The sequence below is a fragment of the Triticum aestivum genome, chromosome 7B, assembly GCF_018294505.1.
Source record: "Triticum aestivum cultivar Chinese Spring chromosome 7B, IWGSC CS RefSeq v2.1, whole genome shotgun sequence".
Classification (NCBI taxonomy): domain Eukaryota; kingdom Viridiplantae; phylum Streptophyta; class Magnoliopsida; order Poales; family Poaceae; genus Triticum; species Triticum aestivum.
In genome coordinates this window covers 130,660,815-130,949,172 of record NC_057813.1, presented here as the reverse complement: position 1 = coordinate 130,949,172, position 288,358 = coordinate 130,660,815, and the positions used below count along the sequence as shown (strand labels likewise).

The window sequence follows — 288,358 nt, the reverse complement described above, 5'->3', positions numbered from 1 at the left end:
AAGGGGCCGGCCCCTCTAGATGGGATCTAGAGGGGGGCGGCGGCCAAGGGGGGAGGGGGCTTGCACGCCAAGCCAAGGGGGCCGCCCCCTTTAGGGTCCCCCCCCCCAACCCTAGGCGCATGGGCCCTAGGGGGGTTGGCGCCCAGCCCACTTGGGGATGGTTCCCTTCCACCTACAGCCCATAAGGCCCTCCGGGGCAGGTGGACCCTCCCGGTGGACCCCCGGAACCCCTCCGGTGGTCCCGGTACAATACCGGTATACCCCCGAATATTTTCGGTGACCGTATGATGACTTCCCATATATAAATCTTCACCTCCAGACCATTCCGGAACTCCTCGTGACGTCCGGGATCTCATCCGGGACTCCATACAACATTCAGTAATCACATACAAATCTTCCTTATAACCCTAGCGTCATCGAACCTTAAGTGTGTAGACCCTACGAGTTCGGGAATCATGCAGACATGACCGAGACAGCTCTCTGGCCAATAATCAACAGCGGGATCTGGATACCCATGTTGGCTCCCACATGTTCCATGATGATCTCATCAGATGAACCACGATGTCGAGGATTCAAGTAATCCCGTATACAATTCCCTTTGTCAATCGGTACGTTACTTGCCCGAGATTCAATCGTCGGTACCCCAATACCTCGTTCAATCTCGTTACCGGCAGGTCACTTTACTCATTCCATAATGCATGATACCGTGACCAACTACTTAGTCACATTGAGCTCATTATGACGATGCATTACCGAGTGGGCCTAGAGATACCTCTCCGTCATACGGAGTAACAAATCCCAACAGACACTTTCGGAGATACCTATAGTGCACCTTTATAGCCACCCAGTTACGTTGTGACGTTTGGTACACCCAAAGCATTCCTACGGTATCCGGGAGTTGCACAATCTCATGGTCTAAGGAAATGATACTTGACATTAGAAAAGCTTTAGCAAATGAACTACACAATCTTGTGCTATGCTTAGGATTAGGTCTTGTCCATCACATCATTCTCCCAATGATGTGATCCCTTTATCAATGACATCCAATGTCCATAGTCAGGAAACCATGACCATCTGTTGATCAACGAGCTAGTCAACTAGAGGCTCACTAGGGACTTGTTGTGGTCTATGTATTCACACATGTATTATGTTTCCAGTCAATACAATTATTTCATGAACAATAGACAATTACCATGAACAAGGAAATATAATAATAACCATTTTATTATTGCCTTTAGGGCATATTTCCAACAGTCTCCCACTTGCACTAGAGTCAATAATCTAGTTACATTGTGATGAATCGAACACCCATAGAGTTCTGGTGTTGATCATGTTTTGCTCGTGGAAGAGGTTTAGTCAAAGGATCTGCGACATTCAGATCCGTATGCACTTTACAAATATCTATGTCTCCATATTGAACATTTTCACGAATGGAGTTGAAGTGACGCTTGATGTGCCTGGTCTTATTGTGAAACCTTGGCTCCTTGGCAAGGGCAGTAGCTCCAATGTTGTCACAGAAGAGAGTCATCGGGCCCGCCGCATTGGGAATAACTCCTAGGTCGGTAATGAACTCCTTCATCCAGATTGCTTCATGTGCTGCCTCCGAGGCAGCCATGTACTCCGCTTCACATGTAGATCCCGCCACGATGCTTTGCTTGCAACTGCACCAGCTTACTGCCCCACCATTCAAAATATACACGTATCCGGTTTGTGACTTGGAGTCATCCAGATCTGTGTCGAAGCTAACATCGACGTAACCCTTTACGACGAGCTGTTCGTCACCTCCATAAACGAGAAACATATCCTTAGTCCTTTTCAGGTACTTCAGGATATTCTTGACCAATGTCCAGTGTTCCATGCCGGGATTACTTTGGTACCTCCCTACCAAACTTACGGCAAGGTTTACATTAGGTCTGGTACACAGCATGGCATACATAATAGACCCTATGGCTGAGGCATAGGGGATGACACTTATCTTTTCTCTATCTTCTGCCGTGGTCGGGCTTTGAGCCGAGCTCAATTTCACACCTTGCAATACAGGCAAGAACCCCTTCTTGGACTGATCCATAATGAACTTCTTCAATATCTTATCAAGATATGTGCTTTGTGAAAGACCTATGAGGCGTCTCGATCTATCTCTATAGATCTTGATGCCTAATATGTAAGCAGCTTCTCCAAGGTCCTTCATTGAAAAACACTTATTCAAGTAGGCCTGTATGCTTTCCAAAAGTTCTATATCATTTCCCATCAATAGTATGTCATCCACATATAATATGAGAAATGCTATAGAGCTCCCACTCACTTTCTTGTAAATGCAGGCTTCTCCATAAGTCTGCATAAACCCAAACGCTTTGATCATTTCATCAAAGCGAATGTTCCAACTCCGAGATGCTTGCACTAGCCCATAGATGGAGCGCTGGAGCTTGCATACCTTGTTAGCATTGTTAGGATCGACAAAAGCTTCCAGCTGCATCGTATACAATTCTTCCTTAAGGAAGCCGTTAAGGAATGCCGTTTTGACGTCCATTTGCCATATCTCATAATCATAGAATGCGGTAATTGCTAACATGATTCGGTCGGACTTCAGCTTCGCTACGGGTGAGAAGGTCTCATCGTAGTCAACCCCTTGAACTTGTCGATAACCCTTAGCGACAAGTCAAGCTTTATAGATGGTAACATTACCATCTGCGTCCGTCTTGTTCTTAAAGATCCATTTATTTTCTATCGCTCGCCGATCATTGGAAAGTCTGTCAAAGTCCATACTTTGTTTTCATACATGGATCCTATCTCGCATTGCATGGCTTCAAGCCATTTATTGGAATCTAGGCCCGCCATCTCTTCTTCATAGTTTGAAGGTTCACCGTTGTCTAACAACATGATTTCCAGGACAGGGTTGCCATACCATTCTGTTGTGGAACGTGTCCTTGTGGACCTACGAAGTTCAGTAGCAACTTGATCCGAAGTACCTTGATCATCATCATTAACTTCCTCTCTAGTCGGTGCAGGCACCACAGAAATTTTCTTGAGCTGCGCTACTTTCCGGTTCAAGAGGCAGTACTTCATCAAGTTCTACTTTCCTCCCACTTACTTCTCTCGAGAGAAACTCTTTCTCCAGAAAGGACCCGTTCTTGGCAACAAAGATCTTGCCTTCGGATCTGAGGTAGAAGGTATACCCAATGGTTTCCTTAGGGTATCCTATGAAGACGCATTTTTCCGACTTGGGTTCGAGCTTTTCAGGTTGAAGTTTGTTGACATAAGCATCGCATCCCCAAACTTTTAGAAACGACAGCTTAGGTTTCTTCCCAGACCATAATTCATATGGTTTTGTCTCAACGGATTTAGACGGTGCCCTATTTAAAGTGAATGTAGCTGTCTCTAGAGCGTATCCCCAAAATGATAGCGGTAAATCGGTAAGAGACATCATAGATCGCACCATATCCAATAGAGTGCGATTACGACGTTCGGACACACCATTACACTGAGGTGTTCTAGGCGGCGTGAGCTGTGAAACAATTCCACATTTCCTTAAGTGCGTACCGAATTCATGACTCAAATATTCTCCCCCACGATCTAATCGTAAGAACTTTATTTTTCTGTCACGTTGATTCTCTACCTCATTCTGAAATTCCTTGAACTTTTCAAAGGTCTCAGACTTGTGTTTCATCAAGTAGACATACCCATATCTACTTAAGTCATCAGTGAGGGTGAGAACATAACGATAGCCTCTGCGAGCCTCAACGCTCATTGGACCGCACACATCAGTATGTATGATTTCCAATAAGTTGGTTGCTCGTTCCATAGTTCCAGAGTACGGAGTCTTGGTCATTTTGCCCATGAGGCATGGTTCGCATGTGTCAAATGATTCGTAATCAAGAGACTCCAAAAGTCCATAGTCATGGAGCTTCTTCATGCGTTTGACACCAATGTGACCAAATCGGCAGTGCCACAAGTATGTGGGACTATCATTATCAACCTTACATATTTTGGTATTCACACTATGAATATGTGTAACATCATGCTCGAGATTCATTAAGAATAAACCATTGACCAGCGGGGCATGGCCATAAAACATATCTCTCATATAAATAGAACAACCATTATTCTCGGATTTGAATGAGTAGACATCTCGTATTAAACAAGATCCAGATACAATGTTCATGCTCAAAGCTGGCACTAAATAAAAATTAGTGAGGTTTAAAACTAATCTCGTAGGTAAATGTAGAGGTAGCGTGCCGACGGCGATCACATCGACATTGGAACCATTCCCGACGTGCATCATCACCTCATCCTTCGCCAGTCTCCGCTTATTCGCAGCTCCTGTTTTGAGTTACAAATATGAGCAACCGCACCGGTATCAAATACCCAGGAGCTACTACGAGTACTGGTAAGGTACACATCAATTACATGTATATCACATATACCTTTGGTGTTGCCAGCCTTCTTTTCCGCTAAGTACTTGGGGCAGTTCCGCTTCCAGTGTCTGTTTCCCTTGCAATAAAAGCACTCAGTCTCAGGTTTGGGTCCATGCTTTGGCTTCTTCCCGGCAACTGGCTTACCGGGCGTGGCAACTCCCTTGCCGTCCTTCTTGAAGTTCTTCTTACCCTTGCCTTTCTTGAAACTAGTGGTTTTATTGACCATGAACACTTGATGTTCCTTTTTGATCTCCACCTTCGCTAATTTCAGCATTGAAAATACCTCAGGAATGGTTTTCACCATCCCCTGCATACTGTAGTTCATCACAAAGCTCTTGTAGCTAGGTGGGAGAAACTGAAGGATTCTGTCAATGACCGCGTCATCCGGGAGATTAACTCCCAGCTGAGACAAGCGGTTGTGCAACCCAGACATGTTGAGTATGTGCTCGCTGACAGAACCATTCTCCTCCATCTTACAACTTTAGAACTTGTCGGAGACTTCATATCTCTCGACCCGGGCATGAGCTTGGAAAACCATTTTCAGCTCTTGGAACATTGCATATGCTCTGTGCTGCTCAAAACGCTTTTGGAGCCCCGGTTCTAAGTTGTAAAGCATGCCGCACTGAACCAGGGAGTGATCATCACTACGCGACTGCTAGGCGTTCATAACGTCTTGAGTTGCTGGGAAAACGGGTGCTTCACCTAGCGGTGCATCTAGGCCATATGCTTTCTTGGCAGCTATGAGGATGATCCTCAACTTCCGGACCCAGTCCGTATAGTTGCTACCATCGTCTTTCAGCTTGGTTTTCTCTAGGAACGCGTTGAAGTTGAGGGCAACATTAACATGGGCCATTTGATCTACAAGACATATTGCAAAGATTTTAGACTAAGTTCATGACAATTAAGTTCATCTAATTAAATTATTCAATGACTCCCACTCAGATAGACATCCCTCTAGACATCTAAGTGATACATGATCCGAGTCAACTAGGCCGTGTCCGATCATCACGTGAGACGCACTAGTCATCATCGGTGAACATCTTCATGTTGATCGTATCTTCTATACGACTCATGTTCGACCTTTCGGTCTCTTGTATTCCGAGGCCATGTATGTACATGCTAGGCTCGTCAAGTCAACTTAAGTGTTTTGCATGTGTAAATCTGGCTTACACCCGTTGTATTCGAACGTTAGAATCTATCACACCCGATCATCACGTGGTGCTTCGAAACAACGAACCTTCGCAACGGTGCACAATTAGGGGGAACACTTTCTTGAAATTTTATGAGGGGTCATCTTATTTATGCTACCGTCGTTCTAAGCAAATAAGATGTAAAACATGATAAACATCACATGCAATCAAATAGTGACATGATATGGCCAATATCATTTTGCTCCTTTTGATCTACAACTTCGGGGCGCCATGATCATCATCGTCACCGGCATGACACCATGATCTCCATCATCATGATCTCCATCATCGTGTCTTCATGAAGTTGTCTCGCCAACTATTACTTCTACTACTATGGCTAACGGTTTAGCAATAAAGTAAGGTAATTACATGGCGTTATTCAATGACACGTAGGTCATACAATAAATTAAGACAACTCCTATGGCTCCTGCCGGTTGTCATACTCATCGACATGCAAGTCGTGATTCCTATTACAGGAACATGATCAATCTCATACATCACATATATATCAGTCATCACATCCTTTTGGCCATATCACATCACACGGCACATGCTGCAAAAACAAGTTAGACATCCTCTAATTGTTGTTGCAAGTTTTTACGTGGATGCTATAGGTTTCTAGCAAGAACGTTTCTTACCTACGCCAAAACCACAATGTGATATGCCAATTGATATTTACCCTTCATAAGGACCCTTTTCATCGAATCCGATCCGACTAAAGTGGGAGAGACACACACCCGCTAGCCACCTTATGCAACTAGTGCATGTCAGTCGGTGGAACCTGTCTCACGTAAGCGTACATGTAAGGTCGGTCCGGGCCGCTTCATCCCACGATGCCTCCGAAACAAGATTAGTAGTGGCAAGTAAATTGACAAAATCGATGCCCACAACAAACTTGTGTTCTACTTGTGCATAGAAACTACGCATAGACCTAGCTCATGATGCCACTGTTGTGGATCGTTGCAGAAATTTAAAAAAATTCTACGCATCACCAAGATCAACCTATGGAGTAACTAGCAATGAGAGAGAGGAGAGTGCATCTTCATACCCTTGAAGATCGCGAGACAGAAGCATTGCAAGAACGTGGATGAAGGAGTCGTACTCGAAGCGATTCAGATCGCGGTGGATACCGATCTAAGCGCCGAACAAAGGCACCTCCACGTTCAACACACGTGCAGCCCGGTGACGTCTCCCGTGCCTTGATCCAGCAAGGAGGAGGGAGAGGTTGAGGAAGAAGGCTCCAGCAGCAGCACGACGGCATGGTGGTGATGGAGTGGCAGTTCTCTGGCAGGGCTTCGCCAAGCTCACGCGGAGGAGGAGAGGTGTTGGGGAGGGGAGGGGCTACGCCTTGGATGTGTTGCTCCACCCCTCCCTCCACCCCTCTATTTATAGGGAGAAGGGGAAAGGGGGCCGGTCCCTCTAGATGGGATCTAGAGGAGGGCGGTGGCCAAGGGGGGAGGGGGCTTGCCCCCCAAGCCAAGGGGGGTGCCCCCTTTAGGGTTCCCCCCTCAACCCTAGGCGCATGGGCCCTAGGGGGTTGTCGCCCAGCCCACTTGGGGTTGGTTCCCTTCCACCTACAGCCCATAAGGCCCTCCGTGGCAGGTGGACCCCCGGAACCCCTCTGGTGGTCCCGGTACAACATCGGTATACCCCTGAATATTTTCGGTGACCGTATGATGACTTCCCATATATAAATCTTCACCTCCGGACCATTCTGGAACTCCTCGTGACGTCCGGGGTCTCATCTGTGACTCCGAACAACATTCGGTAATCACATACAAATCTTCCTTATAATGCTAGCGTCATCGAACCTTAAGTGTGTAGACCCTACGGGTTCGGGAATCATGCAGACATGACCGAGACAGCTCTCTGGCCAATAACCAATAGCAGGATCTGGATACCCATGTTGGCTCCCACATGTTCCATGATGATCTCATCGGATGAACCACAATGTCGAGGATTCAAGTAATCCCGTATACAATTCCCTTTGTCAATCAGTATGTTATTTGCCCGAGATTCGATCGTCGGTATCCCAATACCTCGTTCAATCTCGTTATCGGCAAGTCACTTTACTCGTTCCATAATGCATGGTACCGTGACCAACTATTTAGTCACACTGAGCTCATTATGATGATGCATTACCGAGTGGTCCCAGAGATACCTCTCCGTCATACGGAGTGACAAATCCCAGTCTCGATTCATGCCAACCCAACAGACACTTTCGGAGATACCTGTAGTGCACCTTTATAGCCACCCAGTTATGTTGTGATGTTTGGTACACCCAAAGCATTCCTAAGGTATCCGGGAGTTGCACGATCTCATGGTCTAAGGAAATGATACTTGACATTAGAAAAGCTTTAGCAAACAAACTACACGATCTTGTGCTATGCTTAGGATTGGGTCTTGTCCATCACATCATTCTCCCAATGATGTGATCCCGTTATCAATGACATCCAATGTCCATAGTTAGGAAAACCATGACCATCTGTTGATCAACGAGCTAGTCAACTAGAGGCTCACTAGGGACTTGTTGTGGTCTATGCATTCACACACGTATTACGGTTTCCAGTCAATACAATTATAGCATGGACAATAGATAATTATCATGAACAAGGAAATATAATAATAACCATTTTATTGCCTCTAGGGCATATTTCCAACAGAAACTTTTCATCGTGATGTTAATTTTCAATCTCATGATAGTTATTTTGTTGAGTTTGCTCCCACGATTATGGATGAGAAGAAATTTGCTTATGTGGGAAGTAATAAATTTTCTATGCTTATGGATCATGAAAAGAATGCTTTGTGTGATAGCGATATTGTTGAATTCATTCATGATGCTACTGAAAATTATTTTGGGAGAGGAATATATGCTTCTACATATTTCAACGACATCAAGTTTCCTCTCTTTATGTTGAAAGTTTTCATGTCATGCTTGTTTTACCTTCCTATGCTAGTTGATTTTTGCTACCATAATTTATTTGCTCATGAGATCCCTATGCATAGGAAGTGGGTTAGGCTTAAATGTGCTAGTCATATGCTTCATGATGCTCTCTTTGTATTTCAATTCTTATCTTTTATGTGAGCATCATTGAAATCATCATGCCTAGCTAAAAAGGCATTAAAGAAAAGCGCTTGTTGGGAGACAATCCAACACTATTACCTACTGTTTTTGTGTGTTCACATGATTAAGCTACTGTATAAATAATGTTCTATAGCTTTTGTTTCAATAAAGTGTCAAGTAAAGCCTTTGGGATAGTGTGGATGATAGTTGATTTGATTCTGTGCAAAAACAGAAACTTTTGCACTTAGTCCTGGAATTTTAAAAATTCACCAGAATGTGCATTTGATTTGAATTTTTCATAGGTGATTGATATATAAATGTCCTAGGTTTTACTAATTTTTCAGAATTGTTGGAGTAGGAGAAGTATGGTCTTTGTTCAGATTACTACAGACTGTTCTATTTTTGACAGACTGTTTTCATTGCATAGTTTGCTTGTTTCCTAGTTTCTATGGCTTATATTGCTCAATATAAATTGTGGGAATGATAAGGTACAGTAGGAATTGTGTGAGAACAATTATAAATCTTGTCTTGACAGTACCAAATTGAATGATTTTGCTCTTTATCATACTAACGCATCTCACGAAGTTCCGTTAAGTTTTGTGTGATTGAAGTTTTCAAGTTTTGGGTGAGATATCAATATGAGGAGAACAAGGAGTGACAAGACCCTAAGCTTGGGGATTCCCAAGGCACCCCCAAGGTAATATTCAAGGAAGATCCATGCCACTAAGCTTGGGGATGCCTCGGAAGGCATCCCCTCTTTCGTCTCCAACATTATCGGTAACCTTACTTGGGGGTATAGTTTCATTCGTCACATGATATGTGTTTTGCTTGGAGCATCATTTTTATTTTGTTAGGATTTTGCTTGTTGTTATTTATAATAATGTTTTTTATCTTTACTTCAATAAAAATGTCAAGTATAGCCTTTGCCAAGCTTATTTTGCAAGTCTATATCTGGCTGTTTGAAAATAGAAAGTTGCACGCTAGTGCGTGAATTCTTGAGAAAAGTCGGAATGTGATAAAATGTTGAATTTTTTTGCACAATAAGCTATGATCAAATTTTCTATAGTTTCATAATTTTTCAGAATTTTTGGAGTCAGAGAAGTATGGATCTTCTTGCATTCTTTACAGACTATCCTGTTTAGACAAATTGTTGTTATGTTTGCATTGTTTGCATATGTTTGCTTGTTTAATGATTATATTTGGGGAGAGGACTATTAAATATGCAGAGACATTTAGTATGCAATGTTAAATAATAATTTTAGTGATTTGCTACAGTAGAGAATGATAAGGTTATTGCATTGATTTATACTAACTTATCTCACGAGTTCTTGTTGAGTTTCGTGTGGATGAAGTTTCTAAGATTTAGGGAAACCATGATATAAAAATAATTAATGAGACACAAAATATCAAGCTTGAGGACGCCCAAGGCATCCCAAGATAATATTTCAAGAAGCATCAAGCATCTAAGCTTGGGGATGCCCCAGTAGGCATCCCACCTTTCTTCATCAACAATTATCGATTAGCCTTGGTTGAGCCTAAGTTTTTGATTCTTCACATGATGTGTGCTATTCTTAGAATTTCATTTTTTTTGTTTTGCTAGCTGTTTTAATAAAATACTTAGACCTGAAACTTTTAAATAAGAGAGAGTCCTCACATAGCTACCTATTTACTTAACTACTCATTTGAACTTCACTTATATCTTTTTGGAGTAGTTTGTCATTTACTCTCATGCTTCACTTCAATTATTTTCAGAGTTAAAATTGTTGAAGAAATACTTATGCTCTCGTGCTTCATTTAAATTTATTTGAGAGCTTGTTAGTAGCAATGGTAATTTATAAATTTTGTCCCAAAGTGATAGATATTCAAGAGGGATATAATAAAAACTTTCATGAAGATCATTGGATATGATAAGTTTGATTCCTTGCAATAGTTTTGCGATATGGAGATAATAATATGTGAGTCATGTTGGTGAGTAATTATGCTTTAGTAAGAATATTGGTGTTAAGGTTTTTGATTCCCTATGCAAGCACGAAAGTCAATAGTTATGCAATGAAGTTATATCCTACTTGTGGTGCATTATTGGGTGTTAGTTATGTTTAATGCTTGTTTATGATTGTTTTCATTTCTTGGTTGGTCTCTTCTCAATCTATTCGCTAGCCTTCATTTGTACTAAGCAGGAATACTGCTTGTGCATCCAAACTCCTTAAACCATGTTGTGCCAAATGAGTCCACCATGCCTACCTATATGAGGTATTTCCATGCCGTTCTAAGTAAATTTGTATGTGCCAACTCTAATTTTCAAAATGAGTTTCCTTTTTGTGTGCCTGTACCGCTCATGAAGTGGAAGGGGATGGCCAATATTTTCCATGCTAGATATGTTATTCTCAAGATGAGTGTTTATTCACTTGCCATTTCACGAGAGTGTGGCCGGTAATAGGGATGCCCAGTCCGGAAATGAAAAGAAATTTACTTTATGTTGTAAAATAATAAATTCCTTGGAAAGTGTATGGAAGGCACCCATGAATACGACTAGCAATGGATTGTGAAAGAATGGTGGAAAAAGTAATAAACTTTATTTTATGTTTGGTAACCGCCTATGATGTATCTAGCATGGAAAGTTTTGGGAATTACTCGGTTATTTTGTTGAAGGGAAAAGCATGCCTCTCAAAATATTTATCTCTCAATTTAAGATTTGAGATCCGGCACCTCTACAAATCTCTGCTTCCCTCTGCAAAGGGCATATCTATTTACTTTATGTAATTTTTATTTTTATTTGAGTCTCCGTCTTCTCTTATAAAACACGAACTAGGGAGCACTATTGGCATACTGGTGCATTGTATGTAGCTAATATTTGAGTGTGTTTCATGAATGGATCAATAGTTGAGAATAATGGGCTAGGGATAGCTTTATTTAGTGTTGATATTTTGAAAGACATGGTTGCTTGTACATATGCTTGAGTATTGACGTCCTCGTGTCAAATTGTAGACTATTGTTTCGAATCATTCAAGTCCAAATCTCCATGCTATAAAAGGAAAGAGTATATGAGGAATATGATAGGTAGCTCCACATAAAAAATTCTGTGTTCAATTGCTACTTTATCATGATGAGTTTTATGAGAAAGAGTTGTTGTTATGATGCTAGGAAAAGTGATTGAAATTATCATTGATCAAACCTAAGCACTTTGCTAGCATTCACACTTCATAAATTATTTCTTTTATCATTTACCTACTCGAGGACGAGTAGGAATTAAGCTTGGGGATGCTGATACGTCTCCAACGTATCTATAATTTATGAAGTATTCATGCCATGTTTACACCAATTTTGTATGGTTTTGGTATGATTTGAATGGAACTAACCCGGACTCACGTTGTTTTCAGCAGAACTACCGTGGTGTTGTTTTTTGTGCAGAAATAAAAGTTCTCCAAATGTAGCGAAACTTTTTGACAATTTTTCTTTGGAAGAAAAGAGGCACTAGAAGCTTTAGGGGGGGGGGCAGAAGAGCCACGAGGTGGGCACAACCCACCAGGCGCGCCAGTCCCCTCTGGCGTGCCCTGGTGTGAGGGGGAAATCATCATCGGAGGCCATCTTCATCATCCCTATGGCCACCATGATGAGGAGGGAGTAGTCCACCCTCGGGGCCGAGGGTTTGTACTAGTAGCTATGTGTTTAATATCTCTCTCTCTCTCTCTCTCTCTCTCTCTCTCTCTCGTGTTCTTGACATGGCACGATCTTGATGTATCGCGGGCTTTGTTAATATAGTTGGATCATATGGTGTTTCTCCCTCTCTATCTTGTTGTGATGAATTGAGTTTTCCCTTTGAGATTTTGTTCTTATTGCATTGAATATTTATATGGATTTGAGAGCACTTGATATATGTCTTGCATATGAATACCCGTGGTGAAAATGGGGTATTATATTGGTTCACTTGATATTTGTTTTGGCACTCAACTCGTGGATTCCCGAGGTGACATTGGGGTAATCTATGCATAATTGATGCACGTTTTCATCCTACTTTCTCCGGTAGAAATCTTGCGGCACTCTTTGAGGTTCTTTTGTGTTGGATTGAGTATTATGAATCTAAATTTGTTTTGGTATTATTTAGTACGAACTCTTGGGTAGATTGATCGGAGAGTATAACTTGGTGTTATTTTAGTACGAACTCTTGGATAGATCGATCGGAAAGAACAACTTTGAGGTGGTTTCGTAACCTACAAACAATTTCTTCTTATGTTCTCCACTAGATAAGAACTTTGGAGTGATTCTTCATCACACTTTGAGGGATGGTTATATGATCCAATTAGATTAGCATTGTTGAGAGATTGCACTAGCGAAAGTATGGACCCTAGGCCTCATTTTCAAGCATTGCAATACCGTTTGTGCTCACTTTTATCGATTGCTACCTTGTTGTTTTTATTTATTTAGATTATAAAAATATATTTCTACCATCCATATTAAACTTTTATTAGCATCTCTTCGCCGAACTAGTGCACCTATACAATTTGCCATTATATTGGATGTGTTGGGGACACAAGAGATTTCTTGTATTTGGTTGCAGGGTTGTTTGATAGAGACCATCTTCATCCTACGCCTCCCACGGATTGGTAAACCTTAGATCATCCACTTGAGGGAAATTTGCTACTGGCCTACAAAACTCTGCGCTTGGAGGCCCAACATGAGTCTATGAGAATAAAGTTGCGTAGTAGACATCAAGGATCAAGACGGATGCAACGTTGAATATGGGCTGAGATAAATGTGGTGCGGGAGGAGTTGCTCCTTCTAACGCCCGTTTGTTGGCTGCTTGGTCCAAAGTCCATTTTGGGGTTACGGATTCATTCATAGGTGAGATCTTGGCGCTTCGCGATCGTGTGACTTTTGCTAAATTACGCGGTTTTTCACATGTGATGATGGAGACAGGCTGCCTCGAGGTGGTGAACCTCTAGAAATCTCGCCATAATAGTCGTTTTGTATTCCCTTCCACGAACATTCTTTTCTAGAAAGAAAGTAGCAAAGCCAAACGCAAATACACATGCAAATTGCGTCGACTACCTCATCACTATCCAAAATGACTTTTTCTCCTTTTTGTTAGACAAGGGACTTCGCTGACAACATCAGTAGATGACTTTTCTCGCGGAATGCTGGCGTGGCTTGAATCTGCGTTGGTATGTCCCCAAAGAGGAGGGGATGATGCAGCACAGCTACGACAAGTATTTCCCTTAGTTATGAAACCAAAGTTATCAATCCAGTAGGAGAACCAAGCAACACTATGTAAACGGTACCTGCACAGAAAGAACAAATCCTCGCAACACAACGCGTTAGAGGGGTTGTCAATCCCTCCTCGGTAAGAAGATAGATTAAATTGTATGAGTTTGGATAAATAGATCGCACAAGAACACAAAATAAAGAGGCAAATAAAAAGTGCAGCAAGGTATTTTTGGGTTTTTCGAATAATAGATCTGAATACAAAATGATAAAAGATAGATCTGAAAGCAATATGATAAAAGATAGACCTGGGGGCCGTAGATTTCACTAGTGGATTTTCTCGAGAAAATAGCATATGGTGGGTAAACAAATTACTGTTGGGCAATTGATAGAAGATCAAATAATCATGATGATATCCAAGGCAATGATCATGTATATAGGCATCAAGTCCAAGATTAGTAGACCGAAACGATTCTGCATCTACTACTATTACCACACACATCGACCGCTATCCAGCAGGCATCTAATGTATTAAGTTCATGGAGAAACGAAGTAATGCAATAAGAACGATGACATGATGTTGACAAGATCTATCCATATAGGAATAGACCCCATCTTTTTATCATTAATAGCAATGATACATGCATGCCTCGCTGCCCCTTCTGTCACTGGGTAAGGACACCGGAAGATCGAACCCATCACAACGCACCTCTTCCCATTGCAAGGAAAATCAATCTAGTTGGCCTAACTAAACCAAAGATTCGGAGAAGAAATACAAGGCTATAACAATCATGCATATAAGAGATCAAAAAACTCAAATAATATTCATGGATAGAACCGATCATAAACTGAAACTTCATCGGATCCCAACAAACACACCATAAAAAGTCATTACATCAAATAGATCTCCAAGAACATCGAGAAGAACATTGTATTGGGAATCAAAAAGAGAGAGAAATACATCTAGCTACTACCTACGGACCCGTAGGTCTATGGTGAACTACTCACACATCATCAGAGGAGCACCAATGAGGATGATGAACACCTTTGTGATCATGTTCCCCTCCAGCGGAGTGCCGGAATAGGGCTCTAGATTGGATCTCGTGGTTCTGGAACTTGCGGCGGCTGGAATTGTGTTTCGTCGACTCTCCTAGGGTTTCTAGAATATTTGGGTATTCTTAGAGCTGAGAGGCAATGGAGGAGACCCCATGGGCCCCACAACCCATCAGGGTGTGCCAGGAGCCTCTGGCGCGCCCTGATGTCTTGTGGGCTCCACGGGCCTCCCCTGGTGCACTTCCTTGGCTCCCAAGTTGTCTTCTGGTCCAAATAAAATCTCGAAAAAGTTTCGCTGCGTTTGGACTCTGTTTGATAGGGATATTCTACAAAGTAAAAAACAAGCAAAAACAACAACTGGCACTGGGCACTATGTCAATAGGTTAGTCCCAAAAAATGATATAAAGTTGCGATAAAATGATTGTAAAACATCCAAGAATGATAATATAACATCATCGAACAATCAAAAATAATAGATACGTTGGAGACGTATCAGGATCCCCAAACTTAATTCCTGCTCGTCCTCGAGTAAGTAAATGATAAAAACAAATTTTTTGGTGTGGAATGTTGCCTAACATGCTCATCACATATTCTTTTCTTTTGTAGCATGGACATTTAGACTTTTAGATTGTTCAAAGCAATAGTCTATATTTGACATGAAGACTTCAATACTCAAGCATATCAACAAGCAACCATGTCTTTCAAAATATCAACACTAAAGAAAGTTATCCCTAGCCCGTCATGCTCAATCTTTTATCCATTCATGAAACACACTTGAATATTAGCTACATCCAATGCACAAGTATGATCATAGTGCCCCCTAGTTGGTGCTTTATAAGAGAAGATGGAGACTCAAGTAAAATTTAAAATTGCATAAAAGTAAATAGATAGTCCCTTCGTAGAGGAAAGCAGAGATTTGTAGAGGTACCAGAGCTCAAAGCTTAAATTGATATTTTGATAGGCATGCTTTTCCCGTCAACCAAAATGATCGAGTAATTCCCAATACTTTCCATGCTAGATACATCATAGGCGGTTCCCAAACATAAAAATAAAGGTTATTCCTTTTCTACCATTCTTTCACAATCCATGGCTAGCTGTATCCACGAGTGCCTTCCATACCAACACTTTCCAAGGAATTTATTATTTGACAACATAAAGTAAATTTCTTTTTCATTTCGGGACTGGACATCCCTATTACCGCCACACGTTCGTGCAATGACAAGTGAATAAACACTCATCTTGAGAATGAAAAATCTAGCATGGAAAAATATTGGCCACGCCGTGCCGCTACATGAGCGGTACGGGCACACAAGAAGGAAATTCATTTTAAAAATTAGAGTTGTCACGTACAAATTTACTTGGAATGGCACGGAAATACTGCATATATGTAGGTATGATGGACTCATATGGTAAAACTTGGTTTAAGGATTTTGGATGCACAAGTAGTATCTGTACTTAGTACAAGTGGATGCTAGCAAATAGATTGAGAAGCAGCCAACCAAGATATGAAAATTCTCATAAATGGGCTTTAAGCATAACTAACACCAAATAATGCACCACAAGTAGGATGTTATTTCATTACATAACTATTGACTTTCGTGCTTGTATAGGGAATCACAAACCTTAACACCAATATTCTTACTAAAGCATAATTACTCACCAACATGACTCACATATTACTATCATCATATCTCAAAACTATTACAAAGAATCAAGTTTAATTTGTCCAATGATCTTCAAGAAAGTTTTTATTATACCCCTCTTAAATATCTATCACTTTGGGACTAGTTTCATGTATTGCAATTGCTTTTGACAAGCTCAAACAAATTTAAGTGAAGAACATGAGCATAAATTTTTTTTCATCTCTCAAAATAATATAAGTGAACCATGAGAGAATTTCTTAAAGAATCACTAACTCTCAAATTAATATAAGTGAAGCATGAGAGTATTTCTTCAAAAATTAAGGCACCGCCCTGCTAGAAAAGATATAAATGAAACATGAAAGTGTGTTATATCGACTACAGGGGGGTGAATAGGCGATTTTTATGAATTCTTCACTGAGGAATTTGCCGGTGAGGAAATTCCTTAGCGAAGAACTACTTGCAGCGGAATAAGTACTCAGAAGTAAGCATAACAGGATTCAGACATTGTCATCATGATGAAATGAAGACAAGCACAGAGTACAGAAAGCATAAACACAGGATAGCACAAGATGAGGACAAACAGACTGAAGAAATTGAATTGAGGAAATTGAGAAAGTCTTCAGTCAAAGTCTTCAAAACACAGATATGAACAATCACTCAACACAATAATGAGGAAATGAAAGAGTTGAGGAAATAGAACCAGTAAGGTTGGTAAAGACAATGATTTGGTATACCAGTTCCAACTGATGTCTCAGTTGTACGTCTGTTTGGAGCGGCTGAGTATTTAAACTCGAGGACACACAGTCCCGGACACCCAATCGCTGAGTACGCAGCTCAGGACACCAAGTCCTCACCGTATTCTCCTTGAACTAAGGTCACACAGACCTCGTCCAATCACTCGTGGTAAGTCTTCAGGCAACTTCCAAACGTTCACAGACTCGGTCACTCGGCGATCCACAATTCCTCTTGGATGCTCTAGACCATGACGCCTAACCGTCTGGAAGAAGCACAGTCTTAAAAGGTAACAAGCATCGGATCCACACAGGATCAATCTCTTCAGTGATGCTCAATCACTTTGGGTTTGTAGGTGTTTGGGTTTGGGTTTTTCCTCACTCGATGATTTTCGCTCAAAGTCCTCGGAGGATGGGTTGCTCTCAAATGACAAGTGTCAGTCTCTCTTGGAGCAGCCAACCAGCTAGTCGTTGTAGGGGCGGCTATTTATAGCCTAAGGAGCAGCCTGACATGATAAGACATAAATGCCCTTGTCTGATATGACCTTTAGGTGGATAAGATATTTTGGGACAGCTGGTGCGCAGCACAGCAACGGTCGGAAATTTGACTCTCAAATTCCTCAGGGCTATCATGTTCCTCATTGTGTAGGCAATCCGCACTGGCGAATTCCTAACTCCTCAGTCAGAACAAATTCCTCAGCGACGAGAAGAACTTCATCTCTGTCACTAAAGAAATCGACTGAACTGTATGAGATTTCCAAAGGCTTCACTCGAAGGGTTTGGTAGGTTTAGGATTTTGAGTTGAGCATCACTTGGAAATTTTTCCTTAGTATTTCCTCGACCCCCTTTAACATTACGGTGTTTCCTATGACTCAAGAAAGAGAAAAATAAAACTATGAAAACGAAGTCTTCAAGCTTCATATTCCTCGCATGAATATCAAGTCTTCACGGACACACCAATTTCTTCACTTTCAAAGTCTTCATGAAAGTCTTCAGGAATACCAAAATCTTCAGTCGAAGATATTCATTTTTAGGGGTCGACTTTCTCTGTAAATATCAAACTCCTCATAGACTTATAGACCTGTGTACACTCGCAAACGCATTAGTCCCTTAATCTATAAGTCTTCAATACACCAAAATCACTAAGGGGCACTAGATGCACTTACAATCTCCCCCTTTTTGGTGATTGATGACAATATAGGTTAAGTTTTCAACGGGGATAAACATATGAAGTGTAAGTACTGACATTGAGGAATTTGATTGCAAGATATAGAAGAACTCCCCCTGAAGATGTGCATAGTGAGGAATTTGCTTTTGAAGCAATGCACACTTGAAGAGTTGAATCATGGAGATCTCCCCCTATATCTTGTAATTCATACACGCATTTGACATATAATATGAAGAATTTGAAATGCATGATGAAATATGGTGCCTGGTGAAATTCAGCATGCGTGCAATAATATTAATGAGGAACAATCATGCAAAATAACGTATCAAGAGTATCAAAGCACAGTGCATCAAAAGTATCAGAGCACCATCGGGTTTAAGTTTACAACTCGATCCAATAAAGTTCCAGAAGAACGAGAGTTATAACTTAGCAAAAAAAACGTCCATATTATAGACCCGCTTGAAGACTAACTCAAATTTCTCCCCATTTGTCATCGAATGACCAAAACGGTCGAAACTGAGGACTAACGCCCCTGAAGAATATCAAGTTGATGGAGGAGCGCCAGCGTTGTCGGGGTCGGTTGTCGTAGTAGGGCCTGCCGCAGTGTCGTCCAAGTCTTCATTTTCATCAGTGTCGCGCGATGAAGAATAGGAGCTGGCCACCAAGGAAGGAACCTTGACCTTCTTGAATTTCTTCGGTGGAGGTGCAGACTAGTCAAATTCTTCCTTGAGACCTGTCGTGGAATTGTCACGTCAGATGTCCTCATGAAAGGACTTAGTTGTGGAGCCATCGCAACTAGGAAGCTTGAAGGGGTTAATCGGGACAAGGGACACGAGAGGTTTTTATACTAGTTCGGCCCCTTACGGTGAAGGTAAGGCCTACGTCTAGTTGGGTTGGTATTGATGTTTCGATGACCAGGGAGCGAGATACGCTATGCCCGGCTCTCGATGAGTTGTTTTCTGCCCTAAACCGCCAGCAGGTCATCCCCTTATATACACGGGTTGACGCCCTCTGGCTCACAGAGTCCCGACCGGCTTATAAACAGTGTTCGGCTCGGTGACTAGTTAAATCTACCTTATGATACAAGTCATGCCATTATGGCGGTTTACTACAACGGGCCTTAAGTCGCCTGTGGGCTTAAGCCCTTTATTGAACTGCCATCTTCATGCTTGCTTTCGTGGGCTTCCTTGTGGTAAGTCTTCTTTGCGTAACCCGGCCCCTCCTGGGCGGCTTACACAAATAGTTAGATCCCCAACATTAGGCCCCAGATTGATTTGAACTTGTTCATGTCAATCTTAAAATACCTTAAAACATAAATCTTCAGTCCTCTAACTATGCAAAAGGTTTTCTTTAACCTGCCCTGACGTCATCTTTTGGATCCATGTTAACCCGCTGTGATGTCATCTTTTCTTAAATTCCCCCTTTTTTATTCCGCCATATCCTTCAACGGATCTCTGTCTTTATTGACTGTTCCGAAGACCGAGGCGTCGGGGCCGCGGGATAATAATTCTTATCTCCTCGTTTCTTGCACCATCTTAGTTTTCCTTTCCTTATAAATAGGCGCGACCTAGGTCTTCCCATTCTCCTCCTTCCATTCCCCTCGCTTCTTCTCTGTCGCTCGAGCTCTGTCGCCGCCGCCTTCGCAGATCTCGTCTTCACCAACTCTGGCCGCTGCATCAACCTGGTTTGACCAGAGAAATGCGACGACCCTCTGCTGCAACCCTGCATTCGTAAGTCTCCTCTTTCCTGCCTCTTAGATCCACATTAAGACCTTCGAGTTCTTGCGTTCTTCGTTGTTTAGCAGTTCCCTTTCATAGATTCCATTACCCCCGCTTTTCTTGATCTTTAGAGATGGTAGAAACCGATATGGTAGATTTTCCGCACCTACTTTGGACATAGATAGATCCCTTTCTATTCACAGAGGCCCCATTCGAGCTCTTGAACTTCATCTGCATCAGTTTTAGGTCTAGAAAATTTTCTTGTCAATGTCATTTTTTGATCTCAAATATCAATAGCAGATTATGAAACATGTTTGTATCACCCGGAAAACTACTTTTTTCAAATACTCTTCCACACAACTGTCCATGTAGCCGGCTTAAACAAATGACATTGAACTGTGAACCTTGCTTGCTTCTCATGACCTTAAGAAGTTGGAACTGCTTTTGATATTTGTGGCAGCTTAAATACCGTTGCGTAGTTATCCTTATATCATTAGGCCCCTTCTTAAGCCGCCACCTTAAATAATTAAGATATTTCTCCCGGGTTAAAATTGAACCGGAACTTCTGATTTTGTCGTAGGCCAACTGTTGTCATGGCACCTAAGGCAACCAAGGCCCATGTGACCTGCAATTGGGTCCCATCCATAGTCACTAATAGTAAACTATCTGAATTTGTGAAGTACGGCCATCTGCCAAAAAAGGAGGTCATGTCTTATCATGCCCCTGACCCTTCTGAAGAGAGGCCTCAACCCAAAGAAGGGGAGGTAATAATTTTTACGGATCATATGAACCGGGGATTTGCTCCTCCCGGCTCAAAATTCTTCAGGGAGGTTTTGAATTTCTTTGATCTTAGACCTCAAGACATTGGACCCAATTCCGTGTCAAATATTTGCAGCTTCCAAGTCTTCTGCGAGGTGTACCTAGGAGAGGAGCCAAGTCTGCTATTGTTCAAGGAACTTTTCTACTTGAACCGGCAGAATGAACGTGCCAACGGGCTAGTCTTGAGCTTGGCGGTATTTCAATTCAGCGGCGGAGAGATTGCCTTTTTCCTTACGCTGAGCTACCGAGTCATCCAAAAGATTGGAACCAGACGTGGTTCTATTGTCAGGATACTTCGCCGGCCGATGAGAGCCCTCTGCCCAGCTTCCATGCCCTGCGCCTTGAGTCCAACCATCCGCTAGCAGACAAACTGACGGCCGTTGAGCATCTGCCTCTCAATTCCACCATCAAGAAGACCAAAGCTCTCTTGGGAAACGGTTTAAACGGCATCGATCTGGTCCGAGTCTGGGTCACTTGGCGAGTACTTCCATTAAGCCGCCGTTCCGGCTTAATGTGTACTTACACAGGCGAAAAGGATGACCCGCTACGCCATAGTCCTGACGACTTACCAGATGATGTGGTGGATGCTACGACCCAGTCGCTGCTGAAAGAGGGCACTGTAACCAGTAACGCCTTCGGCTTACTTCCCTTTTGCAAGAAGAACCCGGCCCCTGCAGTAAGTTATCAATCTTAATAAATATTCTTTGCTATGTTATACCCTTTTTTTGTACTCATAACTCCTTATCCTTTTCCACAGGCCGATGATAACTTCTGGAAGGTCAAATATGACCATGAGGCTGCCAAACAAGCCAGGACGACCAAGAAAACCGAAAGGAAAGCCGCCAAGACGGGAACCTCAAAGAAGAAGAAACCCAGCGCCTCCGACTTACTCAAACTGGATGATACTTCTTCAGATGATGAAGAGGTAATCTTTAAATTTTCTTAATTCCCTTGTCATTACCTGACTGACATTCTATCCCTTCAGGAGGATACGAGGAACAGTTAAGCAGCTGATGAAGAGGTAACTATAATCTCCTCCGACTCAGAGCCTTTGCCAAAGCAAAAGATCCGAAGGGTGACCCGGAAAGTAAGATTTTCACATCCTCTTGCTTATCAAGATCCTCAATTTCTTTTGAAGAAACAACAGCTTGAGAACCGGAGGCAGACCCAGAACAACAAGGATGCAGAACTCTCCTCCGGCTTACCTGACGTAACCAGGAAGCGTCGGACTGAGGTCATCTCCGATTTACGTTTTGTTTTACCTTTAGCGGGCTTAATTGCCAACCTCTCAATTCATCTGACTCCAATTATCAGGATACCTCTCCTTCTTCCGGCGAATCCATGCAATCAAACATGCCGGCTTTCAAAACTGCTCCTGGGTAATGTAACCTTCTGTACCTTGAGCTTTACTTTACCCATGCTTTAGTATTCATCCTTCTGTCTTTGTTAATAGCATGCAAGTGAAACCTAGCAAGAGAGCAAAGAAGAATAAACCGTCCCAAGACCCAATTGTAACTGAACCGGTGATTAATACGTCTGCTCCAGACAGCTCTACCCATCAGCCGCCTGAACCGGCCTCTAACATTCCAGTGCCAACTTCTGACCCGCCTGCCGAAGATACTCTCAACAGCTCCGATAACCCGGAAGTTTCTAGCCCGGCCAAGACGTCTGAATCGGAAGTTGAGTTTGTGAAAAGTCAGTTTGTTGAACCTGGGCGGCCTACTGTCCTCGCCAAATGTTCTGCCAAAGAAGAACTTGTCGAACGCCGAAAGGCCAAGCAGGATATTACTGATTATACTCACTGAAGCATTGGTGATATAGTCTCGGGCTATCTGAATCAAGTGCATAATAGCCGTGACCTGGAAATTGACATGGTAAAACAAATATAGCACAAATCGGAGGTATAACTTATGTTTTTTTCCTGAATCTTATTTACTATACCAACCCCCAAGTCTATTGCTTATGAATAAATATGTTGTAGACTTAGAAATCTGCTTTACTGTTAGTTTGCCCGGTTTTAAAGAGAATATATTTAACCCCGTTGTGCCATGATAGCTTAAATTTACGATACACATTAGCCCCCAAGTGTCAAGTATCTTTACTTGTAAAGTGCTTGAGACTTAATATGTGTGACCCGACATGGGAGGTTTTAAAAATTCTTCAGCATACATTAGCCCCCAAGTGTCAAGAACCTTTGCTTGCAAAGTACTTGGGACTTTAATATTATCTTACCATGATTCTTACCATAACCTGGTATCGATGCAGGCCACTATAAGTCAATTTGAGTCAGAGCTTGTTGTCCTGAAGAGCCGGTTGGAAACTCGAGAACTTGAAACTCAAAAGGCCAATTCCAAATTTGAATTCACTGTCTCTGAAAATGAGAAGTTGAAGAAAAGTTTTGAATCAGAGAAGAAAGCCTGGGCTGATGAGAAGGCTTCTCTGGTGACTCGGGCCGAGACGGCAGAAACATCTCTTGCAGAGGCAACAACCGAGCTGTCCGACTTAAAACGGCAGATATCTCAAATGGTCTTAGCCATCTTCGGTAAGTTACTATGCAAAACCTCAAACATTGTAATCTTCCAATGACTATTGTAATAATTACCTCCGGCTTACTGCTATGCTTGTGCACACACAGGCCCCAGGAGTACCAGCCTTAAGAAAAACATGTTGATCAAGCTTAAGGCGGTTTACACCCTAGTGGAACAGCTGTACTCTGGGTCACAACGTGCCTTGGCCGTTGTAGCCTTATCAAACACCACTCCCCGCCTTTTGCAAGACGTGCTAAAGCATCTTGCTGTGCTACCTCAGCGAATTCAGGATTTAAGGCGGACATCCGCCAGAGCCGGAGCTGTAGCCGCATTGAGCCGGGCAAAAGCATGGCTTCCAGAGCTAGACCCGGTCGACCTTGCTCTTGGATATCCCAGTCGGAAGGAGGATGGTACTGCATTTGATGACCATGACTTCATCGCCTGTGTCAAAGTTATACGTCCCGTGGCAACCCTTTTTGGGAACGATACCGACCTTACCAAGTATTCTCCGGGCTATGACAGTGAGAACCGGAGAATTCCAAACGTTCCATATGATGAAGTCAGCCTGATCCCTCCTACTCGTAAGCAAACTTTTGCACCTGAAGTGGACCCAGCCGGTTTAATAGATGATGAGGCTGAGTTTGAAGCTTTGAGCGGCATTGACTGGGCCTCGTCAACTTTCCAGGACAAAACAACCGACGGAGAGGCGGAGAAGGATAACCCGGAGTCTTCAAGCCCACCGAAGGAGTAAAGCATCATGTGTTTTACAAAAAACAATGCTTCATTTGTTCAAACTCGGGGAGTCTTGTAATAGGGTAGAAAAACTTCTCAATGTTTGTCATGCCTTCACGCATATTCCTAGCGCTTAACATTTTCGTAATCCGCCGTTCCTATATACTTCTGGCTTATATTGATCATTTATGCCCTTGGCGTTTTAAATTTTCTTACCTTATCCTGCACATAAAAGCAAGCAAAAATTCCCTTGGTGGTTTATTGCGCCGGGGGTCCCATAAAGTATTGACAACCCGGAATACCAACCAAAGATACCATATACGAGCCGGTTTACGACTATAGTTGTTAAACATAACCATGATAACATACCTACGATCCCCTTGATAATCTTTCCTGTTGATATGATGCTCACCTGGTACTTAACAACCTGGTGTGACCAATATTAAACCGGAAAGACAAAAAGATCTCATAATGCCTTTCACAAGGTCTCAGGATAGTCAAAATTATTTATGCTTATAATGGATAATAACCAACATTTACAGGCTTTTGATTCGAATACGACCAGTAAACCGTTCAAAAGGGGTTATGCTAAGATTCGGATGCGATCATATAGCCCCCAGTGGCTTTGGCGATGCCGATCAGGTGGGTATCGACAGCTATGTTCTCTTTGGTTCGAATACGACCCATGTGTGAACAGGAAGCCCCCAAGTGACCATAAGAGTTGTTTAATGACGCTGATTCGAATACGATCCACGTCAGACCCAAAGGGGTTAAGCTATGATTCAAATATGATCAAGAAGCCCCGAAGTGGGTTTGGCAGTATGCCCATCAAGTGGGTATCGACAGCTATGTTCACTTTGGTTCGAATACGACCTATGTTTGAACAGGAAGCCCCCAAGTGATCATGGCTAGATTCAGATATGATCATAAGCCGGACCAAAGGAAAAGCCGGATTCAGATATGATCCTCTCCCTGTTGGTTATTTCCAGCATCTGACAAAAAGACATATAGAATTTTGAGGGTAAAGAAAAAGGACAGAGGTCCTGCTTTATTGCTTTATAATATATACATCGTAAAAATATATACATCTTGAGAGCCGGTGGCTTAAGTATAGTAAGGCCGAAGATGGGCTATATTCCACGGCCGGCGGGTCTCTTCCTCCGACTTACGTGAGTCTTTGTGCTCTCGAATATCAATGAGGTAATATGACCCATTGTTCAGATTCTTGCTGACCACAAAGGGTCCTTCCCAAGGAGGGGATAGCTTGTGCATATCAGACTAATCATGGATGAGCCGGAGCACTAAGTCGCCTTCCTGAAAGGTTCTGCTTCTGACCCGGCGGTTGTGGTAGTGATGAAGGTCTTGCTGGTAAATCACTGAGCGGGCTATTGCCAAGTCTCGCTCCTCATCCAACAAGTCAAGTGCCTCCTGACGAGCTTTTTCATTATCAGCCTCAACGTAAGCCGCCACACGGGGCGAATCATGTCGGATATCACTTGGCAGGACTGCTTCTGCTCCATAGACCATGAATAAAGGTGTATAACCCGTGGATCTGTTAGGCGTAGTGTTGATGCTCCACATCACAGAGGGTAATTCCTCCACCCAACAACCTGGAGTCCGCTGTAAGGGGACCAAGAGCCGTGGTTTAATACCACTCAGGATCTCCTGATTAGCTCTTTCTGCTTCACCATTGGATTGAGGATGAGCAACATCCGAAACGTCAAGCCGGATATGCTCTCGTTGACAGAACTCCTCCATGGCACCCTTGGAGAGATTAGTGCCATTATCTGTTATAATGCTGTGTGGGAAACCAAAACGAAAGATCACCCTTTTCATGAACTGAACTGTTGTGGCCGCATCACACTTACTGACCGGCTCCGCCTCAACCCACTTTGTAAACTTATCCACTGCCACCAGGAGATGTGTCTTTTTGTCCTTAGACCTTTTGAAAGGTCCCACCATGTCAAGCCCCCAGACTGCAAACGGCCAGGTAATTGGGATCATCCTCAATTCTTGAGCCGGCACATGAGTACGTCGTGAGAACTTCTGACAACCGTCACATTTACTGACCAAATCCTCCGCATCAGCATGAGCCGTGAGCCAGTAGAAACCATGACGGAAAGCCTTGGCCACAAGAGATTTTGAACCAGCATGATGACCACAATCTCCTTCATGAATCTCACGAAGTATCTCTTGTCCCTCTGCAGGCGACACACAGTGTTGAAATGCCCCTGTTACACTGCAATGATGCAATTCACCATTAACAATCGTCATGGATTTGGATCGCCTGACAATTTGTCTTGCCAAAGTCTCATCCTCCGGTAACTCTCCCCGGGTCATATAGGCCAAATACGGCATGGTCCAATCCGGGATGACATGAAGAGCCGCCACCAGCTGCGCCTCCGGGTCTGGCACCGCTAGTTCTTCCTCAGTAGGAACCTTGACAGAAGGGTTATGCAGAATATCAAGAAAGACGTTAGGTGGCACCGGCTTACGTTGAGATCCCATTCGGCTCAGAGCATCAGCCACCTCATTCTTCCTTTGATCAATGTGCTCCACTTGATAGCCCTTAAAATGCCCAGCCATAGCATCTACCTCACAACGATAAGCCGCCATGAGAGGATCCTTGGAGTCCCACTTGCCTGACACCTGTTGAGCCACAAGATCTAAGTCGCCCAGACACCTTACCCGGCTTAAGTTCATCTCTTTGGCCATCCGGAGACCATGGAGTAAGGCCTCGTACTCAGCCGCATTGTTAGTACATGGAAACATAAGCCGGAGTACATAACAAAATTTGTCACCTCGAGGAGAAGTTAAAACAACTCCGGCCCCCGAGCCTTCTAACTGTCTGGACCCGTCAAAGTGAATAGTCCAATATGTGTTATCTGGCTTCTCCTCAGGTGCCTGCAACTCTGTCCAATCATTGATAAAGTCCACCAAGGCCTGAGACTTAATAGCAGTATGTGGCATGTACTTCAAACCATGAGGCCCAAGCTCGATAGCCCACGTGGAGACTCGTCCTGTGGCCTCCCTATTCTGGATGATGTCTCCCAAAGGGGCAGAACTTACCACAGTTATAGGATGACTTTGAAAGTATTGCTTTAACTTCCGGTTGGCCATAAACACTCCGTAAACGAGCTTCTGCCAATGTGGATACCTTTGTTTAGACTCAATGAGCACCTCACTAATATAGTAAACTGGCCGTTGAACCGGATGCTCCCTGCCAGCTTCCTTACGCTCCACTATGATAGCAACACTGACGGCTCGTGAATTGGCAGCCACATATAACAGCAACGGCTCTTTGTCAACAGGAGCTGCAAGAACCGGCAGTTCAGACAACTGTCTTTTTAAGTCTTCAAAAGCGGCATCAGCAGCATCACTCCAGTCAAAAGTGTCTGTTTTCTTCATCATCTGATATAACGGCAGGGCCTTCTCCCCCAACCGACTTATGAACCGGCTTAAAGCGGCAACACGACCCGCCAGGCGCTGAACATCATTGATACACGCCGGCTTAGCCAGAGAGGTAATCACCTTGATCTTCTCCGGATTAGCTTCAATGCCTCTGTTTGACACCAGAAAACCCAAGAGCTTGCCCGCAGGTACACCAAACACACACTTGGCCTGGTTAAGCATCATCTTGTAAACCTGGAGATTGTCAAAGGTCTCTCTCAAGTCAGATATCAAGGTTTCCTTTTCTCTGGACTTCACCACGATGTCATCCACATAAGCATGAACATTACGCCCAATTTGATCGTGCAAATAGTTCTGTACACATCGCTGGTAAGTCGCCTGGGCACTTTTGAGTCCAAACGGCATAGATACATAACAAAAGGCTCCAAACGGAGTGATGAAAGCTGTCTTCTCCTGGTCCTTAACTGTCATCTTGATCTGATGATAACCAGAGTAAGCATCCAAGAAGCTCAAATGTTCACAACCCGCTGTAGCATCAATGATTTGATAAATACGGGGAAGAGCAAAGGGATCAGCCGGACAAGCTTTGTTTAAGTCCGTGTAATCCACACACATCCGCCAAGTGTCGTTCTTCTTAAGTACAAGCACCGGGTTAGCCAACCACTCCGGGTGAAAAACTTCTATAATAAATCCGGCCGCTAAGAGTCGGGCGACCTCTTCCCCGATAGCTTTCCGTCTCTCTTCGTTGAACCGTTGGAGAAACTTCCTGATCGGCTTATACTTCGGATCAATATTGAGAGTGTGCTTAGCGAGTTCCCTCGGTACACCCGACATGTCAGAAGGTTTCCATGCAAAAATGTCTTGGTTCTCACGGATGAACTCGATGAGCGCGCCTTCCTATTTGGGATCCAAATTGGCACTAATACTGAACTGCTTAGAAGCATCTCCTGGGGTAAAATCAACAAGCTTTGTCTCAGCGGCCGATTTAAACTTCAACGCCGGGTCATGCTCAGTCGTCGGCTTCTTTAAGGAGGTCATATATGCCGGGTCAACATTGTCTTGATAAAATTGGAGCTCCTCCACAGCACAGGCGGACTCAGCGTAAGCTGCTCGCCCTCTTCACACTCCAAGGCCACCTTTCGACTCCCATGCACAGTGATTGTGCCCTTATAACCCGGCATCTTGAGTTGTAAATAAACGTAACACGGCCGTGCCATGAACTTAGCATAAGAGGTCACCCAAATAAAGCGTGATATGGACTCCTGATTTTAACCACTTCAAACGTCAATTTCTCAGCCCTGAAATCATACTCATCTCCAAAGGCCACCTCCAATTCAATCTTGCCAACTGGGTAAGCCGACTTGCCTGGAACCACCCCATGGAAAACAGTGTTGGATGTTCTCAAATTCTTCTCAGTCAACCCCATGCGCTGAAAAGTCTCGTAGTAGAGGATATTGATGATGCTACCTCCGTCCATGAGTATCTTAGTGAATTTATATCCACCAACCTAGGGTGCTACCACCAAGGCTAACTGACCCGGATTATCGACTCGTGGAGGGTGATCCTCTCTGCTCCATATAATGGGTTGCTCTGACCATCTCAAATAACGAGGAATTGTCGGCTCAATAGAATTTACGGCCCTCTTATGAACCTTCTGGTCACATTTGCATAAGCTAGTGGTAAACACATGGTACTGCCCACCACTCAACTGTTTCGGATGGCTTTGATAACCCGACTACTGCTGTTGTTGCCCTCCCTAACCAGACTGCTGCTGATTATTTCCACCCGGATGTCCCTGAAAACCGGAGCTTGAACCGCCGCCCGGGCCATGAAAGCCGCCAGCCCCTGAACCACCGCCAGATCCATGACTGCCATCAAAGGTATTGGAATTTTGAAACGCCTTCATGATCGCGCAATCTTTCCACAGGTGTGTGGCGGGGCGCTCCCGTGTGCCGTGTCTCGGGCAGGGCTCATTGAGTAGCTGCTCAAGAGATGGGCCTGACCCGCCGGATCGAGGCGGCTTACCCTTACGTCTCTGATTATTACCTTGTGCATTAGCGTTGGCTACAAACTCCGGGTTGACGTCCGCCTTACGCTTATTGCTGCTTTGATTCCCTGGGTTGTGCTATTGACCCTTTCCATTGCCATTCCTTTTTCCCTTCCCTGTCTTCTCATTGTCAGACACGGGACCCTTGGTACTATCAGAATCGGCATATTTGACTAAAGCCGCCATTAGCGTATCCATATCCTTGCAGTCATGTTTAAGGCGCCCCAGTTTCTGCCTCAGCAGCTCAAAGCTGCAATTCTTCTCCAACATAAGGACTGTAGAGCCGGCATCCATCTTATTAGATGAATGAATTATCTCCTTGACCCGGCATACCCAATGGGTGGTGGATGCACCCTCCCCCTTCTTACAATTCGTCAAGTCCATGATCGACATAGATTGCTTACAGGTGTCCTTGAAGTTCTGGATGAAACGGGCTTTTAACTCTTCCCACGAACCAATGGAATTGGGTGGTAAACCTTTTAACCAAGACCGGGCCGTTCCATCTAACATCATGGTGAAATATTTAGCCACTGCCGCGTCACTGACTTCCAACAGCTCCATGGCCATCTCATAACTCTCGATCCATGCTCCAGGCTGTAAGTCGGCCGTGTAATTTGGCACCTTTTGAGGTCCCTTGAAGTCCTTAGGCAGGCGCACGTTGCGCAAAGCCGGTACCAAACAAGGAACACCACCGGTTCTAGTGGCTACTCCCATCTCAACAGAAGTCGTTGGATACTCTGGAATATCCTGATGAGCCGCCTGTTGAGCCGCCAGCTGAGCCACCTGCTCGTTCTCTTGACGTACTCGGTCTTGCACCGGGTTATGGCCACCGTGTTGGTTACGGCGTTGGGCGTTGCTTGACAAAGCTTCAGATTCCATGTGCCTGCTATAACTCGGGCTCCGGTTCTGACGAGGCGGTGCTAACCAAGGCAGAGGAGTTGAATGAATCTTGTCCCTGCTGTAAGAATAGGTCTCTTGCTGAGCCAAGGCCGTCTGGAGAAGCTCTCTGACCCTCCGGGTCTCCACCACTATCGGGTCATCACCGTCCATGGGCAGAGCCGCCAAGCACGCCGAAGCCGCGATTAAGTTCTTCATGGGGTTGGAAAAGTGACCCTCCAGTATCGTCACATAACGCGGTGGTGCCATGCTCACATGAGGAGGTGGCATCTCTCGAGGCTGAGCCGGTCCTCCTGCTTCGGCTGTCATAAACTGATTGGCATCTGGTGGGTTACTTGGGCCGGCTCCGGGTGTAGTGAAAAGAACCCGAGGGTCGTAATTCGGAGGTAAATGGGATTGGGTCTTCTGGTGTCTCCTCCTCATTACCTCATTGGATGCGTTTAAGCTCATCGTGAGCTGGTAAGCTTCTGATTGCAACTGTTGTGCCCGGGCATTGAGAGCCGCCCGCTCCGTAGCTAGTCTAGTATCCTCAGCTGCCAAGGCCTCCTTGGCCTGAGCTATCTCCTCACGTACCCGTGCCACCTCCGTGTCATGCTCATCTTTGTTCACAGGGATAACCATGGCGGTTAACAGGGCCGTAAGCTTGTCCATGAGGTCTATCATCACCGGAGGCGGTGGGCGCACAGGGCCACCTGCCCCGGCTGTCCCTATCCCGGATGTTATTGCTGCCGCAGCTGTAGAATCAGAGCCGGGATGAGTCCCAGCCATAAAGATTCCTGCCCATCTGGGCGGCTCATAGGGGTCCGGAATACTGATGCCCTCGGAATAGCCCCCGAGCACGCCGTCTTGCACCTGATACAATGAATCTGTTGAACCGGCGGACGAGTCACCGTCTGAGAGGACGGCCATCTCACCGCCATCGTTAGATCCTTCAGAAAGTTCCTCTCCGTGGATACAGCCCACGAAAGCACGCTTCATGATGGGTTGAGCTCGGGCATTCCTCGCACACTGAGCCGTCTTGATGAGGTCGGCGCTGCTGTCCGGTTTAGGTCCCGGCTCTCCGATCCGGCCGATGAAGACGTGGATTCCGCCGAAGGGGACCCGGTACCCGTACTCGATTGAGCCGGCGTCGGGGCCCCAGCCTTCGTCGTCGATGTAGATCTTGCCGCGACGACTCTTGGTCATCCGGCCCACTACGTATCCCTTGAGCCCTTCAAAGTTGCCCTTGAAGAACTCAAATCCACCATGCGCTGGCCCCACGGTGGGCGCCAACTGTCATGGAATTGTCACGTCAGATGTCCTCATGAAAGGACTTAGTTGTGGAGCCATCGGAACTAGGAAGCTTGAAGGGGTTAATCGGGACAAGGGACACGAGAGGTTTTTATACTAGTTCGGCCCCTTACGGTGAAGGTAAGGCCTACGTCTAGTTGGGTTGGTATTGATGTTTCGATGACCAGGGAGCGAGATACGCTATGCCCGTCTCTCGATGAGTTGTTTTCTGCCCTAAACCGCCAGCAGGTCGTCCCCTTATATACACGGGTTGACGCCCTCTGGCTTACAGAGTCCCGACCGACTTATAAACAGTGTCTGGCTCGGTGACTAGTTAAATCTACCTTATGATACAAGTCATGCCATTATGGCGGTTTACTACAACGGGCCTTAAGTCGCCTGTGGGCTTAAGCCCTTTATTGAACCGCCATCTTCATGCTTCCTTTTGTGGGCTTCCTTGTGGTAAGTCTTCTTTGCGTAACCCGGCCCCTCCTGGGCGGCTTACACAAATAGTTACATCCCCAACAAGACCCATATTCTTCAGATCTGCAACACTGTAGACATGAGATAGAACAGCCCAGGTACGGTTGAAGGTTTCATGTAGGTAGTAGTGGTTTTTCTTCACTGCATTGTTAGTTGAGGTCATGTTGTGAAGAATTGAACCAAACTGACGCTTGACCCATTTATGATTGCGATCAACTTTCTGATGAAGACTGAGGAGTAACTCACGATCAGTCATCACCCTGGGTGATGTGTCTTGAGGAGTTTGCTTGGCGGCAGAGTCATGTGTGGCAGAGTCATCATTGGTGGAGTAGTATGCAGCCTTGCGAAATTGACCATCCAATGGACGAATGCCTTCATCTATCACAGCAATTGCCTTGCCCTTGTCATCAGCTAAGGAATATGTCCGTTTGAGGATTTCAATTGGAGGCAAGTAGCTGCCATGGTTCAGAGTATCAGCCTTGTAGTTGAGGGAAGACCTTGTCCTGATGAATCTCATAATCCATGGTGCATAAGGCTTCAGCTCAAATGGTGACATAGCAGTATTCGCCAGAGTCCTCATGAAGAAATCATGGAAGTTGACGGGAACGCCATGAATGATGTTGAAAAGCATATTCTTCATGATGCCAACGACTTCTTCATCATTTGAGTCGTGGCCTTTGATAGGACTCATTGTCTTCGTCAGTATGCGATAGACAGTCCGAGGCACATATAGTAATTCCTTGACAAGGAATTTGGTTCGAGGGACTTGCCCTGGCTTCAAAGGCTTCATCAGTACTTGCATGTAGTGATTTGATAGCTCAGGTTCACTATAGACGCAACGAGCACCGTCAAGGGGAGGACTGAGTGGTAAGACACGAAGCAATTCAGTAGCTGGTGCCTTGTAATGAGTAGTTTCAGACATCCAGTCCAGCACCCATGAATTCACATCTTCAGAATTTCCTGTGATGTGCAGCGTTGCATAGAATTGAAGAATGAGTTCTTCATTCCAATCATAGATGTCAGGCAGAAATTTAGCAATCCAGCATCATGAAGAACACTGAGGACAGGCTCGAAGCACGGCAGAGACTCCATGTCCACATGAGGAATATGTTCATGATCGAAGACTTTGTCTTTGTTGAACAGTACTGAGGAATAGAAATTTGCTTGACTAGCAGTCCAGAAACGCATCTTCCTTATGCGAGCAGAGTCATAGGGGTTATAGTAAGTGAAGAACACATGCTCGCTGAAGAAATCTTCAGCCTTGAACTTTTGCTTCTTTGAGAATGGATCCGTTGGCTTGGGCACTGGAGTGTCAGTGAGTTGCATCACAACCTCTGGAATCACAATCTCAGGTTCTTCAGGCTGAGGAATTTCTGGTTCCTCTTCAGTGGCAGTCTGTTTGTTCAAAGGAGCAGCAGTAGCAGTTTCTTCAGCACTAGCGGCTGGAATTTCTTCATGCACAGACGAGGTGGGATGAGTTTCTTCAAAGCCCATTTGAACGGTTGGTGCAGGGGACTCAGGTATTTGTTGAATTGGAGTGAAGAGTGGAGAATTGGGGTGCTGACTTTCCCAAAAGTCATCATTCATCACGGGCGTTGTGCAGCCAATGTCCACGTATTCATCTTCATTTTCTTCAACGCCAGCCTCTTCAGCTGCGAACTGAGGCATTTGCCAGGAAGCAATAGTCGTTGAAGGGATCCTATCCACTTCAATTTCTTCATCAATCTGTTCTGACGAAGCAGCAGATTGAGGTTCTTCATCAGATCCGCTTGGTATCACATATTCTTCACCATAAGGAACAAGGTCCTTTGATGGCATGGTGGAAATTGGAACAGTATCAATTGGATTTTCAATCGAGCTTGTCAGAGGCTTCATCTTCTTCGGAGCTGAAGATTCTGAAGCACTTGATGTTTTCCTTTTCTTCACTGCAGCTTGCTCTGCAGCCTTGGTCTTCTTCACATCGAATGCACATGGAAGAATTGGAGTTGGAGTAAGCGCACAAGGAGCTGAGGAATCTGGTTGATTTTCTTCAGGCACAACTGATGCAGTTGCCCTGACTTCTTTAGTTTCTTCAGGCGCACCACTAGTGGATGCCCTGGCAATTTCTTCATCAGCTAGAATGGAGTCATCAGCCCTGGAACTAGCATTTTCTTCAGCAGCCTGAATGTTATCAGCGATGCTGGCATGTTCTTCAGTTGGCTGAGCAGAAGCTTCAGCTTGAGGAATTTCTTGTTGCGATGGGGCTGCAACATTGGTAAACTTTTCAGTTAGTTTCACAAACCTGACTTTGGCTCCTTGCCAATCAGCATAGTAAGCATTGAAATCATCGCTGAGGGCTTTGATTTCAGCTTGGATCTTGAGGAGTTCATCAGTTGTCATATTGACAAGGTTTTTCTTCAGAAACTTCTCCTTTCTGAACTGAGCCTTCTTGATCTGCCTGGCCTTCTCAAATTTCCATTTCTCTTCAGTGATGAAATGGGTCAGCATGTGACTTTGACCAGGAGTCAGATTGAATCAGGCATAGGAGTGTTTGGGTCCTTGTGCCAGAGATCGATGTAATCTAGGATCGCCCTTGGATCCAAAAGCAGTGGCACATTTGTGCCTTTGGCTCTAGCGGCACTTTCTTGTCGGTCTCTGATGATTTCAACAAGTTCATCATCATCAGCTTCATCGTCAGATGGCACTTGGAAGGCAACCTGTTTCTTCTTCGGACTTGGCCGAGGACCTCGACCAACCGTTGCCTTAGTCTTCAGCAGAGTGGGGCCTGATGAAGATTTTGGTGTAGCTGAGGAACTCGCTGAAGCACCAGAGGCAATAGAGATGCATGTTGTCCTTTGGCACGTGGCCAGATGTAGAGGTGTTGAGGACTTTGCCGGAGCAGCTGAGGACTTTGGAGGAGCAGGAGCAGCATGAGGAACTGGCCGTGAGGGCTTTGAAGAATCTGGCCGTGAGGGCTTTGAAGATTCTGGCCGTGAGGGCATTGCTGAGGAACTTGGGCGTGAGGGTATAGTTGGTGAAGCACTTGGCTTGTGAGCGGGCTTCTTTGTCATTGATTTTCTTGGCTTGACAGAGGCCTCAGTGGCAGCAGCAGCAGCAGAGTCTTCATTGAATTTCCTCACTGCTTCTTTGGCTTGTCTCGCCAACTTGGCTTGGCATTTGGCCCATTCTTCAGGAAAATCCTCACCATGCTTGATGCTGGTGGGGTCAGCTTCTTGGCCAGGTGCCAATGGAGCTCTTGGGCATGGAGGATTAAGTGCGAATTTCTTCATATACTTCGGAGTTACATATCTGTACTCCCTCCATTCTCTTGCCCATCTCCTTTCAATCTTCTGTATGCGCACCTTGCGCTGATTTGTATTTTCCTTTCCGTACTTAGCCTCATCAGGTGTGCAATAATCAGCATAGATGGCCTCAGGTATTTCAAAAGCAGTCATGACCTCAGGCTTCTTTCCTCCTTTTTGCGGCTTCTTACCATCTGCCATATTCTTCAGATGAGGAATCTGAACAATCGAATTTTTTGAAGAAGTATGCAACTTTTCTTCGAGGAACGCTGCAAATGAGTTAAGTTGATGAGAACCTAGTGATTCAGCAGTGGACATGAGTACCTATGAACAGAGTATAGTTGCAAGGAATTTGGACAGGTCATATGCGTTCTCAAAAGGTTTTTCAAAAAGAACAAGTTTGAAGATTTTGACTAGATGAGCCTTGAAGAATTTCACTAAGCGTTCCTTGTCTTAGGTTTCAGAGTTGTATAGATCGAGGATCCACACAATTGAGGAATCTTGAAGAAAAATGATGCTTAGAGAAACGGATCAAGAACAGATGACTAGTGAGGTGTTTTGTGTGTGAGGATTTGAAGAATAAAACACCTTTGAATATTTTGTTGTGAAATTTCGAATCAAAAGAGGGCAGTAAAAGTAACTTTTAATTACCCTGGATGAAGAACACGACGAACTGAGAAGTAGAACAGTGAAGTTCGTCGCTGTAGATCTTCCACGCCCTAACTTGGCGGAGGAAGACAACTACGGCGGCGGTGGAGTGAAGATTTCCGCGGTCGGCGCGAGTACGACGGCGACGAGGTCGAGGCAGTGAAGCTCTTCCTCACTGGTGACGATGGAGTAGCAGCGGCGCTAGGGTTTGAGCAGCTCGAGCGAGAGAGAGGTCGAGCGGAGTAAAGGAAGTGAGGAAGGGGAGAAGGGGTATTTATAGTCGCAGTTAAAAGTTGTTCGCCCGAAGATTTAGGACGAACGTGCCCCTGACCCTTCTCATCCACATGACATGTGTCACCCACGTACTGAAAAGTGGAGATCGTGTTAGATCATGGGTGAATAGATAAGTCTATCGTGGGATACGTGACGGTTTGAGCGGTAAAACCGAAAATTTGGATAAGATTAGTTTTAAAGTTCCGTTCGCAAATTCTTCATCTGTCAAGGACACAGTGAAGATTTTGAACGAGTTTCAAATAGAACGCACATTAAGAATTTGTGAATAGATTGGGTTGAGTATAGCATAGAGGGGGAAGGGTCCGATCACATTCACTTAGCAGAAAATGCAACTTGAAGAAATAGCCATAAGTGAATGTTGTATAGGACATAAACCCATATATATATATATGTGTGTGTGTGTGTGTGTGTGTGTGTGTGTGTGTGTGTGTGTGTGTATAGCCAATGAAGAAAAACGACGGAGACAGTGAAGATTTTGCAAAGATGAAGAATTTGAAAAACTGAAGAATTTCAAAACTGAGGAATTTCAAAAATGAAGATTTTCAACTTTGGTGGTGGCGTGACCCACCGTATAAGAATGATGATTTCAGACACCGCGTACAATTGTCGTAGGGTTCTGAGAATCAAATTCTTCATTAATTTCTTCACACTTAGAGTGTTATTCTTCATTGATTGAAGAAAAACGTTTCTTCATGTGTTGCACATCTAAGTCATCAATTTTGCATAAGTGTTAGGATGAGTGTCCTTTTTCAAAGAACATTTGAAGATTCTAGAATATTTAGCTCACACCGCAACTTGCTGAATCTCTTCTCATCCAAGGGCTTTGTGAAGATATCGGCTAGCTGTTCTTCAATCTTCACGTGCTCGATGGAGATGTCGCCCTTCAACACATGATCATGAAGAAAATGATGACGAATCTGAATGTGCTTTGTCTTCGAGTGCTGAACTGGGCTATGAGCAATCTTGATGGCACTCTCATTGTCACAGAGGAGAGGCACATTCTTCACGTTGATGCCATAGTCCTTGAGGGTTTGCTTCATCCAAAGCAGTTGAGCACAGCAAGAACCAACATCAATGTATTTAGCTTCAGCAGTAGAGAGTGATACGCAGTTCTGTTTCTTCGAGGACCAACAGACCAAAGATCATCCGAGGAAATGACAAGTACCAGATGTTGACTTGCGGTCCACACGATCACCAGCATAGTCAGAGTCAGAATATCCAATGAGATCAAAAGTAGAGCCCTTGGGGTACCATAATCCTAGTGTTGGTGTGTGAGCTAGATATCGAAGAATATGCTTCACAACCTTATGGTGTGATTCCTTCGGTGTAGCTTGAAATCGGGCACACATGCAAACACTAAGCATTATATCTGGCCTAGATGCACATAATTACAATAAAGAGCCAATCATGGAGTGGTATACCTTGTGATCGAAGTCAATACCATTTTCATCAGTGCATAGATGGCCATTTGTGGGCATAGGAATTTTGACGCCTTTGCAATCTTGCATGCCGAATTTCCTCAGAACATCCTTGAGGTATTTCTCTTGAGATATGAATATGCCATTGTGCTGTTGACGAATTTGAAGACCTAAGAAGAATTTCAATTCTCCCATCATAGACATTTGATATTCTTCACTCATCATATAGGCAAATTCATCACTATAGCGTTGGTCAGTAAAGCCAAAGATAATATCATCAACGTATATTTGGCACATAAACAGTTCACCATCATAAGATTTAGTAAAGATAGTAGGGTCGAGTGAACCGGGTGTGAAGCCATTCTTCACGAAGAATTCCTTCAAAGTGTCATACCACGCCCGAGGAGCCTGCTTGAGGCCATAGAGGGCCTTGTTGAGTCTGAAGACTTTGTCAGGATTCTTTGGATCTTCAAAACCTGGGGGTTGAGCAACATATACTTCTTCCTCAAGCTTACCATTGAGGAATGCACTTTTCACATCCATTTGATATAAAGTGATATTATGATGGTTAGCATAAGCAAGTAATATGCGAATAGCCTCAAGTCTAGCAACAGGTGCAAAAGTTTCATCGAAATCAATTCCTTCAACCTGTGTGTAGCCTTGAGCTACAAGTCGTGCCTTATTCCTCACCACAAGGCCATTTTCATCTTGCTTGTTGCGGTAGATCCATTTTGTGCCGATGATATTATGCTTGCGAGGATCTGGACGTTTGACCAGTTCCCAGACATTGTTGAGCTCGAACTGATGTAATTCTTCTTGCATGGCCTGAATCCACTCAGGCTCCAGAAATGCTTCATCTACCTTAATGGGCTCTGTGATAGAGACAAAAGCATAGTGCCCACAAAAGTTAGATAAATGTGAAGCTCTTGAGCGTGTGAGAGGACCTAGCGCTCGAATGTCATCGATGATCTTTTCAACTTGCACTTCTTTTGCAATGCGAGGATGAGCTGGTTGTCGTTGAGAAATTTGATCAGCATTTTCTTCAGCACCATTTTCTTCAGCATTTTCATCAGGTGCACCAGCTCGATTTTCTTCACGTTCAGGAATGAATTCTTTAGTAGATTCTTCGGTAGGAATAACATCCTCAGTAGCCTTGAACTTGATAGAATCCTCAGGTGCTGGTTCATCTATCACAGAAGGTAGGTGCTCTCTTTGCGAGCCATTAGTTTCATCGAACCGCACATCTACAGTTTCAACAACCTTGTGAAGAACGTTGTTGAAGACTCTGTAGGTGTGCGAGTCCTTTCCGTAACCAAGCATAAAACCTTCATGTGCTTTCGGTGCAAATTTAGCATTGTGATGAGGATATCTAATCCAACATTTAGCACCGAAGACTTTGAAATAACTCACATGGGTTTCTTGTCAGTGAGGAGTTCATAGGCAGTTTTCTTGAAGAATTTGTGAAGATATACCCAATTGATGATGTGGCACAGAGTATCAATTGCCTCAATGCAGAAACGATGAGGCGTCTTGTATTCATCAACCATAGTGCGAGCCATTCCAGCGAGGGTTCTGTTCTTGCGCTCCACGATGCCATTCTGTTGAGGAGTATAAGGAGCAGATAACTCATGAGTAATACCAAGTTCATCAAGATAGCCATCAAGACCAGAATTCTTGAACTCAGTCCCATTGTCAGTTCTGATGTGCTTGATCTTCACACTAAAGTTGGTTGAAGCCCTCGAGGAAAATCATTTGAAGATTTCCTGCACTTCATGTTTGTAAGTGACAATGTGTACCCATGTGTAACGAGAATAGTCATCAACAATAACGAAGCCATATAGAGATGCATCATTTGAAACAACAGAATAATGATTAGGACCAAAGAGATCCATGTGAAGCAATTCAAATGGACAAGTAGTGGTCATGATAGTCTTCGCTGGATGCTTGGCCTTTGTCATCTTTCCAGCTTCACAAGCTCCGCATAAGTGATCCTTGAGGAATTTGACATTCTCAATGCCAATGACATGCTTCTTCTTCGCAAGCGTGTTCAGATTCCTCATGCCAGCATGACCAAGTCGTCGATGCCATAGCCAGCCTTCTGAAGCTTTTGCCAGTAAGCACACGACTGGTTGTGGTCCTGTAGAGAAATCAACAATATACAGATCTCCTATCCTAAAGCCTTCGAAGACTTTGGAATGGTCAGCTTCCATGATCACGACACAAAGATACTTGCCAAAGACAACAACCATATCAAGATCACAAAGCATTGAGACAGACATGAGGTTGTATCCTAAGGACTCGACAAGCATGACTTTGTCCATGTGTCGATCCTTTGAGATCGCAACCTTACCTAGACCCAATACTTGACTTTTACCTTTGTCAGCGAAGATGATATGCTTCAGATGTGATGGTGATAAAGGAGCATCCATCAATAGACTCTTGTCACCAGTCATGTGATTTGTACATCCACTATCGAGGACCCACTCGTTTGCATTGGGTTGATCATCTTGCAGATGAATTAGTGCATCTTACGAACTCATATACTTCATCAGTGAAGAATATGACGTCAAATTCATCAGTTCAATTTCATTAAGCAATAGCACAGATAAGCAGTATGAGGACGTGTGAAATGAAAGTTCATTTCATCATGATTCGCCTGCATCCTTTCAGGCATTTCTGTCAGGCCTCCAGCAAATTCTTCAGACATTAAAGCACGTCTGGAGACCTGACCCTGCATAAGAGATTAGTTCTTTTTCTTCACCACCCACATTTGAAGGGGTGGCAAAGAATTCATCACTCTGCGAGCACCATATGAGAAAGGTGGCATAGAGGCCAATCCATTTCGTTTCACATAAGAGGGGTTAGGGTAAGCATATGAATAAGCAGAGAAATTCTTCGAGGACTTATGAACATAATGATTTGAAGAATAATGCGCATATTCATAGCCCTTAGCTCTACCCTGCGAAACAGAGCTGTTAGCACGATGATGATCATATGAGGACTTTGATCCATTTGAGGAATTTGATCCATACGAGGAATTTGGTCCGTATGAGAACTTGGATCCATATGAAGAATTAGGTCCATATGAAGAGTTTGATCTGGGGTTCCTATTCTTCACAGGTGGTGTCATGAGGACATTCACCTGAAGACTTTCAACATAACTTTTGGGAACCCAGATTTTCTTCATAGGGGAACCATTCCTGCAGTTAGTCCCAACATATCTAGCAAATACTTCACCATTCTGATTTTTGAACAGTTTATAGTTGGAGTCAAATGACTCATCAGAAGAATGAGGAGATTCATATGTAAAGCCAGATAAGTTAGACGGATCAACTGGAGGTCCCTTTGCAGCAACCCATGAGGTTTTGGGGTACTGCTCAGGCTTCCAATATGTTCCATCAGCATTGAGTTTCCTCTCAAAGGCAATACCCTCTTTCCTAGGGTTTCTGTTGAGGATCTGCTTTTTGTACATGCATGTCGTGTACAATTCCTTCAGCCCTGCATCGTCCGTGATACTAGCAATGTCCTCAGATGAGGAATTAGATATAGCAGTGGCAGGTGAAGAATTTGTATCAGTTGAAGCATTTGAACATTCAGGTGAAGAATTAACAGATTCACGTTCAATGCACTTTAAGCATATCTTCTTGAGAAGCGCTGATTTGTTGAGCTAGTAATGAATCGCGCTCCTTCTGAAGATCTTCATAACTCACTCTTAGCTTCTCAAGATCTTGCTTTCTTTGAAGAAATTCATAAGAAAGCTTCTCGTGATCAGATAAGAGATTTTTATGATGACTTTGAAGGTTGTCAAACTTAGACTGAAGTTTCTGAAGATTTTCAGTTAAGTCTTTAGTGCGGTCCATTTCATCACCCAACATATCATCACTTTTGTCTAGCATGTTTTGAAGTTTTTCAATAGCCTTTTGTTGTTTCACAGCAATCTTAGCAAGTTTAGAGTAGCTAGGCTTAAGATTTTCATCAGATTCATCCTCACTGGATTCAGAGGAGGGGTATTTTGTTACCTTGGCACCCTTTGCCATGAAGCAATAGGTGGGAGCGTAGTCATCATTGTCTTCGTCAGCCTTGTTGGTGAGGTCAATTTCTTCAGAGTTGAAGATTGACTTGCTGACGAATGCAGTAGCGAGAGCCAGACTCGCCACACCAGACTCGGACTCCTCAGATGCCTCCTCTTCCTCATGTTCCTCAGATTCAGCTTCAGAGTCCATTTCCTTGCCAATGAATGCCCGAGCCTTCTTGGAGCTGCTCTTCTTGTGATATGAAGACTTTGAGGATTTTGATGATGAAAATTTTGAAGATTTCTTCTTCTTCTTAGCGTCATCAGAACTGTATCTTTGTATTTCTTCTTCTTTAATTGCATTTCCCACTGAGGACAATCTTGAATATAGTGACCAGGTTTATTGCATTTGTGGCAAAGTCTTCTCTTATAGTCACTTGATGAGGAATCACTGCTCCTTGAGGATTTTCCAAAGCAACCACATCTTGAGAACTTTTGGAACTTCTTCACGAGCAGTGCTAGCTCCTGGCTCAATTCTTCAGGATCACCAAGGCTACTACCAGAATCTTCACATTCAGATTCAGACACAGCCTTGGCCTTCAGGGCACGTGTTTTCCCATAGCTTGAACCATAGAGATCTCTCTTTTCGGCAAGCTGGAACTCATGAGTATTTAGACTCTCGAGGATATCAGCGGGATCTAGTGACTTGTAATCAGCACGTTCTTGTATCATCAGTGCTAGAGTATCAAATGAAGAATCTAGCGATCTCAGCAATTTCTTCACCACCTCATGGTCGGTGATGTCAGTGGCGCCAAGCGCTTAAAGCTCATTTGAGATGTCAGTGAGGCGATCGAAGGTTTGCTGAACATTTTCATTGTCGAGTCTTTTGAAGCAGTTGAAGAGATTGCGAAGAACGTCAACATGAGAGTCACATTGAGTTGAGACTCCTTCGTTTACTTTGGAGAGCCTATCCCAGATAAGCTTAGCAGTTTCCAAAGCACTCACTCTTCCATATTGTCCTTTGCTCAGATGACCACAAATGATATTCTTCGCTTGAGACTCGAGTTGCTTGAATCTCTTCAAATCAGCAGCATTTAGAGAAGGTGTGACTGAGGGAACACCATTTTCCACAACGTACCAGAGATCGTTGTCAATTGCTTCAAGATGCATTCGCATCTTATTCTTCCAGAAGGGGTAGTCCGTGCCATCAAAGGTAGGACACCCAGCGGAGACCTTGATCATACCTGCGGTCGACATAACTAAAACTCCAGGTGGTTAAACCAAAATCACACAGAACAAGGGAGTACGTTGCTCTGATACCAATTGAAAGTGCGTTATATCGACTAGAGGGGGGTGAATAGGCGATTTTTATGAATTCTTCACTGAGGAATTTGCCGGTGAGGAAATTCCTTAGTGAAGAACTACTTGCAGCGGAATAAGTACTTAGAAGTAAGCATAACAGGATTCAGACATAGTCATCATGATGAAATGAAGACAAGCGCAGAGTACAGAAAGCGTAAACACAGGATAGCACAAGATGAGGACAAACAGACTGAAGAAATTGAACTGAGGAAATTGAGAAAGTCTTTAGTCAAAGTCTTCAAAACACAGATATGAACAATCACTCAACACAGTAATGAGGAAATGAAAGAGTTAAGGAAATAGAACTAGTAAGGTTGGTGAAGACAATGATTTGGTAGACCAGTTCCAACTGCTGTCTCAGTTGTACGTCTGGTTGGAGCGGCTGAGTATTTAAACTCGAGGACACACAGTCCCGGACACCCAGTCGCTGAGCACGCAGCTCAGGACACCAAGTCCTCACCGTATTCTCCTTGAACTAAGGTCACACAGACCTCGTCCAATCACTTGTGGTAAGTCTTCAAGCGACTTCCAAACCTTCATAGACTCGGTCACTTGGAGATCCACAATTCCTCTTGGATGCTCTAGACCATGACGCCTAACCATCTGGAAGAAGCACAGTCTTCAAAGGTAACAAGTGTCGGATCTACGCAGGATCAATCTCTTCAGTGATGCTCAATCACTTTGGGTTTGTAGGTGTTTGGGTTTGGGTTTTTCCTCACTCGATGATTTTCGCTCAAAGTCCTTGGAGGATGGGTTGCTCTCAAATGACAAGTGTCAGTTTCTCTCGGAGCAGCCAACCAGCTAGTGGTTGTAGGGGGCGGCTATTTATAGCCTAGGGAGCAGCCCGACATGATAAGACATAAATGCCCTTGTCTGATATGACTGTTAGGTGGATAAGATATTTTGGGACAGCTGGTGCGCAGCAAAGCAACGATTGGAAATTTGACTCTCAAATTCCTCAGGGCTATCATGTTCCTCACTGTGTAGGCAATCTGCACTGGCGAATTCCTAACTCCTCAGTTAGAACAAATTCCTCAGCGACGAGAAGAACTTCGTCTCTGTCACTGAAGAAATTGACTGAACTGTATGAGATTTCCAAAGGCTTCACTCGAAGGGTTTGGTAGGTTTAGGATTTTGAGTTGAGCATCACTTGGAAATTTTTCCTTAGTATTTCCTTGACCCCCTTTAACAGTACGGTGTTTCCTATGACTCAAGAAAGAGAAAAACAAAACTATGAAAACAAAGTCTTCAAGCTTCATATTCCTCGCATGAATATCAAGTCTTCACGGACACACCAATTTCTTCACTTTCAAAGTCTTCATGAAAGTCTTCAGGAATACCAAAATCTTCAGTCGAAGATATTCATTTTTAGGGGTCGACTTTCTCTATAAATATCAAACTCCTCATAGACTTATAGACCTGTGTACACTCGCAAATGCATTAGTCCCTTAACCTATAAGTATTCAATACACCAATTTCTTCACTTTCAAAGTCTTCATGAAAGTCTTCAAGAATACCAAAATCTTCAGTCGAAGATATTCATTTTTAGGGGTCGACTTTCTCTGTAAATATGAAACTCCTCATAGACTTATAGACATGTGTACACTCGCAAATGCATTAGTCCCTTAACCTATAAGTCTTCAATACACCAAAATCACTAAGGGGCACTAGATGCACTTACAAGACACTAGAGCAATTCCATAGCTCAAAAAAATAAAGTGAAGCACGCAAAGAAATTCTAACAAATCATAGCATAATTTTGGCTCTCTCAAATAGGTGTGTCCAACAAGGATAGTTGTGACAAATTAAAAAGCAAAAGAAGTAAAGACTCATATAATACTAGACACTCCAAGCAAGACTCATCATATGTGAACGCCCACACGTGCGGTGGGAGCAACATCCGCCCACACACCCTATAACAGACAGGTTGCGCCATGTCACCGCATTCATGCAAGTGGGAATCTTTTTAGGTTTCTAGTTTTTAAATGTTTTATCTCTTAAATGAAAAATCCGATTGAAGATCCGTTCTCACCATTAAATCCATCGCGGCGAGATCTTCCAAACTAGATCGCATATCAATATGTTTTGATGACTTTTTTGAGGTTAAAAGTTGCCATGTCTATTGCACATGAATTGCCATGGTGTTTACACTGAAGTTGCCATGATATATTTCAGCTATTTTTTCATGTACCTTTAAAAGTAAATTTTGAGATATTATAAAACGGGGAATTAAGAAACTAAACTTGCCATGAACCATAAACTAAAATTTACATGGTGAATTACTTAAATTTGCCATGATACATGCACTTAAATTCGCCATGGTTCATACAAAAAATAATTTCCATGGTCAAAGTAGTGGAATTGCCATGGTCAAAAACTAAAATTGCCATGATCTATAAACTAAAATTGCTATGATGGATTACTAAAAATTGCCATGACCCATGCATTAAATTTGACGTGGTTAATTACTAAAAATTGTCATGGTCAATTAAACAAAATTGTCGTAAAAAAGTAGTTGGAAATACAACGATAGCTTTAAATCTAGAAGAAAAATAGATAAAACATGTCATGTCAACTTTAGTGTAAACACTATGGCAACTACAGTGTAAACATCATGGCAACTTTTGGCCCAATTTTTTTTGTCGAAACATATCAACATGGGATCTAGTTTTGAAGATCTCATCGAGACGGATTTAATGGTGAAAACGGATTTTTAATTAGATTTTTTACTTAGGAGATAAAACATTATTAAGCCGAAAACCAAAAAGACTCCTGCTGATGTCATCTGTTTTGACATGGCAAAATGAATGGTAATGGAGGCGCTTGGGCCATGTTGCTTTGTGCCACACGTGTGGGCATTAACATTTCATAAAAATATAGCTCCAAGTAAAATACCGATGGTCGTTAGAAAAAAGAGGGGATACCTTCCGGGGCATCCCCAAGCTTATTTGCTTGGTTCTCCTTGAATATTACCTTGCGTTACCATGGGGCATCCCCAAGCTTAGTATCTTGACACTCCTTATTCCTTCATCCATCGTGATCTCACCCAAAACATGAAAACTTCAATCACACAAAACTTAACAAAACCTTTGTGAAATTCGTTAGCATAGTAAAGCAAATCACCACTTTAAATACTGCTGCAAACACAATCATATTTTATTATTGCATTATACCTACTGTATTCTGACTTTACCATGGCTTATACCCCCGATACAATCCATAGATTCGTCAAAATAAGCACACAATGCAACGAAAACAGAATTTGTCAAAAACAGAACAGCCTATAGTAATCTGAAAATTTACCATACTTCTGTAACTCAATAATTCTAAGAAATTAGGACAACATGGGCAATTTGTATATCAATCTTGTGTAAAAATTTAGAGCAAAAGCACGTTCCTGTGATTTTCTAAAATTTGCTACTCGGCGCAAAAGTTTCTGTTTTTCAACAAGATCAAATCAGCTATCACCCAACATGATCCGAAAGCCTTTAATTGGCACAAACACTAATTAAAACATAAAAACACAATCATGACAGTAGTATAATTGTGCAAACACACAATAACTAAAAGAAAAGGGCAAAAATAAATTTTATTCATTGGGTTACCTCCCAACAAGCACTATCATTTTATGCCCCTAGCTAGGCATAATGCATAGATTCTAGCATTGTCATATTTCTTCTTATCCTCCATAGATGCGGTTTTATCAGGAGGTTTCTCAAATATAACTTGAAACACATTGTCCATAGAATTTTAGCATTATCGAGTTGTCCATCATTATATCCCCTTTGATTCCCAGCTACAATCCAAGAATATTGTTGATTAACATCATTAAAAACTTGTTGGATCACATACGGAACAGGGTTTTCCTTTTTAAGGTTCTCATCAAAAGTTTGATTATTTCCAATCAAATGTCTTAACATATAGTCACTATTGTAAATGATCTCACCTATCACTGATTTTTCACGGTTCATACCATAAAAATGAAAAAATTCCCTAGCTTCCCGTACTATGTGATCAAATTCACTCATAAGAACAAGGGTAGCTAGCTTTTTAGCTTTCAGATCCTTTATAATGGGTAACTCATAAAACAATCTTTGTAGGTTAGGATGAGCATGAATAAATCTATTTTCAAGTTTCAGAACTAGCGCTGAAAAAGCTTCCGCATAAGTTTTAGTTCTTTCAATTATAGGAGCATCATCACAAACCAAAGTTCCAACACAATTGAAAAATCCTTGGATATTTCTTTACCTATAATGTTCCCTTATCCCAAAACAAATGTTTTAGCATCCAGATTGCCAGATCGTCCAATTTTAGGAGTTTGGCCATCATCTGTTTTTGCTATACCAAAGTCACTCATGATGATAAGTTCAAGCAAACTCCGACGAGAAAAAGGCGAACGAAAAAGAAGGCAAATATTTTTATGCTTTTTGCAAAAATGTTTTAGAAGTGGGGGGGGGGGATGAAAACGAGAGGCAAATGGCAAATAATGTAAATTGCAAGGAGATGAGATTTGTGATTAGGAACCTGATAGATGTGATGATGTCTCCCCGGCAACGGCGCCAGAAATTCCTTTGACGTGGCTTGAATCTGCGTTAGTATGTCCCCAAAGAGAAAGGGATGATGTAGCACAGCGACAACAAGTATTTTCCTCAGTTATGAAACCAAGGTTATCAATCTAGTAGGAGAATCAAGCAACACTATCTAAACGGTACCTCCACACAAAGAACAAATCCTCGCAAACCAACGCGTAAGAGGGGTTGTCAATCCCTCCTCGGTAAAAAGATAGATTAAATTGTATGAGTTTGGATAAATAGATCGCACAAGAACACAAAATAAAAGAGGTAGATAAAAAGTGCAGCAAGCTATTTTTGGGTTTTTGGAATAATAGATCTGAAAACAAAATGACAAAAGATAGATCTGAAAGCAATATGATAAAAGATAGACCCGGGGCCGTAGATTTCACTAGTGGCTTGTCTCGAGAAAATAGCATACGGTGGGTAAACAAATTACCGTTCGGCAACTGATAGAAGATCAAATAATCATGCAATATCCAAGGCAATGATCATGTATATAGACATCACGTCAAAAATTAGTAGACTGAAACGATTCTGCATCTACTAATATTAGTCCACACATCGACCACTATCCAGCATGCATCTAGTGTATTAAGTTCATGGAGAAATGGAGTAATGCACTAAGAACGATGGCATGATGTTGACAAGATCCATTCATGTAGGAATAGACCCCATCTTTTCATCCTTAATAGCAACGATACATGCGTGCCTTGCTGCCCCTTCTGTCACTGGGTGAAGACACCGCAAGATCGAACCCATCACAAAGCACCTCTTCCCATTGCAAGAAAAATCAATCTAGTTGGCCTAACTAAACTAAAGATTCAGAGAAGAAATACGAGGCTATAACAATTATACATATAAGATATCAAAGAACTCAAATAATATTCATGGATAGAACTGATCATAAACTTGAACTTCATCGGATCCCAACAAACACACCGCAAAAAGTCATTACATCAAATAGATCTCCAAGAACATCGTGGAGAACATGGTATTGAGAATCAAAAAGAGAGAGAAAGCCATCTAGCTACTGCCTATGAACCCGTAGGTCTATGGTGAACTACTCACGCATCATCGGAGGAGCACCAATGAGGATGATGAATCCCTCCGTGATCATGTTCCCCTCCAGCGGAGTGCCGGAATAGGGCTGTAGATTGGATCTCGTGGTTCTGGAACTTGTGGCGGCTGGAATTGTGTTTCGTCGACTCTCCTAGGGCTTCTGGAATATTTGGGTATTTATAGAGCTAAGAGGCGGTTGAGGAGACCCCCATGGGCCCCACAACCCATCAGGCCGCGCCAGGGGCCTCTAGCGCGCCCTGGTTTCTTGTGGCCCCCACGGGCCTCCCTTGGTGCACTTCCTTGGATCCCAAGTTGTCTTTTGGTCCAAATAAAATCTCTAAAAAGTTTCGCTTCGTTTGGACTCCGTTTGATAAGGATATTGTGCGAAGTAAAAAACAAGCAAAAAACAGCAACTGGCACTGGGCACTATGTCAATAGGTTAGTCCCAAAAAATGATATAAAGTTACGATAAAATGATTGTACAACATCCAAGAATGATAATATAACAGCATGGAACAATAAAAAATTATAGATAAGTTGGAGACATATCAAATGCTATTAATGTTGTGGCACCGTTACTGATGATAATTGGAGAGCTATCTTCCTCTTTTTCTCCTTTTGATATTCAACATGTAAATATATCGGCCAATGTACCGACCCATCTTTGTGCGAGGCATGCTTGCTCGTTGACGGTCACTGAAAGTTGGACTGACATTAGACCTTCTTTCTTGCTCACAAGTCTATTGGCTAATGATGCTAGGAGCTTATTTGTTGAAAAAGCTCTTAAGTTTGGACAAAAATGAATTTGGCTTCACTAGCTATAATAGGCAGCGCTGATGAGCATGTTTCATCCTCGTGCTAAAGGTGAAAACCGTAAGTCAGTCTTTATTTGTTGGACTGACAAACAACGACGCATGGATACTTTTCCTATAAGGCATTCCCTTGGAGTATCGAAATTTGTATCGAGTTGCTATGTCAATCGCACTAGATGTATGATCATCTCCGGGGAAGGGACAAACCCTAGGTACACCATGTCATGGCTAGGGGCGTGATGACTGCATGTCGTGATTCCAGTGACACTTTTCCCACAAACAGTGGTATAAGAATGACTATTATTGGTCACTCTTTCTTTCTTCCTTCCCACTTGACTATGATGCACTAGTGCATGCATGGGTAGCCTTCAGCACTAAAAGGTCTTTAATTTTTTTTATTAGTTCACAAATTCATTTAACATGTACTTTATCGTGTTACAAGATTTTAGATTCACACTCTTTTCTTTTTGCGGAATTTTTAGATTCACACTCAACACATAAACTCACAAGAAACAAAAAAATTATACAAATTGGTCCGTGATTAGTGGCACCAAGATATTACCAGGGCTAAATGTGAATTCCGTAATGTTCACAACATCACTTTTGTTTTTATTATGTTTGAGATGCCTTATACTTCCGGTGAACTTTTATAATAAATATGATCTTTTTCGCAAAAAGAAGATCACTTTTATTTGTTTATGAATTTTTGTAAGCGAATTGCAGCTATAATTTTGTGACGTTATAGACGTGTATTATATTGCGCCACTGTACTCTACGTGCCCCACGGTGCGTTCGTTGGGTCGGGCGTCGGGCACATTTGCATATTGCGATGATGCCAGGCTAAAGCAAGGCACGGTGTACGAGCCTCTGACACTTGAACGTCTTGTGTGAGTGATGAGTGCCATGCTGTGAGGTCATGTAAATGTCTAGATTAGAGTCATGTGACGCACGTATAATCGCATCTTGTGCGTAGTTGGCGCTACAGCTTGACCAACTCCCTCGTTTGGCATTCTTCTATTTTATGTAGTCTTTGCCCTATCTGAGATCAGACGAGCTCACGTGGCAATCCCTGGAAAGTGAGAGTTGGCAAGAACTTCCAGTTCAGGGATGGAGGAAATCTGCAACGAAAGTCTTTGAATCGAAGGAAATAATAAATTGGATCCAAGTGACCTATTTTAGTCTGAATAAAAATAGGTTCTTTAAGATGGCCCGATGGCCCGATGCACCGTATATCTCGCGTGGGGTTCTCTCCTTCACGCCAGGGACGGGCGGGCCGGTCCGTGCATTGCATGTGGGTCGGCGGGTCGTCCACTAGTGCCGTGGCCCGCGGAGCTTGACAGTTCTTGATGGGGCCTCGTGTTGGACTTGACCCAGTGGACAGATGCACTACTGAAACGTACTACAGTATTTGCTAGTCCTCTCAAGGACAGGGCGGCGATTGCCGACTGGGGCATGGACAAAGTCGATTGGGGCACAGATCAGTTTATGCCAAAAAACTGTTAGCTAGCTGACTTTTCTTTTTTAAAGATCAACAGGGAGAGCTCCCCGGCTCCCATTTTCACCACTCTACAAGAGCGTTGCAGTGTAAACGGTGTGCTGGAGAAAAACGAAACAAGGAACAAGGTAAGACAATCCATAATTTTGTCAGATCGAGGATAACTTCTTTACCCCGTGAAGCACAAATTTTTTATGATAATACATGTCTCATTTATATTATAAAAATTATAGTACAAACCATGTAGACACCGACATGACAAAATTGAAAAAACAACATATCACTAGCCTTTGCATAGACAAACACTAGCCAAAAAGAAAATCACAATTAAGGCCAAAGAATTCCGTGAGCTTGACACCAAAGCCGTCAACTGCCTCTAGTATCACCAAAGCAGCCACCAAAGAAAAAACCGACGAATCACCTCCTTATCCGAGCTCGACCATCACTGATATGCAGCTTTGTGGACCTCCAAGGTGACTCATTAAAGACGAAACCATTGTCGTTGAATGAATCACATCAGGGCAACAAGTCAGACACACCATCGAACTCCAGACCTGGCACCCCTGCACAATTAAGCCGCCGTAGAAAGAAACCATACCTATCAGCTACCAACCACAAACTCAACACATGATCCGTCTACATCCACCCTCGACTACCTCCCAAGCTATGCATCGGCGCTGGAGTAGACACCGTTGCAACGGCGGAGCCAGAGGACACAAAAGTCCGCGACAAAGATACCGCCGCCGCCACGACATCTCCGCTTGGACAAGCTAGTTCCCAAATCAATCGCCAATCATAGAGTTGATCGCCTTGTTGAGGGAGGAATTGAAGCTTCTTTATTCAGTGTCGCCACCGCCTAAGCCAAGATGCCAAACAACCCAAAACTTAAGCTATTAGGGCCCTAAAACCTAAAGCTATCTGGTCCGCACGCACAGAATCCGATGACCCCTCACTATCGATGAAGTCGCAGAGGGAAGCCGCCGGTAGATTGGCCCCTTCTTGCGGCTTAGGGTTCGAGTCGCCTGGGTCCTGACAGCTCCCGAGCGGAAAACAATACATACTTTTTCATCTAAGGAAAAGTTTGAAGTCTGTTCATGCAAAAACAAATCACGGTCTCTTGTATTTCAGTCTCTGTTCATACGCTTTCGCTTTCGCTTTCCCTTATTTGACAGCCGACCATGGGGAGTGGAGTAGTGGCATCTTGTTTACAAGCTATGGCTAGGGGTGCAAATGGATCGGATGCGGATTGGATAGTGCTCTTATCATTTCCATGTTCATATTTTCAAAATGAATACGAATGCGAATACAGATGCTACGGATACGTATGCGGATCGGATGTTACTCGACTACGGATACATATCGGATGTTTACTCAATTCAGAACAGATATGAATAATAGCGGCATATTGCTTAAGAAAATTAATCGATAGCTATGTGACATCAAATAATCAACTTCGGACATGCAATAAGTCAATGATAATACACTTATGAATAAATAATACTATAATGCATAACAATTTCTAAGTTTAATTATACAAAGAGTGAAATTTGACAAATTATCTGGCTTTTATGTTGGATATTTGGCGTATTGGGGCTAGAATTTTGAAAATCACCTCCCATAATCTTATTCTTTTTTTTTCAGAAAAAACTTCCAATCTATTCATCTTCAATCATGGTAGTACAACGAGCACTAGAAATAATAAAAATTACATCTAGATATGTAGAACACCTAGCGATGACTACAAGCACTAAAGCGAGCCGAAGGCGCGCCGCTGTCATCGCCCCTTCCTCGTCGGAGCCAGGCAAACCTTGTTGTAGTAGACACTCGGGAAGTCGTCGTGCTAAGGTCCCGTAGAACCAACGCATCAGAACAGCAGCCGCCACATATGAAGAGTGTAGATCAAAATGATCCACCCTGAAAACACACGAATAAAGACGAACGACGAACAGATCCGAGCAAATCCACCAGAGACAGATCCGCCGGGGACACAACTCCACACGCCTACCGATGATGCAAGACACATCACCAGAACGGGGGCTAGGAGGGGAGACCTTTATTACATCTTCAGGGAGCCGTCACCGTCTTGCCTTCCTGATCAGGACACAAATCCTAACAAGGCTCGAAAAAAGATCTAAAAACGGAGCCCTCCCACCGGCAAGCGCCGAGATCCACTCCGCCTCCATGACCATAGGGCCACCGAAGACGGGATGGACCGGCGTCGGCGCTAGTGGGAGATAGAAAGCTATGGTTCTTGGGAGGCGTCGGCTAGCTTCGAGGAAGAGTTTTACTATTACAACGACAGGTTTGCCATTACAGAATGCAGCGGGTCAGTTTATTTGTTTCCTCCCATAATCTTATTCGGATTCGGATATGTCCACTTTCATATTTATATTTGTGTTAAATCTCATGCCATATTTATTTTTTAAATAAATCTGGATACGGATAATTTTGATTTTCATTTTAGTTCCCAATGCGAATATAAGATATTTCGGATTATCCCCTACCATATTCCACCCCTAGCTACGGCCATGTCGCCCCGTCGCCGCCCCTTCTCCTTTCCCCTCGCCAGCCACTTCTCCCCGCCGCCAAACCAGGCTGCCGTAGCACGATCTCGGGATTGAATCGGACCAGACCCGGGCCGCGCCCTCGAGCAGGAGGTCGACGTGAGGGACGAGCCGCCCCGTCGCACTGCCGGCCTGCCGCGGTGGTGCCGCCCCCATCCCGGATGCCGACAATGCCGGGTCCTGGAGTTGCCTGCGATGGGGGCGAGGATGGTGGATCTCGGCGGGGTCAGTGAGGGCGGGGGATGCCGTGCCGCCGGCCAAGAGGAGGCGGGTGGTGGCCGTGCCGTCCTTGAGGACCGCTACGGCGGCGGCAGGGTGGAGGCCGTGTCGCAAGGCCGGCCGCCATCCAGCGGATCTTCCAGTTCCAGGTGTGTTGCGCCGTATTCACGGCCCTGGTCCACGCCATGCTCGGTACCATAGCGCACCCCGCCGGAAATGGGAATGGCTTGCACAAAATTGATGTCGTGCATTGGTTGAATCAACTGAATTTTAATTAGCTGATGGCGGTGATTTTTGCAGACATGATGAGGCCAGAAGATATCGGCCTAAGGTCAAACATGGCATTCTTCAGGAACATATAAGAGTATTCTGATATTTATCATAGTCACCAGGAATTCTGTAAGTCGTATTGTGTAATGAATATGTAAATACTGAACAGTACTCAATGTTCATTACTGTTACAGGCCTAGCAACACAGGGCTCCACAAAAGTGGCTTTATTTTCTTCAGCCATGACTTGCAATTGCAAGATGATCCTTGCAGCTATGACTCTCTGAGCAGCTCAGAAACACTAGTAAGCACCTCCAGGATGAGCTATGATTTGTTCCAGTATGAAGGATTCTTTTTGTACAATTTCTGAATGAAATACCTATCTACTTTAAATTGCAGGCTGAGGCCAGCAGAATGGAAAAGAGCAGGCCAGTGGCTCATATAAAGAGCTCTATTTTGACATGTCTAGTCACTTCATGTAGCTCTATCATAGTATCCTATACGAAGCAATCGACGAGATCATGAAGAGTAAGTATACATTTTGTCCTTGATATTCATCACAAGCCTCATGGCTCCCAGGACCAATGTTTGGAGAAGCCATATAGGAAACAAAATGCCCCTAGGTCGCTTGATACTTGCTTGTTGCTTCTGCCTGATGTCCGTTTGACGCACCTTGTCCTCCAGATTGCAAAATTTCCTTCTTCCACCTGAGGTTGAATTTGTCTGATGCGCCTCTGCCAAGGATCTTGTTCCTGATTGATCTGGGCGATCTAATGTGGTGGTGAGATTTTTGCGTGTTTCCTGTGTAGATTAGCAGAGGTTTCTGTGTGCCGCCAAAACCTGTATTTTCTGCGTTGGCGCCAAAACGGAAGCGCCAGGTTTCAGAAAATTGACGGGGAATTGGGGACCGAATCGGATTCAGAAAAAAGGAATCCGTCCGTGATTCTATTTGGAAATTTGACGCGTCCTCCGTCGCCTGCAAGCCCATCGTATATAAATATCGCCGGCCACCTCTTCTCCCAGATCCCAATCGCCGGCCCTCGCTCCCCATCTACCCCTTCCTAGCTAGCTAGCGAAGCACCAGTTTGGGCAGCCGCCGGGCAGGATGGAAGGGCTGGACGTGTACCAGCACTACCGCTTGAACCCTACAGATGTGGACGCCGTGACTTACTACCTGCCACGCCTCATCGCCGGCCAGACGCTGCACGGCGCCGATAAATTCATCCACCACGTCGACATCTACAGCTGCGAGCCCAAGGATCTGGCCGCCCGGATTGCGCCCGTGCCGCAGGCCGCCAGCAGCGGCGACCGCTTCTTCTTCACCACGCGCAAGAGCAAGAACGGAAGCAAAACCCAGAGCGTGCGCACCGCCGGCGGCGGCACCTGGACCGTCAACGCTACCACGGCCGTCAAACACGCCGGAGTCGAGGTCGGCGAGAGGAAGAACCTGTCGTTCAGGAAGAAGGGCAAGTCCACCGGTTGGGTCATGGAGGAGTACAAATGCTTGCTGCCAGAGGCCGTCGTCGCCGACGGGGTGAAGGTGTTCTGCAAGATCCACTTGGCTCAGCATCCTCCTGACGCGGCCCGCCAGGAATCAGCCGCGTACAAGCATCAAGCAGAACCGCAACCAGAGGCCGTGACTGCGAGCATGCACGCACAGAAGAGGCCAGCAATAGCTCCCGCCGCCGATCCTCATCCGCCGCGCCCCAACAAGAGGATGCGAGGAGCAGTCCCTGTCCCCGCACCTGCCCCACCGTCGTTCTTGACGTATGATGAGGCAGCGAGTGCAATGTATGGCCCGCTGGCTCGTACCATCTTCCCTGTTCAAGATGCTCTGGATATACCAGCGTCAATCGAAGGTCCTTCAGCATCATGCGAGTCCACTACAACATCCAACCACTCCGGCGTTGCTTCTTCCTCAGATAATAAGCAGCAACAAGCTCAAGCTACTGAGATTTCCTCCCAATCACTTGTGCTGGAGTCTGTCAAGCATTACAGCCAACAACAGATGATTGTTCCTGAGGCTGGCTCAAGCATTGCAAGGAGCACATCAGAAGAGGTTGTCTTTGAGCCGTTGGAGCCTATTTCCGATTTGCCGGATGTGGACGCAGATGGTTTTGACATTGAAGAACTAATGAGAATGATGGAAGACGACCCAATTGAAGTCGAGCCGGTCACTGGAGCCAACACTGGCGTGGAGTTGGGCCAACAGGAACCTCTGTACCTGGATACCATGGACCAAGGCATGCTGGAGAACATGCTGCAGTCCGATTGCCCTTACCCAATGTCGGGATCAGAGGGTCGGGCCATGCACAACCCTGCCTTCCATGATGCTGAAAAGGAGAAGAGGTACAATGCCGCGTCGGACCTTGACGCTCCATCGCTTCAGGGACACGACCACTTGTTCAAACAGCCCTTCGATCCATTTGAAGCAGCATGGAAGGCCGAAGAGGCGCTCGAGAAGGAGAAGAGGGACAATCTTCACGCTGGACCGCTTGGAGGACACAACAACTTCTTCTCGCCTGCAAGTGTCTACTAAGTCCGATGTTGAAATTGTTTTCAAAGTGTATACGAGGATACTCACTGGCTGATATTATTAGTTCGTCCTTATACGATGGCCACACGTGTACCTCTGAGCAATTTGCTCCACTTGTTCATGTAAGCTAAAACTGTTGTTGTTCTTCTTGCCCCTCTGATGGATTTTCTGAACCTTGCGTTAGCTCTACTTCTTCTGCTCTGTTTCCTGTGATGGACCATGTTAAAACTGCTCTTACCTTTTTGTACCCCGGGAATGAAGAATGTATATATGCCATAGTGGCCTTGTATATATCGAATAAGTTTTTTACCGGAACCGGTAGCTACCGGTGAGACATCCGCCGTTGACGTTGTTTTGGAGATTCAAGCTTTTTTTGACGTATAAGAGACAGAATTGAAATACATAGAAATACATGTGGGTCATTTGCATGCTACTGTCAGCTTTTGTCAGGAGAGAGAAAGAATGTTCATAGAAGACCGGTCGCATGCATGTTAAAATATTCTCTCTCTCCCCATCAAAAGACTTCTATTCAATTTCATTGTGAAATTTTGGATGATACATATCTTTTGAATGAAATCTCCAATTTTGAATTTTTATATATATATTTGAATTCATAGCGAGAAGACCTTTTGAATAAGGTCAATTATGGATACATTTGAACTACTTTCAATTTCGTTGATTTCAAAAAACACATTCCATTCAAATTGAAAAACAAGTTTCACTCATCTCCAAAAATCATTTCAGTCGATTCAAAATAGCAATAAATCATTTAAAAAATACGAACTCACTCATTTCAATTAACATATTTCATGCATTTTTGAAAATATATTTCACTAATTTCAAATTATTTTACTCATTTAAAAAATAGTTTAGACTCATTTCAATGATTAGTTATCTTTCAATTGCATTCAAAATCCAATTTCACTCGGTATGAAAAACTGATTTTACTATAATTTCAATATGTTGAGTGAAATAACTTTCATATAAGTTTCACATTTAGTAAATAAACAGTTTCACATGTTTTCAAACACCGGAATAAGCAAACTTGACAAACGCATTGAAATAAGTTTCATGAAAAAATAAATCCACTCATTTTGGAAAACAGATTTCACTCATTTGAATAAACATATTCACTCAAATTTTAACCATATTTCACTCATTTGAAACAACCAATTTCGCTTATTTCAAATGATTTCACTCGTTTCAAAAAATATATTTTACTAAGTTCAATGAAAAGTTACGTTGCAATTACCCAAAAAATTGAATTTCAGTATGTTCCAAAAATTGCTTTCCTAAAATCCAAATAATTTTGATATATGTTTCATAAGTTAAAAAAATATTGTTTCATATATTTGAAATATTCGATTTCATGCTTTGGAACAATCATTAAGATTATAATTTCACATATTAGAAAATATGATTTCACTCAATTAAGATTATAATTTCACACATAGAAAAATATAATTTCACTCAAAAACTAACTTCACTCACTTCATTCATTTAAGAATATAATTTCACTCATTCCAAAAACTGGTTTAGATCATTATGAGACCGATTTCACCCGTTTTGAGAGAAAAATTATTTCAAAAACCAATTTCAATTTGAAAAAAGCACTCATTTCATTAAACAAATTTCACTCATTATAAAACAGTTTTGAAACAATGGAAATTTTGTGTGTTTGAGATAACAAGTTTAAAAATTCTAAATAATAAGATTCACGTATTTCACATCGAAATACGTGTCATGTGTATCAACAACAGATTTCACTTAATTCACTTGTGAAACGGCGGATGTCTCACTTTTCAAACGAGTGAAATACGTAAATCTCATTTCAAAAAATATATCCAATATTGGTCTTGTTTTAAAGGTCTTGTTGCTAGAATTTCAAATATGTATAAAATTTGAAAAATGGAGTTTCGGTTAAAAAGTTATATGTCATATAAATTTTTGAAGCCAAATAGAATGAACAGGTGGGGATAAATCACATGCCGCATGCTACTCTCTGTCTCTCCTGATAAAAAGTGGTGTTGTGGGGCATAGACAAGACAAGCCGACTTGACATAATGAGAGAGATACAAAGGTAAGCTTGAGGGAATACATGTGAAAAGAATCACGTACACACGCATCTAAAAGCAAACGAGTGGTGGATGCTCCACCGGTACATATCGGTTCCCGTAGAAGAGACTTTGCGTTGTATATATTACATGTTAAAACTACTCTTATCTTTTTGTCCCATTATATATTACATGTTAAAATATATATAATACATCAGAGAGCCACCCGAAACATTTTTTCCGCCGCCGGAAGTTTCTGTTCTTCCGAGATCGCATCTGAAGGCCTTCTCCGGTACTCTACCGGAGGGGGAATCGATCACGGAGGACTTCTACATCAATGTTGCTACCCTTCTGATGATGTGTGAGGAGTTTACCATAGACCGATGGGTTCATTGCTAGTAGGTAGATGACTTCTTCTCTCTCTTTGATCTTCAATAAAATGTTCTACTCGATCTTCTTGGAGTTCTATTCGATGTAATCTTTTTTTGCGGTGTGTTTGTTGGGATCTGATGAATTGTGGGTTTATGATCAGATTACCTATGAATATTAATTGAGTCTTCTCTGAATTCTTTTATGCATGATTACTATAGCTTTGTATTTCTCCCCGATCTATCTGTTTGGTTAGGCCAAGTAGATTGACTTATCTTGCAATGGGAGAGGTGCTTTGTGATGGGTTCAATCTTGCGATGCTCAATCCCAATGACAGAAAGAGACATGACACGTATTTGTATTATTGTCATTAAGGATAAAAAGATGGGGTTCATTCATATTGATTGGGTTTACTTTGTCTACATCATGCCATCTTGCTTAAGGCGTTACTCTGTTTGTCATGAACTTAATACCCTAGATGCATGTTGGATAGCGGTTGATGGGTGGAGTAATAGTAGTAGATGAAGGCAGGAGTCAGTCTACTTGTCTCGGACGTGATGCTTATATATATGATCATTGCCTTGGATATCGTCATAATTATGCGCTTTTCTATCAATTGTCCAACAGTAATTTGTTCACCCACCGTATGTTATATGCTCAAGAGAGAAGGCTCTAGTGAAAACCATGGCCCCCGGGTCTACTTTTACCATAAATAAAATCCAAAAATACCTTGCTGCAATTCTATTTCCTTTATCTATCTTCCACTACGAGATTTGATTCTTGCAAATAACTGCCGAGGGGATTGACAATCCGCTCATTTGTTGGGTGCAAGTATTTGCATTTGTGTGTGCAGGTGTTGTTAACGAGGTTATATGTGGTTCTCCAACTGGATTGATAACCTTGGTTCTTAACTGAGGGGAATACTTATCTCTACTGTAATGCATCATCCTCTCCTCTTTGAGGAAATCCCAATGCAGCTCACAAGTAGCAGGAAGCATAGCAAGAACATCAAACCCTCACATCCACATGTGATCTAGATCAAAACCGGCATCTATTCATAGAACCTCTCATGGGGATAGGCCACATTCTTCCACAAGAAACACCCCAAGTTCAAATAGAAGAAGGAGTAAGTACCGCTCTTGTGGAGTCTCCACAAGGGAAGTCATCACCGTCACCACTTGTACAAGATGCTACTGGAGATCATAAACCTATCCAAGGACAAGATCAAGTCCCTCATGTTCCCGAGCAAGATCAAGGGAAAGCTCTTTCAAATGGCGAAGAACCAATTATTGAGACTCAAGATCAAGCTCAAGTTCTAGATCAAGATCAACCCCAACCACAAGTACCTTCATCATCGTCACTTCAAGAAATTGTTTTTGTAAAGAGAAGGGTGTCTCCAAGGCTAAAACAATCTCAACACTGGTACGCGTCGGTGCTATACACACGGTTTTTAACCCCTTTCCGCGATGGCATTTGGAATCGTCGCCAAGTGAGTGTGGGTGATAGGGGGTCCTTCCCACACGACCCAGAAACCGTCGGGGATATGGAGCAATGATCCAGAGGCCTTGCAAAACGTAATCTCGTGTGATGCAGCACACACTAAATTCTTTCACATGTATAGGATCGGTGATTAAATGTTTCTAATGACGCAGTGAAACCAAATGGTGTGTCATAATTAACCGTTTGGGAAACAGTATGTAAGGCACATGAGCCAACATATGAACTGTGTGTGATATGTGCCTTATCACACACGAGTTTTCTGTGGAACCCGTCTGCCATGCAAGACTCCATCGCACACGTTCTCCCAACATTTACCGTCTGTGCTAATGTCCTATCACAAACGGTTCAGGAGCCCCTTCGCACACATACAAGTGTTGCAGATCGTTTGCGATTTGTTGTGTATCACTGACGGTTGCGGCTATAGTGACGTCTGCTTTTCGTTTGGAATCCCACATGTTTCCTGAAAAAATTACGACTGGAGTTGTATTTTACATTGGTCACGGTTTACTCCGAGTTCTCGTGTGCGATAACTTGATATCACAAACGGTTCCAGAGAGCCTACGCACATGTAGTAGCGCTGCAAATCATTTGTGATGTGTTGTGTATCGCCGACGGTTCCGCTATGATTGACGAATGATTTTCGATGTGGATCGCACACACTCATTTAGTTGATTCGTGTGCGGAGCAATTGCCAGGTTAAAACAAAAATATCCCATTTTGAATCGGCATGCAAAAAGCAAATTCGCCACAATATTCAATTGAACAAATAAACAAAAATATCTCATTTTGAATCGGCACACATAAAGCAAATGGGCCACAATATTCAATTGAACAAATAAACAAACATATCCCATTTTGAATCGGCACGCAAAAAGCAAATTCGCCACAATATTCAATTGAACAAATAGTGTCCACAGGAAGAACATTCATCAGATTTCGCAACAGTTGCAATTGAACATATGGTAGCTAAATTCCAATGATTTGTGCACACATATATGCATTACACGATTAATCATAGTGTACAAAATACGAAGACCTCATCAGATGGAAAACAATGGATCCATGCGTATATGTTTAGCGGCTAAATCTTACTCAATGTTTCAGGAGAAGGCATGCTGAAATTTTCATTATCACCAGTGGGATTGATGTAGTGATTCAGGAAGAAGTCGCTGATAAATCTCCGAACCATCAGCAATTCACCAGCCGGGAGCGGTTCAGGGGTCCTCGGTTCTAAAATGAGTTGCAGTATTTTTAAGATCAGAATGTGCCATATGAGTGGAGTAGAAGATATTAATTAAGATAGATTTACTGGTACTAATTCGCAAGGATCATCACAACTATCAGCAGATTTGCAGATGAAGATCATGTGTCTGCAAACATAGTTCCACAAAGGTTGGTCCCTGCTTCTTGCTAAGGACACTGAAATTTTTTGTACAGAATTAGTCATGTATTTGTCCTGTTAGGAACAACCTAACCAGTGTTAGAATAATTTTTTTTCTTTGGACAAAATAGAAAAAGGTTTATTTAGAAGCTTGAACATTTGACTAGCATAAGAAAAGTTATTTGCACACTATTGGATTTTTTTTTTTGAAAATAACGGATTTCGGTATGTTATCTCAGAAACGATCTCGTGCTGCAGAGGCAGTTCCCTCTTGAACAGGTTTCCTGGTTTAGTTTTCCACAATGTGAGCACACTGCAAATGAAGATGAATTTTGACAACATCAATTATTGAACCAGATATGAATGGAAATTAATTTCAACATCATAGAATTCAATACCTATCCATGAATTGCTGAAGATGCGTCAGATCCTGAGCGTTTGTTGACTCACTCAGAGAATCGATGTAGTAAACTGTGTTCTTGTTTGGAACAATGAATACCAATATCCAGTGACCGCTACATATTAAGAAAGCCATGAACTTACGAATTATGTCGAAATCTTAAAGACAATCAGTGTATGCGTGGTTGTTTATTTGACTCACCTTTCATGATATGGCCAGAGAAATGATTCTGCATGGGACGTGTTTCCGAAGATAGGGACGACCGTGTTAACGGCCCAGTCCCGTTCGTCCTTACCATGTAATGTTGTGCCATTTGCTAATGCAGGATCTATTAAATACACACTCCCACTTTTTCTTCTCTGCGCGTTCAATTCCCTTAGGGGAATAAAATGCAGTTAGTTGTTTATCATTTACAGCCTTGTATGGAGAAGTTCATCAGAGTTTGTTAAGTACTTTCAAAATCAGGCATCTAACAAGAGTGACATCGAGATCGTTGAAGTTGAAGAAGATATGTAAGTCCTCGGAACTCACATCCAATGAACCACATCGTGTTGGAAATGATCTCTGTTGAAGTGGACTAGCAAACCATGATGACCTGGTGACATTTGATCCATGCAATATTCATGTAACTTGCGGCAACTGGAGCTACACTCATCAAAGTATTCACCAACAAGAAATGGTTGGCCATGGACGTAATTGCGTGCTTCAAGTACGTCTGCTTTACTTTTAGCAAGCACCAATTCTACTTCTTCATCATCCATGGCGTCAGAAATAATATTACTCCCTGATTCGAACAACCTGATGTTAATTTGGTTCCGGGCGATGAGTGCTTTAAGCAAGAGGCAATCGTTCTCTTTCCTCTTCACTGTCCCACCGCGCTTCTTCGCGGGTGTAGCCTTTTTGGCCACTTCCTTCTTGATACTTGAAGCATTTCTGGCAGAACGTCTGGTTGGCTGGAAGGTAGACTGCCGAGCAGATGGTGAAGTTTCGATGGACTGCTCAGCAGATAGTTTATCTTTGCCGGACCGCTGAGCTGGCGGTGCTACTGTGACGACTGCTAGGCTGTAGGAGCAGAGGCATCGGACTGCTGACCATGCGTTGAAGCTATATCCGGTTTCTGCGCAGGTGGTGCCAACTTGTCGGTGTGTCGAGGAGGCCGTGCCAACGCGTTGGTTTGCTGAGCAGGAAGTGCTGAAGCATTTGTATGCTGATCACACGACTGCGGACTAACAGACTGATGAGCAGTCAGTTCTGGACCTACAGACTGCTTAGCAGGCGGTTCTGAAGCATCAGACTGCTTAGCAGTCCATTCCACTAGGTTGGTCTGCTGAGCATGTGCTGCAGCTGGGTCTCCCCCCGCTGCTTCAGCGGCTGGCATCTGAACCGGTGGTGCGTCTTCAACAGTTGCAGGCCTTGCCATTGGCTGCTTTGGGGCGGAGGATGACATGGCTTATACGCCACAAAGTCGGGCCGACTAATCATATGTTGATGCATCAGCCATCAGATTATGAGTATTAGGTTCTTTGGGGGGAGCACACGAGAGCTGTTGTGGCAAGGAGAGCGTCACCGGTTGAGGGGCGACATTGGTTGCTCTTGGCGGGGATTCAGGGATCTCATCGGTGAACTCTATTTCCTTTTGTGGCCACTGGATGTGATGTAACAGTGTTTCTCCCATGGTCCTTTGCTCATCAAAGTCTCCTAGGGCATTCTTGAGGTCTTCATTGAATCTAGGCTTTACTTCAGTCACGTAGCACTTCACACAGCCCGGCTTCAATGGCACATTGTCCAACAAGAGGCCCTCTTCCAAGAAGGGTGGGAAAACCCAGGTTGTTGCACATTTTAATGTACCTTCATAATGTGTAAGCACGCCCTTCAGTCTGTCTTTCATTCCAGATAGATCAGATATAACATCATCACGAGTAGCTGCAGTCTCAGTGTCGCTCGGGTCAGCTGATGCACAACTACTCTTGTGTTGTGTTGTCGCGCAATGAGCAGCATCCTCCATGCCCGCCTCCCCTCCCATCTGCTGGCTATCTGTTAGTGTCAAAGTCTTCCCAATCATCATTGACTACTCAAGATCCTTTCAAACAGCCGGATACATTTCCTTCCTCAACCTTTCATACAATTCATTCTTCTTCATTTCACTCGCAACTTTTTTCATGCTGAGCCTCTCTTCTTTGCTGAGTGTGAAAGCTCTCTTGCGTGGGACATTAACACCTACACCCCTTGCATGGCCAGGGGGCTCTCTTGTTTCCAGAGTAACGGACAAAATGTCACATGGACCTGAGTTCCTGTAGAACCTTCCAGGGATCTTGGAAGCCTCTACCATCACTTGATACAGTTCTTCGTCATGTGAGTTTTTAAAGTATAAGTTCCGTCATCACGCCTCCTTGCACGTGCCCGCAAGTAGTCTCTAGCGCGTTCGCCCCTGATTTCACTAAAGGCCGGTTTCCCACCCGCCGCTACTGCTTCTTTGTCCTCCTGGTCCCATATCGGTTTCATGCCGTAGTATCCTGCCACACCCATACAATGGGTGTGTGTGTGTTCTTCTTTTGAAGTTCCGATTGCTTGAAACTCTTCTCAGCAAACTCTTTAGTTTCCCCGACCCTTTTGAATTCCGCCTAGTCTGCCTTTGTAATTTGGGGGTATGCGGGGATTGGGTCCTTGCCTTCACTCAAGTACTTCTTGTACAACACGTGCTTCCAGTTTCTCCAAGCATCCCTAGCCTTCTTCAGTGCAGCGTGTTCCACCTACATTCTCCACTGCTCTAGAACGTTGAAGTGATCCATGATCTCTCAGACTATCCGTCGCCGTGTTTCTATGTCAGCCTTTCGAAAACCCAACAGATTTATGTTGAGCCTTGCCTTGCCAACAAATCCACACACACACACACACACACACACACACACACACACACTCATGAACCTCATGCGTGCTTTATCTGGTTTAGTTGGAGCCCAAGACTTTAAATCGATCTCAGCTACTTCATATACACCTTTAGGCTGGTGTGTGGGCTTCCTTGGAGCGTTCCTCCGTGTCCTGACCAGAAGGGTAATTGCTGCAGCTCTATCCCGTTCAAGATTACTTGATCCCTCACCATCTTCTGAAGACCTAGGGTTGTCGGAATCAGATGAAGATACATCGTCTGAAGCATGAGTGTTGCCGCTGCTATTCAACATCTATAGAGAACAGATGCGAAACTCAGGAAAGGAGGATAAGCATAAAACTAACAACTTGGTATCAAGCTTTCTAAACATGTCATGCAATAATTTAGAAAATTTACGGCTAATTTGTTAAGTTTGTGTGACTCTGGCGCTCGCGATCTGTAAATCGGCGGTAACTTATTGGAACAAATACAACTTATATGTACTAGTTAGGAAGGTAGATAATTAACATATATACTCTCTTTGTTATTTTATATCCAATTTGGCAACATACAGAACGAAATAGGAAGAGGGATTGCGAGGAAATATGCCTCACCGCGATGGAGAGCGGTAACCAACAGGCTTCCTAATGCAAACCCGGCCAGACCATAGGAGAGGTGAGGGTTACATCATCGATATGCTCGAGGGTGGCTGGCGAGCAAAGGAAGACGGCGAGGCGCGGGCAGCTGCGTGTTGGGAACGGCAGTGGAGGTAGGCTTGACGCCGAAGAGCGGGCACACGGCTGGGGTGAGCACGCCGACACCGGAGAGGGTTCTGCTGTGGATCTGGGGGAGGGGGAGCTGGCGATGGAGATTGGGTGGACTAGTTGAGTGAAATGCAGGCGGGCCATGGGAGGTGTTGGCGGCCTAGGTGAAAAGGGTGGAAAATATCTCCGGTCGCTGCACGGAAAGGCCTATGCAAACGGTTGCCTCTAAGCGCTCGTGTGCACAAAGAGAAAAATTTCGTTTGAAATGAAGACGTACTAATTTTGAAATGAAGACGTGAGTTCATCGTTTCGCATCTAAATTTTTCCCACATTAAGCAATCACCATTATACCACGGGTTTGATTTGCTGGTGCATTTCAGGTCTCGTGTGCTATATGTAAGACATTTTTTGGCATTTACCATGCATTTTGGCATATAAATTATTTTCTAGGCGGACTGTATTTTCTGTCAAAAGGGATGAGGATCGTCGTTCGATCTGGGAGCATACAGTGCTGCAGACGTACGATCCATGAGGTTTGGGTTCTGACCAATCAGAACGCATGACTCAGATCGCACGCACAGCAAAGGGGGGGCATCAGCCACGGTTTGATAGGCACACGGCTTATTGAGTTAATCGTGTGCTATTTGAAAATATTTACATGAACTAACATCATTTTTCGTTTCAATGAAAACAATAGTTCATCGTTTTGCCTCCAAATTGTTTTCCACGGTAAGAAATCACCATTGTACCCTATGGTTCAATTTTCTCATGCATTTGAGGTATCTTTTGCTATATTTGAGTCGTTTGCTAGTCGCAACTACATGTGGGTGCTAGCTAGCGATCACGATCATTTGTGTGTCGCTTTGGGATTTTTCATTCATTGTTCGAGAAACGGGAAAAAATTCAAACAGTTCGGCCGCAGGGTGCGGCCAGAGGCATATGCCATGTTGGTATTCTATTTACAAGAAATGCATATAGAGTCCGAAAATAACAAAAATCGCTGTGTCATCATGCCGTGTTCTCAAGATCACATGGAATTTTTTTGGTAAAGATGGCACGAGTTTTGATGCTCACACCTTCCAAATCAAAGCATCTCGCAAGAAGGATCATAGTTTCCAAAAGGAGACGTGGCACTTTGGACTCCAATCGTGACTGTCTACATCGTTCTGCTTTAAATTATTTTCACGGTAAACAATCACGTATATACCATAGGTTTGGTTTTCTGGCCCATTTCAGGTCTCGTTGCTATATTCTTTTTTTTTGAAAAGGGGGTTATCCCCCTGCCTCTGCATCAGAACTATGCATATGGCCAAAACTCGTTGCTATATTCAAGTCATTTTTTTGCACTTACCTTGCATTCAGTGCATATAATTAAATTCAAAATCATTCTACAACAACACATATGGGTGTTATTTAGCAAAGAAGTTGTACAAATCATTTGTGTGCCGCTTTGCGAGTTTCCATCCATTGTCTGAGAAATGGGGAGAGGTTTCAAACATTTCAGCCACGAGGTGCGGCCACCGGCGTAGGCCTAGTTGGTATTTTAATTACTTGGAATTCAGATGGAGTCCAGACTTCATCAAAATCGGTGTGTGCCCGTGGCGTGCTCTCACGACCCCGGGGAATTTTTTTGGTAAAGTTTGGCACAGATTTTGATGATCGCTCCTTCCAAACCGGAGCATCTCACATGAAGGACCATGGTTTCCAAAAGGAGACATGTAATTCAAACTCCAGTGGTCAGTGACTTCATCATTTGGCCTCATAAAAATTTCCATGGTACGCATTCACCATTATACGACGAGTTTTATTTTTGACGCATTTCGGGTATCGTTAGCTATATTTAAGACACTTTTTTGAGTTTAACGTGCATTTTATGCATTGAAAAAATCAGAACCGGAACTGCATGTGTTGTCCAAAGGGATGAGGATCGCCGTTCGATCTGATAGCATCCAACGGTTCAGACGTACGATCCGTGGGGTTTGAGTTCTGGCCAATCAAAGCACACAACTCAGATCGCGCACGTGGCAGGGGGCATCGACCATAGTTTAGTGGACACACGGCTTTCGTGAGTGAACCATGTGCTATTTGAAAACATTTACATTAACTAACAACATTTTTTTTGAATGAAAACATGAGTTCATCATTTCGCCTCCGGTTTTTTTCCCACGGTAAAAAATCAGGATTGTACCCTATGGTTCGATTTTCTGGTACATTTTACCAGGCGGCAGGCCTCGCTAGCAATCTCAAACTTTGAATATGCAAAAAGAAAAGAGATCTCGTTTAATTTCTATATATATAGTTGTAAATACACGTGCGTATTAGCGCAAGATCATCTGGGTGTCGCTTTGCAAGTTTTCATTCATTGTGCGACAAACGGGAAAAAACATCAAACAGTTCGGCCACAGGGTGTGGCCAGAGGCGTAGGCCCTGTTGGTATTTTAATTTCAGGAAATGCATATAGTGTCCCGAAAATAACGAAAATCATTGTGCCACTGTGGCGTGCTCTCACGATTGCATGGAAAAAATTTGGTAAAGTTTGGCACAAGTTTTGGTGCTCGCACCTTCCATACCGGAGCATCTCACAAGAAGTAGTGTCCAAAAGGAGAAGCGACACTTCGACTACAAATTGTCAGTTACTCTACATCGTTCCGCCTCGAGAAAAAAATCATGGTAAAGAATCGCAGATATACCCTTGGTTTGATTTTCCGGTCTATTTCAGGTCGTCTGCTATGTTTAAGTCATTATTTGCACTTACCTTGCATTTTAATGCATATAAAGTCAAAAACCCTACTATGACCACATGTGAGTGTTTTATTTAGGCTATACCTATATATATGAACATGGATTTGCTATCCACACTAGCTAGGGTGTGTGCTATCGGAACCGTTGATGCTCTTTGAGATCCGCACCTTTGTGAGGATAAGGTTTCAATTTTCTGATTTGTTGAATTTCGCCATGATAGAAGAGGAAAGTTCAGCATGGCCCTTTTGGTGAGAGTACACCCGGAATGGCAAGCTAGTGTCTGACTTCTCAGACTTTTTCAGGGCAAAGGCTGCTGCTCCTTTCTACTACGGCAGTGGGCGACAGGAACTAATTCGGGAAATCAGCTACAGTGTCTCGTTTAGGTCATTTGCAAAAAGTTCTTAGCTATGCTGCCCTCCTGCTAACGTTGAAATTTTCCATTTTGGTTTTGGTGTAGCTCTGTATGTAAGGTTCGGCACCGTTTGCTACAGTGGATGAATGTGTTTGAGCTGCTCTTTTATGTTGCAGCAGAAAAAGGCCCGTTAAATGCAGCCGGAAAGAAGTGTACGTGATTAATTGTGCAGCACCGGCTACGGCGCCGTCCATCTGCGTGTAACCTCTGACGCCACCGTCCATCTGCATGCAATAAATTACGCCACGGTTCAGCTATTTGTTTTTGCATTTAATGAGTTCATTCCTCACCTTTTCCCCCCTCGCTCGAACAAACACCGTGGTTCGCAAGCAAATCAAGCCCTCCTGTCAGCGCTGCTCCGATGGAAGGTGTGTTTGCAGGAGCCATCATCCCTGCTGCCGTCGACCTCGTCGGCAGTGGCGGAGGCCCCCGGTGGGCAAGGTGTGGTAGCCACCACACCTTGATTCCGAGCCAGTGGCGGAGGCCCCCGGTGGGCAAGGTGTGGCAGCCGCCACACCTTGATTCCGAGCAAAATGCATTTTATACCTATGTATACGCTGAGCTGGAGCAGAAAAAATCGCTGATAAAATGAGAAGGACGTCGCTGCTTTATATGGGCCACGCACCACATATAATTGGGCCTAACCTAAGCGACTAAGCGAGCGACTTCACGGCCGGCAAGACACGAAAGAATCAAGCCAGGCAGCCAGCGCCCAAGTCCAGTACATGCACGTAGCACACGCAGCCAGCCGCCAAGAACCCTAGCTAGAGCGGCGGCGACGGCCAGGACCAGGAGTGGTGACGGCGGGACGGCGTCACGGCGGAGCCGCGGAGGGTGGCTGTGGATGTCAAGCAGGCGACAGGGGCGGCTGGGCGCAGTAGCGCAAGGCGCGGCGAGCGGCCGCTTGGCAGCGGCCTAGTGGAAGAGAATGTTGAGGTTCTAGGAGCTGAAGATATAACTGTTTTAGTCTAGATGACATAAATGGTGATCCAGGACTTCGCATTTTAATTTATAAATTTGTCCCTAACATTAGAGATGATGTTAGATTTGATTTTGCATCAGAAACAAAATTTATGCTTAAGAGTTCGCCACACCTTAATTTTTTTTCGTCCTCCGCCTCTGTTCCGAGCAAAATGCATTTTATACCTATGTATACGCTGAGCTGGAGCAGAAAAAATCGCTGATAAAATGAGAAGGACGTCGCTGCTTTATATGGGCCACGCACCACATATAATTGGGCCTAACCTAAGCGACTAAGCGAGCGACTTCACGGCCGGCAAGACACGAAAGAATCAAGCCAGGCAGCCAGCGCCCAAGTCCAGTACATGCACGTAGCACACGCAGCCAGCCGCCAAGAACCCTAGCTAGAGCGGCGGCGACGGCCAGGACCAGGAGTGGTGGACGGCGGGACGGCGTCACGGCGGAGCCGCGGAGGGTGGCTGTGGATGTCAAGCAGGCGACAGGGGCGGCTGGGCGCAGTAGCGCAAGGCGCGGCGAGCGGCCGCTTGGCAGCGGCCTAGTGGAAGAGAATGTTGAGGTTCTAGGAGCTGAAGATATAACTGTTTTTAGTCTAGATGACATAAATGGTGATCCAGGACTTCGCATTTTAATTTATAAATTTGTCCCTAACATTAGAGATGATGTTAGATTTGATTTTGCATCAAAAACAAAATTTATGCTTAAGAGTTCGCCACACCTTAATTTTTTTTCGTCCTCCGCCTCTGTTCCGAGCAAAATGCATTTTATACCTATGTATACGCTGAGCTGGAGCAGAAAAAATCGCTGATAAAATGAGAAGGACGTCGCTGCTTTATATGGGCCACGCACCACATATAATTGGGCCTAACCTAAGCGACTAAGCGAGCGACTTCACGGCCGGCAAGACACGAAAGAATCAATCCAGGCAGCCAGCGCCCAAGTCCAGTACATGCACGTAGCACACGCAGCCAGCCGCCAAGAACCCTAGCTAGAGCGGCGGCGACGGCCAGGACCAGGAGTGGTGGACGGCGGGACGGCGTCACGGCGGAGCCGCGGAGGGTGGCTGTGGATGTCAAGCAGGCGACAGGGGCGGCTGGGCGCAGTAGCGCAAGGCGCGGCGAGCGGCCGCTTGGCAGCGGCCTAGTGGAAGAGAATGTTGAGGTTCTAGGAGCTGAAGATATAACTGTTTTTAGTCTAGATGACATAAATGGTGATCCAGGACTTCGCATTTTAATTTATAAATTTGTCCCTAACATTAGAGATGATGTTAGATTTGATTTTGCATCAAAAACAAATTTTATGCTTAAGAGTTCGCCACACCTTAATTTTTTTTCGTCCTCCGCCTCTGCTCATCGGTGTTCATGGCATTCAGAACAGTGGGCAGCAGGTAATTACATTTTGCTGTCGGACATTTTCGGTTTTGCATGTAAAGACTATTTGGCTGAGTATTAGATTTTCGTTTTCCAGCACATTGATCATCCAAAGAACTTAGTCCCTCTAACCGTGAAGCGAGTCTCCAAGCTTGTTCCTTCTATGGAGCGCGGGTGGTACTGTCGATTCATGGATTGCCTGTCAGCACGGTATACATAAACACCTATGTGGTCTTTTTGGTTTATTTGCTTTCATGGAGAGCCCTTCACACCTTGTGGTACTAGGACCGGCTTCTTGGGAGGATGTTGAACCGTAGGGATATGACAGAAGAGATAAACTTCATCCTCACCAACGGCACTGGAGCTATTGAGCCCAGTATATGGTATTGTTTCAGACCCGCAAAACACTGCAATCTATAGAGAGCGACTGTCAATTTATCAGTAAGCGTTTGGATGTACTCCTTAAGGTTTGCGCCTGACAAACTAGCTACGCAGTTTTTCGTCAGGGATTTAAGCGCTTTGCTGAATGTTTTGTGTCTGAAATAACAAAAACGCATGGCTGTACTTTGTTTCTTCAGTGTTGCGAGAAACTACAATGCAATCACTCATCACTTTCCTCCAGTGCATATATGTTCACTTGGATCTTCAGAGAAAGGCACGATTCACCCCTTTTGGTTGATCTTCTAAGTATTATGCATGTGACCAATGTTTTTGGTTGACCAAGTTATTCATGTTTTACGGAGTAGTATAATGATAGGCAAAATGATATTAGGCGGAGAGACCTGGCTGTAGCCGCCCATGAGCAATCATCTTCTGTTCGGAACGGCACAAATAGGCTGTTCGATGACGTGCTGCGAGTATTTTACCATCCAGGAATTCTGTAAGTGTATGTGTTTCTACCTTCGCAAAAATTATATTGTTTTAGTACTTATTTTCTGTACCTGAATCAACAACCGTCCCAAAGATATAAACAGTGAGTTGGAGAATGGCGCTTCACTCTCTCTGATCCAATCTCAAACCGGCGCGGATGCGGAGCAACTCAGGTAAGAAAGGACACCTCTGTTTTTTCCTAGCTGCCTAAATCCCTGTGGTAGTGTGCTTGACAGCATGTTTTGTTTCAGGTCTCTTATTGGAGCTCATGTTGCTATGGGCAACCTATTCACAACCGTTGATGATGATCATTTCAAGTGCTCATTCAATGGATAGGAAAATGTCGATCGCGATGAATGTAGGACGCCAGTTCTTCACATAGTCTATATTCGGTTCTATTCCCATATAAGACGGTTCTTCCCTCGTAGTTTTTGTGGTTCTTTATAGTGACCCGCGAACCCATTGTCGATCGTGACATGTGTTTTTGAGTGGGTTCAACAATGGGTCCAGGAATGTGGGACACCAAATCCTCACAAAAGTCTATTTTCGGTTCCATTCCCATCAAAGACGGTTCTTCCCTTGTAGTTTAATCGCTTCTTCATGGCGACCCACCAACCCATTATCTCGTCGTGCGTTTTTTAGTCAGTTGATCAACGGTTCCATTAATGTGGGACACTGGTTTCTCACAAAGTCTATTTTCGGTTCCCTTCCGATCGAAGACGGTTCTTCCCTTGTAGTTTTGGAGGTTCTTCATGGTGATACGAGGATCCATTATCGCATCTTGCATTTTTGAGAAGTTGAACAACGGTTCCGTGAATGTGCTACATCGTTTCCTCACAAAATATATTTTCGGTTCCCTTCCCATCGAATAAGGTTCTTCCCTCGTAGTTTTGGCGGTTCATCATGGTGACCTGAGAACCAATTCTCACATCGTGCGTTTTTAGTGAGTTGAACATCAGTTCAGTGAATGTGGGACATCGGTTCTTGACAAAATATATTTTCGGTTCCCTTCCCATCAAAGAAGGTTCTTCCCTCATAGTTTTCACGGTTCTTCATGGCAACCTGCGAACCCATTATCGTGACGTGCACTTTTTGGCGGGTTGAACAATGTTTCCATGAATGTGGGACATTGGATCCTCACAAAGTCTATTTTCATTCCCTTCCCATCAAACACGGTTCTTCCCTCCTAGTTTTGGTGCTTCTTCATGGAGACTCGCGAACCCATTATCACAACGTGCATTTTTGAGTGAGTTGGACAAAGGTTCCATGAATGTGGGACGCCAGTTCTTCACATAGTCTATATTCGGTTCTATTCCCATATAAGACGGTTCTTCCTTCGTAGTTTTTGTGGTTCTTTATAGCGACCCGCGAACCCATTGTCGACCATGACATGTGTTTTTGAGTGGGTTCAACAATGGGTCCAGGAATGTGGGACACCAAATCCTCACAAAAGTCTATTTTCGGTTCCCTTCCCATAAAAGACGGTTCTTCCCTCGTAGTTCGATCGCTTCTTCATGGCGACCTGCCAACGCATTATCTCGTCATGCGTTTTTTAGTCGGTTGATCAACGGTTCCATGAATGTGGGACACTGGTTCCTCACAAAGTCTATTTTTGGTTCCCTTCCGATCGAAGACGGTTCTTCCCTTGTAGTTTTGGCGGTTCTTCATGGTGGCCCGGGGATCCATTATCACGTCATGCGTTTTGAGTGAGTTGAACAACGGTTCCAGGAATGTGGGACATCGGTTCTTAACAAAGTATATTTCGGTCCACTTCCCATCAAAGATGGTTCTTCCCTCATAGTTTTCGCGGTTCTTCATGGTGACCCGCGAACCCGTTATAGTGACGTTTGTTTTTAGCGGATTGAACAATGGTTCCATGAATGTGGGACACTGGATCCTCACAAAGTCTATTTTCGTTCCCTTCCCATCAAAGATGGTTCTTCCCTCCTAGTTTGGGTGGTTCTTCATGGTGACCCGCGAACCCCTTATATATCGCACTGTGCATTTTTAGTGAGTTGAATAACGGTTCCATAATAGTGGGACCCCGGTTCTTCATAGTCTTTATTCGGTGCCCTTCCCATCAAAGGCAATTCTTCCTTCATAATTTTTGCGGTTCTTCATAGTGACCCATGAACCCATTATGGCGATGTGTGTTTTTTGAGTGGGTTCAACAATGGCTCCATGAATGTGGGACACCGGATCCTCACAAAATTCTATTTTCGGTTCCCTTCCCATCAAAGACGGTTCTTCCCCTCGTAGTTTTGGTGGTTCTTGTGGCAAAAGTCAAAACTCAGGAGAGATCACTAGCTCTCCCGCTTCTAATTGATGTCAGATATGACATTAGGTAACGAGTGCGATTTGTCGAAAGGATGGCGATCTAGGATACATAGGAAGTGGGGCACTGTGTGCATTGTGGACCCATTATCGCGTCATGCGTTTTTAGTGCATTTAACAACGGTTCCATGAGTGTTGGACACTTGTTCCTCACAAAGTCTATTTTGTGTTCCCTTTACATCAAAGTAGTTTTGGTGGCTCTTCATGGCGACCCGCAAACCCATTATCTCGTCGTGCGTTTTTTAGTGAGTTTATCAACGGTTCCATGAATGTGGGACAAATGTTCCTCACAAAGTCTATTTCAGTTTCCTTCCAATCAAAGACGGTTCTTCCCTCGTAGTTTTAGTAGTTCTTCATGGTGATCTGAGAACCCATTATCGCATCATGCGTTTTGAGTGAGTTGAACAATGGTTCCATGAATGTGGGACACTGGTTCCTCACAAAGTCTATTTTCAGTTACTTTACATCAAAGAAGGTTCTTCCCACGTAGTTTTGGTGGTTCTTTATGGCGACCCGTGAACCCATTTCCCCTCGTGCATTTTTAGTGGGTTGATCAACGGTTCCATGAATGTGGGACATTGGTTCCTCACAAAGTCTATTTTGGTTTCCTTCCAATCAAAGACGATTCTTCCCTCGTAGTTTTGGCGGTTCTTCATGGTGGCCTGAGGACCCATTATCGCGTCGTGCGTTTTTGAGTGAGTTTAACAACGGTTTCGTGAATGTGGGACATCGGTCGCGTCGCTTCACGCCATCAGACTGTAGCAGGGTAGCGAGAAGCAGACTCAGATTGTGAAGCATTAATTTGAAGACATGTATGTTCATATAAGATACTCCACGGGTCGTGCCAAAATCACAAATCAGCCTTCAGCATTGCGCTAAAGTGGTACTTCCCTCAGCCTACTAGTGTCAAAAACATTATTATATTATGGGACGGAGATAGTAGAAAATAACAAGATCACTCCACTAAATAGAGAACGTGTGCTCCCCAATGTCGTTTTCCTCCGACCCAAACAACATCCGTTCATGTCTACCTGCGTAATTGAGCGCACACCCACCATGGTGGAAGAGGAGAATCGTCTCCGAGCCACGACGATGGTGATCGTCGGCCCATGCGTCGAACCTGCGGAGGTGAAGGAATCCATCCTCTCTGAGTTCGGCGACATCTCGAGAGTAGCCGTCGTCGTGTCCATCGTCTCGGTAAACTCCTTTGTCGTCCGTTTCACGGATGAGGGGTGGTGCGATCGAGTTGTATCTGTGAGGGTGTTCCACGACGACCAGGCCACACCATTCCGCGTCCAGGATAGGATGCCTGACTTCGACGCCGAGCTCATTCGTCCCTGTTACTGCATGCGCGTTCTCCTTGAGCGAGTCCCTAAGCAGGTGTGGTCGCTTGAGACGGCTAAGAAACTTATCCCCATGTGCAGGATTGTCTCCATCGAGCTTGATACGTTCATGGAAAAGAACATATCCTTCTGCATACTGCACGCATATCCCCTGGCAACCGTGCGGTGAGAACCGGACTGATTTCATAAATCTTGTTCCTTGGTGTTCCACTCTTCATATTTCTGGCAAACTAAATACATGCGGGATTTGACGCCCGTGCCCCGTGGGGTGCGCTTGTTGTTTTTGGTGGCGACGACTCGAGACCGGGGGGGGGGGGCATGTTGGTTTGTTTTACAACCAGACATGCTGGGGGGGCTTTTTGGTTTCGGTGGTGACGACTCGAGATAGGGGGTGGGGCAAAGATCGTCTATATGGGGGGCATGTTGGTTCGTTTTAGAACCGGACAGGGTGGGGAGGGGGGGCTTTTTGGTTTCGGTGCCGAGGACTCGAGATAGGGGGTGGGGCAAAGATCTTATATAGGGGGGCATGTTGGTTTGTTTTTGAACCAGACATGGCCTGGGGGGGGGGACTTTGGTGCATGGGCGACGACCGTAGGGGACGTAAAGGCTGCTCGACTAGCTCTGCGACGAGCAGTGCAACAACGTGTGGGTGGACACCATGTTTTTTGGTATACTAGTTTGAGGGATGGTGGAGCTTGGTTTGGCATGTTATCCTCGTGGTTTCAGTCCTGCGCAAAATCCTCAAAACCAACACTCATACGTACTCCATCCATTTCTTTTTAGTCTGCATATAACTTTTGTGTGAAGTCAAAGTATCTTTAGTTTGACCAAACTTGTAGAAAAAAGTATCACCATTTACAATGGTAAAGAAATATCTTTAGATTCATTATGAAATGTAGTTTCATATTATGTATATTTGATATTGTAGATGTTGATACTTTTTTATAGAAATTTGGTCAAAGTTTGTAAAGTTTGACTTGACACAAATCTTATATGTGGTGTAAAAAGGAACGGAGGGAGTAGTTCGGAAAATTCACGCAGATTCATCAAAACACATGCCTTGGTTTATTAGGTTGGGTTGCTTAATAATAGGGAGTGAAACAAAAAGAAATCTCCTGCTATAAAAAATAAATGTTGTAATTGCATATATCATTCTCTCCTGTCCCTCTCCCTGGTTAAAAAAAAGAGATAATCATCACACGGAAAAAGAAAAAAAAACATTCCACTCGGGTTGCATTTACTCTTGAGGAAAAAAACATTTTCCGAAAAACATAATTGACGGAATGAAAAAATACGTAGCACGACCAATTTTCTTTTTTGCATTGGCATAAAAGAATAATAGTTTAACATGGTACATCACAGCGAAAAAGGTTGTTTGCTTCGGACGTACCAACATTAGGTGGCAGGATCTAGGATAATTATGCGAGTTAAAACAAGTCTCTAACATCAAACACTGCGATACAGCGAAAATGTTACGCGCTGGTTACCCCTGAGAAAAGAGGTCGGAGATGAATATCCAGCTTGGGCTGCCAGCTTGCTGTGATAGGCAAGACTTTGATCACCAATTGGTTGTCGTTCCTGTGGAACAGGTCTGATGACTAGCATCTCTGTGTCGATGGTGTATGCGTGAGTCATGAAGCCGAAGCTCACGGAAACGTGCCGCGCACCCTCATCCTCTGACAAAACATTTATTGAGTATAGAAGGAAGTGCATGCAGGAAAGCTGTTTATCCCCACATACAGAACCCTGACCCAAAGAGATGTTGTAGGTGGCACACCCTATAACTTCTATCTTATCTACCGTGTCTTTACAGGGCTTTGTACTTCATGTTGTACTCTGTTACTGAGCTGAATATATTGGCGCTTTAAGCGCCTTCTCTTGTTCAAAAAAAAAAAAAATTAGGTGGCACACCGAGAGTTGCTGGTATGGATATTTTTTGCCCCGCAGCCCGATCCCATATGTGAAGATCCACGCCCTAGACTTGAACGATGCATAGGGTACCCGGAGTGCAGCTGGTGACCGACTAGTCCGTACCACCTTTTCCAGCGTTGGCGTTGAAATCCGCGGTAAATCCAACAGGGTGAAGTCGCCGTCCTTGAAGTTGTATGCCATCAACTTCCCGACCTCGTATATGATAAACAGCACCCCCCTCTGTGTGATTGCGTATGGATTCTCGAGTAAGTATACTCGGCGCCCGCCATAGATTGGTTGTGAAGCATCACGGCTCCAAGACCCATCCTTCTCGATGTTGACCTGCGGGATGCAATAACAGTAAGCAGAGTAAAAAATCTTATTGGTCGTATGAGAAAACAAATTTAGTAGAAAGACACACTAAAAACATGTACACGGGCATGTGGACGTACGTAGTACTGCAGCGCCGCATCCGTGTCCAAGTACACTCCTTTGTTGCAGCGCTCGACCTTGCCAACCGGGCGACATATGAAAAATGCGAACTCCCCTCCAACGACAGCGAAGTAGCCAAAGATGTTTTGCGTATGCTAATCTCCAATGGTCCCTCGGCGGTAGCTAGCTCATGATAACACAATACTGGAAAATGTTCTTTGACAAGCATGCGAGAATCACACGAAGCTAGGAAGACGACCAAAAACTCTGCTGCTCGAACTCTACTACGTGACCTATGACTGGAGGGGCGCACCTCTCGTGGAACGCTCGGAGGAAGCCGGGAAGCTTCGCGGCGGAGTACCATGACGGGTGGACTGCGGCAGCACGGGCAAGATTTGCAACGCTCCCAAGCCGGAGGAAGACCTCCTGAAGCAGGTTCGGGTCGCCGAGCACCTTCTCGACGTGGGAGCTTTCGTCCATCTCCTGTTTCTCTTCGTGTTGTGCAGAATTTTTCTTCAGAGGGTCTGGGCAAGGTGATAATGGAGATGTGGGTGTGGCCAATGGATGAAGGGTTTTGGAAAACTCACGTACACGAAGGGGCCGAGGGGGTGGCTTGCTGACCAGGTCCTGCTTTTGTTTTTTACCTCGAGGAAACATGGAGGGGAGCTTGTGTGTCAGGCGAAGAAAAAGATGTATTGCAAACAAAAAAAGAAGAAGAAATGTTTGAACCTTCATAGAAAAGTTCTCCAAGGCCTTCCTGGAACTGCTCGGGGCGAAGGCCCGTGATCCAAGCCTGCTAGGACTGTGCGTTTGGCAGCCTAGTGCTGGCATCAAGCAGCCCGCGTGGTCCAACTTTCTCTAAAAGAGGAAATAAGCATCAAAGTCAAAGGAACTATAAAGTAAAAATGCAAATGAGGTAAGACGAGCGACCGGATCCCCACACGAATGAGCGCTTGTGATTGCAGCCGCGCCAGCGAAACTTTATATCTTTGCTTTATATATATATATATATATATATATATATATATATATATATATATATATATATATATATATATTGGGGCACCTAGGTGCCTGGGCACCTAGACCCATTACGGCAAGTCATATCCATTAGTGCATGCTATACAATCCACGTAATAATAGCTTTCCATATTCTGTTTGCATGCATTATTATCATAATGGTCTACGATTGCTTTCCAAAAAATTGTATTCTATTTATTTGCTAGTAATAGTTCCTTTCCAAAACAAAATTGTATGGTGTTTCTTCTATACTAATGCATGCTAGTGTCGGTTCTACAAAAAAGATGGTGTGTCTACGTATATACACAAGATATATTTAATTTCAAGGTATCTGACCTTTTAAGAAAAAATAAGGCTGGTCTGAAATTTTTAACGACTAATTTATCTATATAATTTAATGTGGCCAAATAATATATGCAATACAAGCCTTTCCTACTATTTCGATGGTCAACAAAAATATAATACGTCGTCCTAGTTATCTTTCTTACTTTTAGGTATGTAGAAAGCATGTGCGTACCGAGAACCAATAGTTTTGCTCGTACATATACCTAAGATATTGTACCCATATACTTTTTTTAATAAGGTGAATCATGTTGTATAATTGTTACTCAACATGTATTGGGTGCCTGTATTTTGGGCGTGTCATATATACACATCAAATGTATGATACCCGATATATCGTATGACTAATGTATGATACCCCATATATCATATGACTAATGTATGATACCCATGGTTTCATATACCCAACGATGGTAAGAGTACAACAGACCTCCTATTCGGTATACGTTGGGTATACCCATGGTATCATATTACCCAATGTACTGTATCCCTAATGTCCACAAAAAATATGTATACTCATTGGGTATATCTATATACCTATTGAGTATACCAATGCTATCGTATAACCAATGGATGTTCTTGTGTATTTTTTTAAATGATTTAATTTTCATGGTATCTAACATTTAAAGAAAATTAAGGTTGGGTTGCACTTTTTGACAATTAATTTCCTATACAAATTAACGTGGACAAATAATATAATATGTCATCCTAGTTATTTTTGTGTGTTTTAGGTTTGTACAAAACATGTTGATGCCGACAGCCAATTCTTTCATTCGTACATATACCTAAGATATCGTATCCATATACTTTTTCTAGTACACTTATATTCCTTGGAGATGTACACAAAATTGATATACTTTTGCATGGGGATATACCAGAAAATGACAGACCCTTTGCTAATACATGTATACTCGTTCAAGACATACCTATAAATGATACTGGAGACATACCAAAAAAAATGTATACCCCAAGAATATAAATAAATGTGACATACTCGGAAATTATATACCCAAAATCCATATACTCGCATGTGATGTACCCTAGATTAAGTACGAACTATCGGTCGAGAATACATCAAAGGTAGGTATATACCCAAAACATTAGTACGTGCATTTATATAATATGCATAAGGACGCACATGCATGCCGCTTAAAAATACTAAGTTTGTACGTATATACCTTCATAGGAGTTTCCGTTATACGTCCAATGAAATAAATTAAGAAGAAATTGCATTTATCATTTTTCTATTCAACGCATGTTATTAATACACGTAAATCATACATTTATTGGTACTTGCCAATTACTTCCATAAAGCATATATGGAAGCCGCTTAATATACTCACATCCATTACTATCGACATGCATCTGTCTAAGATCCGACGGTCACGAGGTAAGGAGCCTGGGCACCTAGGTGTCCCAAACTGTTGTCCTATAATATATATATATATATATATATATATATATATATATATATATATATATATATATATATATATATATATATATATATATAATCTGTACTAGCTATAGTGTATGATACTACCTTCAATTATAGCGCATAGTATAATACATAGAGTATATATAGTATCATAGATCATATTTATTGCCATGCATGACACAAGTTAGCATCACATTTAACATGATACGGTGTCTACCTATATGTTATTCTAACGGTCTAACCATCACTATATTTAATTCTTTGCCACATCAGCATACTTGCTATTTTTCTGAGTGCATGGTATCGTCGTCTATGATATCACCACTATGGCCAGCCTTTGTATAGTGGGGAAGTATCATATATACTATAGTATCATGCATATAATACTAGTGTATGATACTATGTACATACCTTCATATAATGCATGTATATATAGTATCATAGAGCTAGTATATATATATACCATAGATGACCGTATTTATGGCCATGCATGACACAATGTAGTATAACATTTATAATATATATGTTACTGCTTATTTGCCACACATTATCATATTTGCTATTCTCGAGTGCATGATATCGGCTATGATACCTCCACTATGGCCACCCTAGGGATGGTTGTAATGGAGATTATCATGTACTAGTATCATGCATATGATACTAGTGTATGATACTACATCCGTAATGCCTAGTATTATATGTTGGTACCATAAATAACTACATTTATTATCATGCATGACACAAAGTAGCACATCATTTAATATGATATGGTATCTGATGACCCACAAGTATAGGGGATCTATCGTAGTCCTTTTGATAAGTAAGAGTGTCGAACCCAACGAGGAGCAGAAGGAAATGGCAATCGGTTTTCAGCAAGGTATTCTCTGCAAGCACTGAAATTGTAGGTAACAGATAGTTTTGTGATAAGATAATTTGTAACGAGTAATAAGCAATGAAAGTAAATAAAGTGCAGCAAGGTGGCCCAATCCTTTTCGTAGCAAAGGACAAGCCTGGACAATTTCTTATAATGAGAAAAGCGCTCCCGAGGACACATGAGAATTATCGTCAAGCTAGTTTTCATCACGCTCATATGATTCGCGTTCGGTACTTTGATAGTTTGATATGTGGGTGGACCGATGCTTGGGTACTGCCCTTACTTGGACAAGCATCCCACTTATGATTAACCCATATTGCAAGCATCCGCAACTACAAAAGAAGTATTAAGGTAAACCTAATCATAGCATGAAACATATGGATCCAAATTAGCCCCTTACGAAGCAACGTATAAACTAGGGTTTAAGCTTCTGTCACTCTAGCAACCTATCATCTACTTATTACTTCCCAATGCCTTCCTCTAGGCCCAAATAATGGTGAAGTGTCATGTAGTCGATGTTCACATAACACCACTAGAGGAGAGACAACATACATCTCGTCAAAATATCGAACGAATACCAAATTCACATGATTACTAATAGCAAGACTTCACCCATGTCCTCAGGAACAAACGTAACTACTCACAAAGCATATTCATGTTCATAATTAGAGGGGTATTAATATGTATTAAGGATCTGAACATATGATCTTCCACCGAATAAACCAACTAGCATCAACTACAAGGAGTAATCAACACTACTAGTAACCCACATGTACCAATTTGTGGTTTTGATACAAGATTGGATACAAGATATGAACTAGGGTTTTGAGAGGGGATGGTGCTGGTGAAGATGTTGATGGAGATTGACCCCCTCCCGATGAGAGGATCGTCGGTGATGATGATGGTGATGATTTCCCCCTCTCGGAGGGAAGTTTCTCCGACAGAACAGCTCCGCCGGAGCCCTAGATTGGTTCCGCCAAGTGGCGGCGGAGTTTTGTCCCGTAAGCTTGCTTCCAAATTTTTTTTAGGATAAGAGACTTCATATAGCAGAAGATGGGCACCAGAGGGCCACCAGGGGGCCCAGGAGACAGGGGGCGTGCCCAGTAGGGGGGGGGGGCGCCCCCCACCCTCCTGGCCAAGGTGTGGGCCCCCTCTGGTACTTTATTTTCTCTAAAATTCTTATTAATTCCAAAAATGACTTTCATGGAGTTTCAGGACTTTTCGAGTTGTGCAGAATAGGTTTCCATTATTTGCTCCTTTTTCAGCCAGAATCCCAGCTGTCGACATTCTCCCTCTTCATAATAAACCTTGTAAAATAAGAGAGAATAGCCATAAGTATTGTGACATAATGTGTAATAACAACCCATAATGCAATAAATATTGATATAAAAGCATGATGCAAAATGGACGTATCAACTCCCCCAAGCTTAGACCTCGCTTATCCTCAAGCGGAAGCCGAAATCGAAAAATATGTCCACATGTTTAGAGATAGAGGCGTCGATAAAAATAAAATACGGACATGAGGGCATCATGATCATTCTTATAACAACAACATACATAGATTTTGTCATATGATTTCTTACTCTCAAGTAACAATCTAGTCACAATGTCAAGTATGGTCCAGAAACTTCATTGAAAACTAACAAACTATAATCTCAGTCATTGAAGCAATTGCAATTTATCATAACATCATAAAGAGTCAAGAATCGAGCTTTTCAGCAAGTCCACATACTCAACTATCATATAGTCTTCTATAATTGCTAACACTCATGCAATACTTATGGTTATGGATTTTTAACTGGACAGAGAGAAAGATAGGGGCTTATAATTTCGCCTCCCAACATATTCACCTTTGGGTGATGTCAACAATAATAGTTCATGCTAACGAACATCCAATTGGATATATGTACCAGGATCTTTTCAACACGAGGTGCTTGCCAAAGGATAAAATGAAAAAGGGAAAGGTGGAGATCACCTTGACTCTTGCATAAGGTAAAAGACATAAAGTAAAAGATAGGCTCTTCGCAGAGGGAAGCAGATGTTGTCATGCACTTTCAGGGTTGGATACACAAAATCTTAGTGCAAAAGAACGTCACTTTATATTGCCACTTGTATATGGACCTTTATTATGCAGTCCGTCGCTTTTATTGCTTCCATAACAAGATCGTATAAAGCTTATTTTCTCAGCACTAATAAGTCATGCATATTTAGAGAGCAATTTTTATTGCCTGCACCGATGACAACTTACTTGAAGGATCTTACTCAATCCATAGGTAAATATGGTGGACTCTCATGGTAGAACTGGGTTTAAGGATATTTGGAACCACAAGTAGTATCTCTACTTGGTGCAAGGAATTTTTGGCTAGCATGAGGGGGAAAGGCAAGCTCAACATGTTGGACGATCCATGACAATATACTTTAACTGAGATGTGAGAAAACATAAACCATTATGTTGTCTTCCTTGTCCAACATCAACTCTTTAGTATGTCATACTTTAATGAGTGCTCACAATTATAAAAGATGTCTAAGATAGTATATTTATATGTGAAAACCTCTCTTTCCTTATTACTTCCTATTAATTGCAGCGATGACCAAAACTATGTTTGCCAGCTCTCAACAACTTTTAAGCCTCATACTTTCTATGTGTGAAGTCATCACTATCCATAAGATCAATATGAACTCTATTATTTCTTTTTATTTTATTAAGATCATGGCAAGATAGCAAAGCCCTTGACTCAACACTAATCTTTATTATAGATAGCTCACAGACTCGATTACATAAAGGGATCACAAAACCAAACTCAAAACTAATTCATACCAAAACTTTATTCTACTAGATCAAAATTTTACTAAAATGATCGAACTAAGTAAAATGGTAAAGATAGGAGTGTGATGATGATACGATACCGGGGCACCTCCCCCAAGCCTGGCAGTTGCTAAGGGGAGCGCCCATACCCATGTGATTATGTCCTCGGAGGTGGTGATGTAGGAGTTGTCGATGATGTAGGCTTGTCGTCCATCTTCCAAGGCATTGGTTCACCATCATAGAAGGTTGATCGAGTCTTTGGGATCCTCAAATCTGCAGCCAAACTCATCCTCTTGAATCTATATTCATACTCATAGTTTTGGTTTTGCAGGTCATAGATCTGAGCTTGGAGGTGCTCGATTTTCTCTTGAAGCTTGAAGATGGTCTCCCCGATGATCTTGGCATCCAGCTTATGGTTGTTGGTGAACTCCGTGATCATCATCTGGTTGGTGTTGAGTCCATACTCCGCCATCCCTTGGCACTTGAAAACTTGTTGTTCCATGGCCTCGAGCTTTGTCTCCACGCTTCCGGTACGCCTTGGTCCCTCCACATCGTGGATGTGCAGCACCCCCTCACGCATCTCAATGGTTTGAGGGTGTTGCAGCACCTCCGCAAGATAGGGGTTGATAACCCTCTCGAAAAAGTTGTCCTTGGGAGCGCTTGGAGATGTCATAGTGCTCTAGATCTGTCAGAAAAACAGCTCGAAACGAAAACAGAGGATAATTCCGTGATACAGTGGTCAAAACCTTAGGGAGATTATATAATGAATTTTTACCGACCAAAATACATAATGTGCAGGAAAATAGAGTCTGGGAGGCACACGAGGTGCCCACGAGACAGGGGGGCGCGCCCAGTAAGGGTGGGCGCGCCCTCCACCCTCGTGGAGGCCTCGTGTCCTTCCCGGATTACTTATTTCTTTCCAAAATTCTTAAATATCCCAAAACTGATAGAAATTGCCATTAGAATTGTTTTGGAGTCGGTTTACTTACCGTACCACATACCTATTCCTTTTCGTAGTCTGAAACGTTCTGGAAAGTGTCCCTTATGTATTCCTCCGGGGTTACGGTCTCAATAATATTAGTTTCAACATTGATAGGATTACCTGAGATATAATGTTTGATTCATTGACCGTTCACCACCCTCGGACTTGTGCCTTTGAAGTTGTTGATTTTTATGGCACCGGAACGATAGACCTCCTCGATAACGTAAGGACCTTACCATTTAGAGAGAAGTTTTCCTGCAAAAAAAATCTTAAATGAGAGTTGAATAGCAACACATAATCACCTACGTTGAATTCTCGCTTTTGTATCCTTTTGTCATGCCATGTTTTAACTTTTTCCTTGAAAAGCTTGGCATTCTCGTAGGCCTGGGTTCTCCATTCATTGAGTGAGCTAATATCAAATAACCTCTTCTCACCGGCAAGTTTGAAGTCATAGTTGAGCTCTTTAATAGCCCAATATGCTTTATGTTCAAGTTCGAGAGGTAAGTGACATGCTTTTCCATAAACCATCTTATATGGAGACATACCCATAGGATTTTTATATGCAGTTCTATAGGCCCATAATGCATCATCAAGTTTCTTGGACCAATTCTTTCTAGATCTATTAACAGTCTTTTGGAAAATTAATTTGAGCTCTCTATTGCTCAATTCTACTTGACCACTAGACTGTGGGTGATAAGGAGATGCAATACTATGATTAACATCATACTTAGCAAGCATTTTACTAGAAGCAACACAAATAAAATGTGAACCACCATCAGTCATGAGATATCTAGGGACTCCAAACCTCCGAAAAATAACTCCTTTAAGCATCTTAATAGAGGTGTTATGATAAGCACTACTAGTTGGAATAGCTTCTACCCACTTAGTAACGTAATCAACAGCAACTAAAATATGTGTATATCCATTAGAGGCAGGAAAAGGTCCCATATAATCAAAGCCCCAAACATCAATGGTTCAATAACAAGAGAATAATTCATAGGCATTTCTTGACGTCTGCTAATATTACCAATTCTTTGACATTACTCACAAGACAAGACAAACTTACGAGCATCTTTGAAGAGAGTAGGCCAATAAAAACCGGATTGCAATACCTTATGTTCAGTTCTATCTCCAGCGTGGTGTCCTCCATATGATTCAGATTGACACTTGCGTAGGATCTGTTCCTGTTCATGCTCAGGTACACAACGTCTAATAATACCATCTACTCCTTCTTATAAAGGTGTGGGTCATCCCAGAAGTAATGTCTTAAATCATAAAAGAACTTTTTCTTTTGCTGGTATGTGAAACTAGGTGGTATATATTTAGCAACAATGTAATTAGCATAATCAGCATACCAAGGAGCAGTACGAGAAGCATTAATGACCGCTAATTGTTCATCAGGAAAGCTATCATCAATAGGTAGTGGGTCATCAAGAACATTCTCTAACCTAGACAAGTTGTCTCCAACGGGGTTCTCAGCTCCCTTTCTATCAATAATATGCAAATCAAATTCTTGAAGCAAGAGAACCCATCTAATAAGTCTAGGTTTAGCATCTTTCTTTTCCATAAGATATTTAATAGCAACATGATCAGTGTGAACAGTAACTTTAGAATCAACAATGTAAGGTCTGAACTTATCACAAGCAAATACAACTGCCAAGAATTCTTTTTCAGTAGTAGCATAATTTCTCTGGCCAGTATCAAGAGTCTTACTAGCATATTTAATAACATTTAATTTCTTATCAACTCTCTGCCCTAGAACAGCACCTACAGCATAATCACTAGCATCACACATAATTTCAAAGGGTAAATTCCAATCAGGTGGCTGAACAACAGGTGCAGTGATCAAAGATTTCTTAAGTATTTCAAATGCTTCTACACAATCATCATCAAAGACAAAAGGAATATCTTTTTGCAATAAGTTAGTCAGAGGCCTAGAGATTTTAAAAAAAGTCCTTAATGAACCTCCTATAAAAACCGGCATGACCAAGGAAACTTCTTATACCTTTAATGTCCTTGGGACATGGCATCTTTTCTATAGCATCAACTTTAGCTTTATCAACTTCAATACCTCTTTCAGAAATTTTGTGCCCCACAATGCCTTCACTAACCATAAAGTGACACTTTTCCCAATTCAGGACGAGACTAGTGTCTTCACATCTCTGCAAAACTCGATCAAGGTTGCTCAAGCAATCATCAAAAGAGGATCCATAGACGGAGAAGTCATCCATGAATACCTCACAAATCTTTTCACAAAAGTCAGAGAATATAGCCATCATGCATCTTTGAAAGGTAGCAGGTGCATTACATAAACCAAAAGGCATACGTCTATAAGCAAAAGTACCGAAAGGGCAAGTAAAAGTAGTTTTTGATTGATCTTCCGCTAACACATGTATTTGAGAGAAACCAGAATAACCATCTAGAAAGCAGAAATGTGTATGTTTGGACAGTCTTTCTAGCATCTGATCAATAAAAGGTAAAGGGTAATGATCTTTCTTAGTAGCTTTATTTAACTTACGGAAATCAATTACCATCCTATAACTTGTAATAACTCTTTGCGGAACCAATTCATCTTTATCATTAGGAACAACAGTAATACCTCCTTTTTAGGGACACAATGGAAAGGGCTTACCCATTCACTATCAGCAACGAGATAAATTATACCTGCCTCAAGGAGCTTTAGTATCTCCTTTCTTACCACTTCTTTCATCTTAGGATTCAAGCGTCGTTGAGGATCTCTAACTGGTTTGGCATATTTCTCCACTTTAATTTTGTGTTGGCATAGAGTGGGACTAATGCCCTTAAGATCATCCAGAGTATACCCAATGGCAGCATAGTGCTTTTTCAGAGTTTTCAATAATCTTTCTTCTTCTTGTTCTGAAAGGTTAGCACTAATAATAACAGGATATATTTTCTTTTCATCTAGATAAGCATACTTAAGATTATCAGGTAATGGTTTGAGCTCAAACACAGGATCACCCTTGGGTGGAGGGGGATCCCCTAGGATTTCAACAGGAAAATTGTGTTTCAGAATAGGACCCTATTGAAGGAATACTTCATCTATTTCCCTTCTTTCATTCATAAACATATCATTTTCATGGTCTAGCAAATATTGTTCTAACGGATAAGTAGGAGGTACGACAATAGAAGCAAGACCAATTATTTCATATTTACTAGGTAATTCTTTATCATGGGGTTGTCTACGAAACTTAGCAAAATTAAACTCATGAGACATATCACCCAAGCCAATTGTAACAATATCCTTTTCATAATCAATCCTAGCATTAACAGTATTCAAGACGGGTCTACCAAATATAATGGGACAAAAGTCATCTTGTGGGGAACCAAGAACAAGGAAATCAGCAGGATATTTGATTTTCCCGCACAAGACTTCAACATCTCTAACAATCCCAACTAGTGAAATAGTATCCCTATTTGCAAGCTTAATAGTAACATCAATACCTTCTATTTCAGCGGGTGCAATATCATGCATAATTTCTTTATATAAAGAATGGGGTATTGCACTAGCACTAGCACCCATATCACATAAGCCATGATAATAATGATCTCCTATTTTAACAGAAATAACAAGCATGCCTACAACAGGTCTATGTACCTTAGCATCGGGTTTAGCAATGTTAGCAGCTTCACCACAGTAATAAATAACATGCCCATCTATATCATCATCCAAGAGATCTTTAACTACAACAATACCAGGTTCAACTTTAATTTACTCAGGAGGTGTATATGTTCTAGTATTACTCTTACAAACAACAGTTGAAGTTTTAGCATGATCCTTTATCTTAACAGGGAAAGGTGGTTTCTCAATATAAGTAGTAGGAACAATAGGATCATTATAAGTGATAGTCTTTTCTTCAACTGTAATAGGTGCAACTACTTTTACTTCAATGGGAGGATTATATTTAAACCATTTCTCCTTAGGGAGATCACCGTGAGCATCAAAAGATTCACAGAAAGAAGCTACTATCTCAGAGTCAAGTTCATATTTAGCGCTAAATCCACGAAAAGCATCGGTATCCATAAAAGATTTAACACAATCAAACGTAGGTGTTATACATGTCTCCTTACCATCGTCGGAACCCCAATCTTCAGAGTTGCGTTTAATTCTTTCCAATAAGTCCCACTTGAATTCAATAGTCTTCAGCATACAAGAACTAAAACAGGAGGTATCGAGCATGGTGCGATCATTGAGAGAAAACCGAGCATAAATTTTTTGAATAATCATTTCTCTTGAGAGCTCATGATTGGGGCATGAATATAACATTGACTTAAGCCTCCCCCAAGCTTGAGCGATGCTTTCTCCTTCGCGAGGCCAGACATTATATATGTAATTACAATCATGACAAACAAGATGCATAGGATGGATCTTCTGGTGAAATTCCAACTTCAATCATTTATAATTCCAAGATCGCGTATCATCACATAGCCTATACCATGTCAATGCATCTCCCTTCAAAGATAAAGGGAAAACCTTCCTCTTAACAACATCATCGGGAATACATGCAAGCTTAAGTAATCCACAAACTTCATCCACAAAGATAAGGTGTAAATCGGGATGCAATGTTCCATCTCCTGCAAAGGGATTAGCTAGCAGTTTCTCTATCATACCCGAAGGAATTTCAAAGTAAACATTTTTAGTAGGTTCAGTAGGTTGAGGAGCAACTCTTTGTTCTTTTGGTCGGGGTGAAGATACCCCGAAAAAGCCCCTCAAAGGATTAGTTTTCAAAGTAACAAGTGACAGAAAATTTCAGCACACTATATAAATGTTTCCTTACCAAGTTCCACTCACCAAAGGCGCTTCACTCCCCGGCAATGATGCCAGAAAAGAGTCTTGATGACCCACAAGTATAGGGGATCTATCGTAGTCCTTTCGGTAAGTAAAAGTGTCGAACCGAACGAGGAGCAGAAGGAAATGGCAAGCGGTTTTTAGTAAGGTATTCTCTGCAAGCACTGAAGTTGTAGGTAACAAATAGTTTTGTGATAAGATAATTTGTAACGAGTAACGAGCAATGAAAGTAAATAAATTGCAGCAAGGTGGCCCAATCCTTTTTGTAGCAAAGGACAAGCCTGGACAATTTCTTATAATGAGAAAAGCGCTCCCGAGGACACATGGGAATTATTGTGAAGCTAGTTTTCATCACACTCATATGATTCACGTTTGGTACTTTGATAGTTTGATATGTGGGTGGACCGGTGCTTGGGTACTGCCCTTACTTGGACAAGCATCCCACTTATGATTAACCCCTATTGCAAGCATCTGCAATTACAAAAGAAGTATTAAGGTAAACCTAACCATAGCATGAAACATATGGATCGAAATCAGCCCCTTACGAAGCAACGCATAAACTAGGGTTTAAGCTTCTGTCACTCTAGCAACTCATCATCTACTTATTGCTTCCCAATGCCTTCCTCTAGGCCCAAATAATGGTGAAGTGTCATGTAGTCGACGTTCACATAACACCACTAGAGGAGAGACAACATACATCTCATCAAAATATCAAACGAATACCAAATTCACATGACTACTAATAGCAAGACTTCACACATGTCCTCAGGAACAAACGTAACTACTCACAAAGCATATTGATGTTCATAATCAGAGGGGTATTAATATGCATTAAGGATCTGAACATATGATCTTCCACCGAATAAACCAACTAGCATCAACTACAAGGAGTAATCAACACTACTAGCAACCCACAGGTACCAATTTTTGGTTTTGATACAAGATTGGATACAAGAGATGAACTAGGGTTTTGAGAGGGGATGGTTCTGGTGAAGATGTTGATGGAGATTGACCCCCTCCAGATGAGAGGATCGTCGGCAATGATGATGGTGATGATTTCCCTCCTAGAGGGAAGTTTCCCCGGCAGAACAGCTCCGCTGGAGCCCTAGATTGGTTCCGCCAAGGTTCCGCCTCGTGGCGGTGGAGTTTCGTCCCGTAAGCTTGCTTCCGATTTTTTCAGGATAAGAGACTTCATATAGCAGAAGATGGGCACCGGAGGGCCACTAGGGGGCCCAGGAGACAGGGGTGCGTCCAGTAGGGGGGCGGGGCGCCCCCACCCTCCTGGCCAGGGTGTGGGCCCCCTCTGGTACTTTCTTTGCTCAATTTTTTTTTCCAAAAATGACTTTCGTGGAGTTTCAGGACTTTTGGAGCTGTGTAGAATAGATTTCCAATATTTGCTCCCTTTTCAGCCAGAATCCCAAATGCCGGCATTCTCCCTCTTCATGATAAACCTTGTAAAATAAGAGAGAATAGCCATAAGTATTGTGACATAATGTGTAATAACAGCCCATAATGCAATAAATATTGATATAAAAGCATGATGCAAAATGGACGTATCAGTATCATGATATGATACTCAACCATCTCTTTCTTCATTTAATTCTATGCCACCTCATCAACATTGCTTAGTTGGCATGCATGATACTACTTATGATACTCCTATTACGGGCAGCCTAAGGTTGGTCGTAATGGGAGTATCAAGCGGTATCATGCATGCCAACTAAACTTTTTGTATGATGTGGCACATAGTTAAATGAGGAAAGAGAAGGTGTGGGCCCGGTATCATATCATGATATACCGTATCACATATTAAATGATGTACTACTTTGTGTCATGCATGACAATTAATAAGGCAACCTAAGATACTAACTTATGATACTATGCGCGCATTACAGAGGTAGCTAGCTAGTGTCGATCATATACTAGTATCATGCATATATATATACTAGCAAAAGGGCCCATGCGTTGCAACGGGAGAAAAAATCATAATCTTAAATGGCTATGACCACATTTTGTTCATATCTCATCGTGTGAAAATTTGTTCACCAGGGTTTAGGGTTTGTGGTTAGATGGTTAGAGTGCCTGTGGTTGGATGGTTAGAGGGACTGTGGGATCCCCAGCCCACCAGGGTTCAAGTCCTGGTGCTCGCATTTATTCCTAGATTTAATTCAGAGTTTCCGCGATGCACATTCAGTGGGAGGAGACGTTCTCGTCGACGGCGAGGCGCCTACGGTGACTTAGTAAATTTCAAGATAGGGGTGACTGTATGCGCGTGTATATGAGCACTTGCGTTTGTACAAAAAAAATAAAATTTGTTCGCAAATGCAAGAAAATGTTTCCATTTTAAAATTTATTCAGAAGTTGAAGCGATGTTCACAATCTCGAAAAAAATATCATGGTTGTCCAAAACTTGGTAATTCAAAGAATTATTTCGAATTTCAAGAAACGTTTTTTTAAACACACTATAATATTCCGATCTACCCCGGCAGTCAATTCTTCAAAATTCAAGCGAGTATATATAGTCACAAAGACTCAAAAGCATCACTGTTTAACTGCATAGCTTTGATCATTCATGAATATTTTTTACTATTTTTGAACCTTGTTTTAGAACTGTGAACATTTTATTATATTGAATGTTTTTAAGCATTTTCTTATGAATCGACGAACAACTCTAGAATAGACGAACATTTTTTTTGAAATTCAAAAACTTTTTTTGAAATGCATGAACATTTTTTGAATTAGTAAACATTTTTTGAATGAATAAACTCTTTTGTAATTCACTATTTTTTTTTAAAAAATAGGACATTTTTAGAAATCATGAACATTTTTTGAATTATCAAACATTTTGTTAAAATTTCATGAACAATTTTTAATACACGGACTTTTTTTTTCAACATAGAAGGCTAGTTGTCCAAAAAATGACCCTCTAATAAATTGACTATGTGACCTGCGTATTGTTGCTTCCAGGTTAGGTTCAGGGTCAGAATTTTAAGTAAGTTCAAGTGACTAAGTGATGGTGTTCAATCTTCATTGTTGTAAGTTCAAATATGAAAAGAACTAAAATATACCAAATAGTGTGGCTGTTCTCAAAATTTTAAATCTATTGCTAGTTGCTTAGATTCAACTTTTAGCCATGAATGGCAAGAAAAGTAGTTTCTCAAATAACAGGGACACATCAAATACCATTTAATAATGTGCACAGTAAACGAACTTCTAAATCTCGACATACTCCTTTGAGTACTTAACCAACAGATAATGTGCGTTAATGGTTGTAAGTTCCTGCCAATACTTTTTTCGACAGAACCTATGCTTACATATAAATACTGGATTACTTAACCAAGTCATTTGCATACACACCATACTGCCCATCCAGGTTTCAGAAATATCTGACACTCTAGCGAGGGAAGCAAGATCATGAGCTACACAATTGCTATGTTTATCAAAGGAATTACAGATTGCAGAAATATGCCTGCAACGATTTCTTGAGATAATCCTTTTGTAGTCTCCATTAATCATCTTCACATAATTAACCAAGAACTCAACCCAGCTTTGAATAAAACGTTTAGCATCGCCCATGGATGATGTCATTTCATAGATAGAAGGATCTCCACAATGTAAGCATCACACGGCCTCTCTTCTCTTTGTTGACGCTGGCTAAAATAACAGTAATCAGTCTAGTCCATTATACCTGCAATTTGTATGAGTTGACCTTACCGCTTAATGTTTCTCTACATTGGATGTCCTAAATCTATCACACATTTGTGCATGATGGAAAATATGTCACACTGAAGTTCTTCTGAACTTCTTCTGAGATGTAACAACACAAGCAGTAAAAACAAGTAAACAAACCTACCAACGGAGCTTTCAACGAATTCGTAAAATAATTGCACAATCCAGGTCGCATGCACACCAATTAATAAATTCAGCCTCAAGTTTCTACAGCCACATCAATTTGAAAAATCAAGAGAGAGGAAAATCCAAAGCCGCAAAATCCATCTGCCGCAAAGTTTAAGAACTTTACAGTAATATCTCTCTCTCTCAAATAGTTATTTTATCAAACCAGAGATGATTAAGAACTTGCAGATTTCCAGTTACTAAGTTTTGCTTGGTGCCTGCATTGTCGTAACAACCAGCCTAACTTATTTCTATTTAAGATTGGCATTTGACAAATCCCACAACCAAGTCAACATCCAGAAGTGGCACTGGGAGCACAAAAATATAACATTGTACCCCTAAGATACATCTGAAACTTCACTAGAAAGTGTGCAATTCAACGAGACGCTCTCACCATCTGATGAAAAATTGATGCAGCCAGTGTCATTGTCGAGGGTGAAGGACATGTCTGTATTCCTCTCCATCTTACCAGTCACCATTCCAACGAGCCTGACCTGCAGACCACCCAACCTAGACAGACGCGTAAGAAGCCAATCTCGATGAACACAAAGCCGAGGAGATGCATACAGTGGGCACTCACCTTGGCCGTCTCGACGCGGGCCACCCTTCTCGCCAGTGCTGGACAACGTCACAACGATGATCTGCTTCATGGTGATGAAAGAGGGTGAAGACCACCACTGCAAGGAGGCCAACAGCTTGGGTGGTAATCGACAGTGGGGTGGCGGCGATGTTCGCCCCGAGAGCCAGTTGGACGGTTCCAATAGGTGCCACTGCCAATGTAATTAGTACACTTGTAGTCTTTCACTGAGGAAAGTGCATATTACATGAAGTAAAGCTAGATGGCAATTATATGCTTCGTGTATGGGTGGAATACAACCATCGGCTATAGTAGAAGGAGAAGACTGGATGCGATGTAAATCTCTCATATCTTCAAATATGTCAACTGGAGTATTTCTCAACAATCCCTTGGATCTGCTCCGGACTGAAGATTGACACACTCGTATCGAAATCAGCACTCTCCAACTTCCTGCGCAACTGCATTGGCAATAAAGTCAAGATAAGTACTACGCATTGCTTCTTCTGCTCATAAATACTCAGTAAAAGTTTAGTTGTGTATGTTTCAGTGAGAGGGGGCAAGCATAGAGCACATACAGTCTCAAATATGACAGATTGGCTCTCGGAACTGTGTTTTCTAATTTGAACTAATATCTCCAGTAACAGCAATCAAAAGGATGTAATTAGCATCTTCAATACAGTTAAGTTGAATGCTTCGAAAGAGGCACTATAAAAACATTTTTGCTTCACCTGTTGTTGTAATTTCCTGTTGAGTGTGCATTTTCTCAGCAAATTCTAGAGGCTCAAGCTCGACCTCATCAATAGCCATCTCTTCTCTATCAAATTAAATAGAAAAAAAATCAGAACATTGACAACAGTTCAAGTCAACTCTGTAAAGCACAAATTATTATTGCTAGAGAGCAGGCGATTGTGGCTGTATATTCATTTTACTTGTTCTGTTTTATGGCTAGCGCATTAACTGACACAACTCTTTTCCTTGAAAATAAATAAGTAAAAGAGCACACCACTACACAGATCATCATTGACTATATTCAAACGTGCACTACTATACAGTGAAAGTAGAAGTTCGATTTTTTTTAACATTTACAAAGCAGTTTACAGACTTGACGCATCAAGGACTCCATGGCAAATTGATTCCAAAGAACTGAAAATTAGAATATGATGCATCTGGACACAACTGAAGTAGAAACTACAAACATATGGTGATGTCTTCGCGTTGGGAAGCTTTCAGCAATTTATTGTTCAGATTTGACTTTGCATCCAAAATCACTACACTGTCTCTGCTGTCGACTCATAGTTTTCTACCAGAGTACCATAGTTTTCTACCAGGGCCAAACTCACAATTGATTTAAATAGCTAGAGCAGGTGATGGTTTCCTCATCCTCGCGCAGCTCTAGCAGGGCCATCAGGGAGCTCGATCCAGTTATCATTCGGACCAGATCTAATGAGAGAGGGAGGGTGCAGCTTGGGGATCAGTTGGGAGTGGGGAAGGGGTGAGGAGGGCGCTGGTGGGGGGAGACAGAGGAGCCATGGCGGGGGGCAGAAGAGGTCGTCGCACCTTGTGCCGTTGGCCATGGAGGGGGAGGGCGGGGGAGAAGGATCACCCCGATCCAAGCCCGCAACCGCATGCCTCGGGAGAGCCAAGGCTCGATCCGGAGGAACCATCTCGCACCGAGCTCCGCCGCCTCAACTGGAGCTCGTCTCCCTGCCCGCCGGCCGGTCACCGGAACCACCACCGCCGGCGACCGCCTCCCCCACCTTGTGCCCCTTCTCCTTCTCCTTTATTCCTCTCTTCTCTCCCTCACGCCCTATCTCTCTTTCTCCCGTCGCCACCGGAGCAAGTTGCTGCACCCGCAGCCAGATCTGCGCGGCACCGGATCGAGGTCGGACGGGGTGGGGCGCCTCCTGGCGGCTGGGACAGGAGGCGAGGGAGAGAGATGAGAGCCCGTGTGTGTTTCTGTTTTTTTTTTCTAACTGTAAAAAGTATCGCGGACTGAATTCTTACAAATGTAGGGCTTTTTTTGTAAAAAACGAATCATTTTCCCAGATCCACTTAAACATGGACTGTGGGTTGATTTCTCAAAAACAAGAGGACTTTTTTAAAAAAGGCCGATGACGGACGACCGGAACAGTACGAGAGGCGTTGACCAACAACGCGTGGGCGCTGGATGTACAGGGTGATATCTCCTTCACGGCGCATATTCAAATTGCAAATCTATGCCTCGCGATCACCACAGTACCTCGCATCGAAGACCAGGTAGATCAGTTCGCTTGGCCTGCCGATGCTTCCGGTGTCTATACGGCAAAATCGTTGTATCACAGGTTATGTCAGGGGCTTACTAGATCACCCACGACACCGTGCATCTGGAGGAGCTGGGCACCTTTGAAGTGCAAAATCTTTGCTTGGCTAACAGTTCAATACAGACTTTGGACTTCAGACAGGCGAGCCCGGCATGGGCGTCAAGACCAGCCATCAGCTTGTTTCACGTGTTTGCAAGAGGAGGACAACGTTGGCCACATCATCGTTCAATGTGTCTACGCCAGGGAGGCTTGGCACCGGTGCTTCGATTTCCTTCAGCTAAACATCGACCCACCGACGAACGAGAGCACGTTTCAAGATTGGTGGCTCCAACAAAGAAGGAATTTTACAGGCAGGTCGATCCGAGGATTCGACTCATTCATCATAGGGATGGCTTGGGCATTGTGGAAGCAAAGGAATGCAAGGCTGTTTAATCGACCTCATTAGCAAAAAACTCCGCCGCAATTAGTCGAGCAGGTACTTCAAGAGCTCAAGGATTGGAGAGCGGCCGGATTAAGTGTAGGTGGTTTAGATCCTTTCGTGAGAGAGTAGCCTAGACGTGTTTGGTTGGTGTGGTGTCGGGTGTGCCATTGGGGATGTTCGCATCTCGCAATGGTGTCTTGTAATTATACTTTCTGCCTTCTATAAAGCTAAGGTACGCCATTGGTGTACTCTCGAAAAAAAACTGGTTTATTATTAGGGAATATATATAGCTAGTCTATGATATAATAGCTAGCTCTACCTCACTAATGCATATTATCATAGAGTAGTATCATCTAGTACTTTATTTATTGGCATGCATGACACATAGTATCATAGCATTTATTATGACACGATTTCATGATATGATACTTAACCCTCTCTTTATTCATTTAATTCTATGACAGCTCATCAAAATTGCCTAGTTGGCATGATACTAGCTATGATATCCCATTACGACCAGCCTAGCAAAGAAGGTGTACAGATCATTTGTGCGTTGCTTTGCGAGTTTTCATCTGTTTGTTCGAGAAGTGGGGAGAAGTTTCAAACATTTCGGCCGCGAGGTGCGGCCACTAGCATAGGCCTAGTTGGAATCTTAATTATGAGAAATTCAGATGGAGTTCGGACATCATCAAAATCGATGTGTGCCCGTGGCGTGCTATCACAACCCCGTGGAAAAAAATTGGTAAAGTTTGGCACAAGTTTTGATGATCCTCCTTCCGAACCGAGCATCTCACATGAAGGATCATGGTTTCCCAAAGGAGACGTGCTGGGGATATGACTATTAGGTATGACCCGCCATGAGAGGCTGGGTTATACCTATGGCGGTTCATCAGTATGAAGCCCAGGAAGATATTGAAGATGGCGGTTCATGAAGGGCCCAAGGCCCAAGGGAGACTTAAAAGCCCATAGGGGTAAACCGCCATATATGTATAACTTGTATTATAAGGCATGTATAGTAGTCACCGAGCCAGACACGTTGTCTATGAGCCGGCCGGGACTCCGTGAGCCGCTGGGCATCGACCTGTGTATATAAAGGGACGACCCGGTGGCGGTTTAGGATAAGAAACAAAAGAGATCGAAAGCTAGGTCAAGCATATTCGGTCCCTGGTAATCGAGACATAAGCAATACCACCTCAAACTGGATTAGGCCTTTACCTTCACCCTAAGGGGCCGAACCAGTATAAACTCATGTGTCCTTTTTCCCGTTTAACCCCTTTAAGCTAACCTAGTTGCGATGGCTCCACGAATAAGTCTTTACATAGGACATCTGCCGTGACTATTCCATGACAGTTGGCACCCACCATGCGGCCAGCGCATGGTGGTTTCGAGTTCTTAAAGGGCGGCTTTGAAGGGATCAAGGGATATGCTGTGGGCCGGATGACCAAGAGTCGTCGCGGCAAGCTCTACATCGACGATGCAGGCTGGCCCCCCGAGGCCGGCTCAATTTAATACAGGTACCAGGTCCCCTTCGGCGGAATCCACGTCTTCATCGGCAAGATCGGCAAACCAGGCCCTGAGCCGGACATCTGCACCAACATCATCGAGACGGCTCAGCGTGCAAGACCCGCCCGAGCTCAGCCTGCCGTGAAACATGCCTTCGTGGGATTCATCCATGGAGCGGAATTTGATGAAGGATCTATGTCTGGCGGTGAGATGATCATCTATTCTGATGGTGAGTCGTCCACAGGTGAGACTACTTCATTGTATCAATTGCAAGACGGCAGGCTTGGGGGTTGTTTCGATGGCGACAGTATTCCGGACCCCTATGAGCCGCCGAACAGGGTCGCAATCTTCATGGCCGGTACACAGCCTGGGCAGAATTCTTCAACTGCGGCAGGGATGATCTCCGGGTCAGCGGCGGCGGCGGCTGGGGCAGGAGGCCCTGTGCGCCCGTCGGATCGGGTTTTGACTGGTTTGCTGGATAAACTGACAGCCTTGTTAACAACAGAGGTTAGCCCGGGGAATCAAGCTCAGCACAACGCGGAAATTGCAAAACTGCGTGACGAGGTAGCACAAGCTAAGAAGACCTGGCAGCGGAGGATGTTAGGATGGCAGCGGAGCGAGCTGCTTTGGATGCTTAGGCACAACAGATCCAGGCTAGTTCCTTCCGGCTCTCATTGGATCAAAACGCTTCAAATTAAATCATGAGAAGAAGGCATCAAAGTCGTCTGCCGTCAGTTTACGAGGCGAGGAATCTCTTTGGTACGTCTGGAGCAGCGACCAGTAACCCGCCGGAGATAAACCGGGTTGGAGCACCTGGGGCTCGAGCACCGGCTCAACCGCGCACGACGGAGCCACCTCGTTTGAATAATACTCCACCTCAGCATGTGCCAACACCGCCGGTCACTATTCCAATCCTTTCAATAATATGATCGCTACGGCAACACGACTGGCGGCTCTCCCAGTGGAAGGCGATTCTCAAGCGATGGTTGAAACATGGAGAGCTAGGGAGCTTCTTCAAACAACATTGGTGTAGCAGGAGGCATATTCTTACAGTCGAGATAGGATTCATTCAACCCCTCGCTTAAGCCGGAGTTATAGCAGACACATGGCCCCGCCATCTGTTTCAAGCAATGACTAGCACCGTAACCAGCCGCGTGGGCATGACCCGCCACGTGGTGGGGCGCAGGGTTTGGACGATCAGGACATGGCACGTCGCGAAGCTGAGCAGGCGGCTCAACATGTGGCTCATCAACACCTTCCGGTTTATCCGACGGCTTCGCTGTAGGCAGGCGTGACCTCTAGAACTACATGTATACCTTGTTTGGTGCGGGCTCTGCGTAATGAGCGTTTGCCCAAGGATTTCAAAGGAACTCGTAAGGTGCCTAACTACACAGCCGACTTACCCCATGAGGCGTGGATTGAGAGTTATGAGATGGCCATGAAACAGTTGGAGGTCAGCGATGCCATGTGTGCTAAATACTTCACCATGATGCTGGATGGGACGACCCGTACTTGGTTAGAAGGGCTGCCTGCCAATTCCATCGGGTCATGGGGTGAGCTAAAGGCCCGGTTTATCCAGAACTTTAAAGATACATGCAAACAGCCCATGTCAATTGTGGATTTATCTGCTTGCTCCCAAGAGGAGGGTGAATCAACGACCCACTGGGTGCGCCGGGTCAAGGCTATCATACGCTCATTTGATAACATCAATGCCGGCTCTGCAATTCTAATGTTAGAGAAAAAATGTCGTTTTGCCTCTTAAGCAGAAGCTGGGGCGGCTCAAGCGCGATTGCAATGATATGGGGCAGCTGATGGCGGCTCTAATTAAATATGCCGACTCTGATGGTACCAAGGACCTCGAGTCTAATGATGAAAAGCTGGGAAAGGTAAAGAAGAGTGGCAACACCAAGGGTTCACAGCATAACTCGGTGAGTCAGGGGGGCAACGGCAAGCGCAAGGCTGATGGTAACTCAGATTTTGTAGCTAATAACAATGTGCAGAACAATGGTCAATGCCGTAAGGTGAGGCCGCCTCCTCGGACAGGTGGATCAGGTCCCAATCTTGAGCAGTTACTGAATGAGCCCTGCCCAAAGCATGGTATGAAGGAGAGGCCAGCCACTCACCTTTGGAAAGATTGTTCAATCATGAGGGATTTCAAAAATTCTAATTTATTCCAAAACAACCATGGGCCAGGTGGCAGCTCAGGTTCTGGTGGCGGTGGTTCTCATGGTCCGGGTTACGGAGGTGGCGGTTCTAGTTCCAGCTTCCAGGGTCACCAAAACCATCAAGGTAATCAGGGTGGTTACAATCAAGGTAATCAGGGTGCTTACAATCAGCAATCCGGTCAAGGGGGTCAGTAGCAGCAACAGTCTGGATATCAAAGTCATCTGAAGCAATTGAATAGTGGGCATTACCATGTCTTCACCACAAGTCTATGCAAGGTTCTTTCTCTCAACTTTTCAACCTCTCAAGATTCTTTGGTTTCACTCTTTTGTCGAAGAAGCAACTTAGTTTTACCTCTTCTCTTCCTCTTCCGTTTTCCTCCGGTGCCATCCTAGATCACGGGACGAGATCCTCTTGTAGTGGTGGAGTGTTGTAACGCCCCAAGACCGGAGCTTCAGATGCCTTCCAGGGTTTCTGAGTTTCGCCGTGTGTTTTATTGGCTTGTTGCATTGCATCATGTCATCTCTTGCATTGCATCGTTTCATCATGCCATCATTTCATTAATTTTAAAAACTCCACTAAATAAATTGTATGGATTTTTTTTGATCCATTTAAACCAAGGGAACTCACATGGTGACTTCTCTTTATAACATACCCTCCCGATATTTAGGGAGCTATAATAAAATTATTCCATTTATTTGGAATTAACCATAACCCACTTGCAAAATAAATCCCATGCCTTTTCTGCTCCGTGTTGACCTCAAAACCTTGCCAATAATTATTTCGTCATTTTCCGGAGCTCCATCAAAAATCCGAACATTTTTGGACCTTCCTTTTATCAAGTCCTAGTTCAAACCCATTTGAATTAAATTCAAATGAGTTTGAATTTAAATCTTTCAATCATGCCTCTTTCTATTTTTCTTTGAACGAATATATTTTTGCGAGTCCGGGAAAATAATCCCCTTGCCCAAAATTCTATTTCTACCTTCCTTCTTCTCCTTTTCTTCCTTGATTTATTTTCTATTTTCAGAAAATATAAGAGAGAGAGAGAAGAGGGCCGCTTCCCCGCAGCCCATTTGACCCAAGGCTAAGCCGGCCCAAGGCCCAGCCGCCCCCCCACTGTAACCCTAGCCCGTGCATCTCTCCCTCTCGATTCCCTGCCAGCGCCGCCTCCTTCTTCTCGTTCCCCATCACGCACGCCCACATCGCTCCCAGCGCTCTCTCCCGAACCGTCCTCTCAGCCTCTTGCGCCTGCGCCCCTCCTCTGCCTCGCCCTTCCTTCTCCCCTGCGTCCCCATCGCCACCCATCGCATCGAGCTCCCCCGCAGCCATCCCCGCCGCCATCTCTCCCTCCTGCTCCCGCGCTCGGCCTCCGCGACCCCATCAGCGCGGCCAACTCCAGCGGCCCTCAGGCCATGGCGCCACCTTGCTCCTCCCTCCTTGCGTGACCCCCTCTCCCTTTCCCCTCGCCACCACTTCCTAGTCCGGCCGCCACCGCCCGCTTCTCCGCCTCGCGCCACCACCTCCTGGTCCGGCCGCCACCGCCCGCTTCTCCGCCTCGCGCCACCACCTCCTGGTCCGGCCGCCACCGCCCGCTTCTCCGCCGCCGCGCCCTCGTCCCGTCCCCTCGGCCTCCTCCTTGAGCGCGACCTCTTCACCCCGCGTCCCCACCGGCTCCCGTCGCCCCTTGGCAGGAGCAGCCCCATGCCCCGCCTCTGCCTTGTTCGAGCAGGGAGGAGGATGCGCCTCCGCCCGCCCTCATCGACCAGGAATGCCAAGGCCAAGACCATCTCCGGGAAGGACCTCGTGTACATCTACACCGCCAAGACCGGACCGACAAGTACCCCAATGTCGCGTGTACCACTACCGTCGACATGAACATCTACGAAAACGTGTACAACTACCGTCACCACGTGAACAACAACTTCCACTACGCCGTGTACGACTACTTCCCACGACGACCCGTGAACGTCTACCTCCACTACGGCCCGTGAACATCTACGAGATGTACCACTACTGTCGGCCCGTGAACGACTAGTTCCCTCTATGAAACGTGAACCGTCCCGTTTGAACGCTTCGAAGGTATAACCCGAGACGACCGCGATGAGATGCCCTTGCATGTATGAGATGTACGATATGTTTGCACCGTGTCCGAATTGTCCTTGCGATGCCCCTCTTTTGCCATGCCCCGTCCCGTGGGAACCCGGAAGTCGGGAGCACCCCACCATCTCTAGTATGTTGCGCTCATCCGCACGCCTCCTTTTGCACCGGTATCTCCGTGAGCTACCGGAACCGATATGTTGCCGTGGCATCATTTTCCGATATGTTTCCGTGGCATCATTTTCGGACATGTTGCCGTGGCACCATTTTTTGTTTCGCCGCCGTGGCACCCTTTTCGTTCCGCCATGGTGACCAAATGCTTCATAACATGCTCATGTCAACATTTTCATAAAAATTGCATAAACTTGTATATGTCATCCACATCATGATAACAACTTTTAAAATGCTTAAAACTGTGTTTGCTTTAAACTACTAAATGACATGGGGACTTTCCGGAATTGTTGTTTGGTATTTCCGGCCTCATTTAAACTTGCCTAGATAGGTGGTTTGCTCATGCTTCACCCCTTTTGCCATGTTTAATAACATTTAATATTATTGTGTTCCTAACCGAGAGAGAAACTAAATAATTGATGTGGTGTTTCATCAATATGGAACTCGTTGCATATTGAGCTCCACTTAAATTGTAGTGTTGTTTGCTTTACTTTGCCATGCCATCCTCATTAAACCGGACATGCATCATCCTTGGTTGTGCATCATGCCATGCTTATGTGTTGGTTGTTTACCATATTGTTTGCTTCTTTCCGGTTTGCTTCTCTCGTTAGCTTCGGTTTCGTTCCGGAGTTGTGAGGATTTGTTCGACTACGTTCGTTTGTCTTCTTCAATGGACTTGTTCTTCTTCCTAGCGGGATCTCAGGCAAGATGACCTTTACCCTCGATATCACTTCTATCTTTTCTTGCTAGTTGCTTCGTTCTATCGCTATGATGCGCTGCCTATCCCTTGTTTACCATGTCTCCCATATTGCCATGTCAGCCTCTAACCTTTTCACCTTTCCTAGCAAACCATTGCTTGGCTATGTTACCGCTTTGCTCAGCCCTCTTATAGCGTTGCTAGTTGCAGGTGAAGTTGAAGATTGCTCCATGATGGACATGACTATGTTGGGATATCATAATATCTCTTATTTAATTAATGCATCTATATACTTGGTAAAGGGTGGAAGACTCGGCCTTATGCCTGGTGTTTTGTTCCACTCTTGCCGCCTTAGTTTCCGTCATATCGGTATTATGTTCCCGGATTTTGCGTTCCTTATGCGGTTGGGTGATTTATGGGACCCCCTTGACAGTTCGCTTTGAATAAAACTCCTCCAGCAAGGCCCAACCTTGGTTTTACCATTTGCCTACCTAAGCCTTTTTCCCTTGGGTTCTGCAGACTCAAGGGTCATCTTTATTTTACCCCCCCGGGCCAGTGCTCATCGTGAGTGTTGGTCCAACCTGTCAACCGCCGGTGGCCACCAGGGGCAACTCTGGGCTGGCCTACCGGAAGTTTGGACAATCCGGTGTGCCCTGAGAACGAGATATGTGCAGCTCCTATCGGGATTTGTCGGCACATCCGGGCGGCTTTGCTGGTCTTGTTTTACCATTGTCAAAATGTCTTGCGAACCGGGATTCCGAGGCTGATCAGGTCTTCCCGGGAGAAGGTATATCCTTTGTGGACCATGAGAGCTTGTGATGGGCTAAGTTGGGACACCCCTGCAGGGTATATTATCTTTCGAAAGCCATGCCCGCGGTTATGAGGCAGATGGGAATTTGTTAATGTCCGGTTGTAGATAACTTGACACTTGACTTCATTAAAATGCATCAACCGTGTGTGTAGCCGTGATGGTCTCTTCTCGGCGGAGTCCGGGAAGTGAACACGGTTTTGGGTTATGTTTGACGTAAGTAGGAGTTCAGGATCACTTATTGATCATTGCTAGCTTCACGACCGTTCCTCTTGCTCTCTTCTCGCTCTTATTGCGTATGTTAGCCACCATATATGCTTAGTCGCTGCTGCAACCTCACCACTTTACCCCTTCCTTTCCCATAAGCTTAAATAGTCTTGATCTCGCGGGTTTTGAGATTGCTGAGTCCTCGTGGCTCACCAGATACTATCACAACAGATGCAGGTGCCGATGATACCAGCGCAGATGGCGCAACTGAGATGAAGTGGGAGTTTGATGAGGCTCTTGGTCGTTACTATGTATCGTTTTCCAGATGATCAGAAGTGGAGCCCAGTCGGGACGATCGGGGATCTAGCATTTTGGGTTGTCTTCTTTTCATTTGAACTTGACCGTAGTCGGTCTATGAGTGTATTTGAATGATGTATGATCTTAATTTTATGCATTGTGTGAAGTGGCGATTGTAAGCTAACTCTCTTTATCCCATTCTTGTTCATTACATGGGATTGTGTGAAGATGACCCTTCTTGCGACAAAACCACTATGCGGTTATGCCTCTAAGTCGTGCTTCGACACGTGGGAGATTTAGCCGCATCGTGGGTGTTACAAGTTGGTAATCAGAGCCATCCCCGACTTAGGAGCCCCCTGCTTGATTGTTTGCTGGCGTTGTTGAGTCTAGATCAAAAAATGTTTTGAGTCTTAGGATTATATATATCGGAGAGTAGGATTCTTTTTACTCCTCAGTCCCTTCGTCGCTCTGGTGAGGTCTCCTGACATAGATGTTTTGACTTTCCTCTCCTCAAATTTCACTAAATTTTTTTTAGGATCACGCGGGTATCTTGGAATCGTTCCGTTGGTTTTGTGACGAGAACATTGTTCTTGGTTCCTCCTGTCTATTATGTGGCATTGACCCGGGGAGTTGGGCTCCGAGGTGTTGTCGTCACAATTTTATCGTTGCAGTTCTGGAATACCTGAGTTTTGCCGACATCGAAAATCTCTTTTGTGCAATTGTTGGTGAGATAACCTCGACGCCACCCAGTACTGGGGTGGGAGTTCAGGAGTATTGCCATAGCTTGTATAACGGATGCTTTTCGAAGGTTGAGGTACACGATTTCCGAAGGTTTCTTGGTTATGTGTTGACGGATGGATACAGCTTGGATGTAGGAATTGTTAGTTTTGGGTGAGATATATATTGCTTCCCCTGTATCCCCAACACCAGATTGCATAACCAGAAAGTTTCGGGAGTTTTATAGGTGGGAATTCAAGTAGCTCCTAGAATATCTTTTCGACAGATGCATGATATGAGATTGGGGTTTGACGTCTAGTGGTCCGCCTTTCCACGGTCGTTTTTACAGTGGTCTCGTTGTGTCTTAAAGAACCCTTGGCTATGCTGGTTCGGGGACACTTCATATGTCATGTGCACTGCCTTGTACATGATGGTGCTGTACACTCGAGCCCGTGTGGGCCCCACCACGAAAACTTCGGATGAAATCTCTATCATATGTTTGTTCTGGCTTATTCTGCAAGCCAAATCCTTTGTTTTGTTTTGAGTTGTGGTAATCGAGTTGCTTCGAAGTCAAATGTTGAATCCATACCTTTCCTAAATGGTTTTCTCATATTGCTATGTGAATACTAATCCTTCTTCATCATCGAGGTCATCATGTTAATTCTTTCCAACCGGCGTGCTTCTCTTCAGGTGGATCCGATCATTTCAACATCCGCAAGATCATTTCCAAGTTTTTCTCAATGGTGTTTGTTTCATCCGTCCCAAGTTGCCTTTGTTTTTCCTCACCCTCCCACCCTTTTCTTTAAGGACTCAGATTTCTTAATCAAGTATCATTTTATTGATGGGAAGTCTCTCCATTCTTTTCCATTAATGCTCTTATCCGGTGATTCTCAGGAAGATACTAATGGAGCTTTGAGTTCATCATTTTTCATTCTTTTCTTCTCCGGTGGATTCAATTCAAGCTTTGTCGATCATATCCTTTCCTCGTTTCAAATGCTATCCCATGCCGGTGCACCTCTCAATCACTCACCTCTTGTTATTCATTTGTTTCAGAGTGTTGAAGATATCTTAGAAGATTTGTGTTTCAAATCTTAATCTGTTCAAGCTATTTGGAGATTGTTATCTCATTCAAGCCATTTAATTCAACCGGCGCAATCCCCCTTTTCAATCAATCGTTAAATGGTGTTTTTCTTTTGAGTGGGCCCTAACCCACAGGACTTTTCCCAGGATCTTACCTGACTCTTCTAATTTTCTCGGAGTTATTATCAAATTCTTTTCAGAGTTTGACGTAAGAATGAATTTCATCAGTCATATGCCTTTGTCCAAGATCTTCCAAATTCTTTCGTCGTTGGTTCAACCTTTCTAATTTTCATTCTGGAGTGTCTCAACAATTCATGGTGGTGTTTCTCGTTGTCATTCTCCGATTTTGAAGACCGAAGAAGAGTTCCTCTTAAATCCTTACCTGTTCTTCCAGAGATTCATGGTTCTAGCTAGATGCCACCCTCTCATAATTGTTTTCGATTGTGAGAATTCTTTTCACCCGTCCAGAGCATTTCATGAGTTGTTTCCATTTCTTTCCTCCGAAGGCCATCATGTCATAATTATTCATTCTCAGCTTTCAACTCTCGTTCTTGAATTCTTCCGGTGCATCGTCTAGATATCCTCTAGTCAGCTCATGATCTGTTCGTTCTCTTGTATCTAAATTCCGTCAAGTATCTTCATTCATTTTCCAATTCTTCCTGGTGATTTATGCCTTTGCTACGTTCATTTTCTATTCTTACGGTGGTTCGTTCAAGAGTTCTCTTCCTTCGTTATCATATCAAAATATTCGTTGTTTCCAAATTCCAACGGTGGTTCTATAAATACCTTCTGAAGTTTGCGCTATATCTCTCTTAAATCCTTTCTACGAGAATAAGTAGTATGCCAAATCCATTGCTTGTCATCAATTTAATTTGATGAAGGATAAGCATACAATAAATCTTATTCTTATTTCCTCTAGGTGATTCAATTCTTTTCTTCCGGAGATTGTTCATGATGAAGTAATTCTCGGCTCTAGTGCTTCATCTTTTCTTTTCCGGAGTTCCAAGTTCTCTCGGTTATATCATCACGAAGCTCCTTCTAAATCATCGCAAGGCTTCACCTTGTGTTTTCAACTTCTCTTTCTTTCTATCATCCTTTTATTACTGGAGTTCTTCATCGAGGCTCTACATGGTGGTTCATCAAGGATTCTTTTCTTTCTTCATTTGTTCTTCAAGATTTCTCTCGAAGCAAAGATCAGCCAAGCTTTACTCAAAAATTAAACATGGTGCTCAACACATGTTTTTTTTTGAAGAGCTCAAGTATTCTTCATCTTGCATTCGAAAGTGCAATTCTTTCTACCTTATCTTTTCGGGTGGTGTTATATCGTTCTTGACAATTTCCTTCATGTTTCATGATTCATATGTTGTCAAGAATGAGGTATTTTAAATCCATCAATCTCTTCGTTGGAGTTATCTTGGTATAGATTTCACCTAAAACCTTCCCTAAGGAATGTTGTATTGTGGTGCTTATCAATGATCCAAGTTTTCTCCTATCCTCTCGGCAAAAGAAGTTTTCATCTCTTCATTGATCTCAAGCAAGCAACTGTTTTCGTTAGTGGCCGGTTGTCACCTCATAATTTTGAGATGTTTTCCATAAGCCCACTACAAGCTTATTCGTTTCGTTGTTGGTTTCCAACAACTCTGTTATAACCTTCTTGGAAGGGTGCTTTCCAAGCTAATTTGTGGTAGAAGTTGGCATTTTTCTTCTCTGTTCTTTTCTTCCCAACAATCTAGCTTCTATTCTTTCGTTCCGGAGGCATTTTGATGTTGCTCTCTCCACTCATCATCTAGAATTGAGGATCGTGTCCTTTTCGTGCTTATCCATCTAACCGGAGTGTTGTGTCACCTCTTCAAGTTCTTTCATCTTATCAAGTTTTGCCTCGCTTCTCAACCGGCATGCTGTCTGAAATCCTTCTTACCCCTTGTGCCATTCTTTCAATAGTTCCGGAGGCAGTGTGTTGTTGATTTTATCAAGTATCATCCCATCTTCTCAAGTTCATGTTATATTCCTTCCATGTTCAACCGGAGTGCTGTCCGAATTCGTTCCTCCTTGTTCCTTGTTTATCTCGTTTCAACCAGAGTGGTTCCAATTCATTCTTGTCCATTGTGCTCTTCATTCATAGCTTTGAAGCCTCCAAGGTTCACATGGTGTTCCTTGTTTCTATTTTCTACCGCAGTGCTCTCAATTGTGTTCAACTCCGTTGTGATCTTTCTCTCAACTTTTCAACCTCTCAAGGTTCTTTGGTTTCACTCTTTTGTCGAAGAAGCAACTTAGTTTTACCTCTTCTCTTCCTCTTCCGTTTTCCTCCGGTGCCATCCTAGATCTCGGGACGAGATCCTCTTGTAGTGGTGGAGTGTTGTAACGCCCGAAGACCGGAGCTTCAGATGCCTTCCAGGGTTTCCGAGTTTCGCCGTGTGTTTTATTGGCTTGTTGCATTGCATCATGTCATCTCTTGCATTGCATCGTTTCATCATGCCATCATTTCATTAATTTTTAAAAACTCTACTAAATAAATTGTATGGATTTTTTTTGATCCATTTAAACCGAGGGAACTCACATGGTGACTTCTCTTTATAACATACCCTCCCGATATTTAGGGAGCTATAATAAAATTATTCCATTTATTTGGAATTAACCATAACCCACTTGAAAAATAAATCCCATGCCTTTTCTGCTCCGAGTTGACCTCAAAACCTTGCCAATAATTATTTCGTCATTTGCCGGAGCTCCACCAAAAATCCGAACATTTTTGGACCTTCCTTTTATCAAGTCCTAGTTCAAACCCATTTGAATTAAATTCAAATGAGTTTGAATTTAAATCTTTCAGTCATGCCTCTTTCTATTTTTCTTGGAACGAGCATATTTTTGTGAGTCCGGGAAAATAATCCCCTTGCACAAAATTCTATTTCTACCTTCCTTTCTTCTCCTTTTCTTCCTTGATTTATTTTCTATTTTCAGAAAATATAAGAGAGAGAGAGAAGAGGGCCGCTTCCCCGCAGCCCATTTGACCCAAGGCTAAGCCGGCCAAGGCCCAGCCGCCCCCCACTGTAACCCTAGCCCGTGCATCTCTCCCCCTCGATTCCCTGCCAGCGCCGCCTCCTTCTTCTCGTTCCCCATCACGCAAGCCCGCATCGCTCCCAGCGCTCTCTCCTGAACCCTCCTCTCAGCCTCCTGCGCCTGCGCCTCTCCTCTGCCTCGCCCTTCCTTCTCCCCTGTGTCCCCATCGCTACCCATCGCATCGAGCTCCCCCGCAGCCATCCCCGCCTCCATCTCTCCCTCCTGCTCCCGCGCCCGGCCTCCGCGACCCCATCAGCGCGGCCAACTCCAGCGGCCCTCAGGCCATGGCGCCACCTTGCTCCTCCCTCCTTGCGCGACCCCCTCTCCCTTTCTCCTCGCCACCACCTCCTGGTCCGGCCGCCACCGCCCGCTTCTCCGCCTCGCGCCACCACCTCCTGGTCCGGCCGCCACCGCCCGCTTCTCCGCCGCCGCGCCCTCGTCCCGTCCCCTTGGCCTCCTCCTCGAGCGCGACCTCTTCACCCCGTGTCCCCACCGGCTCCCGTCGCCCCTTTGCAGGAGCAGCCCCATGCCCCGCCTTTGCCTTGTTCGAGCAGGGAGGAGGATGCGTCTCCGCTCGCGCTCATCGACCAGGAACGCCAAGGCCAAGACCATCCCCGGGCAGGACCTCATGTACATCTACAGCGCCAAGACCGGACCGACAAGTACCCCAACGTCGCGTGTACCACTACCGTCGACATGAACATCTACGAAAACGTGTACAACTACCGTCACCACGTGAACAACGACTTCCACTACGCCGTGTACGACTACTTCCCACGATGACCCATGAACGTCTACCTCCACTACGGCCCGTGAACGTCTACGAGATGTACCACTACCGTCGGCCCGTGAACGACTACTTCCCTCTACGAAACGCGAACCGTCCCGTTTGAACGCTTCGAAGGTATAACCCGAGACGACCGCGATGAGATGCCCTTGCATGTATGAGATGTACGATATGTTTGCACCGTGTCCGAATTGTCCTCGCGATGCCCCTCTTTTGCCATGCCCCCGTCCCGTGGGAACCCGGAAGTCGGGAGCACCCCACCATCTCTAGTATGTTGCGCTCATCCGCACGCCTCCTTTTGCACCGGTATCTCGGTGAGCTACCGGAACCGATATGTTACCGTGGCATCATTTTCCGATATGTTTCCGTGGCATCATTTTCGGACATGTTGCCGTGGCACCATTTTTTGTTTCGCCGCCGTGGCACCCTTTTCATTCCGCCATGGTGACCAAATGCTTCATAACATGCTCATGTCAACATTTTCATAAAAATTGCATAAACTTGTATATGTCATCCACATCATGATAACAACTTTTAAAATGCTTAAAACTGTGTTTGCTTTAAACTACTAAATGACATGGGGACTTTCCAGAATTGTTGTTTGGTATTTCCGGCCTCATTTAAACTTCCCTAGATAGGTGGTTTGCTCATGCTTCACCCCTTTTTCCATGTTTAATAACATTTAATATTGTTGTGTTCCTAACCGAGAGAGAAACTAAATAATTGATGTGGTGTTTTTTCAATATGCAACTCGTTGCATATTAAGCTCCACTTAAATTGTAGTGTTGTTTGCTTTACTTTGCCATGCCATCCTCATTAAACCGGACATGCATCATCCTTGGTTGTGCATCATGCCATGCTTATGTGTTGGTTGTTTACCATATTGTTTGCTTCTTTCCGGTTTGCTTCTCTCGTTAGCTTCGGTTTCGTTCCGGAGTTGTGAGGATTTGTTCGACTATGTTCGTTTGTCTTCTTCAATGGACTCGTTCTTCTTCCTAGCGGGATCTCAGGCAAGATGACCTTTACCCTCGATATCACTTCTATCTTTGCTTGCTAGTTGCTTCGTTCTATCGCCATGATGCACTGCCTATCCCTTGTTTACCATGTCTCCCATATTGCCATGTCAGCCTCTAACCTTTTCACCTTTCCTAGCAAACCATTGCTTGGCTATGTTACCGCTTTGCTCAGCCCTCTTATAGCATTGCTAGTTGCAGGTGAAGTTGAAGATTGCTCCATGATGGACAGGATTATGTTGGGATATCATAATATCTCTTATTTAATTAATGCATCTATATACTTGGTAAAGGGTGGAAGACTCGGCCTTATGCCTGGTGTTTTGTTCCACTCTTGCCACCTTAGTTTCCGTCATATCGGTATTATGTTCCCGGATTTTGCGTTCCTTACGCGGTTGGGTGATTTATGGGACCCCCTTGACAGTTCGCTTTGAATAAAACTCCTCCAGCAAGGCCCAACCTTGGTTTTACCATTTGCCTACCTAAGCCTTTTCCCTTGGGTTCTGCAGACTCAAGGGTCATCTTTATTTTACCCCCCCGGGCCAGTGCTCGTCGTGAGTGTTGGTCCAACCTGTCAACCGCCGGTGGCCACCAGGGGCAACTCTGGGCTGGCCTACCGGAAGTTTGGACAATCCGGTGTGCCCTGAGAACGAGATATGTGCAGCTCCTATCGGGATTTGTCGGCACATTCGGGCGGCTTTGCTGGTCTTGTTTTACCATTGTCGAAATGTCTTGCGAACCGGGATTCCGAGGCTGATCGGGTCTTCCCGGGAGAAGGTATATCCTTCGTTGACCGTGAGAGCTTGTGATGGGCTAAGTTGGGACACCCCTGCAGGGTATATTATCTTTCGAAAGCCGTGCCCGCGGTTATGACGCAGATGGGAATTTGTTAATGTCCAGTTGTAAATAACTTGACACTTGACTTCATTAAAACGCATCAACCGTGTGTGTAGCCGTGATGGTCTCTTCTCGGCGGAGTCCGGGAAGTGAACACGGTTTTGGGTTATGTTTGACGTAAGTAGGAGTTCAGGATCACTTCTTGATCATTGCTAGCTTCACGACCGTTCCTCTTGCTCTCTTCTCGCTCTTATTTGCGTATGTTAGCCACCATATATGCTTAGTCGCTGCTGCAACCTCACCACTTTACCCCTTCCTTTCCCATAAGCTTAAATAGTCTTGATCTCGCGGGTTTTGAGATTGCTGAGTCCTCGTGGCTCACCAGATACTATCACAACAGATGCAGGTGCCGATGATACCAGCGCAGATGGCGCTACTGAGATGAAGTGGGAGTTTGATGAGGCTCTTGGTCGTTACTATGTATCATTTTCCAGATGATCAGAAGTGGAGCCCAGTCGGGACGATCGGGGATCTAGCATTTGGGGTTGTCTTCTTTTCATTTGAACTTGACCGTAGTCGGTCTATGAGTGTATTTGAATGATGTATGATCTTAATTTTATGCATTGTGTGAAGTGGCGATTGTAAGCCAACTCTCTTTATCCCATTCTTGTTCATTACATGGGATTGTGTGAAGATGACCCTTCTTGCGACAAAACCACTATGCGGTTATGCCTCTAAGTCGTGCTTCGACACGTGGGAGATATAGCCGCATCGTGGGTGTTACAGAAGCTAACCTGGAGAAGATCAAGGCCATTACCTCCCTGGCAAGGCCGGCGTGTATCAATGATGTTCAACGTCTGGCGGGTCGTATTGCTGCCTTAAGCTGGTTCATAAGTCGGGTGGGTGAGAAGGCCATACCACTGTACCAGAAGAAAACAGATAACTTTGTACGGAGTGATGCTGCTAATGACGCGTTTGAAGCTCTGAAGAAACAACTAGCTAAGCCGCCGGTCCTTTGTTAGGACCCCGATCCTAAGTCACACTGATCTAGCATGTAACACATCATCTCACTTTGCGGCCTCACGCACGGTATTCCCACAGGTGCCACCTTACCTGGATCGGGACCGTTTGCGCCTTTTGGTTCACGTATATGATAGTGCCGCTAGCATCCATATGACAAAGAACCCGAGCTGACATGGCTAGTCGTGAACCCACAGTGGCACTAACTTACAGGGACAGGCATACATGACCCAACAACGAACGTGTCGGTCATCAGCGAGTGAATCCGGGCTGTAGCAACTGGGCTAGCAGGACTCCGGTAAACCGGGCTGTAGCAGGCTACCAGGACTCCGGTAGACACCGCATGACATTTCCCTGAAGGGACAGACACAGGAACGAAGAAGGACACATGCCGGCCAGCCTAAGTGTTCCGGAGAAGTAGCAAGCTACCAAGGCTCAGTGGAAGCACTAGGAGACTTCCCGGTAAGAGAGGCTACCAAGGATAAACAACTAGATAGTCAGATCCCACACATACCAATCATTTCAATAACATACACACAATATGCTCGATATGTGCAAATACAACATGGCATCACAACATGACTCTACAACTCAAGTATTTTATTCAATAGGCTCCGAGGAGCGAGATATTACAAACATGGGTCTCATGACCCAGCATTCAAAGCACACAAGTCAAGCACAAGCGGAAGCTTAACATGTCTGAGTACAGACATCTACAAATGAAAAAGGCTGAGAAGCCTGACTATCTACCAGATCCTGCCGAGGGCACAAGATCATAGATGAGGTAACAAGCTAACACATCGAAGTCCACGCAGTACTACTAGTGAGACTGAAGTCTCTCTGCAAAACATAAAATAGATAAACGTGAGTACAAATGTACCCAACAAGACTTACATCAGAACTAACTACATATGCATCATTATCAACAAAGGGGATGGTGGGGTTTAACTATAGAAAGCCAGTTTTGACTCGGTGGCTATCCTGAACTACGACTGCAAGTAACTCTTTGAGGTGGCGCACACGAGTCCACATATTCACCAATCAATACACTACTATGGATGCGCTCCCGTCTACCTACGAGAACGCCATCCATAGCACTTACGCTTATCTTGCGCATTTTAGAGTATCCACTTCAAGTTATCTATGAACTGTACGGGTAACCCAGAAGTCCTTTACCGCGGACACGGCTATTCGAATAGATTGTTGGGGAATGTAGTAATTTCAAAAAATTCCTACGCACACGCAAGATCATGGTGATGGCATAGCAACGAGAGGGGAGAGTGTTGTCCATGTACCCTCGTAGACCGTAAGTGGAAGCGTTAGCACAACGCGGTTGATGTAGTCGTACGTCTTCACGATCCGACCGATCCAAGCACCGAACGTACGGCACCTCCGAGTTCAGCACACGTTCAACTCGATGACGATCCCCGGGCTCCGATCCAGCAAAGCTTCAGGGATGAGTTCCGTCAGCACAATGGCGTGGTGACGATGATGATGTTCTACCGGCGCAGGGCTTCGCCTAAACTCCGCGACGATATGACCGAGGTGGAATATGGTGGAGGGGGGCACCGCACACGGCTAGGAACGATCCGTAGATCAACTTGTGTGTCTATGGGGTGCCCCCCGCCCCCATATATAAAGGAGCCAGGGGGAGGAGGCGGCCGGCCAAGGAGGGCACGCCAAGGGGGGAGTCCTAATCCCACCGGGAGTAGGACTCCCTTCTTTCCTAGTTGGAATAGGAGAAGGGGGGAAAGAGGAGGAAGAAAGGAAGGAAAGGGGGGGGGGCGCCGCCCCCCTTCCCTTGTCCTATTCGGACTAGGAAGGGGAGGGGCGCGCGGCCCCCTCCTGCCTCCTTCCCTCTTCTCCCTCGAGGCCCATGTAGGCCCAATAACCCCCCGGGGGGTTCCGGTAACCTCCCGGTACTCCGGTAAAATGCCAATTTCACCCGGAACGATTCCGATGTCCAAATATAGGCTTCCAATATATCGATCTTTATGTCTCGACCATTTCGAGACTCCTCGTTATGTCGGTGATCATATCCGGGACTCCGAACAAGCTTCGATACATCAAAACTTATAAACTCATAATAAAACTGTCATCGTAACGTTAAGCGTGCGGACCCTACGGGTTCGAGAACTATGTAGACATGACCTAGAACTATTCTCGGTCAATAACCAATAGAGGAACTTGGATGCCCATATTGGTTCCTACATATTCTACGAAGATCTTTTATCGGTCAAACCGCATAACAACATACGTTGTTCCCTTTGTCATCGATATGTTACATTCCCGAGATTTGATCGTCGGTATCCAATACCTAGTTCAATCTCGTTACCGGCAAGTCTCTTTACTCGTTCTGTAATGCATCATCCCGTAACCAACTCATTTGGTCACATTGCTTGCAAGGCTTATAATGATGTGCATTACCGAGAGGGCCCAGAGATACCTCTCCGACAATCGGAGTGACAAAACCTAATCTCGAAATACGCCAACTCAACATGTACCTTCAGAGACACCTATAGTACTCCTTTATAATCACCCAGTTATGTTGTGACGTTTGGTAGTACCCAAAGTGTTCCTCCGGTAAACGGGAGTTGCATAATTCTCATAGTTACAGGAACATGTATAAGTCATGAAGAAAGCAATAGCAATATACTAAACGATCAAGTGCTAGGCTAACGGAATGGGTCATGTCTATCACATCATTCTCCTAATGATGTGATCCCATTAATCAAATGACAACACATGTCTATGGTTAGGAAACATAACCATCTTTGATTAATGAGCTAGTCAAGTAGAGGCATACTAGTGACTATATGTTTGTCTATGTATTCACACATGTATCAGGTTTCCGGTTAATACAATTCTAGCATGAATAATAAACATTTATCATGATATGAGGAAATAAATAATAACTTTATTATTGCCTCTAGGGCATATTTCCTCAGTCTCCCACTTGCACTAGAGTCAATAATCTAGTTCACATCATCATGTGATTTAACACCAATATTCATATCTGTATATGATTAACACCCATAGTTCACATCGTCATGTGACCAACACCCAAAGGGTTTACTAGAGTCAACAATCTAGTTCACATTGCTATGTGATTAGCACCCAAAGAGTACTAAGGTATGATCATGTTTTGCTCGTGAGAGAAGTTTAGTCAACAGGTCTGTCACATACAGAGCCGTATGTATTTTGCAAATATTCTATGTCTACAATGCTATGCACGGAGCTACTCTAGCTAATTGCTCCCACTTTCAATATGTATCCAGATTGCGACTTAGAGTCATCTGGATCAGTGAAAAAGTTTGCACCGATGTAACTTTTACGACGAACTCTTTTATCACCTCCATAATCGAGAAACATCTCCTTAGTCCTCACTAAGGATATTCTTGACCGCTGTCCAGTGATCTACTATTAGATCAAAATTGTATTCCTTTGCCAAACTCAGAGCTAGGTATACAATAAGTCTAGTTCATAGCATAGCATACTTTATAGAACCTATGACTGAGGCATAGGGAATGACTTTTCATTCTCTTTCTATTTTCTGCTATGGTCGGGTCTTGAGTCTTACTCAATTTCACACCTTGCAACACAGGCAAGAACTCCTTATTTGACTGTTCCATTTTGAACTACTTCGAAATCTTATCAAGGTATGTACTCATTGAAAAAAATCTTATCAAGCATCTTGATCTATCTATATAGATCTTGATGCTCAATGTGTAAGCAGCTTCACCGAGGTCTTTCTTTGAAAAACTCCTTTCAAACACTCCTTTATGCTTTCCAGAAAATTCTACATCATTTCCAATTAATAATATGTCATTCACATATACTTATCAGAAAGGCTGTAGTGCTCCCACTCACTTTCTTGTAAATACAGGCCTTTCCAAAAGTCTGTATAAAACCATATGCTTTGATCAACTCATCAAAGCGTATATTCCAACTCCGAGATGCTTGCACCAGTCCATTGATGGATCTCTGGAGCTTGCACATTTTGTTAGCACCTTTAGGATTAACAAAACCTTCTGGTTGCATCATATACAACTCTTCTTTAAAAAAATCCATTAAGGAATGCAGTTTTGACATCCATTTGCCAGATTTCATAAAATGTGGCAATTACTAACATGATTCGGACAGACTTAAGCATCGATACGAGTGAGAAAATCTCATCGTATTCAACACCTTGAACTTGTCGAAAACCTTTCGCAACAAGTCGAGCTTAGTAGATAGTAACACTGCTATCAGTGTCCATCTTCCTCTTGAAGATCCATTTATTTAACATGGCTTGCTGATCATCGAGCAAGTCAATCAAAGTCCATACTTTGTTCTCGTACATGGATCTCATCTCAGATTTTATGGCCTCAAGCCATTTCACGGAATCTGGGCTCATCATCGCTTCCTCATAGTTCGTAGGTTCATCATGGTCTAGTAACATGACTTCCAGAACATGATTACCGTACCACTTTGGTGCGGATCTTACTCTGGAAGACCTACGAGGTTTGGTAGCAACTTGATCTGAAGTTTCATGATCATCATCATTAACTTCCTCACTAATTGGTGTAGGAATCACTGAAACTGATTTCTGTGATGAACTACTTTCCAATAAGGGAGAAGATACAATTACCTCATCAAGTTCTACTTTCCTCCCACTCACTTCTTTCGAGAGAAACTTCTTCTCTAGAAAGGATCCATCTTAGCAACGAATAACTTGCCTTCGGATCTGTGATAGAAGGTGTACCCAATAGTTACCTTTGGGTATTCTATGAAGATGCACTTCTCTGATTTGGGTTCGAGCTTATCAGGTTGAAACTTTTTCACATAAGCATCGCAGCCCCAAAAATTTAAGAAACGACAAGTTTGGTTTCTTGCCAAACCACAGTTCATAAGGCGTTGTCTCAACGGATTTTGATGGTGCCCTTTTAAAGTGAATGCCACTGTCTCTAATGCATAACCCCAAAACGATAGTGGTAAATCGGTAAGATACATCATAGATCGCACCATATCCAATAAAGTGCGGTTATGACGTTCGGACACACCATTACGCTGTGGTGTTCCATGTGGCGTGAGCTGTGAAACTATTCCACATTGTTTTATATGAAGGCCAAACTCATAACTCAAATATTCTCCTCCACGATCAGATCGTAGAAACTTTATTTTCTTGTTACGATGATTCTCCACTTCACTCTGAAATTCTTTGAACTTTTCAAATGTTTCAGACTTGTGTTTCATTAAGTAGATATACTCATATCTGCTCAATTCATCTCGTGAAGGTCAGAAAATAACGATACCCGCCACGAGCATCAACACTCATTGGACCGTATACATCGGTATGTATTATTTCCATCAAGTCAGTAGCTCATTCCATTGTTCCGGAGAACGGAGTTTTAGTCATCTTGCCCAAAAGGCACGGTTCGCAAGCATCAAATGATGCATAACCAAGTGATTCCAAAAATCCATTTTTATGGAGTTTCTTCATGCGCTTTACACCGATATGACCCAAACGGCAGTGCCACAAATAAGTTGCACTATCATTATAAACTTTGCATCTTTTTGGCATCAATATTATGAATATGTGTATCACTACAATCGAGATCCAATAAACTATTTTCATTGGGTGTATACCATCGAAGGTTTTATTCATGTAAACAGAACAACAATTATTCTCTGACTTTAAAAGAATAACCGTATTGCAATAAACATGATCAAATCATATTTATGCTCAACGCAAATGCCAAATAACATTTATTTAGGTTTAACACTAATCCCGAAAGTATAGAGAGTGTGCGATGATGATCATATCAATCTTGGAACTACTTCCAACACTCATCGTCACTTCACCCTCAACTAGTCTCTGTTTATTCTGTAACTCCTGTTTCGAGTTACTAATCTTAGCAACCGAACAAGTATCAAATACTCAGGGGCTACTATAAACACTAGTAAGGTACACATCAATAACCTGTATATCAAATATACCCTTGTTCACTTTGCCATCCTTCTTATCCACCAAATATTCAGGGCATTTCTGCTTCCAGTGACCATTTCCTTTGCAGTAGAAGCACTTAGTTTCAGACTTTGGTCCAACTTTGGGCTTCTTCGCGGGAGTGACAACTTGCTTGCCATTCTACTTGAAGTTCTCTTTCTTTCCCTTTGCCCTTTTCTTGAAACTAGTGATCTTGTCAACCATCAACACTTGATGCTCTTTCTTGATTTCTACCTTCGTCGATTTCAACATCACGAAGAGCTTGGGAATCGTTTACGTAATCCCTTGCATACTATAGTTCATCACAAAGTTCTACTAACTTGGTGATGGTGACTAGAAAATTTTGTCAATCACTATCTTATCTGGAAGATTAACTCCCACTTGATTCAAGCGATTGTAGTACCCAGACAATCTGAGCACATGCTCACTAGTTGAGCAATTCTCCTCCATCTTTTAGCCATAGAACTTGTTGGAGACTTCATATCTCTCAACTCGGGTATTTGCTTGAAATATTAACTTCAACTCCTGGATCATCTCATATGGTCCATGACGTTCAAAATGTATTTGAAGTCCCGATTCTAAGCCGTTAAGCATGGTGCACTAAACTATCAAGTAGTCATCATATTGAGCTAGCCCAACGTTCATAACGTGTGCATCTGCTCCTGCAATAGGTCTGTCACCTAGTGGTGCATTAAAGCATAATTCTTCTGTGCAGCAATGAGGATAAACCTCAGATCACGGATCCAATCTGCATCATTGCTACTAACATCTTTCAACACAATTTTCTCTAGGAACATATCAAAATAAACATATGAAAGCAACAACGCAAGCTATTGATCTACAACATAATTTGCAAAATACTACCAGGACTAAGTTCATGATAAATTAAAGTTCGGTTAATCATATTGCTTAAGAACTCCCACTTAGAAAGACATCCCTCTAATCCTCTAAGTGATTACGTGATCCATATCAACTACACCATGTCCGATCATCATGTGAGATGGAGTAGTTTCAACGGTGAACATCAATATGTTGATCATATCTACTATATGATTCACGCTCGACCTTTCGATCTCCGTGTTCCGAGGCCATATCTGTATATGCTAGGCTCGTCAAGTTTAACCTGAGTATTCCGCGTGTGCAACTGTTTTGCACCCGTTGTATTTGAACGTAGAGCCTATCACACCCGATCATCACGTGGTGTCTCAGCACGAAGAACTTTCGCAACAGTGCATACTCAGGGAGAACACTTCTTGATAATTAGTGAGAGATCATCTTAAAATGCTACCGTCAATCAAAGCAAGATAAGATGCATAAAGGATAAACATCACAAGCAATCAATATAAGTGATATGATATGGCCATCATCATCTTGTGCTTGTGATCTCCATCTTCGAAGCACCGCCGTGATCACCATCGTCACCGGCGCGACACCTTGATCTCCATCGTAGCATCGTTGTCGTTACGCCATCTATTGCTTCTACGACTATCACTACCGCTTAGTGATAAAGTAAAGCAATTACAGGGCGTTTGCATTTCATACAATGAAGCGACAACCATATGGCTCCTGCCAGTTGCCGATAACTTCGGTTACAAAACATGATCATCTCATACAATAAAATATAGCATCACGTCTTGACCATATCACATCACAACATGCCCTGCAAAACCAAGTTAGACGTCCTCTACTTTGTTGTTGCAAATTTTATGTGACTGCTACAGGCTTAGCAAGAACCGTTCTTACCTACGCATCAAAACCACAACGATAGTTTGTCAAGTTAGTGTTGTTTTAACCTTCGCAAGGACCGGGCGTAGCCACACTCGATTCAGCTAAAGTGAGAGAGACAGACACCCGCCAGCCACCTTTAAGCACAAGTGCTCGTAATGGTGAAACCAGTCTCGCATAAGCGTACGCGTAATGTCGGTCTGGGACGCTTCATCTCACAATACCGCCGAACCAAAGTATGACATGCTGGTAAGCAGTATGACTTGTATCGCCCACAACTCACTTGTGTTCTACTTGTGCATATAACATCAACGCATAAAACCTGGCTCTGATACCACTGTTGGGGAACGTAGTAATTTCAAAAAATTTCCTACGCACACGCAAGATCATGGTGATGGCATAGCAACGAGAGGGGAGAGTGTTGTCCACGTACCCTCGTAGACCGTAAGCGGAAGCGTTAGCACAACGCGGTTGATGTAGCCGTACGTCTTCATGATCCGACCGATCCAAGCACCAAACATACGGCACCTCCGAGTTCAGCACACGTTCAGCTCGATGACGATCCCCGGGCTCCGATCCAGCAAAGCTTCGGGGATGAGTTCCGTCAGCACGACGGCGTGGTGACGATGATGATGTTCTACCGGCGCAGGGCTTCGCCTAAACTCCGCGACGATATGACCGAGGCGGAATATGGTGGAGGGGGGCACCGCACACGGCTAAGGAACGATCCGTAGATCAACTTGTGTGTCTACGGGGTGCCCCCCCGCCCCCGTATATAAAGGAGCCAGGGGGGAGGAGGCGGCCGGCCAAGGAGGGCGCGCCAAGGGGGGAGTCCTACTCCCACCGGGAGTAGGACTCCCTTGTTTCCTAGTTGGAATAGGAGAAGGGGGGAAAGAGGAGGAAGAGAGGAAGGAAAGGGGGGGCGCCGCCCCCCTTCCCTTGTCCTATTTAGACTAGGAAGGGGAGGGGCGCGCGACCCCCTCCTGCCTCCTTCCCTCTTCTCCCTCGAGGCCCATGTAGGCCCAATAACCCCCCAGGGGGTTCCGGTAACCTCCCGGTACTCCGGTAAAATGCCAATTTCACCCGGAACGATTCCGATGTCCAAATATAGGCTTCCAATATATCGATCTTTATGTCTCGACCATTTCGAGACTCCTCGTTACGTCCGTGATCATATCCGGGACTCCGAACAAACTTCGGTACATCAAAACTTATAAACTCATAATAAAACTGTCATCGTAACGTTAAGCGTGCGGACCCTATGGGTTCGAGAACTATGTAGACATGACCTAGAACTATTCTCGGTCAATAACCAATAGCGGAACCTGGATGCCCATATTGGTTCCTACATATTCTACGAAGATCTTTTATCGGTCAAACCGCATAACAACATACGTTGTTCCCTTTGTCATCGATATGTTACTTGCCCGAGATTTGATCATCGGTATCCAATACCTAGTTCAATCTCGTTACCGGCAAGTCTCTTTACTCGTTCCGTAATGCATCATCCCGTAACCAACTCATTTGGTCACATTGCTTGCAAGGCTTATAATGATGTGCATTACCGAGAGGGCCCAGAGATACCTCTCCGACAATCGGAGTGACAAAACCTAATCTCGAAATACGCCAACTCAACATGTACCTTCGGAGACACCTGTAGTACTCCTTTATAATCACCCAGTTACGTTGTGACGTTTGGTAGTACCCAAAGTGTTCCTCCGATAAACGGGAGTTGCATAATTCTCATAGTTACAGGAACATGTATAAGTCATGAAGAAAGCAATAGCAATATACTAAACGATCAAGTGCTAGGCTAATGGAATGGGTCATGTCTATCACATCATTCTCCTAATGATGTGATCCCATTAATCAAATGACAACACATGTCTATGGTTAGGAAACATAACCATCTTTGATTAATGAGCTAGTCAAGTAGATGCATACTAGTGACTATATGTTTGTCTATGTATTCACACATGTATCATGTTTCCGGTTAATACAATTCTAGCATGAATAATAAACATTTATCATGATATGAGGAAATAAATAATAACTTTATTATTGCCTCTAGGGCATATTTCCTTCATAGATAATGTTAACCCTGCAGGGGTGTACTTCTTCACAGACGCTCTCACCACTTATCGCCGTTTACACGACATGTACTCGGCAACCTTCAAGCGGAAGCCCAGCGAGGGTGTCGGCCACGACCTGACTAACCAAGCAAGTCTCTCGTCCAGGTTTATCGCCTATTTGGGTTCCATCCGCAAGGAGATCCGGCCGGGGTGTCGCTTACGACCCCAAACGATGTGTGTAGGGTTCCCAAGCCCACCTCAATGGGTGGATCTATGCTTGGTACACTGTGCCACGGTGCCTAGTCTGTCCCAAGCCCACCTATACCGGGTGCCACTTGGTAGACTACTAACACTACCTACAAACACCAGAAACTAGTTGCAACTCCTGGACAGAGATCATCTTGATTAATAAGTCAAGAGGGGTCGAGTTACCGGAACCCAATGTGTGGTAGTAACTGTTCATGGATCACAAACACATAACTCAGTTCTTGAGGACGGTTTCAATGAGACAACCCACCATGTACTCCTACATGGCCTCTCATCGCTACCTTTACCAAATCGTGTTCACACACTTAGCTCTCAATAGTAGGACATGTTCACCACATTCCAATTCATCCCCGATGAATCAGACCTGACACAACTCTAAGAAATAGCAGGCATGACAAACAAGCATGAATGAGTAGGCACATCAGGGCTCAAATTAACAACTCCTACTCATGCTAGTGGGTTTCATCTATTTACTGTGGCAATGACAGGTCATGCAGAGGATAAGGGGTTCAACTACCACATCATGTAACAGTTGAATCGTTGTTGTCCTAATGCAGTAAAAGAAAGCATGAGCGAGAGAGTGGGATTGTATCGGAATGAACAAGGGGTTTTTGCTTGCCTGGCACTTCTGAAGATAATAATAGCTCTTCATCGGTGTCATCGAACTCATCGTCGGTACAACGTCTACTGAGGGGGGACAAACACCGACAATAGAGAAAGAACATAATCAATGCAATGCAACAATATGATGCATGAGTGTGACATGGCAATATGCTATGGTTTGAGCTAATACAACTAGCAACTAGATTAAATGAAGTTGGTTTGAATCCAAGATTCAAATTCAAACTCCATATGTGGATATTTAAATGCCATTTATATGATTTGTGATAAACAAAAACTATAAGTTGTTCTAACATGCATGAAAATGGTACAAATGGATAGATTGGATTTTTCTGATCATTTTTCATATATAATTTATTTCATTTGGAGCTACGGTTGAATTTCTATGATTTTTTGAAGTTTAGATTTTTTTTCTGGAATTTCCTGGATTATTTCTAATCCAGAAAATCACTTACTACGTCAGCACTACGTCAGGGTGACGTCAGCGAGTCAACGGTCAGCCCAGGTCATACTTACCTGTCAGGCCCACTGGTCAGTGATAGAGGGGCTAACCCCGCGTTGACTCGTGCTTTGACTCGCTGCGGGGCCAACAGTCAGTGGCTATGGGGTGGATAGCTGGTAGGGATTAGCACTAATCTTGCGGCCACGTCGGCACGCTGGAGTTTAGCCGGCGGCGACCTCAAACCGCGGCGGAGTTCGCTCGGGATTGAGCTACAGGCGTCGGTTTGGAGTGTGGATTGCAGCTACGGGACACTGGGAGACTCGCGCATCCAACGGTGGCAACAACTCATGCCGGAGTGGACTAAATCGACGGCAGCGGCAACTTTTGTGGCGGCAGGAGTTCAGACCTTGACGGAACGATGCTACGGGGCATCCCCGGGCGAGATGATGGTGTCTGTGGGTTCCTGGGGGTGCGGTGAGGAAGAAAACATGCTCAGACGCGACGGGTGTGGGTTCTAGCCACGGCGGCGGCATGGCCGGTGGTGAGCAAGCTCTCGGCCTCGATGACACTAGCGCTAGAGGACGTGCGGGGCGACGGGAAAAGAGGCGAACAGCAGAGGAGCTCACAGCGGACTCGCTGAGCAGGCCAGTGGGCTCGGGGAGGCACTGAAGACGGCGAATCGGAGTCGGCAATCGGTGGCGCCCGAGGTTGAAGACGATGGCATGGAGGCGATGCTAAGCTTCCCGGCTCGCGTGGCTCGGCAGGAAGGACGGGGGCATCATGGCGGTTCTTCTGGAAGCAACTATGAGGCGAGGCGTTGGTGGTGGATGCGGCAACAGCGGGCGGCGGCAACGAGCTCCGCTCGGGCGCGAGCGAGGGAGTAGAGGAGGGGGCCTGAGAGACAGAGAGCAAGGGGAAAGTGAGGGGAGGCGTCGGGCATCTCCGTGGCATGAGAGGGAGGCAGGAGGAGGCAAGGAGGAGGTGGCCGCGTTCGGCTGCGCGCTCGCCACGCACCTGCTTCTCCTTCTGGCAGAAGGTTGAAGAAGCAGGCATCGCTGGCTGGGCTGGGCCAGCCAACTGGGCCACCAGGTGGCCTGGCCTGGTGGGCTGCCAGGTACAGTGCCCCCTCTCTCCGGTTTCCTATTTAGTTTATGTTTTTCTATTTTGCATGTTTGTTTGAATTTGGTTACTGGACCAAATCAATTTTGTAAATGCCGAGAACTTTTGTAGATGCTGGAATAATTATTTCAGGGCCCCACACAAAATTTTAAGAATTATTGGGGCTAGGGAATTTTTTATAGAAATTTATAGCCCCAATCCAAATACTTAGTGATTTAATTCAAAACCCAAATATGTCCTGCAAAAATGTAAACCATTTTTGGTAGAGGCTTCCACCTCAATCCAGAAATGTTGAACATTTTTAAAGGGCATTTTGAGTTCATTGGAAAAATTATTTATTTTAACCCTAGTTGAATTCATTTGGTGCTAGGGTTTGAACATCCCCATTTCATGTTTAAGCAAAATTTAAACATGATGCACACATGAAGCTAGCCTAGTGGAATACCAGAAGCAAGGGATGTGACATCCTTGCTGCTCCCATTGATAAGGAGCCATTGTTATTATATGTAGCTGCTAACGCCCGGGCTGTCAGTGTAGCTATTGTAGTGGAACAGAAGGAAGCAGGAAAGGAATATCCGGTTCAATGGCCTGTTTACTATATCAGTGAAGTGCTTATTGAGTCCAAGGAGAGATATCCACACTAGCAGAAGCTCGTCTATGGGGTGTTCATGGCCAGCCGGAAGCTTAAGCAATATTTTCTGGGTCATCCCATCACTGTGGTTAGTTCTTCTCCCTTAGGGGATATTATTCAAAATAGAGAAGCCATAGGGCGGGTAGCCAAGTGGGCCATTGAGCTTGGCCCTCATGGTTTGAAATATGTGCTCACACTGCCATCAAGTCTCAAGCACTTGTGGATTTCATCAATGACTGGATAGAGCTGCAGATGCCTGAGGAGAAGCCAGATAACACATATTGGACTATTCACTTTGATGGGTCCAGGCAATTGGAAGGCTCGGGGGCTGGAGTTGTTTTAGCTTCCCCTCGAGGTGACAAGTTTTGTTATGTTTTAAGGTTGATGTTTCCCTGTACTAACAATGCAGCTGAGTATGAAGCCTTGCTCCATGGTCTTCGAATGGCTAAGGCGATGAACTTAAGCCAGGTAAGATGTTTCAGCGACTCAGACTTGGTGGCTCAACAAGTTTCAGGCACATGGGATTATAAGGATCCACTCATGGCGGCTTATCGTCGCGAGGTTGACATTATTATATGGCACTTAAAGGGTTATCAAGTGGAACACATTGATCGCAGGAAAAATGAGGCGGCTGATGCCTTAAGCCGGTTGGGGTCTCAGCGTAAGCCGGTGCCACCTAACCCTTTCTTGGATATTCTGTATAACCCTTTTGTCAGAATGCCTACAGAGGAAGATCTGACTATTCCTGACCCGGAGGCACAATTGGTCACGACTCTTCACACTATTCCTGATTGGACATTTCCATATTTGGCTTATATGACCCGGGCGAGTTACCTGAGGATGAAACTTTGGCTAGGCAGATAACCCGGTGGTCTAAGTCAATGACAATAGCTAACGGAGAGTTACACCATCGCAGTGTCACTGCGACATTTCAGCATCGTGTTTCTCCTGAAGAGGGTCGTGAGATTCTTTGCGAGATTCATGAAGGAGATTGTGGTCATCATGTCGGCTCAAAGTCTCTTGTGGCTAAGGCTTTTCATCATGGCTTTTACTGGCTGACGGCTCATGCTGATGTAGAGGATTTGGTCAGTAAATGTGATGGTTGTCAGAAATTTTGATGATGAGCTCGCGTGCCGGCTCAAGAATTGAGGATGATTCCACTTACTTGGCTGTTTGCAGTTTGGGGGCTTGACATGGTTGGGCCTTTTAAGAGGTCCAAGGATAAAAAGACCCACCTTTTGGTGGCGGTTGACAAATTCACAAAGTGGGTCGAAGCAGAGCCGGTCAGTAAGTGTGACGCGGCAACGTCGGTTCAATTCATCAAAAAGGTAATTTTTCGCTTTGGCTTTCCCCACAACATTATAACTAATAATGGCACTAATCTGTACAAGGGTGCTATGAAGGAGTTTTGTCAACGGGAGCATATTTGACTTGACATGTCGTCAGGAGCTCACCCTCAATCCAATATTCAAGCCGAAAGAGCCAATCAAGAAATTCTGAGAGGCATCAAGCCCCGACTTATGGTTCCTTTGCAGAGGACGCCGGGTTGTTGGGTGGAGGAGTTACCTTTAGTGCTATGGAGTATCAAAACTACCCCCAACAGATCTATGGGTTACACGCCTTTCTTCATGGTTTGTGAAGTAGAGGCAGTTCTTCCTAGTGACATCCGTCATGACTCGCCCCGCGTGGCGGCTTATGTTGAAGCTGATAATGAAAAGGCACATCAGGATGCACTTGACCTGCTAGATGAGGAGCGTGACCTTGCCACGGCTCGCTTGGCGGTTTACCAACAATATGTGTGCCATTATCATAGCCGCTGGGTTAAGTCTAGAACCTTTCAAGAAGGTGACTTGGTGCTCCGGCTCATCCAGGATCAAATTTGGGGGCTACGGGTTCAGTGCTAAGTTATTACAGATCAGTTTTAACCCGGATGGTGTAAGCCGGATCTTGAAGGGTTCTATCAATGGGTATTGTTTGTACTCATGGTTAAGCTAAGTCTACAGCATATTCAATTACATCATAAACAGTAGACTTGCGGGCTGGCAGGAGGTGCATAACTCAATGAAGAAGGAGCTCATACCTAAATTTTTTGGTGCATCTGCTTCACCATGTGAACTTCAAGTTCACGGCTGGTGTGTACTTGACTGAGATAGCCAGAATATACTTCACCAATGCTCAACTGGGAGTAGTCGGCAACATCAAATCTCACTTTTCACCATTCAATGTATTGTTCCTTGGCAGATTGCTTGGCCAAGACAATAGTCCTTCCCGGCTCTCTAAAGCCGGTGTTGGTGATCACCACATCATCATCATGTGTCTCAGCCATTTTAACTGGGTTGGATGTTTCAGTGTTCAAAGGATCATCATTTGTTTGATCGATAGAAGGGTCAGGAGTCACTGGAGGAACGTCAAGAGCCGGCTCTGATGGTGAAGGAGTGGAGGTCTCAGGTGCTGGGATTTGTTGCTCCGGTTCATTAAATTTCGGGTCTTCGGTCGGCTTAGTCACCCTTGCCTTTTTGCTAGGCTTGGCTTTTCCACTAAATGAGTCATGAGAGGTCAGTATAAATATAAAGGAGCATAATGAGCAAATAATAGATAATCATTATTACCCGGGAGCAGTCTTAAAAGCCGGCAGATGAGACTGAGATGAATCGTCGGAAGAGGAACGAGACGTCTCCTGATAATTTGAGTCGGACGAATTAAGTAGTTGGCAGATGAGACCCGCCAAAGGATAAAAAGAGTTTAAATCGGGGATGACCTTGTTTCGACGCTTCCTTGGAGTGTTTGGTAAGCTGGAAGATAATTCTTCACCTCCGCTAGTCCGAGTCTGTCACCGGCTCTCATGCTGTTATTGCTTCAGAAGAAAGTGAGGATCCAGATGAGCTAAGGGGTGTGAAAAGCTTACTTTCTGGGTTAATCTCTGAGTTTTCTGTCTTGGCTCGGAGTTGGAGGAAATGATAGTTACCTCTTCTTCGATCGCTTGACTGGTCCCCGTGTCATCCTGATGATAATCAATGTCAATAAGATGGTTGAAAAAGGAGCCAAGGGAATCAAGGGCTACCTCTGACTCAGAGCTGTCATTCAGTTCAAACAGCTCGGCAGTACTGGATTTCTTCCTCTTCTTATTGGCGGTTTTCTTGGCGGCTTTCTTGGCTTTTCTGGCCCTCTTGGCAGCTTCATGATCATATGTTTTCTTCCAAAAATCATCGTCAGCCTATGAAAGTCATCAAAGTTGAGTTAAACAGAGTATTTAAGGATAAAGGTATAGTAAGTAATTTAAAGAATTACCTTGGGTGCCGGGTTAGATGTGCAGAAAGGGTCTAGGCCCACTTTGCTGCAGTCTGCCGGGTCTTCATTCAGAAGAGACTTCATCATTTCATTTATGACGTCGTCAGTTAAACGCATGGAGCTGTGGCACGGTGGATCCTTTTTGCTACCCGAGTAGGTACACATCAAGCCGGTGCAACGACTCAAGGGGATGATCCGCCATGCAACCCAGCATCAAACCAAGTCGATCCTAGTTAAATCGTTTCCCAACAGAGCCTTGACCTTGGCAATGGTGGGGGCGAGTTTTTGCGTTCAACAATGGTCAGCTTATCAGGAAGAGGATGTTTTGAGTCAAGACGCAGGGCACGAAAGCCTGGGAATCGGTCCTTGCAATAGAACCATGTCTGGTTCCAATCCTTGGGATGACTCGGCAGGCGAGCATAGGGGTAGATAGCATCTCTCCTTTGCTTAATTGAGATTCTACCAAGTTCCAGGCTGGGTCCGTTTGAATACTCATTTTGGCGGTTCAAATAAAATTATTCCCTGAACAGTTCCACACTGGGCTCCTCTTGAAGGTACACCTCACAGAAAACTTGGAAATTGCATATGTTTGACACGGAATTGGATCTGACGTCTTGAGGATGAAGATCAAAAAAGTGTAGAAAGTCCTGGAAGAATTTAGAGCCGGGCGGTGAGAAGCACCGGTTCATGTGGTCTGTGAGGGAGTCCTGGATTAGGGGGTGTCCGGATAGCCGAACTATCATCATCGGCCGGACTCCAAGACTATGAAGATACAAGATTGAAGACTTCGTCCCGTGTCCGGATGGGACTTTCCTTGGCGTGGAAGGCAAGCTTGGCAATACGGATATGTAGATTTCCTACCCTTGTAACCGACTCTGTGTAACCCTAGCCCTCTCCGGTGTCTATATAAACCGGATGGCTTTAGTCCGTAGGACGAACAACAATCATATCATAGGCTAGCTTCTAGGGTTTAGCCTCCTTGATCTCGTGGTAGATCTACTCTTGTAATACACACATCATCAATATCAATCAAGTAGGACGTAGGGTTTTACCTCCATCAAGAGGGCCCGAACCTGGGTAAAACATCGTGTCCCTTGTCTCCTGTTACCATCCGCCTAGACGCATAGTTCGGGAGCCCCTACCCTAGATCCGCCGGTTTTGACACCGACATTGGTGCTTTCATTGAGAGTTCCTCTGTGTCGTCACCGATAGGCTCGATGGCTTCTTCATCATCAACAACGATGCAGTCCAGGGTGAGACCTTCCTCCCCGGACAGATCTTCGTATTCGGCGGCTTTGCACTGCGGGCCAATTCGCTTGGCCATCTGGAGCAGATCGAAAGCTACACCCCTGGCCATCAGGTCAGATTTGGAAGTTTGAACTTCACGGCTGACATCCACGGGGACTTGATCTTCGATGGATTCGAGCCACAGCCGAGCGCGCCGCACTGTCACGACGGGCATGATTTAGCTCTGCTGCCGGACAGTACCCTGGAGGCCGCACTCGAGTCCGCTCCGATCTTCAATTCGGAGCCGGCTGCACAGATCAAGGACGGGTGGCTAGACACCACCTCGGGGGCTGCAACCTCTACGGCGATAGAGCCGAGCACTGACCTTGTCCCTCATGAAGCTCGTGACTCCGAGGTGCCGGACTCCTCGCCGGACTCCGAACCTCCCGCGCCCTCTGCAATCGAATCCGATTGGGCACCGATCATGGAGTTCACCGCTGCGGACACCTTTCAACACTCACCTTTCGACGACATCTTGAGTTCGCTAAAGTATCTCTCGTTACTAGGAGAGCCCTGGCCGGACTGCAGTCAGGACGGTTGGGATGCGGACGACGAAGAGATTCAAAGCCCACCCACCACCCACTTAGTAGCCACTGTCGATGATGTAACCAACATGCTAGACTTTGACTCCGAAGACATCGACGGTATGGACGACGATGCCGGAGACGACCAAGAACCAGCGCCTACTGGGCACTAGAAAGCCACCCCAACTCACGACGTATACATGGTGGATACACCAAAAGAAGCGATAACGAGGAACAACGGGACGTGGCGAAGAACAACTCCCCCAACAAACAACCGAAACGGCGACGCAAGCGCCACCCGAAGTCCCGCCTCGATAAAAACGGCACCCATACTGACCCGGCCCTAGAGCTGGGCGAAGCAGTGGACGGCGAACATGCCACCAAGCAACCATCCGAACAGGATGAACTGGACAAGCAACCCATCCCTGGCGAAAACAAGAGCCCAGACGATCTCACGCCGAACACATCACCGGAGCATAAGAACCTTCATAAAAGGCTCGTCGCCACTTCAAGAAGTTTGAAGAAGCAAAAGCGGAAGCTCAAAACAGCGGAGGACGCACTCAGAATGAGATGGAGCAAAGTACTCAATACCGCAGATAAATATGGCGCTAGTCACCAGGCAAAGAGCTACCCGAAGCGCAAGCTGTTTCCCGAATTTGACGAGGAGGCCTTAGAGCCCCCACAGTCAAAAACGAAAGAGGCCGCCTGGCCGGATAGACGACCAGATGACAGGCTAAGAGCGGCAAGGGGCGCCGCACACAAGCCGGCACACGATCCACATAAAGATCCTCGCAAAAAGGATGACCCGGTTAGGTCCATCTATGGGCCAAAAAAGAAGACTCCAGGAAGCAACACAACCTGCCGAGTGTTTGAAGACAACGGCACACCCAAATACAGGGGCACCGCACACCCACTATGTTTCACCGACGAGGTACTGGACCATGAATTTCCAGCAAGATTCAAACCCGTAAACATAGTGGCATATGACAGAACAACAGACCCCAGAGTCTGGATTGAGGATTATATCCTACACATACATATGGCCAGAGGAGACGATCTCCATGCCATAAAATACCTACCCCTCAAGCTCAAAGGGCCAGCTCGGCATTGGCTCAAAAGCCTCCCAGAAAATACCATTGGAAGTTGGGAAGAGCTCGAGGATGCGTTTCGAGCAAATTTTCAGGGGACTTATGTCCGCCCTCCGGATGCAGACGATTTAAGTCACATAACTCAACAGCCCGGAGAGTCAGCACGCAAATTCTGGAACAGGTTCCTCACCAAAAAGAACCAAATAGTCGACTGTCCGGACACCGAAGCCTTAGCAGCCTTTAAGCACAACGTCCGAGACGAATGGCTCGCCAGACACCTCGGCCAGGAAAAACCAAGAACAATGGCCACACTAACAAGCCTCATGACCCGCTTTTGCGCGGGGGAAGATAGCTGGCTGGCAAGATGCAGCACCAGTGACCCCAGTACATCCGAGGTCAGGGATGGAAATGGAAAATCATGACGCAGAAAAGATCAGCGCCGGAATAAGGAAAACGGCCCAAATAGCATGGCGGTCAATGCCGGGTTCAAAAGCTCTCGACCGAATAATAAAACACTGCCTCTTAAGGACAACAGTGATGAGCTATCCAACCTAAATAAAATCTTGGATAGGATATGTCAAATCCATAGTACCCCTGGGAAGCCTGCAAACCATACCCACAGAGATTGTTGGGTCTTCAAGAAGTCCGGCCGACTTAACGCCGAACACAAGGGGCTCGACACACCAAGTGAAGACGACGAACCCCACAAGCAGCACGCCAGAAAACAGAAGACTTTCCCACTAGAAGTCAAAACAGTAAACTCGCTTCATGTGATAACAAGGAAAAATAGTGCGGCACCTGCTAAAACACGCGCCGCACGGTCCACCCCAGCAGAATCCCGAAATTGGATGTTTAACCCAATCACTTTTGACCATCAGGATTACTCCAAAAGTGTTCGAAATGCAGAAGGGACTGCTTTGGTATTGGATCCCATAATCAACGGTCTACAATTCACACAAGTCCTAATGGACGGCGGCAGTGATATAAACCTGCTATACCAGGACACCATCCGCAGAATGGGGATAGACCCTACCAAAATTCGTCGTAGCAGCACTTCCTTCAAAGGAGTGACGCCAGGCTTTTACGCCAATTGTACAGGCTCTGTACTACTAGAGGTTGTGTTCGGTTCATCCGACAACCTCCGTCGCGAAAAGCTCATTTTCCATATCGCCCCATTCAAAAGTGGCCATCAAGCACTACTGGGACGCGAAGCTTTCGCCCGCTTTAATGCAATACCGCATTACGCGTCTCTTACGCTTAAAATGCCCGGTCCACGCGGCATAATCTCATTAAAGGGTAACTCCGAGTGTTCCTCGACCACGGAAAACGTGAGACTGCCTTGACAGCCACACACTAATCCGACCTTGCAGGTCAAAGCCCCTAAAAACAGGTCATTCAGACCTCGGACACGGTTAGGCGAGTCCGGCGTAAATAAACAAGGGGCTTACCAGCCGCATACCTCTTTACAAGGGGCCGCACGTATAAACGATGAGAGCCAATAAAGCTCAACTTTATTCATCTTCCAAATCATACTTTATTTTAAATACATCTTTTGCATGATATTTTTTCAAACTAAGTTCTTTTCTTTTACAGATGAAGCATGTGCTACACCCGTCCAGGATACAGCACAACGGAGACATAGGCGCAGACGTGCAGCAGGGACCCGTTGCAAGGATTCTTTTCAGATTAAGACCCTACGTAAACCTTTCTTACTGTCTCTTGTTGATACACATCCCCCGGTTTCCTACCATAACCAAGGAGGAGGCTGGCGTTTTGGCCTCGGCCGCGTCAGAAGTTCCCGCCCGTACCTGGACACTAGGGGCTTAGGGCATTGTTCTGCCCGGTATCATAAAGACCGAATACCTCAGGGAGTGTTCGGCGTCTCAAGTTAGGCCTTATATGCATCAGCTCCGAATCATGTCTTTTCTCAAATGTTGGGTTTGCCCGGCTCCTGTGTTTTGCTGCCTTACGTTCCGCATCATCGGCTAACGTGGCACCAGGAGAACTACTGCGATTGTGCCCCGGTTCGGCCGGGCGAGCACCTCAGTAGAGAAAGCCGAAACTGACTGTCATGATATAGCGAGAGACTGGTCAACCACTCGATCGACTACTGGAATGTTTAGAATTCCTTCGCTTTGATGAAGCACCGCTTCCCGGTCCGGCACATACGCGCCCCGAGTTCGGAGAGCGCGGTGCCTCTAGGGGCTATATAGTAGCCCCACCATCGAGCTCCTATGGCTAAGTGAAAGTGATAAAGCATTATAGTCCGGTTGCCTAGTTTGCTATGCTATCACCTCCTTCAAAGGACCAAGATGTTGGATTAAGTGTGAAAAAGCTCTTTTTTTTGCAAACACCCCCGCACTATGTGCGTGGGGGCTGAAGCCAAAGACTGCCATCTTTCAGGTTATCCATACATATACGGCCGCACAGGAGATAGTTCAATACTTGGACGCACAAGTATAAAAAGCCGTTACATTATAAACATGATCTCAGAAATCATACATGTCATTTAAACATAACATCTTTCGAGCACTGCCACTCTATTAACTGAGCGCCCTACAGGACTTCCTCAAAATAGTGCTCGGCGGGTAATCGGCTTTTGTCCGAACCCCGGGATGCAACATCGGTGGCATCCATCTCCGCCCAGTATGTCTTAACACAAGCGAGAGCCATCCGTGCACCCTCTATGCATGCCGACCGCTTCATCACCTTGATATGCGGCACCGCCCCAAGGAATTGCTGCAACAAGCCAAAATAACTCTCAGGCTTGGTCCTTTCCGGCCACAGATGAGTGACCACATCCTTGATGGCAAGTCCGGACAATCTATTCAGCTCAACCCACTCAGCCAGCCGATCACTCAACGGAAGCGGACGCTCCGGACTATGGAATTGAGACCAGAAAAGCTCTTCCATTTCATGATCCTTCTGGCTTCGGAAGTGCACGACTGCGTCCGCCGCATTCGCCGCCAAATCCAGATAAGGATCCTCCGCACCACACAATCGGCCCAGCTGAGCATACTTCGGATCCGTGAACTTCCTATGCAGCAGAAAGGGCTTTCCAGCCGCAATGTCTCTGGCCTGACGCAGTTCCTCCTTCATAGCCCGCATCGCACTATGGGCATCCTTGGCTTCGGCGTCGGCCTTCTTCAGGTCCTCTTGCTCCGCTCGGCGTTCTCTTTCAAGAACCTCATAGCGGTCGGTAGCATCTTTTAATTTCACGGCCATTCCGGCCATCTCCTGCCTGCTTTGGCAGTGAGCAGCCTTTTCGGCTTTTAGCTCTTCCGCTGCCTTCGAGGCAGCCGCATCACTTTTCCTGGCTTGCTCCTTGGCTCGAGCAAGCTCTGCTCGAAGGTCTTCCACAGCAGCGGCACCATCTGCATCAAGCATACACATTGTAAGGAATGGGCATCAGCTCCTTTACTAGGCGACCGCGGAGCAACCACCTACCTTGTGACTCATTAAGTCGTTTATTGACCAGCGTGATGTCCGCATCCACAATGTCGAGTTGCCTCTTCAGCTCGGCAACTCCATCAGCCCGGCTGGCCATCGAACGTTCCGCCACCTGCATAGGAAAGGCGACATTCTATAACTAAGACTATGATCCTCGGCACGCTGTTGCTTTCGACAGCATACCAAGTCTCAGGGGCTACTATCTATACAGGGCGCACTCCATGTGCAAAACTGTCAAAAGGTATGTCATCTTTTGTGTACCTCAAACCCTGTCAGCAAACTTCCGACGGCCTCATACAACCCGCTCTCGGCGGATGAGATCCTTTCAATCACCATGCTCATTAATGTGCAGTGATCTTTTGAGATAGACGCCCTCTTGAGCAAATCCTGCAGCTCCACTGGCCGTACTCCAGTGGGTGCCGAACTCCCCGGCCCCGCCGGACTCGGGGAGACCCTCCGTGACGACACCTCAGGGTCGTTCGCCCCGCCCGACGGGGCGGCAGATGGAGGCGTTTCGCTCTCCATCATCTCCGGATGAAGGTCCCCCGAAGATGAGCTCTGCTGGGATGGGCTGAGATCTGAACTACAAGGTGAATGTCGGTGTCAAAACCGGCGGATCTCGGGTAGGGGGTCCCGATTTGTGCGTCTAGGCGGATGGTAACAGGAGACGAGGGACACGATGTTTTTACCCAGGTTCGGGCCCTCTTGATGGAGGTAAAACCCTACGTCCTGCTTGATTAATATTGATGATGTGGGTTACAAGAGTAGATCTACCATGAGATCAAGGAGGCTAAACCCTAGAAGCTAGCCTATGGTATGATTGTTGTTCGTCCTACGGACTAAAGCCATCCGGTTTATATAGACACCGGAGAGGGCTAAGGTTACACAGAGTCGGTTACAATGGTAGGAGATCTACATATCCGTATCGCCAAGCTTGCCTTCCACGCCAAGGAAAGTCCCATCCGGACACGGGACGAAGTCTTCAATCTTGTATCTTCATAGTCTTGGAGTCCGGCCGATGATGATAGTTCGGCTATCCGGACACCCCCTAGTCCGGAACTCCCTCAGTAGCCCTCGAACCAGGATTCAATGACGACGAGTCCGGCGCGTATGTTGTCTTCGGCGTTTGCAAGGCGGGTTCTCCTTCACGTCCATGTGTTCGCCAGATAGTGTCCGGTTGCTTCATAAATGTTGCGCTCCTTGGCTTCCACGCCAAATAATGGCCTTCTTCCACGTGTTGCACGAATGCGAAAAGCCAGGGTATTCTTATAGTTTACCCCTTAGCTGCGCAAATAAACCGCCTATAAGAGAGGCGGGGATCCAGATCCAAACCACACCATCCTCCTTCCGCAAGTTCTCATCGAGGCGCATCTGACAAAAAATCCATTTCAGCATGGATAGCCGACGCGGCCCCTCTTCTCGCGCTCCCAGTCCCCAACCAGGAGATTGGAGGAGATGCTCAATCTCGCATCGCGAGCTAGTGGTGCTCCAGGCAGAGGGATATCTTCCCCCAGCCTTCATGGTTCCGTTTCGAGCCGGACTGGCTACCTACAAAGGTGGGAAGCAGGCGGAGAGCGCCCCTAATCCCTCCAAAGGAGAGCGGGTATGCTTCGTCCCCTACTTAATAAGGGGACTCGGATTTCCTATACATCCGTTTCTCCGGGGGCTCCTGGAGTTCTATGGACTCCAGCTTCATCACCTTACGCCTGCCTCCATTCTGCACATCGCAGGCTTCGTAGCTCTGTGTGAGCTGTTCTTGGGCATTGAGCCCCATTTTGCGCTGTGGAAGAGGCTGTTTTGCCTCGTACCCCGCTCTCACGGGGGGGGTGGGGGCGATATATCAAGTGGGCAGAGCCGAAATATGGCGCATCGCCGGGACCGGATACCTGTCCGGGACCCCGAAGAAGGCGTCCAAAGATTGGCCTTCGGAGTGGTTTTATATGGAGGATGCTCCGCTGCCGGATCCAGTCCGGATCGGCCTTCCGGAGTTCAGCAACGCTCCTCTAAAGAAACGCCTAAGTTGGCGCCCACGGAGCCCTCAACGAGAAGATGATAGGAGCGTCCATTACTTGATGGGCCGAATACGGCTGCTAGCCCATTCCGGTTTAACCATGATCGGAGTCATGGCCACATGCATTATGCATGGGGTGCAGCCGCTCCAATACAGGGGCTACCCCATGTGGGACTTCAACGGAGACAATGACGCCAGCCGCCACGGCCGCAATGGGCCAGGCTTGGCCGATGATCTGGTGAAGATCCTGTACGGCTTGTACAAGGGGGAGAAGGAGGACTTCCTTCACATGAATCCTCCGAACGGATTCTCCATGAACAACCCTCGGAGCTGGGTAAGTGGTCATTGGTATATCTGATCCGTGCCTTTAAAGGCAAGTGTCTTATCTTATGATTTTGACGCAGGAGCTGCGTCGGGATGTGGAGGGCATAAAAAGCCCAGCCCCACAACCCGAGGATCCGGAAAGATCCCTTGATCCGGCCTCCGAGGATCCGGATTTAGCGGTGGAACTGATCGATGGGGTGTTCCACCAGCTCAGCATGGATAATGCTTTAGTCGCCATTACGGCCGACTACCCTGGTTTGTGCCCGGCTTCCCCGGTGAGTACGACCAAAGTCCCGACACCGTTACTTTTAATGCTTGTTTCTGACCACCATGCACCAATGGTGCTTGACAAGAGGCGCCTTTATGGCAGGAAGCCGAGCCCGCAGCGACCGACCAAACGAGGTCAGTGCGGCCTAGCAGGCGGAAGAGGAGTGCGGCGCGAATCGAAACGTCGCCGCAAAGGTACGGTGCACCTTTGTCTTTTAAGGGAGAGACTCCTGGGAGGCATATTAATGCTCATGATTCTTCCAGGAGAAAGGGCGCTCGCCGGACTGAGTCCGGAGAGGGTGCCAACCATGCCTCCGCCAGCCAGGCTCCAATGCCTGGTTTGGAAGGGGAGGCGAGCGCAAGGCGCGAGCCGGACGCTCCTCTAACGGAGGATGCCAACAGGCTGTCCGCCACCAGGTCTGAGGTGGAGAGCGCCATGAATCACCGGCGCCGTCGGACAGTTCTTCGTGACGCGTGTTTCTCCCCGGAGGTGTTGAATGCCTTTAATGCGGGGGACGCGCACCTCCGTGCTGCTCAAGATGGTTTAACCAGAGCCATGGATCAATATGTAAAGGACACACGGGTAAGAAGTTTTAATAGTTATATATGCCAGTAGCCCCCAAGACTTAAAATAGTTAAACTAACTGATTTAAGGATCATTTGTTGTGTAGGATCCTACAGAGAAGAATACCCACCTGTCCCAGGAGCTTCAAGAGTGCAAGGCCCAACTTGAGGCCGCACTAGCCGCTGCCAGGGGAGCCACTGAGACCCCCTCTGGTAATTCAGATTTTGAAAAGAGAAATTAGTTTATGAAGTGCGGCGTGCGTGTATAGTCTGACAATAACATTGCAGAGGGTGCCGGACTAGATCCGGACAAGCAACAGCTGCTGCGACAGTTGAAGGCCGGCGAGAGGGTGCTTATGAAGGTGCAGCAGGAGAGGAACAAGCTCCAAGATGCCCACGCCCAGCTCGGAGAGGAGCTAAAAGGGGTGCGGGCCCAGCTGTCTGGCTCCTTGAAGGAGAATCAGCGGCTTCGTCGTGGCATCTATAGTAAGTGCTTAAGCAAACTCTTTTGAAAAGAAGAGTTCGGCGAGGAGGTCGGTTGACATGAATATGTCTGTAGGTGTGCTCACAGGTCGCCCTACGGAGGAAATGCCCGGTTCAACGGGTGATCAACTTCCCGAGCTGGTGCAACTGCTTGAACGTGTTCGGCAGGCGATGAGTGGCGTCGTTCAGGCCTTATGGCCTGCCGTCTCCCTTCCTGAGGGCCTTGGAGGGCTTGTTGAGAAGCTTCAGGGAGTACGGCGACGTCTCCGTTTGTGGAAGATATCGGCCTGCCGTCAAGGTGCCAGGGAGGCCTGGGCCATGGTGAAGACACGGTACCCGAAGGCTGACCCAAACCACATGGCCGAGGTCGGACCTGTGGGGCCGGATGGGAAGGAGATCCCTGTGAGCCTGATGTACGGCCAAGTAGAGTTGGCCGTGAAATATTCCCAGCAGGACTGTAAATTAGACAGCCTGTTAGATGGGATTGAGGAAGAATACAATCAGTCAGTTTGACGATGTAATTTTTTTAAAATGACATGTAAAATGCCTTCTAGCCAGATTGTAGATCATTTGTCTCTGCGGACCTTTTCGCTTCGACCTCGGGACCCAACAGTCCGGAGTGTGTCCGAATACCCTCATGGTTATAAAAAAAGAACCGGGGCATGCATGGAGACAAGGCGTAGGGGTCATAAATGCTTTATCCGACAAGTGCCCAACTAGTTATGTTATGTTACATGGGTAGTAAGAAACATCTTCCAGGGAGAATAGTTCCGTTAGGGGTTCCTTTCCCTGGGCGGCATGCCCTAAAGTGCATGACCGGACTGCGAAAAAAGCAGGAAAAGCATCTGGGGGCAGACAAATAAGTAAGTAATGAATCATCTTTCAGGTCACCGACCAAATATTCCCTTAAGAACGCTAGCTTTCGGCTTCACCCAGTCTGAGGTACACATCCGGCTGACCCGGCAGTAACAATCGCAGAGGTGCTCCCTTTACCTCCTAGCCGAACAATCGGGAACGTAGGGGTAAGCACAGGAGCCAGGCAACCCAGCTTGGCCAAAACTTAAGTCATATCGATGCATACAATGGTGATCAAAAGGTACATGCGGAAGTGTGACACATGTGCTGGGCATGAAACCCATATATAAACAAGCTTCTGTTAAAGAAGCCCCAGGTATAACGAGTGCGAGTAGCACATCGAGTAAGTGCGAACAAAACGCAGGTTAGCCCTCAAGGGGGTTGTAATGAAAAAAGGGAGGAGAAAGGAGGGAAAACTCAGACAGCGAAAAAGTATGAAAGGTGGACGGAGGAAGGAGACAAACCCTGAGTCCGGCGCTAGGCGTAAAATCTTCGGAGACGGGCTGCGTTCCATGGGTTTGGCTCGAGTCGGTTGTGAGATGCTTTGCGTAGACGGTATGCGCCGCCGGTAAGGACTTGGTCGATGATGAAGGGACCTTCCCATTTGGGCGTAAGTTTGTCCTTTTTCTTGTCCGGCAGGCGTAGAACTAGCTCGCCAACATTGTAAGTTTTGGCCCGTACTTCTCTGCTTTGATATCTTCGAGCCTGCTGTTGATATAATGCGGAACGGGATTTTGCCACGTCGCGCTCCTCCTCCAAGGCGTCCAAACTGTCCTGCCGATCTAACTCGGCTTCTCTTTCCTCATACATGCGCACGCGAGGTGAGTCATGAATTATGTCGCAGGGCAAAACTGCCTCCGTGCCGTATACCATAAAAAATGGTGTGAATCCAGTTGTGCGGTTTGGCGTGGTCCGCAGCCCCCAGAGTACGGAGTCGAGCTCCTCTACCCAGTGCGTGTTAGATTCCGTGAGGGACCTCACTAATCTGGGTTTAATGCCGCTCATGATTAGACCATTTGCTCGTTCCACTTGACCATTAGTTTGAGGGTGGTAGACTGAAGCGTAGTCGAGCTTGATGCCCATGTTCTTGCACCAGAGTTTAACCTCGTCGGCCGTGAAATTCGTGCTGTTATCAGTTATGATGCTGTGGGGGACGCCAAAACGGTGTACTACCCCGGATATGAAGTCTATCACAGGTCCGGATTCTGCCGTTTTAACCGGCTTGGCCTCTATCCATTTGGTGAATTTGTCCACCATGACCAATAAGTATTTGTGCTTGTGGGTTCCCTCTTTAAGGGGTCCGACCATGTCAAGCCCCCAGACCGCGAACGGCCAGGTGATGGGTATAGTTTTGAGGGCGGTGGGTGGCATGTGGCTCTGATTAGCAAAGAGCTGGCAACCGACGCATCGTTGGACTAAGTCCTGAGCATCTGCCCGGGCAGTCGGCCAGTAAAATCCTGTACAGAAGGCCTTGCCCACGAGGGCTCGGGCTGCAGCGTGGTGCCCGCCGAGTCCGGCGTGAATTTCAGCCAGAAGATTTCGCCCTTCCTCCTCGGAGATACACCTTTGAAGGACTCCAGTTGTGCTTTTCTTATAAAGTTCTCCCTCATGGACCTTGTAGGCTTTAGATCGCCGGACTATGCAGCGGGCCTCATTTTGGTCTTCGGGAAGTTCCTGCCTGAGTAAGTAGGCTAGGAATGGTTCCGTCCACGGGGCAATTACTGCCATTATTTCGTGGGCCGAAGGTGTTATTTCATTGGCTGAGCCACCGACTATGTCAGAATCGTCTGAGTTAGGCGATGCAGCTGGTTCCGGATTGTTATGTCCGGACTCCTCTTCCCATGATACAGATGGCTTGAAAAGCCATTCCAGGAAGATGTTCGGAGGGACGGCGTTGCGTTGTGCGCCGATGCGTGCCAACACGTCTGTTGCCTGGTTGTTATCCCGGGCTACATGGTGGAATTCGAGTCCCTCGAACCGAGCTGACATTTTGAGCACAGCGTGATGGTAGGCTGCCATTTTCGGATCCTTAGCGTCAAAGTCTCCATTTATTTGGGATATTGCGAGGTTTGAATCCCCGCGCACCTCTAGGCGTTGGATACCCATGGAGATTGCCATCCGGTGGCCATGTAGCAGGGCCTCATATTCGGCTGCGTTGTTGGAGTCCATGTACATTATTTGAAGTACATATTGGACTGTGTGTCAGGTTGGGGACGTCAAGACGACGCCAGCCCCCAAGCCCGCCAACATTTTGGAGCCGTCGAAATGCATGATCCAATTGGAGTATGCGCCGTACTCTTTAGGGAGTTCGGCTTCGGTCCATTCAGCGATGAAGTCAGCCAAGACTTGAGACTTTATAGCCCGCCATGGTTTGTAGGTTATGTCAAATGGTAAGAGCTCAATGGCCCATTTTGCAATGCTGCCCGTTGCGTCGCGATTGTTTATAATGTCGTTGAGAGGTACTTCGGAGGCCACTGTTATGGAACACTCTTGAAAGTAGTGTCGCAGCTTCCGGGATGCCATGAACACCGCATACGCTATCTTTTGATAATGTGGGTACCGGGACTTGCATGGAGTCAAGACAGTGGATACGTAGTACACTGGTTTTTGAAGAGGGAATTTGTGCCCTTCTGTTTCTCGTTCGATGACGAGTACCGCACTGACAACTTGATGTGTTGCTGTGATATATAATAGCATTGGTTCGCCCAGGTTGGGCGCGGCCAGGACCAGATTAGTTGCCAATACAACTTTAATTTCTTCGAGTCCGGCCGTGGCGGCATCCGTCTATTCGAAATGTTCGGTGCGCCGGAGGAGGCGATAGAGGGGCAGTGCCTTTTCTCCTAAACGGGAGATGAAGCGGCTTAGAGCCGCCACGCATCCGGTTAACTTTTGTATTTGCTTGAGGTCTTTTGGGGTATCCAATTGTGACAGAGCTCAGATCTTGGCTGGGTTTGCTTCAATTCCTCTACCGGATACAATGAAGCCCAAGAGCTTTCCGGCTGGTACGCCGAAAACACATTTTTCCGGGTTGAGCTTAATGTCATATGCTCGGAGGTTGTCGAATGTCACCCTCAAGTCGTCTACTAGAGTTTCGACGTGTTTGGTCTTGACGACCACGTCGTCTACATATGCCTCGACTATTTTGCCTATCTGGGTGGCCAGACATGTCTGAATCATGCGCTGATATGTTGCGCCGGCGTTTTTGAGTCTGAAGGGCATTGTGTTAAAGCAGAATGGTCCATATGGAGTAATAAACGCTGTTGCAGCCTGGTCTTTTTCCGCCATCTTGATTTGATGGTATCCGGAGTATGCGTCGAGGAAGCACAATGAATCGTGCCCTGCGGTAGCGTCGATGATTTGGTCGATGCGGGGGAGAGGGAAGGGGTCCTTTTGGCAAGCCTTGTTAAGGTCTTTGAAATCGACACAAAGGTGCCAGGATTTGTCCTTTTTGGGTACCATAACCAGATTTGCTAGCCAGTCCGGATGTTTGATGCCTCTGATGAATCCGGCTTCTAAGAGTTTGGCTAGCTCCTCTCCCATTGCCTGTCTTTTTGGTTCGGAAAATCGCCGAAGAGCCTGTTTGACAGGCTTGAATCCTTTTAGGATATTTAGGCTGTGCTCTGCCAGTCTGCGTGGGATTCCTGGCATGTCTAAGGGGAGCCAGGCGAAAATGTCCCAATTTTCCCGAAGGAATTCTCGTAGTGCGGCTTTGATATCGGGATTTAATTGTGCCCCAATGGAAGCCGTCTTTGTGGGGTCGGTTGGATGGACCTGGAATTTGACTATTTCGTCTGCTGGTTTAAAAGAGGTGGACTTGGACCTCTTGTTGAGTATCACGTCGTCCCTATCCACCGTGGAGCGTAGCGCAGTTAGTTCCTCTGCCCCTAGGGCTTCGGATAGTGCCTCTAGGGCTAATGCGGCTGTCTTATTTGCGCGGAGTGCAATATCTGGATTGCTGGCGAGAGTGATGATTCCATTAGGGCCGGGCATTTTAAGCTTCATGTACCCGTAATGGGGTATAGCTTGGAAGATTGTGAATGCCTCTCGCCCTAACAAGGCATGATATCCCTCAGATGATAGTCAGCCTCTTCTCCCCCTGGATTAGGGAGTCCTGGATTAGGGGGTGTTCGGATAGCCGAACTATCATCATCAGCCGGACTCCAAGACTATGAAGATACAAGATTGAAGACTTCGTCCCGTGTCCGGATGGGACTTTCCTTGGTGTGGAAGGCAAGCTTGGCAATATGGATATGTAGATTTCCTGCCCTTGTAACCGACTCTGTGTAACCCTAGCCCTCTCCGGTGTCTATATAAACCAGATGGCTTTAGTCAGTAGGACGAACAACAATCATACCATAGGCTAGCTTCTAGGGTTTAGCCTCCTTGATCTTGTGGTAGATCTACTCTTGTAATACACACATCATCAATATCAATCAAGCAGGACGTAGGATTTTAGCTCCATCAAGAGGGCCCGAACCTAGGTAAAACATCGTGTCCCTTGTCTCCTGTTACCATCCGCCTAGACGCACAGTTCGGGACCCCCTACCCGAGATCCGCTGGTTTTGACACCGACAGTCTGTAAAGACAATAACTTCATCATCTTTTGGATGTGGTTTTCTTCTTCCGGTTTAGGGGCGCGATAATGCATGACAGTCTTCTCTGGCAAATAGCCAGTTTTTACAAAGTCCTAGAGAGTGTTCTCAGTGACGATGGAGGGAACCCAGTTACAGGAAGTGGATGTCTTCGGGGCCATTATGAAGAAAGAAGCCTAAAAAGAAAAGGAACAAGTTTGCCGGTTTAAGTTAAGCCAGAGGAAAAGCACTACAACACATATTCAGAATGGCGGCTTAAAAGGGGCCTAATGATATATGAGTAGCTACAGCCGGTCATATAAGCCACCATGAAGAGATCGATATCTATCAAGAGGGAAATCTACTAAGTGTTGAATCTAGCTACAACTAGTGGTGTAAGCCGCCATGACCATATTGATATGTATCGGGAATAAAATGTGTTGGAAAAACAAGTTTTACAGATGGTAGCAGGTGATTTGGATCTGGCGCTGTGTGAGAAAAGAAAATAAATAAAAACCTAAAGCTTTGCAGTAGCAGAGGAACTAGCACAAAGACGAGATTTATACATCTGTGAAGCAAGCTTTGAGATAACAAAAGGAATGGAAACAGGTTCCGCGCGTCCTAATAGACAAACTCGGATCTAAAACAAGGGTTGTCTAGAATTATGACGAAGAACTACGAAGAACTCGAAGAACTTAGAAACCCTAATGCAGATCTCGAGCATACGAAGGTGAGCACTTACAGATGCAGATGATACTGCGGTGGAGCGCTGTCGTTCTTTGGTCCCGTTCAGGTTGATGCAGCGGCCGAGGGCAAGGAGGACGGTGAGCTTCGCGGTGGCGGCGAAGCTGAAGTGGCAGATGAGTCGTGAGAGGAGGAAGATGAGAAGGAGAAGGAGAGATTTTTTCTAAGTGTTGAAGATTAACATGAACAAAGTTCAAATCAATCTCGGGCCTAATGTTGGGGATATGACTATTAGGTATGACCCGCCATGAGGGGCCGAGTTATACCTATGGTGGTTCATCTGTATAAAGCCCAATAAGATATTGAAGATGGCGGTTCATGAAGGGCCCAAGGCCCAAGGGCGACTTAAAACCCCATAGGGGTAAACCGCCATATATGTATAACTTGAATTGTAAGGCATGTATAGTAGTCACCGAGTCGGACACGTTGTCTATGAGCCGTCCGAGACTCCATGAGCCGCTGGGTGTCGACCTGTGTGTATAAAGGGACGACCCGGCGGCGGTTCAGGATAAGAAACAAGAGAGATCGAAAGCTAGGTCAAGCGTATTCGCTCCCTGGTAATCGAGACATAAGCAATACCACCTCAAATTGGATTAGGCCTTTACCTTCACCGCAAGGGGCCGAACCAGTATAAACTCATGTGTCCTTTGTACTGTTTAACCCCTTTAAGCTAACCTAGTTGTGATGGCTCCACGACTAAGTCCTTACACTAGGACATCTGCCGTGACTATTCCACGACAAGCCATGTCAATTCAAACTCCCGTGGCCAGTGACTTCATCATTTGGCCTCATAAATATTTCCACGGTATGCAATCATCATTATACCACGGGTTTTATTTTCTGGCGCATTTCAAGTATCGTTAGCTATATTTAAGACATTTTTTGAGTTTAACGTGCATTTTGTGCATAAAAATAAAATTACAACCGGAACTGCATGTGCTGTCAAAAGGGATGAGGATCATTGTTCGATCTGGGAGCATCCAACGATGCAGACGTACAATCTGTGGGGTTTGGATTCTGGCCAATCAGAACGCACGACTCAGATCATGGGCGGGGTTTTGTCGGCACACAACTTTCATCAACGAACCGTGTGCTATTCGCAAACCAGATTGCATACATATTTTTGTTTACACATACTATAGTGAGATCAATTGAGTGTGCTACATCTATGATGATGATAATAATAATAATAATAATAATAATAATAATAATAATAATAATAATAATAATAATAATAATAATAATAATAACACCAAAAAACAGTTCATATTCATTGCCTAAGCTGACAACATATCAAGGTCAACATACTAACGGTTCTTACATCAACAGAAAACCGGGCATAACTCACAAATTCAGTACACGCGATAGTTCTAAATTGAACGAATTAATTTGCAGGGTAGGCATAAAGACTATTCTTACGGCTTAATTCCCATGTACATGGGGGAACTGGGATCATTACGTTGACCCCGAATGAACTTGGCTTTTCTGATGATTTTACGCTTCTCTATTACACGGGTGCGTGATCCCTTGGCTGGCAAATCATCAAATTCATCGTACTCGTCCTCATCGGCAACATCGTAGACAACCAGTACCCTCCTCTTCCCATGCATCACTACACGGCAGTTCTTATGCAAAGGGTCTTCCGCAAAGAAAATCTGTGTAGCATCACTAGCAAGAATGAACGGGTCCACCACTACTAGAAAACCCCCTACTAATGGCGCACCTAGTATGGCCATTAATGGCGCATCTGTGGTGCGCCATTAACAGCACGCCATTAGTAATTTTTACTAATGGCGCACCACCTGGTGCGCCATTAGTATCTGGTATACTAATGGCGCACCGCGGGTGCGCCATTAGTATAGGCCAGGGTGCGCCATTAGTATGCCTCCCAGGGGCCATGTATATCCAGGTGCTTTGGCATACTAATGGTGCACCACCACTAGATGCGCCATTAGTAACCATGGCATATTAATGGCGCACTTACCAGTGATGCGCCATTAGTATGCTTTGTCATACTAATGGCGCACTGTCATGTGATGCGCCATTAGTATGAATATTAGGTTTTTTTATTTTTTTTTCTGTTTTTTGCACAGGTTACAAAATGTATAATTTGACAAAATATAGACATCACACATCAACAACAGATTCATCAAATACAATAGAAGAATACAATTCATCATATTAGTCTCCGAATACAATTCATCATATTAGTCTCCGAATTGAAAAGACCGAACAAAGATAGAACATTATATTACAAGTCTCGAGACCGCGAGTAGCGAGTTTGTCTTCACATTACAAGTCGATATCGATCATATAAACTACCATCACATAGAAGAGAGCTGCGGTCATCACGATGAGCATCATCACGATGAAACTCGTCTTCATCCGGTTCCTCCAACGCTCCCTCCCCTCTCCCGCTAGATAGCGGGCGTATCTAGATTCGTCCTCGGCCCTAGTGGTGTACCCTTTGTAACTGTTACCGCTGAATCGGTGAACCTGTCTCCGACACTCCTCCCAGTCATCGTAGACTCCGGGAACCTTACCCTTGTACACGACATACGTCGGCATCGCTATGCACTAGCCAAAAGAAACGTTAGTACCAATTCGCAGACAATACATAAGCAATATATAATTATGCAACAGAACGATCGGAAGATAAAAGCAAGACATTAATAGCATCGATTAAATCTAAGTTGAACGACTCTCGAAACCAAAGAGACATACTACAAGTTCATTAAAGTTTAATTACAACATGAGCCAATCGATATTTCAGAACTAGACACAGCATCACTGCTTTCGACTCGACTCAAGGGACCGGAGCGTGGATGAAGCTGCCGTCTATCATGGGAGTCATGAAATAACGGTCGTTGTCAGCCTGCATTTGTAGCATTGTGTCGATGTCACTGTTGGACGGTTGATTTCTGAGGTAGAACTGCCCCGAGGTATGAAGGACATCTTGATGGATGATTTCCGCAAACTCCGACTGGATGCGAAAGAATTCTTGTCGGAGGTCCGCGTCCTGGATTGCCGACACGCTCGCGGCCCAATCTTTGAGTTTACTTGGTAGCAGAAGTTGATGATGGTCCCGTACGATCGCCCGCATGTGATGGATGGCGTAGTAGGCACCCTTCTGACCGCCAGGCGGCTGCTTGACGCAGCAGAACGTCGTATTGTGGGAGAACACATGCTTGCCGTACTTACGAATAGGCCTGGTGAAGGTGCCTTCAGATTTGGCGTAGCCGGGGAGAACATCATCAAGAACCTTCTTGACATTTGTGTAGTCTACATTCGACTGACGGTCCGGGTCGAAATACATGGCCATGGAATATTTGGGGCTTAGGAGGATGAGCGTGCAACATGTGTCACTGCAGAAAACACGGAATGTTAAAAGAAAAACGATCGAAATGTAAGAATTCATATGTTACGGGCCGGTTGAGGGGAGGACTTACTCGGGAGAGTAAGGCACGAGGAAGTTATCCTTATCTTGGTTTGCCAGAATGACGCCTTCGAGGTAAGAACTCGCGACTTGCCGGTCCCCAGCGCTGCCCAAGATCTTGGCACGCATGTAGAAGGGGTCGACTATCACGATGTCCGGGGTCTTGTCGCGAATGATCCGCATCTCCATACTCAGCGAAAATAGCCGAACGAAGGTGTAGTGCAGCCGATGAAGGTTCAACATAGCGTGGATGTCATCAAAACGCAGGACGATCGTACGCCCGATGGAGTTATCCACAAAGCCCTTGCCCTCTGGCACCTTGGCCGCGAAAACCGGGTATGCCACATCCTTCTCCCTGAGACGCCGCTTCTCCAAAGAAAGAACACTATCATGCAGACTCCGCATAGCACCGGTTGCAGCATTGAGCATATTTGTCGGTAGCATCGCCCTACCCGCCACATGCACCCTCCTCGAGATATCCTGCGGTGAAGGTGGCCCATCCTGAGCACGGATCGTACTCGGTGCCGGCTGGCTCGCACCCTTCTTAGTCTTTCTTTTGCGTGCCTTCTTCTTCTCCTGTAATGGGACCGAGTTCTGCTCACAGACCGCCTTCTTGAGTGTGTTGGGGCTGATAATATTTCGCACCTCGCTTATCTGAGGCTCGGTGAAGTCGGCAGCTGGAGGCGTCTCCTGAGAGCTGAACGCCAGACGGCGCCTATTGCAACTTGGCTTCTCCGCGGTACCAGCTAGATCGCACACGTCTTTTGTTGGGTTTGGTTCTTGAGAAGGAGGCCCCATGAAGTCGCCATCGTACCCATGCTCGGCAAAGTACTGATCGACGTTGCCAAATGTATCATCATCGTCGTCGTCGTCGTCGTTCTGATCCTGTGCCATATGCATGTTTGGATCCAGTGGCATAGGGATGTCCGGCACCGTTACGGCGGTCTTGCCATGGGGCCGACTTGGCGCCGGCACGACTGGCGGTGTTGTCTTTGGGGTGGTGTCCCCCGCCCCCAAACGTATCTGGCTCTTCGGCCAAAGTAGGGGCCAGCTCAGGCAGGCGCTAAGGGTCATCACGTCTTCATCGTCGGCCCCGACGGGTCGAATCGGAGGTAACAAGTCATCGCAGCCTGGCAGCACCCGAACCAGTTGAACCCTAAACAAGATGGGTGGCATCTGGGTACCGTGGAACAAGGGGTTGCCCGGTTGAACGATTTTGCCCTTGGCGACATCGACCAACTCGTTGTTCACGAAGTGGAGGAGAGTGCACGGAACGTTGGCGGCGCCCTGCGAAAACATGTAGGGCGTCAGGGATGCCCAGTCAAAGGCAAGGAGATGAAGTCCTCGGCCGAGAGAGGCTTAATTAGTTACCGTGATGATGGCGTCAAGCTCGGCTAATGTCGACGCACCGCCAACGGCGGGCGTGCAGTTGACGGAGGTGCCGCTTGCTGCAGAGGTGCCGGCCGGCGTACACCCGGGTGCATTAAGCTCCCGTGCCGGCGTTGGAGACACCAATGTCGCCTCCGCCGGAGGCACCAATGGCCCCGCCATCGCATTATGCGAGTTGCTGGCCGTGAAGCTAGGAATCGGGGGCGGCCCCTGTTGGCCGCCCGCATTCCATGCACTCAACCCCGAGATCAAGGTAGGCACAAGGGCGGTGGTCGTCGCTCCGAGTCGTTGTTCCACTTGCTCTTGGACAATCTCCGGAATCCGCGCCACCTGTGCCTTGAGTTCTTGAACCTCTCGCGCCTGGCTTTCCGAGTTGGTCTTTTTCTCCTTCCGCACACCAGCGGTATAGTATGACCCCCATTTTGTCGACAAGCCTTTGCCGGCCACACGACCAGCTGACATCGGCTTACTGAGCTTATCCTTGTTCTTCATTACATTCAACCCCCTATTTAGAGTGGTGTCCCAAGGGTTGCTCTTAGTCGACCCCGCGCTACTGCTTTCAGTCGCCTGCGGAAGGAATGTGAACCATTTAGAAATTTGGCTTCATTAATTAGAATGCAACCATATGGAGCTAATTACGCGGGGGTGTATTCCTTACCAGAACAAGCTCAAGCTGCCTGGTCTTCGGATCCGTGGTAAGCTCCTTTGTTTTCGGGTCCTTCTTGTACCGGGCCCTGACAAAGTTCCTGGTCTGCTTGTCACCGTATTTATCGAAGAGGGGCGGTAGGCCTTGCTCGGCACGGTCCGCCTCCTCCTTGTCCCATATAGGCTCCGCCACTCTGTAACCGCCGGGACCGAGTGTGTGTTCCCCTATGTTCAGCTCCCGCATTTGTTTCCCCCACTCACTTGATTGGGAGCTTGCGGTGCTCGAGCAATTGATCTTGAAGTCGTTGTAGTCATCTTCGGTGATCGAAGGATTTTTCTCCTTGATCTTCTGATAACTCTCACCTTTCTCGATCATTCTCTTCACATTGCTTTTCCAAGTAGACAGGGCCTTGCTCATCTTCGTGAGGGGAGCATTGTTCACTTTATTCCCTTTGAGGCTTGTGTTTTCAAATTCAGCGGGGAACTTGTATCGTTCGTGCAGCTTCGTGAAGAGGAGGTTGCGCAAATTCCCTCGGTTAGGATGCCTCAGGTTCTCGGTGTTGATCGAGACGGTGCCCCGGACAATGCACCCGAGCTGAAGCGAGTACCCCTTGACTATTCGTTCGGGCGCCGTTGGATTCCCGTTGGAGTCCACTTCAGTAATGCGGAGCACGATCGGGCGCCGGTCCTTCCGTTGCCTCTTCGGTTGGCTGCCATCTGTGTGTGCGCCGCCATCATCAGTGGTGGCATCCTCGGCAGCACCATCAGTGGTGGCATCAGTGTGGTCATCCTCGGCGGCACCGTCCGTGGTCTCAGGATCGGTGGGGAAGGCGGCGGCCTCATACAAGTGAGGTTGTTCCTCCATCTCCTGGGACATCTCCCAGAATGCCTTGCCGCCCGAACCCCCGGCCTCATCGTTGTGGGCCATGTTTCTCTCTAAATAGAAACAAAGTATGGTCAAAAAGTTGGTTATTGTCAAGGAACAAGATCTCTAAGTTGACCAAATAACCTAATTCTCGAGGAATGTCGCCAAAAAGTTGGTTATTGTCAAGGAACAATTGAGAGATGTTTGTGATATTGCCTAGGTGTTTTGGGATAGAACCTGTTAGTGTGTTTTTGCTAAGGTCCAAGTCCACGTTCTCAGGGTAACCTAGTTCTTGAGGGGTGTGTCTAGAAAGTTGGTTGCTGCAAAGATACAAGGTTGTGAGTTTGGTAAAATTGCCTATGATGTTTGTGATATTGCCTTGGATCTTGAAGACGGTGCGCGGGGTGCGGGGGGTCGGCGGTGGCGGTTGAGTAGGGGAATCGAGGGTGCGGTGTGTCGGCGGCGGCGGCCGGTGGACTGGGGGGTGCTCGGCGGCGAGGGGGACCGGATCTGGCGAGGTGGGATAGCGATCGAGATGGAGGGGGATCGAGATCGAGTGTCCATGAAATTTAAAAATATTCATGATAGTTCAAAAAGTACCCATGAAATACAATCGAGAAATGAAGGCTACGATTTAAATACAATCGATCTTAGCTAGCTATCTGTTCACAATCTTCTTGCCCTTCTTTTTCGCAAATGGAGTTCTTCTGTGGAACAGACGTCCTTTAGGTAGGGTGGTCCTGCTTCTTCTTGTGGTGTATGCTGCTACTTCATCATCGTCGTCATGTTCGATCCTCGGGTCGCCGTACTTGTCGAAGTCTTGCTCATTGGCTACTCCATCCATTCCGATGATCTTCCTTTTGCCTCTCCTCATGACAACACGACTGGGCTTTGGCGGGTCGGTAATGAAGAAGCATTGGTCCACTTGGGAAGCAAGTACCCATGGCTCATTTTTCTCGGTGACGTTTGCGCCCGTGGTCTTGGATTTGGCTTCGGGTATAACCATGGTGGTGAAATACCGGTCTTCTTTCATGACGTTCTTGGCCCATCTGACACGGAACATCGGGACCTTCTCTCCAGCATAGCTCAGCTCCCAGATCTCCTCGATCCTTCCGTAGTATCTGTCCTTGTCGTTACCGGTGTAGGATTCCATCGTTACCCCGGAGTTCTGATAACCATCGCTCTTCATGTCCTTGGCCTTGGTGTAGAATGTGTAGCCGTTGATATCGTACGCCTCATAGGTCATCAGGTTGTGCTCGGCGCCCTGTGACAAGGCGAATATGAGTTGTTCTTCCGCGGAAGAATCCTCATGTAAAGGGTACGATAGAAGCTTCTGCTTGAACCAACGCGTGAAACATGAGTTGTGCTCTTTGAGTATATCTCCGTCCGTCCTCTGTTGGCCTCGGTTATTGTACATCTTCTTAATAAAGGTTTTGTGCTCTACCACCCAAGGATCGACCACGTCTATGTGTTGTAGCGCGACTAGGTTTGCTCTTTCAAAGTCGGCGAGTCGACCCTCGAAGTCGACATGCATTTCGCGGCGACCCTCACGGTGACCCCATCTAGCGAGCCTGCCGAGGTGCCTGTTGACGGGCAGACCAACGGGGTTCTCGATGCCTAGATAATTCGTGCAGTAGGAGATGCACTCTTCGGTCAGAAAGCCCCTGGCTATGCTTCCCTCTGGACGTGACATGTTGCGAACGTATCCTTTGATGACACCATTCATCCTTTCGAACGGCATCATGCTATGCAGGAACGTCGGCCCGAGTTGGATAATATCCTCCACTATATGGACCAGCAGATGCACCATAACGTCGAAGAATGCGGGCGGGAAGTACATCTCAAGCTCGCATAGTATCACCACGATCTCTTCCTGTAGCCTTCTGAGTTGCCTCACGCCAATCGACTTCCGAGAGATGACGTCGAAGAAGTTGCATAGGCCAAATAGCGTTTCACGGACGTGCGCGTCCATGATCCCACGGATTGCAACTGGAAGTATCTGCGTCATCAGCACGTGACAGTCGTGAGACTTCATCCCGCTGAACTTCTGCTTCGCTGGGTCTAGGTATCTACTTATCTTCCCCGCGTAACCGTAAGGAAGTTTTACTCCTAGGAGGCAGGTGAAAAACTGCTCGATCTCCTCCTGACTTAGAGTGAAGCACGCGGGAGGGTAGTCATTTCCGGTCTTCTTGGCCTTTTTGCCTTTGCGACGACTTTCTGTGTCCTGCTTCACCTCATCATCATCATCATCATCATCATCATCATCATCATCATCATCATCATCATCATCATCATCATCATCATATATAGCGTGAAGCTCCTGCCTGATGCCCATTGATTTCAAGTCTGCCCTTGCTTTCGGCCCATCTTTGGTCCTCTCTGGCATGTTGAGCAGGGTACCAAGCAGACTCTCGCACACGTTCTTCGTGATATGCATGACATCAAGTCTGTGAGGCACACGGTGGATCTTCCAGTACGGCAAGTCCCAGAAAACAGACCTCGTTTTCCATACCTTCAGCAGCGGCTCTGGCGCCTTTTGCTTCTTTCCCGGTAGTGGGCAGTCTTTCCAATTTTTCAACAGCTTGTCTATTTCCTCGCCGCTCCTCGTACACGGGCGTTTTCGGGGTTCGGTTTCACCATCGAACAGATCCTTGCGTTTCCTCCATGGGTCATCGTCGCGAAGCCACCTTCGATGTCCCATGAACACGGTTTTCGAAGACCCGGGATCTCTATCTAGCTGGCGATACGTTGTGTCATCCATGCACCTTACGCATCCAGAAAATCCGTGGACTACCTGCCCCGCAAGATATCCGTAACCGAGATAGTCGTGCACCGTCGTGAGCAGTGCGGCTCTCATAGGGAAATATTCTTTCTCTGCGGCGTCCCACGTATTGGCTGGCGTTTTCCACAGTGTGTCAATCTCCTCTTTCAGCAGCCCCAGATACAGATTGATGTCGTTCCCTGGTTGTTTCGGCCCTTCAATTAGCATACTCATGTGAATGTACTTCCTCTTCATGCACAACCAGGGGGGAAGGTTGTACATCCACACGAACACAGGCCAGGTGCACTGTGTGCTTCTCTGGCTGCCAAACGGATTGACTCCATCGGTGCTCGCGCCCAGCATGATGTTCCTTGGATCGTTCCCAAATTCTGGGTATTCGAAGTTCAATGCTTGCCACTGGCTCGCATCCTTAGGGTGACTCAGCATCTTGTCTTTTTTATCTATCTCCGGATCATTTGCGTCATCTTCTCGCTTCTTCTCCTCCCTATCCGCGTGCCAACGTAGGAGCTTTGCTACCTTAGGGTCCGCGAAATACCGCTGCAGACGAGGAGTGATCAGAAAGTACCACACCACTTTTCGAGGAGCTTTCTTTCTCTTCTTGTATCGAGTGACACCGCACACCGGACATATGGTAGACTCCGCGTGCTCATCCCGATAAATGATGCAATTGTTCATGCACACATGGTATTTCACGTGCGGTAAATCCAGAGGACACACGATTTTCTTCGCCTCCTCCAAACTGGTCGGGCACTTGTTCCCCTTGGGAAGACGTTCGTGCCAGAATGACATGTTCTCGTCGAAGCATGCGTCGGTCATTTTGTGTTTTACCTTCATCTCCAGAGCCATGAGCGTTACTTTCAGGCAGGTATCCTCGGGCCTGCATCCTTCATACAATGGAGTAACCGCGTCTAACTCAAGTTGATCCATCTTGGCTTTCTCTCGGGCGGCAACTCTTGCGTTATCCGTCTGCTTGAGAAGCAGCTCTTGAATATGAGGGTCCTGCACCCAGCCCATCGATGGTCCAGCGTCGTCTGCTCCGCCGGCATCATCATCATGTCCTGCATCTTCTACATGATGACTGTGTACAGCATCACCGTCGTGATCATCTCCTGGGGATTCTTCGTCTTCTCGCCCCCCCGAGCCGCGGTGGTTGTCTTGCTGCCCTTCCTCATTTCTTGCCCGACCCCCATGGACGACTTCGTAGTCATCTTCATCACCTTGCCACCGATAGCCATCCATGAAACCACGCAATAGCAGGTGGTCCCGCACCTACCCGGAATCCGGGTCCGCAATAAGGCTATTCAGCTTGCATCTTCGACACGGACATCTTATCTCCGTCTCGTTCTTTTGAAGCATCTCGGCCTTCGCGGACCTCAAAAACCTATTCACGATGCCTTCGGTCATCGTGCGGACCATGGTCGCCTGCGGGGTAGAGCAAAACGATATTTTAGAACCAAGAAAAAATTTGGCATGACTTTCCCTAAAAATAGGACCAAAAAGAATGCTTAATGCCAAAATTCTCGCCGAAACGGAAATGAATCAACATTCCGGCAAAATATTGGCAACTATCGCATTTCAAATACCGGTACACCTCCAAACACAAACACATATGCAACACCACAAACATATGCAACACCACGAACATACATAGATCTAGCTAGGCCATAAAAAGTGCATGTGCACATTGTTGTAGGGAGAACAACATAAATATAGCTTCCCCCCTTACTTACCTAGCAAAACAAGGTAACTTAACCACTTAATTTGAATGAATCTATGGTGGAAATGAGGTGAAAAAGAGGAGGCACCCGAGACAAGGAGGAGGCGGTGGAGAGAATGAAGTGGGGAGAAAGTGAGTGTGGGAGGAGACGCTGTCCAAAATATCTTGTTGCTGCCCACTTACTAATGGCGCACCAGCAACAAATGCGCCATTAGTAATCCTGGTTACTAATGGCGCACCCCCTGGTGGTGCGCCATTAGTACTTTTGCAAAAAAAAGGAATAAAAAAATAATAAAAAAATAACATTAGTGGCGCACCTTCTGGCTGGTGCGCCATTACTAGTTACAACTAGTAATGGCGCACCACCAGTGGATGCGCCATTAGTATGTTTGGATAGGCGCACTAGTTCAAAAAAAAAATTGGTACTAATGGCGCACCGTGGGCAGGGTGCGCCATTAGTAGTTTCAACACTAATGGCGCATCAGGAGGTGGTGCGCCATTAGTATATACTAATGGCGCACCACATGTCTGGTGTGCCATTAGTGTCATTTCCATCTATAGCCCTTTTCCTAGTAGTGCATGTGATATGCCATCGTTGTCCTGTTAACACAGGTCTTCATGTAATCATCAACCTTTACTTGACCAAGAGGGATCCATGAGCACCTGAATAATGCCACCTTAACTTTCACATAGTCAAGCTCCCAAATCTCTTTGATGGTTCCATAGTATACCCTTTTATCAGCTTCGTCTACAGTCATGCATTCTATTCGAACAGAGTTGTTCTGATATGAGGTCTTCTCATCACGTTCATCAGTGTTGAACGTGTATCCATTTATGTCATATGCTTGGTACGTAAACATCGTAGGTGATGGCTTTTGTGCCAACCACGTAGCAATGTCATCGATGGATCCTTGTGCCAAACGCTTCTTCAGCCATTTGGCATAGTTCTTAGTGTGCTCCTTCATCTCCACATCTGATGAAGGCACCATTGGTAAGAAGCTTTGGCGTATCTCCGCCAAGTGTTCTTCGGCGTAAGCTCTGAGAACTGGGTTGTTAACCAGTACCGTCAAATGGGATTTCTCTGTCAATTCTCTGGGTGAAGCCATTTGTGTGCCAGCAAGGACCGGCTTACCTTTCAACCTTCCCTCGTGGCAAGAGAGGGGCAAACCTATAGGTCGCTGTTTCATGTATTCGGTGCAAAACTCAACCACCTCCTCCATGGTATAACCTTGTAGGATGCTTGCCTCTGGATGGTTTCAGTTCCGACAAAAGCGCTTCAGTATTCCCATGAACCGCTCAAAGGGATACATGTTGCAAAGAAACACATGTACAATATACCCTTTTATCAGCTTCATCTACAGTCATGCATTCTATGCGAACGGAGCTATTCTGATATGAGGTCTTCTCATCATGTTCATCAGTGTAGAACGTGTATCCATTTATGTCATGTGCTTGGTACGTCAACACCTTAGGTGATGGCTTTTGTGCCAACCACGTAGCAATGTCATCGATGGATCCTTGTGCCAAACGCTTCTTCAGCCATTCGACATAATTCTTAGTGTGCTCCTTCATCTCCACATCTGATGAAGGCACCATTGGTAAGAAGCTTTGGTGTATCTCCGCCAAGTGTTCTTCGGTGTAAGCACTGAGAACTGGGCTGTTAAGCAGTACCGTCAAATATGGGCTTTCTCTGCCAATTCTCCGGGTGCAGCCATTTGCCTGCCAGCAAGGACCGGCTTACCTTTCAGCCTTCCCTCGTGATGAGAGAGGGGCAAACCTATAGGTCATTGTTTCATGTATTCGGTGCAAAACTCAACCACCTCCTCCGCGATATTACCTTGTAGGATACTTGCCTCTGGATGTTTTCGGTTCCAACAAAAGCGCTTCAGTATTCCATGAACCGCTCAAAGGGATACATGTTGCGAAGAAACACATGATCACAATAACCTTGTAGGATGCTTATCTCATCGACAAGGTGCATAGTGAGATGGACCATGACATCAAACAATGACGGTGGAAAAAACATCTCTAGGTTGGACAATATTCTTGTAACAGCATCTTGCATATGATCTAGCTCTTCAGGATCTACAACTTTCTACCATAGTTGGTTGAAGAAATCACAGAGCTCAATGAGTGTGTCCCTTTTATCTTTGTCCAGTAGATTCCTGATGCCAACCGGGAGGATTTGTCTCAACATTATGTGGCAATCATGTGACTTCATGTGTCTCAACTTCATTTTACCTGAGCTCACATCCACGAGACTTCTGATGTTTGCGGAGTAGGAAGAGGGTGTCTTAACTGACAACAAATAGGTGAAGAACTGTGTTTCTTATTTTGTATTGAAATTGTAAATCTGGCAAGCTTTGATGAATTTGTCATCATCTTCTGCTTCACTCTTGCCTTTTGATTGATTAGCAAGCATATCAAGCCGTGAACCCTCACCATCCTTTCTTTTACCTTTAATCTTGAGCAGAGTACCAAGGATGCTTTCGCATACTATCTTCTCTAGATGCATGACATCGATGCAACGACGTACACGTAGAATCTCCCAGTAAGGTAATTTCAAAAACACCGATTTCTTCTTAAACACTTGACCAGGGTGTTTGTTTCACCGTCAAAGCGTGATTCTTGCTAAGCACAACATTAATTTGTTTAGACATGTTGTGGACAACCTCCCCGTAAGAGGGTCTTGGGCCCACTTCTACCTCTGCCGTACCATCAAATTCAGCTTTCATCTTTCGGTATGGGTGATTTTTCTGTAAGAACCTACGATGACGCAAATACACGGTTTTGCAAGAGTTAGGAAGTCTTCTGGTAGCTGTCCTATCCATGCATGTGACACACCCTACCTCTCCCTTTGTTTCTGCCCTGATGTGTTGCCTAATGCCGGCATATCTTGAATGGTGTGCACCAGCATCGCATGTAGATTCAAAATCTCCTTTTTGTAAGCATCATAACATTTTACAACAGGTGCATCTATCCACACTGTTAGCAGTTCTTCTACCCGTAGCTGAAAGTAAATGTCGATGTCATTTCCAGGTTGCTTTGGGCCTAGGATAATCATTGACATCATAATGTATTTTTTCTTCATACACAACCAAGGAGCTAGGTTATATATGCACAGAGGCACCGACCATGTGTTGTGATTGGTGCTCATATCGCCAAAAGGATTCATCCCGTTAGTACACTCCGTGAGCCGTATACTTCTAGGATCCTTGTCAAAGTCTTCAAACTTGTTGTCGATTAATTCCCATTGAGCCCCATCTTTCGGGTGCCTCATATACTTATCCGTAGTTCGCTCATCATGATGCCACCACAACCTCTTTGCCTCTCTAGGGTTTGCAAACAAATGCCTCAACCTTGGAATTAAAGGCAAGTACCAAACAACCTTGAACGGGATTACTGTCTTCATCTCATCATCCAATTTGTACTTGTCCTTTGCTCTCCTGCGCTTGTATCGTGCATACTTGCATTGGGGACATGCACGCAAACCTTTGTACTCACCACGGTACAATATACAATCATTAACACAAGCGTGTATCTTCTGTACTTCAAGTTCCAATGGGCAAACAATTTTCTTCGCTCCATTCGTGCTTCTGGGGAGCACATTATCTTCCAGAAGAATTTCTTTGAAAAGACCTAACATCTCTGTGAAGCCCTTGTTTGATAGACCGTTTGCTGCTTTAAATCTGAGATGCGCCCGGGTGGCACTCAACCTGGAATATTTCTTTTTGCAACTTGGATACAGTTCTTTCTTGGAGTCTGCATCAATGGTTGGCAGATCCTTGTACCCAATCATATCCTTTTTTGGGCCCTCGAAATCTGCAATCATAGCAGCAAAATCTGGCATATCAAGATCATCGTCATCTGCGTCGACGTCTTGGTTTTCCAGTGGGCATTTTGGCTTTCTGGTGTTCCATTGGTAGCTTGACGCCTCTGCCCCGATGTTAGATTCAACATCCATGTGATACTGATCAGGGTTTGGCATCTCACAGCCCTGGGTATCTTCATCCATGACCTCCTCTTCACCGTGTCTGGTCCAACCTGTATATCCATCCGTGAATCCCTGAGAGACTAAGTGCCACTGGACATCTGCAACTTCATGTGACTCTATATTGGCACAATCAGTACATGGACATAGGATGTAATACGCATCACCAATTCTCCTCTTTGTACTTTCAGCCAAATTCATGAACTCTGTCATGCCACTGATAAAATCTGTGGTTTTTCGATTCTTCATCCATTGAGATCATTCCATATGCACCACACGAAAGGTAATTAAAAACAAAACAACAACATTAATATACGGATTAACTGCTTCCCAATGATGCGTGCATAAATCACAAGGCTTTATTTTCATGATTACTGAGGGTGCTCCATATTGTTATCCAGACGTGCAATGACAAAAATTAATGGCCAGTCAATTTACACGCAGAGTACTAGTACAACACTACCCTTAGGAATTGGATACCTTAATTAAGCCACTCACGAAAAGAATACCTTAATTAAGTAGCCATGCGACAACCTCCACCCAGCAGACAAAGAAGCGCGATGCAGCGGCACGTCGAGACAGCAGGGTCGAGGAGCGAAGCTTAGTGCGGCTGCCGGCTGAGGTTCGACCTCCACTATCCCGCCATCGACCATGATGGATGTGCTCGAATCATGCCATCGCCGAGCTCGACAGCTGAGCTCCTCCTATCTCCCGCCGCAGACCAAGGATTGAACTCCTATGACGCTGCCACCGCCCACCGACAAAGGATTGACCTCTTCTCCGGTAGCCCTTGCTTAGGCGGCTGTCGCCATCTCTATATGTGTACCGAGTTTTTTTCGGATATCCGCAGAGCGACTATTTACATGGTATCACTGTAACTCAATTATATGTACATGGTTATCGTGGTGGGCGCACGGTAGATGCCAAGGGATGGCTAAAGAGAGGAGGAGGCTCGAGGGCGCTAGTGGGCTTCGGAGGAGAGGTTGATATGCTCGGGCGCGGGATGCCGGACATACCCAGGTTCAGGGCTCTCCAGAGAGATAACACCCCTAGTCCTGTCGAGTTTAGTTGGATGGCCGATAGTACAATGTTGCTCCTGGAGCTGTATGGAGGAGGAAGGAGGCTGGCCAAGGCTCGGGCTGCTCCTTCTCTCTGGTGTTGCTATGTAGTGTCTAGTCCTATCTTGCTTGCTCGCTTTATCTCATATGGATTTGCATGTCGGGGATCTCACATATCATGCCCCTGTAGGCGTGGACTCCTGGGGGGGTTTTATAGATCAACCCACCCAGGGTTACAATGGTAATCTGCCGAGTCGGTGGGTCCGTATTGTCGGTGTCCGGGTTACCGGGCTGGGTCCCGCTTGGGAGCATGTGGTTCGCCGGGTTCCCCTAGGTGCGGGCCCCGCGTGCCTAGGAGGACTATGCGCCGTCTTGTCGATCGTCATGGCGTGGCCGAGTCGAGCCGCGCATAGTGTTCTCCGTTAGGCAGCCGCTTGCTGTCGTCAGCGATGAGGACGGGAACACTGTCGCCGTGCCAGCCCTGGTCAGCGGGTAGGTAAGGGGCACTGTTGCCATGCTCCGGCTGACCACGGGCATGGGCGGGGGCACTGTAGTCTTGGTCATCGGTGATTGAGGTCTCGTCCCATTGTACGACCTGGATGGGACGGGAGCTGATCCGTGGCTGGGTTGCCGTGGACGCCACGGGTGGGTTGCCTTGCTGGGGAAGCCAAGGTTTCGCCGGGCTGAGTTGCCTTGCGCCAGCCGCTGCGGCCGGGTCGACGTACCTCGCCGAGTCGAGGGTCTTGGCCGGGTTGCGCGCCTTGCCAGGTCGAGCGACCCGGACTGGCGCATGCCGGTTTGCGGGGTGATGCGGGCCCTGCTATTTTTGAAATAGATCCGGATTCGGTTGCCTGCCTGGGGTTCATCCCCCCGACAGTAGTCCCCGAAGTTGTGAAGGTCCGTCGTCTTCGGATGAGTCGGCCTTCGCAGCTTCCCCCTTGAGCAAGGAGGAATCCGCGAACGTCAGGTCCGGCAACACCCACTGTGTGCCAGTTTTCTCGGAAACCGGATCGCGGCATCCCGCCCATGGCGGGAACCAAGGAGTCTGTCGAATCTTGAGGCGATCCCTCGGGCTTCGCGCAGGCGCCACGTGGTGCCCGGAAGTCGGAAGGGCCTAACAGGTAACGTGCGTGACGGGACAAGGCGACGGGCCGGGGCCCGCCGCCGCGCGCCCTTGGCCACGCGTGCGGATTTATTGCGGCATCTGGGGGCCAGTTGCACTTCCCCACACAGTTAGTGCGTGTGTACGTGCGCGCTTATTGCGGGGTAGTGGAATGAGCGCCTGCAGATGATCCCACTCCCCCACGTTTGAACCGGGGGTTATAAATTGAGGGGGGCAAGGGGACGGTGGACATTATTCTCGCTCGCGCCCTCCTGTCCCCCTGCTCTCGCTCTGCTTCTTGCCACCTTTGCACAGCTGCGCCCGCGGCCTTGACCAGAGATCTTCTCCGTCGTCCTTCTTCCTCTTCTTCTTCTAGTGATGTCGCTGCCATCGGGCTCTGTGGGGGCGCGCCAGCGCACCCACTGGGTGTAGCCCCCGAGGTTCGGGCCAACTATGTAGTAGTTGGGTCGAACCTTAGGAGCATTGGCCTTGTTTTGACTTTGATCTGCTCTCAGCATCTTGACGCCTTCCGGGTTGCCGCCTTCAACCGGCTCCTGGGCAAGCATTGGGAGCTCAAGGAGCAGCTTGCTGCCAAGGAGGAGGGGCTTCGCATCGCCGCAGGTACTTTGTTGTGTTCTTTCTTCTGGTGGGGGCGCGCTGCGCACCCACAGGGTGTAGCCCCCGAGATTCGGGCCAACTGTGTAACGGTTGGGCCAAATCTTAGGTCTTGTCTTATTCTTTCTTTCTGCTGAGTTCTTCTTCTTCGCAGCCGAGGTGCTGTCTTGGCGGACCCGACTGCTCCGGGCTGGTCATCACTATGACCGGCTTGTTGCTGACTCCGGCCACCTTGGCGTCGAGGCGGCACGGGCAAGGGCGGAGGCGGCCGCGGCCCGGCGGTCTCTTGATGAGGCCAACCGGCTGCACAAGCAACTGGCAGGTCACAAGAGCCGCCTCGAGGCCGAGGTGGAGCTTCTTAATGCGGAGGCTGCCAAGGTGGTGGAGACGCAGCAGGCCCTGGTCGAGGCGGACCAGCAGCGCAGCCAGCTGGTCGACGACAAGGGCTGGCTCCAGGCTGAGGTGGAGCATCTGCAGGAGCAGGACACCACGGCTGAGGAGGCCCGCCAGGCCGAGGCTCGCCGCCGTGAGGCGGCCGAAGAGAAGGACCCCGAGTTGAAGGCGGCCCTTGCTAAGGCGGCCGACCTGGATAAGGCGCTCGGGGAGCGGGATCGTGTCTTGGAGCAGGAGCAACGTGGTACGTTGCTCGAGGCGCAGCACCTGGAAGAGTCTTTCTCCAGTAAGTGCTGCTTCTTCGTTGTTTGCCGGGTCGGGACCCGGCCCTTCCTTCCTTGTTGCTCTTCTAACTTGCTTCTTCTTTGGCTGCAGGGGCCTTTCCAGAGACGCACCGGCTAGCGGAAGAAGCCGTCCGCTATCAGCGCGATCCGACCGGCGTTGTTGGGTCCGGGACGGATCCGCCGACGGCATGGACTTTCCCGGAGATCATTGGTGCTGCTGAGGCCCGGCTGTGGGTCTTGGGGACGCGGATGGAGCGGCTGTCCCGAGCCGGCACCGCGATGATGGCTGCCTTGTGACCGGACTCCGTCCATCCGCGCAGCTTCTCGCGCCTGGCGCGCTGGTTGGAGATAGGCCCGGATCACCTTAGCAACTGGCGCGTGTCCGCAGCCCGGGCTGGTGCTGAGATGGCGCTCCGGATCGCGCTGTCTTGGCATCCGGATCTTCAGCTGGATGCGCTGATGGGTCAGCGTGCTGGCTCGGAGCAGTTGCTGCAGGAGCAGGCCGACCGGATCGCCTCCCGGGCCAGCTATATCGCCGAGTTCTCCTTCCACGAGGAGTTCCATCCGGAATGGACGGAAGACGGCGCAGTCGTGGATGGCGACGACTACGGCTTGCTTCTTCGCAACCCGGAGGGCAGCTCGGAGGAGACGGGCGTCTTTGGCGACGCGGAAGCCAAAGAGGACACCATTGCTTCGCTGGACCCAGAGGCCGGCCGGGGGGAGTGTAAGTGCATCTAGTGCCACCCCTAGTTGGTTTTGGAGTATTGACGACAAAGTTGGTTGAGGACTAATGCGTTTGTGAGAATTGCAGGATAACGCAGGTAGTGTCCCTCATTGGTTCGGTTTACCTACCGGAGATGACCCCTAAAAATGTATGAAGACATTGAAGACAATGGTGGTGTGTGAAGATGTTCACATTGAAGACTATGACATGAGAAGACATTGAGTGAAGACTATGGAGCGCGAAGACTGAGTTGTTTCGTTGTTTCCTTTTCTTCTGTGCTGAGTCATAGGAACCACCGTACTGTTAAGTGCGGTCCAAGTGAACTAAGTCAGAGTGACTGATGTGATGCTCAACCCAAATCCTATGTCTTCGAGCGAAGACAATGAGAGCAAATCTTATCCAGAGCTGGTTGAGTCAGCTTTGCTTGTAGCCCAAGTAAAGTTGCCGTGTGTGTTTGAAATCTGACCGTTGGAACACGTCTCAGTTCCTTAGTGACCCAGGGTCATTTCGGACATATCAGGTCGGGTTGCCTTGTGGCTATAAATAGCCCACCCCCTACACCATAAATTGGTGGCTGCTCAGAGTTAGTTTACGGCTTTTGTCGTGTTGAGAGCAACCCACCTCGAAGCCTTTGAGAGAGAAATCCTTGCGAGGACAAAGCCCAAACACCCAGAGCCAAAGAGTGTTAGGCATCACTGAAGTCTTTCTGTCTGTGTGACCTGAAGACTTATTACACTTGAGGACTGTGTATCCTCCAGCCGGTTAGGCGTCGCGTTCTGAGCATCCAAGAGTCATTGTGGATTGCCGGTGAACGAAGTCTGTGAAGGTTCGGAAGTCTACCTTGAAGACTTACCAGAGTGATTGGGCGAGGACTGTGTGTCCTTAGCTCAAGGGGAATAAGGTGAAGACACGGTCTTCTGAGTTGAATCTCAGCCTCCCTAACCGGACGTACAGTTGTCACAGCAACTGGAACTGGTCCAACAAACCCTGTGTCTTCAACAAGTGACTGGTTCTATCCCTTCCCTCCTTTACTTTGAGTTTGTCTTCGTGAAGTCGTTGCTTATCTGTCATATCTGTTTGACTTCATTGCTTGACTACTATTGTTGATTGGCTTCATACTATCTTCCATCTTGATCCTTACTACCTAGCTGCTATTAGTCTTCGTACGTTTACACTATTGCATACTTGACTATGGCTTGCTTGTTGTAGTTTATCTTCCGCTGCATATCAATTAGGTCATTTCTATTGTTTGTCTTCAAAACTTCGACGTTTTGAAGACTTTGATAAAAATCGCCTATTCACCCCCCTCTAGTCGATAACTAGCACTTTCAATTGGTATCAGAGCAAGGTACTCCCTTGTTTTGTGTGATTCGGTTTAACCACCTGGAGTTTAGCTATGTCGACTGCAGGATTGAGGAACATATCTTGCCCCACTTTTGACGGTCATGAGTATCCTCGGTGGAAGGCCATGATGAAGAAGCGACTCATGGCCATGAATAGCAAACTGTGGACCGTCACTGAGATTGGTCTTAACCGATCTATGCAAGATGGCAGAGGCTGATGACATTCGCAAGTACACTCTTCTGAACCTCACAGCAAAGGATGTCATCTGCTCGTGTCTGTCCCGAAATTAGTTCAGAAACGTCATGCACCTCAATCACGCGAAGCTAATCTGGGACCAGCTTTCTGAGGTCTATGAAGGTCATCTTAATCGTCATGATCCTTGGCTTGATGATTACAAGGAGTCTCTTAAAGAGATGACCTTTCCACCTGAATCACCTTCATCCTCACCATGCCTCATGTCAGGGGGTGCTAAGGTAACTGAATGCTACCTCTCTGAATCTAGTGATGACGAATCAGGTGATGAATTTGGCCCCAGCTATGTCAAACTTGCTTCCCTTGCCACTAAACAACAAAGAGCTTTGGAAAAGGTTCAAAACATGCTTAGTAAGAGCGATGATATGTTGGGCGAAGAAATGGATCAGTCAAAAGCATTGGCTGAGAGCTTCAAAAGCTTCATTCCAAGTTTGACGCCCTTCAAGATCAACATAATGCTCTCGTATCTGATCATGAGAAGCTTTCTTATGAATGTCTTCAAAGAAAGCAAGATCTTGAAAAGATAAGAGTGGATTATGAAGATCTTCTGAAGAAGCACGATTCATTACTTGCTCAACAAATCAGCGTTGCTCAGGAAGGATTTGAACCACCATGTCTAAAATGCATTGAGCGTGATAACTCTACCTCTGTTGCTGAATGTTCCACTGCTGCTACTGTTGCTTTGTCTTCAACTGCTGATGTGGTAACTAACCCCTCTGCTGAGGATACCACTACTATTGCTGATGAAAATGCTAGGTTGAAGACATTGCTTGAAACAGGGATGTATAAAAGTCTGAAAGGGCATCAGACACTTTGCGATGTCCTCAAAAAGCAGATTCTGAACCGAAACCCTAGGAAAGAGGGTGTTGGGTTCGAGAGAAAAATGAATGTTGATGGCTCCTACTGGAAGCCTGAGCAGTATCCCAAAACCACATGGGTTGCTGCAAAGGAACCTTCAGTGGATCCATCCACCTTATCTGGCTTTACCTGTGCTAATCCTATTATCATTGATGAATCCTTTGATGCAAACTATAAACTGTTCAAAAATCAGAATGGTGAAGTGTTTGCCAGGTATATTGGTACTAACTGCAGGAATGGACCGCCAATGAAGAAGATCTGGGTTCCCAAAAGCTGTCTTGAGAATCTTCCTGTGAATGTTGTCATGACACCACCAGGGAAGAAGACAAACCCCAGACCAAAGGCGTCACATGGTCCAACGGCTTCATACGGAAACAGGACTCACCTGAGTCACCCTAACGCCAATGTTTTGCAGGGAAATCGTACTCAAACTTATGAATATGAGCGTGTGTCTTCAAACCACTATGTTCATAGGACTAAGAACTTTTCTGCTTATTCATATGAGTATCATTCATCTCCTGCAAGGCTATTTTCTAGGGCTCCAAAGCCGAAATTCTCAGATGCTACACTTAGACTCATTGGTTCTAAGCCACCCCTAAAGATGTGGGTGGTGAAGAAGAACTAACTCTCTTTTGCAGAACATGGTTTCCAGCCAGCAATCAAAGGCGTCCGATATTATTGCTGGGGACCTAAAACACTATAAGGGACGCATGATAAAATGATCTTACTATATATTTCACATGTGAATCGCTTACCAGTCATACTATGAGTTCTAACCTTATGCTAAAGCTGTGATAATCCATGTGTGCGTCAAATGCTTATGCTTCAGAACATACCTTGTGAAGCCTATCCTCCTAACTGCACTGTAGGGTATGACACCTCGTGGTTTAGAATGGATTATGGACAGTAGATGCACGAATCATATGACTGGTGATCGAAGTCTTCTCATGGACTCAACCTTACGTCCATCCGACAAGAGTCAAATCACATTTGCTGACACTGGTAAAGGCAAGGTATTTGGTCTAGGCAGAGTTGCAATCTCAAAGGATCAACACATGGATAAAGTGATGCTTGTTGAATCCCTTGGATTCAACTTAATGTCTGTCTCAATGCTTTGTGACTTAAACATGATTGTGATATTCGGAAAATATCGTTGCCTTGTACTAATGGAATCTGACAAGTCTCTAGTCTTTGAAGGGTATAGGAAAGGTGATCTATACATGGTAGATTTCTCAGCAGGTCCACAGCTTGCCGTATGTCTTCTTGCAAAAGCTTCAGAATGCTGGCTCTGGCATCGAAGGCTGGGCATGCTGGCATGAGGAACTTACACACTCTCGTCAAGAAGAAGCATGTCATAGGCATCGAGGGTGTCAATTTCAAGAAAGATCATTTGTGTGGTGCCTGCGAAGCTGGGAAGATGACTAGGGCCAAGCACCCCTCGAAGACAATCATGACGACATCTCAACCCTTCGAGCTGTTGCACATGGACTTATTTGGCCCTACTCACTACTCTACCCTCACAACAACGGCGTGTCTCTATGGCTTCGTCATTGTTGATGACTACTCAAGATATACATGGGTGCACATAATTCTCTACAAGACTGAAGTACAAGATGTCTTCAGACGATTCGCCAATCGAGCAATGAACAATTATGGCGTCAAGATCAAGCATATCAGAAGTGATAACGGCACTGAATTCAAGAACACCGGGCTTGATCTTTATCTGGATACAATGGGAATTACTCATGAATTCTCTGCCCCATACACACCTCAGCAAAACGGCATTGTAGAGCGCAAGAACAGAACCCTCATTGAGATGGCTCAAACAATGCTCGACGAGTACAAGACACCAAGAAAGTTCTGGCCTGAAGCTATTGATACAGCTTGTCACATCATCAACCGTGTCTACATCCATAAGCTTCTGGGCAAAACATCCTATGAGCTCCTTACTGGCAAGAAGCCAAATGTCAGCTACTTCAGAGTTTTTGGTGCTAGATGCTGGATCAAGGATCCCCATCACAAGTCAAAATTTGAACCCAAAGCTCACGAAGGCTTCATGCTCTGTTATGGGTTATGGAAAGGATTCACACTCTTACAGAGTCTTCAACCTCTTTCACTACAAAATCGTTGAAACTGTGGACATGCGATTTGATGAAACCAATGGTTCACAACGAGAGCTCCTGCCAAGCACATTAGATGAAGCTCCTTCCAGTGAATATATCAAGCTGATGGGAACTGGTGAAATCATACCCTCTGAAGCACAGCCTGAAGAGGAACTTATCATTTCTGCACCAAACAACCTGAAGACAATGCTCCGACTGAAGACAATCCTCCCAATGATGACAATGATCAGCATGAGCAAGGTCTTCATCCAGTTCATCCTCGTGTTGCAAATGAAGTACAAATTGAGAAGATAATTGATAGCATCAACACACCTGGTCCATTTACTCGCTCAAGGGCGACACAGTTAGCAAATTTCTATGGGCATTTTTCATTTGTATCAATATCTGAACCCAAGAAAGTTGTTGAAGCCTTTATGGAACCTGAATGGATTCAAGCCATGCAAGAAGAACTTCAACAGTTCAAGCTGAATAATGTTTGGGAACTTGTCAAGCGCCCTGACCCTCGCAAGCATAACATTATTGGCACTAAATGGATATATCGGAACAAGCAAGATGAGCATGGTCAAGTCGTCAGAAACAAAGCACGTCTTGTGGCACAAGGATATACTCAAGTTGAAGGAATTGACTTCGATGAAACATTTGCTCCTGTGGCTAGGCTTGAAGCTATTCGCATACTGCTAGCCTATGCTAATCACCACAACATCTTGCTATATCAAATGGATGTGAAAAGTGCTTTCCTCAATGGCAAGATTGAAGAAGAAGTGTATGTTGCTCAACCACCTGGCTTTGAAGATCCAAAACATCCTGATATGGTGTACAAACTAAACAAAGCACTGTATGGCCTCAAACAAGCTCCTCGCGCTTGGTATGATACAATCAAAGACTTCCTGAAGAGCAAAGGCTTCAAACCAGGATCCCTCGATCCCACACTCTTCACGAAGACATATGATGGTGAACTGTTTGTATGCCAAATATATGTGGATGACATAATCTTCGGCTGCACCAATCAGAAGTATAGTGATGAGTTTGGATACATGATGCAAGAGCAATATCAGATGTCCATGATGGGTGAGCTGAAGTTCTTCCTTGGTCTTCAAATTCGTCAGCAAAGAAATGGCATCTTCATATCTCAAGAAAAATATCTCAAAGACTGTCTGAAGAAGTTCGGCATGCAAGATTGCAAAGGTTACACGACGCCAATGCCAGCCAAACATCATCTTGGTCCCGACGACAATGGTAAAGAGTTCGATCAACAGGTATACCGCTCCATGATTGGTTCTTTACTTTACCTATGTGCATCTAGGCCAGATATTATGCTTAGTGTTTGCATGTGTGCTCGATTCCAAGCGGCACCAAAGGAATCGCATCACTTAGCTGTGAAGCGAATTCTTAGATATTTGGCTTACAACCCAACACTCGGATTATGGTATCCAAAGGGCTCAAGGTTTGATCTGGTTGGATTCTCGGATGCTGATTATGCTGGTGACAAGGTGGATCGCAAGTCTACATCAGGCACATGTCACTTTCTGGGACGATCACTTGTCTGTTGGTCTTCAAAGAAGCAAAACTGTGTATCACTCTCAACTGCTGAATCTGAATACATTGCTGCTGGATCTTGTTGTGCTCAGCTTCTGTGGATGAAGCAAACTCTCAAGGACTATGGCGTCAATCTGAAACAAGTACCTCCCTTCTGCGACAACGAAAGCGCCATCAAGATTGCCAACAATCCAGTTCAGCACTCGAAGACAAAGCACATTGAAATACGTCATCACTTTCTCAGAGATCATGTCATAAAGAAAGATATTGACATCATTCACGTCAACACTGAAGAGCAACTAGCAGATATCTTCACAAAGCCCTTGGATGAGAAAAGATTTTGCAAGTTACGATGTGAGCTAAATATCTGGGAATCCTCAAATGTCGTGTGATCAGGCACACATCCTAACACTTATGCATGTTGATGACTTAGATGTACAACACACGAAGTAAAGTATATCTTCAATCAATGAAGACTTACATTCTGAGTGTGAATACATTAACGTGGAATTTGACTTCGGAGCGCCACGATAATTATGCGTCGTGTCTGGGTCTAATACTTCCTATACGGTGGGTAACGCCACCACCAAATTTCTTGGTTTGAAGTGTTTCACTCATGGCGTTATTGTTGAAAATCTTTGCATTTGATTTGACTTCAAAGTTTCAACTGATCTTCATAATTTACTTCACTAGGTTGATTTGAGTGCTTTCTCATATATATATATATATATATATATATATATATATATATATATATATATATATATATATATATATATATATATATATATACACACACTAGTATTCTGTCCTCTACAGCATTCACTTATAGCTATGTTTTCATTGTTGAATCTTTTGAACTAAGTGAAAGTGACCGGACCCTAATCTCTCTATGCTTACTATCTCAAATTCTATCTGTCCAAATCATATGCATTGTATTGAAACTGTCGAATGTCTTCTCTGCATCCTTGTCAGCAGAAGACACAGAGACAAACATTAAGTCGGTTAAATGATTCATCCTTATTGACTGAAATCCGGAGAAGCCGGAATGACCATCCGACAAACTTGGCGGGCGTGGGAACGTGGGACAACTCTGAGTATGTTGCATGCTTGCCACGTGTCCCACGGATGTGAACAGACAGGGGCACCTGCGTAATTGCGCTCTGCCGCACACCTACTTATAAATACGTGTCCCATGCGGTCAAGAAAACCTTCTTCCACCTCTCCACCTCGTCAGAACCCTAGCGCCACCGCTAGCTCTCGACGACTCCGGCGACGAAGCGCTTAGCTGCCGCGACTTCTCCGACGCCGTCCTCATGTCGGCCGCGGGCATCGTCCTCTCCGCCGCCGTCGTAGGTGTCCTCCGTCGCCAAGTTAGGGCACGGTCGATTGAACTGCTCGGTCTCCTATTCATCCCATCTAGCAGTTCATCGTGTGGTAAATATAACTCTATTTTTACCAGCTTTTTGATCCTCAATGATTCATCCAATTTACCAAAACTGGTTTCTGTCTATACAAAGTTAGATCTATTCTGTCTGCATCTCATACTGCCTAGTATATTCACTTAAGCTTCATATCTAGTTAGATTCCTCACTTGTACTTATTCACGGATTCGTACAAATCTGGAACCAACTCTCAACATATAAGTGAATGTCTTCGCAACATGAGGTCAATGTCTTCAAACTGATTTATCTTCAAAATCTTCTGAGAATGCATATGACCTCTTCCCCTTCCATCGCATCTCTAATGCTGTCACAGGTACATGTCCGTGGGAGAATCCCTAGGTTCTCATAGTCTGCATTCGTTTGCAGAATACTTACAGCAACACATTGAATCTCCCGAAGCCAGTTCCTGTCTGACCAGCAAGCGAAAGCCTTTGAAGCCTTTGAACATATTGAAACCATTCAGTTTGAAGTTCATGGCTACAGAGAAATCTGTAAGGAAGGGTGGCAGACAGCGTCGAGGAGGAACATCAAAGGATCTGCCTGATGATCTTGTAGAACTTTACAAGACAGATCCTGAAGAGGATTATAATCAGCGCAAGACACGAATCCAATGGATTCGACGCTATTGGGCTAAACAATGGTTCAAGTACAAGTTCGTCACCCAGGAGTACGCTGAGAAAAATGCTATCAAGATTCCTTGGGGTGATATTCTCTATCGAGGCCTTCCCCCCAAGAACAAAGCTGAAGCCATCGCACAAGAATTCTATCCTTCTATGGTCCGTGGACCACAGCCTGAAGATGCCGACCCATCATCATTGCTCTGGTGTCGCGATGATAATCTCTTCAAGCGCAACTTCCAGTTTGCAAAGGCTTCAGCAAAGGAAAACAAGAAGTCATGGGGATTAGACTTCAATCCTGGTCCCTCTGCTCCCCGTGATGATGGCACACGTGAAGCTGAAGAAAATATAATTGGCCCCTTTGCAAACCTTGATGGCCTCATCTCATACGTCTTGGTACAAGGTGCCAAAGTGCATCATTCTGACAATGATGCTGATTCTGATGAAGCCCTAGCTCCTCCTCCAAGGCTGCAGAAGCCAAAGAAGATTAAGGCTTCATTATCAGCTGCACCTCCAAAAACTTCTCGTGCGAAGCCACTGGCCACTGCACCTCCTGAAGACAGTGTGCAGTCTGAAGATCTTTCACGCATCTCCAAGAAGACGGAGAAGAAAAGGAAAATCGTCAAGAGTACTGATCAGGCTTTGACTCCTGCCGCCATTTTGTGTGATGAGCACATTGATCTGTCCAGCGATGACGATCTTGCAGATGATGCTCTTGAGCAACTGATCAAGAGCAAGGAAGAAGCTGAGATCTTTAACAACTTGCCTCTCTTTGATGTGGCCGCCATCCATAACTTCATTGATTAATGCTTTGACACTCCAAATCTCAGCTTTGATGACTTGCAACTTCCAATTGGCCTCAGCGTCGCCTTCAATGGCGCCATTGCTTCTGAGCTATCTATTGCTCAGCGCATCGTCGAACTGAAGCACAAGATTGACTATGAAAAGGCTCAGTTCAAGAAGCATGTGGCCAATCTCAGTGTGCAAGATGTCAAGAACTTCAAGATCATGCTTCACGAGCTCAAAGAGGCGTTTCACAAGAAGCGTGAAGAAGCTAGAGGCTCTCGTGAGCGCATGAAAAATCTGGCTGACAAGTGTGTGCTTGCCTACAATGAGGCTGAGAAGCGCAAGGCTCTTGGTCGTCCTGGCATCGACCCCAGGATGGCTGCAAAGAAGAAGAAGAAATCGACTGTCCAACCTGCACCTTCAAGGCAAGATGAACCTCGCATTGTCTTCCCAAGCAGCATGACTGGCTCGAAGCCAAAGGTCACGTCAACCGCTTCAGAACAGAAGAAGACGAGGGCTGCAGAGGCTGAAGCCAGAAAAAGGAAAACCTCAGAAGCCTCTGATGCTGCTCCCTCCAAGAAGAAGCGCAAGACCAAGAAGAATCGGGCTGCTCCCACAGAGCCCCTTGTTGTTGAACCCATCTCAGTGGTTCGTCCTGCATCCGCTACCCAAGAACTACGAATGACTGTTCATGAGCCTGCTTCCACAGAGGCTCCTGAAGCTGAAGAGATTCCAGCAGTTGATCCCATCACTGCTGAAGACATTGGTGACCATGACAATGTTGAAGATGATGAAGTTCTTCCTCAAATTGAATACAATGTGGTATCATCGCCTGTTCGTACGAACAGCGAAATCATCAGCATTGGTCGTCCTCTGACGCCAATTGCTGAGGATGCTTCATGGGCTGATCGCCCGCAACAACAAGACTCCCCCAGTACTCCCCAACAACAACAAGCCACACCATCCGTGCAAGTTGAAGAGGATGAGGGCCTGCCCACTCCATCTCCAAAGGCGTCGCCTGTACTACAAAGGCTTCACAAAGGACCAAGGCCTCAAGCCCCTCTTCCGAGCGTTCCAGAAGGAGAAGTGCACCATCAACCTGTTGCACGTCAAGTGTTTTCAGAAGCCACTCCAATTGTGAATGTCTCCATGTCTGAAGCCCCAGCTGCTGAAGACAATCCGGCTACATCAGCCGATGACGAATGTCAAGAAGAACGTGTCCCTACTCCCCCCATTCCTGAAGAAGCTGTTCATGAAGTGAACGTGTCTGTGCCTGACCCTCCAGCTCAGCAAGTGGAGGTTGAAAACCTTGAGGCTGCCACCACCAACACAAATGAAGCCACTGACATAGTCATGGCTGAAGCTAATGTGGAGCCTGACCCCAGCACCGTACCAGAAGTCAATGCTGAACATGCTCCTGAAGCTTCTGTTGTGCAGCCCGAAGCCACTGTTGCTGCCACTGCTCCTGTTCCGCCACCAAGGCCCTATACAATCGAGCAAGCATACAACCATGGCGAGCTAATCACAGTAAGATGGCCCGTTCTGGTCCCTCCACCTAATGTCTCTGGTCCTCAATTTGACTATCACATTGAGCATAGCCCTCAGGTCTAGAAGCCAAAGCCAAGACTGCCAAGGTTTCCAGGTACTGCCACATCTGTCGGGTCTTTCAATACAAATGGCTTCAAGAGCCACAACACATTCTTTGACAGCTCCAAGAACCCCTACACAAGGCCAAGAATATCATCAGATCGTTTCTGGAGTCATCAGCAACGAAGCTATTACTCCTGTGTTCTGTATGATCAAGGGCGCATCTTCCCTCATATGCACCTCGACACTGAAGCCATTGCTGGGCTGCCATGCTTAGAAGAAGCACTTGACTGCTTTCGTGATGCTGGTCTGCTCAGCTTTGTGACAGACAAAGAACATTGGAATGAAGAATTTCTGCTTCAATTCTATGCTACCCTCCACATTCGCGGATATAACAGAGATACAAAGACCTGGGTTCTCGAGTGGATGACAGGAAATGTTCATCATGAAGCCAAAGCTCTTGACATCATTGAGCTTATAGGCCTATCCACTCCCGGAGAGCTATATGAACCTGGTTGCCAAAACCACCGCCATGCACTGGAGTGCATCTTCCATAAGCCAGAACCAAACATGAGCCAGATGTTGAGCATGATGAAGCCTTTGCCACATGATGCTGAATATCCAAAGGAGTTCTTTGTTGATGACCTTGAGTATCTGCCGCGCACCATATATCACATCATCATGAGGACTCTATGGCCTATCAAAGGACATTCATCAGCTGCAAAACTTGAAGGAGCCATGATGACATTGGTCTTTTACATCCTCAATGGCATCAGCTTCAATGCGCAAGATTTCTTCATCAGGAAACTGGCTGCATCTGGATCTGACCTTTTCGAACTGAAGTTCTATGCTCCATGGGTCATGCGCCTCATCAAGCAACACTCTGCTGTCAACTATCAACCCTCTGCTCACAATCATGTGATCTTTCTACCAGAGGTTGATATGTCAGTTGAAGCTATATACCCTGAACCTGCCAAGAAGCCTCTTTGTCTTCAAAATGCTGAACATCAAAGCTTCACTCAGCCTATGGAAGGAGTCCAAGCTGTCACGCGTGTCTATCCGATGGCTGGAAACACTCGTCTACCTCATCGTGCGCCAACTGAAGCTAGTGGGAGCACAATTGCTCAAAGGCCTCGGAAGCGCTCTCGGGTCCTAAACTACCGAGAACTTCTTGTGGCCCTGCATTAGAAACAAGATAAGCATCATTTTTGGCTCAAGCTTCAGATGCAAAGCCTCTTGGTGGATGTGAATCACATTCGCAACCTTGCTACCAAGAATGCATTTGTCACTCATGAAACTTGTCGGCGATCATGGAAGAGTTTGACCCTGCTTAGTGCTGAAGCAGATCTTCAAGACGATGGCTTCACTGAAAGATTCAAGTTTGACTCCACTCCAACACGGAATGTTGTCCTATGAAGAACTCCATCTCTTGAAGACTCTGACTATTCTTCCTCCGCGACAACTGTAAATGCCAATGTGATCGATGATGAAGACGATGCAACTTCACCGCCTCCTACTTCTGCATGCATCGACACTACACCAAGTTCGTCTGCACCGCCAACCAACAACGACAACCCTGCTCTATGTCTTTCACCTACTCCTCAAGAGGACGAGTAGATGCTCTATGTCTTCAAACCTTTTTGGTCATTACTGACAAAAGGGGGAGAAGCATATGAGTTGATAGTCTTCAAGCGGGTTCATAAGGGCGGTTGCTTTATATTTTTGCCTAGTGCTTACAACTCTTGCTTTTGATACACTTCGTTCTTTGAGTTGTAACACTTAAACTTGATGGTCGTCTGCCACTTATTTGCGTTTCCACGTGCGATGATAACTTCCGCACTTAGATCATTCTGCAGACGTCCATTTTTCATTATGCATGTCATTCTCTTAGCTATATCATTTCGTGCATGATGAATTATCTTCATAAGTTGAAGAGGATCTCCACAAGTACAACCTGCCATGTGCATTTGCATTCCAAAAGCAAATTATTTATATGCACATCTTCAGGGGGAGCCCTTGCCACTTATGAAGACAATACGCTATCCTTTACAATTTCACATACTTCTTTCCCGTTGAAAACTTCAACCAGTTTGTCATCAATCACCAAAAAGGGGGAGATTGTAAGTGCATCTAGTGCCACCCCTAGTTGGTTTTGGAGTATTGACGACAAAGTTGGTTGAGGGACTAATGCGTTTGTGAGAATTGCAGGATAACGCAGGTAGTGTCCCTCATTGATTCGGTTTACCTACCGGAGATGACCCCTAAAAATGTATGAAGACATTGAAGACAATGGTGGTGTGTGAAGATGTTCACATTGAAGACTATGACATGAGAAGACATTGAGTGAAGACTATGGAGCGCGAAGACTGAGTTGTTTCGTTGTTTCCTTTTCTTCTGTGTTGAGTCATAGGAACCACCGTACTGTTAAGTGGGGTCCAAGTGAACTAAGTCAGAGTGACTGAAGTGATGCTCAACCCAAATCCTATGTCTTCGAGCGAAGACAATGAGAGCAAATCTTATCCAGAGCTGGATGAGTCAGCTTTGCTTGTAGCCCAAGTAAAGTTGTCGTGTGTGTTTGAAATCTGACCGTTGGAACACGTGTCAGTTCCTTAGTGACCCAGGGTCATTTCGGACATATCAGGTCGGGTTGCCTTGTGGCTATAAATAGCCCACCCCCTACACCATAAATTGGTGGCTGCTCAGAGTTAGTTTACGGCTTTTGTCGTTTTGAGAGCAACCCACCTCGAAGCCTTTGAGAGAGAAATCCTTGCGAGGACAAAGCCCAAACACCCAGAGCCAAAGAGTGTTAGGCATCACTGAAGTCTTTCTGTCTGTGTGACCTGAAGACTTATTACACTTGAGGACTGTGTATCCTCCAGCCGGTTAGGCGTCGCGTTCTGAGCATCCAAGAGTCATTGTGGATTGCCGGTGAACGAAGTCTGTGAAGGTTCGGAAGTCTACCTTGAAGACTTACCAGAGTGATTGGGCGAGGACTGTGTGTCCTTAGCTCAAGGGGAATAAGGTGAAGACGCGGTCTTCTGAGTTGAATCTCAGCCTCCCTAACCAGACGTACAGTTGTCACAGCAACTGGAACTGGTCCAACAAATCATGTGTCTTCAACAAGTGACTGGTTCTATCCCTTCCCTCCTTTACTTTGAGTTTGTCTTCGTGAAGTCATTGCTTATCTGTCATATCTGTTTGACTTCATTGCTTGACTACTATTGTTGATTGGCTTCATACTATCTTCCATCCTGATCCTTACTACCTAGCTGCTATTAGTCTTCGTACGTTAACACTATTGCATACTTGACTATGGCTTGCTTGTTGTAGTTTATCTTCCGCTGCATATCAATTAGGTCATTTCTATTGTTTGTATTCGAAACTTCCATTTTTTGAAGACTTTGATAAAAATCGCCTATTCACCCCCCCTCTAGTCAATAACTAGCACTTTCAGGGAGCCGTCGACGTCGCGACGCGGCGCTGGGAATCCCTGAGAATCTTTGTAGAAAATTCTATTAAGTAGCAGGTCCACCCACCCACTGGGGATTTTTAGGGTGTAATGAACTCGGGCCGTGGGCCTTTGCTTGAAACATTTATGTGTAAATGTTGTGAGTGTTTATTTGCTTTTTGCCTTCTGCTTTTTTCGGACTTATTTCATGCATTGCTCCTCTCTGAAACTTCCCCCCGTGAGTCAGACGGTCGAGGCTCCGGTCCGTGACAAGGATTTTGGCTCTTTGAGAGGCAGCCACAGGAGTTGGGTCCTTAGAAGCGTTGAGCGTGAGCGAAACACCCACTGGGCCGGCTGGCGGCAATCTGGCTTAGCCGGTCGGCGAGCAGCCGGTCGTGCGGCTAACTTAGTTGACGATCGTCGGGCCGGGTTGGTCGACCCGACGGCTTTTGACTTAGTGTATGAATCGTAGGGAGCTTTGGTCCGTTGTGCTTGCCCGCCGTCAGCCAGAGTTGGATCAAGCCGGCCAGCCCCCAAGTGGGGGACCGTGGCATCCTAACTTTATCAGGAATCACTAAGTAAAGCGGCGGGGTGATAATCAAGCCGGCCAGCCCCCAAGTCTCCGGGTCGAGCTGGTCGAGCCGGCGGCCGGGTTTGGTAGTAAAGTGATGTGAAATATGGACGTGATAAATTGGTCGGCAAAAGGCAGCCCCCGACTCTCGTTCGGGGACCCCATGCTTACAAAAGGCGTTGATACATACATTCGTGCGGCTAACTGTAAAACGGACGGAGGAGTTCCATGTTCCACGACCGGGTCGTTTCTTCGCCGGCAGTGTCCCTCTTGCTCTTCTTCGATTTGTGCGCGTCGATGATGTAGTAGGCGTTGCTGTCATGCAAAGTCCTGCTCACGATGAACGGGCCTTTCCGCTCTTGGATGAGTCGGAGAAAGAGGTCACCTTCACGGAATGCGAGAGGCTTGATCTTCTTGCTGTTGTAGTGCATCAGGCCTTGCTGGTAGATAGCCGAGCGGCTAAGTTCTAGAAGGTGCGCCTCTTCGAGCAGGTCGACGCTGTCTTTGCATGCTTCTCTTGCTTCTGCTTCGGTGTACATCATGATGCGCGGCGAGTCGAACTCGACGTCGGTCGGGATGATGGCTTCAGATCCGTAGACGAGGAAGAACAGGGTGAACCCGGTCAACCGATTCGGTGTTGTATGTAGACTCCAGAGAACCACGGGCAACTCGTCGAGCCAACTGCCGGGTGAGCGGACGAGTGGCTCGACGAGTCGCGGCTTGATGCCGGACAGGATGAGTCTGTTGGCCCGCTCGACCTGCCCGTTGGACTACGGATGTGCCACAGAGGCCAGGTCGAGGCGGATGCCGGAGACGGAGCAGTATTGCTCGAGCGCGCCCTTGTCGAAGTTGGTGCCGTTGTTGGTGATGATGTTGTTCGGCATGCCATAGCGCACCGCTATGTCCTTGATGAACCGGACGGCTGTTGGCCCGTCCAATTTCTTGATCGGTCTTGCTTCGATCCACTTAGTGAATTTGTCCACTGCCCCAGCAAGTGCGTCATGCCGCCTCGAGCGGTTTTGAAGGGTCCCACCATGTCGAGTCCTCAGACCGCGAAGGGCCAGGCGATCGGTATGGTGCGGAGTGCTGACGCTGGCTGGTGGCTGCGTTTGCTGAAGCGCTAGCATCCTTCGCACTTGAGGACGAGCGACTCGGTGTCTTCAAGGGCCGTTGGCCAGTAGAAGCCGTGGCGGAACGCCTTGGCCACGAGGGATCGAGATGCAGCATGGTGCCCATACTCGCCCTGGTGAATGTTGAGGAGGATGTCGATGCCGTGGTCCTGCTCGACGCAGCGCTGGAACACGCCGGTAGAGCTGCTCTTGACGAGCTCGTTGTTGATGATGCTGTAGGCGGACGCCCGCTGCTGAACTTGCCGAGCCTCGGTCTTGTCCATGGGGAGAACCCCGTTCTCCACCCATTCTGATATCGGCAGTGCCCAAGATGGGGCCATGACGGCGGTGAAGACGGCCACCTGGGTGGGTTCCGAGTCGGCGGCTCCTGGGCTGGGTTGAGCAGCCCCCGGGTTGGTGACGGCGACGGCTGGGTCCGAGGTGATGGTGGCTGGGTTGAGCTGAGCAGCCCCCGGGCCGGTTGAGTAGCCCCTGGGCCGGGTTCAGCAGTCCCCGGGCTGGCTTGCGGCGCGGCCGGGTCTTGTGGGTCGTGGATGGACTCGGAGCTGGCGCCGCTCCTCGGCAATGACCAGCGACTCGGCCAGCTTTGCGCCGTCTCGGGCGCACTCCAGAGACTTGCGGTAGTCGCTGGTGATGGTAATGAGGCCCTTGGGACCCGGCATCTTCATCTTTAGGTACGCGTAGTGGGGGACCACCATGAACTTGGCGAGCACTGGCCGGCCCAGCAGCGCATGATACGCGCTGGACAGGTCCACCACCTCGAACCAGATTGGTTCGCGTCAGAAGTGGCTGCTGTCGTTGAATAGGACGTCGAGCCAGACCCGGCCAATGGGTTTGCAGGAGAGGCCGGGTACGAAGCCATGGAAGACCGTCCGGGTTGGCTCCAGGTCCTCGGCCTTGAGGCCAAGCTTGGTCATCGTGTCGCGGTACAGGATGTTGATGCTGCTGCCGCCATCGATTTGGACTCGGGAGAACTTGCAGGTGTGCCGCACGATGATGGTAGGGTTGAGGACGAGGGCGTATCCACCCGGACTCGACATGACTGCCGGGTGATCCTCCCGGGTCCAGGTGATCGGGCGATCGGACCAATGCATGAAATCTGTCTTGGCCGGGACGACGGTGTTCACCTACTGCCAGAGGAGGCGCTCGCTGCGCTTGTCGTCGCCGAGGCTGGTGAAGACGACGTAGGCCGCGTTCTGGTCCGGGTAGGCGTCGTTCCGCATCGCGCCGCCGGCGGGAGGCAGCGGTGGAGGCGGAGGCGGCTGCCCCGCGCCTTGAGCCAGAGCCAGAGCCGGATGAGGCGGAACGTCGCCCCTCATGATGCGCATGGTGATGGCGCACTGTCGAAGCGTGTGCGTGGAGGGTCTTGCACCGTTGTGGTGTTTGCATGGGGCGTCGAGCATCTCTTCAAAGCTCATGGCGGGTTGCCACACCATCTTGCCGGTCTGCCGGCGCTTCGCTGCCGGGTCCGCCGCGGGCTCGGCGGCCGCGACGAGCTGGTTGTCGTGACGTTGCGCCGGCTGCTAGGCCTTGCGCTTGTTGTTTTGTTGGTGCTACTGCCGGCTGCTTTCGCCGGCTGGCTTTGGTGGAGGGACCGGCTTCGCCTTGCCAGCGTCATCCAGCGCCACCTGGATCTTCATGGCGGAGTCGGCGTTGGCGTACTTGTCCGCCGTCACCATGAGCGCGACCATGGTGGCCGGCTCAGAGCGTAGAAGCTTGTGCTTGAGGAGGGTGCCGTCTCGGCACCCGCTGACAAAGTATTGGATCGCATGGACTTCATGGACGCCCTCGCAGCTGTTCCGGAGCTCGGTCTAGCGTGCGAGGTACTTGGAGCCTGTCTCCGTTGGCCCCTGCACGCACATGGCGAGCTGGCTGGGGCGACCGGGCTGTTTGTACGTCCCCGTGAAGTTGCGGACAAATGCTTCCTCGAAATCGACCCATGCGTTGATGTTGCCCATCGGCAGGGTGTTCAACCATGTGCGAGCCGATCCTTGGAGCATGATCGGTGCATAGCGCAGGGTGAGACGACGATTGGCACCGGTGATGCCAATGGCCGTGGTGTAGTCGGTGAGCCAGTCTTCTGGCTTCATGGTCCCATTGTACTTGGGGGTGTAGCGGGGAAGCACGAACCCCTTGGGGAAGGGCTCCTCCCAGATGTGTGGGCCAAAACACGCCGGCCAGATAGCGCCGCTCTCCTCCACCTCCAGGGAGCGAGTGTGCTGATCGAGGCGGTGGCGCGCGTCGGTGTCGTCGATGGCGCGCGGGCCGAGTCAACTGGCGGCCAGGCCCCGAGGGGCCGGGTCGGCTGGAGCCGGACGTCGGCCAGGCTGGCTGCGTCCGCGCTGGGTCTCTGGGGCGGGCTTGTTGCCCAGAGCGTCAGTGCCGGTGCCGGCCGGGTCGCCCCGGGTCTGGGCTTGGCAGGAGTGCGCCTCGCTGGGCGGCGAGGAGGCCATGTGCAGGAGTTCACCGGGTCCGCCAAGGCGGGCGGAGCCGGACCCCACCGGCTTGGCGAGCTGGTTGAGGTGATCCTGCTGGGTGTTGGCGGCGTGGAGGAGCTCGCGCATCCACCCGATGCGCTCCTTGAGCTCCTCGCCGCGAGTTGGTCGAGGCCGACCGCGGCTGCCTCCGCAGCGTGCATGTTCTTGACTGGGGTCTCGTAGACGGCGCCGAAGGCCCGACCGATCGCTCCTCCGCGGGTGCGAGTATCAGCAGCCCGACTTGGCTTGGCCCCGGCAGACGTGAATTCGTTGGCGGCGTCGTGTTCCATCTGAGCAGCTTGCAGGCGGCGCCTGGTAGCGGCCAGCGTCTCGGACAGGTTCAGCATATGCTGGCGCCGGTCCTCGAGCTGGGTTCGGGCTTCAGCGACGTTGGTGGCATCGACGTCGGTGCCGATGGGTATGCGGAGGCTCTGCATCGTGGTGCGCAGCGGGTTGGACAACTCCGTCCGTGCCGTGGCGCCCGCGGCTTCGGCAACTCTTCTGGCCTTGCTCGATGAGGAAGAGGCGCCATCACCGGTGACGAAGACCTCCATGTGGGTGTCCATCGCCCCGGCAGTGAATCCACCGCTGAGAGAGCGGGGAGTCGGAGTAGGTGAGCACCTCGTTGGGGTACTCGTCGGCCGCGAGTGCGTCAGAGATGCGTAGAGTGGTGAAGGAGGCGGCGAGCGCGCCGATGACGTTGTCCGCCAGAGCGACGGACTCGTCGGAGTAGGAGAAGGGCCCCGTCCAAAGCATGCTTCCGGCCAGCTCCTCGAGCTGCCCCACTGTGGGCGCCAACTGTCGTGGTGGGCGCACGGCAGATGCCAAGGGATGGATAAAGAGAGGAGGAGGCTCGAGGGCACTGGTGGACTTCAGAGGCGAGGTTGATATGCGCGGGCGCGGGACGCCAGACATACCCATGTTCGGGGCTCTCCGGAGAGATAACACCCCTAGTCCTGCCGAGTTTAGTTGGATGGTCGATAGTACAATGTCGCTCCTGGAGCTGTATGGAGGAGGAAGGAGGCTGGCCAAGGCTCGGGCTGCTCCTTCTCACTGGTGTTGCTATGTAGTGGCTAGTCCTATCTTGCTTGCTCGCTTTATCTCGTATGGCTTTGCATGTCGAGGATCTCACATATCATGCCCCTATAGCCGTGGACTCCTGGGGGGTTTTATAGATCAACCCACCCAGGGTTACTCTAGAGGATATAACTACTGGGTATAAACCGGCCAGGAGGGTCCGGTTCACCCGTGACTATGTTGAAGCCCACGAAACGGAAGATGGCGCTTTACATAGAGAAGCATAGAAGCCCAATGGCGGATTAGGGCCCATAGTAGTAAACCGCCATGACTATGTAAACTTGTAATATAAGTTAGGAAAGGAGAGACCGAGCCGGACACTTTGTATGAGCCGGCCTCTGGGCTTTGTGAATCGGCCGGGCGTCAACCTGTGTATATAAAGGGATGACCCGGCGGCTGTTCAGGGGAGACAGACAACAACTCGAGACTCAGGCAAGCGTATTCCGCTCCCTGATCATCGAAACCCAATCAATCCCATCACAACTAGACGTAGGCTTTTACCTTCATCGAAGGGGCCGAACTAGTATAACTCCCGTCTCCCTTGTCCAGTTTAACCCCTTCAAGCTAACCCGTTGCGATGGCTCCACAACTAAGTTCTTTCACAAGGACATCCGACGTGATAATTCCACGACAGTTACAATGTTAATCTGCCGAGTCGGTGGGTCCATATTGTCGGTGTCCGGGGTACCGGGTTGGGTCCCTCTTGGGAGCTTGTGGTTCACCGGGTTCCCCTAGGTGCGGGCCCCGTGTGCCTAGGGGGACTGTGCGCCGTCTTGTCGATCGTCATGGCATGGCCGAGTCGAGCCACACACAGTGTTCTCCGTCAGGCCGCCGCTTGCTGTCGTCAGTGGTGAGGACGGGAACACTGTCGCTGTGCCAGCCCTGGTCAGCAGGTAGGTAAGGGGCAGTGTTGCCACGCTCCGGCTGACCACGGGCATGGGCGGGGACACTTTAGTCTTGGTCATCGGTGATTGAGGTCTCGTCCCATCATACGGCCTGGATGGGACGAGAGCTGATCCGTGGATGGGTTGCCGTGGACGCCACAGGTGGGTTGGCTTGCTGGGGAAGCCAAGATTGCGCCAAGCTGAGTTGCCTTGCGCCAGCCGCTGCGGTCGGGTCGACGTACCTCACCGAGTCGAGGGTCTTGGCTGGGTTGCGCGCCTTGCCAGGTCGAGCGACCTGGCCTGGCGCACGCCGGTTGGCGGGGCGATATGGGCCCCGTTGTTTTTGAAATAGATCCGGGTTCCGTTGCCTGCCTGGGGTTCATCCCCCCGACAATGGTAGTACACAACATATGGTTATGCAACGGCAACCGTGTCTCACCTACATTGTCTTCTCACACGGTTTGGTGCGCAAATCTTGTGTGACGTTGTAATACCTGACACAAACGACATGTATAAACAGTGTGCCATATACTCCAACATATAGTGCCATAAGTAGTTCCCGACCGTTAGCTTATCCCCACAGTTTCCCCATTTCCCCCAAATCCCTACATAACCTCCAAATTCCCTCTCGTGGAGCTAACATTGGGGGAATGCGGGCGAGTGGTGCTGATGGTTTCGGTGTGGCTGCTCCTGCTCGTATCGCCGCCACAACAGCAGTCACCGCCGAGCACTTGCCTAAGGTCATCAGAAGGCGGGTGTACTATGGATCCAAATTATCCTGTCAGGTTCCAATCTATCCCGATCTTTTATAGCATGTCCAAAGTAGCTCCTTGCTGAATCCGTCCTGAATTAAATCCCCCCCCCCCGAAAATCGATCTACCACCGGATCCGGAGCATGACTCCAGACTCCCGCAACACGAGTTCGACTCCGAGTTTTGCGCCACTGAGAAGTACCAAAAGCTGAGTTTTGTGCACGAGCACACTCCCGCTCGACGTGTATGCACAAAGGGATTCGACATTGGCACGCGGTTTCTTAGTTTCCCCTTAGAGGTTAGTGCTAAGTCCATCATTTTACTTGAGTTAATGCCACCGCTCATCCTGAATACTATTTAACATTGGCAGGGATATGAGGCTTGTGCCTTTGTTAATTGGCTGGATGAAGAATGGCATGGCAGGGCTCGGAGTATTATCACCAAGCTCGTAGAAGATAATGTTAAGCTGAAGAAGAAACTGACTGGTCTGGAATGTACAATCATTACAATGAAGCAAGCAAGAATCAATCACAGGCAACAGATGAAAGCAAGAAACAAGAAGGAAGTAGCATGTGTAGTTGTGGTTGTCGCATTATCCATGTTCTATGCGCTGTTTGCAATGATGATTAGGGGTTTTGTTTGACAGTATTGCCAAAGCACATCTAGATGTGCTCTAAGTAATGCACATCTAGGTCCTACGCCATTGATGTTACACGAAGATTCATGCAAATATTTTTCTTTGTCTTTTTTCTTTTCCTTTCTAGTTTGGTCATTACTGGCTTTATCATTAAGAAGAGTTCAATGTATTGCTTGCCAACTGTCCTACTCCGTTCGTACCATTACCGGTGCATAATACCAAAACTTGTTCCTTGTTTTTGTCCTGAAAAAGGAAACCAGCCAAATAGCCAATAGGAGTCCTGCGCAACCCCGGGAATTTGGAGCGACCGGGTACAAATAATTGCGATTAGATAATACGTCAACCCCCGCTTCAATTGACAGTTCCTCTTCTCTGCATACCCTGCTTAAGTGTCCACCATCTTCATCGTCCCCGGCAGGCCGCGCTACACACACACACACTGGCACACATTATGCAGCCATGTCGAGCGACAGCGAGGACGATAGTTCGGCCAGCAGTCTGGCGTCCGATGATAGGTCAACATCGAAATCATCCCGCTCGTCTTCCATGAGTCCGGCATCGAGCCCAGACCAAGATTATATCCGGTTCATGGAAGGGACGCCACCTCTGGAGTCGTCAAACAAGAATTAGACAGAAGAGGAGCCGTCGGAGGACGAAGAAGAGGGCAAAGATGATGATGAGGAGGAATGGTCGAACAAGGAGGAGGAGGACAACGATAGCAACAACGATGACGATGGCGGCGGCGATGAAAAGCCAATGGTCAGCGGCAAGAAGCATCCTCGCCAAGATGATGTCGCAGGGCCATCCAACAACAACAACAAGAAGAAGAAGGACTAAATTAAGCAGACTGTATATATCTCTGTTTATCCTGTCAATCTCATCGCACACGGTTAGTAATATGTATTCGACAGAGATATTCTACATTATCGCCCACAGGTTGTTTTGTTGAACTATGTGCCCTGATGAACACACAATTCACAAAAAAGACCATGTCGTGGAATTATCACGTCAGATGTCCTTGTGAGAGGACTTAGTCGTGGAGCCATCGCAACAGGTTAGCTTGAAGGGATTAAATCGGACAAGGGACACGAGAGTTATACTAGTTCGGCCCCTTCGATGAAGGTAAAAGCCTACGTCCAGTTGTGATGGAATTGATTGGGCTTCGATGATCAGGGAGCGGAATACGCTTGCCTGAGTCTCGAGTTGTTGTTTTTTCTGTCCCTGAACCGCCGCCGGGTCGCCCCCTTATATACATGGGTTGACGCCCAGCCGGTTTACAGAGTCCCGAGGCCAACTCATACAAGTGTTAGGCTCGGTCTCTCCTTTCCTTATCTTACAATACAAGCTATATGACTATGGCGGTTTACCACTATGGGCCCTAATCCGCCTTTGGGCTCCGGGCCTCTAAGCTTCATAGTAAAGCGCCATCTTCTGAGTCTTCGTGGGCTTCAATATGGTCGAGCGTGAACCGGCCCCTCCTGGGCGGTTTACACTCAGTAGTTATATCCCCAACATTAGGCCCCAGATTGATTTGAACCTGTTCATGTTAATCTTCAATACTTAGAACCCTGTGAATGCCTTCCTTCATTTCTCGTAAACCGCCACGATGCCTTCCTTTGTTAAACCGCCGTGACGTCATCCTCTGGCTACAGCAACGGATCATCATGACGTCATTTCTGTAAAAAATAAATAAAAAGATTCCCTTCATTTAATGTCATCCGGAAATCGAGGTGACAGCTGCGCCACTTGCCGCATTGGACTCCTCGATTCTCGCGCCTGTCACTTATCCCTTGCCCTATTATAAATAAGCCCGACGGGCACTTTCATTTTCTCCCTTTTTCTTCTCTTCTTCCTCGTGACTGAAAGAACCCCAGTGCCGCCGCCGCCGCCGTCGATCTTCGACTCTGCACCGACCGAGGCCGCTGCATCACTTTGTTCGTTCCAGAGACCCTGTCGCGCTCTTCCGCCGCTGTGTGGCCCTGGTGAGCTCTCCTCTGTGTAACCCTAGATCTCCATTAGGGTTTCCAGTTCATCCATGTTCATCGCCGTTCATCAGTTCTCTTGTGTTCCTTCTTCTAATCTTCCAATTGAGTATATATATATGCGCCTGATAGTTTTGAACTGCGGCTAGATCCATGTTGTTAGTTCACCGCACCGTATCATCTTACTGCTTCTGCATAGACTCCGTCTGGTTCGTCTCTGTTCCTATTTAACGCCATTGTAGGGCTCAGGAACATTTCCTTTAGTTATCCACGGTAGATCCAAAATCACACTGCCATATTATGAAACTTGTTTTTGTACCACTTAACAGAAATTTCACATTTCTGGCCATCGTGCCTATAGGTGGTTTTAACTCCTTAAAAGTCAATCCGCCATATCACATTGGCCCTCTCTTAAACCGGCAACTGAATTCACACAGTATCCTTCTCCGGTTCAACACTGAATTAAACGCCTTAAATCGGAACCTTCCATTTGCAGTTCCTCTTTCCGGAATGTCGAAGCAATTTTCTGCCTGCAACTGGGTTCCCTCCCGGATGACGGAGACACAGATCAACAGTTACGTCACTACTGGTGCGTTAGCTTCGAAAAATACTCTCCATTGGCGAATTCTGGGACCGGAATGCCCACCTGAACCTCAAGAGGGAGAATTATATGTATTTATGCAACATTTAGACCGGGGTTTTAGCCCGCCCGGATCAAAAAAATTCCGGGATGTCCTTGCTAGCTTCCAGCTTCATCCGCAAGATATTGGTCCGAATTCTGTATCAAACATATGCAACTTTCAAGTTTTCTGTGAAGTTTATCTTCAAGAAGAGCCAACCGTGGAATTGTTCCGGGATTTCTTTCATCTGAACCGCCGCACAGAATATTCAGACGACCCCAACATAGAACTTGGTGGCGTATCAATTCAAAAAAGGAAAGAAGTTGATTTCCCTCATGCCAAACACGATAGCCATCCTAAAGATTGGAACCAGACTTGGTTTTACTGCCGGAATACTGCCCCTGATGGAGCAAATCCCTTGCCGGGCTACTGCCCTCACCGGCTTAGCAATGGCCACCCAATGCCTCCGCGTCTAACCGCCGTGGAGCGGAAGAATTTTGCTCCTCAACTCGCCAAGCTCCGGGCTTTAATGGCCAATGGTTTAACTGGCATTGATCTTGTCCGCTGCTGGGTTTCATGGGGCATTCTGCCTTTGAGCTGCCGCCCCGGATTGATGCATGAGTATACCGAAAGTGCAACAGATCCTCAACATCATCATAAAGTAACAATGACCGAACTTGAAATCACTGAATGTGTCAAGAAGATGCTTGATGAACCAGTCTCTGCATGCAGCCAAACCGGTTTGGCTCCGTTCTGTGTCTCCAACAAACCGCCAGCAGTAAGCTCATGTACATATCTTACTGGCTTCTGTATTGACTGTTTATTAACCTTTCTTTACCTTATCTCAGGCCAACAGCTCTTTCTGGAAACGTAACAAACCGGCCCGTGCCCCTCGTGTAAAAACCAAGGTCACCAAGAAAGCCGGCAAGAGGAAAACCGCTGAATCTTCTGATCCGCCGGAGGAGGAAGAATCAGACGCAGAGGTAGAACTTGATTCACTTGGCACCCTTTTCATACATCTTATTGACAATGATCCTCTTCAGGATGAAACCGAAGCCAGCCATGCAGATCATATTGAGGTAATTCTTCTTTCTTCCGACTCAGAGCCTGTGCCGGCTCAAAGAGTCCGCCGTGCAGTCCGGAAAGTAAAACAATCTCACCCCCTTGCTCGTTTGGATCCAAAATTTTATTTGAAGAAACAGAAAGCAGAAGAACGTCGCACAACCCGGCATAGTGGTCAACAAATTACCTCATCCGGTTTAGCTGATACACCCCCCCAGAAACGCCGTCCAGAGGTGACTTGCTCTCCTGAAAAACAATACCCCTTAAAAGGTTTCTTCCGATGCCCTCTCAATCCGTCTGACCCAAATTACTGGGCTTCTTCCAGCTCGTCTGGCGGCTCGTCGACCACCCAATTGCCTCCTCTCAAAGTTGTCGCCGGGTAAGTGTTACCTTTTTTGTAACTTTACTTTGTCGGTTTACCATTCTAACCTTTTATGTTATAGCGCCAAAGCCCGTTTAAGCAAGATAGCCAAAATCAGCGACCCTACTGTTGGAGTTGATCTGGAAAAGACACCCGAACATCAAGAGGTTGCTATGGACAGTTCTGCTGGGCCTAATCAAGATGACAATGCTAACCCGCCAGAAGCTGAACCGACCGCAGAAGCTGATACTTCAAATCCTCCTGCTCCTCCAAGCCCGACAATGGAACAACGGGACTCAATTGCTGATCCGCCACATTCAGCTGACAAACCGCCAAGTCCTATTCAGCATGTTGATTCCTCTAGCCCGGCCAAGGATGATGACGTTATTGTTTGTGACGCCCCCGATTCAATCGTACACTAATCATGCACGCAAATGTGTACGATCAAGATCAGGGACTCACGGGAAGATATCACAACACAACTCTACAAATAAAATAAGTCATACAAGCATCATAATACAAGCCAGGGGCCTCGAGGGCTCGAATACAAGTGCTCGATCATAGACGAGTCAGCGGAAGCAACAATATCTGAGTACAGACATAAGTTAAACAAGGTGCCATAAGATGGCTAGCACAAACTGGGATACAGATCGAAAGAGGAGCAGGCCTCCTGCCTGGGATCCTCCTAGGTCACTCCTGGTCGTCATCAGCGGGCAGCACGTAGTAGTAGGCACCTCCGGTGTAGTAGGGGTCGTCGTCGACGGTGACGTCTGGCTCCTGGAATCCAGCATCTGGTTGCGACAACCAGGTAGAAGGGAAAGGGGAAAAGAGGGAGAAAAGCAACCGTGAGTACTCATCCAAAGTACTCGCAAGCAAGGAGCTACACTACATATGCATGGGTATATGTGTAAGGAGGCCATATCGGTGGACTGAACTGCAGAATGCTTGAATAAGAGGGGGATAGCTAATCCTGTCGAAGACTACGCTTCTGGCAGCCTCCGTCTTGCAGCATGTAGGAGAGAGTAGATTGAAGTCCTCCAAGTAGCATCTTCAAGTAGTGTCTCCAAGTAGCATCTCCAGTAGCATCTCCACGTAGCATCGCATAGCATAATCCTACCCGGCGATCCTCTCCTCGTCGCCCTGCGGAAAAGCGATCACCGGGTTGTCTGTGGAACTTGGAAGGGTGTGTTTTATTAAGTATCCGGTTCTAGTTGTCATAAGGTCAAGGTACAACTCCAAGTCGTCCTGTTACCGAAGATCACGGCTATTCGAATAGATTAACTTCCCTGCAGGGGTGCACCACATAACCCAACACGCTCGATCCCATTTGGCCGGACACACTTTCCTGGGTCATGCCCGGCCTCGGAAGATCAACACGTCGCAGCCCCACCTAGGCAAAACAGAGAGGCCAGCATGCCGGTCTAAACCTAAGCGCACAGGGGTCTGGGCCCATCGCCCATAGCACACCTGCACGTTGCGAGGGCGGCCGGAAGCAGAACTAGCCCCCTTAATACAAGAGCAGGCTTACGTCCCAATCCGGCGCGCACCGCTCCGTCGCTGACGTCTGAAGTGCTTCGGCTGATACCACGACGTCGGGATACCCATAACTACTCCCACGTAGATGGTTAGTGCGTATAGGCTCGTAGCCAGACTCAGATCAAATACCAAGATCTCGTTAAGCGTGTTAAGTATCCGCGAACGCCGAACAGGACCAGGCCCACCTGTCTCCTAGGTGGTCTCAACCTGCCCTGTCGCTCCGCCACAAGTAACAGTTGGGGGCCGTCGGGAACCCAGGCCCACCTCTACCGGGGTGGAGCCACCTGTCCTTTCAGCCCCCAACTCCGAACAGTATCACAGGTAATGTAACAGTGTAAAGTATATAGTATATGCCCGTGATCACCTCCCGAAGTGATCACAGCCCAGTAGTATAGCATGGCAGACGGACAAGAGTGTAGGGCCACTGATGGAACACTAGCATCCTATACTAAGCATTTAGGATTGCGGGTAAGGTATCAATGACTATAGCAGCAATGACAGGCTATGCATCAGAATAGGATTAACGGAAAGCAGTAACATGCTACACTACTCTAATGCAAGCAGTATAGAGAAGAGTAGGCGATATCTGGTGATCAAGGGGGGGGCTTGCCTGGTTGCCCTGGCAAGAGAGAGGGGTCGTCAACTCCGTAGTCGAACTGGTCAACAGCAGCGTCGGTCTCGTAGTCTACCGGAGAGAAGAGGGGGAGAAACAGTAAATACATAGCAAGCAAGTGCATAACAGGATAACAGGCAGAGCTAGACGTGTTCTACGCGGTAGGAGGTGATACCGGTGAAGGGGGGAAGCATCCGGGAAGTATTCCCGGGGTTCCGTGTTTTCGGGCAGAGGAACGGAGGGGGGAAAGTTGCGAGTTTGATATGTTAGGGGTGTGTGGTGGACGAACGGGCTGCGTATCCGGAATCGTCTCGTCGTTCTGAGCAACTTTCATATAGAAAGTATTTTCATCCGAGTTACGGATTAAAAGATATGATTTTCTAAAGATTTAAATCATTTTCTGATTTTATTTAGTTATTTAATTCCAACATTATCCAAAACATGGAACGATGATGTCAGCATGACATCAGAGTGATGTCAGCAGGTCAACTGGTCAGTTGACCAGTCAAACCAGACAGGTGGGTCCAGTGGGACCCACATGTCATTGTCAGGGATATTAACAGAATTTTTAAACTAACTAAATTGGGTTAATTAGTGGGTGGGGCCCGGTAGTCAGTGAGAGATTAGTGTTTAATTAATTAATTTAATTAATTAGCAATTTATCTCTTTATTTTTATTCGTTTTAGGACATGGGGCCCACATGTCAGTGGCAGTGGCTGCCACATCAGCGTAGTTGACCCGGTCAACTTGGCCAGTTGGGGCCCCAGGCCCACAGGCAGTGACCCAGGGGTGAACCCCACGCACGCCACATCAGCCGGCCGGCGTTTAGACGCCGGCGAGTCCGTTTTCGCGGCGGCGCGGCTCGGGAGAGTGGCGGGTTTCGCCCATGGTGCACCAAACCGAGCGGGACCGGTCGCGTTCGAACGGCAAGACGACGGCGAAGCGAGTGGGGGCGGTTGTAGAGGCGGTGGTGGCCGGAGTCGAACGCCACGAGCTCGCCGGCGGTGAGGTGGTTTGGGCGCGAAATGAAGATGGCGACACCGCGCGCTTCGGGGCTAGTGGGAAGGCCAGGGGGGAGCTGCGCGACGCGGTGAGCACAAAGGACTCGGCCCCGTGACCATTTGGTCACCGGAAGGGCGCCGGCGACGCGTGCAGGCGGCGGCGCGGTCGGGTGCTTCGGCGGTAGCTAGCTAGGGCACCGTGAGGCGAAGAAGGAGAGGGGGAGAGGACGGAGTGGAGCTCACCGAGCGGTCAAGAAAGACCCGTGGTGGCTTAGGAGCAGCAGAGCTCGTCGGGGAGGAAGGGGATCGCCGGCGGCCGTCGAAGAAGCAGACGACCCAATCCGTGGCCTGCGGTGCTCCTCGAGCTCGATGGTGAGGCGTAGCCGAAGCAGAGGTCGTCGGCGCGTCTCGTGGACGTGCAAGCGAGGCGCGGGGTGGCCGGTGGCCGCGGTTATGGCGCAGCCATGGCGACGGCGGCGCTCGGTTACGGAGGGGAAGGAGGGGGGAGATGGATCTGGAGGGGAGAGGGAGAGGCGCGGGGGCCGAGGGCGAGCGTGGGGGCGAGTGGGAGGGGAGACCAAGGGGGCGCGGCGTCGGCGTCCTTATCCCCACGCCTCGTCGCCGGCGAGGTGGGTTCGGCTGGGACGCGCCCTGTTCCGACCCGAGTCGGGGGAACAGGGGAAGGGGACGCTGTGCGGGGCTGGGCCGGCTGGGCCGGCCAGGCTGACTGCGGCCAGGGGGTTGGGTGGTGGCCGTGCGGTTGGATTGGGCTGCCTGGTCCAGGGGGTTCCCCACCCCCTTTTGTTGTTTTTTTTTCTTTTGTAATCTCTTTCTTTTATTTATTTCCCTTTCTGTTTTAATTAGTTTTAGGGCATTTAGGCATTTTATAAAATGGTGTTTGCTTCACCATAATTGCCAGTGCAATATTTGGCAACCCCCGAACATTTTTGCTTTGCCTTTTGAAAACTTAGGGTGTTTGTCACCAATTCATATTTTGAATTGCAATGATTTTGAACTACCATTTGATTAGCAACAGTAACACGGATGACATGGCATCATTTAGAAGAGTTTTACTGTAGCCTAATTATCCGGGCGTTACATTGTTACAGGCACTGCATAGAACGCCCCTGGAAATCCGGTTGCTCTATCAAAGCATACTGCTAAGGATGAATCTACCGCCATGAACAAAGGAAAGGGCACAATTGATCTGTCTACTTATACCGATTTCTCCGCTTAAGATCTTCATTCCGGCTTTCTGAACTGGTTGTACACAAGCCGTGATTTTGAAGCCGGTTTAGTGAATCTGATGAAGGAATGCTATGAGGTAAACCTTGCACTTTTAAAAGCTCTGCCCCTTTATTACATTGCAGCCCCCAAGGGCCGGTTTGTCCTGAGAAAGTCAAACCGGTACTTTATATACTTCATGCTATAACTTGTGAACTATTCTTTGTCTGATCAAATATGCATTAGCCCCCAAGTGCCATGATTAAAACTTGTATTAATCTTTGGGACTTTGGAATATCCGTATAAAAATGATCCGCATTAGCCCCCAAGTGCCGAGTGTACAACTGGTTATATGCTTGGGACTTTGAATGAAAATATTAACATGCTTTCTCACTGTTGCAGAGTGAAATAAATCACCAATCCTCCCAAATTGCTGATCTTCGAGCAAATCTTGAGACTCAACAAGTAGAAATCATCAAAGCCAAGGATGAGCTGAAAACCGCCTTGACCACCATGGAACAACTTAGGGCATGGTTCAAATCTGAGCAGGCCAACTGGGATACCGAGAAAGCCGGTCTGATGAAACGAGCAGAAACTATTGAAGCGGCGGCAGAAGAATTATCTAGGCTGAAGCGCCAAATCAACACCATGACCTCCGCCATATTTGGTAAGTAGTGATTGCCAAAAGTTGTATCCTTTTGAAAATTCATCGGTTTAACATGGATTTCTTGAACCGATGTAGGAAGTCGCATTGCTCACCTAGGTTCTAACATGCGGAAAAAGCTTAAAGCGGCATATACACTGATTGAACAGCTGTATACCGGCGCTCAACGAGTTATATGCGCAGCTTCATATGATAACGCGGCACCAACACTTATCAAGGATACGCTGGATCGTCTCTCAATGACACCAGCGCAAATAGAAGAGCTGAAGCGATCTGCTGCTCGGGCGGGCGCTTTGCTGGCACTGACTCGAGCCAAGGCATGAATAGCTGATCTTGACCCGGCGGATATATCTAAAGGCTTCCCTAGTGCCCAAGAAAATGGCGAAGAGTTTGACAATGATGCCCTGAAACGGGTAACAAGGGAGATGCGTCCTTTAGCGAGTCAACTAGCAGAAGAAGCGAACCTGACGGTTCACCGATCGTTCTATGATGCAGACAACAAACGGGTTGAAGCTGTGATTCCTGAAGTGCAGAGCCTCATTCCACCAATCCGTAAGCATACTTACGCTCCTGACGTTGATCCAGCTGAGCTTATAAGTGAAGAGGCTGTCTTTCAGGCTTTAACCCAGATTGACTGGACCACCAACGACTTCCAGCCCTTGGATGAGGAGGTTGAACCGACGCAAGATGATCCGTCTACCTCGCGTCAACCCGGTGATGAAGCTTAATCCGTCAAGGCAATTGATATATCATGAACAATCCATGAATATTTCCATATTTTAGGCCTTGGAGCGCCGTGTAATAGGATAGGGAAAAACTTATGCTGATCTGCTGCCATCGCGCAAGAGATATTTTGTAGGAACCCACCATATCAATGTCAAATTTGTTCCAGGTATCATAATATGCAATTCCTGTATGCATAAAAAGACAAAGGATCCGGGCGGTTTACCCCCGGACGGGTCATAATACCCAAAATAGACCAGATTGATAATCAAATCATAATAATATGAATTCATACATACCGGTAGTGTAATATCCTTGGCTAGTTGGTGGGCCAACTTGAAGTATGATAAGGGTAAAAACCCAAATCTGAATTATTTGTATCTCGATTATTTTCGGATGTCGTAGATTAAGTCACGCCGGGTGATGATTCACACCAGGTGATCCGGGCTGTTGATAGGAAATCAACGCCAAGCCGGGTTATGAAAACTCCGGTTTAAGAAAAAGGTCTGTCAACGTAAAATTGCAAACCAAGCTGGGCTAAGAAATGCCGGGCTGAGAAGATGTTTGAACAAGCCAAACGATTAAAATTAGCCAAAGTTCAAAATGAAAAACCATGTAGTCGAGGCTTTTTGGGGGCTGCCAGGCCCAAATGTGAGGCTTTTTGTGGGCTGCCAGGCCGCTGAGTTGAAGCATTTAACAAAGCCTTTTAAGATAGACCTCCAACTAGCCAATCACCGTTTGAACTTTGACAAGTGCAGGGTCTCAAGGAGAGTAACTGTCAAACGTTCGGAGGGCCGTGCCAGGATGACCTGGATAGGAGTGTGTTACTTGATGAAGGCAGGTTAACCCGGGGTTTTAGGTAAATATACCAGGCTTCCAAGCCGTGGGTCGATACCCAGCTACAAGGGTCCATTCAGACTTCTTGGTACTGGACCAAGGAGCCCCCAAGTAACGTGATGAGCAGTGCTCATTAGGTGCCTATGTTTGAGTTGTGCATAGCATCGAAACTCTCTTTGGCCCTTTGGGTGTGAAGCTCCCAAGCTTTGTGGCATGATAGCCGGTTTAAGGGATAGTACTCCGCTTTGTCAGCTGAAGCCCCCATGTAACTCAAAGAATGTTGAGAAAAAACAGCAGAGACCCCGCTTTGAAGCAAGGATGCTGATTTATTTATTGATGATAATATATACATTGTCAAAATATGTACATAAAGAGAGCCCATGGCTCAAGTGTAATAAGGCCGAAGGAGAGCTATGTTCCAGGGCCGCCGGGTCTCCTCCTCAGATTTGTGTGAGTCATCTCGAACGTCAATGAGGTAGTAGGATCCGTTGTGAAGATTCTTACTGACCACAAAGGGTCCTTCCCAAGGCGGGGATAACTTGTGTATACCGGTCTGATCCTGGATAAGCCGGAGCACCAAGTCACCTTCTTGAAAGGCTCTTGTCCTGACCCGACGGCTGTGATAATGCCGCAGGTCTTGTTGATAAACCGCCGAGCGTGCCAAAGCCATATCCCGCTTCTCATCTAGCAAATCCAGCGCCTCTTGGCGGGCTTGCTCGTTGTCCACTTCAACATAATTAGCAACCCGGGGGGAATCATGGCGTATATCACTTGGGAGAACCGCCTCTGCCCCATAGACCATGAAAAAAGGCGTATATCCTGTTGATCGATTGGGGGTGGTGTTGATGCTCCGCAACATAGAAGGTAATTCTTCCACCCAACAACCCGGCGTCCGTTTCAAGGGAATCATGAGCCGGGGTTTAATACCCTTTAAGATTTCTATATTAGCTCGCTCTACTTGACCGTTGGATTGCGGGTGCGCCACAGATGCTAGGTCAAGCCGGATATGCTCTCTTTGACAGAAATCCCCCATCTCGCCTTTGGAGAGGTTAGTACCATTATCCGTGATGATGTTGTGTGGATAACCAAAGCGAAAAATAATCTTTTTGAGGAATTGAACCGCCGTTGCTGCATCACAATTGCTAACAGGCTCCGGTTCAACCCACTTAGTGAATTTATCAACCGCTACCAATAGGTGGGTTTTTTTGTCTCGGGAACGCTTAAAAGGCCCCACCATATCAAGCCCCCAAGTAGCAAAAGGCCAAGTGATGGGAATCATCCGTAGCTCCTGAGCCGGAACATGAGCTCTGCGGGAAAATTTTTGACAAGCATCACATCGCTTGACCAGATCCTCTGCATCAGCATGAGCTGTCAACCAGTAAAACCCGTGACGAAAAGCCTTTGCAACCAAGGATTTTGAACCGGCATGATGACCACAGTCCCCTTCATGAATTTCCCGGAGGATCACTTTGCCTTCTTCCGGAGAAACACAACGTTGAAATACACCGGAAACACTACAATGGTGCAACTCGCCATTGTGAATAACCATCGATTTAGAACGCCGAACTATCTGTCGGGCTAAGACTTGATCATCTGGTAGCTCACCCCGGCTCATATATGCCAAATACGGAACTGTCCAATCCGGCACGACGTGTAAAGCGGCCACCAGCTGCGCCTTCGGATCAGGAACAGCTAGATCCTCTTCTGTAGGTAATTTAACAGACGGGTTATGCAAGATATCGAGAAAGGTGTTAGGAGGTACCGGTTTACGCTGAGATCCAAGTCGACTCAAAGCGTCCGCTGCTTCGTTCTTGCGCCGGTCAATATGCTCAACCTGGTACCTTTGAAGTGACCCGCCACAATATCTACCTCACGCCTGTAAGCCGCCATGAGTGGATCCTTAGAATCCCAAGTACCAGAAACTTGCTGAGCCACCAAATCAGAATCACCGAAGCAACGAACTCGAGTTAAGTTCATCTCTTTAGCCACACGGAGACCATGAAGCAGAGCTTCATATTCAGCTGCATTGTTAGTACAAGGAAACATTAAGCGGAGGATGTAGCGAATTTTATCACCTCGGGGGGAAGTAATAACGACTCCAGCCCCCGAGCCTTCCAACTGCCTTGACCCATCAAAATGAGTAGTCCAGTACGTATTATCCGGCTTTTCTTCCGGTGCTTGTAACTCGGTCCAGTCATTGATAAAATCCACAAGAGCTTGAGATTTGATGGCTGTACGAGGCACATACTTCAAACCGTGTGGACCAAGCTCAATTGCCCACTTTGCAACCCGACCAGTTGCTTCTCTGTTCTGGATGATATCGCCCAAGGGAGCCGAACTAACCACTGTGATTGGGTGACCTTGAAAATATTGCTTGAGTTTTCGACTGGCCATAAAAACCCCATACACCAATTTTTGCCAATGTGGATGGGTTGCTTTCACTCAATCAGAACTTCACTGATGTAGTATACTGGTCTTTGAACCGGAAATTCCTTCCCAGCCTCTTTACGTTCTACAATGATAGCCACACTGACCGCTCGGGCATTAGCAGCCACATATAATAGCAAGGGCTCGTGATCAACCGGGGCTGCCAGAACGGGCGGTTCAACCAATTGCCGTTTTAACTCCTCAAAAGCCGCATCGGCTGCATCACTCCAGACGAAATTATCCGTCTTCTTCAGCATCTGATACAAGGGAATAGCCTTCTCACCCAAACGACTGATAAACCGGCTGAGAGCTGCAATCCGGCCTGCGAGACGCTGAACGTCATTGATGCATGCCGGTTTAGCCAAAGATACGATTGCCTTGATCTTTTCCGGATTAGCCTCAATACCCCTGTTAGATACAAGAAATCCCAGCAGCTTGCCCGCCGGTACACCAAAGGCGCACTTATCCGGGTTGAGCATCATTTTATAAACCCGGAGGTTGTCAAACGTCTCCTTGAGATCAGCTATCAATGTCTCCTTTTCCCTGGACTTTACCACAATATCATCCACATAAGCATGAACATTACGCCCAATCTGCGTGTGAAGACAATTTTGCACACAATGCTGATAAGTTGCCTGAGCACTCTTGAGCCCAAAGGGCATAGAAATGTAGCAGAAGGCTCCAAAGGGAGTGATAAAGGCTGTTTTCTCCTGGTCCTTAACCGCCATTTTGATCTGATGGTACCCTGAGTAAGCATCCAAAAAACTCAGGCGCTCACAACCCGCTGTCGCATCAATAATCTGATCAATACGCGGGAGAGCAAAAGGATCAGCCGGGCAAGCTTTATTTAAGTCAGTGTAACCCACACACATGCGCCAAGTCCCGTTTTTCTTAAGAACCAGCACCGGATTAGCCAACCATTCAGGATGAAACACTTCAATGATAAAACCAGGAGCCAACAGCCGGGCTACCTCCTCCCCAATCGCCTTGCGTCTCTCTTCATTAAAGCAGCGAAGGAATTGCCTGACCGGTTTAAATTTTGGATCGATATTAAGGGTGTGCTCAGCGAGTTCCCTCGGTACACCTGGCATGTCAGAAGGCTTCCACGCAAAGATGTCCCGGTTCTCACGGATGAACTCGATGAGCGCGCTTTCCTATTTTGGATCCAGATTGGTGCTGATGCTGAACTGCTTGGACGAATCCCCAGGTACAAAGTCAACAAGTTTTGTCTCATCCGCCGGTTTGAAGTGCAGGGTTGGGTCATGCTCAGTGGTAGGCTTCTTCAAAGGGGTCATATCTGCCGGATCAACATTCTCCTTATAAAACTTTAACTCCTCTGTAGCACAAACCGACTCAGCGTAAGCCGCATCACTCTCTTCGCAATCCAAAGCGATTTTTCGACTTCCATGAACCGTGATGGTTCCTTTGTGACCCGGCATCTTGAGCTGCAGGTAAATATAACAAGGCCTCGCCATGAATTTTGCATAAGCCGGTCGCCCAAACAACGCGTGATACGGGCTCTGGATTCTCACCACCTCGAAAGTCAATGTCTCAGACCGGGAATCACGCTCATCCCCGAACACAACTTCCAAAGCAATCTTGCCCACTGGATACGCCGATTTTCCTGGTACTACACCATGAAAAAAAGTACTGGATGGTTTAAGATTCTTATCTGTCAGCCCCATGCGGCGGAATGTCTCATAATACAGAATATTAATACTGCTTCCTCCATCCATAAGTACTTTAGTGAATTTGTAACCTCCCACCTGAGGTGCCACCACCAGAGCTAGCTGACCCAGATTATCAACCCGAGGCGGATGATCCTCCCTACTCCACACGATGGGCTGTTCTGACCAGTGCAGATAGCGTGGAACTGCCGGTTCAACCGCATTAACTGCCCTCTTCTGCAGCTTCAGATCTCGTATGCACAGACTAGTGGTGAATACATGATATTGTCCACCATTCAGCTGTTTCGGATTACTCTGGTAACCTGACTGTTGTTGATTCCCCTGATTACCCTGCTGGTTATTGCCGCTATGGTTGTTCTGGTTATTCTGATTGTTCTCAAATCCAGAACCTGAACCGCCGCCACCATGAAAACTTGGACCTGAACCGCCCGACGGGCCCTGATCATACCGGAAGAGATCAGAGTTTTTGAACTGCCTCATAATGTTGCAATCCTTCCAGAGATGAGTTGCGGGGACCTCCTTGGTTCCGTGCTTTGGACAGGGCTGGTTCATCAAGCGCTCCAGATTCATCGCTCCACCGTGCTGGGGCGGTTTACCCTTACGACGCTGCACATTAGCATTAGCCACAAAATCTGAATCCGCCTTATGCTTACCATTATTCCCATGGCCTCCCTGGTTGTGCTGCTGTCCCTTTGCACCGCCATTCCTCTTTCCCTTCTCCGGTTTCTCATTATCAGAATTGGGATCCTTGGTATTATCAGAATCGGCATATTTTACCAAGGCTGCCATGAGGGTTCCCAGGTCATTGCAGTGGCGTTTGATTCGTCCCAATTTTTCCTTCAGCGACTTAAACCGGCAATTATGTTCCAACATGATAATTGCTTGGCCGGCGTTAATCCGGTCGGCCGAGTGCAAAACTTCTGAGACTCGGCGTACCCAATGAGTTGTGGACTCGTTCTCGCCCTGAACACAAGCATCCAGATCTACAATGGACATGGGTTGTTTACACATATCCTTAAAGTTGGCTATAAACCGGGCCTTAAACTGATCCCATGACTCGATAGAATTAGCCGGCAGATTTTTTAGCCAGGTCCGGGCTGTTCCTTCCAACATCATTGTGAAGTACTTTGCGCAAGCCGCCTCATCTACATCCAGCATCTCCATCGCCATCTCATAAGTCTCGACCCATGCCTCCGGCGGCTGGTCCGCCGTGTAGTTAGGCACCTTGCATGGACCCTTGAAATCTTTGGGCAGACGCACGTTTCGGAGAGCCGGAATAAGGCACGGCACTCCCCAGGAACTGAAAGCAAGTCCGGTGCCTCTATCAACTGATACTGCTGGCTGAACCGGGGCGGGTTGATGACGACCCAAAACGCCATCCCTTCGTGCCCTGCCATGATTGCTGCTGCATCACGGCGGTTTGAAGGATATCCCTTGCTCGCCGTGTCTCGATTGCCTCTATCGAATCTCCTTCCATCGGGATGGCGGCCAGGCATGAGGCCGCAGCAATCATGTTATCTAGGGGGATCGAAAAGTGACCCGGCAGTGCAGGCACATACTGTGGCAGGTTGACCGTCCGTCGGGGTAACTCTATTGCTTGCGGCTGATCCGGGGTGATCCTGGGCGCTTCAGCTCGGTTTGCGGCTGACGGATTGCTTGGCCCAGTGCCTGGCGTCTGAAAGAGATTTACCCCTTTGTAAACCGGCGGCAATCGCGACCGATATTTCCTTCGCATCACATCCTCTGATGCAGTCCGATCTAACATGAGCTGGTAATTCTGTGCTTGTATCTGCTGCGATTGAGCATTCAAAGCGGCCTGTTCTTCAGCCATCCTGATGTCCTCAGCCACCAGGTCCTCCTTAGCTTGCGCAATTTGCTCCTTCAATCTTGCAACCTCTGCATCATGCTGATTCCGCGTGTCCGGAGTAACTGTCGCGGTTAACAAGGTCGCCAGGCATCCATTAAACCAGCAAGAACCTGCGCTGGCCGGCGTACTGAGGTACCTGCCGCGGCCGCTGATCCGATATCAATTGCCGCGGTAGAAGAAGACTGCAACACGGGCTGTGTGCCGGCCATGTAAATAGCAACCCGGCTCGGCGCTTCAAGGAGATCTGGAATACTGTTGCCATCGGAATACCCCTTAGGCATACTGTCATGGATCTGGTACAAGGACTCAGTCTCACCGGTGGATGATTCCGCGTCGAAATACACCATTGTCTCGTCCTCAGACACCGGTTCAGATCCGATCCCGTGGACGCATCCTACGAACGCACGCTTCACGGCGGGCGTACCCCGGGATGGACTCGCACGCTGAGCCGTCTCGACGAGGTCGGTGCAGATGTCCGGCTCAGGGCCCGGCTCGCCGATCCTGCCGATGAAGACATGAATTCCGCCGAAGGGGACCCGGTAACCGTACTTGACTGAACCGGCTTCGGGGCCCCATCCTTTGTCGTCGATGTAGAGCTTGCCGCGACGACTCTTGGTCATCCGGCCGATCACCTACCCCTTGAGTCCTTCAGAGCAGCCCTTTAAGAATTCGACACTATCGTGCGATAGCCCCACGGTGGGCGCCAACTGTCGTGGAATTATCACGTTAGATGTCCTTGTGAGAGGACTTAGTCGTGGAGCCATCGCAACAGGTTAGCTTGAAGGGGTTAAACCGGACAAGGGACACGAGAGTTATACTAGTTCGGCCCCTTCGATGAAGGTAAAAGCCTACGTCTAGTTGTGATGGAATTGATTGGGCTTCGATGATCAGGGAGCGGAATACGCTTGCCTGAGTCTCGAGTTGTTGTTTTTTCTGTCCCTAAACCGCCGCCGGGTCTCCCCCTTATATACACGGGTTGACGCCCAGCCGGTTTGCAGAGTCCCGAGGCCAACTCATACAAGTGTTCGGCTCGGTCTCTCCTTTCCTTATCTTATAATACAAGCTATATGACTATGGCGGTTTACCACTATGGGCCCTAATCCGCCTTTGGGCTCCGGGCCTCTAAGCTTCATAGTAAAGCACCATCTTCTGAGTCTTTGTGGGCTTCAATATGGTCGAGTGTGAACCGGCCCCTCCTGGGCGGTTTACACTCGGTAGTTATATCCCCAACAGACCGTATGGGCTGTCTATAATGATCGCACACAATTCTGATTACCGACCTGTTTGCCGGTTATCACACACATCTTGTTACGCTGAATCATTTGTGTTCACCTCAATCATCGTAAACGGTTCATTAGAGCAAACTGTATGCCGTATATCGCACACACCTTGATCTGGCTGCCCGTTTCTGTTGTTCTGTCTCATTGCAAATAGTTCGTCTGGACCAACCGTATGCCCCTCATCACACACGCAACTAAAATCTGAACTGTGTTTGATGTATCATTCATCACAAACGTTTTGCATCTTTTTTGACGGTTTTTTACATCACCATTTGCAATTAATGCATCACATACAGTTTCTTCAAAGGGTCTCTGATCGTAGAGTCGTGTTAGTAGCATCCTGCAGTAGTGCAAGGACAAGCTTCTTCATCAAGTCCAAAACCAAGTGAAGAAGAGCTTGCACTCAAAGAGCAAAAAGTGGCCACCAAGTTAAAGCATCTTCAACATCTCACTGAGAACATATATGGAAGCATAAAAAAGGGGGTAAGTACTCGTAGACGTTTGGCTAACTTTTGTGAACATCACTCGTTTGTCTCTTGTGTGGATCCCCTTAGGGTTGAAGATGCACTTGACGACCCGGATTGGCTAGATGCCATGCATGAAGAACTCAACAACTTCACCCGCAACAAAGTATGGACCCTTGTGGAGAGACCCAAAGAGCATCATAATGTCATTGGAACAAAGTGGATCTTTAAGAACAAACAACATGAACATGGTCAAGTTACTAGAAACAAGGCAAGGTTAGTGGCACAAGGTTTCACCCAAGTTGAAAGTTTGGACTTTGGTGAAACATTTGCCCCCGTTGCCCGTCTTGAATCCATTCACATCTTTCTTGCTTATGCCTCTCATCATGATTTTAAATTATATCAAATGGATGTGGAGAGTGGATTTCTTAATGGTCCTCTTAAGGAGTTGGTGTATGTAAAGCAACCTCCCTGTTACGAAGACCCCGATCACCCCTCTCATGTTTATGAACTCCATAAGGCACTCTACGGCCTTAGACAAGCACCTCATGCTTGGTATGATCACCTTATGTCGTTCCTAAGTGAGAAGGGGTTCTAGATTGGGGTAATGGATTCCACTCTCTTCACAAAGAGAGTAAAAGGAGAATTGGTTGTGTGCCAAATATATGTTGATGATATTATCTTTGGTTCCACTAACCATGCTATTAACGTTGAGTTTGAGAATCTTATGACTAAGGAATTTGCTATGAGCATGATGGGAGATGAAGTTCTTCCTCCGTTTTCAAGTGAAGCAATTGAGAGGAGGAACCTTGATCAACCAATCTCTCTATATTCAAGACATGCTCAAGAGGTTCAAAATGCAAGATGTCAAGCCCATGAAGACACCCATGCCCACAAATGGCCAACTTCATCTTGATACCAATGGTAAAGAAGTGGATCAAAAGGTATATCGCTCCATGATCGATTCCTTGCTTTACCTTTGTGCATCTAGACTGGATATTATGTTGAGTCTGTGTATGTGTGCAAGATTTTATACCGCTCCTAAGGAGTGCCACTATTCGACAGTGAAAAGAATCCTTTGATATTTGGTTCATACCCCAAACTTGGGCCTTTGGTATCCCAAAGGATCAACTTTCAAGTTAGTAGGGTACTCAGATTTGGATTGGGCCAGAGACAAGGTTGACCACAAGTCCACTTCCAATTCATGTCAATTACTAGGGAGATCTTTGGTAAGTTGGTCTTCAAAGAAGCAAAATTGTATATCTCTCTCAACTACCGAAGCCGAGTACATTGCCACTCGAAGTTGTTGTGATCAGTTATTATGGATGAGGCAAACTTTGATGGATTATGGTGTCAAATGTGACAAAGTGCCTCTTTTGTGCGACAATGAAAGTGCAATCAAGATCGCCAAGAATCTAGTGCAACATAGCAAGACAAACCATATTGAGATTCATCATCATTTCATTCGGGGTCATGCTACAAAAGGGGACATTGATTTATTCCATGTCAACACTGATACGTCTCCAACGTATCTACTTTTCCAAACACTTTTGCCCTTGTTTTGGACTCTAACTTGCATGATTTGAATGAAACTAAACCGGACTAACGCTGTTTTCAGCAGAACTGTCATGATGTTGTTTTATGTGTAGAAAACAAAAGTTCTTGGAATGACCTGAAAATCCTCGGAGACAAGTTTCAGAAAATATAAAAAATACTGGAAAAAGATGAAGACTAGGGGCCCACACCCTGTCCACGAGGGTGGGGGGCGCGCCCCCTGTCTCGTGGGCCCCCTACAGCTCCGCCGACCTCAACTCCAACTCCATATATTCCGTTTCGCGGAGAAAGAAATCAGAGAGGAACTTTCATCACGTTTTACGATACGAAGCCGCCGCCAAGCCCTAAGCTCTCTCAGGAGGGCTGATCCGGAGTCCATTCGGGGCTTCGGAGAGGGGGATTCGTCGCCATCGTCATCATCAACCATCCTCCATCACCAATTTTATGATGCTCACCATCGTGCGTGAGTAATTCCATCGTAGGCTTGCTGGACGGTGATGGGTTGGATGAGATTTGCCATGTAATCAAGTTAATTTTGTTAGGGTTTGATCCCTAGTATCCACTATGTTCTGAGATTGATGTTGCTATGACATTGCTATGCTTAATGCTTGTCACTAGGGCCCGAGTGCCATGATTTCAGATCTGAACCTATTATGTTTTCATGAATATATGTGTGTTCTTGATCCTATCTTGCAAGTCTATAGTCACCTATTATGTGTTATGATCTGACAACCCCGAAGTGACAATAATCGGGATACTTCTCGGTGATGACCGTAGTTTGAGGAGTTCATGTATTCACTATGTGTTAATGCTTTGGTCCGGTTCTTTATTAAAAGGAGGCCTTAATATCCCTTAGTTTCCACTAGGACCCTGCTGCCACGGGAGGGTAGGACAAAAGATGCCATGCAAGTTCTTTTCCATAAGCACGTATGACTATATTCCGAATACATGCCTACATTACATTGATGAATTGGAGCTAGTTCTGTGTCACCCTATGTTATAACAATTACATGAGGAATCGCATCCGACATAATTATCCATCACTGATCCATTGCCTGAGCTTTTCATATACTGCCCTTCCCTTATTTACTTTTCCGTTTCTATTGTTACAATCACTATAAAACCCAAAAATATTACTTTTGCTATTGTTAACATTATTATCATACTACTTTGCTACTAGATACCTTGCTGCAGATACTAAGTTATCCAGGTGTGGTTGAATTGACAACTCAATTGCTAATACTCAAGAATATTCTTTGGCTCCCCTTGTGTCGAATCAATAAATTTGGGTTGAATACTCTACCCTCGAAAGCTGTTGCGATCCCCTACACTTGTGGGTTATCAAGACTAATTTCTGGTGCCGTTGCCGGGGAGCATAGCTCTATTCTTTGAGTCACTTGGGATTTATATCTGCTGATCACTATGAAGAACTTGAAAGATCAAAGAACTAAAATTTATCCCTCAACTACGAGGGGAGGTAAGGAACTGCCATCTAGCTCTGCACTAGATTCTCCTTCTGTTATGAATAAGCTTGCGACACCTAAACCTGCTACTGCTATGAATTCTGATATGTCGCATGTTATTGATGATGCCACTTCTGTTATGCATGATACTTATGATCAAACTACTTCTATGCTTGATACTACTGTCCCATTAGGTGAATTTCTTGATGAACAACTTACTAAGGCTAGGTAGAATGAAATTATTGAAAATGAAATTATTGATGAAAGTGATGATGAAGGTTCTCTCCTAATTATGAATTGTCTGTTATTCCTGAGGGTTGTGTTATGGATGAAGAAGCTGCTAAAGCTATTTTTGCTTGCAAAGAAAGATATGATCTTAAGAAATTATTAGCTAAATGGGAGCAACAATCCCTTAATGCTAGAATGAAACCTGACCCTGCTTTTGCCACTTCACCTATCTTTGTTACTGATAAGGAATATGAATTCTCTGTTGACCCTGAGATTATTACTTTAGTTGAATCCGATCCTTTCTATGGCACTGAATCTGAAACTGTTGTGGCACATCTCACCAAGTTAAATGATATAGCCACCCTGTTTACTAATGATGAGACGTCTCACTATTATTATATCCTTAAGATATTTCCGTTCTCATTAAAGGGTGATGTTAAGACTTGGTTTAATTCTCTTGATACTGGTTGTGTGCGTAGTCCCCAGGATATGATTTATTACTTCTCTGCTAAATATTTCCCTGTTCATAAGAAACAAGCTGCCTTGTAGGAAATATATAACTTTGTGCAAATCGAAGAAGAGAGTCTCCCACAAGCTTGGGGGAGGCTTCTCCAATTACTTAATGCTTTGCTTGATCACCCTCTTAAGAAAAAGGAAATACTTGATATCTTTTATAATGGACTAACTGATGCTTCCAAGGACTACTTGGATAGTTGTGCTGGTTGTGTTTTCAGGGAAAGAACAGTCGAGCAAGCTGAATTATTACTAAATAATATTTTGAAAAATGAAAATAATTGGACTCTTCCTGAGCCAATTCCCGAGGCAATTCCTGAACCAATTGAGCCAACTCCTGAGCCTATTCCTAAACCCACTCCGAAGAAGAGAGGTGTTCTATTTCTCAGTCCGGAAGATGTGCAAGAGGCAAAGAAATCAATGAAAAAAAGGTTTAAAAGCTGAAGATGTTTAGAATTTACATCCTATTGAAGAAATACATGGTCTTAATATACCGCCTATTGAGGAACCACATTGTCTTGATAACCCAACACAGGTAGTAAAGGTAAATTCTCTATAGATATGATAAAGTTGAAATTCCCTCTACTAAATTTCATAGCCCATGCTTAGATGAATTTGATGACTTTATGGATAAACAAGCAAATTTCAATGATTATGTTAGTAGAGAATTGAAATATAATGCTTATATGATTAGATGCTTGAGTTATTATATATCTAGAGTTAAGGGTGAATTAAACTCACTAGTAAACATGCTTCTATGGTTGCCACTCAAGCTGAACAAGTACTTAAGGCTCAGAATGAATTGCTAGATGAATTAAATAATAAACATGACTTTGTTGTTAGAGTGGCTACTAGAACTGGTAAAATGACTCAGGAACCTTTGTATCTTGAAGGCCACCCTAAGAGAATTGAACAAGATTCTTAGAATAATAATCTAGATGATCCTAGTTCTTCTAAGAAGAAGAAAAAGAAGAATGATATTACTTTGCATGCTTCTAGTGAACCTAATGTAGAAACACCTGAGAATCCTAATAATACTTCTATCTCTGATGCTGAAACACAATCCGGAGATGAACATGAACCTGATGATAATGCTAATAATGATGTTCATGTAGATGCTCAACCTAGTAATAACAATGATATAGAAATTGAACCTGCTATTGGTCTTGATAACCCACAATCAAGTAATCAAGGTTATGATAAGAGATATTTTGTTGCTAGGAAACATGGTAGAGAAAGAGAACCATGGGTTCAGAAACCCATGCCCTTTCCTCCTAAACTATCCAAGACAAAGGATGATGAGGACTTTGAGCGTTTTGCTGAAATGATTAGACCTATTTTCTTACACATGCGCTTAACCGATATGCTTAAAACAAATCCTTATTCTAAATATATGAAAGATATCATCACTAATAAGAGGAAAATACCTGAAGCTGAGATTTCCACCATGCTTGCCAACTATACCTTTAAGGGTGGAATACCTAAGAAACTTGGTGATCCCGGAATACCTACTATACCATGCTCCATAAAAAGAATTATGTTAAAACTGCTTTATGTGATTTAGGTGCCAGTGTTAGTGTTATGCCTCTTTCCTTGTACCGTAGACTTGAATTAAGTAAGTTGACACCCACTAAGATATCCTTGCAAATGGGTGATAAATCAACTGCTATACCAGTCGACATTCGTGAGGACGTGCTTGTTGTTGTTGCGAATGTTACTATCTTAACAGACTTTGTCATTCTTGATATTCCCGAGGACGATAGTATGTCTACTATCCTTGGTAGACCCTTTTTAAATACTGCAGGAGCTATTATTGATTGCAACAAAGGCAATGTCACCTTTCATGTTAATGGAAATGATCATACGGTACATTTTTCGAGGAAACCACCTCAAGTTCACAACATAAATTCTATTGAGAAAATTCCATCAATCGTTATTGGAGGTTTTGAATTCCCTCTCCCTACTGTCAAGAAAAAGCATGATATTCTTATTGTTGGGGATGTTCGTATCCCCGTTGAGGTAACTTAGTGTCACTTCGAAATTTCTTCGGTTCCGTGTTATTCAGAATGAGTTTGTTAATAAGACTTGATCAACCTTGTTAGTGGATTCATTTTGATGATCAGGAGAAGGATGAAACTAGAAGGCACAACCTTCTGTACCCTCTTTTTTACTTTCTGTTATTTAAAATAAATAAAGCAAAAATAGTATTCTCTGTCTGTTTTCTGAATTATCCATGCAATAAAAAATATCCAGAAAATAAAAGTGCTCCAAATGCCCGGTAAATTTAGTATGATTTTTATGGAATATTTGAGGATTTTAGGCACTGAAATCACTGCAAGAGGGGCAAGCACCAGGCCACGAGAGTGGAGGGCGCGCCCACCCCCTCTGGGCGCGCCCCCTGTCTCGTGGGCCCCTGGAGGACCCCCTCCACTTATGCCAGCACCCACACACTCCATCTTCGTCCCAAAAAGTCCCCATCCAGCTCAAGCACGAGTTCTAGCTCATTTTGCTGCGATTTTCGATCTCCTTGCTCAAAGCTCCATTCACAAAACTGCTTTGGGAGATTGTTGCTTGGTATGTGACTCCTCCATTGGTCCAATTAGTTTTTGTTCTAGTGCTTTATTCATTGCAAATCATTGCTGCCTTAGTGACCCTGTTCTTGAGCTTGCATGTTAAATTTATGAGGTTCCAAGTAATTCTAGTGCGTGATATAGGCTCTAGGCACTTGTAGGAGTAGTGGCTATCAATCGTGTTTAGTTTTATTCACTTTTATTTTGAAGTTACTAAAATTTCAGAAATTTTTAGAAAATGTTAAAGAGATTTTTGAGGGGCTCTTCTAGCCAAGGCTCCCAGGAAAAACAAGCTAAAGAGAAGGAAAAGGCCAAGTATAATCTTCCTCGCATAGCGGAAATACGGCCGTGTGAATGGCCATGTGATGATTTCTTGAGAGAAGCTGGAATTTATGAAGATTTTTACTCTTTGATCGAGAATGTAGGCCTCACCGATTTTCTCCACGACCGGATCGATCAGTATCTCTTACTCACCAATACTTTTGTGCAAAACTTTTATTATTATCCTAAGAAGTCACCGCCTTCAGTATCATTTCATTTATATGATGAATTCAGGAAAATGTCTTTACATGATTTTTGCGTGGTATGTAGGATACCCTTTGAGGGAAAATTAGAGGAACCACATCATAGGGATGTGGATGGCTTTGTTAACACTATCACTGTAGGGGATCCAAAGAAGGGTTCCGATGCAAGAATCTCTAGCATACACTTTCCTGTTTTACGCTATTTTGCCATATTTGCTAGTAGATGCTTGATTTCTCGAGGAAATAGTGGGAACTTCAGTGTCCCAGATATTATTATTCTATTCCATGCCTTGTTTGGTGATAATAGTTTTAGTATGGGTGTCATTATTGCTAAACGTCTAAACCTGAATCATACAAAAGGCCCCATCTTTGGAGGCTTCTATGTTGCACGTCTTGCTAGACATTTTGAGATACCTATTAGGCACTATGAGGAAGAGGAGACAATTTTGCCTCCTTACATTTTAGATTACAGGAGCATGGTAGCACGTGAGTTTATTGTTCAAAATGATGATAAGATGCTCCTGTATAACTTGAGATTTAATAAGAAACACAATGAGAATATTATTTTGCCTGCACCTCTGTTGTTTGATTTGACTGCAGATAATTATCTTGTCACGCCGGAAGCGATGTATGCTCATCGAGGGCAAGCATCCACTCCAGAGCCTGAGCCCGAGCTGGAACCTTCACCAGACCCTTATCGTGCATCATCTTATCAGTGGGATCCAGAGGAAACGACTAGCCAGTGGTATCCTGATTACACCCCTCAGTACACCGAGGAGAGTAGCCGCTATCCATGGCCATAAACCAACTTAGGCCAAAAGCCTAAGCTTGGGGGAGTATGTATTTCTCACCGACTTTACATTCATGTTCACACACTATTCTAGTCGTCGGTGCTCATACTCTTTCATTGTATTATCCATACTAGTTTAATTTTCTTTTTCTGGTTTTCTTCTCGTGTGTTTGATAAACCTTAAGAAAAACCAAAAAAAATTAGTTAGTTTAATTTCCATGCTTGTAGTAGAAATTAAAATGAAAACCCAAAAAGATTTCTCGTTCTTCTTTTACTTGTTGGGAGCTTTCCCGTGTAAATAGTTTTATTTTCTTTTCTTTCCTTTGGGGGGTTAAGAGTAGAAGACCATATTGAAAATGTTTAGTGGCTCTCATATGCATGATTGTTCATTTAATTTAGAGCCATACTATTTGTCTTCTCTCTTGAGTTGAATGCTTGCAGAGTCCAGCTTAGTCCAATGCACGTGCACTATTATTATTATACACATCGTTCGGTCGTGCAAGTGAAAGGCAATAATGACGATATATGATGGACTGACTGAGATGAGAAAAGCTGGTATGAACTCGACCTCTCTTGTTTTTGTAAATATGATGAGTTCATCGTTCCTGATTTAGCTTATTATGAAGTAAACATATTTGCAATGACATTTAGAGATTATTGTTGCTTGTGCCATGCTTGATTAGCTATGAGTTATAATGGTTTACCTTGCGTGCCAACATGCTATTAGAATGATTATGATGTGGTATGATCGGATGGTATCCTCCTTTGAATGAATTGAGTGACTCGACTTGGCACATGTTCACGCATGTAGTTGAAACAAAATCAACATAGCCTTCATGATATTTATGTTCATGGTGGATTATATCCTACTCATGCTTGTACTCAGTGTGAATTAGTTTTAATGCATGTTTATGACTGTTGTCGCTCTCTCAGTTGGTCGCTTCCCAATCCTTTGCTAGCCTTCACCTGTACTAAGCGGGAATACTGCTTGTGCATCCAAACTCCTTAAACCCCAATGTTATTCCAATGAGTCCACCATACCTTCCTATATGCGGTATCTACCTGCCGTTCCAAGTAAATTTGTATGTGCCAAACTCCAAACCTTCAAATGAAATTCTGTTTTGTATGCTCGAGCAGCTCATGTTTCAACTAGGGCTGCCTATATCTTCCATGCCAGGTGGGTTATTCTCAAGAGGAGTGGACTCCGCTCCTCATTCACGAGAAAGGGCCGGTAACCGGGATGCCCAGTCCCATGATCCAAAAAGATCAAAGCAAATCAATATAATTAAACAAAACTCCCCCAGGGCTGTTGTTAGTTGGAGGCACTCGTTGTTTCGAGCAAGCCATGGATTGATGCTTGTTAGTGGTGGGGAGTATAAACTTTTACCATTCTCTTTGGGAACTGCCTATAATGCATGTAGTATGGAAGATACAGCCATCTCAATGTCATTGCGTTGACAGTGAAAGTATGCCACCCAAAATGTTAATCAATCTCTATTTTAAAATCGAGCTCTGGCACCTCTACAAATCCTTGCTTCCCTCTGCGAAGGGCCTATCTATTTACTTTTATGTTGAGTCATCACCTTCTTATTAAAAAGCACCCTCTGGAGAGCACACTGTCATTTGCATTCATTACTATTGGTTTATATTGGGTATGACTTGATTGGATCTCTTTTACCATGAATTACAATGTTTAGTCAGTCCTTGATATTTAAAGGTGCTCTGCATTTATGTTTTGCGGTCTCAGAAAGGGCTAGCGAGATACCATTTTGTTATATCATGTTATGATTGTTTTGAGAAAGTGTTGTTATCCGAGTTTTATTATTATGGCTCGCTAGCTGATTATGCCATTGATATGAGTAATTGTGAGACCGAGGTGTTATTGTGAGTATGGTTAGTTCATAATATTTGTTGAAACCTGAATGCTGGCTTTGCATGTTTACAATAACAAGAGCAAATAGAGTTTGTAAAAGTTTTTCTTTATCACTTTCAGTTTATCAACTGAATTGCTTGAGGACAAGCAAAGGTTTAAGCTTGGGGGAGTTGATACGTCTCCAACGTATCTACTTTTCCAAACACTTTTGCCCTTGTTTTGGACTCTAACTTGCATGATTTGAATGAAACTAACCCGGACTGACGCTGTTTTCAGCAGAACTGTCATGATATTCTTTTATGGGTAGAAAACAAAAGTTCTCGGAATGACCTGAAAATCCTCGGAGAGAAGTTTCAAAAAATATAAAAAATACTGGCAAACGATGAAGACCAGGGGGCCCACACCATGTCCATGAGGGTGGGGGGCGCGCCCACCCCCTCTGGGCGCGCCCCCTGTCTCGTGGGCCCCCTGCAGCTCCACTGACCTCAACTCCAACTCCATATATTCCGTTTCGCAGAGAAAAAAATCAGAGAGGAAGTTTCATCGTGTTTTACGATAAAGAGCCACCACCAAGCCCTAATCTCTCTCGGGAGGGCTGATCTGGAGTCCGTTCGGGGCTCCGGAGAGGGGGATTCGTCGCCATCGTCATCATCAACCATCCTCCATCACCAATTTCATGATGCTCAACGCCGTGCGGGAGTAATCCCATCATAGGCTTGCTGGACGGTGATGTGTTGGATGAGATTTACCATGTAATCAAGTTAGTTTTGTTAGGGTTTGATCCCTAGTTTTCACTATGTTCTGAGATTGATGTTGCTATGACTTTGCTATGCTTAATGCTTTTCACTAGGGCCCGAGTGTCATGATTTCAGATCTGAACCTATTATGTTTTCATGAATATATGTGTGTTCTTGATCCTATCTTGCAAGTCTATAGTCACCTATTATGTGTTATGATCTGACAACCCCGAAGTGACAATAATCGGGATACTTCTCGGTGATGACCGTAGTTTGAGGAGTTCATGTATTCACTATGTGTTAATGCTTTGGTCCGGTTCTTTATTAAAAGGAGGCCTTAATATCCCTTAGTTTCCACTAGGACCCCGCTGCCACGGGAGGGTAGGACAAAAGATGCCATGCAAGTTCTTTTCCATAAGCACGTATGACTATATTCCGAATACATGCCTACATTACATTGATGAATTGGAGCTAGTTCTGTGTCACCCTATGTTATAACAATTACATGAGGAATCGCATCCGACATAATTATCCATCACTGATCCATTGCCTGAGCTTTTCATATACTGCCCTTCCCTTATTTACTTTTCCGTTGCTATTGTTACAATCACTATAAAACCCAAAAATATTACTTTTGCTATTGTTAACATTATTATCATACTACTTTGCTACTAGATACCTTGCTGCAGATACTAAGTTATCCAGGTGTGGTTGAATTGACAACTCAATTGCTAATACTCAAGAATATTCTTTGGCTCCCCTTGCGTCGAATCAATAAATTTGGGTTGAATACTCTACCCTCGAAAGCTGTTGCGATCCCCTACACTTGTGGGTTATCAAACACCGATAAGCAACTTACCGATATTTTCACCAAGCTACTTGATGAAGCAAGATCCCGCGAGTTAAGGCATGAGCTAAATATCGTGGATATAAGTAACTTGGGTTAAGATTCTTGCTGATGCACACATACTCATATAATTTCTTGCCTAGACGTAGGCACATGTCTAGGGGGAGCTAGCTCAACTCATGAGTTACCTCATCCTGGAAGTGCATAAATTGAAAAAAAAACTCACATTAGCCAATTTTAGGTGGCACTTGTGCTTCAAAGATGAGTGTTCGTATTGGGCCCAAGGTTCATATCTTCGCAGTGGCATACCAAACAAACTCAAACATGGTGGCTTCAGCCACCGCCCTCCTTTGGAGGTTAAATCCGTTTTCTTGTGTGTGTTGTGTTTTTGTCGGTTTCGTGTTTGTGTTTCTCATGTGTTTTGTTGCGTGGTGATTTTCTCATCTGGTGCAAGTGCTCCACATATACCCTTCTAGCAGTGTTGGATTTCGTATGCGACATATTCGGAAACTTAGACCTAAATGCTCCTTCAAGGCTTGGTAAGAGTTTCCACTCAATCGTGCCTCCAAGGGATTTTTGTGGTCAAAAGTTCCTAAGTACCCCGTGTCCACGGGCTTGTACCGTGTGCACGGGGCCCCGTGCCCACGGGCCTTGTACCGTGTGCATGGCACCCTCGTGCACACGGGGCTCACTTAGCCCGTGCGCACGGGGTCTGTGGTTCCAGGCCCTGAAGAGGTAGGTGTGGGTTGGGGCGGGCTTGGGTTCATTCCCACCCGTCGCCCCCTCGACAATCAGGACACCTCCAGAGCCGCTGTTGTCACCTCCTCTCACTGGCGCTCCTCCGGGCGCTGTCGGGGCTCCTTGCTCCATGGAGACCCGTTGGGATGGGCTCCTCCTCTGGTAGATTCTGTCCCCCTCTCCTTTTTCCTCCATGGATCTCCTTTCTAGCTATTAGGGTTATTTTTTTATCTAGTTTAGGGTTGTTGTTCATCCCTGTAGTAGACAAACTCAGGGTGGATTTGTGTTGGTCTCTCTGCAGCACCCACTCCTAGATTCTGATATGGAAGTGGCTGCTGTTGGGCGACCCCCATGTTCATGGGGTGTTTGATGCCTGTGTGCACGCGCCCCGTGTCCACGGTCATGTACCATGTGCACGGGACCCCCGTTCCCATGGGGTCTAACCCCCGTGCGCACGGGTACAAAGAGATGTCACCAGTGGTTCTATTCTGCTCCTTTCCTTGCCATTCATCTCAAGCACTTGTACTCATTTGTGTTTCTTGCATGGTGTGTTGTTTGGTGTTTGTGTGTTCGGATTCCGCTGACAAAAGGGAAGAGCTCCATCGCAAACGCTCAAAGGAAGGCTCCAAGGAGTTCACTGTTGCTCGTTGCCAGCCGTTTGAGGGCATTGGGCATGGGTCAGGGTCAGGGCAGGGCCGTGTTCACCGTGATTCCACCAAGAAGCCCGTTGTTGAGGCCTTTGAGGATTCAAAGGAGGAATATGACTCACATGATGATGCTCATTATGTCAACCCCGCAGATACAGAGATAGAGGCTGAGGATGATCTTGTTGATGGAGATGATGAAGATGATGAAGAGATGGCTAGTCCCGAGCAAGCCATTCCTGGTGGGCAGGATCTCAGGAGGGTTCCCCTTTCAGAATGGTCCAAGCCAGAGATTTGGGCTGAGAGGCAGAATCATCCCGATGCTACTGCCACAGGTTTGGTGGTGGATCCCCGGTTCACGAATGAGTTTCAGCAGAGAGTGTACCATGAGCTACTCATGACGAAGGGCAAGTAGTTTGATCCTCACAAGCAAGTTAATGTTGAGAGTCTCCGGGACAATGATCACCTCTATCCTGGCGTGTATTATGCTCTTGGGAGGTTGGGCCTTATTCCTTTTGTCACCTTCAACCATCCGTACAATCAGGACCTGGTGATGCAATTCTTTGCCATAGTGTTCTTCTCCAATGACTATACTCGCACCCTCACATGGATCAAGGTTGTCAGAATCGTGATTTTGAATCAGATCAGAGCTCTAATGGCAGGGTCGTAAATCGTAGAATCAGATGGGTAAGTTTGGATCATAAAATCATAGAATCGTATAACAGAATCACGATTCTGACAACCTTGCGTGAATGTCTGGGACACATCGGTGCTCTGCTTCTATGGCGAAGTTTTCTGAGATCATTCCTTACCCGTCCATTGATGAAGAAGAAGAAAATAAGGAGTTTGGCCATGTTTGTGAGTCTGGACAGCGCCACAAGGATGAGATTGCATTTGCTTACAAGCAAGATAAGACTTTTGTCACCGGTTCCATCAAAGACCTCGTGCATATCTATGATACAATGCGCCATATCCTGAGGTACACACTCACACCTAAGACCGGTGATTCTCACAATGTGCGGAATTCCATGTTGGATGTGTTTGTGTACCTGCATAAGAAGAAGAGGGGATGTTCTGGACTTCATGTTCTATGAGCTTTGTCAGTGTGTGTAAGAGAACAAGTCTTTGATCTATGCTCCATTCATCCAGGCATTGATTGAGTCCGTCTGCCCAGCTAAGTACATCTCTCAGTACAAGACATTGGTTCCCAAGCGCCACTCCAACTAGACACCTGCTGCTCCTGCTCCATATGTGCCTCCCAAGAAGGGGCGTAATCCTAGGCCTGAAGATCGTGTCACATACACTCCAGGTATGTCCTCCACTGCAAGGATCCCTCGTGGTAAGGGCAAGAAGGTAGCATCTGAGGCTAGTTAAACCAGAGGTGAGAAGAAGTCCTTGTTCAAGACCATGAGCAACTTGTTCAAGACATGCCAGTCAATTCAGCACCGTCAGGTTAAGGAGATCAACAAGGTCAAGCTTGTGAGGCATCAGAAGAAGGCAAAGAGAGCTGCAGCTGGTGAGGAGGTTGGCCCAGGGTCCGAAGACAATGATAGTGAGGCCATAGCTCGCTCCTTTTCGATGGCAGGATGGATTTTTGATGACGATGATGATGCTTCGAGCGCGCCTCCTCTTGTCTAGTGGATCTTTGTGTTGCATTTTCCCTTTTTGTTGTCTTGATGACAAAGGGGGAGAAGTGGTGTGTTTGTTTAGTGTGTGTTGAGATCTCAAGCCTTGGTTGTTTCGCTTTGTTGATGTTTTAGTTGTAGAGACGCTCTTATTTGCTTTCCTTGGTGAGGTGAGAGCTACTCGTGTTAGCTCGTGAGACTTCAGTTATTTACCATGAACCCTATGCCTATGCTTCGATCATATTGAACTTACTATGTTGTCTCACGATATTTGCTCACTACACCATTAGGTGAGATCTAGGCACCATTTAGCTTTATTATGCTAATCTCATGTCTTCACAAACTAATCTTGGGGGAGCCTCGTATGTGTGTGCTTGATGCATACTCAAGCATATATTTTATCCGGGCACACATATAGGGGGAGTCACCATGATAAATCTTTGTCGCATGACTATTTACTTTTTGTATCTTTGATGCCATGCTCTAACCACATTGTCATCAGTGCACCAAAAAGGGGGAGATTGAAAGTGCAAATGACACTTAAAGTATATTTCGGTGTGATGACAATGTGGTTAGTGGAACCAATATCGGGTGCTAAAGTTTATCTCAGGATACTGGTTCCAAGTTATTCTTGAAGGAGACGTTCGACCCCCCCAATTCGAAAAGATCAAAGGCATGGTCTACCGGTGATTCGATGGTTTTATTTTTGGTTCAATTCGGGTCATAGGAAATACTGCACTATTAGGAAGGGTCTTTGGGGATGTGTGTCATGTGGGAATGCCATTGCCAAAAATTATATACCTAGCCTTCCCACCTACCACCTTATTTTCCATTGCGTGCTAGTTGGGTACACAGAAAGTTTGCAATAGAGTCTTTCTGGATACCCCGTGTGCACGGGGTCTTTTGACACCCGTGCGCACGGGGTAGTCAGAAACTCTCTGGGTACCCCGTGGGCACGGGGTCATTTGACCCCCGTGTGCATGGGGTGGTGTGTAAGTCTCTGAGTACCCCGTGCGCACAAGGTGGTGTGTAAGTATCTAAGTACCCTATGCACATGGGGCTGACTTAGACCATGCGCATAGGGTCCAACGGGCAGAAAACCCCTTCCGGCCAAGAACATTATAAACCCCCCTTCTTCCTCTTCCATCCCCAACCCTAATGTCTTGTTGAGCTCCACCATTGCTACACTCCATTTTGCTCAATACTCTCAATCCCTCCACCCAAACTTGTTGATACTTTGGGGAGTGAGAGAGCAAGACTGACGACCCACAAGTATAGGAGATCAATTGTAGCTCTTTTCGATAAGTAAGAGTGTCGAACCCAACGAGGAGCAGAAGGAAATGACAATTGGTTTTCAGCAAGGTAATGTGTGAAAGTGCTGAAATTGTAAGTAGCAGAGTAGTTTGATAGCAAGATAATTTGTAACGAGCAAGTAATGATAATAGCAGCAAAAGTTCAGAAAGCTAGCCCAATCCTTTTGAGGCAAAGGACATGCCAAAACAGTCTCTTATAATAAGCAAAGCGTTCTTGAGGGTACACGGGAATTTCATCTAGTCATTTTCATCATGTTGATTCGATTTGTGTTCGCTACATTGATAATTTGATATGTGGGTGGACCAGTGCTTAGGTGATGTTCTTACTTGAACAAACCTCCTACTTATGATTAACCCTCCCGCAAGAATCCGCAACTACGAGAAAAGTATTAAGAATAAATTCTAACCATAACATTAAACTTTTGGATCCAATTGGTCCCTTACGGAATAGCGCATAAACTAGGGTTTAAGCTTCTTTCACTCTCGCAACCCATCATCTAATTGCTACTCCACAATGCATTCCCTTAGGACTAAATATGGTGAAGTTTCATGTAGTTGACGTTCACATGACACCACTATGGGAATCACAACATACATACTATCAAAATGTCAAACACATATCAATTTCACATGATTACTTGCAACATGATTTCTCCCGTGACCTTAAGAACAAAAGTAACTACTCACAAATGATAATCATGCTCAAGATCAGAGGTGTATTAAATAGCATAATGGATCTGACTGTATAATATTCCACAAAATAAACCATATAGTAATCAACTACAAGATGTAATCAACACTACTAGTCACCCACAAGCACCAATCTATAGTTCCGGTAACAAGATTGAACACAAGAGATGAACTAGGGTTTGATATGAGATAATGTTATTGAAGATGTTGATGGAGATAGCCCTCCCCAAGATGTGAGAGTTGTTGGTGATGATGATGACGATGATTTCCCCTCCGGGAGGGAAGTTCTCCCGGCGGAATCTGCTCCACTGGAGGGCAAAAGTGCTCCTGCCCAATTTCCTCCTCGAGATGGTGGCCCTCCGTCCCGAAAGTCCTCTCATTATTTGTTTTTCTATGTTAAAATGACTTATAAACCAGAAGATGGGCACCTGAGGTGGGCCTGGGTGAGCACAAGGCGCGCCCAGGTGGGTTGTTCCCACCTGGTGGGCCTCCTTAGTACTTATTTGCTCCAATATTCATCAAATATTCCATAAAAATTCTCTGTGAAGTTTCATCTTGTTTGGAGTTGTGCAAAATAGGTAGCTTGACGTAGCTTTTCCAGGGCCAGATTTCCAGCTGCCGAAATTCTCCCTCTTTGGGTGTACCTTGCAAATTATGAAAGAAAAGACATTAGAATTACTCCAAAAAGCATTATTATGGATAAATAACAGTAGGAAAACATGATGCAAAATGGACGTATCAACTCCCCCAAGCTTAGGCCTCGCTTGTCCTCAAGCGAAATTCGAAATCGAAAACATGTCCACATGCTTAGAGAGAGAGGTGTCGATAAAAACACAATACGAACATAGAAGCATCATGTAGATTATTATAACAGCAACAAATTTAAGCATAAGACTCTTATCATATAAATTTGATCATAGACTTCTCATGAATAAGTGACAATTCATCACACTATCGAAGTATAAGGCAAAAACTCTATTAGAAACCAACAAACTATGTTCTCAGTCAACTTTGCAACTACAATTCATCATATTTTCAGGAAGGGTCATGTGTTGGAGCCTTTAGGCAAGTCCACATACTCAACCATCTTATTGTCTTCTATGATTGCTAACACTCACCGCATACCCATGAGCAAAATGTTTCAACCGGGCACATAGAAAGATAGGGGCTTATAGTTTTGCCTCCCAGCGTATTCACCTCAAGGGTGATGTCAACAATAATAACTCATGCTACCCATATTCAACTGGACATATGTGCCTAGATCTTTCCTCACCACATGATTCTTGCCAAAGGAGAAAAATAAAAAGGAATAGAGGGAAAAACTTTTGAGTCTTTGCATAAAAGTAAATACATAAAAGTAAAAGATAGCCCCTTCACAGAGGGAAGCAGATGTTGCCATGTGCTTATTTGTTTGTATGCTCAACCCCTTAGTGCAAAAGAACGTCACGCTGTATTGCCCCTTGTGATGGCAACCTTCATTATGCAGTCTGTCACTTTTATTCTTCACCATCACAAGTTCGTACAACGCTCAATTTTCTCTGACACTAAATGATCTCACACTTTTAGAAACAATTTTTATTGCCTTATTGCACCGATGACAACTTACTTGAGGGATCTTGCTCAATCCCTATGTAGGTATGGTGGACTCTTGAAAATAAGATTTGGGTTTAAGGTTTTTTGGATGCACAAGTAGTATCACTACTTAGTGCGGAATTTTTGGCTAGCAAAGATCGAGGGCAAGCACCACATGTTGAAGGATCTATGAAAATATAACTTCTATGTGAATATGAACAAATATAAATCATTAAGTTGTCTTCCTTGTCCAACGTCAACAATTTCGGCATATAATATTTTGATGGGGGCTCACAATCACAAAAGATTTCTAGGATAGTATATTTATATGTGAATCTTCTCTTTCCTTATTAATTAGCATATGACATTCTTGATTTATTTCCTTTCCTTTTATTTATTTCCTTTCTTTTTATTGCAACATGAAAGTAAAGAAAGCAAAAACTCAAACTAAACTTTATTATATATATATATATATATATATATATATATATATATATATCGCACAAGATTACAAGGATATATCACTAAGCAAAATCTCGAAAAGAAAAGATCAAACTAAACTTTTATTCATCTAAAGAAAAAGATTTAACTAAAATAATTAAAGGCAAAAGATAGTGGGGGTGATATGATACCGCGGCACCTCCCCCAAGCTTGGCGGAAGCCAAGGGGAGTGACCATACCCGATACTCAATTTTCTTTTGGTGATGAAGAAGATGGTGGTGGTGATGAACAAGATATCTTGTCCTCGGGTTTCCATGGCAGAGGTCCACCATCATAATAGGAGGAGTGAGTCTCACGGGTCCTGCAACCGGCAGCCAAACTCATACCTTTAAAACTCGCCTCATATTCAAAGACTTGGTTTTGGAGATCGTATATATGGCTTTGGAGGAAGTTGATTTGCTCATTGAGGGTGAAGACGATGTCCTTCATGGGCTTGCCATCCACCTTGACATCACGGGAAAGGTCCGTGATCATGAGATGATTGGTATTGAGTCCACGCTGCACCATCCCCTTGCACCGGAAGACTTCCTGCTCCATAACTTCAAGCATGGTCTCCACAGTTCCTGTCCCCTTGGGTCCTTTCACATTGCTGATGTGCAGCACCCCCTCATGCATCTGGATGGCCTGAGGGTGCTGCACCATTTCTCGCAAATACGGGTTGATGACATTCTTGAAGAACTTGTCCTTGGAGGAGCTTGAAGCAGCCATGGTAGATGGGATCTAACAGAAAATATCAAGGAAAATAAAATAGAAGATTTCTCAGTGATACGGTGGTCAATAGGTTCGGGGGATATATAAAGATTTTTTTATCTTGGGAAACAAGCAAACGGAAGAAAAACGGAGTCCAGAAGGAACCCGAGGTGGGCACAACCCACCTGGGCGCGCCTGGCAAGCCCAATAGGGTACGCTTCCTGGAAGTTTCTTATTTTCCTAATTTTCTAAATATTCCAAAACTGACAAAAAATATTTTTGCGGATTTTTCGGAGTCCGTTTACTTACCGTATCACGTACCTCCTTATTTTCTCGATTCTGGAGTGTTCCGGAAGGACTATATTATGTGTTCTTCCGGTGTCAAAGTTTGGCTAATATTACTTTCAACATTAATGGGCATACTTGAGATATAATGTTTTATTCGTTGTCCATTAACAACCTTCAGGTTAGTACCTTCGGCATTATTTATTTTGATAGCTCCAGACCGATAAACCTCCTCGATAACATAGGATCCTTTCCGTTTAGAGAGGAGTTTTCCTTCAAAGAACTTGAAACAAGAGTTGTACAAAAGAACATATTATCCAACTTTAAACTCACGCTTTTGGATTCTTTTACCATGCCATCTTTTAACTTTTTCTTTCAACAAGTTGGCATTTTCATAAGCTTGGGTTCTCGATTCATCTAATGAGCTAATATCGAATAACCTCTTTTCACCGGCAAGTTTGAAATTGTAGTTGAGTTCTTTGATTGCCCAATATGCTTTATGTTATAATTCAAGAGGAAAATGACAAGCTTTTCCATAAACCATTTTATAAGGAGACATACCCATAGGATTTTTATATGTTGTTCTATAAGCCCAAAGTGCATCATCTAGTTTCTTAGACCAATTCTTCCAGGACCTATTGACAGTCTTTTGCAAAACTAATTTTATTTCCCTATTGCTAAGTTCAACTTGACCACTAGACTGAGGATGATACGATGATGCAATTCTATGGTTAACATCATACTTGGCAAGCAATTTATGGAAAGCACCATGAATAAAGTGTGAACCACAATCAGTCATTAAATATCTAGGGACTCCAAACCTTGGGAAAATAACTTCCTTAAGCATTTTAATAGAGGTGTTGTGATCAACACTACTGGTTGGAATAGCTTCTACCCATTTAGTAACATAATCAACAGCAACCAAAATATGCGTATACCCATTAGAGGAAGGAAAAGGTCCCATCTAATCACATCCCCAAACATCAAATGGTTCAATGGCAAGTGAATAATTCATAGGCATTTCTTGGCACTTACCGATATTACCTATTCTTTGGCATTCATCACAAGATAAGACGAACTTACGGGCATCCTTGAAGAGAGTAGTCCAATAAAATCCGGATTGCAATACCTTGTGAGCAGTTCTATTTCCAGCATGATGCCCTCCATAAGCTTTAGAGTGACATTTCCGTAGGATTTGTCCCTGTCTGTGCTCAGGTACACAATGTCTAATAATACCATCTACTCCTTTATAAATAAATATGTGGGTCATCCCAAAAGTAGTGTCTTAAATCATAGAAGAATTTTTTATTTTGTTGGTATGTAAAGCTGGGTGGTAAATATTTAGTAACAATGTAATTAGCATAGCTAGCATACCAAGGAGTATTATGAGCAACATTTATTGTAGCTAACTGCTCATCAAGAAAACTATCATCAATAGGTATGGGTCATCAAGCACATTTTCAAGCCTAGACAAGTTATCAGCTACGAGGTTCTCCGCTCCTTTTCTATCAGTGATATGTAAATCAAATTCTTGTTGTAAGGGAACCCATCGAATAAGTCTAGGTTTAGCATCTTTATTTTCCATAAGATATTTTATAGCAGCATGGTCGGTGTGAACAATTACCTTTGAATCAACAATTTAGGACCTAAATTTATCACAAGCAAACACCACTGCTAGAAATTCTTTCTCAATAGTAGCATAATTTCGTCGAGCACTATCTAGAGTTTTACTGGCATAATGAATAACATTCAGTTTCTAAGCAACTCTTTGTCCTAGAACATCACCAACGGCATAATCACTAGCATCACACATAATTTCAATAGGCAAGTTCCAATCAGGTGGTTGAACAATAGGTGCAGAAATTAAGGCTTTCTTGAGTGTTTCAAAGGCTTCTAAACAATCATCATCAAAAATAAAAGGAACATCCTTTTGCAAAAGGTTTTTAAGAGGCCTAGAAATTTTAGAAAAGTCTTTGATAAATCTCCTATAGAAACCAGCATGACCTAGGAAACTATGAATACCTTTGATATCTTTAGGACATGGCATTTTCACAATTGCATCAACCTTGGCTTTGTCCACTTCAATACCTCTTTCATAAATTTTATGACCCAAGACAATGCCTTCATTGACCATAAAGTGGCACTTCTCCCAATTCAAGACAAGATTTGTTTGTTCACATATCTGCAAAACTCGATCAAGATTGCTTAAACAATCATCAGAAGACTTCCCATAAACAGAGAAGTCATCCATGAAAACCTCAACAATCTTTTCACAAAAGTCAGAGAATATAGCAGTCATACATCTTTGAAAGGTAGCAGGTGCATTGCATAAACCAAAAGGCATACGTCTATACGCATAAGTTCCAAAGGGACAAGTAAAAGTGGTCTTTTCTTGATCAGGTTGAGAAATAGGTATTTGTGAAAAACCAGAATATCCATCAAGGAAGCAAAAATGTGTGTGCTTAGATAATCTTTCTAGCATTTGATCAATAAAAGGCAGAGGGTAATGATCTTTTCTAGTTGCTTTATTTAATTTTCTGAAATCAATTACCATTCTATAGCCTGTAACAATTCTTTGTGGAATAAGTTCATTCTTATCATTGGAAACAACAGTAATACCTCCTTTCTTAGGGTAACAATGAACATGACTTACCCATCTACTATCAGCTATATGATAGATTATACCTGATTCCAGAAGTTTTAATATTTCTGTTCTTACCACTTCTTTCATCTTTGGATTTAACCGACGTTGGTGATCAACAACGGGTTTAGCATCAGGTTCCATATTAATTTTGTGCTGACATAGAGTGGGACTAATGCCCTATAAATCATCAAGAGTATATCCAATAGCAGCTCGGTGCTTCCTTAGAACTTTCAATAGTCTTTCTTCTTCATGTTCTGAAAGGTTAGCACTAATAATAACAGGATATATCTTCTTTTCATCTAGATAAGCATATTTCAAAGTGTCTGGCAATTGTTTTAATTCAAACACAGGATCACCTTTAGGTGGAGGAGTACCTCCTAGAGTTTCAATAGGCAAACTGTGTTTAAGTAGAGGATGTTGTTCAAAGAAAATCTTATCTATTTCATTTCTTTCATGCATATGTAAATCATTTTCATGGTCTAGCAAATATTGTTCTAGTGGATCAGTAGGAGCCATAGCAATGGAAGCAAGACCAATTATTTCATCCTTACTAGACAATTCTTTTTCATGAAGCTTTCTACTAAACTTGGAAAAATTAAACACATGAGACTCATCACCAAAAATAACACTGACAGTTTGTTTCTCACAGTCTATCTTAGCATTAATGGTGTTTAAGAAAGGTCTACCAAAAGATAATGGGACAAAATTCATCTTGTCGGGAACCAAGAACAAGAAAATCATTAGGGTATTTTATTTTCCCACACAAGACTTCAACATCTCTCACAATCCCAAGTGGTGTGATGGTGTCTCTATTAGCAAGTTTAATAGTGGCATCTATGTCATTCATAATTTCTTGATATAAAGTAAAGGGAATAGCACTCACACTATCATCTATGTCACATAAACCATGAAAACAATGATCTCCTATTTTAGCTGAGACAACAGGCATGCCAACAATGGGTCTATGTTTTTCCTATTTATTAGGTTTGGCAATTCTAGTAGCTTCATTGCAGAAGTAAATAACATGCCCATCTATATTTTCTTCTAGGAGATCTTTAACCAAAGCAACACTAGTTTCTACTTTAATTTGTTCATCAGGTTTGGGTGTTCAAGTATAACTTTTGTTAACCACAGTTGAAACCTTAGCATGTTCCTTTATCCTAACAGGGAAAGATGGTTTCTCAATATAAGCACTAGGAACAACTGGATCAACATTATAAAGTATAGTTTCTTCTTTAGCTAGTAGCGGTTCTTTAATTTCTTCTTTAATGGGTGGGTGATATTTAAACCACTTCTCTTTAGGGAGATCAACATGAGTAGCAAATGATTCACAAAAGGAGGCTACTATCTCAGAGTCAAGGCCATATTTAGTGCTAAACTTTTGAAAAGCATCGGTATTCACAAAAGATTTAACACAATCATACTTAAGCTTAATACCTGACTCTTTACCTTCGTCGAGTTTCCAATCTTCAGAGTGGCGTTTAATTCTTTCCAAAAGATCCCACTGGAGTTCAATAGTCTTCTTCATAAAAGAACCAGCACAAGAAGTATCGAGCATGGATCGATCATTATGAGAAAGCCGAGCATAAATTTTTTGGATAATTATTTCTCTTGAGAGCTCATGATTGGGGCATGAATATAACATTGACTTCAGCCTCCCCCAAGCTAGAGAGATACTTTGTCCTTCACAAGGCCAAAAATTATATATGTAATTCCGATCATGATGAACTAAATGCATAGCATAAATTATTTGGTGGAACTCCAATTTCAATAGATTCCAATTCCAAGATCCAATATCATCGCATAGCAAGTGCATATCAGCATGTTCGGTTCCATCTCCTGCATAAGGATTAGCTAGCAGTTGTTCTATCATACCGGAAGGAATTTCATATTCAATATTTTCAATAGGTGCAGTAGGTTGAGGGGTAGCTAATTGTGGTTCCAGTCTAGGTGAAGATACCCCGAACAAACACTCAAAGGATTGTTTTCCATAGTAACAAGCGACAATAAATTTCAGCACACTATATAAATGTTTCCTTACCAAATTCCACTTACCAAAGGCGCTTCACTCCCCGGCAACGGTGCCAGAAGATAGCCTTGATGACCCACAAGTATAGGGGAGCAATTATAGCTCTTTTCGATAAGTAAGAGTGTCGAACCCAATGAGGATCAGAAGGAAATGACAAGTGGTTTTCAACAAGGTAATGTCTGCAAATGCTGAAATTGTAAGTAGCAGAGTAGTTTGATAGCAAGATAATTTGTAACGAGCAAGTAATGATAATAGTAGCAAAAGTGCAGCAAGGTAGCCCAATCCTTTTGAGGCAAAGGACAGGCCAAAACGGTCTCTTATAATAAGCAAAGCGTTGTTGAGGGTACATGGAAATTTCATCTAGTCACTTTCATCATGTTGATTCAATTTGTCATTGCTACTTTGATAATTTGATATGTGGGTGGACCGGTGCTTAGGTGTTGTTCTTACTTGAACAAACCTCCTACTTATTATTAACCCTCCTGCAAGCATCTGCAACTACGAGGAAAGTATTAAGAATAAATTCTAACCATAGCATTAAACTTTTGGGTCCAATCGGTCCCTTACGGAATAGCGCATAAACTGGGGTTTAAGCTTCTATCACTCTCGCAACCCATCATCTAATTGCTACTCTACAATGCATTACCTTATGCCAAATATGGTGAAGTGTCATGTAGTCGACGTTCACATGACACCACTAAGGGAATCACAACATACATACTATCAAAATATCGAACACATATCAATTTCACATGATTACTTGCAACATGATTTCTCCGGTGACCTCAAGAACAAAAGTAACTACTCACAAATGATAATCATGCTCAAGATCAGAGGGGTATTAAATAGCATAATGGATCTGAATATATAATCTTCCACCAAATAAACCATATAGTAATCAACTACAAGATGTAATCAACACTACTAGTCACCCACAAGCACCAATCTATAGTTCCGGTAACAAGATTGAACACAAGAGATGAACTAGGGTTTGGGATGAGATGATGTTTTTCAAGGTGTTGATGGAGATAGCCCTCCCCAAGATGGGAGAGTTGTTGGTGATGATGATGACGATGATTTCCCCCTCCAGGAGGGAAGTTCCAACGGCAGAATCGCTCCGCTGGAGGGCAAAAGTGCTCCTGCCCAAGTTCCGCCTCGAGACGGCGGCGCTCCGTCCCGATAGTCCTCTCCTTATTTTTTTTCTAGGTCAAAATGACTTATATAACAGAATATTGGCATCGGAGGTGGGCCTGGGTGCGCACAACCCACCAGGGCGCGTCTGGGCTCCCTGGCACGCGCAGGTGGGTTGTGCCCACTTGGTGGGCCTCGTCTGGTACTTATTTGTCCAATATTCATCAAATATTCCATAAAAATTTCTCCGTGAAGTTTCAGCTTGTTTGGAGTTGTTTAGAATAGGTAGCCCGGCGTAGCTTTTCCAGGTCGAGATTTCCAGCTGCCGGAATTCTCCCTCTTTGTGTGTACCTTGCAAATTATGAGAGAAAAGGCATTAGAATTACTCCAAAACGCATTATTATGCATAAAAAACATCATAAATAACTGCAGGAAAACATGATGTAAAATGGACGGATCAAAGACCCGATGTACATCTTGACCAAACCAAATCGCGTTCCCCGCAACATTTTTTCCCCGTTGACTTGTTACTCTTGGAGCTTGGGCTCCTAGGCGGTTAGAGATTCCTCCGGAAGCTTCCTTTCTTGTGGTGTGCTCTGGAGAAGTTTGTAACGGTGTGGTGGTCTCCTTCAAGACCAACCCCAAGTGATTCGAGGCTCATCCGTTGGGGGTGACTCGAAAGAGATTACGGTGAGCCTGCGTGGCGTTCTGCAAGCTTTGGCTCCGGCACTGCTCTAAACGGAGAGTAGCTCTTCCCCAAGGAAGAGTGAACTTCGGGATAAAATCCGCGTCCTCGCCTCACTTGTGATTAATCCTTTCCCGCACTTGGCTTTGCTTTGTATGCTTGTTGGCTTGCTAATTAGATTGTTTCCAAGCATATTGATCTTTAAGTTTTCTTGTCATATATTTTGTGGTCACCTAGTTGCATATATAGTGAATCCTATTTATCCGCTAAACCTTGAAATTGACAAGAAAGGTTAAAATTTGTAGTCTCCTATTCACCCCCCAGTCTAGTGATATGCAGCTTTGTGGACCTCCAAGGTGGCTCACCAAGGGCGAAGCCGTTGCCGTTGAATGAATCACACCAAGGCAACACCCGGGACACACCATCGAAGTCCAGATCTGGCACCCCTGCATGATTAAAACATCGTAGGAAGAAACCATACCTGTCAGCTATCAACCACAAACCCAACACACTATCCTTTATCCAGATGTCGCCGATGTAGACTACAATCCACATCCACCCTCGACTACCTCCCAAGCTCCGCGTCAGCGCTGGAGCAGACATCGTCGCAACGGCGGAACCTGAGGACACAAAAGTCCGCAACAATGATGTCGCCGCCGCCATGACATCCCCGCTTGGACAAGCTAGTTCCCAAATCCATCACCGTCCATATATATAGTTGATCGCTTTGTCGAGGGAGGAATTGAAGCTTCTTTATTAAGCGCTACCGCCGTTGAAGCCAAGACGTCAAATGACCCAAAACTTAAGCTATTAGGGCCCTAAAACCTAAAACTATCTGGTCCGGACGCGTAGGATCCGGCGGCCCCTCACTATCGGTGAGGCCGTCAGCCGAGAGGAGCCTGATACTTCTCCGTCGTATCTATAATTTTTGATTGTTCCATGCCAATATTTTTCAACTCTCCTATACTTTTGGCAACTTTTTATACAATTTTTGGGACTAACATATTGATCCAGTGCCCAATGCCAGTTCCTGTTTGTTGCATGTTTTATGTTTCGCAGAAACACAATATCAAACGGAATCCAAACGGGATAAAAACGGACATAGAATTATTTTGGAATACTTGGGATTTTCCGAAGGAAGAATCAACACGAAACGGTGTCCGAGGTGGCCATGAGACAGGGGGGCGCGCTCACCCCCCTGGGCACGCCTGGCACTCTCGTGGGCCACTCGTAAGGCAGTTGACGCTCTTCATTTGCCGCAAGAAAGCTAATTTTATAAGAAAAATCTGGGTGAAATATTCACCCCAATCGGAGTTACGGATCTCCGGATATAAAAGAAACGATGAAGGGGTAGAATCTGAGAACGCAGAAACAGAGAGATAGATCCAATCCCGGAGGGGCTCTCACCCCTCCCACGGCATGGGAGCCAAGGACCAGAGGGAAACCCTTCTCCCATCTAGGGAGGAGGTCAAGGAAGAAGAAGAAGAAGGGGGGCCCTCTCCCCCTTGCTTTCGGTGCCGCCAGAGCGCTACCGGGGGCATCATCATCACCGCGATCTTCACCAACACCTCCATCATCTTCACCAAGATCTCCATAACCTTCCCCCTTCTATCTACAGCGGTCCACTCTCCCGCAACCCGCTGTACCCTCTACTTGAACATGGTGCTTTATGCTTCATATTATTATCCAATGATGTGTTGCCATCCTATGATGTCTGAGTAGATTTCCGTTGTCCTATCGGTGCTTGATGAATTGCTATGATTGGTTTGAGTTGCATGTTTTATTATTGGTGCTGTCCTATGGTGCCCTCCGTGTCGCGCAAGCGTGAGGGATTCCCGCTATAGGGTGTTGCAATGTGTTCATGATTCGCTTATAGTGGGTTGCGTGAGTGACTGAAACACAAACCCGAGTAAGGGGATTGTTGCATATGGGATAAAGGGGACTTGAAAATTTAATGCTATGGTTGGGTTTTACCTTAACGTAGTTGCAGATGCTTGCTAGAGTTCCAATCATAAGTGCATATGATCCAAGTAGAGAAAGTATGTTAGCTTATGCCTCTCCCACAAATAGAATTGCAATAGTGATTACCGGTCTAGTAACATAGTCAATTGCTTAGGGACAATTCCACAACTCCTACCACCACTTTTCCACACTCGCTATATTTACTTTATTGCATCTTTATCTAAACAGTCCCTAGCTTTTATTTACATGCTCTTTATTATCTTGCAAACCTATCCTATCACACCTACAAAGTACTTCTAGTTTCATACTTGTTCTAGGTAAAGCGAACGTCAAGCGTGCGTAGAGTCGTTTCAGTGGCCGATAGGATTGAGAGAGTATTTGTTCTACCTTTAGCTCCTCGTTGGGTTCGACACTCTTTACTTATCGAAAGAGGCTACAACTACCCGTATACTTGCGGGTTATCAAGACCTTTTTCTGGCGCCGTTGTCAGGGAGTCATAGCATGGGGTGAATATTCTTGTGTGTGCTTGTTTTCTTTATCACTAAGTAATTTTTATTTGATGTTCTAAGTTGTTCTCTATCTTTAGTTATGGATATGGAACATGAAATACCAAAAAAATTAGGTGTACTTGCAACTCATGGAGATGGGGAACCTCCTAAAACCCTCAATGCTTGTTATGTGAATGAAATTATGTACTACTTTAATAATCCTGAGAAAAACCCATTCAATTATGTTATGGGAGAAACGTTGGATCAACGTGAATAGTTTAGGGACTATCGCTTGACACAAAAAGGGAAACTATTATGGGATCAAATTAATATGTTATATTGGTATGCTTGGGATCTATGCTTGAGATATGATTATACTTGTTGCTCTAAGATAAAGTCTCCACACCTTCCCTTTTCATGCAAATTCAATGATAATAAAACCTTGGCTTCTTATGCTAATGGTATCTATGATTACTATGATGTGGAACAAATAGAAGAATTTGTTGCTTTTATGGGTGCTTATGAGATTGAATCTATGTTTAAAGAGTTTGATGATTCAGTTTATAGATCTGAAAATCTTGCTATACTTAAATATTGTTATAAGAATTATGAATACAATTACAATATTTATGCATTTATTGAGAAAGTCTCCGCTGTCCAAGAAGAGACTAATATTTTGCAGGAAGCTATGGAAGAAGAAATTGATGAAACTGTGAGCTCATTGGATGAAAAAGATTAGGAGGAGAGCAAAGAACAAAAGGAGAAAGAGCGGATTGATCACCCGTGCCCACCTTCTAATGAGAGTAACTCTTCAACTCATACATTGTTTAATTCCCCTTCGTGCTTACCGAAGGATGATTGCTATGATGATTGTTATGATCTCGTTGATTCTCTTGAAATATCCCTTTTTGATGATGCTTGCTATGCTTGTGGCCAAGATGCCAATATGAATTATGCTTATGGATATGAACTTGCTATAGTTCCTTATGTTAAACATGAAATTGTTGCTATTGTACCCATGCATGATAGTTCTATTATCTTTTTGAATTCTCCAAATACACTATACCGAAGAAGTTTGTGCTTATTAAGGATTATGTTGATGGGTTGCATTTTACCGTTGCACATGATGATTTTGATAGATTAATATGCATGTGCTTGCTGCTCCTACTTGCAATTATTATGAGAGAGGAGGTATATCTCCACCTCTCTATGTTTCCAATATGATAGAATTGCAAGAAACTGCTTATACTATGCATTGGCCTTTACTTGGTGTGCATGAATTGTTCTTTTATGACATGCCGATGCATAGGAAGAGAGTTAGACTTCGTTGTTGCATGATATATGTTACTTTGTGCTCACTACTAAATTACAAATCATTGTTAATTAAAATTGGCTTTGATATACCTTGGGATCCGGGTGGATCCATTACTTGAGCACTATATGCCTAGCTTAATGGATTTAAAGAAAGCGCTGCCAGGGAGACAACCCAGAAGTTTTAGAGAGTCATTTATTTCTGTTGAGTGCTTTTATATAGTTTAAAAACAAAAAATAAATAAAGAGGGGAACCTAAAAACTTTTCAAAAAGGAAAGTGAAAGTAAGAAAGACAAGCATTGTTGAAGTGGGAGAGCTCCTTGAACTTTGTTCATGCTCACGGAAACTTTGTGAATCTTGATTACAGAAACTTTTCAGCAAAAATAATTATCCCCTTTTATAATTCCATTGTATTATAAAAATAATGTGCCAAGGTTTGCCTTTAGGATGTTTACAATGCTTGTTGGTTTGTACGGTGCAGGACAGAAACTTTGGCTGTAGTGCATGATTTTACATTTTTACCTGGAACGTCAAATGATTCTGATTCCTTTTGCACTGTCTTTCTGTACAACTTGTTTATTTTTCCTAAGTTTGGTAGAATTTTTGGTGTACCAGAAGTATGGTGGATGTTCAGATTTCTACAGACTGTTCTGTTTTTGACAGATTCTGTTTTTGATGCATAGTTTGCTTGTTTTGATGAATCTATCAATTTATATTAGTGGATTAGCCATGGAAAAGATATATTACAGTAGACACAATGAAAAAACAAAATATGATTTGGTATTCTACAGTAATTAGAGTAGTGATTTGCTCTATTATACTAATGGATCTTACCGAGTTTTCTGTTGAAGTTTTGTGTGGATGGAGTGTCTAATCGAGGAGGTGTCGATATGAGGAAAAGGAAGAGAGGCAAGAGCTCAAGCTTGGGGATGCCCAAGGCACCCCAAGTAAATATTCAAGGAGACTCAAGCGTGATATGTGCCATGCACAAGTAGCGGATGCTTGCTAGAGTTCCAATCATAAGTGCATATGATCCAAGTAGAGAAAGTATGTTAGCTTATGCCTCTCCCACAAATAGAATTGTAATAGTGATTACCGGTCTAGTAACATAGTCAATTGCTTAGGGACAATTCCACAACTCCTACCACCACTTTTCCACACTCGCTATATTTACTTTATTGCATCTTTATCTAAACAGTCCCTAGCTTTTATTTACGTGCTCTTTATTATCTTGCAAACCTATCCTATCACACCTACAAAGTGCTTCTAGTTTCATACTTGTTCTAAGTAAAGCGAACGTCAAGCGTACGTAGAGTCGTATCAGTGGCCGATAGGACTTGAGAGAGTATTTGTTCTTATCGAAAGATGCTACAACTATCCTGTATACTTGCGGGTTATCAGAGCCCCCGGAAGATTGTCCTCTTCTGGCGATGCCTATCGGCTAGGGTTCCAGTAACCTCGCTCATGAGAGCTCCCACGAGGAAAACAATAGAGAAAAGTATACTTTTCGTCCATCAACTTCTCGCAAAGTCTAGATTTAGTCCCTCAACTTCAAAACCGGACAACTTGCACTCCCAACTCTTAAAGCCAGACAAGTTCAGTCCCTTGTTTGCGCAGACCCGGCATTGCTGCTGACTCTGCATGGTTTTGACCGGTCTTCGTCCATGTGACAATATTTCTCTCTCCTATCTTCTTCCTTTTCATATTGGCTTATTGAGGTATTTCATCGAACATCTTACATGCAATGCGTCCCATGGCCAGGCCATGGAGGATGCAGGCAAGCCACGCGCACGGTGGCGCTACCTTGTGCTTGTCCTCGACTTCCTCTTCTCCACTGCCTGGGAGCACGTGGTTGGGGGTGCACGGGCGAGGGAACCCAGTGCAGGGGCGGGGACGAGGAGAAGCTCAAGAGCGCGTTGGCCATCTCCATCTAGCCCACAGTTGCAGCGGGACGAGGCAGCACCACGGGCATGCTGGGCGGGGTCGCGGTGCTCCCGTGCAGCCTCTCCAAGGTGACGGTGGTGCGGCTGCTGGCGGACAAGCTGGCGCACCGGTGTGCATGTGAACTCGCGTGCTCTCAGATGATCAATTCGCTCGCTCATGAAGTCAGCACATGTAGACGACATCAGAAGGCTACAACTTCAGGGTAGCGAAGCAGCACAAGCAGCTCTGTGTCCGTGCTTGGAACACGGAAAATATCCTATGGAGCTTAGGCTCATGGACACCCCCTTATCTAGCCATTCAATTATGCATCGCGATTCGTGCAAGTACTTTTCTCTTTTTCGTTTCTCTCATATAGTTTGACATATGAACTTCATACTTTTTCAGCACAACAGAACATTCTTACTAGAATGTGGGAAAAATACTTTCAGATTTTTTCGCGCATCATAAATAATAGAAATAAGATTTTTTAATTAAAAAAATCTCATTTTCTATATTTTTCTTGGACAAAAAAATCTGAAAGTTTTATCCCACATTGTTCTAAGAATGTTTTGTTGTCCTGGAGAGTTTCAAGTTCATTTGTTGTTTTGTTTTGAAGAAACAAAAAAGAAAAAGTTTTCATGTAATAAGTTAGTTGTGTAGTACGGATCTCAAAGCAACATTAGATGGTGAGGATAGGAGGTGTCCAGGAGCCCGTGCTCTAAAAATCCGCGTCCAATTGGAACACACTAGCGATCATGCTGTTGCACACGGCGTCACGAATGCACATCGGCCAGAGCATAACCCTGCCGACCAGCGCACATGGCGCCCCACCATGCAGGAAGCCAGGAGACTCCACTGTAGAGATGCTGCTTGACTGGTGCGTCGCGTACGCATAGCTGGCTCGTGCATGGCGTTGGTGTACGCGGATTGGTGAGCCAGCAGGGCAATGCAGGACGTGCAAGCAGCCAACCACATCTGTGCGTTGGTGTATACCTGTGCACATAGCGTGGTGCCACAGTGCCATGCATGAAGTTGTGTGGTGCAACGGAGCTGGATGGAGGCGTGGTTGATGAAGGAGTCCCGATCAAATCAGGCGACAACGGCTGTTGGACGACGGGCGTTTTCCTCGGACGCCGGGTGCCGAGCCAAACAGCCATGTCGCCCGGTTGCTGCGGCGAGCGCTCCGTTGGTGAGGACCGCAGGAGCTGAGACAATGTCGAGCTGCACTGCACCCTGGCGAGTTACGACCAACATGGGGGAGAGCATGACGGAGATGTTCATGCTGAGCTGCACTGCCCAGAGCCGTGGCTTTCTTTTGGCCTAAGCGAAACAGCATCCTGGCGCACAGGGCGTCGGCCACCAGCCGTCCACGGCATGGCGCACGTTAACGAGCAACGTGAGCACCGGCGGGATTAGCCACCAATGTTTGGTCATGGACAACGCATGCAATGCGTGCAAGGTGTTCGATGAAGTGTCTCAGTAAGCCAATGTGAGGAGGAAGAAGGAAGGAGATCGAGAGATAGACTGCCACGTGGACAAAGACCGGTCAAAACCACACCGAGTCAGCAACGATACCAGGTTAGGGACGAAAAGTATACTTTTCTCAAAACACTATATATATTTTTCATCTAAGGAAAAAGTTTGAAGTTTGTTCATTCAAACGGCTGCAAACTTTTCCTTCCCCGACGTCTCTTTTTCTACCAAAAACAAATCACGGTCTCTTGTAGTATTTCAGTCTCTGTCCATACGTTTCCATTCTCGATCAGGGTGTGTACCAGCTACGGCCATGTTGCCTCGATCTCGGTGTTGACGCTCGAAAATGGCATGGTCGCAAAGAATGACATGAGGTTGTAGGAAGATGAGGTCAAATACACCATTGGATGGCTCTCTTCAACCCGATCGAAATAGATATAGAGATGATCTAAAACGGAGCTTGGATGAAAAAGTTATGACAATCTTAGAGATGCCTGTATTAACATCAGACTAAAGAATGACATGAAACCTAATTAAGATGACCTCTGATGGAAAAGGTTACAACTGCAAAGTTGTCGAACCGGACGATTTTCCGAGGTCGTATGCAAAAGTTACATGCAAAACCGCGTGCTGCAGCAATGTTTGGCCGGATCATCCGGGCCGGGGTCCGGATCATCCGGGAAAACGAAGCACCGAAAACAACAGAAGGTTTATGATGAAGCCAGATGATCTGGGTCCAGTCCCGGATGATCCGGGTGGAGGCCGGACAATCCAGGTAGAAGTCCGGACGTCCGGACAGCTTAATCTGTTACAGACTTAAAAAACGGCCCGAAACACCCTCAAGATGGCCTCAGATCGAAAAGTGTTCAACATGAAAGTTGTGCGTCTCGTCAAGACGGTTGATTTTGATATAAAATTCGTCCAACTATGAGGTCGCATGTGAATTTTAGATCCAAAACAGTGAGCTGCTGTCAAGAAAACTGGGCTAGGCCGGATCATCCGGGCCTAGAGTCGGACATCCGGGCCGGAGGTCGTGAGAAGTCCGAGTTTGGTTAGATTTTCATGATTTAGACGGCAAGGCAAGTCCTTTCCTTGTACGGGAAGTCTATCCGCGTCTTATATAGATAAGAGGTGACGGTCGATTGAACAAGAACGCACAATCGATCAATTCATCTAGCACTTTTTATCTTTACTTTTATCTCTCTCACTTGTTCTTCTTCTTCCTCGTTCTTCGTCCATTCTTCTTTTGCAGGGCGGTGAACCTCGAGGCCCTAGGGGCGGTCAGGCCGACCTAGGGCAGCACATAGTCGCCGCGCGCCCTGACGGGGTCCCTCCCGGGCGTGTGGGGTTTCAGGTCTACAATAGAGCCCGCTGGATTGTCTTGCGTACCGCGCTTCCGGACGGGTCTCCTTTGACGTGAGCTGCGGTGCATCACCCTAGGCGTCGAGGGTACACGGTGACGTGTTTGTGTGCGAACACACTTTTTGGCGACTCCGCTAGGGACCGAAGCTTCGAACGGTCTCCGGCCCGTTCTTGCTACGAAGAAATCATCAAGAAGTTGTGATCTACAAAGGTAATATGAATACCCAATTCTCCTTTGTAGATGCACACAATTTATATGTTGTTGCTAGATCTCTTAATGAGCATAATGTATCGGCTATCCCTAGTTTCATCAATCACCTACTACTGTGGCATATCATGTTCCCCCTACACAATTGCAGAATTTCAGCAACATCTCATTGCCGAAAGAGTCTAGAGGCATTGGGGGGCAACCGTATCCATACTGGGTAATTGAAAACAAGCTTACTTTCTCTTGGGATTTGTGTAACTCTATTCGCCAAGAACTAATATAAAGCGGGAAGCCTCATGACTTTGCTGCTGTAAAAGCAAGAGTTGTGCAAATGCTGCATTCGCCTAGTTCTGTAGCAACCAATGTACCCCCTAAACAATTGCAAAGTTTCGGAACCTCATTGCCGAAAGAGTCTCAAAGTTGAAGGAAATATGCCCTATAAGCAATAATAAAGTTATTATTTATTTCCTTAATTCATGATAAATGTTTATTATTCATGCTAGAATTGTATTAACCGGAAACTTAGTACATGTGTGAATAGATAGACAAAACATATAGTCCCTAGTATGGCTCTACTCGACTAACTCGTTAATAAAAGATGGTTATGTTTTCTAACCATAGACATGTGTAGTCATTTGATGAACGGGATCACATCATTAGGGTAATGATGTGGTGGACATGACCCATCTGTTAGCTTAGCATTATGATCGTGTCAGTTTCATTGCTACTGCTTTCTTCAAGACTTATACAAGTTCCTCAGACTATGAGATTATGGAACTCCTGAATACCGGAGGAACACTTTCTGTGCTACCAAACGTCGCAACGTAAATGGGTGATTATAAAGGTGCTCTACAGGTGTCTCTGAAGGTGTTTGCTGGGTTGGCATAGATCGAGATTAGGATTTGTCACTCCGTGTTTTGGAGAGGTATCTCTGGGCCCTCTCGGTAATACTCATCACTATAAGCCTTGCAAGCATTGTGACTAATGAGTTAGTTCCGGGATGAAGTATTATGGAACGAGTAAAGAGACTTGTCGGTAACGAGATTGAACTAGGTATTGAGATACCGACGATCAAATCTCGGGCAAGTAACATACCGATGACAAAGGGAACAAGGTATGTTGTTATGCGGTTTGACCGATAAAGATCTTCTTAGAATATGTAGGAACCAATATGAGCACCCAGGTTCCGCTATAGGTTATTGACCGGAAACGTGTCTCGGTCATGTCTACATAGTTCTCGAACCCGTAGGGTCCGCATGCTTAACGTTCGGTGATGATTGGTATTATGAGTTTATGTGATATGATGTACCGAAGATTGTTCGGAGTCCCGGATGTGATCACGGACATGATGAGGAGTCTTGAAATGGTCAAGACATAAATATTGATATATTGGACGATTATATTCGGACACCGGAAGTGTTCCGAAGAAGTTTCGGATAAAACCGCAGTGCCGGAGGTACCGGAACCCCCGGGGGAACTAATGGGCCTCGATGGGCCCTAGTGGATAGAGAGAGGGGCCGGCCAGGGCAGGCCGCGCGCCCCCTCCCCTTGAGTCCGAATAGGACAAGGAAGGGGGGCGACGCCCCCCTTTCATTCCCCCTCCCCCTCTCCTCCCTTCCCCCTCTCTCCCTTTAGGTGGAAACCTACTAGGACTTGGAGTCCTAGTAGGATTCCCCTCTTGGGGCGCACCCAAGGAGGGCCGGCCGGCCTCCCCTTGCTCCTTTATATACGGGGCATGGGGCACCCTAGAACACACAAGTTGACAATTGTTTTAGCCGTGTGCGGTGCCCCCGTCCACAGTTACACACCTCGGTCATATCGTCGTAGTGCTTAGGTGAAGCCCTGCGCTGGTAACTTCATCATCACCATCACCATGCCGTCGTGCTGACGAAACTCTCCCTCGACCTCAGCTGGATCTAGAGTTCGTGGGACGTAACCGAGCTGAATGTGTGCATATCACGGAGGTGTCGTACCTTCGGTGCTAGGACCGGTCGGATCATGAAGACGTACGACTATGCGTTGTCATAACGCTTCCGCTTTCGGTCTACGAGGGTACGTGGACACACTCTCCCCTCTCGTTGCTACGCATCACCTAGATAGATCTTGCATGATTGTAGGAATTTTTTTGAAATTACCGCGTTCCCCAACAGTGGCATCCGAGCCAGGTCTATGCGTAGATGTTATATGCATGAGTAGAACACAAAGAGTTGTGGGCGATAATAGTCATACTGCTTACCAGCATGTCATACTTTGATTCTGCGGTATTGTTGGATGAAGCAGCTTAGACCAACATTATGCGTACGCTTACGCGTGACTGGTTCTACCGACGTGCTTTGCACATAGGTGGCTGGTGAGTGTCTGTTTCTCCAACTTTAGTTGAATCGAGTGTAGCTATGCCCGGTCCTTGTTGAAGGTTAAAACAACACACTTGACGAAAAATCGTTGTGGTTTTGATGCGTAGGTAAGAACGGTTCTTACTAGAAGCCCGTAGCAGCCACGTAAAACTTGCAACAACAAAGTAGAGGATGTCTAACTTGTTTTTGCAGGGCTTGTTGTGATGTGATATGGTCAAGGCATGATGTGATATAAATTGTTGTATGAGATGATTGTTTTGTAACAAAGTTATCGGCAACTGGTAGGAGCCATATGGTTGTCGCTTTATTGTATGCAATGCAATCGCCATGTAATTGTTTTACTTTATCACTAAGCGGTAGCGATAGTCATAGTAACAATAGTTTGCGAGATGACAACGATGCTACGATGGAGATCAAGGTGTCGCACTGGTGACATTGGAGATCATGACGATGCTTCGGTGATGGAGATCATGAGCACAAGATGATGATGGCCATATCATGTCACATATTTTTATTGCATGTGACGTTTATCCTTTATGCATCTTATTTTGCTTAGGACATCGGTAGCATTATAAGATGATCCCTTACTAAATTTCAAGGTACAAGTGTTCTCCCTGAGTATGCACCGTTGCTACAGTTTGTCGTGCCGAGACACCACGTGATGATCGGGTGTGATAAGATCTATGTTCACATACAACAGGTGCAAGCCAGTTTTGCACACGCAGAATACTCGGGTTAAACTTGACGAGCCTAACATATGCAGATATGGCCTCGGAACACTGAGACCGAAAGGTCGAGCGTGAATCATATAGTAGATATGATCAACATAGTGATGTTCACCATTCAAAACTACTCCATCTCACGTGATGATCGGACATGGTTTAGTTGATTTGGATCACGTGATCACTTAGATTATTAGAGGGATGTCTTTCTAAGTGAGAGTTCTTAAGTAATATGATTAATTGAACTTTAATTTATCATGAACTTTGTACCTGATAGTATTTTGCATGTCTATGTTGTTGTAGATCAATGGCCCGTGCTACCGTTCCTTTGAATTTTAATGCGTTCCTAGAGAAAGCTAAGTTGAAAGATGATGGTAGCAACTACACGGACTGGGTCCATAACTTGAGGATTATCCTCATTCTGCATAGAAGAATTACGTCCTGGAAGCACGGTTGGGTGCCAGGCCTGCTGCAGATGCTACTGATGACGTTAAGAACGTCTGGCAGAGCAAAGTTGATGACTACTCGATAGTTTAGTGTGCCATGCTTTATGGCTTAGAATCGGGACTTCAAAGACGTTTTGATCGTCATGGAGCATATGAGATGTTCCAAGAGTTGAAATTAATATTTCAAGCAAATGCCCGAGTTGAGAGATATGAAGTCTCCAACAAGTTCTACGGTTGCAAAATGGAGGAGAATAGTTCTGTCAGTGAACACATACTCAGAATGTCTGGGTACCATAACCACTTGACTCAACAGGGAGTTGATCTTCCAGTTGATTGTGTCATTGACAGAGTTCTTCAATCACTGCCACCAAGCTATAAAGGCTTCGTGATGAACTATAATATGCAAGGGATGAACAAGATTATTCCCGAGCTCATTGCGATGCTAAAGGCTGCGGAGGTAGAAATCAAAAAGGAGCATCAAGTGTTGATGGTCAATAAGACCACTAGTTTCAAGAAAAAGGCCAAAGGGAAAAAAGGGAACTTCAAGAAGAACGGCAAAAGGTTGTTGCTCAAGAGAAGAAACCCAAGTCTGGACCTAAGCCTGAAACTGAGTGCTTCTACTGCAAAGGGACTGGTCACTGGAAGCAGAACTACCCCAAGTATTCGGCGGATAAGAAGGATGGCAAAGTGAAAGGCATATTTGATATACATGTTATTGATGTGTACTTAACTAATGCTTGCAATAGCGCCTAGGTATTTGATACTGGTTCTGTTAGTGACGCCCCTGATTCAATCATACACTAATCATGCACGCAAATGTGTACGATCAAGATCAGGGACTCATGGGAAGATATCACAACACAACTCTAAAAGAAAAATAAGTCATACAAGCATCATATTAAAAGCCAGGGGCCTCGAGGGCTCGAATACAAGTGCTCGAACATAAACGAGTTAGTGGAAGCAACAGTATCTGAGTATAGACATAAGTTAAACAAGTTGCGGTAAGATGGCTAGCACAAACTGGGATACCGATCGAAAGGGGCGCAGGCCTCCTGCCTGGGATCCTCCTAAACTACTCCTGGTCGCCATCAGCGGCCTGCACATAGTAGTAGGCACCTCCAATGTAGTAGGAGACGTCAGCGACGGTGGCGTCTGGCTCCTGGGCTCCAACATCTGGTTGCGGCATCCGGGAAAAAGAGAAAAAAGGGGGGAAAAGAGGGAGCAAAGCAACCGTGAGTACTCATCCAAAGTACTCGCAAGCAAGGAGCTACATTACATATGCATGGGTATATGTGTAAAGAGGCAATATCGGTGGATTGAACTGCAGAATGCCAGAATAAGAGGGGGATAACTAGTCCTCTCGAATACTACGCTTCTGGCAGCCTCCGTCTTGCAGCATGTAGAAGAGAGTATATTGAAGTTCTCCAAGTAGCACCGCATAGCATAATCCTACCCGGCGATCCTCCCCTTGTCGTCCTATGGGAAAGCGATCACTGGGTTGTCTCTAGAACTTGTCTGGGTGTGTTTTATTAAGTATCCGATTCTAGTTGTCATAAGGTCAAGGTACAACTCCGGGTCATCCTTTTACTGAGGGACACGGCTATTCGAATAGATAAACTTCCCTGCAGGGGTGCACCACATTTCCCAACACGTTCGATCCCACTGGCCGGACACACTTTTCTGGGTCATGCTCGGCCTCGGAAGATCAACATGTTGCCGCCCTACCTAGGTACAACACAGAGGTCAGCACGCCGGTCTAAATCCTATGCGCGCAGGGGTCTGGGTCCATCACCCATTGCACACATGCATGTTGCGTAAGCGGCCGGTGAGCAGACCTAACAACCTCCATTACAAAGGAAGTTGCGTTACGCGGTCCAACCCGGCGTGCGCTGCTCAGTCCCTGACGACAAGAAGGCTTCGGCTGATACCACGACGTCGAGTGCCCAAAACTATTCCCGCGTAGTTGGTTAGTGCGTATAGGCCAGTGGCCAGACTCAGATCAAATACCAAGATCTCGTTAAGCATGTTATTTTGAAGTAACCGCGGACACCGACCAGGGCCAGGCCCACCTCTCGCCTAGGTGGTCTCAACCTGCCCTGTCGCTCCGCCACAAAGATCCACACAAAGGGCCGTCGAGACAAACGTCCTTTCAGCCCCCAATCCGTGAATCACTCGCCGGTACTCTATGAGCCGACCCGACTTTAGTCACCATCTATATAGTACGTATGTATGTATAGTATATACCCGTGATCACCTCCCGAGTGATCACGGCCCGATAGTATAGGAAGGCAGACGGACAAGAATGTAGGGCCACAGATGATAAACTAGAATCCTATACTAAGAATTTAGGATTGCAGGTAAGGTATCAACAACTGTAGCAACAATGACATGCTATGCAACAGAATAGGATTAACCGAAACAGTAACATGCTACACTACTCTAATGCAAGCAATAGAGGTAATAATAGGCGATATCTGGTGATCAGGGGGGGCTTGCCTGGTTGCTCTGGCAAGAAGGAGGGGTCGTCAACTCCGTAGTCGAATGGGGTAGTAGCAGCGTCGGTCTCGTAGTCTACCGAAGACAAGAGGGTTAAGAAACAATAAATAGAATGCAAACATAAGTATGATGATGCATGACATGACAATGAGTGGTGCTAGGTGTGCCCTAACGCGGCAGTAGGTGGTACCGGCTAAGGGGGGAAACATCCGGGAAAGTATCCCCAGTGTTTCGCGTTTTCAGATGGATGAACCAGAGGGGGAAAGTTGCGTGTTCGCTATGCTAGGGATGTGCGGCGGACGAACGGGCTGCGTAGTCCGATTCCTCTCGTCATTCTGAGCAACTTTCATGTACAAAGTTTTTCCACCCGAGCTACGGTTTATTTTATATCAATTTTTAAAGATTAAAACAAATAATAATTTATTATTATTAATCTAATTCAAAAATACATTTATGACATCGGTATGACATCAGCATGACGTCAGCACTCAACAGAGGTGTTGATTGAGTCGCTGACGTGTGGGTCCCGCATGCCATTGACTATTTAGTAATTAACAGTAGTTAATTAGGTTAATCTAATCAAGATTAATTAAGTAACTAATTAATTGATTATTTTTTAATTATATTTTATTTAAATTTTTATTCTTTTTTATATAAAATGTTCTGGGGGCGGGGCCCCCTTGTCATAGGCCCTAAGGGGCCTATCGGGTTCGGCCGCTAACGGGCACAGGAGCGGGCGGAACTGACATGGCACCGGAGCAGGGGGGTAGTGGCCACGGCGAGGCCTTGGCCGGAGCGGGTTGGAGCGCTGGGCAAGGGGAGGTGGCGGAGGGGTGGCCGCGGCGGCAGCAGGAGGCGGCGCCGGAGTGGGGCCGCATGGACGGGCGCCGGGCAAGGAGCGCTGGGCGCAGCTAGGGGGTGCCGCCGTTGGTGAGGCCGGTCGGCCAAGTGAATGCGGGGGAGGCGGGGGGCCGTGGTAGTAGGGCGGCGACGTGCGCAGGCAGTGCCGTGCGCGCGCGCACGCGGGAGCAACAATAGCAGGAGAGGCCATATCGAAGGCGCGGGTGCATGCGGCGTGCACGCGGCAGAGCAAGGCGGCTCAGCCGCGAGACACGGGCTCGGCAGGCAGGGCACGTCAAAGCAGCAGCTCGAGGAGCAGTGCGTGGTCGAGGCGTGCATGCACGCCGGTGCGGACGGTGACCACGTGGTGCTAGCGGGGGAAAAGCGGGAGCAGAGAGGGAGCAGCCGTACTCGGTTGACGGGCGAGTGAGGTGCGGCGTTTGGGGCGCGACTCGGCGCGCGTATGGGATGGTGTGCGCCTGCATGCTATGGACGGCGCCGGCGATAGAGTGGAAGGAAGGGAGCTCACGGTGATGTGTAGGGACAAGGGCAGCGAGGCGTGGGGAGGATGACGGGGACGACGGTGATGTAGGGGAGGCAGTCCGGCGAGGTGGCCGAGGCGGAGGCGCTCCGGGACATCGAGCGGCGATGGGGTCGCAGCCCCGATCCAGATCGGATCGGTAGGGAGGAGCGAGAGGGAGTTGGAGAAGGGGGGTGGTTCGATCTAGGGTTTGACCGGGGTGGGGGGATAAGGGAGTGGAGTGGGGCATGGATGGGCCGGCCTGGTTGGCCTGGTGGCCAGCGGGGCCAAGGCCCACCAAGGTTTTTTTTAGTTTTTTTGGTTAGATTTGTTTTCTGCATTTTCCTCGTTTCCCTTTTTCTATTTTATTTATTTTAGAGCATCTTAGCATTTTCTAAACATGTGTTTTCTTCACTATAATTACCTATGTAATAATTGGCACAGTCTGAACATTTTTGTTTTAATGTTTGACAACTTTCATTGTTTGCCTTTAACTCGGAGTCAAACTAAGGCAAGATTCGTAACGGTAATCGCGGTGACGTGGCATCATTAGCAGGAAATTACTGTAGCTTGATTATCCTGGCGTCAAAATTCTCGTCCCGAGATTTAGGAGGTTGAGTGAAGGGGGAAGGTTCTGGTTACTAAATTCTAACGGATCTTCTCATCTTTGGTTGCTCTTCTTGAATGGGTCAATCCATAGCGTTGATGTCTTCATTCCTATGCGTTAATGCATCATGACGAGCCTGTCGTCCTTTCTTCAGGAACTCCATCGTACTTATGAAAATGATAAGGGGTAACTTCGGGAGAACGGGCCTCTACAAGGTTGCTTAGCCGGTAGATAACACCAGGGAAGGTGGGGGAAAGTAACCCTCGAATCTAATCTTAAGAAAATATCGAGAGCAAAGTAAGAAGGTACAATAAGAAGTTTCAAGTGGATTGACAATCATTTGATGTGTGAAACAGGGTGTCAAAGGGGTTCAGAGCAACGAGAACATATATTATGTTTGATACCGAAATAGATCACTAGGCGGGTGGCCCGTGATTTACATACGAAGTCAAGCTCGAGGAATAACTTTGGCAATAGGGTGTACAGGAGAGTCAGGTTTCGATCCCGTGGAACTGTGGGTTATGGGCCCACCATGTGCGTTAAAAGTAGAAAGGGGGCTGACATCTTGCACGGTCATGATAGCAAGACATGTCAGAGGGTAGCCTGCCAGTTATGTTGGCAACAACATTGGTACCAATGGTGAGGGACGAAGAGAACCATTTTCCTGCTCATTGTACGAGGCGGACCATTAGGCAAAGTTCTCGTCCATCGGTGGCTACCGGAATGTCATCAACTATAGTTACAAGGTCTTGCTGACAGAATTGTACACCAAGGTGTTTACATAAGCAGGAGAATATTACTGCTTAGATCATATAGACCTCAAGAAAAGTTAAACCATTTAATGGAAAGGATAATATGATTATCAAATTAAAGAGAACAATGTAAAGGAGAATATGTTTAAACACATATTTTAGGGGTATATCCTTCCCAAGGACAGATAGAGCATGATATCCATGACCGGATAGAAGTAGAAAGCCATTTAGGTAAGGCGAGAGGAAGTTCATGACATTACCCAAACAACAGTGTTTGAATAATTGATAAAGAAAATTTAGCATTGTGCTTCAAATGTTTTTATTGAAAATCAGAGTACCACAGACATGCTCCGAGATAGCATTGACATGGTCTTCAAGCAAAGGTCAGACTTTGGATACTCAAAGGATTCATCAGGAACAACTTATAGAATAAGTCTTATAATTTTCTCATGGAAGAATGGTTAACCTTGCTAAAAAGGAAACTTATAACAATAGGTCCTCCAGCCAGGTGTGTTAGGCATGACACCACCTTACCGGGTCATATAAAGACAATTGCCATAACTCTTGGAAATATGTTCCAAGCATCATATCCGACTGAGATTCAGATCTGATTGGTGTCAGGAAACCTTAGACTCAGGATGCCCGAGAAGAAAAGGAGCGACACAATTTGACGAGATAACATTGTAAGATTCTCGGGAAATGAACTAAGGAAGCGAGTTCTGAAACAGGAGTTCATAATTAAATCAAGGAGAGGATGAGGGGGTGGCTGATGGACTCAGCGACAATTCCTCGGGATTTCCAAAAGATGGATTTCCACAATTATGTGAACAAGGAGATAACATTTGTCCGATCAACATGATATAATGATGTATGCTCGAGGAAAACATACACAATTAGATATTGGTTGAAAGTTGCAACCGAAATATGGGCTTAGGTAGCATGATCAATGTTAGAATAGTGATTCAATAACCAATAGTCTTAGAATGAACGGTCGACCATTAGCTTAAAAGCAATAGGGTTGCTAGAAGGGCAGAATCCAAACATCATCATCCACTTGTTGGTATCCTGGTTAGAAACAATACAGGGACCAAGGAAAGAATGGTGATGGTGAGAAGTATCATTACGCCAAGAATTCTTAAGAGGTGGAGCAATCCTCACAACATCCTTGACATAAAGGACAATAATACTTCAAGGTAGAACAAAATACAAATTGGATACAAGCTGCATCCTTAACATGAACAAGTTTGTGATGAAAGGAAGGTAAAGATGTTGTCGATGGTAACTCAAATTACCAAGGGGGAACGAGGATGGCACTTACCATCATGAATTCAATTGCTACCTTGGAAGGATTCAAAATGTTGATGATGATCACGGCAAATTTGTCAAGAGGTTTCAAGAAGATGTAACCGATCGGCGATGACATCAAGTCAAAGGAATGCCGAAGCGAAAGGTTATTGGAACCAAAGGTACGTCATAAACTTGGATTCAAGCTTGTTTTTCAAGGCAAAATGATATGATGAGGAAAGTCGACGTAAGTTAGCCCATCGTCGAAAATTGTGCTCCGGGAAGAAGGACCAGATAGCACAGTTAAGATTTAGCATGATAATGGTATAGCCAAACAGGCTAGGAATGATGTGATCATGTACAAACTCATAAGCAAAGAAGATTGCTAAGAATTGTTGAATCGTAGAGCGGACGTGATTCAGTTAACGGTGTCCTTGAGTGTTTAATAACTCAGAGCCCATGAAAATAAATTGGAATCAGTGAGAATGTAGTACTCGATAATAAAATAACTTATAATAAGTTATGCAGTTCCGTCATAATCTCGATATACTAGGGGGTAATACTCGAAGACAGATCAAAGTAGAGGTTGGACTGGGGTATTTCTCTGTAGAAGACAAGTGCTTTAACTTGTCCGAGAAATGGATCAAAAAGAACAATCATGGTCGGAACCACGGTTGCAAAGGATCAATTCATAGATACAAGATGATATTTATCAAGGAAATAGTTATTATTACAAGAAGCTTCCATGATAGGATCTACATCGTGTCCATGGGCATGAACACAAAGTTCAAGGTCGACTCCCACTTCTCTAATGCATAACCTTTCACTCACTTCTCGCCTTCGACGAAGTTGTAGTGTTGAAATTTTATCTGACATAACATCAGTAGAGTATGACCCGCAGTAGTTTCCGGGTTCACATAGAGTAGAAAAGGCATAGGTTCAACGCATCATGGCCTCTTAGGAAAATATACCACAAACTTCAGGAGTAAATAACGCAAGCTCGAAAGCAGAGCATGTTTGACAAGGCAGGGGATACAATTTACCAAAGGCACTATGTATCCGAGAAAATACTCACAAAGTTATTGAATACGAAGGACATTGTCGGATAAAATCCAATAAAGGATCTGGTGGCCACAAAGGTTCTGGTGTGAGTATTGGCACACAACCAGAGGAAGAAAAGAATGCAGGGAGATCAGTTTATAGGAACACCTGACTAATTCAAAGCTCAAATGCAAAGGTATTATGATTTACAAATCAAGGGATCAGAAGCAAGACACTCTAATTAAGGATGGGTAAGTTGACTAGACTTAGGAGTACGATCGACGGCAATTTGATTGGTCAAGAACTAGCTCCTGTTCAAAATGACGTCTGAGTCAGAAGGGTGAATTCTAGGATTCATTGAGGATTGCGAGCAACCGCAACATATTTAATCAACAGACTCAAAATGATAATGACAAAAGATACCAATACGATTACCATACTTATGAGATTAACCATAATGTAAGCAAGCAAGAATTTCAAGAGCAATATGCTCCTGAGGATTTTCAGAAGATCAAAAATTGTATTTCGAAGACTTTTCTAGAATACATGAATCAACTGGTGAAAGTGCAACTATCCCTAGGTGGTTTTGGTAATTCCTAACAACATATAGCTCATTGAGATAATGCTATTTCAAGATAAATATTTCAGGAAAGCTCAATGATTGGCATGGCATGGATGAGAAAAGTGGATCCCTCAAAATGCTAAGGACAAAAGGATTGGCTCAAGCTCAAAGCATAAGACTCTACATTTTCTATTTTAGTGATCCAAGATCACATTGAGTCTGTAGGAAAAGCCAATACTATCAAGGAGGGATGAGGTGTTGCTTAATGAGTTTCTTGCTCAAAGTGCTTAGTGATATGCTGCAAAACCCTCAACTACTTTCTCACATCCACATATGTCCCGAACCAAAAGTCAAACTCGTCCCCATTGAAACTGTCTATCCAGCGCCACCGAGTTCTCATGGCATAGCCACTGCCAGAAACCCTAATCAAAATCGGTCTCACCGATAGGGATCTCGGTCTCACCGAGATGGGATTGTAATATCTCTATTTCCCTTCATAACATTTCGGTCAAACCGAGATGAGCGATCGGTCCCACCGAGATTGCAATGCAAACTCTCTGTTTCCCTTTTGTAACGTTTCAGTCCAACTGAGATGAGCGAATCGGTCCCACCGAGTTTTCCTGACCAACTCTCTGTGTGTCTATTACAAAATCGGTCTCACCGAGTTTGAGTAATCGGTCTCACCGAGATTACATTATGCCCTAACCCTAACCATATTGGTCCCACCGAAATTCATAACGGACACATTATCAACTGAATTGGTCTGACCAAGTTTCACGATTCGGTCCCACCGAGTTTGGTAAGTTGTGTGTAACGGTTAGATTTTGTGTGGAGGCTATATATACCCCTCCACCCACTCTTCATTCGTGGAGAGAGCCATCAGAACATGCCTACACTTCCAACATACATTTTCTGAGAGAGAACCACCTATACTTGTGTTGAGATCAAGATATACCATTCCTACCACATAAATCTTGATCTCTAGCCTTCCCCAAGTTGCTTTCCACTCAAATATTCTTTCCACCAAATCCAAATCCTGTGAGAGAGAGTTGAGTGTTGGGGAGACTATCATTTGAAGCACAAGAGCAAGGAGTTCATCATCAACACACCATTTGTTACTTGTTGGAGAGTGGTGTCTCCTATATTGGCTAGGTGTCACTTGGGAGCCTCCGACAAGATTCTGAAGTTGAACCAAGGAGTTTGTAAGGGCAAGGAGATCACCTACTTCGTGAAGACCTACCCTAGTGAGGCAAGTCCTTCGTGGGCGACGGCCATGGTGGGATAGACAAGGTTGCTTCTTCGTGGACCCTTCATGGGTGGAGCCCTCCGTGGACTTGTGCAACCATTACCCTTCGTAGGTTAAGTCTCCATCAACGTGGATATACGATAGCACCACCTATCAGGACCATGACAAAAACATCCGTGTCTGCAATGGTGTTTGCCTCCTCAAACTCCTCTCCTTTACCTTCATATGCAATTGTTTTACGTTCCGCTGCTATACTCTTAGAATTGCATGTGTAGGTTGATTGCTTGACTTGTGCTAAGTTCCTAAAATCTGCCAAGAACTAAAATTGGGAAAAGGCTAGATTTTTATTTGGTCAAGTAGTCTAATCACCCCCCCCCCTTCTAGACATACTTTCGATCCTACAAGTGGTATCAGAGCTTTGGTCTCCATTTGCTTTGATTTCCATAGCTTTTGGTGGTCATAGCCTTGGTTTCACAACCTAGGAGAGTATGGCGTCTAGCAAGGCAAGTTACCACCGTAGAGTTCCTTACTTTGATGGTACTAATTTTGCTAGTTGGAAACATAAGATGAAAATGCATATTCTTGGACATAACCCCGCCGTTTGGGCTATTATGTGTATTGGCTTGCAAGGTGAATTCTTTGATGGGAGAGAACCGAACCGTGAAGCTACCGTGGAAGAGTTGAAGATGCTGCAATACAATGCTCAAGCTTGTGATATCCTCTTCAACGGATTGTGCCCCGAAGAATTCAACAAAATCAGCTGTCTTGAGAATGCAAAGGAAATTTGGGATACTTTGATTGACATGCACGAAGGTACTGACTCCGTCAAGGAATCCAAATTGGATGTGCTTCAAAGTCAACTTGACAAGTCCAAAATGAAGGATGGTGAAGGTGTCGCTGAAATGTACTCTAGGCTTGCTCTCATCACAAATGAGATTGCCAGCTTAGGAAGTGAAGAGATGACCAACAAATTCATCATCAAGAAGATCCTAAGAGCCTTGGTTGGAAAATATGATACCATGTGCACATTGATCCAAATGATGCCCAATTACAAAGGTCTCAAGCCAACAGAAGTCATTGGAAGAATTGTTGCTCATGAAATGTCACTCAAGGATAAGGAATAGCTCCACAACAAGTCAAGTGGTGCTTACAAAGCCTCATGTGAAGATCCCACATCATCAAGTGAGAAACAAACCTTCAATGAAGAATTGAGCCTAATGGTGAAGAATTTCAACAAGTTCTACAAGAGTAGAAGCAAGGAAAGAAGTTCCAAGTCAAGTTCCTACAATGACAAAAGATCTTCTAGTCATGAGCGTAATTGCTAAAATTGTGGAAGACCCGGACACTATTCCAATGAGTGTACGGCTCCCTACAAAAGAACAGAAGATTCTCCAAAAAGAAGAAGTAGAAGAGAAGACTCGCCATCAAGAGAAAGAAGGAGTAGAGATGATCTTCATGAACAAAGAACATCCCGGAGAAGAAAGGATTCGGAAAGGAAGGACAAGTCATCAAGGTGCTACACAAAACGAAGACATCAAGCTCATGTTGGTGAATGGGTATCTGGCTCCGACTCCGACAATCACTCCGAGAGAAGCTATCACTCCGACTCTGAATATACTCAAGATGAAGGTTTTGCCGGTCTAGCACTTGTGTCAACCAACTCCTACAACATATTTGACTCACCAAATGAAGGAATTGGAAGATGCTTCATGGCTAAAGGCCCAAAGGTATCACACCCCGAGTATGTTGATTTCAATAGTGATGAAGATGACTTGTTAGGTGATGATAATTTACTTGTTGACAACTCTAGTGATGAATACTATGATGGAATGTCAATTAACCATTCTAATCAAGATAAAACGAATGACAATGGTAAGGAGATTATTGAGTGCCTAACTAAAGAACTAAACACTCTTAGATTAGCTCATGAAACTATCTTGGAAGATCATCGAGAACTTTTAAAGACTCATGAGAAGTTACGCTTTGAAAAGCTCAACCTTGAGCAAGAGCATGAGTTTTTAAAGGCAATCAATGATGATCTTCGCAAGAAAAATTCTTCTTACATTGCCAAGTGTTTACTCTTATCTACTTACATGCCTCAAGTCAAGTCTAGTAACAAGAACAAGAAAGATTCTTCCTCTAGTAGTAACAATAATCATGCTAAATCCAATGTTGTTGCTTCTAGTAGTTCTCTTGATTCCACTAATGATTCTCTTAGCCAAGTTACACTTGAGCAAGAAAATAGCTTATTGAAGGGAATTATAGAGAAAGGTGTTTACAAGATCCTTGCCGGGAGTAAGAAATTCAAGGAAATTGTACGCAAGCAAGGAAGGCACCGGAAGAATCAAGGTGTTGGTTTTGAACGAAAGTTCAATGCCAATGGAGTTGAGTGGGAAGAAAATCAATACCCCAAGACAAAGTTTGTTCCTCAACAAGAGAAGTATGATCCTACTTCTTTTAAAGGGACACAAGCTCAAGATGATCTTCCACCACAAGACCACAAGCAAATAGGCAAGGACAAGCTTCAAGAGGAGATTGATGCATTTGAAGAAGCTCCTAAGGCCTTGGTTAAGTGGGTTCCCAAGACTACATCAAGTTCTACTTCATCAAGTACAACTACAACTCCAAGGATTCCCATCAAGATGATGTGGATCCCAAAGAAGAAGAACTAGAGAATTCTTGAGGGTGACTCCATCAACATACTTAAATCATATCATTTTGGCAAGGGCAAGTGCAATCAACTTCTACATCTTGCACTAGTTCATGGAGTCACAAACCCTCTTGTTGGTAAGACAAGGTACAAGGTAACTGTCGGTTTCAAAACCGGCGGATCTCGGGTAGGGGGTCCAGAACTGTGCGTCTAGGCGGATGGTAACAGGAGACAAGGGACACGATGTTTTACCCAGGTTCGGGCCCTCTTGATGGAGGTAAAACCCTACGTCCTGCTTGATTGATATTGATGATGTGTGTATTACAAGAGTAGATCTAGCACGAGATCAAGGAGGCTAAACCCTAGAAGCTAGCCTATGGTATGATTGTTGTTCGTCCTACGGAGTAAAGACATCCGGTTTATATAGACACCGGAGAGGGCTAGGGTTACATAGAGTCGGTTACAATGGTAGGAGATCTACATATCTGTATTGCCAAGCTTGCCTTCCACGCCAAGGGAAGTCCCATCCGGACACGGGACGAAGTCTTCAATCTTGTATCTTCATAGTCTTGGAGTCCGGCCAATGATGATAGTTCAGCTATCCGGACACCCCCTAGTCCAGGACTCCCTCAGTAGCCCCTAAACCAGGCTTCAATGACGACGAGTCCGACGCGCATATTGTCTTCGGCATTGCAAGGCGGGTTCCTTCTCCGAATAATTTATAGAAGATTGTGAACACCAGGATAGTGTCCGCCTCTGCAAAATAAATTCCACGTACCACCGTAGAGAGAATAATATTTACACAAGTTCAATCTGCTGACGTATTTTGTGGCGTGATGTCATACCACTACCAAGCCTTTACTAGAATTGTTTTTATTGTACCACCTCAGCGCGTTTAGCGAAGCGGTTTCCTTGGCACGTCTTGTCGAAGCAGAGATCGTGTTTCCCTTATTCCGGGATTCCCATCAATATGGACGTGGGTAACCCAACTGCGCCATTGATTGCGGCGCTTGGGAGATAAGCGAGTTTTATCAGGCCGATGGGGACACATGTTTTTGTCCGCCCATATAAGGGGATAAAGATCCAACCCTTTTACCTGCGCCTTCTTCCTCCTTGGCTTATCCATCTCCGCGAACTCGAGCTCCAGCGCCCAAGTCCGCACATCTCACCTCAACCTTCTCCAACTATGTCCGGAGCGGGAGGCAAGTGGATGGCCTCCTCCGTTACCGAGGGGCACATCCAGAAGCTGCGCAGCGCCGGATATCTGTCCAGCAACATCGCGCACCGGCTCCCCGACGAGGGAGAGCTCATCCCCACCCCAGGCCCCATGAGAGGGTAGTATTTCTTTCCCATTTCCTCTGCGGACTGGGCTTCCCACTCCATCCCTTTGTCCGGGGGCTCATGTTCTACTACGGCCTGGATTTCCATGATCTGGCCCCGAATTTCATCCTCAACATCTCGGTGTTTATCGTCGTGTGTGAGGCCTTCCTCTGCATCCAGCCCCACTTCGGTTTGTGGCTCAAGACCTTCAGTATCAAGCCGAAGGTTGTGAAGGGTAGCCAAGCGGAGTGCGGAGGCGCCATGGTGGGCAAGATGCCCAACGTTACTTGGCTTGAGGGCACTTTCGTGGAAACCATTAAGGGGTGGCAATCGGGGTGGTTCTACATCACCGAGCCGCGTGACCCTGAATGGGCAGCAGCCCCCGAATTCAGATCTGGCATCCCCATACGGCTCACCTCCTGGAAAGAGAGCGGCCGGACATGGGGTGATTCGGAGGAGCTGACCGGACTCCAAGCCTGCATCCAAAAGCTAGTAACAAGAAGCTCAAGCTTGTCAACGTAGTCCAGGTCATGCTCATCCGCCGGATTCTCCCGTGCCAACGACGGGGCTTCAATATGTGGGAGTTCGATTCGGCGCAGCACCAGACTTTGAGCGGGCTCTTCGACACTACGTATGAAGATGCCTGGAGGGTGCTGTTTAAGGGCGCCGAGGCCCCCGCATCCGCTACCGAAGATCGCGGATTCAACTCGCAACGTCTGGCTAGCGAGGTAAGCGATTTTACCCTTTACGGGACACTTGTTTTCCATAGTTTGACTCTATACGGGATCTAAACTCCCTCTCCTTTGACAGGACTGGCTGAAGAAGGCTGAACTGGTTATCTGTCCGGCCCCATTGCCAGAGGACCCAGCGGACGCCCGCTTAACGGGGCTGCTGGCTCCGGCACCCCACGTGGTGCCGGAGAAGAAGGCCAAGAAGAAGCCCACGGGCACTCGGAAGAGTTCCCGTTTTCAGGTGTCATCGGACGATGACTCCGAGGCAAACTCCTCCCACAAAGGCGAGGAGGAGAAGAAGAAGGCCTCTCCCCCAGCAGGGGGAGGGAAGAAAAGGAAGGATTCCCCAACGAGGGAGGCCGAAGGGTCCAAGAAGGGAAGGACTCTTACCCCGGACTGCTCTGCCAACGCCGGAGATGACGACGAGGATTGGCCTCCAAGGGCCAAGCCTCTGGCGAGATCGTAAGTATCCGGACTCCCGAATAACTTCATGGTTTTTCTTTTCGCCACATAGTGTCTTTCTAATGCCGCATACAACCCTGCAGTCCGCCCAAGGATGATCTTCCCGCTTCGTCGAGCGGGTCCTTGGGTGCGTCGGATATGGATTCTCTTCCGACTGCCTCCACCCCCCGAGATGCGGACGATGCCGAGGTGGGATCCCGGGAAGGGACCCGCCAGGAGGAGGAGGCCCCAGAGGTGTCACAGGACAACCTCCCGGACTTTGCACCAGACTCGGCCCCGGAATCCGTAGTGGCTCCGGAGTCTGGCGGGCGGCCCCTTCGTAAGAAGGGCAAGATCGTGACGCCGGCAGCCTCCGTCCGACTGGAGGCGCCGGATAGCTTGCTGGAGGCGCTCAATGGCGCCTCCATTGAAGAGGAACACCGCACTGTTATGAGTGCGGTGATTCAGAAGGTTCAGCTCGCCAAGAGCGGGCTGACCGAAGCCTGCAGCAGCCTTCTAACAGGCTTTGAGGTAAGAATTTTGATATATGTAAAATAGTACCGCATTGACAGTAGCCCCTGATGCTCGGTTCGGTATTCGGAAAGAAAAGCCGGACTGAGGATCTAAAAAGATATACGCAGGAGTCATATAAAAAATATGTCAATATGGGATTGCAGGCTGTGCTGCTGACCTCTCCCGCACTGACTGCGGAGGTCAATACTTTGAAGCAAAGCCTCGAGCGGTCCGAGAGCGAGCTCGGTCGTGCCAAGAAGCAGCTCGAGGACAAGGAAGGTGAGTAACACCTTATTAAAATTGTACCTTACAGAAAAGGATTTGGTTGGAAGGAGAATGACAAGGATAACGTGGGTATTACAGGGGCCACAAACGAGGTGGCGACCCTGAAGGAGGCGGTGTCCGCGGCCGAACGTAATGCGGCCGCGGAGCGCACCGAGCGAGAGAGGCAGGAGGCGCGGGTGGCGGAGGTACAACAAGAGCTCCAGGATCTCGTGGAAAAACATGAGAGTTTGGAGCGTGACTCGAGGACTCGAGAGTCCGAGCTTGCAACGGCTCTTGAGAGTGCCAAAGCCGGTAAGGCCGAAGCCTATAAGGCCCTCCAGGAAGTCGAGGCGTTGAAGAAAATAGAAAGGAGCATCGCACGCCCGAGATGTATTATAAGAGTGTCCTGAAGGGTGCCCGCATTATTGCGGGTGAGTGCTCCAAAGATGTAATATTTGAGTAGACTCGCATTTTGTTATCTTGTGCGCTGAAAACTTTGTTCATATGCGCTAAGCAACGCTTGTTAATTTAAAATATTACCTTCTGTGCAGCTGTTTATCAAATCTGAGAGATGGCAAGTCGTTGGCTTCCGCCCCCATGCCGCGAGTGCTAGGGTGTTCGGGATAAATTTGAGCACTCTTGTTCCCATTTTTGGGTCCATCTAGGGAGGCGCTCAACGCGACGAACAAGGCAACCGGACTTATAATGCCTGAACACTCTCACTTAGCCATAGAATTCTATAATTTTAAATTTCGGCGAAGCCCCTAGTGTTCAGAAGGCCGAATTTGGGGCGCTATCCACGCCTGGGCCGGACAAAGCTGGCTCCTCGCTCTAAGCGGCATAAGTCTTTAGGGACTCGCAAAAAACCTCTCGAACAGCGACCGGCTCTCGCCTCATCATGACGGTCAGTTTTAGCTTTCTCCACTGAGGCGCTCGCCTAGCTCAACTGGGGCGCAATCGCAGTGGTTCTCCCAGTGCTACCTTAGCCGATACAACGAAACATAAGGTACCAAAACATGGGAGCGGGGCAAACCCAACTATTGACCCAAGACACGATTCGGAGCCGATGCATATAATGCTATAAGTTCGGGGTGCCGCACTTGTGAAAGTGTTCGGACTTATCACACCATGATGCGGGAAACATAAGCCCCTGGTATACTTAGCCGTACCAAAGTGTACGGATGCAACATGTCATAAATGAACATATGTATAAGAAAGAAATGCAATTATAAGCAAAAAGGTGTTGCTTTGCTTATTCAAGAAAAATTGCTGTGAATGCAGAACGATACAAATGGAGTGATAAGCAAGGGATGGGACTATTAAACATGTCCCCCTCCAGGGGTAGGCTGCGGAATGGTGTATAAAACAGATTTAATGCTCGTAATGGAGACCACCTGGATATTCGTTGTAGCCTTTCTCCTTCACTGGCTGTTGCATCGTGAGTTCGGAAGGTCTGCTGCCGGACAGGGCCTCTGACGAGCGGAGTCCTGTGGGTGAAAAAAAAGGAAAGAGAAAAAGAAAAAAAGAGCGACACACTTGAGAGCCCCTGGTGTGGTTAAGCCGCATTCTGGGCCTATCGTGGTCGTGCCCCTCCCCCCATGCCCATGGTATCTCCAGAGGGTAATGGTGTACGCGAAGGACCTGTCTTGACATTTTGCAAGGGCTGTGGTTTGGGCCGCACTGCTACGCGTGCTCGGAACGTGCCAGGTGGTCTTGTTGTAGGTTACTCTGGGCGCGTTTAACCATGTCCGGTCGCTTAACGGCCGGACTCGAGAATTGCCTTAAGAGGCTGCACTGTACTTCTTCCGCGAGAGCCGCTGTATGTTCCTCCATTCGGAGAGAGCGTTCAGTGTTTCCGTTGACCGTGATGACTCCTCGAGGGCCTGGCATCTTGAGCTTGAGGTATGCGTAGTGCGGCACTGCGTTGAATTTTGCAAACGCGGTACGTCCGAGCAGAGCATGATAGCCGCTGTGGAACGGAACTATGTCGAAGATTAACTCCTTGCTTCGGAAGTTATCCGGGGATCCGAAGACCACTTCCAGTGTAACTGAGCCTGTACAATTGGCTTCTACACCTGGTATGACGCCTTTAAAGGTCGTCTTGGTAGGTTTAATCCTTGAGGGGTTGATGCCCATTTTGCACACTGTATCCTGATAAAGCAGGTTCAGGCTGCTGCCGCCGTCCATCAGAACTCTGGTGAGGTGAAATCCATCGATGATTGGGTCTAAAACCAATGCGGCGAATCCGCCGTGGTGGATGCTGGTGGGGTGGTCCCTTCGGTCAAAAGTTATCGGGCAGGAGGACCATGGATTGAACTTCGGGGCAACTGGCTCCATCGCGTATACATCTCTGAGTGCACGCTTCCACTCCCTTTTGGGTATGTGTGTTGCGTATATCATGTTCACCGTCCGCACTTGTGGGGGGAAACCCTTCTGTCCTCTATTGTTCGACGGTCGGGTCTCTTCCTCGTCATCGCTATGCAGCCCCTTGTCGTTGTTTTCGGCAATTAACTTGCCTGCCTTCTTGAATACCCAACAGTCCCTATTGGGGTGGTTGGCTGGCTTTTCGGGGGTGCCGTGTATCTGGCACAAGCGGTCGAGTATTCGGTCCAAATTGGACGGACCCGGAGTAGTTCTTTTGAATGGCTTTTTCCGCTGACCGGGTTTAGAGCCTGTGAATCCGGCATTGACTGCCGTATCCTCACTATTATCACCGTTAATGCGGCGTTTGTTTTTGTTGCGACGCGACCTGCCATTGCGGTCCTTGATATCCGGACTGCCAGAATTTTTGCTGAGGTTGTTGATGCGTGCTAGCCAGCTGTCCTCACCCGCGCAGAAGCGGGTCATGAGTGATGTGAGGGCTGCCATGGATTTCGGCTTTTCCTGTCCCAGGTGCCGGGCAAGCCACTCGTCGCGGATGTTATGTTTGAAGGCCGCGAGGGCCTCCGCATCCGGACAGTCGACGATTTGGTTTTTCTTGGTTAAGAACCGTGTCCAGAATTGTCTGGCCGATTCATCTGGCTGCTGAATTATGTGGCTTAGGTCGTCAGCATCTGGTGGTCGCACATACGTGCCTTGGAAGTTATCGAGGAATGCGGCTTCCAGGTCTTCCCAACTCCCAATTGACTCTGCTGGCAAGCTGTTAAGCCAATGCCAGGCTGGTCCTTTAAGCTTGAGTGGGAGATATTTGATGGCGTGAAGATCATCACCGCGGGCCATGTGGATGTGAAGGAGATAGTCTTTGATCCAAACCGCGGGGTCTGTTGTGCCATCGTAAGATTCAATATTCACGGGTTAAAACCCTTCGGGGATTTGATGATCCATTACTTCATCTGTGAAGCATAGTGGGTGTGCGGCGCCTCTGTACTGGGCTATATCACGACGGAGTTCAAAAGAGCTTTGTCTATTTTGTTCGGCCCGGCCGGACTTACTGTGTCCGGCGCGACGATTGTCGTCACGTATCATGGGGTGCCCATGCGATCCATCGATCGATCTTGATTGTCTTGCCTTATCCTCCAAATATCTCTCAAGTCCAGAGCGTTCCCCTGTGGCCTTGGGCTTTTCGAGCGATGCCGGGGTACGGTTCTAGTGGAGGGCCTAGAGGCCTCTCTGTCGCGGCCACGGGGTGGTCGGTCAGCCATATTGTCTGCTGGTGATGCAAGTTCATATGCCTCCTCCTCTAATCGGGGGAGCAGCTTGCGTTTAGGGTAGCTTTTGGAGGGGCGTTCGAGCTCATGCTCTTCGGCCACGAGGACTTCAGTCCATCTGTCGGCTAGCAGATCTTGATCAGCTCTAAGTTGTTGCTGCTTTTTCTTGAGGCTGTTTGCCGTGGCCATAAGCCTGCGTTTAAAACGCTCTTGCTCGACAGGATCCTCAGGCACGACGAATTCGTCGTCGTCGAGGCTTGCCTCATCTCCGGAGGGAGGCATGTAGTCCTCTACCTCTTCTTCTGCCGTTCTCTCATGAGGGCTGGCGTCTCCGTCCTCCTGTGCTGAATCTTGCTGGAGGGGGTTGTTGTCGGCACTGTCTGGGGTGTTATTATCTCCGGTGCCGGAATCTCCATTCTTGCTGTGGCGGGATTTAGAGCGGCGCTACTGACGCCGGTGCTTGGGCTGTTTCTTGGAGGGGTCATCCTCCGCTGTTCCTTCGCCATTCCCATTCTTTGGGATATCCACCATGTATATGTCATATGATGAGGTGGCTTTCCAGTGCCCAGTAGGCGCTGGTTCTTGGTCGTCTCCGGCATCGTCGTCCATACCGTCGATGTCTTCGGAGTCGAAGTCTAGCATGTCGGTTAGATCATCGACAGTGGCTACTAAGTGGGTGGTGGGTGGGCTTTGAATTTCTTCGTCATTCGTATACCAAGCGTCCTGACCGCAGTCTGGCCAGGGCTCTCCTGATAACGAGAGATACTTTAGCGAACTCAAGATGTCGCCGAAAGGTGAGTGTTGAAAGATGTCCGCAGTGGTGAACTCCATGATTGGCGCCCAATCGGATTCGATTGGAGGGGGCGCGGGAGGTTCGGAGTCCGGCGAGGAGTCCGGCACCTTGGAGTCACGAGCTTCATGAGGGACAAGGTCAGTATTCGGCTCTATCGCCGTAGAGGTTGCAGCCCCCGAGGCGGTGTCTAGCCACCCGTCCTCAATCTGCGCAGCCGGCTCCGAATTGAAGATCGGAGCGGACTCGTGTGCGGCCTCCAGGTTACTGTCCGGCTGCAGAGCTAAGTCATGCCCGTCGTGACAGTGCGGCGCGCTCGGCTGTGGCTCGAATCCATCGAAGATCAAGTCCCCGCGGATGTCAGCCGTGAAGTTCAAACTTCCAAATCTGACCTGACGGCCAGGGGCGTAGCTTTCGATCTGCTCCATATGGCCAAGCGAATTGGCCCGCAGTGCAAAGCCGCCGAATACGAAGATCTGTCCGGGGAGGAAGGTCTCACCCTGGACTGCATCGTTGTTGATGATCGAAGAAGCCATCGAGCCTATCGGTGACTGCACAGAGGAACTCCCAATGAAAGCACCAATGTCGGTGTCAAAACCGGCGGATCTCGGGTAGGGGGTCCCGAACTGTGCGTCTAGGCGGATGGTAACAGGAGACAAGGTACACGAGGTTTTACCCAGGTTCGGGCCCTCTTGATGCAGGTAAAACCCTACGTACTGCTTGATTGATATTGATGATGTGTGTATTACAAGAGTAGATCTACCACGAGATCAAGGAGGCTAAACCCTAGAACCTAGCCTATGGTATGATTGTTGTTCGTCCTACGGACTAAAGCCATCCGGTTTATATAGACAGCGGAGAGGGCTAGGGTTACACAGAGTCGGTTACAATGGTAGGAGATCTACATATCCGTATTGCCAAGCTTGCCTTTCATGCCAAGGGAAGTCCCATCCGGATACGGGACGAAGTCTTCAATCTTGTATCTTCATAGTCTTGGAGTCCGGCCAATGATGATAGTTCAGCTACTCGGACACCCCCTAGTCCAGGACTCCCTCAGTAACCTAATGCTTTCATGGACATTATCTTGTGTGTGTGCTTCACTCTATGTCTTGTTCCTTGTGGGACTAACCCGTGTAGGTATTGAAAGTGCAACTCACTCCAATGGATTCCTCCGAATGATCTACATCAACATTGAGCATCCACATCTTCAACACCTACATGAAGTCATCATCGACAAAACCCAAGGTTAGTTCATCCCTCTTAGGGGGGATCTCACATCTAGGGGGAGCTTTACTCTAAGAATTGAGCTAAAGCAACTCTAATGGTGTGAACACAACAATGCTTTATGTAAAAGTGGTAACCCCACTTGTGCTTAAACGATGAGTATGACCTATGATCAAATGTTCTCATTTGACTCATAAGTCAATATACTCATATATAGATGACCTAGTCATCGCCAATTGTTTGATAGATGCTAGAATTGTTTGTGCATGCTTTGTCACATATTTCATTCGCCATTTTATTGTGTCAGCATGTTGGTTGCATATTTTACTCATTCGAGCACATCCACTTGTCGTTTTGATTGTTTGGTTTCTTTCCTTTGCCAAGTGGATGGACAAGAATGCCTAAGAACCTTCTCTAGCTATATATGATTTTATTTTCTCAAACTCTATTCATGCTACATTACAAAGTTTGATCAAGTCAGATTCGAACCACTCTGTGTGAGGAGCACTCGGAGTCCCCGATTCGTCATAGAGTTAAACTTCCAAAACCTCTTTGTGCGTTTCGGTCTGACCGATTCACCCTTTTCGGTCATACCGAGATCACTAAGTTGATCTAGGTTTTCAACCTCGGTGCAACCGATTAGAACTTTTCGGTCACACCGAGTTGCAGTAACTGCTTGCAGTTTTGCATCTCGGTGCCACCGAGTTGTTCCACTCGGTCACACTGACAGGGTCAGGCTATATATACTCACGGGTCAGATTTTGGAAATTTTTCCGAAACCCTTCGCCCGCACACAGCCTGCTCTGCCTCTTCGGGTCTCCGAATCATCCTCTTCGCCGCCAGCGACCTCCCGCCACTGGTCTCCGCCGCCGTCAACGGCATGCTTCTCCGCAGTTGCCACCCTAGCAAGTTCACCGCCGCATTAGGGTATGAACTTGAAAGTTTGTGCTATTCTTCAACTCCGGTTCCTAGCACATTGCTTTGCCATGATTCTTTCCACGTTTGAAATCATTCTATCCAGCGAGAGCACTCTGTAGATTAGATTAGATTTGAAAATTATGGGTTAGGTTTCCGCCGAATTCATCTCGGACCGACCGATATGTAGAAATAGATCTCACCGATTTGGCTTAGGCCATTGCACATGTGATTTTTGGTCTGACCGAGAATTGCAAATCGGTGTGACCGAGAACAATTCTTTGTGAAACCCTAGCAGTCTCGGTGCCAGCAAACTGTGACTCGGTCTGACCGAGTTCACTAGTTTAGGTTCCAAAAACTGCTTCGGTATCACCGAGTTTACAAATCGGTAGCTCTGAAATGCTTTCTGTGGAAAACTAAAACTAAGTTTTTGACTCAATTGTTTTGCAAAAACCTTTGTGCTTTGTGATTCTCATCTACTCTACCTCATCTATATCTATTCACAGGGTCTGCTGTTAGTGAGTATGCAAAATGTCTGATCAAAGTGATAGCCAAAACAGATCTGAGCAGCCAGGATAGTTAAGTGAGGGCACAAGTCCCTCCAGTACCGCAGATGAGGGCAGCAGGAGCACTCCCAGCAACTTGCAAAAGGCATCCACTAGGACAAGGAAGAAGAGAACATCTGAATCAGAGGATGAAGATTGTGTGGCTGTTGAGGATGAGGCCACTTCAAAGAAGAAAGTGCTAAAAAAGGAGTATGCCACAGCTACTGCAACAAAGCCTGGAATGAGAACAAAGGTTCCAGCAAGAAGAGTGCCAATGTCAAATGCCAGAGCCTCAACTGCAGATGCTTCTAAGTCAACAATGGAGTTCACTCTTGAACCCAAGGAAACTAGAGATGGCAAGAAGAGAAAAGAAAGGGTCAAGAAGACCATTGCTAGAGTTATTGGCAAGCCCTCTATGAGGAGAGATTCTGATGAAGAATAAGAGGAAGAGGATGTTGCTCCAGCACCTAAAGCTGAAAAGCTCATGGGAGATGCTATCAAGTCAGGGGCTGCTCCATCAAAGCCCAAGTCTGCTCCCAAAGCTCCAGCTCAGAAGACTGCACCCAAGAGGAGCACCAGAAGTATACCTGCATCAGAGAAGAACAAGGCCCCAGTGCCTGAAGCTACTGAAGAAGATGATGATTCACTTTTTTTTAGGAAGTTGAAGCCCAAGATTCCTGACAATAATGATGCTCATCCAGTTGCTGAAGACATGCACATTAGAAAGGATGCTGGACTGAGATTGTGGAGATAGTCAGATCCATATGCTGTGAGGAGAAGGACAGCAGTTGACTACAGATTTCACACAAAGGAGCAACAGGATTTTTATGAGACAATTTTGGTTGACAAGAAGCCCATTTGTATGTGACATGAGATGGATCAACTGGGAGTACATCAAGAAGAATGAAGCTCACTATCCAGGAGTATATGAAAGCTTCCAATCATGTGGAGTTGATGACTTTGTTGCCCAGAAGCTCACCAAGTGGAATGATGAGCTCATCATGCAGTTTTACCCCACAGCTCACTTCTACCCAGTTGGGAAGATCATATGGATGTTTGAAGGTACTAGGTACCAATCCACAGTTGAAGAATGGGCTGAGTTGATCAATGCTCCAAAAGAAGCTGAAGATGATTTGGATGTATATGCTGAGAAGAAGAAAGACCACAACTATATGGAACACATGTACAGAGAGATCCCATATAAAGCTTTGGAAACACACAAACTTGGATCTGTACACTTCTTGTTGTCTGGTCTACCTACAATCAACTGGATCCTTAGGCACACATTGCTACCTAAGTCAGGAGATCACAAGATGATCAGAGGACATGCTATCAACTTGCTGCACTTGTTTGATATACCTCAAAAATTCAAAGTCATGAGTCTGATTGTGGAAACAATCAAGAGAACAGCAGTTGATCAGAAAAGAAGTTGTGGGTATGCTCCACACATTCAGGGGCTCATCAACCCAAAGATGGGCCCAGGCACATATCTATTGGATAAGGAGCATCTCCCCCTATATCCTGAGTTTGAAGATAACATTGTTGAGATGAATGAGGAAGAACCATCATATGTGCAAGCACATGAGAAGAGAGAAATCAAGGGCAGAGAAAGTTGCAAAGATGCCAACTGCTAAAGAGGCATCTCAAGTGTTCCTGAAGAGCAAGCAAGATCAGCTTGGCTACTTAATTGCCTCCACCTTGAGGATTGAGATGGGCTTGGCCACCCTGACTCAAAACCAGGAGAGTTTGGAGAGAATCATTGAGCAGAAGTTCTATGCTCTTGATGTGAAGGTCACTGAGATCCAAACTACAGTTGAGCAACTTCAAGAGGAAGTGGAGAGAAGAAGGGCAAGTCTACTACAGATGCATTTGCTAGAGTGCCCAGAGGACAGAGATCTGCTGCAGTGCCTGTTCCAAACACCAGAGCTACATCATCTGCACCAGCTACAGCTTCAGTGCCACCAGCTCCAGCAGCCACTCCACCAGCTCCAGCTACATCAACTGATGCTTTCGTCCTTGGAGTCATCTCTACACCACCTCATGAAGACCAAGCCTGAGAGTCGTTTAGCACTATGCATTTTTTGTGAACTTTTTGGTAACTTGTTGCCAAAGGGGGAGAAAAATGTATAGATCATAGGCTTCGAGAGAGAGTGTTGCTTTTGATCTCTCTTGTTTTTGGTGGTTGAAATTCTTTATTTGTGTGTCTGCTTGATACATTATGCCTTTTGTAAGATACTTGGATGATCATGTGTTTGATCATATGCTACCTTAATGCTTGTTGGATGATACTATCTTTTATATCCTTATATGATCATTCACTTTGCTTGGTGACGAGGGAATGTGTTCAATCTTTATCATTTTGAGCAATCCACCAAGATGTATGTGACATCCAAGAGTAACCCATGATCCTAGCACATTGTGCATTTGCAGTCCAAAGAAAATTTTAAATAATGCACAAATTTAGGGGGAGCTCTTGCTTATCACATACTTCTCAAAGCGACGATGTTTTTCAATCTTATTATCATTTGTCAAAGCTTTGATCTATATGTCGTCATCAATTACCAAAAAGGGGGAGATTGAAAGTGCAACTATCTCTGGGTGGTTTTGGTAATTCCTAACAACATATAGCTCATTGAGCTAATGCTATTTCAAGATAAATATTTCAGGAAAGCTCAATGATTGGCATGGCATGGATGAGAAAAGTGGATCCCTCAAAATGCTAAGGACAAAAGGATTGGCTCAAGCTCAAAGCACAAGACTCTACATTTTCTATTTTAGTGATCCAAGATCACATTGAGTCTATAGGAAAAGCCAATACTATCAAGGAGGGATGAGGTGTTGCTTAATGAGTTTCTTGCTCAAATTGCTTATTGATATGCTCCAAAACCCTCAACTACTTTCCCACATCCACATATGTCCCAAACCAAAAGTCAAACTCGGCCCCACTGAAACTATCTATCTGGCGCCACCGAGTTCTCATGACATAGCCACTGCCAGAAACCCTAATCAAATCGATCTCACCGATAGGGATCTCGGTCTCACCGAGATGGGATTGTTATCTCTCTGTTTCCCTTCATAAAGTTTCGGTCAAACTGAGGTGAGCGATCGGTCCCACCGAGATTGCAATGCAAACTCTCTGTTTCCCTTTTGTAACGTTTCGGTCCAACTGAGATGAGCGAATCGGTCCCACCGAGTTTGCCTGACCAACTCTTTGTGTGTCTATTACCAAAATCGGTCTCACCGAGTTTGAGTAATCGGTCTCACCGAGATTACGTTATGCCCTAACCCTAACCATATCGGTCCCACCGAGATGACATGTCGGTCCCACCAAAATTCCTAACGGTCACATTATGAACTGAATCGGTCTGACCGAGTTTCACGATTCGGTCCCACCGAGTTTGGTAAGTTGTGTGTAACGGTTAGATTTTGTGTCGAGGCTATATATACCCCTCCACCCACTCTTCATTCGTGGAGAGAGCCATCAGAACATGCCTACACTTCCAACATACATTTTCTAAGAGAGAACCACCTACACTTGTGTTGAGATCAAGATATACCATTCCTACCACATAAATCTTGATCTCTAGCCTTCCCCAAGTTGCTTTCCACTCAAATCTTCTTTCCACCAAATCCAAATCCTGTGAGAGAGAGTTGAGTGTTGGGGATACTATCATTTGAAGCACAAGAGCAAGGAGTTCATCATCAACACACCATTTGTTACTTCTTGGAGAGTGGTGTCTCCTAGATTGGCTAGGTGTCACTTGGGAGCCTCCGAGAAGATTGTGGCGTTGAACCAAGGAGTTTGTAAGGGTAAGGAGATCGCCTACTTCGTGAAGATCTACCCTAGTGGGACAAGTCTTTCGTGGGCGACGGCCATGGTGCGATAGACAAGGTTGCTTCTTCGTGGACCCTTCATGGGTGGAGCCCTCCGTGGACTCATGCAGCCGTTACCCTTCATGCATTGAAGTCTCCATCAATGTGGATGTACGATAGCAGCACCTATCGGAACCACGACAAAAACATCTGTGTCTCCAATTGCGTTTGCCTCCTCAAACTCCTATCCTTTACTTCATATGAAATTGTTTTACATTCCACTGCTATACTCTTAGAATTGCATGTGTAGGTTGATTGCTGGACTTGTGCTAAGTTGCTAAAATCTGCCAAGAACTAAAATTGGGAAAAGGCTAGATTTTTATTTGGTCAAGTAGTCTAATGACCCCCCCCCCTCTAGACATACTCTCGATCCTACAACTGGGGATTAGTGGATACTCGGTAAGTGCAAGAAATTATCTGTAGTGGTATTCATGTGGCAAGGAACTGCAAGGCAGTAGCTCAACGGATTCTCGGAACAACGGAGAGCAGTTCAGGGCATCTTGTAAATAACAAGATCAATGGGATTAACTGTAAGAATGGCAAGTGTATGCAGTTACCCATAAGGATATAACAATGGTAGGGGATAGCAAAGGCGATGGGCACAAGTGTCTCGGGAAAACATCAAATAGCATCTTCGGAACCTTCTGGTGAAGCGAGCAATCATCTGGAGTGAGGGCTCTCTGGGAGGAAGTAGTTACGAGAACCTAGAGTTGGAATTAGTAAAATCATTTAACCCGAATAGAAGAGAGATCAGAGTCCCAGAGTATAGACAAGGAGTAAAAGATCATAATACCACCCAATGGCGACATGGGCCTGTAAGCAACACAGCCATGTTAGTCAAAGTTTTGCAATTGACTAGACTTGACTTCAGCCAAGCAGTGTGGAAGGGGGATTCCTACAGGCAGTCGGCTCTGATACCAACTTGTGATGCCCCCGATTCAATTGTACACTAATCATGCACGCAAATGTGTACGATCAAGATCAGGGACTCACGGGAAGATATCACAACACAACTCTAAAAGTAAAATAAGTCATACAAGCAACATATTACAAGCCAGGGGCCTCGAGGGCTCGAATACAAGTGCTCGAACATAAACGAGTCAGTGGAAGCAACAATATCTGAGTACAGACATAAGTTAAACAAGTTGCCATAAGATGGCTAGCACAAACTGGGATACCGATCGAAAGAAGCGCAGGCCTCCTTCCTCGGATCCTCCTAAACTACTCCTGGTCGTCGTCAGCGGTCTGCACGTAGTAGTAGGCACCTCCAGTGTAGTAGAAGTCGTCAGCGACGGTGGCATCTGGCTCCTGGGCTCTAGCGCCTGGTTGCGGCATCTGGGAAGAAGAGAAAAAAGGAGGGAAAAGAGGGAGCAAAGCAACCATGATTACTCATCCAAAGTACTTGCAAGCAAGGAGCTACACTACATATGCATGTGTATATGTGTAAAGAGGCAATATTGATGGACTGAACTGCAAAATGCCAGAATAAGAGGGGGATAGCTAGTCCTCTCGAAGACTATGCTTCCGGCAGACTCCGTCTTGCAGCATGTAGAAGTGAGTAGATTGAAGTTCTCCAAGTAGCACCGCATAGCATAATCCTACCTGGCGATCCACCCCTCGTCGCGCTGTGGGAAAGCGATCACCGGGTTGTCTCTGGAACTTGTCTGGGTGTGTTTTATTAAGTATCCGGTTCTAGTTGTCATAAGGTCAAGGTACAACTCCGGGTCGTCCTTTTACCGAGGGACACGGCTATTCGAATAGATAAACTTCCCTGCAGGGGTGCACCACATTACCCAAAACGCTCGATCCCACTGGCCGGACACACTTTCCTGGGTCATGCCCGGCCTCGGAAGATCAACATGTTGCCTCCCTACCTAGGCACAACAGAGAGGTCAGCACGCCGGTCTAAATCCAATGCGCACAGGGGTCTGGGCCCATCGCCCATTGCACACCTGCACATTGCATACGCGGCCGGTGAGCAGACCTAGAAACCTCCGTTACAAAGTAAGTTGCGTTACGCGGTCCAACCGGGCGCGCGCCACTCAGTCACTGACGTCAAGAAGGCTTCGGTTGATACCACGACAAGGAGTGCCCATAACTGTTCCCGCTAGTTGGTTAGTGCGTATAGGCCAGTGGCCAGACTCAGATCAAATACCAAGATCTCATTAAGCGTGTTATTTTGAAGTAACCGCGAACACCGACCAAGGCCAGGCCCACCTCTCACCTAGGTGGTCTCAACCTGCCCTATTGCTCCGCCACAAAGATCCACACAGAGGGCCGTCGGGACAAATGTCCTTTCAGCCCCCAATCCGTGAATCACTTCCTGCTTGATTGATCTTGATGATATGAGTATTACAAGAGTTGATCTACCACAAGATCGTAGAGGCTAAACCCTAGAAGCTAGCCTATGATTATGATTGTTGTTGTCCTACGGACTGAACCCTCTGGTTTATATAGACACCAGAGGTTGCTAGGGTTACACAGAGTCGGTTACAGAGAAAGGAATCTTCATATCCGAATCGCCAAGCTTGCCTTCCACACAAAGGAGAGTCCCATCCGGATACGGGACGAAGTCTTCTATCTTGTATCTTCATAGTCCAATAGTCTAGCATATGCATATAGTCCGGCTGTCCGAGGACCCCTTAATCTAGGACTCCCTCAGTAGCCCATGAACCAAGCTTCAATGACGATGAGTCCGCCGCACAGATTGTCTTCGGCATTGCAAGGCGGGTTCCTTCTCCGAATACTCCAAAGTAGATCTTGAACATAAGAATCGTGTCCGGCTCTGCAAAACAAATTCCACATACCACTGTAGAGAGTTTAATATCCCACGAGTCCAATCTGCTGACAACTCATAGCGTGACATCACGCCATGGCCCGGTCTTTATTCAAACCATTTTTATCCTGCCCCTCCGTATTTCGAGGCACGGTTTCATTGGCACGTCTTGTCAAATCAGAGATCGTGTCCCCTTATCACGGGATTCTCATCAATACAGGCGGATTTTAAGGCGAGGGGGAGGCGCACGACCTTTACTGTCTTTATAAGTGGATAATGATTCATCCTCGTTCACCCACGCCTTCTCCTTCCTCTGCCCATTCATTCTTGAGCTCCAACGCCCAAGCTCTCACCTTCTCCCCCCGAAAATGCACTCCAATCATGTACAAATCCGGAGCTGGAGGCAAGTGGATGGCCTCCTCCATCAGGAAGGAGGACATCAAGAAGCTCCGGGAGGCCGGGTACTTGTCCAAAGACATCGCTCATCGGCTTCCGGCCAAGGGGCAGATCGTCCCCACCCCGGAGCCCCAGGAAAGGGTGGTGTTTCTCTCCCACTTTGTCCGCGGGCTGGGATTCCCCCTCCACCCGTTAGTACACGGACTGATGTTCTACTACGGGCTAGACTTCCATGACTTGGTCCCCAACTCCATCCTCAACATCTCGGCATTTATTGTCGTGTGCGAGGCCTTCCTCTGCATCCCACCTCACTTCGGCCTATGGCTGAAGACCATCAATGTGAAGCCAAAGGTGGTGAGCAGCCAACAAGTGGAGTGCGAAGGCGCCATGGTGGGCAAGATGCCCAATGTCACCTGGCCCGAAGGCTCCTTTGTGGAGACTGTAAAGGGGTGGCAATCGGGGTGGTTCTACATCACCGAGCCGCGCGACACCAACTGGGTGACGACCCCCGAATTCCGATCCGTAGTCCCCATGGGGCTCACCTCCTGGCAAGAGAAGGGTTTAGCCTGGGGCTCAGCGGAAGAACTGACTGGGCTCCAGACATGCGTCCAGAACATGATAAGCAAGAAGACCAAGCTTGTCAACGTCTTCCAGGTTATGCTCTTCTGCTGGATTATTCCGTGCCAGAGCCGGACTTGTAATTTGTGGGAGTTCGACCCGGAAAAGCACCAGATGCTGCTGGAGCTCTTCGGTACGACACATGAAGACGTTTGGAAAGTTCTCTTTAAGGCCAGCGAGGTACCACCGCCCGCAACCGAAGATCACGGGCTTAGTGCAAAACGCCAGGCTAATTCGGTAAGTTCTTTTATGTTTGCAAGGTATACCTTTTACCGGCATATCTGTGGGAGGAACCTAAGCCTCCATGCCAATCTTTTAGGCCTGGGTAACGATAGCGGAGCAGATTAACTGTCCGGCTCCACTACCCAAAGATCTAGAAATGCCTCTTCTGACGAAGATGCTGTTTCCGGCGCCTTATGAGGTGCCGGAGAAGAAATCGAAGAAGACAGCCAAGGGGTCCAGAGATGGTCTCCGACGCAAGGGTGCTTCTGACGTGACGTCCGAAAACGCCGAGACGCACCACTCCACCAAAAATGATGATGAGGAGGAGGAAATCCATTCCACCCCTACTAGGAGGAGAAAGAAGAGGAAGGCCCCCACACATGGGGAGGCCGAGGCGTCTAAGAAGGGAAAATCTCCCTTCAGGACTACTCCGCCGCAGCCACCAACAGCGGCGGGGAGTGGGAGCCCAGGGTGAAGACCCTGGCCAAATCGTAAGTATCCGGACACGGTAATATTTCCGGCCTTTTCACTTTATCGTTTTTTAATGTGCTAGATCATGCACCTGCAGTCCAGCCCAGTCCAACATCGAGCTATCCTCCTCTTCGGAGGGGTCGCTGGACCTATCGGCGATGAACAGCGGGTCCCTTCCAACGGCCTCCTCTCCCAAGGCCGCGTACAACACCGAGGTGTTGTCTCGAAGGATACCAGGCCAAGGGGAGACCGTTCCGGTGATGCCGGAGGATAAAACCTCGGTTGCCGAACACATGGGGGGAAAGACCCCTATGGACACCGATGATGGGGGCCGCATCCAGTTCGTCCCTCAGCCGGATATAGCTCTGGAGACCCAAGTGGCTCCGGATTCAGGCAGGCAGCCTCTCGCGAATGAGGGGGGTGAGCCGCCTCCACCAGTGACCTATGTCCATCCAGAGGCACCGGATAGATTGTTGGAAGCGCTTCGAGGCGCTTCCATTGTTGAAGAACACCGTACTCTTATGAGTATGGTGATCGAGAAGGTCCAGTCCACCAAGAGCGGACTGACCGAAGCCTGCACTAGCCTTCTAACAGGCTTTGAGGTAAGTAATATAATTGTGAAAGAATATCACAGTGTAGACAGTAGCCCATGATGCTCCATTTGGTGTTCGGGAAGAAAAATCGAACAGAGGATCAAATAATTTTCGCAGGAGTCTAACATAAGATGTCTATGTGAATAAGCAGGCGTCGTTGCTGGCTACTACCACTCATATTGCGGAGGTCTCCGGACTGAAGCAGAACCTGGAGCGGGCCGAGGGAGAGCTCGGCTTCGTGAAGAAGCAGCTTGAAGAAAGCCGAGGTATGTAGTAGCCTGCGTATATATTTATGAAAGATGAATGGTTCATGGTGATTAAAGCGTCATGAACTTTGTTAGGGGCCACGGCCGAGGTGGGGGCCCTCAAGAAGGCGTTAGCCGAAGCCGAGGACAAGGTGGCCAAGGAACGCGCCATGCGCGAGAAGCAGGAGGCCCGGGTCAGCGGGGTCCAGCAAGAGCTCCACGACGCCGTCAAGAAGTACGAGTCCTTGGAGCGTGATTCTAAGACTCAAGAGTCCGAACTTGCCAATGCCCTCCAGAGCATGCAAGATGCCCGAGCCGAAGCCCAGAGGGCCCTCCAGGAAATCCAGGTGACCAAGAAGATTACGGCGGGTAAGGCTTTCATTATGCAAAGCAAATATGTGAAGGAGACATTCCTTTTACTTACCCGAATTTGGAGTTCTCCAGGAGCGTTTGCGGATCTGCCGCGCAACATATCGGATGCTGCGGAGTTCTACCGAGCCAAAGAAGGGAGCTCTACGGAGAAACTATTCTGGTCACAATACCTTGGAACAGAACATTCGATGCCCTTTAGCGACCAGCTGAAACAGCTGGTCGAGCTGCACAAGGTGGCCGAACTGGCCATGAAAGACCTTATGGTACGGCTATGGCCTGCCGAGCCCATGCCTAGTAGCTACTTCGGACTCGTGAAGCGGCTTGTCAGTGCCTGCCCGCGGCTTGAAGTCATAAAGCGGTCGGTTTGCATTGAAGGTGCGCGGATGGCTTTCGCCCGCGCCAAGATGCACTGGGCGAAGATGGATGCCACGAAGATAATCACCGAGGGTCCGCCCATGGGCAAGGAGCATCGCAAGCCCGAGATGTACTATGACAGTGTCATGGAGGGATCCCGCCTTGTGGTGGAGCAATGTGCCAAGGATATCATTTTCCCGTGTAATCATTATTTTATCATGTCCTGTAATATGAACATGATCTTTATGTAATATAATGCTTGTTATTTAAAATTTTACCTACTGTGTGGCCGTTTATGAAATTTGAGAGTTGTCCAGTCGTCGGCTTCTGCCCCCATGTAGCTAGTACAGGGGTGTACGGGATAAATCTAAACACTCTTTATCTAAATTTTTGGTCCTTTAAGGAGGTGTTTAGCGCAATGAACAAGGCAATCGGACTATACAACTTTATCACCCTCACTTATCCATAGGAGTTCTATAATTTTAAATTTTGGTGTAGCCCCTGGTATTCGGAAGGCCGAAGTTGGGGCGCTATACACGCCTAATCAGATAAAATCTGATTCCTCGCATAAAGCGGAAAAAACTCTAAGGATTTGAAAACCTCTCGAACAACTGACCAGCTCTCGCTGCATCATGACAGTCAGTTTTCAGCTTTCTCTAGTTAGGTGCTCGTCCGGAAGAACCAGGACACAATCGTAGTAGTTCTCCCTTTACTACCCTAGCCGATATAGCGGAACTTAAGGTAGCAAGCACAGGAGCCGGGCAACGGAACTATTGACCAAAGACATGATTCGGAGCCGATGCATATAATGTTATAAGTTCGGGGTGCCGAACTGTACTATAAAAGTGTTCGGACTTTCTTGCCGTGTTATGGGGTACAATGAAGCCCCTGGTGAATTAAGGCGTACCAGACTGTACGGGTACAATTGAAAATAAATAGGCAAGGAAAAAATTAAGTAATAAGCTGACGCTGCAAATTATTTGTCATTGTAATTTGATTAATACGTCAAGGCGTATGTGTACACGTAGTGTAATGAGAAAATAAGGGTATTTAACATGCCACGGCCAAGAGCGAGATGTGTGCGGGTATTTAAAACAGGTATGACGATCATTAGCAGAGACCATCTGGGTATTCCCTTGTACGTCCAAGCCCCTAGCTTTCTTGGTGTATCCGTCCCGCGATGGGTCCGATGATCAGGTTTATCAGAAAAAGCCTCGAGAAGAGAAAAAACCTGAAAGAAAGAGAAAAAGTGAAGGTCTGCGGATCCAGGAGCGGTTGAGCCGCATTTTGGACCGCGGTATAGTTGTGCCTCCGTCCATGCCCATGGTATTTTAAGTGCGTAGTTGTGTACGCGTGGCACCAATTTCACCGCTTGATTGGGGCTGGGACGAAGGCCGGATTGCTAGCTGAGCTCTGGACGAGCCGGACGGTCCTGCTGTAGAGTAGCTCGGACTCGCTTGTCGGTGTTCGGGGACTTTATTGCCGAATTGAGGTTTTGCCTAAGAAGGCTACTCTGTACTTCTTCTGCAAGGGCCGCGGTGTGCTCCTCCGTACGGAGGGAGCGCTCCATATTTCCATTGACTGCTATAACAACACGAGGTCTGGGCATCTTGAGCTTAAGGTGGGCATAGTGTGGCACCGCATTGAAACGAGCAAATTCGGTTCGTCCGAGCAGTGCGTGATAACCACTGCAGAAGGGGATGATATCAAATATTAACTCTTCGCTTCGGAAATTATCCGGGGTTCCAAAGACCACTTCCAGTGTGATTGAGCCCGTACAACAGGCCTCTACACCTGGTATGACACCTTTAAAGGTGGTTTTGGTGGGCTTGATCCTTGAGGCATCAATACCGATTTTGCGCACTGTATCCTGATAGAGCAGGTTCAGGCTGCTACCACCGTCCATGAGGACGCGTGTGTGGTGGAATCCGTCAATGATAGGGTCGAGCACCAGTGCAGCTGAACCGCCTGACGGATACTAGACGGATGGTCCCTTCGATCAAAAGTGATCGAACAGGAGGACCACGAGTTGTATTTTGGGGCGACTGACCCCATCGCGTAGATGTCCCTTACTGCACACTTCCGCTCCCTTTTGGGGATATGGGTAGCATATATCATGTTCACCGTTTTAACTTGGGGAGGAAGCTTCTTTTGTCCCCCTGTGTTCGATGGCCGGGGTTCCTCGTCGTCATCGCTTTGCGATCCCTTTTCCTTGTTTTTGGAATTTAACTTGCCGGCCTTTTTAAAGACCCAACATTCTTTGTTTGTATGATTGGCTAGTTTATCGGGGGTGCCGTGGATTTGACATGGACGATCAAGTACGCGGTCCAGACTGGATGGTCCCGGATTAATTCTTTAAATGGCCTTTTCCACTGACCGGACTTGGAGCCACTAAATCCAACATTCACGGTCATGTCTTTGGCATTATCGCCATTATTTCGAGGCTTGTGTCTGTTGCATCGGGGCTTGCTGTTGCTATCTCTGGCTTCAGAAGTGCCAGGTTTACTTGAAGTGCTATTGCTATGAGCTAGCCAGCTATCCTTGCCCGCACAAAAGCGGGTCATGAGTGTTGTAAGGACTGCCATGGACTTTGGTTTCTCTTGGCCAAGGTGTCGGGCAAGCCACTCGTCATGGATGTTATGCTTAAAGGCCGCTAGGGCTTCGGCATCTAGACAATCGACGATCTAGTTCTTTTTAGTTAAGAACAGAGTCTAGAATTTCCTGGCTGACTCTCCGGGCTGTTGGATTATATGACTTAAGTCATCGGCATCCGAAGGCCGGACATAAGTGCCTTCGAAGTTGTCAAGGAATGCATCTTCTAGGTTCTCCCAACTGCCAATGGAGTTTTCGGGCAGACTGTTCAACCAGTGCCGAGCTGGTCCCTTGAGTTTTAGCGGGAGATACTTGATGGCATGGAGATCATCACCGCGGGACATATGTATATGGAGAAGGAAGTCCTCGATCCATACCGCAGGATCTGTTGTTCCATCATATTATTCAATGTTTACTGGTTTAAACCCTTCTAGGAATTCATGTTCCATTACTTCATCAGTGAAGAACAGGGGGTGTGCGGCGTCTCTGTGTCGGGCTACGTCGGGATGCAGCTCAGATGGAGCTGGTCTATGGTATTCGGCCCGGACAGGTGTGTATTTGTTATATCCGGCGTGGTGGCCGTTGTTGCGCGTTGGGGTGCACCCCCATGATCCATGGACCGATCTGGTCTGGCCTGCTCTGTTTTCTAAGTCATATCGTAGGTCATGCGTGTATCCCTAAGCTGTTTTGTTTCTATTTGTTCGGCGAGGCAGTGCGGGTTGGTGTTCGGGCTGAGTTGCTGTTTTATCTCGGCCACGCGGTGGTCGGTCCGCCGCATTATGCGCTGGTAGTGCTGGCTCCAGTGCCTCGTCATCGAATTAAGGTAGCAATTTGCGCTTCGGGTAACTTTTGGTTGGGCGTTCGAGTCCATATTCCTCGGCTGCCAGGACCTCAGTCCATCTATCAGTGAGCAGATCTTGATCAGCTTAAAGCTACTGCTGCTTCTTCAGGCTCTTTGCCATGGCTATAAGCCGGCGCTTAAAGCGCTCCTGCTCAATGGGATCCTCAGGCACGATAAATTTTTCACCGCCGAGGCTCACCTCGTCCTAGGAGAGAGGCATGTAATTGTTGTCCTCTAAGTCGTCGTTCACGACCTATTCATCAGGGCTGGCTCGCCCGTCTTCCTGTTCAGCCTGTTTGAAACTTGGCTTGGCGGGGTCTTCGTTGTCTTTGGCATCGTCCGGAGTGCTATTTTCTCTTGTGCCTGTATTGCTATTTTTATCATGGCATTGTTTCGAGTGGCGCCGCTGATGTTGGCGCTTTGGCTGCTTCCCAGGAGTTTTATCCTCAATTGGGTCCTTTTTTTCATCGCCATTGTCTTCTTTGGGTGTATCCACCATGTATATGTCGTATGAGGAGGTGGTTGTCCAGCGCCCTATGGGCGGTGGTTCCTGTTCTTCTCCGACATCATCGTCCATACCATCGATGTCTTCGGAGTCAAAATCAAGCATGTCGGTCAAATCATCGACAGTGGTTATCAAGTGGGCGGTGGGTGGGTATCAAAGTTCTTTGTCGTCCGCTTCCCACTCAAGCCGGACATAGTTCGGCCAAGAATCTCCTGACAAGGAGAGAGACTTTAATGAGTTTAACACATCACCTAGGGGTGAGTGTTGGAAGATGTCCGCGGAGCTGACCTCTAAGATCGGCGCCTAGTCAGATTCGATGGGTGCGGATACACGCGGTTCAGAACCTATGACCGGAGACGAGTCCGAGGTTCCGATGACACAGGCCTCATTGGAGGTCAGATCTGTGTTCGGCTCTAGTGCCGCTGAGTCTGTGGCTTTCGTGGTGAGGTTGAGCTTCCCGTCCTCGGATGGCGCGCTCTTCTCTGGATCTAGGGCCAGAGCGGTTACATGCGCTATCTCCTACACATAGTTCGACGACAGATTTAGGTCATGTTCATCGTGGCTGCAGGGTGCGGCTGTCATGGGCTGGAATCCGTCGAAGATCAAGTCTCCATCAATGTCGTAGGTGTACTTTAAGCTTCCACACCTGACATGATGGCCAGGGGGGTAGCTGTTGATCTGCTACAGATGGCCAAGCGAGTTGGCCCACAGTGTGAAGCCACCGAATACGAAAATCTGTCCAGGGAGAAAAATCTCGCCCTGGACTACGTTGTTGTAGATGATTGAAGGATCCATCAGGCCTTATGACGACGACGCAATGGAACTCTCAATGAAAGCACCAATGTCGGTGTCAAAACCGGTGGATCTCGGGTAGGGGGTCCCGAACTGTGCGTCTAAGGCTAATGGTAACAGTAGGCGGGGAACACAATGTTTACCCAGGTTCGGGCCCTCTCGATGGAGGTAATACCCTACTTCATGTTTGATTGATCTTGATGATATGAGTATTACAAGAGTTGATCTACCATGTGTCGGAGTAATGGGCCACGGGTAGGCCAACCCGAGCCCCGGAGCCTTTCAAGACATCGGGGCAGGCCGCGCCCCTCATATCGAGTCCCAGGGAAGACTCCAAGATATGCCGAGTCCCAGGAACAACTCCGAGATATGCCGAGTCCCAGACGGCGACTCCACGATAAGCCGAGTCCCAAACGGCGACTCCAAGACAAGCCGACTCCTGGCCGGCGACCTCCAGAGAGGCCGGCTATGGAGAGTCGGCCCGCGACTACACCCTCATCTCGAAGGGCGAGGCGGGGTACGGCCGCGGCATGGCCGTTTCCCCTTGCTTACGAAGGGCCGGCATGGCTACAGCGAGCCGTACCACTGGAGATCTCTGGCGAGGCGCGGCACTGTTGCCATGCCTGCCCTGACCTCAGCCACAGTACGCGGCGCACTGTGCCCACGACGCCAGCCTGTATGACCCAAGGGCGGCGGGGACACCCGTCAGTGGGTGGGCCGAAGACGGCATAAGCGCCTTGGAGACGGACCCGTGGGAGACGGCCCCCTGGAGTCGGCCGACCCCTCCCCCGGGCCCCACACGCCATTAACCAGACAAGATGGGGAATGGCGACAGTGAACGCACGCCGGACGGTGGCGCTGTTGCCATGACCGCATGCCCAAGCTAGCGTCATCAGGAGTGCCGCTACAGTATCAAGCCTGTCCGTGGGACCCGCCAGCCGGCGGGCCCCAGAAGCCGGCAGGAAGGACGACAGCCTGAGAGATAGACGGCTAGGACCCGCGCCCGGCCGGATTACTATTGTACCCCCGGGGGGTAGGCCTATATAAACCCCCCGGGAAGCCCATGCAAAGGGTTCGGACCCAGAGAGAGATAGACCATATAGCATAGGAAAGAGAGAGCTAGCCCTGCCCTCTCCTACCTCCAGAAACAGCTCCAGGAGCACCATTGTAACCACTTTGCCATAGTGACCATGCGGAGACCCCGCAGAGCAGCAGTAGGGGTGTTATCTCCTAGGAGAGCCCTGAAGCTGGGTAAGTTCCACCGGCGTGCATGTCTTCGCCTCATCCCGCTTCTAGGCACCGGCGACGTTCTACTCGCTCCCACCATGATAAGCCATCCTTTGGCATATGTCGCACCCAACCCCCGATATTTGGCGCCCACCGTGGGGCGAGGTGCACCGTTGTCCGGAGATCTGCTCTGGACGGGAACCCTATTCCTCCCTGGCAAGCACAGCTAGCCCGGCACGCCAGATGGCGTCTATGCCGACGTGTTGCACGGCGCTGAGATCGCCTCTGCGGCCAGCTGCCTTGCTGATCTTATCGGCGAGGTCCGCCTCTCCGATGAGCCTACGTCCGACGCAGGCACGAGTGGCCCCGAGAGCCTCCTCGACCAACTCCACATCACCGGCGAGCCTAGCATGGACCTGGAGTCCATAGGATCCACCGAACCGATGCTGGTCGACTCCGACACCGCGTCGCTCGACGCGTTCCCCACCAACGTGGTGGTCTACACGAGCCGCTCTCACGCGGGGAGCGGCGGAAGCACCGTCACGGAGGTCCTCGTCCTCGACCACGGCGAGCGTTCCGGTGAGGGAGCGCACGACCCGCTTGACGCGGCTCTGCGAGACCTCGCCGCGCCGATTCCGGAAGACGCCGACGCCGAGACGCTGGAGGCGCTCCGCCTTCAGCTCGTCGACGGCGCGAAGAAGCTGGCAAGCATGAGGCGCTTTTCAGAAGCCTACCAACGCGAGATGGATCGCGCCGTGGGAAGCTCGCCAGCTCCGACTGGGCCTAGCCGCCTAGGCACGGTCCGACAACACGGCGTGGCAATCGCCAACCTGTTCGGGGCTGATCGCCCTGTGTATGCCACGCTCGCGGAGAATATCCGTGCCGCCCAGGCGGCGGCAGACGAGCTCGACAACTTCGAGGGCGAAGAGCGCCGCATGATGATGGAGCGAGTTCAGCAGCTCCTCGAAGCGGCTGCCGCGCAGAATGAAGCCGGCTGCCGCACCGAGGCGCCGCAGCGTCAAAATGACGACCCGCCACCCCGCCGAGACCAAGGCGCGACGTCTTGGACGCCGACTGGTGGGGCTCGCGGAAAGAAGGACAAGGATCCGGCTGTCAGCCACAGTCGGACTCGCATCACCATCGAGCGCGACCAAGACGGCCGCCCCAAAGAGGTGGAACGGCGGAACGACTATCTGCCTCCCCCTCCTCGCAGAGAAATGCTAGTCTCCCCGCCGCCCGTGGAACATCCGACTCTCGGCGACCGTCTTGGCCGCCGACAGGGAGTCGGAGAGAACGACGCCCGCCACCGGATTGACCGACTCCACCGATCCCTGGCGCTGGAAGAAGAAGACAAGTTGGGTCCTCCCTGTTTTGGACCTCGCATCCGAGATGAGCCCTTCCCCAAAGGGTTCACGCTCCCCCGAGACACGCCCAAATATACCGGCACCGTGAAGCCGGAGGATTGGCTGATCGACTACTCCGCAGCCGTCAATATAGCGAACGGCAACAAGCGAGTTGTCGTGAGATACGTCCCGCTCATGCTCCAGGGCTCGGCCCGGACATGGTTGAACAGTCTGAAGCCTCGCAGCATCAATAGCTGGGTCGACTTCACTGAGGCCTTCGTCCGCAACTTCACGAGCACGTACAAGCGACCTCCCAAGCCTCGCCAACTCTCCTTGTGTGTGCAAGGCCCCGACGAGTCCACTCGCGACTACCTCACGCGCTGGGGCGAGCTCCGGAACTCCTGCGAGGGCGTGCACGAGGTGCAGGCCATCGAGTACTTTACTGCCGGGTGCAAAGAAGGCACCCTCCTCAAGCACAAGCTCCTCTGCGACGAGCCGGAGACCCTTGATGAGTTGTTGATCACAGCAGACAAGTACGCCATGGACGACTCCTCCATGAAGGCGGAGATTCGGGTCAGTGCAACTGGCAAAGTCGCCCCTCAGGCTCCAAGAACTCCGGCTGGAGACACCAGTCGGCGGCAGCAGTAGAATGACCACAAGCGCAAGGCCCCGCAGCCGGCTTCCAGCAGTCGGCAAGTGGCAACAGCAGAAGACCAGCAGCTGGAGGGACCGCCTCCAGCGAAGCAGCAGAAGGGCGGCAAGTCCAACTGGTTGCCGGCTTTCTCCTACGAGCAGACCTTGGATGGCCCCTGCAAGTTCCACAGCGGCGTGAAGCCGTCAAACCACACCACCCGGAAATGCCACTGGCTGACCAGAATCGCCAAGGGAGACGGCCTACTCCCACCCCCGCCTGCTGGGCCGCCTCCTCCACAGCCGCCCCAGCAGCCGGCTGTCAGGCCAGGCATCGCGATACAAGACGAGTTCCTAGATGAGCACGGGGCCTATGTGGTCTTCACCAGTGTGGCAGACGACCGATGCAGCAGGCGCCAACAGCAGCAAGAAGTGAATGTAGTCGCATGAAGTACTCTAGAGTTCATGCATTGGTCCGAAAGGGCTATCAGTTGGAGCAGAGCTGATCACCCAGAGGTGATGCCGAGTCCAGGCTCCTACGCCTTGGTCTTAGGCGGCACACTCGCCACAGATAGGCGGGCCACTCGCTTCTCGCGAGTACTGATAGACGGAGGCAGCATTATCAACATCCTGTACAAGGATACGATGGAGAAATTAGGAATCAAGCGAAGACAGCTTCAGGGCAGCTGGACTGTGTTCCACGGCATCGTCCCTGGCCTTTCCTGCTCACCGATCGGCAAGACGTCCTCTTCGGAGACAAAGATCATTTCCGCCGAGAGCCAATTTGGTTTGAGGTGCTGGACCTTGAAAGCCCATATCATGCATTGCTTGGCCGACCCGCTTTGGCCAAGTTCATGGCGGTCCCCCACTACGCCTACGTCAAGATGAAGATGCCGAGTTCCAAGGGAATTCTAACCATGGCCGGCGACTACAGAAAGTCGTCCGCCTGCGCGGCCGAAAGCAGTCGGCTGGCCGAGTCTTTGGTGATCACGGCTGAGAAACGGCTTCTTGATCGGGTTGTGGCGATGGCCGGCAAGCAGCCCGAGTTATCGCCCGACCCCAAGGAGTCGGAAGCAGAAGGATCATTCAAGCCGGCCAAAGAAACGAAGAAGATACCTTTGGACCCGGCGCACCCGGAGAGGTACGCTGTCATGGGCACAGGCCTTGACAGCAAATAGGAAGGCGAGCTTGTCGATTTCCTCCATGAGAATCGAGACATCTTCGCATGGTCCCCCAAGGACATGCCTGGTGTACCGACGAAATTCGCCGAGCACAAGTTACATGTCCGATCTGATGTGAAGCGCGTCAGGCAGCCCTTGCGCCGCCTGTCAGAAGAAAAGAGAAGAGTTGTTGGAGAAGAAATAGCCCGGCTCTTGGCAGCCGGCTTCATCATGGAAGTGTTTTTTCCAGAGTGGTTAGCAAACCCAGTACTGGTGCTGAAGAAAAACAAACAGTGGCGGATGTGTATCAACTACACAAGCCTCAACAAAGCCTGTCCCAAGGACCCATTTGCTCTGCCGAGAATTGATCAGGTGATAGACTCCACAGTCGGATGCGAGCTGTTGAGTTTCTTAGATGCATATTCAGGATATCACCAGATCAAGCTGAACCCGGCTGACAGACTAAAGACTGCCTTCATCACGCCGTTTGGTGCCTTCTGCTACCTGACCATGACGTTCGGCTTGAGGAATGCCGGCGCCACCTTTCAGCGTTGCATGCAGAAGTGCCTCCTCAAGCAACTCGGCAGAAATGCCCACGTCTACGTGGATGACGTGGTGGTGAAGACGGAAAAACGTGGAACTCTGTTGCAAGATCTCAAGGAAACCTTTGAGAACCTGCGCCGATTCCAGATCGAGCTCAACCCCGAAAAATGCGTCTACGGAGTACCAGCCGGCCAGCTCCTCGGTTTCCTGGTCTCCGAACGCGGCATAGAGTGCAACCCTGTGAAGATCAAGGCCATCGAGAGGAAGGAAGCGCCCAGACGACTGTTAGATGTGCAAAAGTTCACCAGCTGTTTGGCGTCCATCAGCCGATTCATCAGTCGGCTGGGCGAGAAGGCTCTCCCCCTGTACCAGCTCATGAAGAAGACGACCTTTTTTCAATGGACTCCCAAGGCGGACGAGGCTTTTCTCTAATTGAAGAAAATTTTGGCTACTCCCCCTGTGCTGGCGGCTCCGACTCCCAAAGAGCCCATGCTCCTATACATTGCCGCCACCAGCCGGGTAGTCAGCACAGTCATTGTAGTCGAGCGCAAGGAGGAAGGCAAGGCGCTACTTATCTAGAGATCGGTATATTACCTGAGCGAGGTACTGTCGGCCTCCAAGCAGAACTACCCCCACTACCAGAAGATGTGCTACCGCGTGCATTTTGCCGCCAAGAAATTGAAGCCTTACTTCCAGGAGCATCCAATCACTGTGGTCTGCACAGCCCCACTAGCCGAGATCATCGGAAGCCGAGATGCTTCCGGCCGAGTGGCCAAGTGGGCCATCGACCTAGCTCCCTACACCATCTACTACGAGCCCCGCACCGCCATCAAGTCACAAGCGCTAGCCGACTTCCTCGTCGATTGGGCTGAGACCCAGTATCTGCCGCCAGCGCCAACATCACCCATTGGCGGATGCACTTCGATGGCTCCAAGATGCGCACCGGCTTGGGAGCCGGCGTCGTCCTCACTTCCCCCAAGGGCGACAAGCTCAGATATGCGCTGCAGATCCACTTCGCCGCCTCCAACAACGTGGCCGAGTATGAGGCGCTCATCCACGGGCTCCGGCTTGCCAAAGAACTCGGCATTCGCCGGATCTTGTGTTATGGTGACTCTGACTGGGTGGTCCAGCAATCATCTGGCGATTGGGACGCCAAGGACGCAAACATGGCGAGCTACCGTTTCCTCGTCCAGCAACTCAGCGGATACTTCGAGGGGTGCGAGTTCCTCCACGTGCCAAGGAACGACAACGACCAAGCAGACGCCTTGGCACGAATCGGCTCCACCCGCCAAGCAATACCATCTGGTGTCACCCTCCGGCGCCTCCTCTAGCCGTCTATCAAGCAGTCACCAGAATCAGATTCAATCTTTGTGCCGGCTCCACCTGAGGAAGTCGGATCCGACTCCAAGAAAGACACAGTCGAAGCCGGCCCGGGGACTTCAGAACCCGGCCCGGGGAATGCAGTGGCAAGATCGAAGACTCCAGAGCTCGGCCCGGGGACTACTCCAGTCGGCCCCGGGACTTCGTCAAATCAGCAAGCGGCTGCGGACTCCAACCCGCCGCCTCCCAGCCCAGGCGCCCTTGTACAAATCGCTCTAGTGGCAGTTGAAGAAATAGCAGCACCCTCATGGGCCCAGCCCATCCTCAAGTTCCTAGTAAACGGAGAGCTGCCAACTGATGAAATCTTGGCTCGGCAAGTGCAACGCCGAGCAGCAGCCTATACCATAGTCAACAGAGAGCTGGTCAGGTGCACCGTTACTGGCGTCTTCCAACGCTGCGTCGAGGCAGAACAACGCCAAGCAATTCTCAGAGACATCCACGAAGGCGAGTGCGGCCACCATGCGGCCTCAAGGGCACTCGTCGCCAAAGCCTTCCGGCACGGTTTCTTCTGGCCAACCGCCCTGGAAGAGGCCAAAGAGTTAGTCCAAAAGTTCAAAGCGTGCCAGATGTTCCGTTCCAAGCCACTTCAGCCAGCTTCCGCACTCAAGACTATCCCCATCGCCTAGCCCTTCGCAGTATGGGGCCTGGACATGGTCGGACCATTCAAGATGGCACGAGGTGGCCTGACTCATCTACTTGTCGCAGTGGAAAAGTTCACCAAGTGGATAGAGGTGAAACCCATCAAGCAGTTAAATGGTCCGACTGCAATGACCTTCATCGCTGACATCACAACTCGGTACGGCATCCCACACAGCATCATCACCGACAATGGCACAAATTTTGCCAAAGGCGCCTTGGCCCGTTTCTGCGTGACGCAGGGCTTCCGACTGGACTTAGCATCCGTTGCCCATCCGCAATCAAACGGCCAGGTGGAGCGACCAAACGGCCTCATCTTATCCGGCATCAAGCCTCGACTCGTCGTGCCGCTGGAGCGATCTGCCGGTTGCTGGCTTGAGGAGCTGCCGGCCGTCCTCTGGAGTCTACGCACGACTCCAAACAAGTCAACCGGCTTCACACCCTTCTTCCTCGTCTATGGTGCCGAAGCCGTCATCCCAACGGACATAGAGTTCGACTCCCCGCGAGTCACTATGTACACCGAGGAAGAAGCAGAAGAAGCACGTCAAGACGGCGTCGATCTGCTGGAAGAGGGCCGGCTGTTGGCACTCAGCTGGTCCAGCATCTACTAGCAGAGTCTGCGTCGATACTACAACAGGAAGGCCAGGCCAAGATCTTTCCAAGAGGGCGACCTTGTGCTCCGACTGATCCAGCGAACAGCCGGCCAGCACAACCTGTCGGCACCTTGGGAACGACTCCTACTACCTGATCGACGCTCAGAA

At 46.2% G+C, this 288,358-nt stretch overlaps 1 protein-coding gene and 1 long non-coding RNA gene across 6 annotated transcripts; one reads left to right on the top strand and one right to left on the bottom strand.

Moving 5' to 3' along the window:
* Nucleotides 1–53,828: 53,828 nt before the first annotated feature.
* Nucleotides 53,829–57,090, top strand: LOC123161040 (uncharacterized). 2 transcript variants are annotated; one of them, XM_044578898.1, is made up of 4 exons: nt 53,829–54,251; nt 54,403–54,433; nt 54,567–54,675; nt 54,771–57,090. In XM_044578898.1, exon 4 carries the CDS (start codon nt 55,477–55,479, stop codon nt 56,908–56,910), a length of 1,434 nt encoding a protein of 477 aa, XP_044434833.1. In that variant the 5' UTR covers nt 53,829–54,251; nt 54,403–54,433; nt 54,567–54,675; nt 54,771–55,476; the 3' UTR covers nt 56,911–57,090. The 2 variants fall into 2 exon arrangements, with proteins under 2 accessions (XP_044434833.1, XP_044434832.1); XM_044578897.1 differs by having other exon boundaries at nt 54,403–54,501.
* A 37,144-nt stretch (nt 57,091–94,234) lies between these two features.
* On the bottom strand, nt 94,235–97,333 carry LOC123161918 (uncharacterized). 4 transcript variants are annotated; one of them, XR_006480946.1, is made up of 5 exons: nt 96,931–97,333; nt 96,102–96,187; nt 95,377–95,831; nt 95,191–95,306; nt 94,235–94,590 (listed from the first exon to the last, which is right to left on the bottom strand). It is a non-coding gene; the product is annotated as an uncharacterized lncRNA (long non-coding RNA). The 4 variants fall into 4 exon arrangements; XR_006480945.1 differs by having other exon boundaries at nt 94,235–94,556; XR_006480947.1 differs by having other exon boundaries at nt 94,235–94,552.
* Nucleotides 97,334–288,358: the final 191,025 nt, after the last annotated feature.

What these genes read in the sequence shown, in the direction of transcription:
- LOC123161040 (XM_044578898.1), top strand. Translation starts at nt 55,477, where the DNA reads ATGGAAGGGCTGGACGTGTACCAGCACTACCGCTTGAACCCTACAGAT.